General features: G+C 37.1%; 10 protein-coding genes and 1 long non-coding RNA gene across 18 annotated transcripts; 6 read left to right on the top strand and 5 right to left on the bottom strand.

Moving 5' to 3' along the window:
• The first annotated feature begins 45,296 nt into the window (after positions 1-45,296).
• Positions 45,297-68,112, top strand: LOC123867129 (zinc finger protein 627-like). Of its 4 annotated transcripts, XR_006796342.1 has the most exons (7): positions 45,315-45,353; positions 47,030-47,073; positions 47,658-47,814; positions 47,987-48,173; positions 66,516-66,599; positions 66,814-66,899; positions 67,645-67,659. XR_006796342.1 is itself a non-coding variant. In XM_045909003.1 (4 exons), the coding sequence occupies exons 1-4, from the start codon at positions 65,431-65,433 to the stop codon at positions 67,861-67,863; spliced, it is 642 nt and encodes a 213-aa protein (XP_045764959.1). In that variant the 3' UTR covers positions 67,864-68,112. The 4 variants fall into 4 exon arrangements, 1 of the variants encoding a protein (XP_045764959.1); XR_006796341.1 differs by lacking the exons at positions 66,516-66,599; positions 66,814-66,899; positions 67,645-67,659 and adding exons at positions 48,771-50,894; positions 51,205-52,219; XR_006796340.1 differs by lacking the exons at positions 66,516-66,599; positions 66,814-66,899; positions 67,645-67,659 and adding an exon at positions 48,771-52,219 and having other exon boundaries at positions 45,297-45,353.
• On the top strand, positions 62,113-70,874 carry LOC123867130. The gene is made up of 3 exons (XR_006796343.1): positions 62,113-62,233; positions 68,991-68,994; positions 70,864-70,874. It is a non-coding gene; the product is annotated as an uncharacterized LOC123867130 (long non-coding RNA).
• LOC123867123 (pseudouridylate synthase 7 homolog) lies at positions 68,160-77,296 on the bottom strand. Of its 3 annotated transcripts, none has more exons than XM_045908994.1 (12): positions 77,117-77,296; positions 76,770-77,038; positions 75,905-76,118; positions 75,388-75,529; positions 74,275-74,395; positions 73,455-73,643; positions 72,822-72,996; positions 71,976-72,155; positions 71,061-71,199; positions 69,713-70,034; positions 69,052-69,203; positions 68,160-68,485 (listed from the first exon to the last, which is right to left on the bottom strand). In XM_045908994.1, the coding sequence occupies exons 2-12, from the start codon at positions 77,021-77,023 to the stop codon at positions 68,184-68,186; spliced, it is 2,190 nt and encodes a 729-aa protein (XP_045764950.1). In that variant the 5' UTR covers positions 77,024-77,038; positions 77,117-77,296; the 3' UTR covers positions 68,160-68,183. The 3 variants fall into 3 exon arrangements, with proteins under 3 accessions (XP_045764950.1, XP_045764952.1, XP_045764951.1); XM_045908996.1 differs by having other exon boundaries at positions 77,204-77,296; XM_045908995.1 differs by having other exon boundaries at positions 76,770-77,026; positions 77,204-77,296.
• Positions 77,297-78,392: 1,096 nt separating this feature from the next.
• LOC123867127 (histone H2A, sperm-like) lies at positions 78,393-80,984 on the bottom strand. 2 transcript variants are annotated; one of them, XM_045909000.1, is made up of 4 exons: positions 80,931-80,984; positions 80,075-80,176; positions 79,778-79,985; positions 78,393-79,024 (listed from the first exon to the last, which is right to left on the bottom strand). In XM_045909000.1, the coding sequence occupies exons 2-4, from the start codon at positions 80,094-80,096 to the stop codon at positions 78,835-78,837; spliced, it is 420 nt and encodes a 139-aa protein (XP_045764956.1). In that variant the 5' UTR covers positions 80,097-80,176; positions 80,931-80,984; the 3' UTR covers positions 78,393-78,834. The 2 variants fall into 2 exon arrangements, with proteins under 2 accessions (XP_045764956.1, XP_045764955.1); XM_045908999.1 differs by having other exon boundaries at positions 80,075-80,185; positions 80,933-80,949.
• Positions 80,985-88,009: 7,025 nt separating this feature from the next.
• On the bottom strand, positions 88,010-105,133 carry LOC123867128. Its single transcript, XM_045909002.1, has 8 exons — positions 104,247-105,133; positions 102,010-102,106; positions 101,753-101,857; positions 101,070-101,182; positions 92,354-92,579; positions 91,474-91,584; positions 90,716-90,901; positions 88,010-90,463 (listed from the first exon to the last, which is right to left on the bottom strand). The coding sequence occupies exons 1-8, from the start codon at positions 105,038-105,040 to the stop codon at positions 89,714-89,716; spliced, it is 2,382 nt and encodes a 793-aa protein (XP_045764958.1). The 5' UTR covers positions 105,041-105,133; the 3' UTR covers positions 88,010-89,713.
• Positions 105,134-106,875: 1,742 nt separating this feature from the next.
• Positions 106,876-108,633, top strand: LOC123867126 (THAP domain-containing protein 1-like). The gene is made up of 3 exons (XM_045908998.1): positions 106,876-107,162; positions 107,364-107,544; positions 107,799-108,633. Exons 1-3 carry the CDS (start codon positions 107,083-107,085, stop codon positions 108,036-108,038), a joined length of 501 nt encoding a protein of 166 aa, XP_045764954.1. The 5' UTR covers positions 106,876-107,082; the 3' UTR covers positions 108,039-108,633.
• Positions 108,634-111,043: 2,410 nt separating this feature from the next.
• On the top strand, positions 111,044-240,737 carry LOC123867122. 2 transcript variants are annotated; one of them, XM_045908992.1, is made up of 10 exons: positions 111,044-111,576; positions 159,697-159,703; positions 167,038-167,042; positions 232,592-232,745; positions 233,423-235,847; positions 236,458-236,644; positions 237,174-237,346; positions 237,616-237,841; positions 238,211-238,538; positions 239,150-240,737. In XM_045908992.1, the coding sequence occupies exons 1-10, from the start codon at positions 111,420-111,422 to the stop codon at positions 239,559-239,561; spliced, it is 4,074 nt and encodes a 1,357-aa protein (XP_045764948.1). In that variant the 5' UTR covers positions 111,044-111,419; the 3' UTR covers positions 239,562-240,737. The 2 variants fall into 2 exon arrangements, with proteins under 2 accessions (XP_045764948.1, XP_045764949.1); XM_045908993.1 differs by lacking the exons at positions 159,697-159,703; positions 167,038-167,042.
• Positions 172,508-173,436, bottom strand: LOC123867124 (probable palmitoyltransferase ZDHHC24). The gene has a single exon (XM_045908997.1). It carries the CDS (start codon positions 173,369-173,371, stop codon positions 172,541-172,543), a length of 831 nt encoding a protein of 276 aa, XP_045764953.1. The 5' UTR covers positions 173,372-173,436; the 3' UTR covers positions 172,508-172,540.
• A 7,367-nt stretch (positions 240,738-248,104) lies between the features above and the next one.
• On the top strand, positions 248,105-263,844 carry LOC123866812 (neurotrophin 1). The gene is made up of 8 exons (XM_045908516.1): positions 248,105-248,701; positions 255,748-256,155; positions 256,542-256,716; positions 257,503-257,695; positions 259,965-260,114; positions 261,557-261,727; positions 262,280-262,403; positions 262,503-263,844. The coding sequence occupies exons 1-8, from the start codon at positions 248,219-248,221 to the stop codon at positions 263,514-263,516; spliced, it is 2,718 nt and encodes a 905-aa protein (XP_045764472.1). The 5' UTR covers positions 248,105-248,218; the 3' UTR covers positions 263,517-263,844.
• Positions 263,845-264,691: 847 nt separating this feature from the next.
• On the bottom strand, positions 264,692-269,650 carry LOC123866811 (MATH and LRR domain-containing protein PFE0570w-like). Its single transcript, XM_045908515.1, has one exon. It carries the CDS (start codon positions 269,622-269,624, stop codon positions 265,008-265,010), a length of 4,617 nt encoding a protein of 1,538 aa, XP_045764471.1. The 5' UTR covers positions 269,625-269,650; the 3' UTR covers positions 264,692-265,007.
• A 12,195-nt stretch (positions 269,651-281,845) lies between these two features.
• On the top strand, positions 281,846-286,107 carry LOC123866607. The gene is made up of 3 exons (XM_045908258.1): positions 281,846-281,876; positions 285,080-285,185; positions 285,870-286,107. The coding sequence occupies exons 1-3, from the start codon at positions 281,859-281,861 to the stop codon at positions 285,995-285,997; spliced, it is 252 nt and encodes an 83-aa protein (XP_045764214.1). The 5' UTR covers positions 281,846-281,858; the 3' UTR covers positions 285,998-286,107.
• Positions 286,108-288,358: the final 2,251 nt, after the last annotated feature.

Raw genomic sequence — 288,358 nt, 5'->3', positions numbered from 1 at the left:
GGGAAAATTAGGGGACGTCCAGGGTTCGATTCCCGGGAGGGGTTTGAAATTTTATGACTTCCAAATTTCTGGTCTGGCCTGGGAGGAGGCTTCGGCCGTGGCTACTTTCCACCCTACCGGCATAGCTATGCAGCCAAGCGATTTAGCGTTCCGGTACGATGCCGTGTAGAAACCAAAGGAGTATGTATGCGTTTAATGAAAACTGCCACACCCCTTCTAGATTAGCCCGCTTCCATCTTAGACTGCATCATCACTTACCACCAGGTGAGATTGCAGTCAAGGGGTAACTTGTATCAGACTTTAAAAAAATGGTCAGGCACGGAAGAAACGGGAAACCCAAATTCAGCCAAAATTCCGTTAGGAAAACAATATAAATACTTAGTAGTTTAATTATTTCAAGAGATAGGTAAGTAGGACATACCGCGCACTGCATCTAATGCAACTGATTAAAAACCCCATTAAACTACAATTTTTTTTACTAGTAGAAATAAGTAAATAATAATCCTTTGGAATGTGTCTGGAATTAATTTTATTTATGAAAATAATCAAACTTAAAAGAAATCATATTAACTTTGCAGCGCCATCTAGCGTTGAATAGCAAAACATACATTTTTAAACTCCGAAAAACCTACATTTTCCCAGATTTAAATTCTATAAGCACCGAAATCCGTATTTCAAATAAGTGATATATATTTAAGCTCATAACCAAACTCGGTAGATAGATTTATCCTACAGTTTTTCAGAATAATGGACATAAAACCCCTCATAAGAAAAATTCAATAATTAATTGATACAACCAGCAACCAGGAGCTGATCCATTCCAGTTTATCTCAGATAGAATTTCTGAAAATACTTTTTTTATTGGGGAGCCGGACGTTATACTTAGAGACAAAATTTGAATTTTCCAGTCTCGGCGGTTTCCCCTTTCATATAATACGATTAAAACAAGTTTTAGGTTTGCAAAGTATCATCAATCAGCCTGTTTGCGTATTACACTGCTGGACATAGGCCTTCTTGAGAGCGCTCCATACATGGTCCTCCGCCTTCCTCATCCACCCATTTCTCGCCACCTTCTTAAGGTCGTCAGACCATCGTCCACAATTTACTAAGTATAGCATAGTTAGATAGACATACCTACTTATTATAGCTTAACAGTTAGGCACATTTAATATGCGTGGAGGTAGGTAGGTATAATTTCCCACAGCAAATTATTTTAAACACGAAGAAAATGATATTATATTAAAACCCGTGTGGCAGAAATGTTACGTATAAATAACCGTGGAGGATCCAGCGTTTAGTCAAAAGAGAAATAAAGTAAAAATATAAAACTGCTTCAACCGTGTCCTGATATGCCCGGGAGGCTGGACACCTGACGCTAGCTAAACATTAGTATACGAGTACCTATATCAACTTTTTTATAGGCAGAAATAACACAAACAGATGTCTTTGACTTCGCTTGCTATAGAACATTAAAAAAAATCGCAAACTGCCGACGGAATATGAAAACTTAAACTATGAAATAACAGTTGTTATTTTTTTGTATTTTCAGATTTGATGATAATATTGTTATAATAATTAACAAAAACTATAATATTTTTACCTTTAAAAATCATTTTACTATAAATCAAATTGTTTGTTTTATTTGTAAATTGAAACCATTAAAATTCGTTTTGACTTCGTCCAATAAGCCCAAGCCGACAGTCCAATGATGAAAGTTGGGAGGATGCCATCAGGCCCTCCGAATTAAGAGATTAAAATATTATCTCATCATGATCAACCCATTTCCGCCCCACTACTGAGTACGGGTCTCCTCTCACAATGAGAATGGTTTAAGCCATAGTCTGCCACGCTGGCCCAATGCGGATTGGCAGACTTCACACACCTTTAAGAACATGGAGAACTCTCAGGCATGCAGGTTTCCTCACGATGTTTTCCTTCACCATTAAACCAAGTGATATATTTTAATTGCGGGAATAAAAATTATCTACAAAACAAAAAAAGTCTTTTTTCTACCTATAAATACTCTTAGTTGTAATGTACCTACAAATTATCTACTTTTAAGGACTGCTGTATTAGTTAGGAAATAAAAGGCTATTTTTTTTACTTATTTTAATTTTAATTTAAGTCTCTCTTATTTTTATAACCATACATACTTAACAGAGAGAGATGATGAAAAGATGATAAGAGCTCAACAGTAAAATAATAATCTCCAAAATGAAATCCAAATTACCCTGTGAGAAAAGGCCGCGGCCGTTGGAAAACGAAATAGGGAAAAAAGTAAAAACAACGGTTTTAAAAAACCGACCCATGTGCATCTAATTTTATTCCCCTGCTCAGTGGTTATGAAATATATGCAAATTTATTCGTACGAGTAGATACCTATATCGGGTGGTATCGATGTGGGACGATAGGTTTTTTCACCCTAACTGCCTATTTTAGAAGTTGGTAAAAAAATAATTACACCTATCATATGCATTATCAGTGTTATTAACTGCAGATAAAGGTAATGGGATGATGATGAGGTTTTTTTTCTATAATTGGTTGCGTTATACTTTGTTTAAGATTAATGACAGTGTGTACCAAGAAAATATTATTTAACCTGGTTGATTATATTTTTAAGCACAGATTTTTTTCAAAACATCTTGTTTTGCACTCCCCATTTGTTCTATCATATCAGACACTAGTTGCACCACCCCAGTTTCGCTCAAGTGAAACTTTCGAAAATCTGTGAGGGCGTGTTTCAAAAAAGCCTAAAACAACTTCTTCTTCATTTTTGCCTGAAAGCACAAATACCAATTTTCATAGATAGGTTCAACTTGAAAAATGACGAGTTTTCATTCAAATTTTCATCCCCTATTTGAAAGCCTTTTAGAGATGAAATCCTTAGAATATAAAATAAGTATATAAGGAGGACCAAGATTTTAAATTTTTAACCCCAACAGTATAATATCTAGGTTTGTTGATAGATCAGTTCAGTTCGGATCAGTCATTCAGAACAAGTCTTTTTATGTAACGAAAGATTAAGATGACAAAAGAAGGTGATTTCCGTAGGAATAAAAAAACTAGGTTTACTTAATAGGTAGGTAAGTAGGTATATGTACAATTTTTTAATGCTAAACAGATGCTTTAGTTATAATGATAAAGAACTTCTTCTCATTCTATCTAATAAATTAGAAAATGGTAATTCTATTTTATACAAATATTTTCTGAGGGGTGCAAGTTTACTTCAAACAATTCTAATTATTTCTTACCGTCATCTTTTTAATTGACAGTCCAATACACCATTTTTAAATTTTTTGAATATATTGCGGTAATTTTTTAAAAGTTTCCACTCGCTACCCCCACGGTTTGTTTTTAATTTCGCATTTATTAATATCCTTCTTGACGCCTCGTAATATATTCTCTGTCCGACGCTAAATTGAAAAGTTTCAGAGTGTCCACGATTTTATTTCTACCCTCATTTAAATATTGGAGACATGGCAGCTGAGTTTTATCAAAATAAGCGTCCTGAATTGAAATTGTGCATTCATGTTCTACATTTTTTAAATTTATTTTATTTTATTTACTCGGATAAACAAATGATAGCACGCAGTGAATTAATTGGTTAAGTTTAAAAAATAGATAGCTTTGGGGTCTGATTCAAGATCCAGAGTTCACAGACTTACGTCATTTTAACAACGAAACTTTAATATTTGAGAATTAGTAGGGTCCGAGAGAGAGACTTGCCCACATAGAGTTGAAGAACCTTTGGGTACTTCTAATTGGCCTAGAATCATGTTTGGTCGGTAGAAAGTGTCTTATCACAAGTAAAGGGGAAAATCCAAAAACTGTGAATTTGTGGTTACATCAAAAAATACAAACGATGGTTCCAGAACTCGCATGGTGTGAGACTGATTCGCACTTGGTCGATTCGGTTCTTGTTGTTTTGGTCGGCGCATGGCTTTGGTTTGAATCAAGATAGTGGCACATAGTGGTCAGTTTAACGGTTCGCAGCCGAAACGATTGCGCGTACTTAGCATGCGCGATGAGCGGCCATCGGCAGATATACTCGCTACCCAGTACCCGGTAGCATACGTGCAGTTTACGTTTATTGCATTGTTGTGGCTTTCTGGAAACTTTAGGTTATTTATTACTCATATGACAAACGAATTGATTCTGATACAAAAAGGAATTGAAATTATTTTGATCATGATTAACCTAAAGCAAGCCCACTACTAAGAACTGGTCTCCTCTCAGAGAAGGGTTAAGGCCATATTTTAAGTAGTAGATATGCCACACTAGCTCAGTGCGGATTGGTAGACTTCACACACCTTGAGAACATTATGGAGAACTCTCAGGCATGCAGGTCTCCTCACGATGTTTTCCTTCATGCTTAAAGCAAGACGCACATAATAATATCTAGACTAGATAACTCCGAAAAGTTCGAGATGCGTATCCAGGATCAAATTCCCGACCTCTTGAATAGAAGACCGATGTCTTAACCATTATGCTATCACAGCTGTAAAAAGCTCTCAGCAAAATATTATAATTAAGCTAATTTTGTGTTTGGCCATTAATGTTCTTTAGTTGTAACTTTAGTTCTTTAAATCTAAGTTCTATAATAATTTTCAAACTCAAGCATTGGTTGGCAAGACTTCTATGTATTCTAAGAAGTCATTAAGTATTGGTTGCATGTCTTATGTCTTCTGTTTAATGTAGATCCATCCAAGCAAAACCGGAGCTGGTCTTCTAGTTAATAATATGATTATCAAATAAATTTTTAACTACATTATAATTTAAAAGCTTTAGTCTTACTCCGAAAACCAAAAGTAAAGTTAAAAAACAACTATTTAAGCTCCGTAAAGTTATCAGTTCATCCTCTCGGCGAGAGAGGTCGCTAGTAATTAGCAAGGCGACCCCGCCGCAATTAGCATAGCCTTTGATTCCGGCTCAAGTAAGCTTTTTTGTTAAATCTCCTTAATTTCCTCGGCGAATTTGCGAGACACGAAATTTCCCTCTTTGGGAACGGTTCAGAAGTCATGAATATGTACATTAGTCTGGTGGGCTTCAAAGCAGCCGCGCTAGATTGCCGCAAACACGTAAACCTACTAAACAGACTTTGTAAAAGCTGTGGTTAAAAGGATGTTTCTCATAACCAAACCTATTAAACTGTTTTTTTCATTTTTAAGTCATAATACTTAACTAGCAATTTATTCGTAATGCCTTTTTTTATAAAATCGTAAGGTATAGAAAAATAGAAAAAGCATACAATTAGCATAGGTACCAAATCATTAATAAGAATAAAAAGAGGTAATTTATTCGAAAATACGAAAAGTGAATGATAATTATTATAAAATGTAGCAGATCTATGAAAACATCCATGTCCAATTCCTGATAATATTTACAAAATAATGTCGGTAACAACGAAATTGTGAAGAAGTTAACCTATAGGCACTTGAGCCTAGATAGGTAGGTGTAATAAGGGCCTAGCTAAAAGAAATATAAAAGATTAGACCGCTGAAGATAACAAAAGTAAAACTTACAGATTAACAAAGTAAAAATCACAGCGAACTCCCCAAAAGCAAACGCAATGCAAATCTAAGGACATTAGCGCGTGAGATAACAAAACGGGATTAAACGTCTTTATTGTAAGCGCTCTATGCTAATCTTGCGCTAATTGTTGCCAGTAGAGGTGATAGCCTAGTGGTTAACACCTTAACAACCAAGTCTGGGAGCCCAGGATCCCAGACACGCACCTCTAATATCATTTGCCTAACAATGAAGAAACACATTTTTTTTTTTTTTAAAAGAATATCAGCCATGCTTATCATGACTAATACTCCCTTTCCCCTCCAATTAAGCGTAAAGCTTGTGACAGGAGTGGTACGACAATAGTGCAACGGGTGAGGTTTGAACCGCCGACCTTTCGGAATTCAGTCCGCTCCTCAACCGTTGAGCTGTCAAGGCTTTGAGGAAACTCTCAGAGTTCTCCCATAGATGTAGACTTCTCGTTGGGCAGATAAACCACTGAATTTAAGCAGTACGTGTTCCGGTGTCTTGCATACTTGTATGCTCTGCATAGAGGGTTGTTAGTGATACCTAGAATGGAGAGGTTTTTTTTTAAGGAACAGTGTCCTATAACCTGGTATCGTGCCTACAACTGTCCTAAGTTTCTCTCGGTTCAGTTGAAGTAGTTTCTTAGCAAGGTGTTGGTTAGGGCTACATAAGTAGATATCTGCCTTCACTTGTCTAAGGCCTAAGATATAGTGTAAAGTCTTTGTCCATAGTTCAGAATATTGTATATTCACAGTGTGTTTTCATAAACACGTTTTGTATTCGCTCCAACTCAGTTTCAAAAACTGTTTTCACAAATTTTATTAAGTAGAATGGGCACGAAATACAAAAATGCTGACAACCTTTAGCATTTTTATTTGTTATCAATTATTGTAGTAAGTAACGGTTTTAATTAAATATCAGTCTAACAGCTATAGTTCTTATCACCACAGCTTGTACAAACACCTGGCTTGCAAAAAGTTCTAACTTTATAGTTATCTACTTATATTTTCTCGGCGATTTTATCAGATCAATTAAAAACATTAATGACGACAGTGCTGACTTCGGCACAGTAACATTTTATCATATCCTGTCCTGAAAGTCCTGGGTTCAATTTTGGTTGGGCCAATTTGGGAATAAAATGATCAGGAATATTCAATCAGTGATAGCATCGGAGGGTCAAAGATTCGATCCTGGGTACGCACTTCTGACTCTTAAAGTTATATGCGATTTAAGCACTTCAGCGAAGGACAACATCATGGATAACCTACATGCTTTAGAGTTCTATATAATGTTCTCAAAGGTGCATGAAGTCTACCAATCCGTACTTAGCCCTTCTCTTTCTAAGAAGAGACCCGTCCTCAGTAGTGGGCCGACGATGGGTTGATCATGATGATGATGATGACAATCCTATTCTATTGTACCAACTACCAAGTCCAGTGAATAACCACAACATTCCACCCTCGCGCATTTTATCAATAACCGCCACCAGAAAAACGAAAGCATTGATAATAATAAAATGCCGGCAATAACAATAAAACATAACGGGCATTGAAGTCTCCGGGACTGTATAAATTCCCTTTATTTTCTTACCCTGGCCACTGTCCAGGGTGAAGTAGCAGGGTGCATATCAAGTGGCTGTCTAATTCTGGACCAAGATGGATTGGCCGAGTAATTTATCACGTATCGGATAGTTTTGTTTGGGATCCTGTTTATTGAATAACATACATTTCCCGTTTACTTCGGTGAGTTGTGCCTTATTGAAAACTTCTGCATCATTCTTTAATAGATAGGTAATGTTATGGGATTCTGTTTCTGTTTCGATTCAAGCGTTTTTTTATTCATATGTTTTGGTTGTATGTTTTAGCTATTCAATATGTTCTGCCTTTGAAACGATGATAGCCCAGTGGATCAGACGTGCGCCTCCGATTTGGAAAGTCGGAGGTTCGATCCCAGGTCCCGCATCTTTAACTTTTCGGAGTTATGTGTTTAACACGACATTAAAATTGTACGAACTTTTTGTGCATTGAATTTATTCTAACTTTGAATATTTTGATTATCTTTCTTTTATATATTTACAAAAAAATCTAGAATTATATATAGAATTTTCTGCAATAAATATATTTAAGAGGCATACTTAGTTACAAATGCTTTGATCAATGGAGCGTAATCCCCAAGCGCTCGCCATCGCATCGCAGTGTAAATAACCTTTCGGTCCCTTAAAACTATCCCACGTTTGATGTTCTGACTTTTGCACTTATATTGGAATTTTAAAAAATATTTCCCTTCCATTCTTTTGTAAATATTTTTAATGTAGGTATCTACCGACGTTTTTGAAAAGCTTTCATTTAGTAAAGCTATTATTATCTATTTTCATTATCATCAGTCTATTTGGTCTGCTGCTAGTTACTTATATTATTATAGACCTTTCTAAGGGTGCGTAGGTACTAACCACAACGTTCTTTCGCACGACTTTCGTCTTTCTCATCCAAAAACTTCCTGACACTTTTTTTCGGAAAAGCGCGGCTTTATCAATAGAAATTTCCCTATTTATTACAGTATGTAGCTTTTATAGTAACTACGTACAGCAGTTACAAGAGCAGGTATAGGTAAGTTGGTAAGTAGATTGGTAGACCGTATACCTAAGTAATTTGCGCCCAGCATAGGTACTTTTTGAACAATTTTTCTAAAGGTTTTTTTTTAAATTTGAATTTGAATCGTAGGTACCTAGCCTACCTAAACACGTTATATTTACCGAACTATAGAAAAGAAATCTATAGAATTCTTATTTTTTAAAATCTCAAATCATCAAAATCTCATCATCTGAACAAAATCCGCAACCAAAACACCCTTTTAATTAAAGCAAACGGCGTGCAAACTGTAGCGGCGCGAGTTACCGATGTATTTTCCTTTATCAAGCCATTCTTTCTTTAATCTCCGCGTTCTGTTGCCAAATTTTCCTAAGAAAACCTCGGCTGAGCCTCATTACCGCGGGTCATCAGTATGCATAATGAATGAGGTGAGCGCCATCTAGCGGCGCGCGGCGGAACTACATTACGGTACAGAAAATACGCAAGATTGATTGCTACCCGCGCTTGAATGATGGCCGACGCAATGAGTCGAGATTTTGTTTTAATTTATTATTTACTGATTGTTATTAATATCTAAGTTACTTCCGATATAAATTAAGAAGCATTTATTAATTTTTTTCCACCAGGAAGGTTTTGATAAGTGTTGAAATACTTAGACCAATCGATTCTTTTATCAGTTTACATTAATTAATTATCTCCCTAGTCCTACAAAGTCATTTCTTAAATACTTATCTACATTTCATTTTACTTCGGCTATTTTATTGCTAGTGATTTTACTGATTAATTTTTCAATGCCGTCTTTTCCGATGGTGAATCACTACAAACGGTTAGGTTTGACTTTTCAAATGAGCCTATACTTATTTCATGTAAGGCCTAGTTTAAATAAGTGTTATTTAAAGAAGTTAATACCGTAATTGTTATTTTTCATGTTAATGACTACCTTAATTTTCTTATATTAAGCAGATAAGTGCTGGTAATACAGAAACAGATTTAAGTAAATAAGTACCTACTTGGTGGACTTTTGTATTTGAAGTAGGTAAAGCCCGAAAGATAACTATTTTCAAGTGGATATGAAATTACAAAACAAACAAAACACATCCAGATTTACTCCCTTGTCCCCAAGAAAACATAATTAAATCGCAAATTTATCATAACGACGACATAACCGCGCCATTACTGCAGTGTTGCTACACTGTCTCCCTTCGTCTTCGACAAAGGTGACAATGCAATGCACTTCCGAAAATACACCTACAATCCTAAATATCATAGTTTAAGGTTCAAATTACCATGGCAAATAGAAAATGAAAGGTAAAATATGTTTGTCGGGCTATACATAAGGGGACTATAAGTAACAGGCGAGAGATGTCGCTAGTAGTCGATTTATCACCGCTCTCGCGACAAGTGGCCCGTCGACGACAGACGCCAAGAAGATGCTTTTTACTATCCACCTACAAGTTTTGGGGTTTGGTCGCGCATAATTTTAGAGGTCGCGACTGTATAAAGCAAGAGTCGAGGGGATAAAGTTGGGTCCGCGATGGTAGTTTATAGATTTAAATACTTGCAGACGTTTTATTGTTAGGTTTTTAAATTTTATGTGAAGGAATTCTTCTTAGGCGACTTTCAGTGAGCATTTAAATTCTTTAGGTACTTATTGAGAACATGGGTGAACAGGCAGATGTGAAGTATTAAGGTATTCATCGTCATTGCCCCCCGTCAGCCCCTTGCACCAGCCCACTACTGAGCACGGGTTTCGTCTCAGATATTTATTAATTTGACTACTGTTTCGAAATATAAAACTAGGGTAAAGGTAGTTAAGTAGGTAGTTAGGTACCTTACCTACTTAGCATCATGATTACTTTACCATTGCTCGTTGACATACCTATCTAGATAACAAGTCCTGAATATTTTTGTGTATATAAGTATAGGTATATACTAAAAGTATACCTAATCATGGAATGAAATTGCAATAACAACGCACAGCTCAAACTGACCGGATCGGGCTGAAAGGCATGCCGATAGACATCCGCTAAGAAAGGATTTTTGAAAATTCAAACCCTAACGGGGTAAAACAGGGGTTTGAGTGTACTCCACGCGGGTACAAGCTAAGTAGTTGTTGTAAAATAAACTTAATGAACTTATTTCTCTCTCCAGTTGTTCCTTCATTTCTGAACATCGTGGTCCTGGTGTTCTTGCAACCTCGTGCGGATTCATTGCTTAAATAAATCAAACCTAATATGATTGTGACGGCAATGGTAAAATAAAAATTGAAATACCTAAGTACCTATGGAAAAAAATGGAACCATTCCGACACTTTTAAATCAAAATCTATCCAGCTGTACTCACAGCGACCGCGATCTCATCTCATTGAGATACGGTGACCTGGGGAAAATCGCGGCGCCTCCCATATTATCATTCCCCCCCCCCCTTACCTACCTACCACAGATCCCTCCCCCCCCCCTCCCTCCATTAATGTAATTGCGCTACCAGCGGTCGCACTTATGCCGGGAAATTAATTAACTTTATCTGACTGGTCGTGCGGAGAGATTTTATTGCAGTTTTACTTCGCCACTGGTAATTGATGAGTAGTGATTGCTGTTGTTTCATTGTCCTCTTAGGTACAACACATTATGGCTGATTCTGTTGTAAACGGTCTCTAAACTAAACTAAATAATTAATGGCCGGGTACATTATGACTGGGATAGCAATAGGTACAGGATTTAGACCTGTCATTTAGTTTAATCTCAGAATAGGTACATAATTTAGTTTAGAGTATGTGTACCTATGACGAAATTAGCCACAGCTTTTTTATCTATTTTAGATACAAATTAGCCCTGGTGGTAAGTGATGATGCAGTCTAAGATGGAAGCGGGCTAACTTAGAAGAGGTACGCTTTTTATATCCATAAGGTTTTTGCAGAAAATGCTATAGTTAACGAAAACTCGAAAAGTCAAGCTACGGAATTGTAGAGCTCGAGGTAAGTAGCTAGAGCTACCTCTTCAAGGGGCATGAATAATCATGGAAAACCGCGGGCTTTTATTAGCACCACCCGGGTCGTTGATATTTGTGTTCTCGCCAATTTTAACGTTTTACCCCGTTACCCGAAAGTTAACGTTCTAAAACGCTCGTATAAGGTTCGAAGGTACCTATCTACAATAAGTAATTAGCACTTGATGTTTGGATTTTTATGAGGTATGTATGTAGGGCAAGAGAAAGAAATATTTGATTAGCTAGAGGTTTCAGGAGCTATATTATATGCACATAGCCCTGTCTATGTATGTAGGTACCTATACTGAACTCGTGGGCGGCGCGAACCCACCCATCTACTTAACAGCGAACGTGCAGGGACGACGGCGATCTTGGATTTTTAGCCTAATAGAATAGCCTACAGCAAACTACTATTGCTTGAACTGTGAAGGAAAACATCGTTAGGAAACCCGAGTCCCCAGGAGTTGTTCATAATGTTCTCAAAGGTATGTTCACTTTCGATACCTTCGAGCGGACTTCAGTCCGCTAATCCGCACTTGGCAGGCGTGGTGGACTGTGGCCAAAACCCTTCTCATTCTGAAAGGAGATTCTTTGGACGGGATACACTCTGTGTAGGTAGGTACTTAGACGGTTAGGTAATGTGATGTATCTTTCATCTTTCTAAGTACTTTGCAGCAAGGCATTTAAAATTTCACAAAAAATGCTTAGATGAGTAAACATTTTTAAGAATCTTATTTGAATCCCGCTGGCCCCGCTAACCGTGTTAATGGGACTACACCGATAGAACTACAAAATAGTTGTTGAAGATCAAAGTAGTTCCTTTCCCAATTTTCTTTAAAAAAACAATTCAGCGTGAAACACACAAGAGCCGACCCTATCCGCGAACACCTCCCACGCAAACGTTGTAACAGAAAGAAACCCCCCTCCAACCCCCCGCCCGAGAACACTCCAGATCCCGATTGTTCATGTATGAATTCACCACATTAGGAGTCAAGTAGGATAAAAACAGGACGCGGGGAGAAAGCTTTGAAAAATATTCGAGCATTGAGCGATATTCTTAAGTTCCTTTTTATTTCTGCCACTGCTGAAATAAAGGGCGGATGTAAAAATAAAGGACACATGTCCGTCAGGCCCGGCCGGGACGACTCGGGATAAGATCAGCTGACGCGGGATGGATGTTTGTAGGTTACGAATGACGTTTTTGCGTTTTATCGCGAATCGACGACTCCGCAAGAACTATAAACTAAAGCCTGATTGCGAACAGACGACAGTTATTTTTAGGAATGCGTCTGCTTTTAACTGACGCTCGGAATGTCGTATTTTTGACAGTGATGCGATTTTATTTCTTCGTAGAAAAATCGTGACACGCAAGCCAAAAAGATATGGTAAGCTTCACACAGTTTATTGTGAACATTATGGAGAACTCTCAGGCATGTAGAGTCTGGTAAGTATAATATGGTGACAGACTTTGACTTCCATCGATCGAGATCGTGTACTGACCATCCAGCTGGCACACAACTCTTCGGAGTTTTGTCCGTTTAAAACAAATAATTAGTATCACTTGCTTTCACGGTTATGGAAAACATCGTAAGGACATAGGATCCTATTTATAGATTATTATTTTAGAAATTGACCCTGATTAATCATTGATGGAATTGATGACGGGGCTGGGGCATTCCAGGTTATTTTCTTAGACATGCCGCTAAACACATTTGCAGTTAATTGCTACATATAGGCATACCTTAGTTCTGTAATTTGACCTTAATTTCCAATCAAAAAGTCGTTTGTGGATCTATTTAAAATTACTATACCATATGATTCAATGATGATCAAATCGAACGTGACGTGTAGTGAGTATCAAAACTTCATTATCTCGAAGTTCACTCTATCAATCTCAATCTAACAGAACCCGAAGGTATTTTGTACCAATAACTTTATTCTTTGCCCCGTAAAACCCCTAAACATTTTCCACATCAGTAAGTAGGTACCCAGAGAAAGTCCGCTCTGAATATGAATAAAGACATAAAGCTCGCAATAAAGGCTTATTACACCTTCCTACCTAATTAAATTGAATATCTCATATTCACTTCTCCACAGTGTATTATGGTAATTCACCCTTTTACGGGTTTTTCCTTTTTTTAACATCGATATAAAGAGGCCAAGGATATGCAGTAGTTCTTCAGGAAATAACTTCTGAAAATGCTAAAATAAAGTAGATTATATCTCACAGCCGAATAATAAGATAAGCTATGATAAATTTGATTGGACTCAACGCATATAAACATCTAAGGATAAACACATTGACTTAAATTAATTTAGTTATAATAACAAAATATTTATTATTTAGCACAATCCAGCTCATTTAATAAAACGTGCCTTACTTCTAAAAACGTTAAATAGAACGTTGGACACTTTTGGGAATGCTGTATTACTTTAGAGTTATGTAAGTATGGCAAAAACTAGGAAAAGTTATTTGGGAGGATCAGTTCGCTCCTGGGGCAAGCAATTAAATACCATTTTATCTAATCCACCCTTAGCCAGCGTGACGGACTATGGCCTAAACCCTCGTCATTCTGAGAGGAGACTCGTGCTCAGTAGTGGGTCAGTTATGGGTACATCATGATGATGGCAAAAACTATGTTGTTAAATAGTAGTCAAGCACTACGAAATTATTCTTAGAGCACATTCATACCCAAGAATCTTGAGTAAGTATCTATGAATATCTTGGATTTGTATATCAATGTCGTTTCGACTAAATTATACTCTATTTATCTCTGAGCGAGTAGATTAAATGAGAGCTTGTATTTTTGTATTTTCGGATCGATGGAAGGGTACTGACTGACTAAACAGTATATTTTATGAATTTTTTGCTCCGGATGTGTTTTTTGTTTCTCAAAACTGTCGCTTGATCTGATTTGAAATTATAATTTCAAAATCTATACGTTCTGCCTTTTGAATTTTGATGGAATACCTACGTAAGTTTATTACATAATCGACGATGATAAAAAAACCGGCCAAGTGCGAGTCGGATTAGCACACAAAGGGTTCTGTACCACCGTATAAAATAATATGACACTATGTACCTGCCTGAAAAATAATAACTTGCATGGCTGCTAGTTCTAATTTTTTATTATTCATACTTAGTTGTAATAAAAATACATTGTGAAAATTTCAACTCTACCTATTACGCTTAGAATAACCCTATTAAGGTTCATGAGATAGGTACAGCTCGTTGACAGACAGACGGTCAGATGGACGATTAGTCACAATAGTACCGAACAATATTTGCTTTGTTTCACTTTAGATTAAATGTTATTGGACGGGGTCTTAAATAAAATAAAATAGGGTTAAAATATCAAAGAAACACTCCTTTTCTCAACCCAACAAAGTATTAGAATAATCGACGCATCTAATCCAGTTATTCCGTGGTTGTTCCAGTGTCAGGGGGCATGAATATGGAGGCTGTTAATGAAAGAAAAGAAGAGGTGTTAATCTTGAAAGTTGAGCGCCGAGTTTTAATTAATACAATCAAAACAACAGCGGGGGCCCGAGGCTTATATCGGACAGGCGAGGATTTGCATTTCAATTTTATTCCGCTCTCGGCTGGAAAACTGAAAAACCAGGTGTGACATGACGGCTGGCTCTTCTAGTGGTGGATTGAAATATGCTTGCTTCGTATTATGTGGATATTTTGTAGTGGAAACGGACCAAATACGAAAAAGGTTCTAACCCACAAATATCGTTATGTACCTATACCTACCTACCTATAAAATAAATCCAGGTTCTACATATTTAAGTAACTATTTTTAAAGAGTAAATTAAAATTTTCCCTCACATTAAACATGCGCGGGGATTCACATAATGACATATTCAATATACATTTAAACAATTTAGTAAATTTTGTAGCTTACATTGCTTATGTAAAATATTTGCACGCCATTACATGGCATTACGTGACACTAAAATAAATTGTAAAATCTATGCTAACCTACATTTGAGCAAATAAATGATTATGATTATGACACATCAGTTAGTTTGTTAATTAGTTTTAATTTAATTAGTTAGTTAATCAGTTAGTAGTGGTAGTTAGAGTTAGCGTGACATCGAGAGATTTACATCTTTAAAATAACCTCACATTTAGCTGAGTTCGGGGTCTTTTCGTTAGCACGACAAGTTTTGTTGTTATTTCTGTAAATGTTTATTGTGTTTAATACCTTTGTGTTGGATCTACAGCAAATAAAACTGATTCTATTCTATTATATTCTAACTGCAATATCCATTCCTTCAGGCCGCAATTGGTGTTCCAACCACTTAATCGAAATGACGAACACAACGTTAAGCGAGACTCACTGACTGACGTTGAAAGTAAGTAGCCGAATATTTGAGTTAAGTATTTAGCTGGTTCCGTACCTCAAAAGGTAAAACGGAACCCTTACAGGATCACTTTGTTGTCTGTCTTTATGTCCGTCTGTCGTGTCTGTCAAGGAAACCTATAGGGTACTTCCCGTTGACCTAAAATCATGAAATTTAAAGTGACACTAAATACTGCAGCAAAGAGTTTCCTAATTTGCTATATTTTATCGTACCTACGAGTATTTGCTGGCGGAAATAACGTTGGGCAAGACATCACGAGCCAGTGTTAATGTGAGTTTGAGTCGAGGATCAGACCGGTTGCAGCCAATACATGCCAATGAGATTGCGCCCGATCGGAAGTCGATAGTTATCCAGACACTTTCACCCTTGTTTCATAGTAAACACTTTATTTTGAGATACTTAGTGCCAATTTCACCAAAGTCAGTCACGTTGAACCAAGGAATAAATTGGGCGTAGGTACCTAATAACAGTTTTCGTATTGAAAACCTGCCAAAATATCAAAATTCTCGGATAAGACCTATTTTAGGTTGGTGAAATCGGCCCAGTAAGTAATGCAGAATAACTGGTCACAAAATTGATAGATAATTATGTCTTTACCTAACTTCTAGATTAATAATAACATCAAAAAATAAATAAATAACTAAATAGAACTTAGAATAGTTTCGACCAACATTTTAAAAAACTATCGCTTATTCTGTTGGATCAAGGGTAATGTACAGGCAGTGGTTCTTGAGATGGCACCACCGACATCTTAGGTACAAGATAATTATGTTGGTGGATGGCACGCATTGTGAGAAGGCTCTTCACTCTGGAGCCCTGACCACTGGCAGCTTGGATCCTTCCCCCGCTGCTAGTGGGATTCATTTTATTTTTAGTTATTGTATTTTTGTTGTTTCTGTTATTTTATTTTAGAAACATTTTTCAAAAATAAGATCACACTATCACACTAATATTATAAAGGCGAAAGTTTGTATGTGTGTGTGTGTGTGTGTGTGTGTGTATGTTTGTTACTCCTTCACGCAAAAACTACTGAACGGATTTGGCTGAAATTTAGAATGGAGATAGATAATATCCTGGATTAGCACATAGGCTACTTTTTATCCCAGAAAATCAAAGAGTTCCCACGGGATTTCAGAAAACCTAAATCCACGCGGGCGAAGTCGCGGGCATCGGCTAGTAATATTATAAAGGCGAAAGTTTGTATGTGTGTGTGTGTGTGTGTACGTTTGTTACTCCTTCACGCAAAAACTACTGGACGGATTGGGCTGAAATTTAAAATGGAGATAGATTATACCCTGGATTAGCACATAGGCTACTTTTATCCCGGAAAATCAAAGAGTTCCCACGGGAATTTTAAAAAACCTACATCCACGCGAACGAAGTCGCGGGTATCAGCTAGTGTGTAATAAATGAGAAAAACGATCAATAACGTTATGGAAGTTGAAACGGTGCCATAAATGTATACCTATAATTATGTAAGTACATAAGCAAAATGGGACAACCATCATCTTTACCAAGCCATAAACCAGTTGAATCTTTTATCACACAATAATTCATTTGTGCGACCATAATTCCTGCCATACGCAGCTTCTTCCAAAGCACCACCATAAACTACACTGTACTTATCTACTTTTGGAAGTTGTTACATAAACTGGTTGGCAAGGCATCAAACTCAACGTTTTTGGGGGTTTTATTACGTGAGAAAAAGGCCAGGTGGGCGATATTAAAATGTTTCATGTAAATTTCAGCCGTTCCGCGGTTATATTTCAGGAGTTTAAATGTCTGTCTGCTGAATTTGGTATTCATGGAGGACTTTTAGTTTCCAACTTGGTTTTTTTTGCGCGATTTTTATTTGCGAAATTCGACTCGGTTTATTTTCGACCGTTTTGGTTTTGGATGAAAAATGAAGATTGTGGATTTATTTATGAAGCCCCAATGGTATTGGACAACAATCATAATCAATAACTGAATATTTGCCTGTAAATTACTCGTAAGTTAAAATATTAACAAAAAGGCTACTTATTTCTTTGTGCAAAATTTTCGCTGTTCACCGTTTGACCCCTCGCTGCGCATTCAAAATCCGCTATGTATTTTTTTTTAATTTTGATTTTAGCTGTAATATTGATCAATTTTAAAAAGCACGTGTAAACGAAAAAACCTGTTCTTTAGCGAATGTTCTAGTTCAGAACGGTGTGATTTTGATAAGTTTAATGGTGCCCCTGAAAATTTGTTATTTTCCACATAGCGGAATTTTCATGCGCAGCGATGATAAATTAAAAAAAACTTGTATTGCTAATTATATTGTATTGTTAATAAAAATTAATTTGAATTATTGTGATTGACGTACGATGTATATTATGAAGATTAAATGACTATGACTATGACTATGACTACCTACTGTTTGTGAAGCTACAATAACCAAACATAAAATTCGATACGTGGTGTATTTTCCAGTTTCCAGTCGCATCTCGAGTCGGAGTCAATTTATGCACATAGCTTACGCCGAGGACACTCCGTCCCGCTGGAGAGCGCCTCGCGTCAATGTGCCAACACTATTATTTTTACTTCGTATTTCCAACCGGATTTTTGCGACCTAAATCAGTCTAAGTATGAAATAAACCATTACAGCTGTTGAATATTACTTCTTCATCTTCGTCGTAACACTCTTGGCAGAGCGGTCGTGGCCATCACGAAGCACCGTTTTTGAGGGCAGATGTTATGTAACGCCTCACGAGCATTCGCCACTTCTCCCTACTGGCCGACAGCCTGGTACTCTCATGCAAAGGACCGCCCACAGCAGACTTAATTTGGTCTGTCCATCGCATGGGCGACCTTCCTCGCCCTCTGATGCCCTCCACCTTGCCCTGTATAACAAGACAAGACGCTCGATGGAGTCACTCCATTAACTTCAATATGCACAGCTGTGGTCTCGGGTTCGATTCTCAGCAGGGTAAATTTGTAATTTCTAAATTGTCTCTGTGCATATGGGTATGGGTATTACCAATGCCCTTTCTAAATTAGCCCGCTTCCATCTTAGACTGTACCATCACTTACCACCAGGTGAGACGGTAGTCAAAAGCTAACCTGTAACGGAATGAAAAAAAAACTAAAAGAATTTTCCTGCAGTAAGTAATTCCATATTCCATTAACCCTTCCCTCCTCAAAGTGGACGCAGGTGTTGGTTGATTGAAAGCCTGCCTATCAAGTCGTTATATAAGTCTTGGAATTTTATGAACGATAAAAAAACAGGTGCAATAATACCTATAAATACCTTAGTAGTGAACGAAACACAAAAAAAATCGCAATTACAACTGCAACACTTAATCAATCCCTAGTTAATGCCAAATAGTTCTGCCCGTCACCTTTTCACGGCCAATTCATTTAACCGATTTTAATAAAACTAGTAGAGTACAAACATGGTCTCCATCCCGGGGACGGACATAGGCTACTGTTTAACCCGGAAAATCAAACGCTCAAAGAAAGACAACTCGTAAATTTAACAATTAATAAAAACAAAAATGAACTAAAAAGTAATACACTTGAAAATGGCGCCATATTATAGCCGCCTGCGCCATATTGATGATTTAAGGATTCATAGAAGATATAATGAAATAATTAAACTAACACACCCGGCTGAGTTTGTTGTGGGCTCTTCTCAGACTTGGGCGCGTTTGGAACCGTCGTACCTTTAGTTTTAAGTTTACGTAATTAATTATCACCACTATATCATATTACAAATCTAACAATTCTGACCATCTAAAGGTGTAATAGTAGGTACCTACCTAAATGAATAAATGATTTTTAGTTTTGAGCCACATGAAGCCTGAAACATTACAATACTTTTTCGGACAGTCAGTCAGTCATGTAAAAAAAAGAACTTAAAAACCTAATCCACGCTGACGAAGTCGCGGGCATCAGCTACTTAGTTTACATTAAACTCTGGGATTTGAATAAATATTTGGCCAGCATTTCGCCAAGTTCGCCAAACCTTTATCCGGAATTAAAAGAGTCGTAAAACAAACGCAAAACAAACAGTCGCAATTAGATAAAGCATCGAACAAACAGTGGAAGCTGCGCAAATCAAATTGAAACAATATCCCCGATCGGGGCTCCGACTTTTTGCACGTCGCGTATTCATGGGCATTACTTATGCATGCAGCAGAGGAAATATTACAAGATTTTAATGAAAGAAATATTAATTTTGAGGTAAGTTTTCTTTCGGTCGCTGCGGGGGCGAAATTAAGTTGGCTCCACTGTAAATACTTTGGAGTTTGCAGCGCAGCTTTGCTGAATTTTGAAATATTTTGCGCTTCAAACTCGTTAGGTTGGAAAAAATTGTGGAAGAAAATAAACCTGCAAAAATTTCATAAAATATAGAGTTCATACTCAAACCACGCAAACCATGTCTTTTGTCGTGCGTTTTTGTAGGCATGGCTAATACTTAAAAGGAATGCAAATTCAATTCTGTTTGGTGGTAGGTAGGTAGGTAGGTACTTATATACGTTGATTTTCCAAAATCAATAATCATATTAACTGTAAAAATAAGTCTATTTCTTGGAAGACCATAATTCAGCAGTCAATTTAATTTACTTTCTTACTTACTTACTAAAATGTAATAAATCATAGATTTTAAAAATGGATCATGATGTTGAAAATACTTTTTTCTTTCTCTAATTTTAATTTACTTTGAACTCATCGCTATTCAACCTATTTACGATTATAAATTCGTTCGTGATTTAAAAAGTAGGTACGTATTGTTTGTATCAACGATACGTATAACAGAATAACTGGCTCCTGGATCCAGAAGCCAACCTTATCTTGAACTGAGTATGTAGATACATATTAAAGGAAAAACAACAGAAATAATAGAGTAGATACAGATACATAAATTTTAATAAAGTTTGGAAACAGCGATGTTAACAAGGCATCAAACGGAGGTAATGTAAAAGAGAATAATGTCGACGCACTTTATTCAAATTCCGCGTCGGAACCAGTTCAAGTGGAAAAAATATGAATATGATTTCCGCGTTTACTCGCTGAGAACTTTCCGCGCCAAATGAAGCATATTCCGACCCATAACACTCGCATTATTCAAAAAAATTCCTAAAGCCGCCCATTCACTGACGACTTGGTTGTTACGAAAACGACGAGTGATGCGACAACAAGATCTTGCCTATTTTATTAAATCAAAATATTTAACCATATATCATTTAGATAATATACTTATATTATATGAAAGGTAATTAGGCGTAAAATAAACGTCAAATATTAAATTATTTTTTAATGCAAGATATAATTAATTATATTACCTACTAGCTGTGCCCGCGACTTCGTTCGCGTGGAATAGTGACTTTTCGGGCAGCATAATATACTCTGTACGTTAAAAATGTTCGCTGTGATTCTTTAAATTGACATAACTTTTTTATTTATGAACCGATTGACATGAAATAAACACTAAATGTTAAGTGAAGCTTACTACAATATATTAGTGAAAACCGTATCTAAATCGAATAAGCCGTTTCTGATATTAGCGTGCACAAACACACAGACAAAGAGACAAAAAAAATTAATTACAATTTCGGGTTCGGCATCGATATAATAACAACCCCTGCTACTTTTTTTTATATATTTCCATTGTACAGACACCACTTTTCTACAATTTTATTATATGTATAGATATAGTAATGTAAACGTAGCATGGGGAGTCCTCTGGCATGGACTGACGATATTCAAAGATCTTGGCGGGGAGCGGCTGGACGAGGAAGGCTGAGGACAAGGTATATTCAAAAGGCTCAACAGGGAAGACGTATGTTCAACAGAAGACGTCCGAAAGCTGATAATGATGATGATGATATTATTAGATTAAAAATAGAAATAGACTGGCTGGTAGATTTTTCGAAATCCAGTGCAAACTCTTTGATTTTCCGGGATAAAAAGTAGCCTAAAATGTGCTAATCCAGGATATTTTCTATCTCCATTCTAAATTTCAGTCAAATCCTTCCGTTTTTGCGTGAAAGAGTAATAAACATACACACAAACTTTCGCCTTAATAATATTAGTGTGATTTCTTTGGGGTTTTTTTGATATTGTACTGTAGGTAGTGAAACATAAGATAAAGTCGTGCACTAATCGTAAGGTAAATGGAAGGTTTTATTCAAACTACGTCGTAAGAACACTCCAAAAGGGAAGCACCTCAACTTTTATATACATTTGGAGCTAAATGAAGTGAAACTGTGTTGCAGATGCTAAAGAAAGTTATTTTTTACACTCGCAGGGCGAGGCGGGAGATTTGCATAAGGGGCAGACGAACGCTCCTGAAACCTGCATTACCATTTTACTGGCCTTTAATTAAATGATATTTATATTTGGGGTAAAGAGTCGCCTCTACTCGACTCTGAATAAGTAGAGAAAATAATAGGTTTAATTTTTAAGTTTTCTTTGGGGTTGCCACGTCAGTAAGTGGTAATGTACAAGTATGACGTGATTTCTAATACTATTCTGAAGAAAACGTAAAAAAAATTAGACCTTATGCTTTGACGTAAGTTTCTTTACACCTTTATTACCTGTTATCTCCCAAGGCATCCATTATTTAAACCCAAGATTTAAACTTCATAGTCGCTGATCGTTCCTCCCTGTGTTGGGGAACATACGCAGAGAAACCTTTAGCTTTTATAAAATAACGAAGGTCAGGCACGCACTGGTTCTCTCTCTAGATAATAACTTGTTGCATTGATATAGCTACATGCATAATATTTTTCCCTCACGCGTTGGTTTTCGAGTCAGTAACGCAATTAGTAAATAGGTACAATTAGGTAGTGATAGCTTAGTGGTTAAGGCATCAACCTACCAGTCAGGGAGTCCGGGGTTTGATGCCGGGCACGCACCTGTAACTTTTCGGAGTTATTGCAATTAAATATCACATGCTTTAATGGTGAAGGAAAATATAGTAAGGTAGGTACTTAACCTGCATGTCTGCAAGTTTTCCAATCCACACTTGGCCAGCGTGGCTGAGTGGGGCCTAAACTCTTCTCGATATGAGAAGAGACCCGTGCACAGTAGTGAGCCGGCGATGGTTGATCATTGACTGATTGATATTACATTCACAGTTCACAATAAGTTCACTATAAATAGCGCCTTACGAGCTTAATTTGGTAAAACAGTAGGAGCCTAATGGCCGCTCGTAGCTTTCCTGTATAAAATATCGCATCTTCAGCGCGGAAATGATGAATTGGAGAGGAAAACACTCAAATTATTCAAATGAATGCCACCGGTACCTACACTACAGCTGTAGGTACGAGTAAGTAGCTACGGCGCAATACTTCGAAGTCTGCCATTACCGTTTCACAGGTTATTTAAGAAAATCGGCCAAGTGCGAGTCGGCTTCACGTAGCTTGGAATAAATTACCTCCAACTGAAAATGTAACTTCGTAATTTTTTTTTGTGATAGGTAATACTTACTTAGCTACTAAGTAATTAGTAACGGTTTTCGGAGTTATTCTTTATTTGTGCTGTGAAACCTTACTTCTTCATTTATTTGCTGATAAAGGTACGGTCGGCCTCAGAATTCAAGTAGCAATTCCGCGAAACTATTGCAACAAAACCTGTCGCATTGATGATCTTTTTCTATGAACACGCCACACTCACCTAACGCATGTGCATAATTATTGAGCCACGCGAATATGATAATTAAGGTGCTTCACGACTTACGACTTTTGACTGTACATAAAGGTGTAAATTCATAATAAAATATTGCTTAGCTGTACCAATCCAACTCAAAAACCAGGTTAGTTGAATAATAAAACTTGAATGATTTAGATAATAATTTGTTAAAGCGCAATTAATTACCAATTAGAAAGCTCTTTTTCCTAATCCTCGTTAAGCATTTTTCTCCCGCTAAATCGCGTCGCTGTCGGTATGTAAATTGGCGAGGGGATGCGCTTGCTGAGCGGAGGTCGCAGCAGTCGACTGTCGCCGGCGTCTAACGAGATCATTACCTTTGTGGGCTATGCCTGTTTAGAGAGCTTCTCGAACACTAATTGGAGCACAGGTTATAAGATTCTCGCTGAATACTCCAACTTCCAGGTTATCCCGCTTCCTTCTTAGACTGCATCATCACTTACCATAGGGTGAAATTGCAGTCAAGGGCTAACATGTATCTGAATAAAAAAAAAAGGAGCATTAAAATGAAGCTTTTTTTTAAATGCAAGATAGGCTTACGCTTGATGACAATCATGCCTCTGAAAGCAGTGATGAGTCCTAAGTTTTAGCATGCTTACCTAGAAGATTCCTGTTAACTCTTGCCTTGAAGGTACTGAAATTATACGTGGCAGGAAACATGGACTACAAGTTCCTCTGAGAAAAGGTGTCAAGAAACTCAGCTGTTGTCTTTGAAGAAAGAAAGCTATGATGCAATTGTATCACTCTTAATAAGTATAATATTATTTTATTTTATTCGTTTATTTGTAATCAATAGCGTTACAGTTACAGATAATGTGTATCTGTGTGTGTATGTGTGTCTGTGTGAGTGTGTTAAAGGTCTGGACTCTCGAAGTAACTACGCTACTTTTTATCTCGGAAAATCAAAGAGTTTCCACATCATCTAGTATGAACAGCAAAGACCTGTGTAGACATCTGGTAAAAGAAATAAACTTCGATGGGATCTATTTTTTTTAGCTTAGTTTGAAAAACCTTGCGAAATCAAAATTGATGATATTTTTCTCAAGGAAGTCTGATAATTACCTGTAATATCGATCTATTGGATGTTGCTTATCGTTCGGACCGCCAGTATATTGTGTATCCCCTGTTTATCGGGGATGATGGATGTTGGCGGAAAATATCGCTGCCAAATTAAGCGGACTGAACCACTCTGCAGAGGCGACCATAGATTTGGAAGAAAATATATAAAAGAAAAAGCTATCTGACTGACTGACTGATCTATCAATGTAGAGCTTAAACTACTGGACTGATCGAACTGTTTATGACATGCAGATAGCTATTATGACGTAGACAATAGACATATTATACTAAGAATGGATTTTTGAAAATTCAATTCCAATAGGGGTAAAACAGGGGTTTGAAATTTGTGTAGTCCACGCTGACGAAGTCGCGGGAATGCGCTAGTAAAAGTATAAAAAACGCCTTACATATCTTTTATATACTTAAATATCTTCAAAGCAAGAGTGAATAGGCATCTTCTAGGCAAGCGCACTTACGATTAATACGATTACAATAATTTAAATTTGTTTGTGAAGTCGCGATTAAAACTGATCTCTTGTAAACGGCTAAAACGGTTAATATAATTTCATTCCGTATCTTGTCCAAAATTTGATTAATAGAAGAGTACTAATAGATAGACATTTTTCATTTTTATTTAAAAATCCGTAAATAATTTGAAGTCATAGTTTATAGGGAAGTTTCAAGTAAGTAGATTAAGTACTCGATTAAAATTCGTGATCAAAGAAAAAGGAAAGATTTGTCTTAAGTAGGTATAAGAAAACAAACCTATGGGTAGGTTTTATTGTAGCAATAGAGACAAGTGAAGGTAATAATATAGATACATGCAAATAGTCTCCAATCGACATAAAATCTAAGCCAATACAATACCAAAGAAAGTAGGTAAGTACACGTATTTTCCCATTTTATAGACGAAGAAAACTGGAAAGACAACAATAACATTATTCCACAAACAACTAGCCAATCCCATTAAAGGAAACTGAATCAATTCAGTCGGACAATTCAATTTGGCGGGTTTTATCTTAATCAGAGATTTGGTAAAAATGGCTTGTTTACATTACTCCAGCAGTCCAGTGCTTTATTATCACTGGAACAATGTGAATCAGTTCGAAAAAAATATTCTGACTAAAATTTCGGCCATGGCAGACAAACTCAAAGAGACTAGTTCTTAAACCTTAAACTACTCTGAAATTTTGTAGTGCACAACTGCATATGCACAAGTGTGCTCAAACACCGGTGCCTTCTCTATTCCCTCTCATAGATGGGACGGTAATCCGACATAACCGGAGAGAGAACAAATGCAAGGACAATGGCTTTATTTGGTCTCCAAGGCACAGTTTGTAACACCGCTAATTTCTTGATTTGACAGAATGTGGTGTAGAAGCAGGCGTTACTTTGCGGAAGTCCATGATATATAAGGAAACAAGAGCTTAATTTGTTAGTAAGCCTAATTAGTTTTTAGACCGGATCCAAGAACACTTTTCTGGCGACATGAATGCAACAACATCACTACATCAATTTAAGTCCAGAGCTAAATTGCACTTACTGGATCCAATGACTAGAGTAATGTAAACCAGCCATTATTAATCAAGAAACTTGGTAAAAATGGCGGGGACAAACGAGACAGCGCGTTTAATTCCCCCACGCATACATTAGACATTATTTGTTTTTGCTACATTAACATTTTTATGAGTAGAGTGAGAAATCGCTCGCTGTTACGAAGCAGAGTGCGTTGGCAATAAACGACTCGCTACTGCCTGTGTACACTGCGTTTAATGGAAATAAAGGGATGTAAGTACCATTCAAATGAGTGCTCCTTGAAATCACAAAGATTTTTACAGTAAAAGTTCTTTAGGCGCAACTTGGAAGTACTAACTCAAATCTCTTAATTTCAAATGGTCACCAAACAGAACAGCCATTTTGAGACCGTCATTTCTATCTAAATGTTTTAAAATACGAAGTAATTTCAATTTCAGCCCTATCTACAATAAATTTTTATTTTTGGTACAGACTCTTTCAACAAAATATCGTGCCAATTTTTGGAAAGGAAAATAAATAAGATGTAATATTTCTCTCTCAAAATGTATGCAGTTTTATGTTTATGCAGAAGAGTGTCTGTGGACTGCGGGGTTATTCTATAAAATATACATAAAACCCGTGGAAACACACAAAGGACGCCACTTGCATAAGCTCCACCTGAAATGTCCGTGAAATTGAGTTTCTGAAAGCATTTAAGTCCCAAAAATCACGTTATAAAGTTAGGGCCTTTGCAATCTTCCGCATACATTAAGCAAGGTGTGCGAAGACTACAACAAATAGACTAAGAGCTAGTGATAAACTATGAAGTGGTTTTGAACGACTTCAAAAAAGAATCGGATGACTAATTTCTTGGCCTATTTTGGTTACTTTATCTATTTCGAACTAAATGATTCATAATAATGGATATTTAATAAATCAGTGGTTTCCCAAATCCTCTAAGAGATCGAAATTTCGAAATCGAAATAACAAAAAGGTTTTTACAGATATTTGTGATACTAACTGGAACCGACGGATTAACGTCTTTTCCGACGCACGAAGAAAACGAAAACGCCAAATTCAGATCTCTAATAAAGTCAGTCATCCATCCAGTTACAGATTTGAATCAATGTTGCTTAACAATCACAATCGATTTATATGCGTTGTCACAACTAAGCCCAATGTCTGTTGACATCTATTGCAAAAGATTTAAGCATTTTCTCGAAGCAGGAATCCTTGCAGGTTAAAAAATAAAGTAGGAACAAATGCCTTTTTAGTTTCTTTCTTAGTAACGTATTCCTTAGTTGAATTCCCTCGTTTTCTGAGGGTTATGTCCCTATTAGGGTGCCTTTCCACCAGAGATGTGCTATGTAGCTATGCTGCGAAGATGTGAAATCTACGCTACGAAAATATGTATTTCCACCAATACTAAGCTATGTAGCTGTGTGAGGAAGATGCGCCGCCGCAAAGTAGCAGGCATCCATAGCACGCAACCATAGCACGCATCCATAGCACGCATCCTTCCATATAAAAACATATCTTAGTTGAATCCGTTTCGACGTTTTTCCGTGATAAGCTATGTGAACCAATGAATATGATTGGTGGATATCAAACGCATCCATAGCAACGTAGTATAGCATATCTCTGGTGGAAAAGCAGCCTAACTGTACAGTCAGCAACAAAGCTAGGTTTGCGCCCGTCCATAGTCGCTTGTACTGGCGGGTGCAATGTTGCTGACTGTAGATAATGGTAAGTGTTTTCTTAGAATAATAATGGCCCACGTTTTATCAAGCATCGGCCTTCTGAAATTTCCCATTAGCTCGTCAAGTGAGGAGACTAAAACAAAATCATTATTCAAATCCCCTGCATAATGTTTCCAGGAATCGGGACAGAGTTGCTGGAGTCGTTTTTGAATTTTAATATGGCACTGTAACAAGTTTTGAGTTGTCAAAGGAAATCGGTGCGACTAGGCGTCAGCGCTGGCTTGCGAGCTAAGCGGACTTGCGGTCTTAATTAGGTGCTCTTTTAGCATTTTTGTAAAGCAAAATTTGTGTGCAAAAACATCTTTTTTCGGCAACAGCTTTCCTCTCTCTTCTTTTTTGGCAATTGTTTAATAAGCTCACAGTTCACAACAGTTAGAGACTTATAACGAAACAACGCAACAATTTGACGCTAAGTAAGCTATGAAACGATTATTTATTTTTCTTGGATTTCACGTCACCCATAACCTAACATTTGACATATCGTCGATTCAGGATACAACCGAGAGTTCCCTCACTCTAGTTCACTCTGGTAGGATAGTCAAAGACGTCCGTTCTACTCCAGTGCGGTGAGCATACCGATCAAAGGCACGTGATCAAAGGACGGCGAGTGTCCGACAGAGATAATTAGCCACCTTCGAGAGTCGGTCGATATTCACCCGCTTTCTAATGAAAATATTGAAAAAGTTGATTAAAACTTACTCTTGCCAAGGAGTAAGGAGTATCTATATCATTTTATTTATTTTATTTTCATTTTATTCATTTGGAAAACAAACAGCTATCTGTTATACATTTTACATAATTTTATACTTAGTCGAGATAATTCCAATAAGCATAAAAGGAAAATCTGACTGAGTGACTGACTTATCTATCAAGTATCAACGCCCAACTGGACGGATCGGGCTGAAATGAACGCAGATAGCTGTTTAGACGTCGACTTCCGTTAAGAAAGGATTTTTGAAAATTCAACCCCTAAGGAGGTAAAATAGGGGTCTGAAATTTGTGTAGTCCACGCAGACGATGTCAGAGACATGAGCTGCTAGAGGTAGAGGCAGAGGTTCAACGAAGTACCAGAGCAATCGTGCGGTACGGCGGGACGAAGGAGCGACCCAAACTGGCCTACGTAGTTAGGGACCTATGTTGAAGGGTCGTCGAGTCATTTACTAAGAAATCAGAGGTGTTGGACTACTGTATCCCTCTTTATACTGTGTTCTTGCTCTATGCAGTCGATATAACGACTTCTACGGGCATTCCAATTCGTTGAGAAATAATGCGTTTTTACGACAGTTACTTAACTGCTGTGTTTTATAATTTGCTGACTAACGAGTTGTTGGATCTATTTTTGACTTTATTATTGGGTTTTGGATTAGTTTTTCAATTGGATACAAACTAATTATTTTTTCTGAAACCTTTACCTTTATTCATAAATACTTTACCAAATCCACAACATAGGTATGTATTATGTCTTCCACCCAAGCTTCCACCCTATACGTACCGGAAAATGCATTATGCAGAATGACGTTATTCTGTTTTACTTTTGAGATATTTGACTTACTAATCTATACCCACCCATTTGTGGTCTGAAAGCTGAAAGATTCAAAGGTAACTTGTCACTTATGGCATTGAATGAATCATATCTGCGGTCTAATGGATGGATCGACGTCTTACGGAGAGCGGAGCTTTGGTAGAGATTACAACTAAAACATAACCTTGTAAGTACATGGTTGCGGCAGATCGTTCCACAGCTAAGAAGCAGATACGATGAGTCGGAACTCAGACCACCCGAAGCGAGCACCGGTCACTCGGTCATTACTGCCCTCGCTCTATGAAATATTTATGACGACTCCCATAATAACGCCGGCGACGATATCATTATACTTTGTGATGGGGGTGGCGGGAGGGGCGGAATTTCTGAACGCTCCTTACCATTGCAAAATCGCAATCGCGAACGCTTCAGGACGCAGGAGCGCGCTCTCCCCGAACTTTAAAAGATTTCCGGCTCAGGTAAATGTAAATATACCTAGGCTCCGAATGTGATCGACTCTCGCGAATGCCTCGTCGAGGATGAAGAGGATTGGAATTGTAAACTGTAGCAGCTGCGGCGGGCGGCGCGCAGACGCGGCCCCCGGATCGCCATATTAACTTGTTAATTAGGTCCATAATACGACTTGCAGATGAGCTACAGAGTTGTGAAGTGGAATACATAAAAAGCCCTTTTTCAGCGATCGCATGCATCGCGACCGGCAGTGCGGGCCAGGGCCCCGGGAGGCGAGCCTACGCGCGTCCCACCATCCACCAGAAGTTTGCCTGTTCATAAATAAACGCGAACGGTATTCAACAGCCCTTGGTGCTGTATGCATAACGAATTTGAAGGAGGCAAACTTGGAGGCTCTGCTGACTGGGATGGAGTATAAAATTCAGTAACAACATGGTGGAGCTTTTCATTCGACGGCTCGCTGTCGTTGAAGACATAGCTCCGTCATGCTAATTAGTGGTTGCTAATTAATTAGTGACGTACGACCGCCATATCGAGTCGTGCCTACGTACCGGTCAGTGGCTGGGTAGAGTTTGCCGCCGCGAGTGCTCGAACAGTTTCTTCGGTTCGGAGTGATAGTTATGGAAATTGGGTGTTTGTGGTCACAAGTGGAGAATGAAATGCAATTTGGTTGAGTGCTTTGTGCAATGGAGCGGTGGAGAGACGGAGCTGGCCGGTGCGCGGCGGCGGCCATCTTGCCTGTCAAACGTGTGAGTACAAGGAGCCGCTAGGTGGCGTGCGAGGCGCTATTCCCAACCACGGAACAGAAAATCTGTTCCGTGTTCCCAACAATAACATGGCGGACTCCACTGCCTACTTTTGAATATTTTTGCATTCCATTTTATTTCCTTATGGATAAGAATTGTTTTATACAAGGTAAGATTAAAATAAGTTATGGACTTGCTTGCTATATCTGGATAAGTATATTTAAACGCAGGTATGTACAGTGTACACACTCTGTTCTGGAATGTTTTCCTCCTGCTTTGCGGCATACTTACATACTTATCTATACTTGCCTGCTTTTGATATTGAAATGAAATGAAAATATATTTACTGCATATGAGTTTAGTACATAGGATGTTTCAGATAATAAGTATTATAACTAAGTACCTATAAGCGACCTTCATATTCTACTACATAGCATGCAATATTTAACTCTTATTGAGTAAATATTGAGTTATTTTGATCAGTAATATCTATCTATATAAGGTAAAATGTTTCAAGTTTAGTTTTAGTCTATATAAATATTACTGAATGAACCGGTCAGCCTCTTAGGTATTCTGGGGGTTCGGGGTTCAATCCCGGGCACGCATCTCTAACTTTTTGGAGTTAACTGTGTTTAAGCAATTCAATATCACTTGCTTTAACGGCGAAGGAAAACATCGTGAGGAAACCAGCATTCTGAGAGTTCTCCATTATGTTCTCAAAGATGTGCGAAGTCTGCCAATCCGCACTTGGCCAGCGTGGTGGACTTTGGGCACACCCTTCTCATCCTTTAAGGAGACTCGTGCTCAGTAGTGGGCCGGCGATGGGTCGATGCTGATATTACAGTTTGCTAGTTAGACCTACTTATATTGAATTCGTGATATTGAATTGCTTAAAACGCACATAGCTTCTAAAGTTAGAAGTGTGTGCTCGGGTTCGAATCCTGGACCCCCGACTAGGAATTTGACGTTTTAACCACCAGGCCATCATCGCTTGTCTGTAACGTATTACCTGAAAATGTAATTTTCATCATCCATCCATACTAATATTAGGTATAAATGCGAAAGTGTGTCTGACTGTCTGTCTGCTATCTTTTCACGGCCCAACAGTTTAACCGATTCTGACGTTTGGTACAGGGTTAGCTTATATCCCGGGGACGGACATAGGCGACAATTTATCCCGGAAAATCAAAGAGTTCCCACGGGATTCCCAAAAACTCATCCGCTTAGCAAAAATTTGGTACCGGGGTACCTTGCGTCGTCCCTGTAATCGACATAAACAACTTTTTATCGCGGAAAATCAAACAGCTCCCACGGGATCTTAAAAAACCTAAATCCACGCGGACGAAGTCGCGGGCAGCCACGAGTACTTCCATAATACGAGTAGATAATAGGATATACATTAGTAATATCGGCATATGTATGAGTCCTCGCTGCGACGCGCGAAGGCATCGGCTCGTGAACGGCGGCACTCCTGTTGACACGTCATTTTCTGCGCCGCTGCCGCGCACGCAAATTTTGTTAACCCCGGTGGGTTACCTACGAATACACGTCAAAAACACGAACACACTTCACTCGTACTGGAATAAGCAGAGCTTTATTTACATGAGATTATATTTTACGTTGGTCTTCTTTTATACGGGGTTCGATTTCGGGCATGCACCTCTAACGTTTCGGAGATTTAAGTAGGTATGAGTGTTTTAAGTAAGTATGTAGTTGTAAGTTGAATCACTTGCTTTAATGCTTCACCATTAAACACTGAATTCACATTTCTTCAGAAAACATCGTGAGGCGACTTAAGTAAAAGTAAAGTAAAGTAAAATATTCTTTATTGTACACCAACAAGACATAGTAATATATAAATAACATTATAGATTTATGTACAAAAGGCGGCCTTATCGCTAAAATAGCGATCTTAAGTAGGTACATCTTATACCTAATAATTCTCCATAATGTTCTCAAAGGTGTGTGCATGTCCACTCCGCACTGGGTTAGCGTGGCAGTTAGGAATCGCAATCCAGCGGCATTTTCAATACAGCTGGATTTTTGCTGGATTATTGCCACGGGATTTTAAATCCATCCTAAATCCACTCGGACGAAGTCGCAGGAATCAGCTAGTTTATGCTATTCTTGGTGCCACAATGCATTGTAGCCAATTTACTGAGTGAGCATCAACTGATCAGTGCAGGTGATTGCGATCGTGACATTGTAGCTGTCATTCTGCCGCAATTCAGCTGCTGATGTTACAAGTGGTAATTATTTTTCAAATATTATTGTGTGCCACTATGTTATCCGTCATCTATCAAGTTGTACCCATCTTTGTAAGTATTTGTAATTTAGCTTTCGATCACAGGTGAAGTAATAGGCAGACACCTACGTGTTTCAGGATTTTTGGAAATTCCGCTCCCAAGGGATTTTCAGAAATTCTACCCGAGCAAAACAGCGGCGGGTTAGCTAGTTAGTTAGGGTTAGCATACCTAATCAAAAAGAAATCAATAGCAATTTTTAAAGTTCTGTATCTCGAGAGAAAAAAGGAACCCTAGTAGGATCACTCTGTTGTCTTGTCTCTCTGTTTGTCAAGCCGCTTCAAGGAAATCAAAACCTATTAGGGTAGGTATTTCCCGTTGACCTAGAATCACATTTGGCGGCCGTAGCAATATTTTATAGCCAAGTAAAGGGAAAAATTCGAAAACCGCGAATTTGTGGTTAGGTAAGTAAGTAAAAAAAAATTAAAGTGGAAAAAATTAAAAAAAAGTAAATCTTGTACGGTGGTAAGTAGGAATACGGAACCTATCGTGTGGGAGTCGAACTAGCACTTGACTGGGTTTTTTTACTCGTGCAAAATCTTGTTCAATTCGCCATAAACACAGATCACTGATATGTGGCCATATATTATCAGCTCTAAGTCATAATTAACTTTTCATTTCAGCGTTTTAACTACAGCATTAGTCATAATAACTCATGTAAACACTGGTTTTGTATCCATCTGTGATTACTTCACACGATTTTATACTCGCTTAGGTATATATCTTTGAACGATAAAAATAATATTTATGTGCGAATCACATTACATTACGTTAGTTGTACTCGTACCTACTGCTGCATATCGAGTTTTTCCAGCTGAATAAATGGATTTAACTCGTCTAGCAACTGTTACATGTTCTGATAAAACGTTACAATACGATATAACAAGACAATACTCTTAATAGGTATGTAATATACGCGGTAAGTACCTACTTGATAAATCATACCTATAATTACTTATCTAATAAGACCTCAGAATAGGGGTGGAATAAACCCCTATTGCCGCTATGACAAGAAATAATATAAATTTCAGAATGGCCGCCTTGCAAATCATAAATTAATATAGTAAAAAGTGTTATTTCTTGCACGATGGCACGGAACCCTTGTCGTGCGAGTTCGACTCGCTCTTGGCCGGTCTTTGACTAATGTACAAATTATACCTAAAACAAAGACTACATCAGGTAAGGAAAGTCGCGTTTGTATTTCACTCGCATCTGCGTTTCACGAGTTTGGAAAAAACACAAAAAGGAGGAAACTCGTCGGAAGGGATCGCACCCACCCGGGGGAGGTTTATTGTTTTAGATACGGACATATTTTATTTACTAAGTGGCTACTTTGAATAAAAATGCGGTTTGGTGCCGTTAAAAAGTACAAAATGCTAAAGTAGCGTAACCTACCTATTTGCTGAAGATTTATTCGCCCAGGGACATTGATATAAGATAATCAAGATACAGTTACAATAAACATTATTTATTACTAGCTGACGCCCGCGACCTCGTCCGCGTGGATTTAGGTTTTTCGATATCCCGTGGGAACTCTTTGGTTATCCGGGATAAAAAGTAGCCTATGTGCTAATCCAGGATATTATCTATCTCCATTCCGAATTTCAACCAAATCCGTTCAGTTGTTTTTGCGTGAAGGAGTAACAAACATACACACACACATACAAACTTTCGCCTTTATAATATTAGTGTGATATCTTACTACTAAACCAATATTTTTTTTCAAAAATATAAGTAAGTAAAAGTTCAAACACCAACATAGAATTACTACCCATATTATAACTATTATAAATGCGGAAGTGTGTTCGTTTGTTGGTTTGTCCTTTAATCACGTCGCAACGAAGTAATGGTGATAATGGATCGATGTGATTTTTTGCATAAATATAGACCTGAAGAGTGACATAGGCTACTTTTATCATGGAAAATCAAAGAGTGGCCACCCGTGGAATTTTTACCCGTGAGAAAAACAAACCAAGTTACTACAGTTGTATTTTTCGACATTTCGCACGATAAATCAAGAACTATCATGCATAAAAATAAATAAAAATCTGTTTTAGAATGTACAGGTAAAGCCCTTTCATATGATATCCCACTTGGTATAATAGTTATCTTACTTTGAAAATTGAAACACTTTATAATAATGTATAAATAGTTTTTGATTTATCGTGCAAAATGTTGGAAAAATACCCGAGTACGGAACCCTCAGTGCGCGAGTCTCACTCGCACTTGGCCGGTTTTTTCTTTAATAATGAATTCTAGCCTCGTAAACAACCGCTACAAAAACATTACATCATTTTATTACTGCGTCCAATACCCTATCTAAACATTTTTTATAAAAAACTTAAAAAGTAAGTTTTCTATGTCAACGTCTGCGTTTAAAAAGTACAAAGACGCCAAAGTGGCGCACCTACTCTGTGAAGATTTATTCTCGCAGGGCCTTTATCTCGAGTCGAGCTCGTACCAGAAGCTGGCCTCGGTGCTTGCTTGCTCGCATGCAAATGTACCTACTCACTCCGTTTGTCTCGGTACAAATTGCCTTTTCTTACTTTTATTGTGTGTCGATTTTATCATTTAAGTGATGATAAATGAATGAATGAATATACTTTTACTAGATGGTGCTCGCGATTTCTTCCGCTTGGATTTAGGTTTTTCGAAATCCCATGGGAACTCTTTAATTTTCCGGGATAAAAAGTGGCTTATGTGCTAATCCATGGATGTTAGATATCTCCATTCCTTTCAGCCAAATCCGTCCAGTAGTTTTTGCGTGAAAGAGTAACAAACATACAAACACACACACACACACACACACAAACTTTCGCTTTTATAATATTAGTGTGATGTGATTGTACACCACAAAATTAATACAGAGAAACACATACAAAGCAAACCAAAATATAGGCAGGTAGGTAAAATTGTATAGGAGTGTAAGCAAAATGAAACAAAATTTAAACTGAAAATTGGTAATCTACATCATGGTTAATCCATCCCCGGCTCACTACTAAGCACGGGTCTCCTTTCAATATGAGAAGAGTTTAGGTATAGTCTACCACGCTGGCCAAGAGCGGCTTGGTGGACTTCACACACCTTTGAGGACATTATGGAGAACTCTCAAGTATGCATATCAATGTTTTCCTTCAACGTTAAAGCAAGATATATTTGATATGAAACATAATATAGCGTTTTATTTTCCTAACTAGTTTAGTTTTTGTGATAGTCCCCGTCACAAAAATGGTCTAAAAGGGACAACTTTGACAGCCCCCAATTTCGGTATTTTTCAAGATTTAAAAAAAATACTTATTCGTACACTACTCAGTAAGATCTAGAAAAATATACCTCACATGCTAGGGTAAGGAAAATAAATTTTCCGGCTCCTTTTCATGTTTGGACGATGAATTTCTAATTCAATATTCGGTTTGGATCACTTGGATTAACGTTGTACACCAAATTCCAAAATTTCAGGTTTGTAAATCTTCGAGCAAGAGACCTTTGACACGCGAACACGCAGACAGACAGACAGAAAGACAGCAGAGTGACATTAATAGGTCTCCGTTTTACCCTACGGAACCCTAAAAAGTGCAACTTTTTTTGTCGCACAAAGTAGGTATTGGATTAGAAAAGCGCTGACTTGTGAACAAATCTATTGTGATGTAAACTTATAATTTATAAAAAAAATGTGCATTGTGTAGTTTATATTTTCTGACTTTATAGTACATAGCTTTTGCCCGCGACTTCGACCACAGTACGTATTATGGGAAATGAGAAGATTCTTTTGATTCTGATTTCTTTCAGTAGGTACCAACTTCTTGCTCAGTAATGTGTCCGAAACTTTTACAAGTAAGTACCTAATAAGTCCTACCTACTTCTGAGTCGTTAAATGCATCTAGGGAAAACTGATTTGGAATGCTTCCATTCCTGATTTCAGAGAGTTCTACAGAGTTAATGTGGTTATGTTGAGTAAGTTGTAGAAGATTTGTGTGGATGTACTTACCTACCTTGGTAGAGTGAATAGGTAGGCATCATCTAGGCGCTCCACATTAGGCTCCATCGTCCTTTACTACTTAGGTGTGATTGTAGTCCAGCTCATACCTAGCTATATGTATATTAGTTTACGAAAAACCTGTCAAACGCAAGTCTGATTCGGACACGAAAGGTTCCGTACCGTCGCATCGTAAAAGAAATAACACTTTTAATTTTTCATAGCGTTATAGTTTAAAATTTTTACTATTTTTTGTTATGGCGGCAATAGAAATACGCATTCTGTGAAAGTTTCAATTCTCTACCTATAACGGTTCACGAGATACAAGCCGCTGACAGACATACGGTCAGCGGAGTCTTAGTAATAAAGTCCCGTTTGCTCCCTTGAGATACGAAACCTTAAAAAGGTTCGTCTTGCTTGCTTTCCTTGCATGTGTAGTAGCAGTGCATATCGTATGCACGTTGTACGGAGTACCATAAATATTTGACTTATATCTTAGGTGGATTATAACAAAAACTTGTTCCTTGTGCAAAACAAACAAACAAAAAATCCATAACAATTTCACTATCACACAATAACTTAGTTCGGGATCAGCGCGCGCGTCGTGCTCGATGGCACGATATCGCGCGCTCGGCAGCAGTGCCCACTCCGCGGTTTTGCAAACAATTGATACAGGCTGCTTGTTCCACATTTAAATAACTGCCCTATGGTTATAACCTGAAAATGCCCCGCCATTTAAATAAGATCGTGGCGAGAAATTCATTTTACTCGACTATAGATGCCTCCAATACACAGAGAGAAGATAAAAATTCATAGTGAGCTTTTTACTTATTTGTTTAAATCGCAAAATAGGGATGCACTTGACGACATTCATCTTCTAAAACCTAGATGATATCTGCGACTTCATCCGCGTAAATTTCGGTTTTTTAAAACCCTGGCAGGAAGTAAGTAGCTACTCATGGGTACCTACTCTTTGAATTTCCGGGATTAAAGTAGCCTATAATATCTATCCATCTCCGGGATGCAAGCATGTTGGTTACCCAATCGTCGATTTTATCGTGTCGAGTTGGATGCGTAAGGATCTGTGAATCCCTATCATGTATCCCCTACCGGTCAAGTGTTGCCGTGTAAAAGATAGATTGTAAGTGTGCTTAGTTTTAAATTAAAACTACACTTACAATCTTTTACAAAACTTTTATTGGAAAGGGGCCATGACCCTCAGCATTGAGAAATACGACGCAGAGATGGAGACTTGTACTTTCTTTAAATCATTCAGATTGTTTGCGTCCATTGCTGGATACACTTAGGCCTTCCCGAGAGCGCGCCACCACACACGGTCCTCCGCCTTCTTCATCCACACACTTCCCGCTACCTTCTTAAATTCGTCAGTCCAGCAGTTTGGAGGTCATCCGAAACTGCGGTTGCTGGTACTCGTTCTCCATGACTCCAGAACGCGTTTGCCCCAGCGGGCACCAGTTCTGCGATAGATATGGCCTCTCCACTGCCACTTCAGCTTGCTAATTCGTGGAGCTGCGTCTGTTACTTTAGTTCTCCTATGGATTTCCTCATTAGGGAATTTTGTCCCTCAGAGAAACACCTAACATAGATCATATCCATAGCACGTTGAGCGACTTTGAACTTGTGGACAAGGCCATAACAGTCAATGTCCATGTCTTTCGTCTTTAGACTTTGGGAGTTATACCTAAGTGAATATTTGATTTCCTTTAAATAAGTGCATAATTTAAGACCGTCCTGTAAACAGCCTACCGTGGGATCTAGCCAGCGTGCGCGCATGACGCCTGCGGCGACCGGCGCCGGCGCAACCGCGCATTATGTTACATCGAATGGGTAGCTCTCAACTCATAGATCACCCGCAATCATCGCCGCTTTAACAATGAGAAAACCTCTGTGACCCAGCGGTGCTTAGTCGCTGACTGAAGTTCATATACAGGTTCGATTGCTAACATACCTAAGTAAGTAATTTTTTTTTCGACCGCATACTGAACCGAATACCTTTTTTTTCGTTCGGAAATACCATCGTGGATACCACCGGCCACGGGGGAGCACAGTAATTTGGGGTACTAGCCAGGAGGGCAATTCGCTTTCCAGTTCCCCATCCTCAACATCTTCCTCGCCCGTCATCAAACTGGACAGGCGAGAAACCGGTGGGGCAGCCAGGGCTTTATTAAGTATGCCGTAAGCTTTTTTGCCGACGGACATCATCACACAAAAACTTTCACCCCCTATTTTTACTCCATTTAGGTTACAATTTTCACAAACTTTGAATGTCGAATTTAGGTACCTATTTATACCTATATCTAATCAAACCCCTAAAAATAAGTTTCAAGTTTCTAGCGTTAAAAATGACGTGATTTCCATACAAACTTCCATTCCTTATTTCAACCCCTTTACAGCCCTTTTTTGCATTAAAAAGTAGCCTATGTCTTTTAGACTATCTCTGTACCAAATTTCATTTAAGTAAGAAGGTAAATCAGTTCAGTAGTTTAGGTGTCATTGCGGCACACACAGACAGACATAGTTGCTTTCGCATTCATAATTTTAGTAAGGATTATAAATGCGAAAGTGGGATTCTTTGTTGGTTTGTCCTTCAAGCACGCTGCAACGGAGCAACGGATTGACATAATTTTTTGCATGGATTAGCCTATCTAAAGCCCTGGAGAGTGGCATAGCTTATTTTTATCAATGAATTCCCACAGGATTTCAAAAACCTAAATCCACGCGGACGAAGTTACTGTCTTCAGCTAGCTATGAATAGGTACCTACCTACCTAGGTATCTTTTAGCATGTAGGTTTCCTCACGATGTTTTCTCTATGACTATGTATATACTTAGTAAAGTACCTACCACCTAGGTTATAGGTATACTTACCTGTACCTACCTATCTATAAAAACCAGCATTAACTTGGAAAGCAATTTATTTTATCAAATAGGGCAACTAGGAAAGTTACTTATTTGGCCACGCCTACCCAGTGAGGCGGTGCCACGCCCATACGACGCCACGCCCAGGGGAGACAACCCTGTTATATAACACTTTCCTGGGGGGTAGAGGGGGTGGACGGTTGTCTTTATTATAAGCATCTACAGACTTTCCAACTTTAACTCCTTCCAACTTCAAGATATAAGTAACACCACGTATTTAATTTTTATTTGCTTGGTGGCCATTTTGAAATTCACTATTTTGGTTTTTTTTTATTTGTTGTTATAGCGGCAATAGAAATACACACTATGAAAATTTCAACTCTCTACTTACCACCTATCACGGTTTATAAGATACAGCCCGCTTACTGACAGACAGACGGACGGCCAGCGGAGGCTTAATAATAATGTCCCGTTTGCACCCTTTGGGTATGCAACCCTAAAAAAAGCTTCGCCCTAGGATATAGAACGCCCTTCCAGCATCAGTTTTCCCGTATAATTTTGATATGGGTAGGTACCTTCAGTTCAAGTCAAGAGTGAATAGGCATCTTCTAGGCAAGCGCGCTCCACCTTAGTCTGCATTATCATTTTCAAGCAGGTCTAAAAGCAGCCAAGCGCTAATCTATGAATTAAAAAAAGTTTCACTTAAATTTTGTAACGTAAGTAATGGGAGCCGACTTTATCAGAACATCTGTAGATGTCTTATAGTAGGTATATACCATTTGCCCATTTTCCAGGGGGTAAGGAGGGGAGGGTGGACGTTTGTCTTTAAGACAGGATTATTAAATTTATCTCTGGGCCGGCAAGATGGCCGACCGTCTCACAGACAAAGAGACTGCGTTTGTGTCCAAATACTTAAAACGAAAACCTTTTAACTGGGTAATAACAGAAGGAATAATGTAGCTGTAAACACTAGGTATAGGTATACCTTCTACGCAATGCAGAGCCATGATAGCCTAGTGGTTAGGATGTCCGCCTCCTACTCGGGCGGCCGGGAGTTCGATCCTGGACACGCACCTCTAACTTTTCGGAGTTACTTATGTGCGTTTTAAGAAATTAAATCTCACTTGCCTTAACGGTGAAGGAAAACATCGTGAGGAAACCAGCATGCCTGAGAGTTCTTGATAATGTTTTCAAAGGTGTGTGAAGTCTGCCAATCCGCACTTGGGTAGCGTGGTGGACTATGGCCAAACCTTTCCTATAGGTACCTACCTACTGAAAGGAGACCCGATGCCACATGAGTAGATAGGAGCAGCGAGGGTTGATCATGATGATGATGAGTGATGATCATTTGAAAATGGTGATAGACTAGTGGTTAAGTCTTCGGTCTCTTATTCCGAGGGTCCGGGTACCGATCCCGGGCAAGCACCTCTTTTCGAAATTATGCATTTTAAGCAATTGAGTATCTACATATCATATCACTTAGGTAGGTAAGTATAGTCTGTTTTTGAAATCTGTTAATCCGCACATGGCCAGCGTGGTGGACTATGACCTAACCCTTCTCATTCTGAGAGGCTGTGCTCAGTAGTCGACTGACGGCGATGCGTTGAGATGAGGATGACTTTTGTTTGTTTTCCTTAAAACCCGTAAGAACATAAACCAAGAAAAAAAATCCTTTGTGTCATTATTTTATTTTATTTATTCAGATAAAAGTTAGCCCTTGACTGCAATCTCACCTGGTGGTAAGTGATGAGTCTAAGATCGAAGTTGGCTAACCTGGAAGGGGTATGGCAGCTTTTAATATCCACACACCTAGGAACGCTAAATCGCTTGGCGGCACGGCTTTGAAAGTTGGGTGGTAACTAGCCCCGGCCGAAGCCTTCCACCAGACCAGACCAGCGATTTAGAAGTTATAAAATTCCAAACCTCTGCCGGGAATCGAACCCGGCACCTGCCACTAATAAGACCACAGTGCATACCACTGCGCCAGGGAAGTCGCCAAAATGTCCTTTGTGTCCTTATTAGAATAGATTTTTAATCAAATAAACTTTTACAAGTGCTTTTGAATCGTCAAATAATTTACCACTGGTCAGAATGCCGTTCCTACCGAGAAGAACCAGCAAGAAACTCGGCGGTGGCTCTTTTCAATTGTTCAATCTATACTAATAAATAAAATTGGAGTGTCTGTCTGTAATTTCGAAATAACTACCTCATATAAAGCTCATATGGTTATTTGAACGATACCATAACCGAATCACATGTTTTTAAAATTTTTGTCTGTCTGTCTGTCTGTCTGTCTGTCTGTCTGTCTGTCTGTCTGTCTGTCCGTCTGTCTGTCTGTCTGTCTGTCTGTTTGAAAAGGCTAATCTTCGGAACGGCTGAATCGATTTTGACGGGACTTTCACAGACAAGTAGAGGATTCATCAGGGTGTAACATAGGCTACTTTTTTAACCGACTTTCAAAAAAGGAGTTGTGTTTTTCTACCTATGTATACCGAAATCTCCGAGATTTCTGAACCGATTTGAGTAATTTTTTTTTTAATCGGTAGAGGAACTTTGCGACATTGCCCTATAAAAAATTTAGATTCCAACTCCTCAATCCTGATGCTGCAGGGGATCTGATCACCAAAGTGGATGGGATTTAGAAACTGTCGTCGGTTATAACTTGATATTGAAGGTATATTTACCAAGTAAAGACTTTGTCGCGCGGTACGGATAGACTACTTTTGTCCTGGGAACTCAAAAGTTCCAACGGGATTTCTAATTTACAATAATATTCCATACTATACAAGCTATTGGTGTAGTAGGTAGTGTGTCCTTAAATTGGTGTAGTTGGTACCTTGCCGATGCACGTTTAGGTCTTTTGAAAAGCATAAGGCTAAGTACCTACCTATGACCATCCTACGACCTACGACTAATAAATACATAGTCCATAACTGAGGTATGGGTATGACGCTACGCTACGGTATTTGAATACCTTCCTATAGTGACTTTAGTAAGTAGGTAGGTATATATTATTATCTACTTACCTGCTTTATTAACGGTGAAGGAAAACATCGTGAGGGAACCTGCATGCCTGAGATTTTTCCATGATGTTCCCAAAGGTGTTAAGTCTGCCGATTAGCACTTGGCCAGTGTAATGGACTACGGCCTAACTAAACCATTGATGTTGGAGCCAAGTGTCCTTACTCCTTACCCAGCCCTTCCCATTCTGAGAGGAGACCCGTGCTCTGTAGTGGGCCAGCCATATGTTGATGATTATAAAAGTAATAGAATACAATAGATTTTTATTCAAATAAACTCTTACAAGTGCTTTTGAATCGTCAAAATAATTTACCATTGGTTTCTAGTACCTACATACCTACTTAGCTATTATTTTAATTGCGATAGATTATGTAGATAGATGTCTGTCTGTAATATTATTGATTTTCTGATAGTATATAATAATATGTTTACCTACATTTCAAGGTTTCTAAACATATTTTTAAACATATGTCAAAAATCTCTCTGTCTGTCTTACTTACCTACATCTTCAAGGCTCAAAAACTGAACCAATCTTAATGAAATTTGGCACAGAGGTAGCTTGTATCCTGGAGATGGACATAAGGTACTTTTTATCCCGGGAAAATAAAAGGTTCTCATGGGATTTTTAAAAACCTAAATCCATGCCGATGTCGCGGGCAAAACTAGTCAAAAAAAAATATTACAATCCTTTTTTCTGTTCACTTTCCCATCCTTCTATGGAAAACAGGATGTCCTGAAACAGTTCCTGGTTCTATCCTGGTTGTTTTATCAATAATAAAATGAATTTTTTAACAGTTTTTGTAAAACAATAGTCAATTTTACAATTCTTTTGCGTTATTAGGCTTTCTTGGGTAGATTTGAATGAATAGCATGGTATTGTGGAATACTAGAAGTCCGCTAGAAACTAGAACAGTTAGGATCTAACGATAAATTCTAGATTTTAGCGAAATTTAACTAAAAAATTCCGAAAGGAGGGTAGTTCGAAATAAAATATCTCTGCGAATCATTGAGTTTTTGGGCTGAAATTTAGCCAATCAACTATTCTATGCTATTGAATACTAATGGATTTATAAAAAATATGTTTTTCAAAAAAATTTGTATATTTACCGATGTTCATTAAGATGAAGGTACTTTCCGAAATGCTTCTTTGTTATCGCTGGAATCTGCCATCAAAACAATCGCTCGAAGGAAAAAAAGTGGTACGTGACATTTTTTAACAATTCCTTGAATCTATTATTCAAGATTGTTCTATTATAAATTATCAAATAATTTGTAGTATTTATGGCCGCAATTAGTTTGAAATTATGCATAGTTAGTATTTTTCTAAATCGGAGATTTCCATTTAACAAATAGTGAGAATTCATCATCATTATCACCATCATAATCATAATCAAGCCATCGCCGGCTCACTACCGAGCATGGGTCTCTTCTTAGAATCAGTAGGGTTTGGCCATAGTCCACCACGCTGGCCAAGTGCGGGTTTGCAGACTTCACACACCTTTGAAAACATTACGGAGAACTCTCAGGCATGCAGGTTTCCTCAAGATGTTTTCCGTCACCGTTAATTAAACAGGTAGGTAATATGATATGTACTTACAAAATTCACTAGGTAGGTATTCGGATACCGTAGCTTCATAACTCAGTTATGAACTATTCCTCTTCACTTTTAAAACAAGTGAGCATACACGAGCCCTGCTGAGATCTGCTTTTGTACAATACGCAGTCATAGGGCTTAAGAGTTCAAAACTTGTTTGGTGCACACTATACGTGAGAGCTTCTTTATATGAAAACATATAAAGAAGCTCTCTCTTATACGGAAACAATATACTTACCTTACCTTCTGTAAAATTGTTCCTCTTTAATAAATTACAAAATTTACGTCGATTTATGTCTATTTTCTAAGATTAAGTCACAGTAACCAAAAGTATTGCACTAAAAAAATACAGCCGAAAATTAAATCAGTGGATACGTTCTGCTATCCGTGCGAAGCCAGGTCAAATCGCTAGTTAGTATGATTTATCGTCCGTTTAAGTGCTTAGTAGTATCTACCTACTTACATGGTTTTAAAAAGTTACACTTAACATAATGTTTAGAGTCGTAGCTAGTTACGAGCAATAGTAAAGTAGCAAGTATTATTATTATACTTATTTCAATAATAACAGGAGAGAATAGTAATTGTTATTGTTTGACTGGGAGTAGGTGTAATTAAGCATGATCGAACCATTGCCGGCACACTACTGAGCACGGGTGTCTTCTGACTTCTCAAAATGAGAAGGGTTTGACCATAGTCCCCCACGCTGGCCAAGTGTTGATTAGCTGACTTCATACACCTTTGAGATCAGTATGAACTATGAAGCATTCCTCACGAAGTTTTCCTTCAAGAATAGAATAGAATAGAATAGATTTTTACTCAATGGATGGAACCCTGGACCTCCCGACTGGAAACCGATGTCTTAGCCACTAGGCTTTCACTAGGTAGGTAATAGTAGGTACCGATTACCTTAGCTGAAGGACGTGTGACCTAATTGTGAAAGAACATGTCAGTAAATAACGTTGATTTTAGTCGATAATTGGATGATACTTTGGAGATCAGAATTTTGCCTTTACAGTGTCTCGGCGAGCATGAAGTTGTCACATCAATTTAGATGAATCTTCTGCGAAATATTTTGGGAGTACACTGCATAATAAGTATACCAAAAACTCCGCCACTAAGTGACTAATGGACCCTCACGACCCTCAGCAATATGGAATACGACTCAAAGTTAACAAACCTTGCTTGAGTAACAATTTCGAATCCAAATTTTTAGTGATTAGGTACATAATAAGTAATTAAAATGAATTAAATATTAAAATCAGGTGCACCTTTTTACATTACAAGAGTACTGTGACGCTATAAAAAGCCGCGGTCGCATGCGCTCGTCGCATTTCGCCGAACGCGGGGCGTGAGTATTAATTAATTTCTTTCTAATTGATTCCTTTTTATTGTGTCCCATCCGCCATTTTGTATAACATTTTTGCACCACGTGTTACTAAACTTTTGATTTCCTCCCTTTAAATAACTAGTTTTTTATGTGTCTAGTTAGGTTTTCTTGTAAATCTGCATTTTTTCTGCTGTGTTTTTAGTGTGTTTTACTACTTTTTTTTTTCTATAAGTACTAAACTTTTAAATTTTTTCTCCCATTTTTAAATAAAAAAATTTGCTCCCTTTTATTAAATAATTAGGTTTTGATGTGTTATTTTAGAAATGTGTGTAATTTTTTTCTGCTGTGTTTCCAAATCTTTTTACAATCCGTTTTTAATTTTAGAATTCCGAAATAATCTTTTCTTAGAGGGCCCTCACTAAGAATTGATTTTCAGAAATTAAATGCGAGTGAAACAGCGTGGTTATTGCACGACTCAGTCCGCCATTTTGTGTACTTATAACATTTTTGTACCACGTGTACCTACCTATTTACAACACTTTAACTAAATTAATAATTTCCTCTCTTTTTTACTAGGTCTTCTGTGTTTAACTAGGTTGTTTTGTTAATTTGCATTTTTTCTGTGTGAGTTTTCTTATCTAAATTCACTTTAAATTTTTTTAATTTTAGTATTTCCGAAAATCTTTTCATAGTGAGGCCTGCACAGAAAATCCATGCGAATGCTATTGTTTTGTGTGACCTATTTACCATTTTGTGAAATATTTTTGCGCGACGTGTTGCATAGATTTTAATTTCCTCCCTTTTTCCATTTTCAAAATTTTTGCAATTTTTAACCCCCGACCCAAAAAGAGGGGTGTTATAAGTTTGACGTGTGTATCTGTGTATCTGTCTGTGGCATCGCAGCGCCTAAACGAATGAACCGATTTTAATTTAAGTAGTTTTTTTTTTGTTTGAAAGGTGGCTTGATCGAGAGTGTTCTTAGCTATAATCCAAAAAAATTGGTGCAGCCGTTTAAGAGTTATCAGCTCTTTTCTAGTTTTCTTGTAGAAAAGAAGGTTACATAACCGTTAGGTTCATAATATTACGAGTATGTCAATTGACAAAATAAATGTCAAGCTGTCAAGATGGACGTTGCCTTGATACATAATTATTTATTTGAAAATGATGTTTTGGAAAACTCTGATACTTTGGATCGTAGTCGCGGAATAGTCCAAGAAAATCGGTTCAGCCGTTTGAAAGTTATCAGGTCTTTTCGGTCTTTTCTAGTTACTGTAACTTCACTTGTCGGGGGTGTTATAAATTTTTAATTTACACTTGTTCTTGATTAACTGGGCTTTAATTTTTGTGCCACGTGTTTTCTGCCGTAATTTTCATTTTTTTTTTTGTAGTTAGGTAAATAGGTATTTAGTTGAATTTTTATAGAATTCACATAATCCAAGTCGCGTTTTTTAGGTTTTAATTTCCTTTGTTTCATGTTAATCTGCATTTATTTTGTGCCACGTATTTTTTTTTTGCGATTTTACTATTTTTTTTTTTGTTTTTTTTTTGTACAGATAGGAGATGCCACATATTTTGTACGATTTTACTATAATTTTTTTTTTAATTTATCTATTCTATTCTCACGAAACCATTTTTTTTTTTCAGCAATTATCTAAATGTTTTGAAACTTTGTTTTTAATTTTAGTTTTCTTTTCCAGTGAGCCAGGGCTACCGCGTTCCTGAGCTTTTGTGATGGGAGAAGGTAAGTTTTTTTTTTGTTCTTTAATAGTAGACCCTATACCTACATAACTATATTTTTTAGATTTAATAAAACTCTCCCTCCTAAATGTATTGCTATCCAGTCATAATGTTCATCCAGTTCCAAGGATTTATGACTTAGACCTGTCAATTTAGTTTATTTATTATCTCGAAATTTTCATAAACAAAATAAATTAAATTAAATAAATGTTAATCTTAAATATTGGCACACTATTAATTTAGTAGAAAGTTAAGGTCTCTAATTATAAACTTCCATCTTTCTTGTACCAACTTTCTTGCAAATAAATTATTATCTTATCTTAGCCATAAATACTATTTTCATGATAGCTTAGTGGTTAAGAGGTCGGTTTGGATCCAGGCTTTGATTCCGGGTGTGCCCCTGGAACTTTTCATGTGCGATTAAATATCACTTGCTTTAACGGTGAAGGAAAACATCTTGAGAAAACCTGCATGCCTGAGAATTCTCCGTAATATTCTCAAAGGTGTGTGAAGTCTGCCAATCCCGCACTTGGCCAGCGTGGTAGACTATGGCTAAGCCCTTCTCATTCTGAAACACTTTGAATCTAGCCCTGCTCCGGGAAAACCTCGGCACCCTGGGCGGTCTACTCAGCTTCTGGATCGAGCTTGAAGTTGGAGTGAAGTGGAGTGGAGTGGAGTGACGATTCTGTTGCACGTACAGACTGAAACACTTCCTATTACGAGTTTCTCCATACGTATTAGATAGGTACGCTAATTATTGTATTATGTTCTAGATCTAAAACTAACAGCCGGATACCGATTTATCTCCTCATTTGTTTCCCAACATCCAGATAAATTTTACTTTACCTACGAATAAATACACCCTGCGAGTACAGAACCCCAAAAAGGAAGAAGATAAACCTTGGTCTTATTTTCAGGCCCGGTTCCTCTCATCACAAGACCTCCGCTGCATGCCGCGTCCGCCTTGCAGCCGCTGCAAGAGCGGCCGCCACGCGGACGCCAAGCCACCGGCGACGTAGCTCAAGCCACCGCGCCGCCCTGTGGCCCCCTGGCCTGCGACGCCTGCCCCCGCTCAGTAGTAGGCGCCTCAGTAGCGGAGCACAGGTTAGCATTTCTGACCAATTTTCTCTAAACTATGATTTTTCTATCCCCTTACCCTTCATGTTTGACTGGGAATGACGAGGTCCTGTCCTGGGTTCGATTCCCGGATGCAGTCTGACGAAAAATGCTTGAGGCTTCTCTGTATATAAAGTCTCAGTGTACTAGCCTGGAGCAGAGATAATTTATTACAAGTACTTGGAGTAAGGAAATCTGCGGTGTTTGCACCCACGCACGTGGCCCGTGGAGCACGTACAGAAGCCGGTGAGAAATATTGTACATCGACCTTTAGAAAGAGCTGTTTCGTAAAGCGTTGTCTCTGTTGTTGAGACCGACAAAACGTCACATAGGAATGACTGACAGAGACAACGCTCTTCGAAGCCGAAAGCTCTTTCTAAAGGTTGATGTACAATATTTCTTGCTGGCTATTGTGATTGCTTTTTTAACTGCATTGTTTTCTTTTACTCTTCGTTAACGTAAACTTTATTTAATAACTTAAATACACCGGTCCCTTCAATTTCGCCATATAGGTATAAGTATACCTATAGTTTACACTGAATTCTATTTTGGTAGTCTTTGCAATGAAACCTTTTTTTGTTTCAGGTGTTGTGTGTAATTAAAATAGTAGTAGTAATTCAAAATAGTCTTAATTCAAAAAAAAAATATTTTTAAGTAATAATGGATAAAATAGGTTCAATTAATAGTATTGTTTCAAACAAGGGATAATAGGAGACGGCTGCACTTGTTGTATTATACCTAAGTAGATAATAGTAGATATAAATAATAGTAGATATAATAAGTAATATAATTATAACAGATTAGTGAAACTTAACTAATAATACAGCCAATCACCGGACAATGACACCACCGGACGAGACTTACCTACACACTGGAGTTTACATTGTACAGCCATTACTGACAAAAATTTATTTAATGCGTACATTTTGAGATTACTCGCCACTTTTAGTTCTGTGTCAACTGTCATATCAAAAGTAGGTACGGTTCATCTTTAAATTAAAATCGTAGTTTTGACATGAGAGTTGGCACATTGAGTTAAAATGGCAAGTGTGATCTCAAAGTGTAGCATCCACTACTCTTATTAGGCAAGCAAAGCAGTGCATAAATTTTTTTTAGTAAGGCTATTTGGACTGATTGTTCAGTCGCCAAAGAATTTTTAACCAAGGGTTAAAGTTCTTTTCCGTCTAAGGGCTGATTTTTTAAATGGAGATTGAAAAATCAGCCTTAAAATAACAAATTATTCGTTACCAAAAATTTTTTAGCCACTAAACAATGGGGGCAGCCCTAGTAGGTACCCTACTTGTGGCAAATACGGGACATATCCACAGAAACGAACAGCTTCAGCTGGCGATTTCAATCAATAAAAGTATTAATACACTTACTATAAATAGTAAATAATGTGTAATTTTGTAAAATATACACCTATTTATAAAAAAATGGGTGTTTTCGATTAACTGTGACGCGATGGATTGTGGTAGCTACGCCTTGTTTTTACGCTCAATTTGAAGTTCTCGTTAGCCCTTGACTTTTACGCTTAAGATGAAGCTCTTTTGTCAGCCACTTGGAATTTTGGTTTTCGATTTTTTTTTTTAAGTTAAGTAGTTACATAGGTAAAAAATTGGTATTCAAAAAAATATGTATACTTATAGGTGATTCAGAGGACTCCACGATGGCCCAGTATTTTGTTTTTTTTTTTTACGCTCTTCGAGTTGCAGAGCATTTTTGTTCGCCGTGAACTTGGCATTTTGGTTCTATAGTATGATTAGAAGCCCCGTTACAATTTATTAGCAGGGAAACGTTCCCCTTTTTTACGCTTTAGATGAAGCTCTTTTGTCAGCCACTTGGAATTTTGGTTTTCGATTTTTTTTTTTAGTTAAGTAGTTACATAGGTAAAAAAATAGGTATTCAAAAAAATATGTATACTTATAGGTGATTCAGAGGACTCCACGATGGCCCAGTATTTTGTTTTTTTTACGCTCTTCGAGTTGCAGAGCATTTTTGTTCGCCGTGAACTTGGCATTTTGGTTCTATAGTATGATTAGAAGCCCCGTTACAATTTATTAGCAGGGAAACGTTCACTTTTTTACGCTTTAGATGAAGCTCTTTTGTCAGCCACTTGGAATTTTGGTTTTCGATTTTTTTTTTAAGTTAAGTAGTTACATAGGTAAAAAATAGGTATTCAAAAAAATATGTATACTTATAGGTAATTCAGAGGACTCCACGATGGCCCAGTATTTTGTTTTACGCTCTTCGAGTTGCAGAGCATTTTTGTTCGCCGTGAACTTGGCATTTTGGTTCTATAGTATGATTAGAAGCCCCGTTACAATTTATTAGCAGGGAAACGTTCCCTTTTTTACGCTTTAGATGAAGCTCTTTTGTCAGCCACTTGGAATTTTGGTTTTCGATTTTTTTTTTTAAGTTAAGTAGTTACATAGGTAAAAAATAGGTATTCAAAAAAATATGTATACTTATAGGTAATTCAGAGGACTCCACGATGGCCCAGTATTTTGTTTTTTTTACGCTCTTCGAGTTGCAGAGCATTTTTGTTCGCCGTGAACTTGGCATTTTGGTTCTATAGTATGATTAGAAGCCCCGTTACAATTTATTAACAGGGAAACGTTCACTTTTTTACGCTTTAGATGAAGCTCTTTTGTCAGCCACTTGGAATTTTGGTTTTCGATTTTTTTTTTAAGTTAAGTAGTTACATAGGTAAAAAATAGGTATTCAAAAAAATATGTATACTTATAGGTAATTCAGAGGACTCCACGATGGCCCAGTATTTTGTTTTACGTTCTTCGAGTTGCAGAGCATTTTTGTTCGCCGTGAACTTGGCATTTTGGTTCTATAGTATGATTAGAAGCCCCGTTACAATTTATTAGCAGGGAAACGTTCCCTTTTTTACGCTTTAGATGAAGCTCTTTTGTCAGCCACTTGGAATTTTGGTTTTCGATTTTTTTTTTTAAGTTAAGTAGTTACATAGGTAAAAAATAGGTATTCAAAAAAATATGTATACTTATAGGTAATTCAGAGGACTCCACGATGGCCCAGTATTTTGTTTTTTTTACGCTCTTCGAGTTGCAGAGCATTTTTGTTCGCCGTGAACTTGGCATTTTGGTTCTATAGTATGATTAGAAGCCCCGTTACAATTTATTAGCAGGGAAACGTTCCCTTTTTTACGCTTTAGATGAAGCTCTTTTGTCAGCCACTTGGAATTTTGGTTTTCGATTTTTTTTTTTAGTTAAGTAGTTACATAGGTAAAAAAATAGGTATTCAAAAAAATATGTATACTTATAGGTGATTCAGAGGACTCCACGATGGCCCAGTATTTTGTTTTTTTTTTACGCTCTTCGAGTTGCAGAGCATTTTTTGTTAGCCACGAACTTGGCATTTTGGTTCTGTATATTTTTTTAGGAGTCCCGTTACAATTCATCAGCAGTGAAACATGTTACTAACATTTTTTTACTCTATTATTAGCTTTAAGAAACACCGTTTGTTTCATTTCTCATTTTTTTCAGATTCAGATTCAGATTTATTTATTTGCTTTCATGTACATTTACATTAATTGATGGTGGGTGCTTAAAGCTAAAAGCTAAATACATGAGACCCTGTCAGGGCATGGCAAATACAATTTTAGGTACAGTAAAATGGTTAATATTAAAGATACAATAAGAATAGGATTAAAATTATTAAAATTATCATTACTAGATATTAAATATTATTCATTCGCATTCTTATATATTATTATATTATGAGAATGTCGACTAGAATGTATTATAAAGCAAGATTAGTACAAAATAAAGATAAGGTCAAAGTATAGTAGTATTAAATAATTGCTGTCATGGTCTGATTGTCTCTGTCAATAGAATAAAATATTTAAAATAGTTACTGTAAGAATTTAATTTAGTTATGTTGCAATTATTTAATCTTACACGGTCTTATAGTTAAATGTCAATATCAGATGTCATTTACAGGTGCATCACGCTATTGAGGTTTATGCAGTTAGAAATTTTTACTTTATTACACTTTTTTTCGTACAAGTGCTTTTTATTTTTTCCGCCCTTTTGCGCGAGAAGCGAAGCATACATTGAGGTTGAGATCTACGTACAGAGCGTAGGTACTAGTACTTACTTTGAGTTTGCTCAGATCAAAACGAGACGGATTTAGTCTATGCAAAGTCAAACCACGCTCTTTGATCCTAAATTGAGATCTACAGAGCGAAATTTGACTTTGCTCAGACAAGACTAATATGTCTGTGCAAAGTTAAATTACGCAGATCTTGGCTGAGAGTCAAAGAGCGTGCCTTGACTTTGACACTGTTAAATCGAAATGAATTTGTCTATACAAAGTACAAGTCTTTGGGCTGAGATCTATCTACCGAAAATTGACTTTACTTAGAAAACGAGACGGATTTATGTCTATTCAAAGTCACACCATGTTCATGCTCAACGCGCTAGATCTTAAGCTGAGATCTAGGCCAAAGACTTTCAAACCACGCTCTAGAGGCTGAGATCTATAAATCGGGATGGCCTATATCCAGCAGAGAACTGACTAATCGATTGCTCGACAATAAAGGTGCCCACGCACTTGAACTGAACTGCAACTGAACTGCGCGTCTGAGAGAATATCGCGCGGGGCGCTGCCGCGACGCGCATTTCAGCTGTAGTTCAGTTCAAGTGCGTGGGCACCTTAACTGCTGCTGTCGTGTGTCGTATTTATCCACGCCTTAAAAACGCTTGGTCTTCGGTTATCGTCGCAGCAAGCCGGCCCACGGACACTTTGATCCCGATTCCCGGATAATATTGACTTGCCTTTGATCAGTACACACTAGGTGATTTTGTATTTAGAAAGGGAAAATTTAGAACCTGCGCAGATGAACTAGCACCTTTGACCCACCACTGGGACACTACGTGCCCCCAAACACCGTTAAGAGCATGCCGAAACCACAGCACGCCTACCAACCCGAGGACCACACTGAACGACGGACCGCCCCCGTCTCCATTATTCACAGGTTCTCCCAAGAGCTCCTAGCTCTTGGGAGCTTCCTTCTTGGACCTTCTTGGATGGGTGATGTAACACTCATCATCAACCACCCAATACAACCACACCCTCCGCTCCTGGCGCTATGCCCGATGGGCAAATACCACAGTACTTTTTATTCATTGTTTGGTTTGGAGCACCGCTTGGGGCCAATCGGATCGAACGACAAGCGCTCCCAAGCGTTGGCAAGCATTCGCAAACACTCATCCACACGCTTGCCAGTGCTTGTTGTTTGCTGTTTATTGCAAGCGTGTGGTGCCGCCAGACGTGTGCGTTTCAATATTGCAATTTGAAGATGTTTCATTTTTAACCGACTTCCAAAAAAGGAGGAGGTTCTCAATTCGTCGGGATCTTTTTTTTTTATTATTTTTATTTTATTTTTTATGTATGTTCCCCGATTACTCAAAGACCCCTGGACCGATTTGGAATTTTTTTTTTTTGTTTGAAAGGGTATACTGTGCAGGTGGTCCCATATAAATTTGGTGAAGATCTGATGAATATCTTCGGAGATGGAGAACAGAACTCCTCAATGGATAAGAGCAAATTGCTCGCGATCACTGTAATAGCTTAGTAAACAGTAGGGTTTTAACTGGGCATAGCATATTATAGTACAGTGGGGCCACTAAAAATTGTGAAATAAAAAATTTTCAAAAGAAAAATAAAACCGACTTCAAAAACCAAAAACACTAAAAAGTAGAAAATAATTTTTGTTTAGCTACACATGTAATGTACCTAGGTATGAAGTCGAGCGAGCATATTAAAACAAAATTACACGTGTAGCTAAACAAAAATTATTTTCTACTTTTTAGTGTTTTTGAAGTCGGTTTTATTTTTCTTTTGAAAATTTTTTATTTGCCGGCAAAAAATCGCTGATCGATTTTTTGCTGACTAAAAAGATTTTCGGACGTGGGAAGAAAAAACGGTCTTACGTCTAAAAACGGACTAGGTACGAAAACTCACGTAGTGTGTGCCGACGGTTGTTTTAGTAACTCCTAAACACGGGCGCTTTCCCTCGCAGATATTTAAATGAGGATCATCTGTTACTTTGCGCTTTTTGCGCCATCTTGCCGAAGAAGAAAAGTGGGTAGAAGTGGATACACGATTAGCATAAGACATTACCATAGAGACAAGTTTAGACAGGACAGGTACAAATGCCTCTCGGAGCCGCCTCGGTAGATTGCTGGTACATTGAAATGAGACGCTGAATTAAAAAATAAATCAAAAGAGGATTTTTCCCGACGCGTCGACGGCGCGAAATTGGAAAAGTACCGCGCGGGTATATTTTGTCACTGTCTCCATTGCTACCAACGAACGTTACGAGATACTTAATAAGTTATGAGTAAGTATGAGTTTTAAAGAAATTAGCTTACCCGCTAATCACACTAATATTATAAAGGCGAAAGTTTGTATGCATGTGTGTATGTGTATGTTTGTTACTCCTTCACGCAAAAACTATTAGACGGATTTCGCTGAAATTTGAAATGGAGATAGATAATATCCTGGATTAGCATCCCACATATCCCACAAAATTAAAGAGTTCCCACCGCGGGAAAAAACCTAGGTATATCCACACGAACAAAAGTCGCAGGCATCAGCTAGTCTTTAATAATTTCTAATTTCTTTTGCTCTATTAAAATTTTTAAACGTTTATGGTTATTGAAGTCAGTTTTTTAATCGTTTTTCTTCACAATCTTCACTGTATTAAAATATGGCATGCCTAGTTAAAAACTTACTGTTTACTAAGCTATTAAGCGGTACAATCAGGGTTTAGAAAGGGCCACGGGACGGCAACGGCTTTAACATCAGTCACAGACGACATACTATCTGCATCTGACAGAGGGGAGGGTACCATACTAATACTGCTAGATTTCTCTAGAGCATTTGATTGTATAGATGTTGAACTTATGTTAGCCAAGTTGCGATATTATGGTGTCGATTCGAATGCATGTACTTGGTTTAGCTCGTTCCTCCGTTGCAGGAAACAGTATGTGGTAGTTGACGAAGACGTGAAAGTACCGTTGTTATCTCAGGTAAACACTGTTCCACGGGGTACTCCACAAGGGTCGAGCCTTAGCCCTTTACTATTTATAATTTATACTGCCGATATTATCCAGAATATACGACACTGCCATGCCCACCTATATGCTGATGACACTCAAATTTACTACCATTTTAACCCGGAACGCACAGCAGAAGCGGCAGAATTAATAAATAAGGACTTGGATTATATTTCTAAATGGTCGGAGGAAAATAGACTAGTTCTTAACGCCAAAAAGACGAATTTTATGGTGTTGGGAAGTAAGCATCAGAGAGCTATCATAAAAGGGAGAAAACCAAATATAGCTATAAAAGGCGAGCCTATTGATAATGTGGCTATCGCAAGAAACTTAGGGCTATATATGGATGAAGACCTAAGATTCATTGAACATCTTAACACTAAGATAAGGAACGCTTTCTACAAGCTAAAAGTACTATACGGTGTAAGGCGTTTTTTGACGGTCGGAGTCCGGCGGATACTCGTGGAATCTCTTATTTTGTCAGCTTTTAATTATTGTGATACTATATACGGACCTAGACTGCTCAAAAAGACTGAAAAGGCCGTTCAACGCATACAGAATGCATGCATTAGATTCTGCTTTGATGTTCCAAGGAGAGGCCATATTACACCTGTTATCAATAGCCATAAAATCCTTAGTATGAAGTCACGTAGGAACTTACACATTGCAATGTTGATTCACAGAGTAATATTTAACAAGCGACCGCCGTACTTATATGACAGACTACACTGGCGAGTTGACAGAGGCACGACTCGATTTCAGCAAAAAAAGAAGCTGGCTATACCCACTCATAAAAAGGCAGGATTCAGGGGCTGTTTCCGTTTTGCTGCAGCTAAGGTTTGGAACGATCTCCCGCCTCCGCTTCGGGAATGGAATTATCCTACTAGCGAGATCACAATAAAAAAGAAATTAAGGAATTTTTATTTAAATGACCAGATCGAGGCAGCTAAATTTATTTACACCTAACTTACTTATTTACACGTCTTATTAATGAAATTAAGGCTAGATATGCTAAATATTCTATCCTAGTCTTATTTATATACATATATCTGACTAGTGCATAATGTAAATAATTTTAGTTATATAATACATAGATACTTGATTAATTGGAACCATACTATTATTATTGTTGTCTATAATACTACTATTTAAGTTATTAATAATATTATTCGTTAGGCCTAGCTGGGAAGGGACATCTTGTTTAGATCTTATCTTGTTTAGTTTTTATTTTCATTTTTTTTTTTTTTTTTTGCTTGTTATGTGTATGTGTGTGCTTTTTTCTCCTTTTCATTTTTCTTTCTACTGTACGGTTTTTAAGGTTCTTTTTGGGTTGTACTGTATTCATTTTAATATTGATCAATAAGCAGGGAACGCAACGGGCGCGGTGCGTTTTTATTTTATTAATCAATATTTTTTGGAGCAAACTGAAAACCAGCGCTGAGCATTGTCATCAATGCTCGGCCATGCTGAGTTTGCGGCCTATTGCTATTGTTAGTTTTTTTTTTTATAGATTTAATTTACTTATAACATATGTATGTTTGTCACTAGCAATAAGTAAGCAATAAAGCCTATTTATTATTTATTATTATTATTTTTTTATTATTATTACATCGTGAGCAAATTACTCTTATCTATTGAGGAGTTCTATTCTCTATCTCCGAAGATATTCATCAGATCTTTACCAAATTAATATGGGATCACCTGGGAAGTATAGTCTTTCAAACAAAAAAAATATCCAAATCGGTTCAGGCTTCGAATAATCGGGAAACATACCTAGGTACATTTTTAAAAAAATACGACGAATTAAGAACCTCTTTTTTTGAAGTCGGTTAAAAACCTGTAGTAAAATGGGCACGCGCCTGCGACAAGATAATAAGAATGTCCCCGTACATATTAAAGCGTCGTACAGACTGTAATACAAACCTCATTTAAATAAACATGATGAAATTGAAAGAAATGCACCTCGCCGTCTCCGAGGGAGCTTATTGCTACAAAATAATATTAAGTACTTATATCGGACGCGTAGGCATCTACTTGTCATCTAATTTATGAAATTAAATGAAAATTTATTGTTAAAAGTACCTAAGTACCTATACTTACTCAAGTCGTTTCACAATTGTTTCGGGAACCCTATGTGGTTCCTACTTAGGTACCTACTTACTTGGCTCTAGGTTTCAAAACCTTGCACTTCCTTCTCCCGTCTCAATATTAATTTATTTAAGAAGGAAAACCAACGGCTTTTTGCATATATTTACCTACTTAGGCTTAGAATAACTTATCCATACTAATATCTACTTATTATAAATGCGAAAGTGTGTCTGTCTGTCTCTCTAGCTGTCTGTCTGCTAGCTTTTCACGGCCCAACAGTTGAATTAAATGGATGGACCTTTAAGAACCCCGTGGGAACTCTTTGATTTTCCGGGATAAAAAGTAAGCTAACTAAGTATGTACCTACTTACCTACCAAACATCAAATCTATAGCAGACAGACAGACTTTCGCATTTAGATAGGTATAATATTACCTAAGTAAGTAAGTAATTAAGTATGGATTGGGAAGCGAGTTCGAGAACGCATTTTCTCTTAGGCCTCCCGGGTAGGGTAGGTACCTACCTTGTCTTCAATAATAAAGAGCCTTAGTGAATAAAAGTTTATTTGAACAAAAAATATTTCTATTGTATTTTATTCTACAAAACACAAACAATATAAAATAGAAGAAGAAAATCCGCAGAAACTGCCGTAGATAAAGTACGTCTACGTAATAAAAACAATCCAATGGCAGAAGCCCAGAAAGAGTGGATAGTAAGTAGGTAGGTAGGTACGATAAAATAAAACCAAGCAAAAGCAAATATGTCCGCGAAATTTTATCTCGAACCCGAGTCCAGTAAATATACTGGGAATGAAAAACAAATATCGCTAAAAGCCTCTTGACATGGTTTCCGCGCCCCGCCCCCTCGCCTCGCCCCGCCCACCGCGCGCCACGCCCACCCATCTTGTTTTTATCCACTTTTATTGCCACCACGTAACTACTACGGAGTACGGGCGCTCTCAAAGTTACTTGGGTGTTTTTATGACTTGTTTTGTTTGACTTGGGATTAGTTTTATTGCTAGAGTTTTAGGAACCTACCCATACTTATACTTACTTAAATAAACTAAGTAAGTAGGTACTTACCTACTTAGATGATGCCTGTGATTTCGTGTCAATTTAAGTTTTGGAAAATCCTCTGAAACTCATTGATTTCCCGGGTTTAAAAGGACCTAGCCTATGTGCATCTCCGGGATGCCCCTATACCAAATTTCAAGGGTGGGCCATGAACAAACAAACTGATAGTCAGACCAAAGTGAACTAGGGTGAGGGAACTCTTGGTTTGGTCCTGAACCACACTTATGTCAAATATCAGGCTATCGCGGACTTCAGAAATTTCGAACCCCTATTTTCCTTACTTAGGGGATGAATTTGAGATTTCAAGAATCTCAAGTTTCTGGATCTACTTACTTAGGTAGATAAGTAAGTACTTAGGTATAACATTGATAATCTCAAATTCAAAGTAGTACGTAATTATTTAGGGATCTAAATATTCAAAATAAGTCCTACCTACCTACCATTTATTTATTTTTAAGTATTTGGAAAACTTTATTGCACACACAAACATAGATAGGTAGGTAAGTACCTATAGGTATACAGCAAAAAAAATTAGAAGAAACATGGTGCAAAGGCAAATCAAAAACCGGCCAAGTGCGAGTCAGACTCGCGCACTGAGGGTTCCGTACCTACTCGGGTAATTTTTCCAACATTTTGCACGATAAATCAAAAACTAGGTATTATACATAAAAATAAATAAAAATCTGTTTTAGAATGTACAAGCTAGTACCTAAAGCCCTTTCATATGATTCCCCACTTGGTATAGTTATCTTACTTTGAAAATTGAAACACATTTAAATTTTTTTTAAATGATGTAACCACAAATTCGTGGTTTTCAGATTTATTCCTGTAGGAATATATTATAGCACAATTAGTATGTGCTATAAGACTCGATATCTAGGTCAACGGGAAGTAAGTACCCTCCTATAGGTTTCTTGACAGACACAACGGACTGACGGCCGGACAGACGGTTCCGTTTTTCCTTTTGAAGTACGGAACCCTAAAAATGTTCCATTGTATTTTGATTGTCAGTTATTGTTGAATTTTTAAGTTACTGATGTAATGATGACAATAATTAGGTATAATATTAAACTTAAAACTATTATGTTTCCTGATACGTCATGTGTGGTCTGAGAAGAAGCCCACAACAAACTGGACCGGGTAGGTAAGTAAGTATGATGAAATTCAAGTTTTCTCTTTCATTTATACGAGTTTATAGATTTAAGGTCAAAAACAACATAAAGTTCTTTTGAAGAGCAGCAACAAAGGGCCTGCTATAAAAACAAACGGTTCCTCGCAATATTTGGCGGATTACGTCGCGCATCGATCGCGCGCCTGTTGCATTAATGCATTAGCCTGAAGGTAGGCGCTGAGCACTATCGCTGTGGTACCCGACACAGGCTGAAGCGATTCCAAAATAACATTTTGATTTTTTTCATTGCGAGATAGGCTTGCGCTTGACGAGAGCCAACTATTTAATTATTATTTAATATTTATTATAATTATCGGCTTATTTAGCCGATGCCCGCGACTTCGCCCGCGTGGATTTAGGTTTTTTGATATCCCGTGAGAACTCTTTGATTTTCCGGGATAAAAAGTAACCTATGTGCTAATCCAGGATATTATCTATCTCCATTCCAAATTTCAGCCAAATCCGTCTAGTATTTTTGTGTGAAGGAGTAACAAATATACACACACGCACACACACACATACACACAAACTTTCGCCGTTATAATATTAGTGTGAAATGTGATTATTATATTTTTTAACTAAAACCATATAATATTATGTAAATAATCAGACACAGATATTAGTTTCTGAAATATGTCTGCAAAATTTCATGGACTTTGGTTGCTTAATATTCAAATGAAATTGGAACTACGATTGTATGAAACGAGTGACGGAGAGAGCCCTGTTAAGGGTGTTTGGCAGGAGCTTGCCACGACACTGTCTGGCAATGCGTGACGTGATTCCTTATACCATTCCGAAGAAAATATAAAAAAAATTGACTTTATACTTTGGTGTAAGATTTTTTTACACCTTTATGACCTGTTATCTCCCAAAGCCACCACGATCCTCCCTGTGCTGGGGACAATACGTAGAGAAATTTTCAGCTTTTATAAAATAACGAAGGTCTGGCACGTGCTGGCTATCAGTCCATTATGAGTTGTGACTCATGTGTGAGATAAGACCGAGAGAAGAGACCCGCCGAATCACCGATTTCTCAGGTCACAATATGACCAAATGAGCCCGACCGATAAAAAAAAGAATACTCGGTTGAGTTTGTTGTGGGCTCTTCTCAGACTTGGGCGCGTTTGGAACCCTCGTTGCTTTAGTTTAAAGTTAACGTAATTAATTATCACCACCATTGCATTATTGCTTAGCAATCAGAAAGTGTACAATAGTACCCAATTTGAATAAATGACTTTGACTTTGACTTGTCTTATTTGGATCGGGGCATTAATTAGTTTTTGAAACTTAAAAATATCGCTTGTCGCTCATGACTCAAAATCATGGTGGGACCCTAAATTTATTCTTAATAAAGCGACTGGAGGCCGGCCGGATGTATTTTTTGATATCTCAGTGTGGAGACGAGCGGGCAGCGGGCATTCTCCGTAGAGGCTTTAATGCCCTCTCAATAGCGGAGGCCGCGGTCAGGAGGGATCAATTTGCAGCCGATATTGCCCTATTTTCGACCTTTTTAGCTATTTGATATTCTTGCAGCAACTGTTTTATAACAACCTATCTATCAGTTACATAATTCACTATTGGAAAGGGTTAAGACCACGAGAACTTTATCTGTGGTTGTGGTGGTGGCATGTAAACAAATATCTTGTACAAATACTTCCTATTAATATTATACTTACATGTATTGTACATATTATATTATATGTACATATTTACATTCACGCCTTCGGTCGTGGCTAGTTACCAGTTAGGTAGGTACCACCCTACCGGCAAAGCCGTGCCGCCAAGCGATTTAGCGTTCCGGTATTATGCCATGTAGAAACCAAAGGTAGGTATATGGGCTTAATAAAAACTGCCATACCCATTCCAGGTTAGCCGGCTTCTATCTTAGACTGCATCATCACTTACCACCAGGTGAGATTGCAGTCAAGGGCTAACTTGTGTCTGAATTTAAAAAAACTTACCAAAAGTTGTTCTAGAACTTACTAGAAGCAGAAAATCCATTAAAAAAATTGCGGTCTACGAGAAGACTGAGCGAAAATTACCTGTCCCAAAAAAAAACCAATTATTTTTTCTCCATTCCTGTTTTTCTCAAAATACAAACTTTTATTTTAGCTTTTAACAAAACAATAGGTAGAAACAGTTGGTACAGAAATAAATAAAACTGCGAAAGCGAGGCAAAGTTAAACAAGCGCTCTTAACAAGAGGAAAGAAAGAAAATCCGATTTGCGAACGCATTTGAATAAGAAGGAATTTGAATCGGAAGCCCTTTTTATTTTTATTTATTTTTATTCTCGTTTCACTTTGCAATTTGCATCTTACATTGCAGGTCTTTGAGGAGCTAAATAATATATTTTACCTACGTACTACCACTTAGGTTATACAAAGTGCTAGATAATGCCCGCAACAACCATAGCAAGCTGAGGTTAGGGGCTTTTTTTTATCGCTGGGGAATGTATTTACGTATCCCTCCCCGGAAGCCAGCCAGCCAGCCGTAGATCAACCAGCCAGCCAGCCAGCTGAGGGAGGGTATGTGGGACTCACCGGCCGAGAGGCGACCGGAACACCCACTAAACCCCAGCGGCGCCCTTGCGCGTCGCCTGGTGACTGGGTCACGGGGCGAACGGTCAAAAACCTTCCCCCCCCCCCCCCCCACCGGCCCGAATACTGCTCTCCTCTCGGATGACTCTAAAAGGGACCAGCAGCACCCAGGCACACTGGGAGGTTACCTGGCTGGCCAGTAAACCAAAAAAATAATGAGCGTAATAGTTACTCCACACATCTACGCCTGTTTTTACAATAAATGTTTCAAAAAAGTGGTGATAGCCTAATGGTGAAGAAGTTGACCTCATATAGGTATTCAGGGCCTCGGGGGTTCGATTCCGAACACGCATCTCTAACTTTTCAGAGTTGTTTGTACCTTTAAGAACATGCCTGAGAGTTCTCCATACCTACGAGTATACCTACCTACCTAATGATTGTAATGTAACTAAGACTGCCAATTTTCCCTTGTCTAGCGTGGTGGACTATGGCCTAAACCCTTCTCATTCTGAAAGGAGATCCGTACTCTGTAGTGACCCGGCGATGGGTTGTTGTTGCTGATGATGATGATGTTTCAAATAACATTTTAAATACCGGCAGCACATTGCCGAATATTGATAAAACACCTATTATAAAGACTCATACCAATCATGTAAATAGCTTATATTATAATGCTCGGTTTTGCAGCACAATACAAAATGCAATATCACCACCGATCGCTACAACAATCGCACAAATTAACTACGACCATAAAATAAGTGACCCAATAACCTCATAACAAAGGTGCAACGGGAAATTGGACCGGGGCTAATTCGTCCAAGACCGGGGCAGAATCGACAACCTCTCTGGCTCAACAATACGAAGCGAAGGCTAGGCCGTAAGCACTGGTCGACTGAGGATTGGCGACATCAAACACTTTTTAGAAAATTGTGGAGAACTCGAAGGCATGCAGGTTTCCTCACGAGATTTTCCTTTACTTTACTTTATAAAAGCAAGTGATAACTATTCCTATTACTAGATACTATAGTATTATCTCCGAAAAGCTAAAAGTGCGTGCGCGGAATCGAACCCCAGACCGGTCATCCGCAGTTGAACATACTAACTACTAGGCCACCAAGGCAGTTATTTAGCTTAAGCATAGCTAAGTACATAATTAAGATTTTTCCGCAACAACGTCATCTAAGTCGAAAAGAAAAGTCGGCCCCAGTCGGCGTTGGGCCAAAGGTATCCATCAAACAGGCAGCATTCCTACTTGCCACGCTGAATGGCTATATAGACGGCCTCAATAGCTTAACGGTTAAATGAGCGGAATGAAATCCGAAAAGTAGCCGGTTCAACCCCCAGCCGTTGCACAATTGTCGTACCTACTCCTAGCACAATGCTTTACGCTTAGTTGGAGGGGGCGAAAAAACATTTATTTAAACAACTTTATTGCTTAGTAAGACAAAGAATAAAATACAGGATAGATTTACAATCAAAGGGCGACCTTATCACTATATTCTTTCTAGGCAACCCATAGAATATTAGTCCTGAATCAAAATTAACATGACATGATGTAAAAAAAGTTCTAGCCGTATAATCTACTAAGTCTACTCTAATCGCCATAGCAAACACCACACCATAAGCTCGGGGGCAATCGGAAATGTGTCCTCTTTGTGTGGCCACAATACCGCCGGTATAGGTATCTACCCACTGTATAACGACATGGATACCCGCCTCGTCTGCTCACAATGCCTCAATACAAACATTTTGATGCCTCGTCACCTTTATAACCGATTACGTTTTCTTCAATACAACGCAGGGAGGAAAAATGAAAATGAAAAATGGATGTGGCATGAACCGGTAACATAACCAGTAACGCAAAGGAGTGATTAATTATATCTGTGCTAATATCACTTATCAGTCTATTGTTTGTTTTTTTTTTTTCATTTCTAGAGACTAAACGCGTGGACACCGATTTTGATGATTCTTACACCGATAGATGTCTCGTCTCCATTTTGAATATTCTGAGTGGGACTAAAGATATTATATTTGCACGGGAGCGGTGTCTATGTGCTCAACCGCACCAAAGGTCTCCCACCGAGCGGTTGTCTTGGTCGGTAGCGCTAGCTGGCCGACGGTTGTATTTTGAAACTTCTATAATATATAAGTATACTTAGTACAGATTTCAAAAAACTCTGTTAGTGTGATTCAGATTTGTGTGTTCTTCTTGTGTAGAGCTTTAAGGTACTGGTGCTGCCATCTAGTGCAAGCGTCGTGAGTAATCAAGCTTGGGTTCGTGTAATTGAGTGATTGTTGATTGATTTCTTCGCATGAATGAGAAACGCCATCTGCTTGCGAATGTGGCGACCGCCACTAAGTTATGAGAAATACAGTTATGGTGCCCAGTAGACGCCATATTGGTACAAATAGGTTTCCATATAGGGTTTCAAAGTTTTGTTTTACTCCTTACTCCTTAGTGGCGTAGAGACTAAACGCAATGTCGAAGATTCCAAACACTGCCGCCCAACATATCGCGCATCCACCATTCCCAACTCCTAGCAATTTGCGTAAAAATCGTCAAATCACGTCGATTAGTGGCCGGTGCTCTACAAAACTCATTGTTACCTTCCCACAATGATCCAAACGATCCTCGAAACCTTACACAATTCAATACTGAGCGATATTAACATCGTCATTTGTACGCGTCAACCCTTGGCGGTATTTAAGGGCGAATGCGAAAATACTGATACCAGTTATCTATGGTGATTCGATAGGAAATCACATTTTGCGAAGCTTAACAAATAAGTAACCAACTCCTTTCTAATGTGTAAAAGGTGTTAAAAAACTGTGTTATTTAACTAAGTACTAATCATAAAACCTGAACAGAATCTTGTTAACAAAAAATGCACTTTGGCGAATTAACAAATTTCTGCCTAAAGTTTCTGAAGACTCCTTTTTCGGATTCTAAATATTAAAATGGTTTTTAAATCTTGTTATATAATAATAATCAGTAAAAAAGGAAACTAATCAGTAAAAACTAACCTAGTTACCATTAAAAAAAAGTTTTGAATAGGTGCCTAAAATTAACTAAGTAGTTACTAGTTGCCTATACAAATCCTTTAGAAAAAGCTCATTTAAGTATGACTAGGACTGTTCATTTTTATACTTAAGGATAAAAGCAGATGTGCCAGCTAAAACCCAGAGGCTAAAACCCCCTATTGGCATTGCTTGCCTCAAACTAAATAAGTTTTAGCTCAAGTCCAAAAAACTAAATCTACAAGAAAATTATACAAATCAAGCATGAATCAACAAATCGAACCTCTAGATCTATCAATCAAAAGCAAATCTCGTAAAATGGTGAACGTAATAGATTTCAAATTCCTCGCTGGCCTCAACGACCACCTGGTGAAGTTGTACGAGCGAACCAACCTGCTGGATAACAAGGGTTGTATGCCACAGAGGGCGAGTGTGAAGAGTGTACTACCTTGCCATGTTTGTCTGAAGACCTTCGACCGACCATCGTTACTCAAACGGCATATGCGAACTCATACAGGTAGGTTGCCGCAGTTAACGTTCACTGCTGGTGTTGCAGCGTGGAGGACGCCAATAAAACGCCGCACTCATATTTTATGTACACTTATTCACAAGATACTATTAACAATATTTATATTGTACTTATAACGTGGTGGTGCGGAACGTAACGAGACGATGAACGATGTAGAGGAGCACGTTGTTCGACCGTTGTTGATGAGTCTCGGTGCCCACAAGTGATGCAGGAATTCGAATTGTTCCGAGTATGATTTCTTTGATCCATATTATCAGTTATCTACTAGCCAGCCAACGTCATCGGCTAGTAGTTTCTTGTAGAGACTTCCACAAGATCCCAGCGAGTCGTTTAATGTCCTCTGTCCATATAGTGCAGCACCTAGGGGTCTGCGAACGCTTCGCTGTTCCGGTGCGATGTCGCGCCTTGAGTCCCCAACGTTTATCGGTTCTTGGAACTATATGCCCCGTCCATTGTCTCTTCACCTTCACAACCCATTGAGCTATATCAGTATCTCTGGTTACTCGTACCTACTGGTAAGTACCAAACCTACAATAGTCATGACAAATGAAGTTTAGGACATAAACACTGATCAAAAACGAACTAGCTAATAAAAAAGTAAATACAAGGCCAATAAACAATACTATTTGGTGATTTATAATTTGTCTCTTTTCTGGTCTGGTGGGAGACTCCGACAGTGGCTACTAAGTACTAACCACCCTGCCGCCAAAGCCTGCTATCAAGCGATTAAGCGTTCCAGTACGTCGCCGCGTATAACCCGATAGGGGTGTGGGTTTAATAAGTAGGTATCTAGGTATAACCTAATACGCTTTGCTTGCAGGCGAGAAACCTCACATTTGCAATGTATGCAGTAAGGGCTTTAGCACTTCCAGTTCCCTCAACACGCATCGCAGGATACATACAGGTAAGTACCTAGGTTTTCCAATAGTAAGAAACATTTTTTTTTTTCATTTTATGTCACGCTCTTCGAAATATGAACCCTGTATATTGCCACTTAAGATTCGTAACCCATCAGGCTATGTAAGTTACTCTGGTTCTTCTACAAATGGCCTCATTCTGATTTTCGAAATACCTAGTTGTAAGTTAAATAAGTAAATAAACTGCAATAAACTGTTCAGGCGAGAAACCGCACAAGTGCCCGGAGTGCGGAAAATGCTTCACAGCCAGCTCCAACCTCTACTACCATCGGATGACGCACACAAAGGTTAGCATCATGTTTTAGATGAAACTAATATTATAAAGGCGAAAGTTTGTATGTGTGTGTTTATTACCCTTTCACGCAAAAACTACACGACGGATTTGGCTGAAATTTGGCAAATAGGTACCTACCTTAGCGGTTCGTATCAGAAATGTTCACTTATATTTCGTGTGAATAAGTAAAACTGGTTATAACTATCTTGTATTTCACGAGTTACTAAAACAGATTGTAGATGGCGCAGTCCGTCATTAACTTGCAGTGAATAAAAGCGTTAGGCATATCTTGTACGATGGTACGGAACCCTTTATGTGCACACACACTCGACTCGCACTTAACCGATTCTTCCAATCTTAACAGCATACCTACCGTCCTTTAATTCGTATATCATGTCAACTTCCTATACAGGCTGTAACCAGAACGTTAGCAAAGACTTACCGTCCGTAACTATTATAGTTACTACCTAAACACAATCCAATGCCAATAACCTTAATTAATAAATTCCCTTATTTTGTAGTTTTAGTGATTTAGTATTTTTCGACCCCGCAATGTATAGCGTGCAAAATTCGAGTCAATACCCCACCTAGGACGCGGCATTGACTCCGATTGATCTGCTTACGGAACGTTCGTTAGCCTCTAATGTCAGTCAGATGTTTTATTTGCAATATTGTGAACTTTTAATAAAAGCAGAACTCTTCATCTGTCTTCGTTTTTGCTAGCGTTCTGGTTGAAGTCCCTTACATTTGTATTTCAGAACAAGCCCCACAAATGCAGCTGGTGTCCGCGCTCGTTCCCGACGCCCGGCGAGCTGCGCGCGCACGTCGCGTCACACGTCGCGTCGCACGCGGGCGGCGCGCGACACGGCGGCGGCCTGGTCGCACGACATCCGCGACACATGTGGCCCGCGCCTGTCGCCATGTCTCCTGCGGTCACTAGGTGGAGACAATCGCGGAGTTATGTTAACTACGATTAAGCACCGAATAATAAAACTTTAAAAGCGATTATAGCCTAGATTATATCCTATTCGTCCTCCCTAAAAACTTAAGGCCGGATATTACAATTTGTTCCTTAATACAAACTAATAAGGTTCAATTTTTAATGAAAGTATCTAATATGCCAGTGGGTTCGTTCCTTAACGCAAACCATTGATAACCATAAGTTCACTTGGCTGTATAATTAATTATTTAAATCAAACAACCGTTTGTGGCTGTCTAGAAACTTCCAAAATTGATTTCTCAGAACCCTGGGAAGAAAATAAAATTACTGGAATAAATAAAATAATTAGTTTTATTCTTAGCCATCATTTTGTTTAGTTTTCTTAACCCCAACTCCTTCTGAATCCTCCTCTAACTTCCTTTTCTCAACCTTTTCTACATCTTCACATTGCTCATCAGTTGCATCTTCTTCGTTTTGGTCAGGTTGGCCATCTTTTTGGTCATCCTTTTGGTCATCCTTCGCAGGCTTCTGATGGTAGTTGTTTTGCAAGGCTTGGTTATCCCCCGAAGTATCGACCTTTAGTAGTTCCCTCAATGCCATGGTGGCGTAAGAACTAGGAGGTAGCGACATTGTTAGGAGTAGGGCTTTGTATTGTCCGTCTGTAAATAATAGAATAGAACAGATTTTTATTCAAATAAACTATTACAAGTGCTTTTGAATCGTCAAATAATTTACCACTGGTTCGGAATGCCGCGGCCGTGCCGAATGAAATCTATATCATGAAAAATAATTTTTGTGTTTGCTCGTTCGTTTATCTATGCTTTCGCACTTGGGATTTTCAATCCCCTAAATCCATGTGGACGGAATTCGCGGGCATTATCTAGTATTCTAAATATATAAAAGGAAAAGCTGACTGACTGATTGACTGACTGATCTGAGCTCAAACTACTGGACGGATCAAGTTGAAATTTGGCATGCATATACCTATTATCCGCTAAGAAAGGATTTTTGAAAATTCAATTTAAGGCGGTAAAAGAGTGGTTTGTTTGTGTAGTAGTCCACGCGGATAAAATCGCGGGCATGAGTTATTGCTATGTAAGGTCATTTGGTCTGTGGAGTGTGGGTGTTTTAAAAAAAATATTTAAATATTTCACCTTAGTGAAGCCGAGTATGTCAGAATGCGAGCGTGACGAGCACGAATCTTTCTATGAATGTGACAGCTTACCATCAGTAGCACCCGTGGTGGTTCTGCCCGCGAGCTCGTCCGCATCCGATAGTATGAGGTCGGCGTGAGGTTGTGAGTAGCGCACACATCGCCACGACATGTCGGCCGGACGCGCGACCACGTGGCGATATCCGCCGCACATGCTGTAGCTCCTACAAGAAACATAATCATGTTGGTTAGAAAGTGGTGTTAATTTGTGAAAGTCATGATCAGTCAGTCAGTCAGTCTGCTTTTCTTTTTATATATTTTAAACTAAATCGACGTGTATGAATTCGCAGGCGTCATCTGTTTGGTACGGAGTCAACTTGCACGGATATATTTAGACTAGTTTTATCCCGGAAAATCAGAAGAGTTCCTATGGGGTTTTAAACAACCAAAATCCACGAGGACGAAGTCGCGGGCACCATCTTCACACTAATATCATAAAGGCGAAGGTTTGTGCGTATGTGTGTACGTTTGTTACTCTGTCACGCTAAAACTACTGCCCGGATTTGGCTGAAATTCGTGATACAGATAGATTATACCCTGGATTAACCCTATGTGTTAATTATACCTATGCAATTAATGAGTTCCTACGGGATTTTGAAAAAACTAAATCCACGCGGACGAAGTAGTTTAGTAATTTATATAAGTAGTAAGGTTAGTAATTAATATAACTTACTTATATTTATGCTTCATGTCCAATTTTAGGTCGTCTTTAGTCAATAATTCCTTATAATACTCCTTCATGTTGGGCGGGTACTCTATACTATATCCCGGTAAAGGCATCACCACATCAAATATACTATATCTACCGCTATCGCAATCTTCCTGTGTCAACACTTTCACTGGAATCATGGTTTTAGACTTAAAATGTAGATTGTTTGTGTTTTTACTGTCTATGGAATCTTTCTCTGGTATGTCGTCTGTGGTTTTCTTTTCGGCGCCATTTAGTTCTGTTTCATCTTTTTCACTTTCTTCGTCTTCTAATTCTTCTATTCCATCTGAAAAAAAAATGGATAAAGATAAAAGGGAAAGTGATGTTCATTTTCAAAACAAATATGGCCGACATATTTTTCGAGTTCCATATCTCCAGAGAAAAAGGTAACCCTGCAATCAGACCTGCTAGCAAGTGATAATGCAGCCTTAGATGGAGCGCGCTTGCTCATAAGTTGCCTATTCACTCTTGACTTGAAGGTACCCATATTAAAAGTGGAAGGGAAAACTGATGCCGGAAGGGCGTTCCATATCCTAGCAGTTCGGATTAGAAACGAGGAATCAAATCGCTTCGTTCGTGTCCGAGGAATTTCAACTACGAACGGATGAAGACCTTGACGATACCTTGCAGTACGATGGTAGAAAGGTGAAGGAGGAACCAGGAGTCAACGTCAAAATCATTTATTTGAAGTAGGTACTATTGTACACCTTTTGATGGTCGGAATTGTTATATTTGTACAATATAGTGGTGATAATAATTATGTAACTTAAAACTAAGGTTGATTTTAGTTTCACGCTCACCATCCGCGCTTATAGCTCAGCGCGTAGTTCATCAGCGCTGAGACTCAGCGTGGCTCGTTTTAGTATCGTACTGAAGGCCTTACTGTACAGATGAAGACAAAAATGTGGAGTGTATTAATTATTGCTGCTTTGTACTACCTATCCCAAAGGAATGGAAACCGGCGATTCGCCATGACTGTACACGCTGACTACATCCGCTCCGCTAGAACCGCTAGACACTAGAACGCTCATAGAAGGCAGAGGCGCTCGTGCAATGGTCAGCGCCGACAGGTACGCGGCGCAGACGCGCGACGCGTGCGGCCGCGTAGCTATCAGCGCTGACCACCGTGCGCGTTGATAGCTGCGCGTCTTTCAAAAACGCTTCCTATAAGTTTATACATCTCAGCCATCAGCGCCGACGGTGCGCGTGCGGTCGGCGTGAGACTAAAATCAGCCTAAAGCTACGAGGGTTCTAAACGCGCCCAAATCTGAGAAGAGCCCACAACAAAATCAGTTAAGAAAATAGTAGTTACCATCCTTCACGTCCGCGAGAGGCACCAGGTCCCCGGGCACCGGCTGGTGCGGGAACCTCTGCAGCCGCTCGGAGACTACGCGGTTCCAGATCAGCGACTGGTAGGAGTGGATGTACAGCAGTCTAACGTTGCGCGCTACCTAAGAAAAACCTATTTATTTTGATCCATACTTAATATTATAAATGCGAAAGTGTGTCTGTCTGTCTCCTACATTTTCACGGCCCAACTGCTGAACAGATTTTATTGAACGAGGCGGAGAGATGGGAGGTGTTCACTCGATTTCCCATGCTTCACCAGATTGGCGGCTGTAACGACGCCCTATCCCAACCTCTGTCGGATGAAGCTAGGGCTCTGTTATAGTTGTACAAGAAGGTTTTACGCAAGTAAGTGGTTTTATAGATGTAGATGCCTTACGGAGTGACATATTCCAATTTAAGGAAAAAACTCCTTAAAATAGAGACTATAAAAAAACTAAGGAATACTGCTTTTTAGGGTTCAGTACCTCAAAAGGAAAAACGGAACCCTTATAGGATCACTTTGTTGTCTGTCTGTCTGTCTGTCTGTCAAGAAACATATAGGGCACTTCCCGTTGACCTAGAATCATGAAAGGCAGGTAGGTAGGTCTTACAAAACAAGTATCACATAAAAAAAAATTATATCACAGAAAAAAAAAATTAAAATGTGTTTTAATTCTCAAAGTAAGATAACTATACCAAGTGGGGTATTATATGAAAGGGCTTTACTTGTACATTTTAAAACAGATTTTTAAGCACAATAGTTTTTGATTTATCGTGCAAAATGTCGGAAAAATACCCGAGTACGGAACCCTCAGTGCGCGAGTCTGACTCGCACTTGGCCGGTTTTTTAATAACCAACCACACACAAAATCCTAAACCACACTCGAGATCCACTAACCTGGTCCATAGCTCCAATAAGGTCGTTCTCGTTCTGCGCGAGCGCTTGTATGAGCTTGGCCTCGGTGGGCGGCGCGCTGTGAGGCAAGGCCTGCAGCGCCGCGTAGGCGCTGACGGTGTGGTAGAGGTGCAGGGCCCTCGACATCGGCCCCGAACGTTCCCCCAATATGCTCTGTATTGCCTACCACAAAATTATCGAATTTTGCTGACATTGACGTAGGATAGTAATTGCAGGTATAGACGGCAGCTCACGAACAATGTAACATCGCTAAAGTGGCCAGGTTTGCACACATATCCACCTCTGTTACTTATTACGAAATTATTACGAAATGTACACTCGAACATAACTAAATTTTTATAATTTTTACGAGTGTTTTTCACCTACACGTCACAAATTTTGTCACTGGCAATACCGTGGCGTAGCGGTCAGAGCGTCGGGCGCGAACCCAGAAGACGCAGGTTCGAATCCTGCCGGTTTCGCAATTTTTGATAAATTATTTATAAAGTCTAGAGACGAAAAGACAAAATTTGGACCTCTAAAGTCGGTCACCCATCCAGTTACCGACTTGAGTCAACGTTGCTTAAAAATCACAATCGACTGATATGTATTGCCACAACTAGGTCACAAAAAACGAAACTATGTTCATGTTTTTTGAAAACACGTTTGTGATTGGTCTGTCACTCAAAATGGTTAACGCCCATTGAGTTTTTTGTCTTTGTCATTTGAATGGGATTAAACGACAGAGAGAACCCTATACTAACTTCTATCGTGGATAGAATATAGACGTCTTCGTCAAACCTCTGCATGGAGTATTCTTCCTTACTCTGTGGTACAGCGTTGATATACCTCTCTAAAGTTCCCCTGCAGCAGCTTCTTGCCTATCTCGTAAGTGGGCACTTCTATCCGCGTACCGAACCGCTGCAGCCCGTAGTAGTTGAGGAAGCCCTTCTCTCGGAGCAGTTTGCACGCCTCGTCCACGCATTCGTCTGACGCTGTCACGTTACGGAGACAGATCCGGAACCTGAAATTAACAACATTATGCTACTGATATAATCGCAACCAAATTTTAGAGTATTCGCATCTCTTTCTTACCACAATAATAAGAAAAGTACAGACAATCCAAATTTAAGTTAGAGCTATCAAACCTCGTGACCTAAGCTGCCAGTCGCGAGCCCATTGTTTAACTTTAAAGTCTATAAGGAGTTCCGGTGTTTTCTTCATACAAACGTAGGAAACTAGTCACTACATTATTTGATATTATACGCTCAAAACTAAGTATTATATTGATTTCTCATCATTACCTAGCTTTATTGACATATAAAACATTGAAAAAAATATTGATGTTAAAGTTATTAGCCTTGAAAGATTCCTATTTTAACCATCCATCCATTCCTCCGTTGACGTGATTGAAGAACAAACCAACAAACAAGCACACTTTTGCATTTATAATATGGGTAGTGATAAGTTTCCAATACTCACTGGTTCCCCTTCAGCATACCCAACTTAAGGTTGGTATCTCTAAAGCTGTAATTCCCAACTTGAATGTCCCTCAGGTCCCTGCAGGCATTGGCTATCTTCCGTGGGTCAAACTTGCGTAGACTGAACCATTGCGAGGTTTTGGCTCGACGGTCCTTTGTACCCGCGTAACCGAGTAGGGTGGACCTTACTCTGAAAAAAAGGCTTAGGCTTATACCATATCTGTAGAATGAAGTTAATATAGTGGTCTCTCTGTTCGACTCATTCATCATCATTTGTATGGGTATGTAACAGAGAGCGCTATATTAACTTATCTGCGGAATGGATTGTAGTACAGTACAACCAAATTATTAATGCGCATAGAAATGTTCGTCACTGTTCGGCAACGGTCGTATGATACACATGATATTGACTCCTATTTGTTTATAACAAGGTGCAAAATGCAAGTGCATTGTTTAGGGCTCTTACGATTCAATGATTCGGAATACGACAATTAGCGAAGATCTGCATGCGCATTATTAATTTGGTTGTACTGTACTCTCTCTGTTTTTGTATGGGATTAGATAGAGAGAGCGCTATATTAACTTATCTGCGGAATGGATTGTAGTACTCTCTCTGTTTTTGTATGGGATTAGATAGAGAGAGTGCTATATTAACTTGATTCCGTGGATAGGGTATAATTATCACCATTACACATTATCTTACGAATTCGACAACTGACAATATTTTAAAGATACCTAGTTAGTAATTAGTGGGAAACACAGATCGCGGAGTATTTTCCAAACCTAAGAGTATTATTGTGTAATTATATAACATCACATACTGCAATCTCAATCTCGCAGCGATGCGCGAAGCAGCTTCCATAGTGTCACAGTTCTCTTTGTAGACTATGAAGTACACATACTCGCCCGGCCACACCCACTTCACTCTGTTGTCTATGCGCACTGCAAACCAATATTTAAGCTGTGTATAATTAAAATAAATAACATAACAATAATGAATCTCTATTGTTTATTAGATACTAGCTGATACCCGCGACTTCGTTCGCGTGGATGTAGGTTTTTTTAAAATTCCCGTGAGAACTCTTTGATTTTCCGGGATAAAAAGTAGCCTAATCCAGGGTATAATCAATTGCCATTCTAAATTTCAGCCCAATCTGTCCAGTAGTTTTTGCGTGAAGGACTAACAAACATACACACACACACACACATACAAACTTTCTCCTTTATAATATTAGTGTGATCCTTTTGTGGTTGTACTTGTCGACCTGGCCCACGGATCCTGTATAGATAATATGTATGCTGAGACGCAGGCGACGTGGTTAAGAGCAGAGCAGTTTGTAATGCATGAACGTACTGAGAGCTGTGTATGCTATGGCGCAGGCACGTGCGACGCAGACATTTGTCTGTGCATTGTAGTGTTGGTACAGATTTCTGCGCGACGCGTGTATATCAACTCAAATACGTCTATTCGTACTAACTAGAACAAAACTGTGTAGGGCTTGAAAATCAGACTATTTTTTAGCTCCAGAGTCGGATTTTGATGATCAGCGTTCCAAGACCGGAGTTCCAGAGTTTCAAAGGTTCATTAAAAAAATGAATGTGATTAAATAATGATGATTTGAATATTTCTTACTCTTAAATGAATGCCCAAGACTGACAACAAAGTGATCCTTTAAGGGTTCCGTTTTTCTTTTTGAGGTACAGAACTCGAAAAGGGACCCTGGATAGATTTGAAACTAGTCAGGCTTGCACCAACTAAATATGTGAGTATAGCTGTTACATTCTATACTTGAAATGGAAATCACTCACCATAGTTCAAACATTAAAATAGCTCAGTTTAAGTGTCCAACTAACGGTGTGTTTAAGTTGTACATGTTTCTTGTACTTTTACTAGGTTCCATCCTAAACCTTGCTTCAATAATAACTATACATACCTCCTTTCCTATACTTGTCGAAAGTAACATACTTCTTGTCGTCAACTGTGATAGTGCTGCCCACTATGCTCTCTCCAAAGGCTTTCTTGACTGCATCGTGGATTTTAGTTCTCTGCTCCTTTGTCATGCCTGTCACATCTACCTGAAAGTTTAATTAATTATCACCACTATATTGTACAAACATAACAATTCTGACCATCAAAAGGAGTACTTTGAATAAATGATTTGACTTTTGACTTTCTGAGTGCAATCTGCATCTGCAACTATGTTTACTCAACCGCTAAGAAGATTTATGCAGACTATAATTAATTATATTATATGCATTAGGATGAAAGTATTAGATTATTATGTATAACATCCTTCAATCAACGTACAAAACATTGAAGAATGATTTTAATAATCCATACTTCCCATATTTAAGTTTCTAAAAATCCTATGGGAACTCTTTGGTTTTCCTGTATACTATTTATAATATGGGTAGTGATATGGATAGTGTTATTTACATTTAAAAACTTACCTGTACTTTTTCAACATCACTTCCAGTGGTGGTGGCAACTTTGTTGATTCTGTCCCAAGTTTCCATGGGCAGGATCTCAGGATTGTACTTATTGTGCAGCAGGTCCTCGTCGTCCACCACTTCCTCATCTCTGGGCACTGCTGGAGTGGACAGATCTGTCAGCTTGGCCACTTCTCCTTGCTCATTTATTTCTGATACTTGGAAATCTGAGAATCTGAGAAATATTGTGTCACCAAACATGTTTTTCCTCTTTGACTTGACACATAAAAAACTGCGAGTCGGACTCTGGTATTTTTTCGACTTTTTGCATGATAAATCAAAAACAATTATGCATAAAAATAAATGAAAATCTGTTTTAGAATGTATATGTAAAGCCCTTTTATATGATACTCCACTTGGTATAGTTATCTTATTTGAAAATTGAAATACATTTTTTTTAAATGATGTGACCACAAATTCTCGTTTTTCGGATTTATTCCTTTACTTGTGCTATAAGACCTACCTACCTGCGAAATTTCATGATTCTAGGTCAACGGGAAGTACCATTTCTTTGATTGATCAATTTTGTGTTTTGACAACATACAAGCTTTGAACTCAGAACTAGCTACATTTATCACTATCAACTAGCTGCCTGCCCACTAGAGCATGTGTCTCCTCTCAGAATGAGAAAGATTTAGGCCTAAGTCTGTCACGCTAGCCTAGTGCAGTTTGGCAGAACATTATGGAAAACTCTAAGGCATACATGTTTCCTCACAATGGTTTTCCTCACCAATAAAGCAAATATTTAATAAAAGTGAGTGCTCTGGATCCAAACTATTGAATAGAAGGTCGACATCTTAACTACTAAGCTCTCTCGCCACATTACCTAGTTTTAATTATCCCATTGAAGCCTTCATGCTCATTGATATATTTGGTGACTCCTATGTCCTGTTCCGAGAGCCTTTTACTTGGAACGTCGCGCTTCGGCTTGCCCCAATGCTGATTGGCATTCTGTCTTCCGTAGTTCGATCTACCCCTTCCTTCGAATCCACGTGAACTGCCGCCTCTCGGCCAGGAGCCTCGGTTGCCCTGGTTGCCTCGGTTTCCACGCCACCGGCCTCCTCGAGGTTGGCCACGCATATTCTAATAATAAAACTGATTCGGGTGGTTATTCCAAGACTGATTGTTTGAGTATCACAAAATTTTTATTCATGTTCAAAACACTGCCCTAACCTATAAACTTGCGGCACATTTATGAAATCTATTCTTTATTGAGTGCCTTTGTCAGATTACTGGAAGATGGATAGTATATATTCTCACCGAAAGGATCTTTTTTAATGATACGAAATAAAAAACGATTGATTTTAAAAATTAAAAATATTTTGCTTTGCCTGATTTTGACCATAGAGTTGACGTCACAGAACACAGACCATAATTTTTTTTTCTCTCTCGTCTAGCTTTACAAAGATTAGCCAATGTCAAGTTTGTAGTTATTACTTATTTGTAACAAGTTAGGGAAACTATACAAGTATGGAATCCATCTGCGCCGGCGCTTGCCGACATACACACGGCACCCCCTTAGAGCGCTTTCCAGTCAGTTTTAACAAAAAAAAAACACTCCAAAAAAGCAGAGTACGCCCGCCAGCTAACACCAACACAGACGAAGTCCGACCATAAATATGTTCCATAATTGAGGATTACATACTCTTTCTATGTTCCTGAGCTACAACCCAAAGCCCCAAAGCCGTAAAACCAGTAAAAAAAAAACGTGTTAACTCTTTAGACTGTATATAGTGATCTGTGACTGTTTAAGTCGTTTAAGTATTTTGTTTCATGGTCGCGCCATTTGATTAAAAAAAAAAAATTAAAAACGCACGTTAAACGCAGTCTCTTCTTTATATGGATATAGTTTTTTGCAAAAAAAATCTTGGTAAATATTTTAAAAACCTGACGTGCGGGATTTTTTTAAACATTTTTTCCTAGACGTAGAGGCCCAAAGGAACGTAAATATACAAGTTTCATTTCATGAGCAAAAACCTTGTAAACTAGTGTAAGTGGTTAAGCACCTCTACTGATGATGAACCTCATACATGTGCAGTGTGATTCATCATAAGTAGGACTTGTAGTAGAGGTAGTAGGATAATTAATTTTATTATTATCGTTAATATTTTAGATCTAAAATACTACGGTGATGCCTTTATTAAATTAAAACAAACTGTAATCAATAATTATATTTAACAAAAATATGACACAATATTATTTTTTACAATATTCACTTTGATTGAAAGAATACTAACTACTTAATTGAGATTTTTCATAATTCAAGAGCCAGTTCTATTCTAAATAATCATACAAATTGTCACATAATGGCGCTGATTCTATTGTCTTTCTGTAAACTAAATTAAGAGTATCTGCATCCTCTTTTAATATTGCTAAAAAGGATGGAACATGAATTTTACATTTAAATATTCTAAATTTTAGAGCATGCTACAAAATTAAACATAGGCTCGCGACTGACACCTAAAGTCAAGTTTAAGTCTTTTTTTTTTTGTTTCACAAATTTAGTGCTCAGAATCAGTGCCATTATCTTTGTTAATTAATTTACATATCACAATAATGGAAAATAATATTGTTTCAGAAGATAACAATATATCGACCGTGAACTGGCACCACATCCTATCTCAAATTAATGATTTCACGTCATACTCTGCAGTGTCAGTTTATGACAGTTGCCTAGTTGTAACAAAAATTTGAAATACACAAGCATGGCTTCAGGCTTCACCTACACTGGCAGGAATATAAAATATTTAGCTGAAAGATACAAGTTTTTTTCCTTTATCTGGCAAAGGTAAACCAAGATAGTGTTGGTTGCCACTTCACAGTTAATATTATTATCAATCAAAAACCTACCAAAATGATCCTTAAAGTACCTAACTTAAATAAAAATATTTTTAGTACTCTTGAGATAGAACTTTTGAGCTTCCAATAGTCTGGGCTTTGCTACTATTCTTGGTTTTCTTGGGCAGAAGCTGTGTATGGATCTTGGGCATGACTCCTCCTTGAGGTATGGTGACGCCGCGGAGCATTTTGTCAAGTTCATCATCATTTGCCACGGCCAACATTATGTGCCTCGGCAAAATCCTGAAATTTAAAAAATTATATTATATTTTTCCTGTCATTCATTAATATTAATATTCCGATTCTTGAGTAAATAAGACTATTATAGAGTTATAGAAATAGAATTGTTTTTTATTTAAACAAACTTTTACAAATACCACTGGTTTGAATGCCCTTCCTACCGGGAAGAAGCAGCAAGAAACTCATACAAGAATTTGTTTTTATTCAGATACAAGTGAGTCCTTGACTGCAATCTCACCTGGTGGCAAGTGATGATGCAATCTAAGATGGAAGCGGGCTAACCAGGAAGGGGTATGGCAGTCAGAAGCAACAAGAATCATTAGTAGTTGTGATAATAGCTGGAACCAATGACTTAACATACTCTGGTGCACAGAGCAAATAAAAAGGTCTTCAGAGTTCAGAATTCGGCTACCTATCCAGTTACCAACTTAGACTGCAGGTCCTTGGTCGCTGATTATGCAGTTCTTTCCTGACTAGTATGTTTATCACATCACACTATCACACTAATATTATAAAGGCGAAAGTTTGTGTGTATGTGTGTGTGTTTGTTACTCCTTCACGCAAAAACTACTAAGACGGATTTGGCTGAAATTTGGAATGGAGATAGATAATATCCTGGATTAGCACAAAGGCTACTTCTTTTACTTTTACCGGAAAATCAAAGAGATACCATGGGATTTCAAACCTAATTCCACGCAGGCGAAGTCACGGGCATCGGCTAGTACGTTACTAAATTCGATTTACAAAACGTCTTACCTGGATCTACCATTGTCAGTGGCAGCCTTCGCAGCAAGCTCCAGTATTTCTGCAGACAGATACTCCAACACCGCGGTCATATACACTGCAGATCCACAACCAACTCGAGGAGCATACTTCCCCTTACGCAGAATCCTGTACACCCTGCCCACAGGAAACGTGAGACCCGCGCGTTTGCTTTTGGTCTTGGATTTCGTTTTGTTCTTCGCTGAAACAAAACTTGTTTTATAAGTTTTACCAACTTTTGTCGGGTGGAATAGGAATCGTTGGCGAAAGCAAAATCAATGGAGTATTTACCTGTAATATCATGTGCAGGCATTTTTTATACTTTACGCTTTTATTTGCCTAAACAAAGGGCAATACCTATATAATTATTTCTTCGACTTTCTACGCACTACCTTTTCAATAGAGCTGTAGCGAACCGTATGTATTCGTTACTGAGTAACGGGTGCGCCATCTAGTACCGAGTACCGAAACGTTACTCACAAATGCATCTCGTTACTCGCACTTTTCGTCGTATGGCCGTTCCTACACTGTTTCGGTTCACGCAAGTACCGTAGATACGTGTATTGAAATATTTGCTAACCGTATGTTTTACGCGCAGGCGCGCTCATTCGGTGAATTTAAAAACGTACGTTACAAAAATCGATGTTTGTTTAGTTTATTGTTAAAATTTTAAAAACGTACGATTCTGTTATGGTATCGTTCAAATAACCATATGAGCTTAATAATGAGACAGTTATTTCGAAATTGTTATTTATTAGTATAGATATTTAACATAAGCTCAAGCTCAAGGTAATTTTTTTTTATATTTTAGTAGATTCCGTCAACAGTTCATTTGTAGTTCTACACTTATTAAATCAAACTAAATTGAGAATAACTTAAACACACGTCTGGTCCAAAATACGGAAAAGTGAGAAATTGCACCTTACGCAGCTTTGTATGTAATTTAGACCGAAGTATGTTTTCTACAAATTACGAATGTTGCGACGCGGACGCCGCGACATCATACTGTCGTACGCAATACGACTCGATTCGTTCATCTTACGTGGTATCAAAAGTAACGAGTAACGATACGATAGTAACGAGTACTAATTGTTATAGTAACGAATGCATACGGGTACGCTCGTTTTCGTTACTTTTACACCTCTACTTTTCAACGTTCGAAATTTAATTTAATTACGACAGATGACACAAAAAAGCGCGGTAAACCACAGCGGCAAACGACACAGACATTGGCAACAAAGCAAGGTTTTTTTTTAATTTACGGCCTTGGATACAACAACTTTAAGACACAACATAAGGTCATTTTCTGAAAGACCGGATGCCGGCAACGCATTGATGGTTCGTCTGGTACTGCAAATGTTCATAGGCGGCGGTAATGACTTAATATCAGGTGATACTCACCTGCTCGTTTGCTCGCTATTTTTATTATAAAAAAAACCTTTATTAGGGTCTTTTCACAGTCCATCACACTTTAGCTGATACCTTCATCGACAACCAATCTTAACATGTAGGTAACTACTGTTGGATATAAGTCTCTCGTAGGGACTTCCACACACCACGGCCCAGCGCTGCCCGAATTCAAGTCCCCTGCGACTCGTTTAATATCGTCTGTCTACCATCCGCGGGGGGTCTTTCAACCGTACATTTTCCGATTGCGAGGTCGCCAGCACGTTGAGGCCCTAATGTATATCGGTTTTTCAAACTATTAGTCCTGCCCATTACCACTTCAGCTTCGCAACCCGCACATCTAGTCGGTTACTCTGTCTTTTCTCATCAATTGTCATTTAATCACGTAGAGAAACTCCAAGCACACTTCTGTCATGCCCGCTGACTCCCAGTGACTGAGTTATTTTATGCTGCCTTTAGTATAGCGACTATACCTACACGTCAACTCATCACTGCAGCTGTTTTTTACTCCCAGAATCCGAATCCCAGAGCTCTTTTTACCTGAAGCCAACGTACAACGGCTATACAATAGATCATTGCTCTATAATAATATAATTATTATAAATGCAAGGTGATAATATAGTTAATTAATGATGAGACCGTACCTACCACAAAAGGTAAATACCTAATAATAAATACTAGTTAATTTAAATAAAACAACGGAACCAGTCTTGTAAATGACATGTAATTTTAAATACTGTAGGTAAACAAGAGATCCGATATTTTAACTCCTTTATATTAATACAATTTCTCAGACGTGTTAGAGGTCTCCGATTAGAGAAGATACTATTTAGGGCCTGCGCAAACGAGCCACTCGCCACATCCACAGATGGTGCGGCCGGCAATTCTCTAGAACACTTGTCAATTTGTCACATATTTTATAAGTGGCTGCCATTATACGTGTGAAGTTGTGAAAGCGATGCTAATTGCTAACGTCGCGTTCCTTCATCGCATTCGCACCGAAAGCAAATACACGGCCTGCTTGCTGTATAACGCTTCCGCCATATTGTAAGGTCTTAGCTGGCAACATATTTTAATTCAATAAAATAATACAATAATCCATGCTAATATTCAATTGTTCAAAACGACAGTTGTCATTGCCTTACCCATTCCTTACTTTGCCAGCAGTGTATACATGGCCCATTTGGTCAAGGATACACACTATGCACGAACTTAAACACTATGAATAGATTCGAGTATGTCAATAATGTACCTAGATAATAATTAACGAGAGTAAGAGCACTACGCGCTGGTGTTAGACGAATACCAGTCTAGTGGGTTTTACAATCACAGACGTTTGTGACTGCGTGGTGACTGGCCCGTTTGCGCCGACCGTTATATTTCCGACAATATTCAAACTATTGCATTCAAATAAGACGACTTTTAAATATAAAGGCTACATTACACAGGCACCGAGGCGCGATTCTTTCTTTAGCCGCGATGGAATGTAGCCTCAGCATAAGAATTATGTTTTACATACTTCACTATATTAATAAATGAATAAATGCTATTGTCATAATATAATATTGCAAATATAAAGACTAGCTACATAGTTAGAGGCTAAAAATCATAAACATCGTAGTCACAAAAAAAAAGCTCTAAATAGCAAAAGGAACATAATTACTCCATTTATGGCTACATTGATAAACATCTAAGTAAAAACTAGTTAAAATCAGAAATATTTTGTTCTATGTAATATAATGTGTGGCTGATTCTGTTCTACACAATCTCTGAACTAAACCGACAGATCTAATTTTATTAATATATATCGCTATCTCTTTCATACTGCACCTTGCAGAAAAGGACAGCACTGGATTAAGATCTGTCAATTCAGTTGAGAGATTGTGTACAAGAGAACTAGCCACAATATGCAACTAAATCTAAACGTTAAAAGTACCAGTTCAAAAAATATGCACAATATACAGTTTTTATGAAAAATAAATGCAACCAACATAATGCGAATCACAATAAAATAAAATATTACAAACAATTGTTCTGATTTGTTAAGCAAAAAATAATTCTTCAATTTCATTGGCGATAGATTTTATCCACGACATTCCTTCATAGTCTTTGTCCCAGCCATTTTTTACAGTACCTATGCAGTAATAAATTTAGTTAAGGATTTTACGGCGTCATTCAGCCGCCATGATGATTTTTTGTGACGTCATCTAACCTATGTCATTAGGGTTGTCAAAGGGCTAGTATCTATCTACAACTACCTTCTAACCTTCTTTTGTTAGTCAGTTTACGCGTTTGAACTCTACATTCTATTTCTATATGCTATATCATATACAGGTAGTAAGTACCTACGAACGATAAGTCTTTCACCAAGGAAATTCAAGATTTTTGATTACATTTTGAATGTATAGCTAAAATTAAAAATAGCAAAAATTTTAATATTTTCGTGGTCCGAGGTAAAAATGTTTACTCTGTTCCGAATTATAGTAAGTTGATACAATGACATAACAATAGTACCTACAATTGATACCTTTGCAATATTTAGAGTGAGCCCTATCTACCAATGTGACTACTGATTACCTAATTCTTTTGCACACAATCCCTTAAATTAATTGGACAGTTCTAAATCTAGTGCTATCCTTTTCCGCAGGGAGCATTATGAAAGTGATAGCAATACATTTAGACATTTTAGACATAATTTTAGTTTAGTTTAGAGAACAATTTAAATAGAATTAGCCACAATATCGTCGTTATTTTAACATAGAGAGGCAGGTGTACTTTTACTTAAAATCGAAAGGTATAGGTAATCATAAAATTATTATTAAAGACATGCTACTTAGGGCCCTCTAAGCTCAGGGGCCTTTTTCTAAGGGGCTTCTTAATGATGGGAGCCTCATTTTTCAAGATTTCACTTCCATTAAGTACTAATATTTATTGTTACGTCATTGTTCGATACAATCAACAGTTATATTATAATTCGTTGATTTAATTTTAAATAGATAACATTTATATTCCTAACTACTTCCTCAAAAGATGTACATTACAATAGAGTAAGTATCGATAGATATAAAAACTCAATTAATTACAATGAAAAAATGTTACAAAATATATTTCATATTATTTTATAATAATTATAAAAGCCTGAGCCAAAACTACATTCAATGCTTTTGAAAGACAGTTAAGTAAAATAAATGTGTAGATTTATCAGAACTAAATATCAAACTGCCGTTATCTGTTACACATAATTAAAAAAAAAAAACAGTCGACAACTTTTGTACCATTGTAACACAGTACGTAAAAACTATCATTTTTTTTAATTGATACATTATTAGGTAGTACTAAGTACATAATTGAAAAATACGTAGGTAGGTAGGAACCTAAATTAAAATGTAATTTTGGCTCAAAATAAAAAGGAGTCAAATTGCACATTTAAAAAAACGTCTGTATTATTTGATTCTTTGTAAACTATCTCTATAATCTATATAACAAACATTCAATAATACTATCATAATAAAGTTAAAGGCTCTTCCAGACATGTGCGAAATTCCGGTCGAAATATCTACCCAAAATTTCTTACAATTACGAAACTAAGCTGTGATTGATATTATTTAATTTCACAGTTTTCATCACATTTACCAAATCATGAGATCACTATTAATAATGACCGGTTATTATTAATATTTACCACACAAATTCCATTTACCGAAACATAAACATGATAGTTCTGTCATAGACCATAGTGAACTTTTCTTTTCTCCCTTCCGCTTCTTTACTGCGACCGCAGTCAATTAATAGTCAACTGCTCAAAGTCCGTGTACATTCAACGCCAATAGACTAGTGAACTTCAAGCAACTTCGATTGTCAAAATAACCTAACTCCGGTCTCCGATCGGAATTCCGCACTTGTTTGACAATGCTTTAAACCCAGGGCCACGGATTTCGAAGTTGCGCGGTAACACTTAGATACTCATGGCGTCTATAATAGTGGTCCAAGAGCTCGTTCAACGGTTGAGCAGGTGTGTAAAGATAAAAATATATCAGTAGTATGAATAGATTTATGTCATCGCGTCTTTTGACGCATCGTCAAAAGCAGTGGCCCTCGAGTAAACCACAACGCATACTTGCAGAATGAAGAAGAGTTGAGTGCAGCAAGTTCCATACGCCTGAATGAAAAAACTAGGATCACTTGTGTACCTATATCTGTCCGTCACGTCCAATTTGCTCTCAATCTACTGGACTGATTAAGTTGTACACATATGAATTTCTGTGACCCAAACACGACCGTACAACGTATACAATAAATGAATTTGGGGGTCACTTTTTGGGGCAAATTAGAAAATTTTAAAAAGTTTTGCGAGCTACAGTGCGACTGATATCAAACGAAAGGACTTGTTGTGAAGAGCTCAAACATAATCAATCATGGAGCGCAGCCTGGCGGCGCGAAGCTTGCCTTTGCGTCTCCTGTGTCACAGAGTACGGATATGTAGGATCACACTAATATTATAAAGGAGAAAGTTTGTATGTGTATGTGTGTGTGTGTGTGTGTGTGTGTGTGTGTGTGTATGTTTGTTACTCCTTCACGCAAAAACTACTGGACGGATTGGGCTGAAATTTAAAATGGAGATAGATTATACCCTGGATTAGCACATAGGCTACTTTTTATCCTGGAAAATCAAAGAGTTCCCACGGGAATTTTAAAAAACCTACATCCACGCGAACGAAGTCGCGGGCATCAGCTAGTATTACATATAGAGGTTCGTCGAAGGCATCTAAGACAGAGCCATCGTGCGGTAAGTGCATGACAAAGGAGCGACCGATTAAATTCTGAAGAGACTGCCTCTGCCTCGGCGCCGCTACACTCCGCAGGTATGCGTCGGACGTAAGTATAGTGGAGATAAATAAAGTGATACGATTAGTGAGAGAGGGAACGAAGCGTCATTTGGCAGTGTCGGGCGGGTGGGGCAACATCGAATAGAATGATTACATAACAACTATAATGAACACTTTGTTTCACGTAAAAATGTCACTGGGCCATCCCAACTGAGGGTAAATGACACTGCAGGCAAACACAAGGCTTTCCCTAGCATATATATAGACCAACGCCAAACTTCACCTTTTTACCACCGAACCGCATCGGGCGAGTTTCCATCATTATATCGTCGACATTCCACCTTTGCACAAAACGTTATGCGTCATTCCTCATACGCATGGCTAAGGTTTTAATTTAATACTCTTCAGCGATCTTTGTTTCCCACCAATTATTATCCTGGCATCTTCAAGAATGTATAGGACATCTTTTAGGTAAATTTGTTCTATCTTAGACCACATCATCACTTTCCATCAGGTGTGATTGTGGTCAAGCATGTGCTTATAATGAATTTAAAAAACTAACAAAGTACTCTGCCTGGACAGAAGTAAACTAAGGAAGGTGGTGGGACCCATAACAAAACATAGCCCACTAAACAAACACAAAGGTTGCCTGGTGTAGATTGCTCAGAGCAAAAAGGCCACCTTTGCATACATTGTTTTTAGTTTCTTTGTTATTTCATGTTTTGTGTGCAATAGTTTTTTATCTATCTATCTATCTAAATAAACATCTTTTCGTTATAGGTGTCATCGACAGTCCTACGTGCAGGGCCTGTATAGAGGTACGTAGATGAAACACCGTCGCTCGTGCTGCTAGAGTGCACATGCTGGGCAGTGGTATACAATATACATGGCCAGTGGTCTTTTTACGTGAAACAAACTGTATGAAGAGATCATTTTTTATACAATTTAAGCGAAAAACTCTTATAATACGCAAATACGGTTATGGATAAATGCTGAAGCGACGATGTTTTTGTTCTAAAGTTGTGAGTTGTGATTATGAATTATCACATTTTTTGTGATTGACTGAATTTATGGTTTTGTTTCTGTACTTGTTTACTATTAGCAATATCTAATACCTACTATTCTGATTGAAATGCGTCCTCGGCGATCAATCTACGCTAACTACCCGGGAGGTATTGTAATGCGAAATTAAGTAGGCAGATGCACTATCTATTCCCTCACTCTCATAGTCCAGCAAAAAATAATTTAGACAATAGTGAGTGTCAGCCAATCAGAGGTGAGATTGTCTTATGCCAGCCAATCATAGGTGTCGTCACGATGTAGCTGTCAATATAGTATGCCAAGCAGCTCGATTGCGGTAGAATGACAGCTACAACAACGTCACGATCGCAATCACCTCTGATTGGTTGACGCTCGCTCACTATTGGCTACAATGCATTTTTGAAACAAGAATCATAATTTTAGCCAATAACAACAATGATTGATGCAGGTTTTCAGGGATCCAACTGCAGGCGCGTTTGCTTCAGCATTTATGCCTAACATTGTAACCTTAAATAGTCACATTTTCAAAAAGTGGTAAACAATTTATTCAAAATCTTTTCAATATAATGAGCAATAGTGTTGCTTAATGCATATTCGAATGTCTTAAATTTTTTTAATCTCCATATAAAATTGGCAACAATGAAAAATATAGCAATGTACAAAATTACATTTAAGTTGTTATAGTCCCAGAGCCTATGATCTAAAATGGAGGAGAGATTTTAAAAGCATTTTATTTGCTAGATAATATGCTAGCATTACAATTTACAATTATTTTTTTTCCAATACAAGTTGGCCCTTGATTGCGATCTCATCTGCTCGTAAGATGAAAAGGCAGTTTTTATTAAACTCATACCCCTTATCGGTTTCCGTGGTGACTAACCATGGCTATACTCTCCCACTTAAGCCATTAAAAAAAGTATGTGCTTAGGATCAACCCTAAATTTTTAGTCCAAACAAACTGAGCTGTTATAAAATACCTCCGCCATTTTATTAGTTGGGCTCTTAGCCTACAATTATTATAAGTGAGTAGTCGTGGCGCGTGTTTGGCCTCCGTTAGTAAAACACTAAAGAATACACAACCATTATGTCTTCAACATTCACGCACGGAAAATACCTATATATCTGTAGGTATATTAAATTTGTATTTCAACTTGACATAGACATAGATATTATTGACATAGACATTATAGCTGGAGAGTGGGAAGTTTTGATGAAGTGCTTGATAAAATTTATTAAATTAGCACTTCCAATCTCGACTGGTGGTAAATGATGATGCAGTTTGAGATGACAGCAGTTTTATCTGGAAGGAGTATGGCAGTTTTATTAAATCCCTTATTGGTTCCTAAACAGCATCGTATCGAAACATGTCGGCACAGTCTTGTTGTCAGGGCTAGCTACAGCTAAAACCTCACATCAGACCAGGCCAGACACAATTTAGAAATTATTAAACCAAAAGGTTATTTTCTACAATGAAAACAAAGGGTTTCTATGTGAATAAATTAAAAAAAAACTGGAATCCACAAAACTAAGCTACTCTTACATCATTCAGATTTTATCAAGCACTCATTCAAAATTTTCCAGTAACTCTTGTCCTATTATAACTTTATAGATTCAGACAGATCCATAGAGCATACTTTAGACTTTGCTTAGACTGTCTTGTTTTATCTGTCTTAAGTCTGGGCAAAGTCAAAGTATGCTCTACACATCTGTGTTTAAAATGCACCACGCTAAGACTATTCTTCAATCGGAATATTTTCATACATTAAAATGTTGTCCTACATCATGCAAACCAAAACTATCATTTTTACTGAAACCAACTAATTTTGTATAACTTTAGTTTACATTTACTTGGCCATACTAAAACTAAACAAAAATGCTCTTACTATGAAAACTTTAAACATGGTTTAAACTGGCGTTAAACACGTGCGTCGTAATTCTGTCCTTTCCTAATTATATTTTATTTAGTTTCAGTATGTCTAAACAAATACTATATTTTTCATCTATTCTGTTATTCGTATTAACTTGACTAGCCACCATAATATGGACCTTGAGTGTAAATTTTTAAGCAAACAAACTGAACTATCATCATTTTATTCTGTCAAATATGTAATGACATTTGACTGACAATTGAACAGGTTAATGTCAAATTATATGAAAGGCGATTAAGCTTATTTACCCTTGAACTTTGAACATTGACAAATGCAAAATGGGTTAGACAAGTTAGGGTTTATATACTTTTGACCAAAACTTAAGTTTTATCCTTAATCATGAAATTAATCTTGAGTACTGACTAATTTCTAAACCCACTTTGCTTTTTACTAGTCATCAAAGTTTAACAGCAATCGTACCATATCCACCTGTTATGCGACTGGTTCTAAGAGCCGATTTTTCAATAGCCAAATAATTAACTGAGGAATAAATTAGACATTTTGACAGTTACTGTTTCAGAAATCTGTGAAAATGTCAGATTTATTCCTCAGTTACACCACTTATGTTCAATTTATTTGTTTAAATAGTTACACTCAAGTATCTATTCATCCTACATTCATTTACTTCTATACAATGTATAAATACTTTATTCTCATGAACAACATATTATATTATTATAAGCAAGAATACATACCGGCCATACAAAAGTGTGTAAAAAGCTATGAGATTATGAGCTATACGAACTGAGAGCACTTGTATTATTATCACATATTTTGTTATCAGTCGAATGCAGAACTAACTTCTGCATTGGGTCTAGAATAATTTTAGAATTGTCCTCGTCACTTCCATCCGGTTCCTTTAACCGACCCGTTGCAATATCTGGCGATTCCGTGACAGCTGTCTTATTGTCGAACACTGGGAAGAAGTCAAATTGTGATTTTCCATTTGTAACTGGTTTCGCTTTCGATTTCTGTTTCTTAACATCACTGTCATTCTGTTTTACATTTGTGTTTTGTCTCCAATATTCTTCCTCTTTATTTGATAGATTTTGGTTGGAAAACTCTTCCAAATTTTGAGTTTTTCCCTGTTGCCAATCTTTTCCGTACGAACTGGATGGTTTGATGTTGTCGTTATTTGCAAATTTTTGTTGTATATCATTGATTTGGTTGTGATTTTCTCTGGTTGACACTATCTGACCGTACACTGGGGTACAATAAGTAGTGTCCTGGTCTATGTTGCCACAACGGTTATCTCTACTTGAGTTGTTTTGGTTGAGTTGGCAGTTGTTCATCCCAGAGTCAAACTCTGACTTTTGTCCAGCATTTTTGAGTATTTGTTTGGACGATTTGAGCGGGAATTTCCTTTTCTCGCAGTTTTGTGTCCTGTTTGGGGAGGTGTTGTCATATTGTTTGTTTTTGCTGTTTGTTTGGTCTTCCTCACTGCCTTCCTCACAACCGATTCCATCTATGTCGTAAACCTGGAATTAATGAATGAAACCTAAATGAATCTTCAACTAAATACAACAAAAAGCTGTGCAATCCCTGAATCACTTTATTGATACTTAGACTTGTAACCATTTCTCTATTTATACAATCTGATTCATCTGATAATAATACTAGTGTCATGTCAAAGATAAATAACTCTACTATCACAAGGCACAACAATTTATGAGCACCTGTTGATGAGATGTATAGAAAAATGGGTAATGGTTGGGTTAGTAGTAAATTACCTTATACATAACATCCTGGTTGAGCCCTTTCTCCCTCTCCCTCTTGGTCTGCACAGCGAGCCACACATCCTTCAGCTCCCCGGCCAGATCTCTGTCTTTCAGGATGATGGGATTCCGTGTTAACACTAGGCCAGGATTCATGGCCTCCACAAAATCACACAGCAAGCTAACCAGGGCTTCACGATCCTGGAATCCACATACATAATATCATAAAAAATTACATTCATTTGTTTGCCATGCATCAGTCATCCAAATACATTGAGATTTTGTAAAGTAGTTTACAATACTTCTTGCCTTAAGATTTCTGACATATTATTATCAGAAGCTTACAATAGGTGGAGTGTGTTCCAAATTACAACACGTGCCAGGCAAAAACTTGTATTATAATCTTTTCAAAACAAAAAAAAACTAGTATTATAATATATTTTCAAAACCAAAAAGAAAATCAGGACTTCAGGAGTGATTTGGCACTAGAAAAACTTGTACCACAAACATGAACATTGTAAGAATCAATTGAAAATTGGAGCTATATCCTAGTGATAGCCTAATCATTAAGACTTTTGCCTTCTATTGCTCTTAGCCAGCTTGGTGGACTACGGCCAAATCTTTTCTCATTTCTGAGCCACTTGTTTAGTAAATTTTTTTTTAAGTTTTGTAAACTGATGTAGTAGGCAATGGGCTGAGATGATGATAATGTAACTAACTGGCAACAATTTTTCATATTTCTAGTACTCAAACTGTATAGGATTTTTGCTCACTGTTGGGTTTGAAGCATTCTTGCCGTTAGCCTTCAGTATGTCCGGGTTGACCATCACCGCAAACACCAATAACGGTGGACGATTACTGTTGGGACCACATGCTTGATGCACCTAGAAAAGGTTGCACTCCATACAAATGCTTGTATTATTTTTAAAACAACATGTGTGCAGTTCACACCCGGTAGAAATGAAACCTTCAGAAAACTAAACTTCAATTCAATTATCTTTATTCACATGTCTTGAAAGAATGAGAGGAATGCAGAGTATCAGGAGTAGGATACTAATTGTAAAATTTATTTGTTATAATAATAATTACTTAGCAATTTTAAAAAATATTTCTTTTATTATATATATTTTTTATTTTATTATTATTCTAGTCTCCAAGTTTTCAATTTCAACAAATGACATGAGAGGCTTATGGTTACTAAACTACAAAATAACAGGAAACATTGTATAATGTATTCTATCTCATTCTTCTGCAGGTTAAGTGCAAGTCTCAAATTACAATTACAGTTCCAAAGAAGTTTTCGCTTCAAAAAATTGAATATCAACTAACTGCAGTCTTTACGCCTTTACCTATAAGGTATCTTCAGCTAGCACTGCTCTATTGAGTTCTACTGATTTTATTCAGCTATAATAGGATGAAAGAAGCCATTAGCTAACATAAAATAATTGAAACAAATCTAATAGATGTGATTTATTTTGTCACACCTATTAGCATTGTTAACCCCAAAGAATCTATATTTCATGATAATTAGTTTTTTTAATGACTTGTTCTACGTTTATGCTTTTTGTTGTTTAGTCAAACGAAATGCGTTTACATTAGCAGTACATAATTTAACCCAAAGGTTAAGGTTAAGGAAGGATTAAAATGAATTACCTGCATGCCTCCATACAAGGGTATGGGATCCGAATATTGTTTAGGATTCGCTATTTTCTGCCATCCTAGCACATTTATGTACAGTTTCTCCGTTGTATCCTTTATAGTATCCTGTATACACATATGAGGCTGTGGAGGATTCTTGAATTGACGGAACGCCCTTGAAGCACGCACATACTGTATCGGCACAGTTCTTTCAGGAGAATTTTGGCTATCCATATCAGCACTTAACGCACGAACTTAGCTAAAATCTAAACAACCGCTAAATACCAATAACCACTGACATTTTCTGCACAACAGCCCGTCCCGACCAAGTTTATTGAACTCTAGCTCGCCGCTTCCGAAACACGGTAACTGTATAAACAGAAGATGTAACTATCACTCAATTTATTTACAAGTATCTGTCTGTTTGGTTTCCCTTAATATATTTATAATAAAATAATAATCCTTTAGCTAGAAATAAAATAAAAACTCGATAAAATACGGATAAAATAGAAAGATGTCAAAAAGGCGAGCTTAATACAGAGTAGGTTATTTCATACACAGACGAACAACCTCAAAATAAAAAGCATTGAAGTTGCTTCTATGTATTAAGTACTCTGTGCGAGTAAGTTACATGATGGTTACTCTATATTTCGGAAATGTCTATGTTCTTGCATTAATAAAGCGAAGCTCAGATTAATATTCATTACCTATCATTATTTCTTATTTCTTAGGGTCAGTGCAAACACACGAAGAGCCTGACTTTTTGATTACAATTTAAATTCAGCTTGTACGGTTATAATAATTGCAATACCTACAATAACTAAATAATTATTAATACAGTTAGGTCTAGTAAAACAATACACGGGGGAGATTCAAAAGGACGTCGTACCATGCTTGAACAAGCCACGTATCACCACCATTATTCAAAAGTAAATAGTTGTTTGAGTTGTTATAGGTCGTTATCAAAAAAGACGCTTCAACATTGCATCTACTCCAGTTCACTCTGCCAATGTACATTGCACTTTAAGGCTTTATTGGTACCTACCTTAGCATAGCTCACAGATTAGGTAATAGGATAACAGTTTACCTACTCTGTTTTTTTTTACTCATTTAAAGAGCTGGGTCACTACTCACTAGTGCGACCATGTGGCTTTGGTAGATAGTTAACTACTCTGTTTTTAAATGAAATGAAACTTTCTAGGCACGGTGGAAATATTATATTTAACTACTTACTAATTCATTTTTCATAACATACATACGTTCAAGGTAATATAATCTTGAATTTTACAATTAAAAATATTCAGCAATCTACATTTATTTATATTATAGTGAAACTCATACTTAGTAAATAATTATTATTATCTTAACTATATTGCAGTTTTTATAGAGATTATTAATATTATATATTGTGATCAACTAATCAATGTCTTAAGATTTCTCTAGTTAGCCTCAAAAGAAACAAAGCAATCTGTTACGTATAAGTATCAAAATTAAAATTTTCTCAGAAAGTTTATTCTAGTGTTGCAGAAGTATAGGGACAGATTTGAATAATAGACACTTTCCAATTTCACTTCACTGTATTTTTTTGAGAATAGTTTTCGCTTACAATTATTATTTCTCAATACCCGTCTTTATTCGATACCTCCGCTATTTTCATCAGTTTGACAGATATATTTTTAAGGTAGGTAGGTACTAGTTTTCGGAAAGCTATTTGACAAATTACCACAGAGGTAAAACCATGGTGATGTAATAGACAATTAACGTAACAATTATATCAGCTAAATGTAAAATACGACACAATATGTATTGATCTAAATAGTTAATAACTAAATGTGATTTATAATCCATTCCCGCCAATTATTTATAAATAATAATAATTAATCTGATATAGGTCTAAATGTCTATGACTCATGATATAAGGCAGCATCTTGAGGTAGTTGTTAACACTCGGCCATCCTGGAAAGGCCGTGCCCCACGGCCCGCAGATAACATCCCGGCTTTCGCATCATTGACCACCTGGCAAAAGAAAAACACCGAACAGTAATATGCACTTAAGAGGTTACCTAAAAAAACGCTTGGTCAAACTGTTTCGCCACCAAGTGATCAACATTAAATGGCTAAATAATAATAGTGTCTCACTTAGTCAACCATGATCAAGTAGACATTCATAATTTAAATTAGAAATATGTACATATGATATAATATTCAATAGATTCATTTTAGTTATTACCTACTTCATATTAAAATTGTTATTGATTTTCTTCTTTTTTTAATGATTTGCTACAAGATTTAGGTATTAAATAAAAGTAACTTTTGATTACCAGTGGGTATCTGATTAACATTGACGAAATTTAAGTAACAGATTTCGTTGTAGCTTCCTACTATCCAAAATTGTAGGTACTTAAATGACTATCAAGATAAGTTCTAAACAGCTGACGTCATGACTCATGAGACAATTTTATTAAGAAGTTAAAATTGGTTTAGAATTATGATTGGCTCAGCACTTATTAGTTGCTTATTGTGGTGCACGGGAAAAGTTAGGTATCAAATTGTAACATCTTGCAGGTTTCGGTGGTATCTTTCGAGGTCGCTAACATAATTATCATGTTAGTAACTAGGTAAGTAACTGACTTTCGATGCTTTAGCGTTTTCCATTATAAAGATGAATTTGCCACGGGGATGACACCTATAAACCTGGAAAGCAAAACAGTGTCCATATTTATACGAAATTTCATTTCTAGCCCATTTTCTTTTAATCCGTACTAAACGTTTATTGAATTTCATACTCATTTTTCTCTAATGTATATGTAATTTTCACTTGATATTTTTATAATTATAGTTAGATATTAACAGGTCGGCAGAGGGTTTTGTTTTAGCAGAGTTTATTTTTGGTACTTTCAAATTATGTTGTACATACGTAGCACATATACCTATATTTTTCCCATTTTGAATAAGTCATGCAGCATAAATTTTTATCATTGAAAGGTCACACAGATATTATAATGGGTATATATAAGTAGTAAATAGACTAGATAAGTAAATAGACTCGTGGTGTAGGTCACTCAGACTCGTTCCACAGGTCACACAGACTCGTTGCTTGGGTCACACAGGCTCATTATGTAGGTCTTATAGACCATTTGTGCAGGTATCCCAGATTATTTGCGTAGGTGACAGAGTGCGTCGAATAAGTAGCTCATTCAGATTCGTTGCATAGGTCATGCAGTCTTCTGTGATTTCATACGGACTATTCATAGGAAGATCTCACAGACATATTCTAGGGGTATGCCACAAAGTAGGTACAGACATTGTACTTGAAATGCATTTTCTTACTCAGAAGGTGAATTTCTATGTAAGGAACAAAATAAAGCATAAGTACAAGGGAACAAATCTTATTTCCACAAGAAACAGAAACAGGGTTGATACAAAACAAGGCATCTAGGAGAACAATTTCGAAAATGAAATAATGTCTTTTAGCACTTATCCGCACTATTTGAGAATTTATGAATTTACCGAGGTTGGGGATAGTTGGCAAATATTATCATGTCTCAGTTTATTATATTAGACACCAGAATGCAAACAAAAGGAATTTCTTATTTTATAAAACACTATTACTCCATTAATGGGCCATCCATGTCAAAAGTTAATTAGTCATTAATTAGGGCATATAGAGCTTTAGACATAAGTTTAAAAAAATATTTTATTTTATTAATGACTTTTGTATTTTTGAAACATACTATATTTACTCAAGACAACCATACTGTTGGTCCGACGACATCACCAAGCTTGCGGGGAAAACTTGAAGGAAGCTCACCCAACCTTCAGAAGAATGGCGTGTACGTGAGGAGACCTACTTATGTCTAACAATGGATAAATAAGGGCTAACAAGAAGAGGAAGTTATTTACTGTAATGCTTATAACAACGGTACGCAACGGTATGCAACGGTAGTGAAAATAAAGTAAAGTAGTCCTGACTCTTGAGTGTACTAGCCTCTTTTACTACATTATCTATTGTTGTATTTTATCAATCTTCACTCTCGATGTTGACATATTTTTTTTAAGAGGAAGAGGAATTCGTTACGGAAGTCACTCAGACTTTCCGTTACGAAAGTCGCTCAGATGTTTCGCTACAGAGGTTATTTAGACGTCCTGTCAGGGAATTCACTCAGACGTTTCGTTACGGAAGTCATACAGGCGTTTCATTAGGGAAGTCATTCAGACATCCAGATAGGAAAGTCACTCAGATGTTTCATTACAGAAGTCACACAGACGTTCCGTTAGGGAAGTCACTCAGACATTCAGATAGGAAAGTCACTCAGATGTTTCGTTACGGAAGTCACACAGACGTTCCGTTAGGGAAGTCACTCAGACATTCAGATAGGGAAGTCACTCAGATGTTTCGTTACGGAAGTCACACAGACGTTCCGTTAGGGAAGTCACTCAGACATTCAGATAGGGAAGTCACTTATTTCTTTAAGTGAAGATACTCAGAAATATCTTTAGCGAAGACATTCAGACATTATCTTGACGTTAATCAGTATTTACTGTTTTAGTAATATCATAAGATTTTCTTTCGATTCAAAATTAATAACTGTTGTTTTTAGTAGGTTATCGATATACGATATTATCTAGGTTATATATTCTATAATCTGTGTATTTATAGTATTATGTATTTTATTTAATCTATTAATAGCACTTAAAAAAATGTTTCTGCATATAAAGATAAAGACAAAGAAATCTCATAAAGAATCTTAAAGTAAGCGCTGCCAGCTTAATTTTCTGCATCAGACTTTCACCAATTGCATTAATTGTCGTCAGTTTAGTAATTTTGTATTTGTTAATTTTAATATGTAATTGTGAAATAATAATTAATACATCGTTCTTCTTGCTAACTACCCACCATAATATTAAGTTTACTTGTCACAATAAATGGCAAACGTTGTGTACACTTATCATTGATATTCATATCGGTGTATGTTATAGTGCGTAAGTATTTAATAAATGTAGAATATGTATATTTTAAGTGTTTCTTATTAAGTAAATCTATAAGTTAAATTTTATGCTTAGACGTTACGACGTCCTAGCTCGTTTACGGCAAAATAACGTCATATGTCACAATCGCAATCACCTCTAATTGGTCGACGCTCACTCATTTCCGGCTATGTCAATGCATTGTTGAGATAAGAATACCAATCACAGCGATTGGATTGTAATAATGATTGATACAGTCTTTCAGCATTCGAACAAATTGTCTTCCTATAATTCGTAAAATAAAATAAAATAAACCTATCATACTGTTACTTATAAACTTCTGACCTTTACATAATCCTATTATTGAATTCCATGTACTATACCAGCCAATAGTTAACGTAGTTTGGTACAATAGTCTCTTTTGTATAAGTACCCATTTTTAGTATATATGATCTGTCAAAAACAAATAAAATAAAACTAGTAGCTCAGTTTGTTGTAGGCTCTACTCAGGCCTAGCCTAGGCGCCTTTGGAATCCTCGCTTAATTTTGAATTTATGCAATTAATTGTCACCATTACATCATTATCTTATAAATTCAATTGACGATCAAAGTGTTCCCAATTGTAAAAATGATTTGTTTTTAACTATGAAAATAGTAGGTAAGTATACATTTATCTAAAAATAAGTTCAGTACATACTGGCACTATCAAAAATTAAGTTTCCGATATAGGTTAATGTGGCTCTATTTTCTGGTCTTTCTGGTTAGGTATCATCTAGTCTCTATTCTAATTAATTTTATAAATTTAATTATGTACATTAAGATTATTTGGCTGGAAGTATTGCTGTTTTTTTTTTACTTCCATTGGGTTTGTCATACAGTCTTTAATTTGCATAATTCACACAGACTTATTTAGATATTTGGGGAGTCATTCACCCGTTAGCATGAATAGGTCACACAGTCACTAAAGTTAGCTAAGGATTAAATTATTAACATATTATCCTCACATTTTAAAGTACCATGGTGAACTGATGGCCATCGCTAGTTGCTGTTTATCCTAACAAATCAGAGTAATTACATTTAGACATGAGCCTTTAATTTTTGGACTAGTAGAGAGTCTGCTTCATCACCTACGTTCATAAGTTGTATACCTACATATTTCAATGCGGTTAAGACCTCCAGAAATGAAATAGCTTAAATTATTTTGTCACAAGTTAGAATATTACTTACTATTAGAAATTACACATTTATTTCAATTGTAAAAGATGTTATGGACGAGCGGGGCCGTCTGCCACAAGTACTAGTAGCAAATCTAGGCACTTACTGGGATGGTCCTAATTTCTATGTGTTCTCTGTAAAATTATTTTAACGAAATAGATATTTTTGTATTTTGTATTTGTATATACTTTATTAATCAGCACACTGAGCTATGGCGGTAGAGGCGGTTGTCAGAATTTTTGTGATTCAATTCATTCCACAGGATTAGCGGTGTTTGGAGTACCTACTTAATAACGCGTATACAGGTTATTTAATTTGTAAATAATAATCTCACAAAAAAAAATGATTTGATGATATACCTAAAATTATTAATTTATCTAACGAAGGTAGTTTGACAAAATCGATATTTCACTCATTCAATGCCATACGATCTGTTGCTAAGTGAATTGGCCTACATCGCAGAGATCACAATTAAGTAGATACTTATTTTTTCTGTTATAACACACGCATGCATATTTTTTTACATAATCTGCTAAGTGATTGTATGTATGCGCACCCAAAACCTCCTCTATGATGAAAACTTTAGATACTTATGGTATTATCAAATCATTTGAAAAATTAACTTCCAGTATCAATGTGGGCAGGCAATTATTCTATCTGCACTAATGTTATTATTTTGAGAGGCATTTGCATATGCTCAGAAAATTGATGGTTAGAGTGAATATACCTAAAACGACTCACCGGGTGCGGGTATGCTCGACTTTGTTGCTATGGCGACACAGGAGGACGAGTGGCGGCTGGCACGGTGCGGCAAGTGGTAGCTGGCACGGTGCGACGAGTGGCAGCTGGCACGGCGCGGCGAGTGGCAGCTGGCACGGCGAGGCGAGTGGCGGTTGGCACGGTGCGGCGAGTGGTGGTTGGCACGGTGCGGCGAGTGGTGGCTGGCATGGTGCGGCGAGTGGCGGCTAGCACGGTGCGGCGAGTGGTGGCTAGCCCGTCAGTAGATTACAGCTGCGCTTCTTGTCCCCGCGTGGCGAAGACGTAGTAAAGTTTTATTCCCCTTCTCTTCATCTTGAAGCCTGCGCCGAAGTAGTAGATTCTTCTATAATTTTTCGATGATGATAAGTAGGTACCCTTAATAAAGTAAGTAAGGCTTCTGGTATTGGTAGACCGTAATTTTGCTTCTATAATTTTTCGATGATGATAAGTAGGTACCCTTAATAAAGTAAGTAGGGCTTCTTGGTAGACCGTAATTTTGCTCGTAGGTATTTCAACTTCAAGTCCCCTGATATTATAATACACAGGACAGTCCTCGGGTCGCATCTTGAAGATGAGTTTGCGTCGATATAGGCCCATGATGTTATTTTCTAAGAGTGGCGTGGTGTCTTCAGAAGAGAAGAAAAAAAATTCTTTTCATGTTCTTCAATGTTCTGCTCTCTTCTCTTCTTGTGATCCCACTTCTGACTGTTGCAGAAGTATAGGGACAGATTTGAATAATAGACACTTTCCAATTTCACTTCACTGTATTTTTTTGAGAATAGTTTTCGCTTACAATTATTATTTCTCAATACCCGTCTTTATTCGATACCTTCGCTATTTTCATCAGTTTGACAGATATATTTTTAAGGTAGGTAGGTACTAGTTTTCGGAAAGCTATTTGACAAATTACCACAGAGGTAAAACCATGGTGATGTAATAGACAATTAACGTAACAATTATATCAGCTAAATGTAAAATACGACACAATATGTATTGATCTAAATAGTTAATAACTAAATGTGATTTATAATCCATTCCCGCCAATTATTTATAAATAATAATAATTAATCTGATATAGGTCTAAATGTCTATGACTCATGATATAAGGCAGCATCTTGAGGTAGTTGTTAACACTAGTAAATTAATAATTTTGTAATAATATTAAAAAGTGATCCAGGGCTAATTAATCTAAATTTACATTGCTTTCACTCAAAGACAACATTTTATGTATGGCTTTCACTCTCTTAAAAGAGTATAATAACTATAGGCTCCCTTTAAAATCTGAAACAAAACAAAAAGAATGTCAATTACAGCTTATAACCAGGCAATCAAATGTGTTAGCTTTGGCAGTTTCTTTTCAATTTATCTTTGATTCGTCTTCTTCTTCTTTTATTTTCGGGGGTAAAAAGTATCCTATGTCCATCTCCAAAATGAAAACCATTTCTGTATGACGTCACCCTATCACACCCTATATAAATTCTACTCTACGATGACGCCCGTGATATCATCCACGTGGACTTAGGTCTTTTAAAAATACCATAGGAATTCATTGATTTGCCGGGACAAAAAATACTTATAGCCTATGTTCATCCTTGGGATAAAAGCTATATCTGTACCAAATTTCATCAAAATATGCTAAACGGATGGGTCATGAAAAGCCAGCAGACAGACAGACATACTTCCGCATATTAGTATGGATACTACGTTAATATATAATTTCACAGTAGGATTATGAAATACCGTGACGAAAGTTGAAAGAGTTAGTTGTGTGAAAGGTCCGGCGGTGTACGTGTGCACTAGGCTTAGCTGGCCTGCCAGGAGCATCACATTTTTGCGTTGTTTCGCACTTACAGAAGCTGCCCACCATTTACTCTCGTAAGGACCCATCGCCACTTGATTGTTCTGAAATTATTTAGGTACATCTTATGGCTGAAATAAATAACCAATTATTTCTTTATCTATGATCTGTCGATAAGTAGGTAACTAGCTACGTTAGTAATTTTCAAAAGAGACCATACAATCAATATGTAGGTTTTGATAAATAGCCAGTATAACATTGCTCAGTAATTTATCGACAGATTGACTAGGTACGAATTTCGGCCGTTATCATTATAAATACTAGTGTCTAGGGTTATCACGGTAGATGTGATTGCGATAGTTCATTTATCACCACTAATTGGCTGAATTTATGGCATTTCTGCACTGCAATAGTGCATTTCACTCATTTAGTCATTATTGATCATTTTGCATTCATGTACTTTATAGTCACTGGTTCTCATCTCAAAAGTATCTGCGGGGGAATCGCAATTTGCGATTGCTCTTTATTGTCTGTTTGAATGTACCTACCGTGACTTGTAATAAGGGGTAGGGTAGACACCTTATCACCTGTTGATTTCATTTACTTGTTCGTAATGGCTTATTTCAAAGACGATAAAAATATTTTTTTTTTTTTTGTAATTTTAAAAATCTTACTTTCTCTAGAGCATCATTACTGTGCCAGCAAAACATGAATAATTGAGCTACTCCGAAAATTAAATATTGCGTCATTAGAAGTTTTTGCGAGGTGCTTGTAGATGTCTGTAAATAGAATCCTCTGTTTAAAAATTTTCTGTTTTATAAAATAGAATCAGTAGGTATTTATTATTAGTTTAAACTACGTTTATATACCTATTACTATACTTATTTAGTATACTTTATTAGTAGTCGATTCATTAAAACAAGATACTAACAGTCAACTGAAACGCAGTAGTACAAAGCATGAATGTACACATCAATACGTATAAAAACATTACCGGCGATAACAGAGAATTCAATAACTTGGAATACCTGAAACAAAAACAAAAAATAAAGTAGTAGTAGTAAAGTGATGGAATTCTTAAATAACTGTTTTGGTATCGGGCTCAGGTGCTTGAATTTAAGCGCCTTCTCCGGTCAACGGTCACGAGATAGTTCGGGAAAAATATCGATAAAATTAGTATAATATTCTAAAACAGTCCCCATATGTTTTGTTAGCTTTTGTGAGTGACTGCTTGAATGAAGAATTAGGTTATGTGTTTAAGTTCTATGTAGAACTAGAGTAAATTCAATGCTTTATTTATTAGATGAATAAAATAATACACTTAACTAAATGTATCTTTATAAGTAGGCAAATCAAAGAGAACGAATTATTTTAGGCTTATCGCGGCTTCACGTCATAGTTAGTATCAGTGTAAATAATTGGTAGATAGGAAGGTACCTACTATACAATTAACACGATGATTTTGAATTTTCGATATTTCAAACCAGTTGATAATCACGATTCACGACGGAACCACGACCTATGCACTTGCAACTGGGTTGTGATGAAAATAATTTATGATATATATAATTTAAGATCAAAGAAAACCCTAAATTATTATTAGACCTAGAAAAGTACTTTATAGAGATTTTAGTAAAACAAAAGTTTTAATAGCGTTTCCTGTATTTACGGAATTATAACCTTTTCTTCACCTAAATATGATGTGAAGTAGATAAAATTCGTAAAATTGGGTTTTGTACAAAGATTTACATTTTGAATGAGACGAGTTTCCAATATTTAATTACGTTTCGAAATTATTAGAAACATGAATATTTAAAGCAAAAACTAGGTGCCTCAACATAGCAGCTTCAGTCGGATTCAAAAGTAATTATTGAGACTTTTGAATAAGTACGAACAACCTTATTAAGTTACTTATTATGGAAATTAATGTTACATTAGGTAGGTAGTTAGGTAAATAATTTGAAAAGGTGATCCTCCATACTTCTGGACAAAATGTTATATGAAAGTGTCTCTCTCTGTCTGTCTACTAGCTTTTCGTGGTCCATCTGCTTAACCGATTTTACCAACATTTGGTGCAACGATAGCTTGCATCCCGAGGACAGATAAGGTCTATTTTTATCACAGAAAATCAAAAAATTCCAACGGGATTTTCCAAATCTATATGGACGAATTGGCGGAAAGTACCTATAGTGCATTATGGTGCATAAAACTTAGTTTTTATAGTGCAAGTGTTGTATTCACAAGTCTTAAAATTCAAAGATTGAATTAATTAGGGCTTAAATAAATTACTGCACTTTGTCCACGTGGATTTAGGTTTTAAAAAATACTAATCAAAAAATTTTTGATTATCCGGGATAAGTAGCGTATATTGCTCCCCAAGATGCCAAAGATCTGTACTTTTCATCCAAATTGACTTAGCGAATAGACCGTGAAAAGGCAAGAGAAAAATAGACAGGTAGACAGACACACTTTCGCATTTTAAATCTTATAGTAAGTATGGATAGGAACTCTATAGAATTAATGCCAAAACAGAGAATATTGTCAGTATTTATGCTAAACACCAAATAAACAGCTGACCTAAAACTGAGTGAGTGCTCGATTTGAAATATAATCCTCATTGATAAAGTTTACACTATTTTGTTATTCACTAAATTTCAATTTGACCCTAGAAAAACTTTAAACAAAAAAAACCTGAATTGATTATTTTGGTTTCTGATAAATTGATTCGATTATTTCACACTAGCTTTATTATTACGCAAGACTGCAGTTAATTATGTAGGTACATGAGATATTAGTAATTTATGTACATGGCCTAATAATACTATAATGGTTTTTCATGAAAAGAATTTTCAAAAAGGCCAACTACCGAGTTTCTTACATTAATTCTTCTCGGTAAAAACCTCCAAACTTTGCAGATTCACGCAAAAGTTTACTTAAATAACTTTTTTATTTAATCAAAAGTTAGTGTTTCATATTTTAAGGTTTTCAGTGAAAATTTTTACTTGATTCTACGCCATTTTGTATTCATAACTAAGTAAGTAGTATATTTTTTACTAAATAACTAGTATAAATTAAGATAAAAAAATTACTTAATGGTTAGACAGTTAAATAATATTAATGTTCTATAAAACCATCACTGTAACATTGAAATTAATAGAAAAGCCTCACTTCATAAGCAGAGTGTGTATGCTGTGCAGCTCCCGAATTGTTTCAGCAGCGTCCTCGTCACTGACTCCTGACGCAATACCGCTGAACATTTGCTTACATCGTTCCCGCAACAACTCCAGTTTTCCTCCAAGAAACACCATGAAAACGATTACACTTGAATCATAGGCTGCTATAATTGAACTACCATAAATAGAAACGGAAAATTGCAAAGAAACTTGAATCCACGAGCCTGGAAAAGAGTATTGGTCAAAAGGTACCCAAGAACTGAAGATATGTGGGAATTTTTCAGTTCCATTGCTTATAGCTTGGCGATAAGATGGCGAAGACAAATATTTTATCAAAGGAGTTGTTATAACTGAAATAAATGTCATGAAAACCAGCACCCAGTAGAAATACGTTACTCGACGGCAATATTTTGTATATGAATCGAGAATTTTGTTTCTGGCCTTATCTTTATTTGCTCTTTCATATTTATCAGCTTCTGTAACGTATTCTATTAAATCTTTCCAGTTTGCTCGCCAAAAAATAAACGTATTAGCTTTGACAGTGCAAATAATGCTTAGCATCGAATTCTTCAGGTTAGATAAAAGGGGATCTAAGTTCCATCCTATTACAAATAATTCCATGTACTGTGTTATAACAAATAGACATCCCAGCGCATGTATTACTATGCGAACTTTTTTCCATTTTAAATTTACTGGCAAAATTAATCCTGTTTTTCTAAGGATCCAGTAATTTGGCCCAAGAAGCGGCCTTTTCGGATCTTCTAGGTTTGTTAGAAATTTTTTAAACATTTTGGGCGTTAGATTTGATGTACAGCGAAAGTCAAATAATGCTGAAGAAGAAAATAAGTTCTTATTTATACGCACCCCATTTGAAACACTATCGGAAAATACATATTGAACAAAATATAAAATACTTGTAAATTTTTTCGTTGGGTTGACATTTGTACGCCGTCCTCTCCATACATTTTTAATAGGAAAGAAACCATTTTACCTCTATCAACAATGGTATATTTTATGAAAGGATAATAAGAATACAGTTTTATTAAAAATGTATTGTAATTCACAGTACAAAGTTGTACTTTAATAATCTTAAGAGAGGAGTAGGTACTTTATTTACAAACAAACAGGTAGTTTAACATTATTATAGAATTATAGATTATTCCATTTTTGAAAATAGAAATAGTACGATATTATACACAAAATTCTTGACCTTTCAAGTATAATAAGTGAGAAGTCAATAGTATAACTATTGGGGCTAATTTTCATAACACATTTTCATGATTATCAATAGAGGCAAATCAATTTTACGCAGATCCTGATGTTGATCATGTATGTAATTCACTTTAAAATAATTACATTATGAGTACCTGCCTAGAACAAATAATTAAAAAAGTTCGAATAAAATCTGATTGTATAAACTTTCGTTTGTTATCGATGAACGACGTCTTACAACACTAGTAAAAATTTCTACGTGAAGAATATTACTGTCTACATCAAACCCTTAATTTAAACGTCTCTATTAGAGCCGCTAACTGTGGGCGGAGTCGTCACACCGTGTGGTTTCCCTCGGCTAAAAAAATAATAAAGTCGTCACTATAATATGCGTGAGGTTCGCTATGCAATAATTACCTTTTGAATAACGGATGAGGCAATAAAATAAGGGTGATAGGACAACCTACTGTTTAAAGTTATTTTACTGCAATGATATTCTGTAAAATATTTAATTTCATTTTCCTTTGTAATAGTTTTATTATTATTAAGTACCTAAAATATACAATCAGATATGAAAATGTATGAGTGTTCGTTTGTTATTTAAATGTATCCGCACATCGTTCATTTGAACGAGTTGAAACTTTGTACAGTTGTTGTTGACACTTGCGTGAAGATTTTTGGCACAATCCTTGTACTGAAAACCTATAATAGATATATACAAGTACATATATACAATTTAAAAGAGGTAGTCCAATGTATAGAACATTACTGCCAAGAATGTTGTTATTATGTATGGGCTTGTCCAATTGGCATAAGGACCATTCAATAACCTCTATGTCGTGTTACACTTAATACATACAAATTACATTTCTAATACCACTTATTTGAGTAAAACGAATGGAAGAACTTCATATTAGTATGCGTACGGCATTATTCTAAGTTTTGAAACTGCAGTTTCATTTTGTCTATGGTTTTCAACCATGCTTCAACCAGATTTTAGATTCTGACGTTTTTCGTTTCGATGATTTTGATTTGACAGTCCAATCAGTGTTTCCACTTTTAGATATTTCGCTCTATTTTAGGTATATATTAGGTATGGGCCTAGTTTAGGGAGTTTTTTTATATTGACAGACATTTAGGATAATTTGCGGTAGCCCTATTTTTTTTATAAGATTTATCAATAGACTCAATTCTCAACAGACATAGAAAAGGGCAGAATGATAGCATATTATTTTTATAAGTATTACATTATTCTAACGAATTAGCTTTTTATTCATTACATTTTCTATTAGACTGAAAGTTATTATATCTTTTTCACCATACATATTATGACTCAAGATTTAGATTAGGGAAATGATATTAAAAACTTCAAATTATCTTTTTCTTTAATATGTTCAAAAAATTATGCGCCCTAAGTATTTTGAAATTTTTAATAGGGCGAATTCCTACAGAAACTAGGGTAAAACCAAAATCGTAAGTGGAAACACTGAAACTATTCAAATTCAAAATAAACAAGTTTTGCAATGGTCTTGACTTTATTTACAATTATTTTTCAATTTACTTTAATTTAATAAATGGAATATTTATATATTTTGACTAAATGTTACTAGGAGTCAATAATGGTCAACTGTGCCGTTCAAAGTTGCAAAAATACTTCAGCCAAGTTGAAAAAAGATAAACATGGCGTTACTTTTCACAGGTAGGTTTTTAAGCAGATAACATTTAAAAAGGAAACACCTCATATGGTGGCGCCTAACCCTGATGATTACCAGAGTGACTTGGCCGTGGTCATTTTGACTATATGATACTCCCAAAAAAGTAGTAAAGGTTATAAAATGTTTACCGTCTTCTAGATGTTGTTTCATTGTTTTTATTTAAAAAAAAGTTTATTTTGGTCCAGGTTTCCCCGTGACCCTGACAGACGTCGCCAGTGGGAGATTTCAGTGAACCGTGAAAAGAACTGGAATGCTACCACCTCTAGTGTGGTCTGCTCAGAACACTTTGATGCTCAGGACTTCTACTTGACGGAGAGTGGTCTACGCAGACTTTGTATTAACGCTGTGCCTAGTCTAAATATTTCTGTAAGTTACTGCTTTATTATTTGTTTTTGACTCAACTGAATTTTTAATTAAAATCTACCATCAAACCCTTATTTTACCTCCTTAGAAGTTGAGTTTTCAAGAATCCTTTCTTGGTGGATGTTCACATCATAATAGCTGTCTACATGCATTTCAGCTCGATCTGTCCAGTATTTTGAGCTGTGCGTTGATAGGTCAGTCAGTAGATCAGTCACCTTTTCTTTTTATATGTTCATTTAGGTTTTCTTTTGCTTTAGGTCTGCCAAACTCCAGCACCAACCATATCCAACAAACCAATAGTAGACATAAAGCCAACAGATACAGAAGAAGTTATACAATTGAAGTTCAAAGTTCGCAGGCTAGAAGTGATAGCGGAGAATAGAAAGAGACGGCTGTATCTCTTGTGGCAAGGGAGAAAGAGACTGCGGAAAAAGTTAGATAGTATGAAAACTATAATTAAGCATTTGATTAGGCATAGACAGGACAAACAAGTGTAAGTAATAGTAAAAACTAATACTTGTTAGAATTAATGTACAGCTAATTGTTAGTTATAGTCATTATTAAAATAGTAAATTTATGATTCAATATGAAAGAAAATATATCAACACTACAATATCAATAGTAAAATTGTTAATGAAAATTTAGAAAGTTCCCAGTTTTTTTTTTTAAATTAGACTGGAGTGAAACCAGCAAGCATACATTAATTAAACAATAAAGAAAAATCAAGAAACTACTAGGTAAACGTTAACTTTTTAAAATTTTTAATGTTGTGAAATTTAGGATTAAAATACTTAAGTACTTTTACTTTGTATACTAAATCATGGCAAAAATTACTCAATGTTAATTAAGTATCTACCTACAATGATGATTTACTAAACCTATAATATTTATTATCAAAAGGTACTAGTAACCATCAATTGAAATGTTTTCCAAATTGGATAAACCCACTAAGGGAATTCAGCAAATGATTCAAGTTCAGGCAAATTTTACGATAGTTCGGAATTTTTGACGGCCTGGTGCGGTTTTCACGTGGTAAGTGCAGAGGTCTTATTAGTGGAAGGTCCCGGGTTCGATTCCCGGCAGGGGTTTGGAATTTAGGGGGTGGTTTTACCACCGAACCGCAAGACGTCGGGCGTGTTTCCATCCTTGTGTCGTCGACATTCCATCTACACGCACGAAACGTTTTGCGTCTTCATTCCTCATACGCATGGCTAAGGTTTGGAATACTCTCCCGCGATCTGTGTTTTCTACCAATTACAATCCGGGTATCTTTAAAACAAGAGTGAATAGGCACCTTCTAGGTAAACGCGTCCCATCTTAGACCACATCATCACTTTCCATCAGGTGTGATTGTGGTCAAGCGCTTACCTATACTGAATAAAAAAAAAAATATATAATTTCTAAATTTCTGGTCTGGTTTGGTGGGAGGCTTCGGCCGTGGTTAGTTATCACCCTACCGACATAGCCGTGCTCCAAGCAAATCTGCGTTCCAGTATGCTGCCGTGTAGAAACCAAAGGGGTATGGGTTTAACGGAAACTGCCATACCCCTTCCAGGTTAGTCCGCTTCCATCTTAGACTCGCAGTCGAGGGCTAAATTGTATCAGAATAAAATAAATGGGCAAACCAACTGACCACACTATTCGGGATATGGCGAATTTTTAAATAAGTTTGGCCGGCAGACGCGACATTCTGTGTACTTCTCAACGAATACTTCTCCCTGTGGTAAATTAGATAATAATTATCCTGGATAAATGAGTTCCCGCGGAATTTTTCATAAACCTATACCTATTCGCGCCAACCGAGGTTAAGTAGCGATTTTTTTAAAATTCTTTTTATTTAAAAAAAAAAATTATCTGAAATGCCTATTGTTTCGGAAAATATTTTTGGAAACAGCTTTTCATTGAATAGATTTTTCCTTAGACATCATAATCCATGTCGAATTCTATTAGTTTCATCAATAAGTGGGTAATAACACCTATTGAAAATATTTGGAAAGATTTAAGAAGCATATTACAAGATTCTTTGTATGTAAAATAAATAATTATAATGTTTCAATGTCAAGTGTTAATTTAAATAATAATAATGAATAAGTTATTATTAGGTACATTGTAGTCGAAAAAAAAGTCAGAAAACAACCATTATTGATACTAGATCAATAACACTCATGAATATGTACTACTTAATCCAGTTAGATAAGATCAGAAAGTTAAATTATATTTATTATTGTTGTAAGTAGGTATCCAAATAATGTTTAGATAATTTGAGAATATACTTTGTGATAAAATATTTTTTAATCTATAATTTTGAACTCTACCCTTCATGGACTAAGAGCTCGCGAGGGCCCGACGTTCGTCATTTTATAAAAGCTGAAAGTTTAGCTGCGTTTAATAGTCCCCAATATAGGGAGAAACCCTTATGGGTTCCTTTTGTCCTTTTGGGGTATGGAACCCTAAAAAATTTGAATTTTGATTTTAAGTGACGAGTTTACTAGAAAAACCGCCGCGTCTGATTGCTAATGGTTATTTTATCGAATACGAAACGGTACATATTATCAGAAGCTTAATTGCCGACCGCAGGTTATGATAGCTTATCTTGTCATTACAAACTAAGCGGTTCTGCTATTAAGCATCTACAGACGTGCCAATTTATCCAGTGCCGGCATGACCCAACTACAGATCCAACAATGATAGATAAAATAGGTACAAATATTACAATCCCAGATTTTATTCAGGTGAATCATACTTAATATATTTTGTATGATTAAAACTAAATGTACAGGTAAAGCATTTTTATATGATACCCCACTGGGTATAGTTATCTTACTTTGACATTTTAAACCCCCGATTTTCTCCCCTTTTTTTCGATTTTTTTATTCCAAAGATGTTGAGCCACTATTATATACAAGTATTCCCATGTCGATAGCCGGAATAGTTACTGAAATAATCGACTGTGACAGACAGACAAATGGATGGATGGACGGACGGACGGATGGACGGACAGACGGACAGAGAAAATTTTGACCATTTTGGTACGGAACCCTAAAATACCTTATTTTATGTATTGTTGTTTTCAGTATTTGTTATTTAAATACATATGATACCAAAATTTTATATTCCTATGTAGTTTAGTTTTGAGATAGATCCCGTCACAAAAATGTTATAAAACTGACAACTTTAAGGGTAAAAAAGAATAAAAAAAATATTCGTACTTTACTCAAATACCATAAAAATTACCATACATTGTCCAAGCCCGCTACTATCTTAGACTGCATCATCATACATCGATGATCATCACTTACCACGAGGCGAGATCGCTGTTAAGAACTAACTTGTAGGTAATGGAAATAGAAAAAAAATATCATGGAGATTTCCTCTCAATGTTTTTCTTAATCAAATATCGCTTGCTGCTGATCAGAGTTAAGTTGGAAGTCGTCATGTCTGTAGAGGCTAATCAGCGTAGCGGTGCGCCGTACATCGTCCATTGAAGGCTTGCGCGCGCGCAGTAGTGGGAAAAATCCCCCTCCAACTTAGTACCTTCGCTAGAGCGACGAAAGGCGCGCGTCTCTACATACGTTCCGAATACGTTCAAAAAATCGATCGAAAAACATTCCGTTCCAAACTCACCCCCGAAATTCAAAGTGTACCCCTCAAAAATTTTGATATCCCGCGCTGGTGTGTTGTGTATGTGCCATTAAGATAAGTGTTTGTAAACGTGTAGGTACGTTTTCTAAATAATGTACACATAACTACATATGTCATTGAAGGTAACGCGTAGCGACTAGCGGGCTGTAACAAGCGAAAATGTGACTGTTAAGTCGGATCATACGTGTTGTTGATAAAAAAAGAAAATGGCTCATATTGACCGAAAATAGTTGGTTATGTTTAAAATGCGGGTTCTAAGGATCACGGTGGTATGTGTGTGTGTTTTCCTATTGGTGCATGGTGATGATGGATCTTCCGAGGTGGTGACTGAAGCGGTTGGCGCTAAGGCTGAGGAGCAGGGTGAAAGGAAGGATGGGAAAGGACTTTTACCAGGTAACATTTGGTCATTTTATCAGTAGGCACTTTATGAGCATCATATCTGTGAAGAAGCGATGACTATGGTGGATGTATGAAGGTGAATTGGATGGACCTATGGTATATCTAAAAGTACCCTTGCATTTAACGGGTAAGTAGGTAATCCTTTAGTAATACCCGATATTGAGAGAGTGAGACCTAGTCCTAGTAAGTACCTAGTGCCTCAACTTCTCAACATTGGTATCACTGTTTATTTAACATCCATATGATTCCTTACATTTGCTGATGATTGTCCTTTCATTCCTCCGTGGAACTTAGTACCCATTGCAGCAGTAGATTTCGATGGCTTCGTGTCTTTAGTTAAGTTACTTGACATGATTCCATAAGAGTCCCGCTCTTTTAATGTCTATCTCAATGGGGCGTCTCCAGGGGTTGGTTTCTCGAGAAAATTAGACCGTTTCCATCTTAGACTGCATCAATACTTACAACCAGGTGAGATCGCGAGCTTGTATTTGTATACCAAAAAAAGTCTCCTTCAACCAGCAGCTACCGAAATGCCATTAGCGTTTCTCGACTCCCTGCGCAAAATATGTCCAACCCATTGCCTCAAAGCTATAATTCCTTGTACTTGGGGAATATATTGCATTCCTCATATTTAGACCCATAATGATGTCCCAGCACAACATTGTCCCATCATTTGTTTTAACGGTGAAGGAAAATTTCGTAAGGGAATAGCTACTCGTAGATATAATATATGACTGAGAATTCTCTAAAATGTTCTCAAAGGTATGTGAAGTTTGCCAATCCGCATATTATGGCCAGCGTGGATGGCCTAAAGTCCTTTCCCATCCTGAGAGGAGAGGAGAGAGTTCAATATAGTAGGTAGGCCAATGGGTTGAGATGATGATGATGATATTGACGGTGGCAATGTCATATGGTCATACCTATAATATTGGTGCTAGAGAGGATAGTTGATGAATGAACTGATAGGTACTACAGCTAAGAAGTTCCTTCTTAAAACCTATTCTACGTTTAATTTGCTTTTATTATTTGTTTACGTTGGCGTTCGGTATGCGCACAATTATTCATCTTTTCGATCGTCATGGCAGGTAGGATGTTTCGTCGAGTAGGTTGAAATATTTGTATTTGATGAGTTATTTCAAGGTAATTAAATATTATGGCTGTGAGATGAGTTTTTCCGGCATATTTGCGTCGATATCAATGATGGTGCGTTGTTTAAAGATTTGTAGAGTAACTATAGAGAGTTTCCGCATGCCTGAGAGTTGCAACGCGATGCAAGGATTTCGACTTGAAAGACCATCGCCCCTAGTAATGACAAACATGGCCTCATTTTGGATCTCATTTCTCAGCAAAACTCCTTACATTAGCCGTCTCCATAGCTTGCTGACCAACTCAATTTATGGGCGAGGCCGTTTGTCCACGGTTCAGCACCAATGGGAAGTATACATTGGTTAAAGACCTAAATCGAGAAATTCAAAGGTCCGACGACCGATCCCTAAATAAGTCTTAAACAGGTGCCGAATGCATTCCTATAATCTTTTTGAAAGAATTTAGAGGTACTTTGGGCCTTTAGGTAAAAAGATAAAAGATGCAAACCTTACCGACGATGCATTAATTACTAAGATTTAAAAATAAACATGGATTTTTCGCGAATTAAATTCTTAATAAGGTTGTTTCTCAGAGTAATTCTCTCATCGAAACGTCCTTCAACGTTGAATCTAAAATTTTCCGAATAATTTGGATTTTTAATTTGATTGGTAATAAATACTTAATAGACGTAGGTATTAATAGATAGACAGATTATATTATTATGATGCAGATGGCTTGATTAACGGGTATTATTATTTACTATAATTACTAGCCTTTGCCTGCGACTTAGTCCGCTTGGACTTATAAATTTCAAACCCCGATTTTACCCTCAAAGGGTTAAATTTTGAAAAATCCTTTCTTATTGGATGTTTATTCTCTTCGTCATAATAACTATCTGCATGCCAAACAGCCCGATCCGTCCAGTAGTTTGTGTTGTGCGTTGATAAATCAGTTAGTCAGCTTTTCACATCACATCACATTAATATCATAAAGGCGAAAGTTTGTATGTGTGTGTGTGTGTGTGTGTGTGTGTGTGTGTGTGTGTATGTTTGTTACTCCTTCACGCTAAAACTACTGGACGGATTGGGCTGAAATTTAGAATGGAGATAGATTATACTCTGGATTAGCACATAGGCTACTTTTCATCCCCGAAAATCAAAGAGTTCCCATGGGATTTTTGAAAAACTACATCCACGCGAACGAAGTCGCGGGCATCAGCTAGTACTTAATATACATATAATATAGATTAGTCAGTAGCAGAAGCATGTAACCTATAGTTTCTAATTCTACGCCTACAGCTGTTGATCTTTGATCTTGCGTATCTACTGGCCAAATTCGATTGTAATCAATACCATATAGCTTTGAAGACCACTAAAACAACTCGTTAAAAAAGTAAAAACACGATGGTCTGCCAAAAATCCAACTATAAAGACTTTTCACATTTGAAAATGGCGCCGTACATCCGCCATATTCAATTTTTTCAAAAAAACTTTAAATAGTGTTATTCGGGATGATGTGATGAGGATGTGTTTATTCGGGATGAGGTAAAGATTCTAACGATACCATATATCCTAATCTGTTCAAGCATTTAGTGATTATAGAGGGATAGAGAAATTCACATGCATGAACCCTGATACATATCTATGCCTGAAACAATTCACTCCTTTTTTTGACAGTCGTGTTATAAAAAAATTCAAAAGAACTTGTAAAAGTCTAATTGAATAAAAATATTTTGAATTTGAATTTGAATTTGAATAAGTAATAACAATTAGGATGTTACAAAAAGACAAACTATCACATTGATTTCTATTACCTTCCTTTAAAGATTTTTACTATTCCTATGAAGAAAACTAAACTGAAGCGTACATACACGGTATAACTAAAAGGTATCATAAAAAAACTAAAACAGGAATTGATGTGGAAGCATAACGTTTTAGTGGATTGTGAAAACTACGAAGCACCGACCTTAGGCGTTCGGTTACGCGTTAGTTGTGTAATACCTATTCGGTTTGGTAGCTGTGTAGGGTAACCAGATGTAGACCTGTAAAACTGAAGACTCCTGACAATTAGTCAGGGCTTACTGCCGTAGTTTGACAGCTGCAGGGTGACGATTGGTTGAAAATAATGTTAGTTACACTAATTTGACAGGAGTGTTGAGGTAAATCTATCATTTAGTAAGTAGCAAACGTTGTGAATAGACATCTCTCATAATCTGATCATCACATCTTCATCCAATTTGGCATCAACATAATATATATTGATTGACATATTTTTAACATGATATCATAAACATTAGGTACTGATTGTAATAAAACTGTGATAGATATTATGATGATTTATTATATGATGACATGATGTAATTAGCAGGAATAATAGAATTTTCAGTTTATTAAAAATGCTGTTACTAAAGAAAACATGACGGAGATTGTATGTTTTATTCATTTTAATTAAATAAGCGTTAAGTATTTAAATACGATTCTCTTATATCTAATGAAATAATATTTTAACTAATGATTTAGTTTCTCACGGAATATTCAAATAATATGACATTATCAAAATACATGGATAGGTACATAGTTGGAGGTTGGATCCTGACAGGATTTGTCAGGAATCCATCTAGACTTTATAAATCCTGACATGCCAACACGTGGTTACCCTAACGTGTGGGAACATTAGCATTTCAAAGCTGGTAAAGTAACGCACTTGCGTATCGCGAACAATGCGTGCTATTGCCCATTCTATGAGAATTAACTCTAATGTAATTTAGATCTTAAATCGTTTTAAATAGAGATTATATTGTAATAATGCTCACTCGCAGTCATTGAGTTATTCATTTGCCGTAATTATGTGTTCGTAATAGTGCAAGAGACATCGAGCAAATGTTCGATGTTGGAATTCATTACGCGTGCAAAATATTCATTCCAATTTCCAGTTCTTCCTTGCTGAAATGGAGAGAGTTTCTCCACGTGATCAAATCACATATGAGGAGATCCGTAGGAAAACCAGAGTAACTGAGCTAACTCAACTTCTTGCGAAGCTGATGTGGCAGTGAGCAAGGCACATAGGTACTTAGTTCGAAAATCCGGTAAAAGTTGGGATTCCAAGGTGCTCAAAGGCTACCTCGTAAAGTGCTGAGTTAGAAGACCTCCCAATTAGGTGGGCAGACAATACCAAACGAGTCACAGAGTGCCATTGGATACAAGCGACGCAAGATCATGGCGTGTGGAAGTCCCTACTGTCTGTCGGTTCACAACGATTATGATGATGATGATGAAATATAGTGTACTAGCTTTTGTCCGTGTGGACTATACAAATTTTAAACGACTATTTTACCTCCTTAGGAATTGAATTTTCAAAAATCTTAACGCATGTCTACGTCATAAATATTTATCATATGCTCAAAATACGTATTTTGAGCATATGCGCTGCTATTTTTAACCCCCGACCCAAAAAGAGGGGTGTTATAAGTTTGACGTGTGTATCTATGTATCTGTGTTTCTGTGTATCTGTCTGTGGCATCGTAGCTCCTAAACTAATGAACCGATTTTAATTCAGTTTTTTTGTTTGAAAGGTGGCTTGATCGAGAATGTTCTTAGCTATAATCCAAGAAAATCGGTTCAGCCGTTTGAAAGTTATCAGCTCTTTTCTAGGTACTGTAACCTTCACTTGTCGGGGGTGTTATAAATTTTCAATTTACACTTGTATATACCTATTTTATATAATACTATTGTATTTTGAGCTGTGCGTTGATAGGTCAGTCAGTCAGTTAGTCACCTTTCCCTTTTATATACTTATATACAGATTCTATTCATCAGATATTTTACAACCGCCTCTGCGACTAGGCTGCAAGCATGAAGCGTGCAAAATACGGGCAACACTGAATACGGAATGTCAACTTTCTGATACATGCTCTAGGCAAACTAGATTAGCTAGACTTCACTACAAACGTATCTAGTGTTAGGTAAACTTGAATTACTAGGAAGTGTGGTATATTGTTATATTACCAGTCGAGTTGAGATAGGTCATAGATTTACCTACTGTTGGACCATGGAATGATTTTTTTTTCTAATGCATGTTTAAGAGATCTATTCCGGCATCAGTTTTCCCTTCCATTTTTAATATGGGTACCTTCAAGCCAAGAGTGAATAGACAACTTCTAGGCAAGCAAGCTCCTTCTTAGGCTGCATCATCACTTGCTAGCAGTTCTGATTACAGCCAAGCGCTAGTCTATAATTTAAAAAAATAATTTGTTCATCATCCCAGCCCACTAATGAACACGGGTCTCCTCTCAGAATGAAAAGTGCTTAGGCCATAGTCTACCACGCTGACCTACCTGTGGACTGATAGACATTACAGAGAACTCTCAGGCATGCAGGTTCCCTTACGATGTTTTTCTTAAGCTTTTAAAGCTGAAGAAACTAGTTATAGTATCGACTAATTTGTGAGAAACTTATTTTGACTAATTTCTCAAACTGAACACTTTCAAGTAAAGATTTTTATATAAACCTGTGAGGATGATACTGCCATTGGCAGAATTAGAATGCCATAAGCCTACTTTGTCGTATTAATTTACAAATTGCGAAAAACCAAATTAAATTTGAATTCCGCGGGCAGACCCGTCTCGTGCACCTTAAACCTTGCTTTAACCATCCGAGTAACAATTATTATTAATAGTAGGTAGACACATCTACTGGCTATCTACCAATGTGTGTAAAAGGAAACCTACATATTAGGTTTCCTCACGTTTCCTCCACGTAGGTAGTTTTCTTGTTTTAGAATTGTAAATGAATCGAGATAATTGCCTAGGAAATCTTAATTAGCGCCTGAGGAATTCCTCTCGTAACCCTATGGTAACCATTTACGCATTCTAATGACTGAACTATCGTACTATCATATCCTGTCTAAGAACTATCCATATACATACCTACTGACCTATCCTACTTAATACTCGATAATGCCCGTGACTTCGGCCGCATGGATTTAGCTTTTTGAAAATTTTGTGGGAAGTATTTGATTTTCCAGGATAAAAAGAAGCATATGTTAATCTCGGGGATGCAAGCTGTCTCTGTACCAAACATAAAAATCGGCTAAAACGACGGGCCTTTAAGAATGCCGTGGGAACTCTTCGATTTTCTGGGACCAAAAGTAGTCTGATATGTGATCCCGAAAGAACTCTTGTGTTTCAGGATAAAAACTATCCTATACAACCCGAAGTATTAAGTAGCCAAGATGCGTTTAGATCCATCAAGTAGTTTCAGAGTGAAGCGTGGAAAGACAGACAGGGCAAAAAAAAATTGTTCGTTCCGATTTTTTTGTAATAAGTAGATAGTTATAGATACGTAATTATATACTTACAGATTAGGGAGAATGGAATAAATAAATATAAGTAGATTGCTTTTCTACTAAAGAATTTTCTTCGAAATTGCCTGAGTTCCCACACGATAAGACGAAAACCTAATAAAAAATTACAATCGATTGAACTGAGAACCTAGTTACATATTGCAATGCAATTTTACATAAGGAAAATTTGTAATACTTAAAAGAAAATCGTTGCGATATACTTGTTGTTTTTTCTTCGTGTTTCATACATTTACAATTCCATTGTTAGCACAGGCACATATTATTATACATTTTACATAACTTTTTAACCCCCGACCCAAAAAGAGGGGTGTTATAAGTTTGACGTGTGTATCTGTGTATCTGTGTGTCTGTGTATCTGTGTATCTGTGTATCTGTCTGTGGCATCGTAGCGCCTAAACGAATGAACCGATTTTAATTTAGTTTTTTTTGTTTGAAAGGTGGTTTGATCGAGAGTGTTTTTAGCTATAATCTAAAAAAATTGGTTCAGCCGTTTAAGAGTTATCAGCTCCTTTCTAGTTTTCTTGTAGAAAAGAAGGTTAGATAACCGTTAGGTTCATAATATTATGTCAATAGACAAATGTCAAGCTGTCAAGATGGACGTTGGCTAAATACATAATTATTTATTTGAAAATGATGTTTTGGAAAACTCAAATACTTTGGATCGTCGGGGGTGTTATAAATTTTTAATTTACACTTGTTTATGGTTGTGTTTTGTAACTATTCGTCATATTCTGCGGTTTGTGATAAGCTTGGACTTTAGTGAGGAAAAGTGTCCAAGATTTATCAACAAGTTGGTACGGAGTCATTTTAGGAGTCAAGTCCCTATTTTCTTGGTTAAGGACACTTGTTTTAAGTTTTTTAAATAGTTTATAAATGCCAAATACTATCTTCAAACGTCATCTTCACGTTTCAACTTTCAAGTTATGAATCGTGCCTACTGCCTGATGTCGAATCGTAATAGAGTTTTTTATAACTTTCCACGTAACGAGCGGACAATGAAAATAGCATCATGTCCCGGTACGTGACACGAAATGTAATGTTCACAGTTTTTGCCGACATTACAAGTTACGGCTAAAAATATCAAAATGTAGAGACTCCTGTTAATAGCTATAGCATATAATATTTTTGGGTACGTCCGTGGTACTGGAATATTGTTCTGTTAAAAATGTGCTAACTTAGGAAGGTTTTCTAATTATGTAGGGTACTTCTCTGGTTACTCTGCCTTTCTTTCGGGGACGAGGAAAATCCTCATGGATGCCTTAGGTATGCGGTGGGTATGTGCGACTCTATTGGGGATGTCGTCCAACGGCCTACGGACTAAAACCGCCTCCCCTCTTTGCTCTATCTTTCAGGTAGCACCTTTGGTCTAGAGTCTAGACCATACTCTCTCCTACTAGCTACTCTGCTTATTTTTTCTTTTAGAAAGGCGGAAAGTTCTCATGGTTCCTCGGGCCGGCTCCATTGGAGATGTTGTTCAGCGGCCTACGGACTACCTTCGCACTATCTATCGTTGTAGATATACAGATATAGTTAGGCAATTGCATCAAACGGTTGCCTATTTTTTTAAATTCATATGCAAGTTAGTCCTTGACTGCAATCTCACCTGATGATGCAGTCTAAGATGAAAGCGGGCTAACCTGGGGTATGGCAGTTTTCATCAAACCCATACTCCTTTGGTTTCTACACGCCATTGTAGCGGAACGCTTTCGCTTGGCGGCACGGCTTTTCCGGTAGGGTGGTAATTAGCCACGGCCGAAGCCAGACCAAAATTGTTTCATATTTATAGTTGTTCGTAAAGATTAGGTTAGTACTGCGTGATCACAAAGGCCAGTGAAAACGTTCTCAAGCTAATGAGTCGTAGCTACTATATATTTACGTACTCATATTGTTTCGCGAAGGAAATGCCGTTTCCATTGTAAACTTGCTAGAATTGTGATTGCGGTAGCTAAACGTTATCAGCATAAGCTACTGGGTAATTAGAAGTTTCCAGATTTACTATGTAGGTAAAGAATTTGAATTTACTTGAATAGGTACGGAGGCTGTCAGCATGGCAGGGGAGTTTTGGGGACCAAATTATTTTTCAACTATTAATATTTACTCTCGTTTTTGAATTAAGTTTTTTTAGCGCTCACTTCGCTCTTGCTTCTATTTTCTAAATACTTAGATGATGCCCACAACTTTATCCGCGTAGAATAGGTATGTAGGATTACCTGGATAAAATTAGCCTAAGTTTGTTTCCGGGTTTGGATTTGTTTTCTATTGAATTCTATCTTACTATCGGATTAAAAGACAAGATTTTACTGACCAGGTATGTCATCAAGTCGGTCAAACATATTTTTCTCTGGAGGATTCGGGACCCTTCGTGAAATTTCCTGAAAAGCTGATCGGGTGCTCTAAATGTGAGATCCTCGAGCATCCTAGAGCATCCTCTAGAATAAAGAAAAGAAAAGTAAAAATAAGTCTTATTTCAAAATCCTTAAAACTCAATTTCAAATACAATCTGCCCTCCGCGACGGCCTAGCTCATAATATTATCAACGGAGCCACAGACATGCCTCGAAAAGGTATAATGTTTATTCTCGCCTAAGTTACCCGATGTCTCGTGATGTAACACAAACTAACCTTTTGATTTCTACTTTCACTCCAAGGTTATTAACTTGAATTGAGTACATTTACATTTACGGTACAATCTAAACTGGGATCTGTACCAATTTGGTCTGCTTGTATCCTTGTCTTAATTTACACGTGTTTTTACCCGCGACTTCGGCCGCGTTGAGTCTGATTTATAACGTCAGCCAATCCGCACTGGGCCAGCGTGGCAGACTGCGTCCTTAAACCCTACTTCTTCTGAGGCTGAGCGCACTTTGACTTTGCTCAGGCTTAAGACATTGTTACAAGTGTAAATTAAAAATTTATAACACCCCCGACAAGTGAAGGTTACAGTAACTAGAAAAGAGCTGACATTTTCAAACGGCTAAACCGATTTTCTTGGATTATAGCTAAGAACACTCTCGATCAAGCCACCTTTCAAACAAAAAAAAACAAAATTAAAATCGGTTCATTAGTTTAGGAGCTACGATGCCACAGACAGATACACAGATACACACGTCAAACCTATAACACCCCTCTTTTTTGGTCGGGGGTTAAAAACGAGAGAGCGTTATATCGCTGGCATAAATCTGTCTCGTTTTAACTGAAACTAAGTCTAAGCAAAGTCGAAATGCGCTCTATAGATCTCAACCTGAGAGAGGCGACCCGAGAAAATAGTCGATAGCTTATAGCTAGTCGCTTTCTCGTGGGCGGTGGAACAAGTGCCTAAGGGTGTAACCACATCCATTTCGACTGACCATTCGACGTCAGTTGATATTGTGGTTGTGTTCCTCAGATCGACGGATACCGGTCGGTAAAATGATATGATGGTTAATCCATCATTGATCGATCGTTCTATCTATTGTAATAGATAGAATTATTAATGATAACAAGTAAATTATCATTTTACTACCCATATTATTAATGCGAAAGTGTTAAAAGTGGTATAGTTAAAAGCCTGGATAGTGACATAGGCTACTTTTGTATTCCGAAAAACCAAAGAGTTCCCACGGGATTTCAACAAGCTAAATCCACGCGGATAAAGTCGCGGGCACTAGCTAGTAGGTAAGTAGTAAAATTGTTAATTTATAGTTAATCTATTTTCATTTTCATTTCATACAATGTACATTAAAATATCACAAAAAGATAGTAATATACATACCGTTCCGCTGACCGAGCACCGTTTCGGCTTAAAACCGAGTCTGTTGCGTAAATTTACCTATTCTAACATATTAGTATATCGCTTTTACAATCAAAACTAGTCCTTATTACCATTACATAAGGGTCCTAGATTATAATATCATGTAAAAATGCTTTTCTGGGTAACTACACACATATTCGCATCATTTCTACACGTGTAATGTATGTATGAAGTCGGGCGAGCTTCGCACTTGGATTTCTAGTTTCTTTTACTATGCTCGCTCGACTTCATACATACATTACACGTGTAGAAATTAAAAATATTTTTTACTTTTTAGTGTTTGTGGTTTTTGAAATCGGTTTTATTTTTCAAGGACCACGTAGTCGTGTAGTGCGATTTCAGCTAGCTATTGTTTGCCAAAATATGTCGCTTCCCCGAACACGTGTGACTGGACCCGCAGTGTTTCTATTACGAGCAGCGGTTACATGCGCGTACGCTTAAGTAATTAGTAAGGTTTCGATTACGTATTGCGTATTGTACATAGTTTGGTAATATCCTTTATTATACACACATTATACCGCATCCCTGAGCCGAAGAGAGCGGCTTGACCCTCAACATCTGCAGCTTGTTCAAGTGGTTTTTTTACTAATGTAGACTGAGGTCAAGCAATTCTTCAAAACTTTCCCCATTAAAAGTTGATAAGTAGATCATAGAAACGCAACGGGAGCTTACGTTTCTGAGGTGCTCTCCAAAGAGCTGGTTAGTTTGAGTAAAAACCTAGTATAATCCTGTGTAGGATTATAGAATAGAATAGAATAGATTTTTATTCAAATAAACTTTTACAAGTGCTTTTGAATCGTCAAAATAATCTATCACTGGTTTGGAATGCCGTCCTACCGAGAAGAACCAGCAAGAAACTCGGTGGTTGCTCTTTTCAAGTGTTGAATTTACAATTTACAATAATATGCCATACTATAATATTATACTATTGTAGCCCCGCGCATTGCTGGAGTGAGTCAAATCCATGCTTTTTTGTCATTTACATAATCTTCGATTGTATAAAATGTTTTTTCGGGAGAAAACTTTTAATAGATTTTTTAAACTTGTGTAAAGGCAAGTCTAAAATTGACTGTGGAATTTTATTATAAAAAATATGCGAGTCTCGAGTGCGAGTTTTTAGATTTCATACACATAATTTATTACTCAATCTCCTTACTAAAAGGTAAAGTATGTTCTCGGATGTGCTTTAGGCGTACTTTTACTTACAATACAGCGCCTTCAGCGGCGCCGCGTCGCCTTGAAGGCCTGCTATTGTTTCACACTGCTTCACAGCCAAGCTGTGGCCAAGCTGTGGGCGATGAACTTGGCGCGTCATGTTCGACACCTGCGACACGCGTGCGCACTTCTCCTACCAATATTGATACAACGCGGTGTAAATGGCAGGCCATGTTCTATAAAATCAAGAAACAAACCATGTAGGACTACTAGAGTCTATCTCTGTTCCGTAATATTTTTAAATTATAAAATATTATAGCCTCTCAGGATGATGCAAATGTAATAATTAGAGCCTAGACAAACTGGACTTCGTCTGTGGTGGCGTTTGCTGGCGCGCGTGTTGTGACTTTTTGGAGTGTTTTTTTTGTTAAAACTGACTGAAAAGCGCTCTAAGGGGGTGCCGTGCGTATGTCGGCGAGCGCCGGCACAGACGGGGTCCATACTTGTATAGTTTAGCTAACTTGTTACAAATAACAACAAACTTGACATTGGCTAATCATTGTAAAAGCCAGACGAGAGAGAAAGAAAAAATTAGAGCCTCGATAGCTCAACGGTTGAAGAGCGGACTGAATTCCTTAAGGTCGGCGGTTCAAACCCCATCCGTGCACTATTGTCGTACTCACTCCTGGCACAAGCTTTACGCTTAATTGGAGGGGAAAGGGTAATATTAGTCATTCTTTAAAAAAATGATTTTAACGATACCCCAAACATGCAAATCTGTTCAGGCATTCAGATGTCATGGGGGAATAAAGAAACTCACATACAATAATACATACATAGGTATGTGAACCCTGAAAACATTACACTCCTTTTTTTGGGCAGTCTAGTACAAATACTTGACTAATCCGTATGCATACCATATCTATAGGTATACCATATCTATCTATAGGTATACTAGTACCTTCATTAAAAACACGATGTGCTTACTGTTACTAATCAAATAGGAATTTAATGCAAAAACAAGTATGAAAAAATCGCAATTCGCATTCGTATTAAGTACCACGCTAAATGACAAGGTCAGTGAAATAATTACACGCTGAAATAGCGTTAAGAGTTTTTCTAGATAAGTGCCTAGGTACCTATTAGTAGCTATACCCTATCTAACTGTGTCAATTGCCCGTCTCCTTTCATCAATAATATAATCGAGAGGTTGGTGGGCCATGCCAGGTGGACGGTTGTTTATTAATTAATTGCTTGAAACAAAATAGAGGTGCGTGCCCGGGATCATACCCCAGACCTCTCGAATACCTAGGTGAAGAGTCGCGATAGCCTAGAAGTAGCTACCTAGTAGTTGGTCCTCTGTGCCAATACCAAGATAAATGCCGTGATCTATGTTGTAAGTTGTGTAACAAAAAACTTGGAAACTCGTACAGCTAGATTCCAACAGCTCCTTGGTAAGTTACTTGGCAAGTTGGCACTTGGCAGGCATAACTAGTTTAACTCACTTATTATGAAATGTGTAGGAATTCGGGCTACTTTTTGCACGAATGCTTGACGTCACACGTAAATGTAATGACAAGCTAATTTTTGCAAATAAATAAAGTAAAATATTTTTACTCGCAAATTAATTCGCGCTAACTTCCAATTCTGTAGCATTGCTATTCTTGAAAATAGATGTAAATTGTATTGTCAGTCATCAATTTACTCTTATTAATCTATGTAAATGGGAAAAGGTGGCTGACTGACTGATCCATCAATGCACAGATCAAAGTTAACCACTGGGTTATCACCGCTCTCTGGTAATATTATATGTCGTAGAAAGTTAATCTCCACTTACAAGAATTTAACACAAAATTATTCAATTGATATTTTATTCATCAAACATACATATAAAATACCTACTTCATACATAAATGTGTTACATAACAGTACAAACAGGTATCTCGTCCGTTGCAATTCCAAACTGCGTTTATATCTTCCTTCCAATAACCTCGAAGATAGAATCTGCATTGAAACTAAACGAACATTCTAACAACTCTTATTACAATTAACTTAAAGTTCATTATCGATTGTCTGTGATGTTTAGTAAAAGGTTACTTGCGCTAAGCATGTCCGTGATTACCTTTACCAGTTTACTTCTAAACATTAGCTATAACTAACTGATGATGTGATAGTAACGTTGACATTTTAAACTAGGATATTGTTTAAAAGACAGACACCCATTCAACTAGACCTAGGACTTAGGTACAGTCAAAGGCCGTAAGTCGTGTAGCACTTTGATGATCATATTATTCAACACATGAGTTAGATGTGTGTGGTGTTTATAGAAAAAGGTCATAAGTGTGACTGGTTTTTGATGCAATAGTTTCGCGGAATTGCTACTCGAATTCTGAGGCTGACCGTATAGTAAATCTTTTGTATCCTAACATCGACAAAAATTATCTCTAGTAGATATAAGTACAAATACGAAAGTGTTTGTTTGTTTGTTGGTTTATTGATTTGTTCTTCAATCACACCGCAACAGAGCAACGGATTGGCGTGATTTTTGGCATGGATAATTGATATGGACGGGTTATAATAAAATTAAAAGCCTAGAATCCAGATAGTGACATAGGCTATTTTTTTGTCCAGGAAGATCAAAGAGTTTTCACAGATCAACTACGGCCCACGGGGTTTTGAAAAATCTAAATCCAAACGAACGAAGTCGCAGGCTTAGCTAGTAGGTATGTACCTACCTATTAGTATAAAAGTATTTTTGAGTTTCTTTACCTTTGAAGATTGTTTTTCATATAAATCATAACCTGGGCATAGCTAAGTACTAAGTTATCTCACCTCCATTGTGGCGAAGTAAATGCATTGTGGCGGTAACAATTAGCGGCCGGGACAATGGGCCGGCATTGGGGATGCCTTGACCCGAGGTACCGGGTACCTACCTACTCATTAAAACCATTGACTTGCAAGATTTGCCAAAGTCAAACCCATTATGAGGACCCTTATGCAGTTTGACGCCAATGAAAAACTTGGATTAAACCTTGGCAACATACCTATCTAGTAAATGGAAGATATTTTTCAAAAAATATTGGCTTTTTCTCTGACGATAATGTACCTAGGAGTCCTAGGACCAACTAAAACTAAGTATTTTTGAAATGAGTAAGTATGATATCTACCTAGGTAATAAAAAGTTCTGTCTGAGCGGTTACGCACTCATCCGATTCGATTCCGTGAAAAAAACGGATATAAAAAACTCTGACCGAATTCGGATATTGCTTACGCACTTATCCGATTTCTAATCCAAATTCAAGCTATTCATGTGGACATCTTTGACATATCTACGTCATAATATTATGTCCGATTTGCATCCGAGACACATCCGAGATATTCTCACGGATGACGGAGAGAAATCGGATGACGGAAGTCCAATCTAGTGCGTGAACTGCCATACAAATAGCTCTATGACTACTTTGGAACGTATTTTCACGGATTCGGATCGGATAAGTGTGTAACCGCCTTTAGGCATTGTCTTAGGTCGGGTGGTTATTCTAAGTAGGGCATAATTTTCAATCGTCACATAATATTTCTGAGAGCAATATTTTTGACGTTTTAACATTTAATTAAATTATTTAGACCTGCCAGAATGTCAATATTTAACTTAAGATTTGGGTAGTGAAAAATTAACAGCTCAAAATTTTAGATTTCAATGACGAGATGATAATATTCTTAAAATAAAATAAAATCATAACCCTTCCTTTTGGCTTTGTCGCAATCGGGTAAAAAAGCGTTTATTTCTTGTATGTAAGAAATAATATTCTTACAGCGATTTATTAACAACTTAACTTTCTACTACGGAAATAAAAAAACAAAAGAAAAACCGTGACTAAACATTTCCTAAGTTATAATATTGACAATATTAGTTCCAGTAATGGAAACAATGAAATCGCTAATCTCAAATATTGTTTTCATTATCGGGCTACATGATCCATAAAATTGGCTATATTTTCAATCGATATTCAACTTTATTGTTTTAAATATTTAGATTTAATTTCGCTTGTTAATTTTCTTGAAATAAAGTGGAAGTGTTGTTATTTTAATTTATGCTTTAGTGAAGTATGAATAAGGCAGGTTTTTAATTGTTTAAAGTAAATAAAAGAGCATTATACGGCATCAACCGTGCTAGAGGCACTAGAGACTTTTCCCTGCGCTTTCTCGAGTGGACCGAGCGTGACGGTGTGGGTACCTGTACCTACTCAGTACAGGGAAATGTGAGAATAGTATGACATTGCCTGTCCCGCTTTCGTGTGACATGTTCTTCAATCTAGATTCTAGACTAACTGCTCGGTCCACTTCTAGATTTTCTATATTTTTAGGCGATTACACAAAAAAGGAGTGTAACTTATGTCTAGGTATCTATGTGAGTTTTAAGTGAGTGAGGTATAAGATATCGTTAAAATCCCAGTAACAATTTTTTTTTGAAATATTTCAATATGGCGGCTATGGCACCATTTTCACATGTGAATTTTCTTTCTCCATTTATTTTTTACTAACGAACTAAAAATTTGTTTCTTGGCAGAGCAGTCAGTCATGTTTTTAAATTTTTTTTAATACTTGTGACAATTTTTGTCTTGGAATTTACAACCTACAATAAAATTAAGAAGTGAGATGCGATTTACCAAGCGCTAGTCTAAAACTGAAAAAAAAAATCACTGTCAAGTACCTAGGAATATTTTGAAATATGTTTCTATGTTTACATAACAACATAATTGGATCCCCATTTTGCTTTTAATTTGAACGCAATTAAAATCTCTGGTAAGAAGTCAGAAAGATTTTTAATTATAGATACCGGAGCGTTCTGAAGACTTGCTAAATGTTGAATAGGTATTACAAATTTTCGCTTCTGTAATAAATAAGAGCGATTTTCGTAATTTGATAACAATTTTTGTGTAATTTTCAATGATTAATGTTACAATCAAATGTAAGCAATGTAAATTATAGCTATACGATTGTTAAATTGAATTGATAATAAATATTGTGTGCAATTGTTGTGTATTTTTATTTTCTCAGTTTACTAATTTATTAAATGTACTGAATAGGTATAGTTAACAGGGCTCTCTTCGTCACTCGTTTCATACAATCGTAGTTCCAATTTAATTTGAATATTAAGCAACCAAAGTCCATGAAATTTTGCAGACATATTCTAGAAACTAATATCTGTGTCTGTGGTGTTTAAGGTTTTTCTAAAAATATGTAGTTTTAAAATTACAGGGGCTCAAAGATTTGTATGTAAATTTTTAACACCGCGTAACTTTGAAACCGAATATTTTAACAGAAATCTGGAAAACCACAGACATAGATATTAGTTTTTAGAATATGTCTGCAAAATTTCATGGACTTTGGTTGCTTAATACCTGCATCATCTCCTACTATTCCATGTACCTAAATAATTGTAGTCAAGCGCAAATTAGTTAACATAAATAATTTTAAGCAGTTAAATATCACTTACCTACTTTAACCACCATTGAAGGAGAAGGAAAACATTGTGAGGAAACCTGAATGCCTGAGATTTCTCCATATGTTCTCAAACGTGTGTGAAGTCTGTCAATCCGCATTTGACGAGCGTTAAATGCGGATGACGATTAATAGCCGTATAGCCTGTACCCTTCTCCTTCCAAGAGGAGACTCGTTCTCAGTAGTGACCCGGCGATGGGTTGATCATGATGACACTGACTAACTACAAAGATACTGGGTAAACAATGTTGAAAGGATTTCCCACAACAGATCATTGCCATCTCGATAACGATTTTGAGGAAGAGCAATCATCCGGATTATATTGTGATTAGCATAATTATATTATCAAATTGTTTAATGAAGTCGTGATCGTGATCCGAAGATTTGGCTGTACCTACAGCCGATCACGATGTTCGCTTACCACAACTTTTTGTACGTAATAAGCACTAAGTACGCTAATTTTTTGGGTTCCGTAATTCAAAAGGAAAATAGGAACCATTATAGGATTACTTTTGTGTCATGTCCGTCTGTCGGGTCTGTCAAGAAAACCTATAGAGTACTTTCCCGTTGACTCATGATTTGGCAGTTAGGTAGGTCTTATAGCACAAGTAAAGGAAAAAATCCGAAAACCGTGAATTTGTGGTTAAGTACATCACAAAAAAACTCAAAATGTGATCACTAAAAAATTTATTTTATTTTATATGCAATCAAAATATACCTATCACTTGTTTTAATGGTGAAGGAAAACATCGTGAAGAAACTTGCATATCTGAGAGTTCTCCATAATTTTCTCAAAGGTGTGCGAAGTCTGCCAATCCGCACTGGTCAAACTATTGCTTAAAACCTTCTCATTCCGAGAGGAGACCCGTGCTCAGTAGTGAACCGCCAATAGGTTTGTCATGTTGATGATCCCACTTTATCTGTTGTATAGAAGCAGACCATATTTTGCGGAGGTCCATGATAAACAAGGAACCGCTAAACTAGACAAACCACTCGACGTACGTTTTGACCCGACACCGGAACATCCTCAGAAGATGTAGACCTTACAATTTTTGCAAGATTTGCAATTAGGCATTGCTCTTTGCAATTAGGCATTGCTCTTTTCAATTAGGCATTATAAGGTCTACATCTCCTGAGGATGCTCCGGTGTAGGGGCAAAACGTACGTCCGCGTCGAGTGGTTTGTCTAGTTTAGCGGATTATAGCAAATTAAGCTTTTGGTTCCTTGTATAAAAGCCCACTATATTTGGTTAAATGGTCACCACAAGCCCACTAAACAAATTTCCACGGTAGGATTATCTAATTGTTAATTTATTATCAGCAGCTGTGAATGTGTTAAGTCGTACATGTATGGTTATCGCGGAAGCTTGCGATTTGCCTCCAAATTGATCACTTAAGGTCTCTTGTGGTGCCTCGTTAGCGTAGATAATTGTAATAGGCTCCTAATTTGGGTGATTATTATCGACTATGGTATAACTTGTAATTTATGGATCTTGATACTATGCAGTATCGCACGTGAGTGTTAGGACTAGCGCAAACTGGAGTGGAGTAGAGTCACTTAGTCATTTTGATTATAATTATTATAACTAACGAATTATATGTACCTACTTGGAATTACCGTTGAAATAGGTAGGTGTTGAAAACCAAACATGGAGCATGCCTAACTCGCGTCGCCATTTTATGGTAAAGTTCCTAAATGAAATGACAATGATTTCTTCTAATTTTAATTTGTTTGGAAAAACTATGGTTTTATGATGATTTTTTGAATGAAAAACATAGGTACGTACTACTTTTTCTCTCCTCTCAACTCTACCTGAGGGGTTTTTCTTTTTCTCTCAGACTTTTAATTTATCTATTCTTTAAATGTACAGAGCAGCTGAGTCAGTTAAAAACTGTCTTATGCATGTAAAGGGTTTTGGCCAGAGTCCATCACGCTGGCCAAGCGCGGATTGGAAGACTTCACAAATTTTCTTACAAAGTTTTCCCTCACTGTCATAGAAAGTGTTATTTAAATGTTTAAAACGCAAATTCTAAAAAGTTAGAGGTGCGTGTCCGGGATCGAACCTCCGACCGCTCGAATAAGCCGACATTTTAACCACTAGGCTATCACCGCTTCTTTCCTCATTCATAACAAAACTACGTCAACAAAATAATGACGAAGTTTACGTAATTTTATATTATGCAGCAATGTGGCAGCAATAAAGACAAATTGATTTATTATTTAAAAAGGCGGATGTATGAATAAACAAAATACATTAACTAGTCGCATCTGCTTAACATGCAATAGGACCAAGCAAACCAGGTTGTGACTTGTCCCCTTAACCCCAATTTCTCGTCTCGATCATGTCATTTAGTGACCTCCTTGGCTAGCGCCAACTATGTACTTAAATACATAGGTACCTACTTGGCGCAAAATTGGTAGTAGAATGTGTGCATTTAAGACCTACTTGGCAAATATTGGTTCCTTAGAACCACTGGAATGGATCTACACAAGTACGCTGGAAGAGGTGTGCCATACAAAACGACAGTTAATTCTTTGTGCCAATTAGAATCTCCCCACCGAGCGTATCGAGACTCAAAGTTGATACAGTTTTCCAGCAATCGAGAGCAGGTCTTCGTGTTGACATGTTGACAAATATGTCTCATCACTAACATTTACTTGAGTCCGCTCACATGACTCACTGCTAATAAATAATATTATAAGGTTGTTTAAATGATACAAGAGCGTGGATTTGACCTGCAGCTCGCTCCAGCAATGCGCGGGAACTCGATTGCTTTCATACATGGCATAGTATTGTATATGAAATCTTTGAAAAGAGCAATCGCCGAGTTTCTTGCTGGTTTTTCTTGGTAGGAAAGGCATTCCGAACCACTGGTAGATGCTTTTGACGATTCAAAAGAACTTGTAAAAGTTTAATTGAATAAAAATATTTTGAATTTGAATTTGACATATCAGCGCCAAAACGGTGAAAACCAAGTGACTTCGGAATAACAAGTCGGCAATCGCAGGTCCAGCGTACTTGTCTCAGTAGAGGTCAGTGGTTAGAACGGAAGCTTTTCCGTTGACTTGTGCTACTCTATTTTCCTACTTTAACCATTTTGTTGTTAAAATGTTTTGCACACAACTGGCGTACACTTATAGCGGTCGTAAAATAAATTGATTGTTCTGAAAACGCGTTGCGTTTTACTAAGATTTTAAAACTGCACTTTAAAAAGTTAATTAAATATTTCCGGCGAGAATAAAAAATGCGGTTTAAGGAATTTCATTTTAACCTTACTCCACATTGCTTTGACGGTGTGATGCAACTACATTATTATTTAAAAAGTGAGTAGGTATGCATTTTTCGCATCTTAAAACTAATTGAGACGTTTTAGATAGTAAAATGGTTGATTGAAATTTTTCCACAAAACTCTCTACTGGAAAACTGAAATTGTTAACTCATTTTTCGATAATAGTTCTATTCATATTAATATCCATACTTAGTAATATTATAAATGGGATAGAGTGCCTGTTTGTCTGTTTTTCTGTTCTCTGTTTTCTCCTTTTTTTTCTATCATTCCCGATTTAATCGCATCTAATCGCTCTAACCGATTTTGACAAAAGGTACAAAGATAACTTGCATCGTGGAGACGAATATATATAGACAATTTTTTATTCCGGAAAATCAAAGAGTTCCCACGGGATAAGCAACCTAAATCCACTTGAACGAAGTCATGGGCATCACCTATTTGGTTCAGGGATAGCTGCCTTAAAGGCAGAAAAGCACTGCTTACCCTTAATGCTCAATGATCTGTTACAATTGTTATACCTGAAAATAGGTAGGTACCTACCTAAAAAAATGCTTACCCTAACTTTTAAGCCTGTGCACGCCACTGATTTTTCATCCCGGAAAATCAAAGTGTTTCAACGGTATTTTTAGAAACCTAAATCCGCGATACGTTTAGGTTTCCTCCGCGATGAAACCTAAACGCGAACGAAGTCGCGGGCATCATTTAGTTTCGGACAATTTGTAAGGTCATCGAGTCCACCAAAATTTTATTCAGATGTGATGGTCACTATTTACATTCAGTTCAACTTTAGTGCGGCCAATTGAATGGATACAAAAGCGCATAATGTACTATGGGTTGTATTTCCGGGTGTCAATCGGTTCAAGTTTCCATCAAAACGATCGCTCGTTACCGGTTTGCATTGACGGCATTCTTGTCTTGTCCTTTTGCCGTTTACTCTTTCACAAACTACCAATACTATACACGTAGCTATAAATCGTAGGCTTTTGTTTTACCGTGCGTCTATTGAATTGTTTATTTAACTAGATGATGCTGGCGGTTTCGTCCGCGTGGAGTTAGTAAAAATTCCGTGGGAACTCTTTGATTTTCCCAAATAAAAGTAGCCTATATTATGTGTTTATGCAGGGTATACTCTATCTCAATTCCCAGCCATACACACATACACACAAAACACCTTTATAATATTATGATCAGGGTGATAGTGTGATTTTTCGTATGAATGGAACATTTTAAACTGACTGCCAAACAAAGCAGTATAATGTTTTCAGGGTTCATGTATGTGAGTTTCTTTATTCCACCATAACTTCTAAATACCTTAACAGATTTGCAAGTATCGGGTATCGTTAGAATCCCTATATCATCGTGAGTGACATTGGTTATAAATTTTTTGAAAAAATTTATATGGCGCCATTTTGAAACTTGAAAAAATTTTGGTTTCTTACCACGGTGTTTTTTTAATTTTTATTACAAGTTGTCTGCTCAGAGCTTTGACCTATAAATCCATTTATCAGAATACAATGCCTAGTGAATATAATATATCGTGTTGTTCTGGCCAAGGTTCTGGCATACAATTTTGCGACAATATATCAAACTGTAAGTTTAAATCAATCATTAAGCACGGATGAGTAGCCATTTATTCCGGCTCAATGTAGGTACCTATGTTATGTGACAGCTTTATGACTCAGTCGGAGTTTTATTTTTATTTAATACCGGTTTTGTCTCACTATTTTATAGTAAATACAAATTGTCTGGATCGATTATTTAAAATACACCTGACTATCAGCTTATTACTTTAAAATTCTTTGTTTTTTTTATTTAATTTGTCATTTAATTCTGTTTTTGTGTCAAGTTTTTAATCATTTTGGTATACCTAATCTAGCTACGTAGATATTATTGGACTGGAACCTCAAAGTATAGCTAAGTTGACTGCTCCTTTTTCGATTCAATATCCTGGCTCTAATTGAGATTAAAGTAGTAATCTCCAGTCAATCAAATGAGCCTGTTTGAGAAGCGACCAATATTGACATATTATTATAAGTGGGTACGCGACAGGTCAAGATGGCAATTTTCTTTAGAATATTTTATAAATTATGTTTTAAAAATTAGGACACAAATAAAAATTTTAGGACACTTTTTTAAACTGCAGAAACGTCAGTATCGAATTCTGATTAAGCAGTTTTTTTTTGTAATTAAAAGTAATGTGAGTAGATTTCAAATAGGTTTTCTTGAATAACAGTACCTAGGTACAAATGTAAGATAAATCATTGCACGATTTTTTTTTTTTTTTTCAAAACTTACACCTAGCTTTACAGTTTACCCAATTCGCTAGTGTAGAACATAGGTAGGTACAATATAGCATACAAATTACATATCTTTGTGAACCTTACTTCAATATTATAAATTATTATCCTAACATTAAATAACCTAATCTAACATTAAATAATAAACACCTATAAACCTAATTCAAAAAGCCAAAATTAATAAAATTAAATATGTGGCGTAGGTGGTTAAATATGTGCCAAAATTAAATATGTGGTGTAAGTATAAGATTTAAAGTAGGTTTTCTGTAATAACAGTACAAGTGTAAGATAATCGTTACACCAGCAGCAGTAGCGGCGAGCCGGCTACACGTAATCCACATAACGTTGGAGACGCCGACCGGTCCGCGCCGGCTTTTACTTTCTCGAGAGAAAGTGGCATACCTACCTACGAGTACCTGCCTACACCGAACCACCGAACCGAGTACAGTCAGAAAGGTTTAACCTTGTTTGAGGCTTGGGTATCCTTATCATTATCCTATTTATTTGCTTTTGACCACCGTTAACCTTTTACAGACGTTGTGTATGTGTACAGAAAATCGTTTACAACTAAAATAGGAAAGGTTGTTATTCTATTTATTTTCATTTTTCATTCTTGCAGGGCGCCATCAGGGCGCTATCCTACATAGATATTACTAAAATCCTTCAGAGTTAAGTTAGAAAAAGAGATATTGAAGTCGTAATTAAATAAATCGAAAAAACATCACGCCTTGCCAAAAAACGAACTATAAAAAGGAAAAAAAATAACATTTGAAAATAGCGGCATGCAGTCGCCATATGTTTTTTTTTAAGTTTATAGCTAATGTTCTCGAGATGATGTACCCCATACATCCAATCTTTCCAGGCATTTAGAAGTTATAGTGGAATAAACAAACTCACACACATACGAATCATAAATGAACCGTGAAAACATTACCAACACTCCTTATTTTAGGCTTTCGTAAAAATCGTAGTTTAGCTTTTGAAATGTAGGTATATTCATAGAAGTGACAGTAAGTACTAAGTTGTGATGAAGTATAGCTATCCCGCCACGTTGTATATCTTGAGACATATTCTTAAAAGCACGAAGCCTTTTCCAACATCATTGTTTTAGCATTATTCAACCTGGCCTTTGTGTCATCCGATGACCCAGATTGCATTCACTTTAGTTTACGTTTAGTGTATTTGTATAGTTTAAACTCTGTTTATCTCTTAGCGTTATATGTATTTAGAAACTGTCAGTGACAAATGTTTTCGACCAACTCTTAAACAGGGTAATAGCTTGGTAATAGTTAATCTCTGACAGGGTCAAATCGATCAGCCCTCGGAATTACTATATACGTGAAGTCCAATCCAATGCACTGTTAGACCAAAGATTAGCATAGACTTTTAGGTAAATAATTATGATTTTAAATTAATATTATTACTTAGTAAAATTAGTATTCTTTTGAGTAGTAACTTACAAGATTAATTTATTTTAGGACTTAAAAAATCATTTCATACGAACCTATACTCACATCTTTTTATTGATGAAAACTCTTATTTTTCTGTTTAAAATTTGTGTATTATCTTTTGACAAATCAATGTAACAAGTGTAAATTAAAAATTTATAACACCCCCGACAAGTGGTTACAGTAACTAGAAAAAAAGCTGATAACTTTAAAACGGCAGAACCGATTTTCTTCGATTATGGCTAAGAACACTCTCGATCGCCACCTTTCAAACAAAAAAACTAAAATAAAATTGGTTCATTCGTTTAGGAACTACGATGCCACAGACAGATACACAGATACACACGTCAAACTTATAACACCCCTCTTTTTGGTTCGGGGGTTAAAAATTTAAAGACAATTAGTTTCAAACGCGCAATTAGCTCGTATATAGATATTTACAGGCAAATTATCGCTAAAATTCTACGTAGTTCGGTTTCACGAAACGCGATGTCGTGACCAACCAGCGGTTAATGGCTGATGATAAAACTTTCATCGTGACGTGCGAAATTGTTATGTACTCGTAAATAATACGAACATGTGTCTACTTACTGGAAACAATATAAAAAAAAATTTGCTTTAATTTAATTAATTTAAAGCAAAATGTGTGGTGGCGCGCTCTTGGGAGACCTGTTTGTCCAGCTGTGGACGCGGGCGGGCTGATTGATCTAACACTAATATAGTAAAGGCGAAAGTTTGTGTGTATGTATGTTTGTTACTCCTTCACGCAAAAACCACTAGACGGATTTGGCTGAAATTTGGAATGGAGGTAGATATCATCCTGGATTAGCACATAGGCTACTGTTTATCCCGGAAAATCAATGAGTTCCCACGGGATTTCGAAAAACCTAAATCCGCGCGGGCCACAGCTAGTTAATTAAATAAAAGTGCTTCCATATTATTAAAAGGATTCTGGTTCTTGTCGTTGCACTTTCCTTAGGTATCTGTGTACCGAATTATAATTCAAATTACAAAATTAAAATTACAATGAACAAGGTAAAGTAAATCTATAATTTGTATGAAAGGTTAGGTACTAATTACCTTTGTAAGTTTGTACGCCTTTGTCGGTAATGCGTGGAGGTAATGTGGAGGTCAAACGGTCGTATTGTACCTATATTGCCATTGTGTGTGTGTGTGTGTGTTGACACAGGTTGCAGTTTTCTCGGAAAATTGGTTTATTTGCTTTGAACCTTCGGATGAGATATTATTCGAAGACACATGGCTTACGTCGTAAGTACTCGATACCTCGAATTTGTACGGCTGAAATCACTACTCATAATAATAAATGCGAAAGTGTTTTTCGTTTATTGGTTGGTCTTTCCATCACGCTACAACGAATCGACCTAACTTTTTATATGGATATAATACTCTACATGTAATAGTTGAAGACCTAGACTCTAGAGTGACATATAAAGTACTTTTAATCTCAGAAATCTAAGCGTTCCCACTTACACAGACAAGAGTCTAATTTATTTAAAGTTTTTACCGTAAGAAAAAATAGATACAGAGATCTTAAAAACTAAACTCCTCATACCTGATAATAATTAAATATTTTTTTCTAACTAAACGTAGCAAAAACTTGGCCTTAAATCTTCCGAAATCCGAAATGCCTGACGTAAGCCATATTGTATTTAAATTTGAAGCCACTTAAGTTTTCGAATAGCGTGAAGGTACAAAAAATCTTCTCGTTGATGACTAAGCTGATCGCACATTACCACGCATCAATATACGTCACATTTCTTTGCGCCATCCTAAAAAACGTGCTCTTCTGATCAGCTACTCTCATATTATCATCTCTCGTACGGCTCTCCTCTCAGAATAAAAATCATAACCCTTCCTTTTGCCTCTAGCGCAGTCGGGTAAAAAGGGCTTAGGTGATAGTTTACCACGCTGCTCAAGTGCGAACTGGCAGACTTCATACACCTTTGAGAACATTGTTAAGAATTCTCAGGCATGCAAGTTTCCTCAAGATGTTTTCCTTCAATGTTAAAGCAAGTGATATTTTATTACTTTAAAATGCACACAACTTCGAAAAACTAAACTGAATCTACCACCGCTTCTAATCACTTTGCTGTTACCGCTCTTTTAGATGTGCGAGCAGTTTTATAAAGTTTTCATATAGCGTGAAGGAACCAAAAAAATCTTCTAATTGTTTTGAAATTAATTCGTAACTTACGAAATTAGCTTCAGATAGTTTAAAAAAAGTTTGAGATCTCATGATTATTTAACGGGTAGGTAAGTTATTTATTTATTCAATTAGCGTAGTAGGAAGTTATGTAAAAACAAAGGCGCAAGTTTAATATTTGTTTAGGGTTTATTGTTGGTTTGTATGACTCGGTAATCGAATCTTGAACCGCGTGAAGCTATCATGACTTCAAAACTAGTTGAGTCCTGCGACTTTGTCCGCGTGGATTTAGGTTTTTTAAAATCCCGTGGGAACCATAGAGGTAGAAATATGTGGTTTTTTATTTTTCTGGATAAAAAGAAGCTTAATACACTATAATAGCATGCTACTAACACATCAATTCATTGTTTCGTCGCGGTGTGATTGAAGGACAAAATAACAAACAAATCCTTTCGCATTTATATGAGTAGTGATGTAAATCCTAATACACATATACTAAAGATAATCATACACTCACCTTATGATCATATTTCACTTTATTAGGACCTAACCCATGAAATTAGGCATCATAATAAGAAAAAATGCCATTTTACTTTAGCTAAAATAAATAGGTAAGTAGATATATTTTTTTCACTAATCTTCGGTCAGCAAATGCTTCAGTAAGCTTCGGTCAGTAAATGCTCGAACCAATGACTTATATTATGCTTACTATTATAATGTAATTGTAGAAAATATTTAAAGAAAACACAAAAAAAGGAAGCTTGCTTCTTATGCAATTAATTTTATTCTTAAAAAATTTTCTTTCGTCAATGATAAAATCTACGCACGCCACTGGGTTACTTCACCCCGTTGCGAATTAGGATTAAGGTTAATGATCATATAGCTTACACGCATTAACGTGAAGATGCGACGAGTGCCAAAGTAATTTGTGTAAAAAGGACATGATGTGTCTGTAATCTAGCGTGCATCTGTGAATGTGTGCTGGGTGCAGCACGACTTACCTGTGTGTAGCAAGTCATAGGAGTTTGACTACATAGCAAAAAGTTATATACCCGTATTCACAAACGTTACTATGAGGTCTCATAGTGCGCTCGAACGCACAGTGTCGGTTCCACCAATCAGATTACTGTATCACGTCAATTTACAATGATCTGATTGGTGGAACCTACACTATGCGTTCGAGCTTACTGTGAGACCTCATAGTAACGTTTGTGAATACGGCCGACAGTCTTCTTCTTCTCTTGTTTGGTGTCTTATTGTAGGTAGATCCAGACCAGCACAATACACTTTGCCAGTGTCAAGTAGCTTTAAAGCACAGATTGGTCGGTAAAAAGATGCTCTGAATATTGGCTCATCATATTTGTTAGTAACAAAAGAAAAATAAAACCGACTTCAAAAACCACAAACACTAAAAAGTAAAAAATAATTTTTGTTTCTACACGTGTAATGTAAAAAAAAGATTCCGACGAATTGAGCACCTCCCCCTTTTTTCGAAGTCGGTTAAAAAGTTGGTAATGTTGTGCTAGACATATTTCTGGGGATTTCAAAAGCAATCAAGCTCATTTGACATTTATTTTTAATCCATTGAAGTTTTGCTACGAAATAATATTTTTATATCGCTTAGTGCAAAACACCAATCTAGAACCAACCAATGTCAAATAAGTTTGATAGATTCCATTTAGATCACCGTTAGCGAATAACCTCGCTCTTCCTGATCGCACCTTACGTCGCAGAAAAAAAAATCAATCCGTGACCTAAATTTTTACCTTAATTTTTTTTTGAGTATGATTGGTTAGTATTCCAAGGAGAGATGAACTACGTTTGTATGGAGTGAGTGACGGAGAGACCCCTCTTAAAATGTCTTCATCGCTACATCTAATGCTTCTTACCATCGCCGCCAGGGTATAGTGCATACCTAAGGTCGGTTGTAGGGTGCGTATATCGTGAACATGGCAGTAACGACGCCTGAGTCAATGCAACCTGCATGAACCACGCGAAGGCTTTATATGCTAAACGTGTACCTAATTGTTTGCGCTTCCTCTCGAATGCTCCTATTTCTCTGAAGATTCCATGTTGAAATATCGCACCACCATTCTGCAATCACTATGTAGGTTATCGCATACGCTATTTTTAACCCCCGACCCTAAAAGAGGGGTGTTATAAGTTTGAAGTGTGTATCTGTGTATCTGTCTGTGGCATCGTAGCTCCTCAACTAATGAACCGATTTTAATTTAGTTTTTTTTAGACTAGGGAACTTATTGTTATTTAGTTTAACACTTATAGTTACAGTGGAGTCAATGAAGCCGTAAAACAGCCAATCTTCGGAAGTCCTCAGTAACAGCTCCGTTTTTCCGATCAGCAAAGGAAGAGGAAGTATTAATATTTTATATGTAAAGCAATCCAGCCTTGAAATTGATCTTGATGTTAGGATATTATCATGTAACATAATTATAATATTACTATTCAAGTTACAATCTGTACCTACTGATATTATAAAAAGGTTAAGTTTGTGAGTTTGTTTGTAGGAAGTAATCTCTGGAACTACTGAACCGATCGTGAAAATTCTTTCACCAGCTAAATTATTACTGAGTCTGTTTAAAAAAAAAAAAAAATTAGATAAACCTACGAAAATGCACTTCCTACCGAGTGTGAACCTACGAAAGTGGATTTAGGTTCTTGAAAAATCGTGGGAAGTCTTAGATTTTTCTCTCGAAAAAGTAGACATATCCATCTTCAATATGCAAGCTATTTTTGAACCAAACCTTGATTTGGGCCTTGAAATGTTAACAGACAGACACATTTTTGCATTTATAATATGAAGTAGGTATAACTTATGTCTTTTATTTCCATTTGTGTTTATTTAGTGGATTAGTTTTTTGTAAACCGAAGCTAATTATTAGTTCTACTGAAGCTTTAAAGCGGTTGCACCATAAAATGGTAATCATTGCGTAAAATATAATCTTCAGTGTTCAATCTAAATCCCCATTGCTATTTGAATTTGCAGCTGTAATCGCTATTTTACGCTTTTACCAAATGGCGTCAACGTTAATCACTTGATTGTTATGTAACCAACGCCGCTTCACAATCATAATAAAATACATAGTTATAGACTTAAACATTATTTCTAAAAGTCAAGTTTTTTTATATCTTTTTTGTTCTAGGTAAGTTCTACAAGCTGAGTGTTTTGGATTCAAGTCAGTCAAAAAACTCGTAAGTTACTATTGGAGCTTTAGAACTGTTTGGAGAGTTTATTCTTCCGAATTACTGACATCCAGGGACGTCCAGGGTAGTCCAGTTTCCGTCAGTCATCACGCCACCATGTGAGATGTGTGTGTGTGTGTGTGTGTGTGATGTGTGTGATGTGTCAAAGACTGACTAACTGAGAAAAACCGGTCAAATGCGCGTCTGACTCGCACACGTAAGGTTCCGTACAATCGTACAAGATATACCGGAACATTTTCATGTGGAACACTGCAAGGTAATGGCAGTCAGCGCCATCTACATGTGATTTAGTAAACGAATAAATTTTTCATTAGGTACATTTTTTTTGTGATTTAACCAGAAATTCACAGTTTTCGGATTTTATAAGACCTTAATCTGCCTGCCCATGATTCTAGGTCAACGGGAAGAACCCTATAGGTTTTCTTGGCAAAGTGTTCCTATAAGGGTACCTTTTTTGCCTAAAAATAATAATAAATCCTAGGACAATAATTTACCTACATACTTTTAAAGCAAGGTAAAATATCTTCGAAGGTGGTCAATTAATATGATATCATAAAACAGTTAGGTACCTACCTATGATTACGTTTAATCGTTTAAGGAAAACAAAAAGCATAACCACTGTACCTAATAGTCGTAATAGTAGTTTGTTATTTAATAGTTAATAGTTTAAATACCTATACACATCTAAATATAATACATGCAGCTATTATGTGTTATGTAAGATGTAGATATATTTACGAAAATCGCTAAATCGTGATAATTAAAAATAACAATTAAACATTTAAAAGCTATTAAAAATACTACGGTTATGTAATGGTAATCTTTAGGTATTATCTTATGGATAAAAGGATTTAAAACAAGTATGCATTATAACCTCTCTTCTTGAAGACGGTTATTTCAATGTGTAACCTTTAATAATAGGTACAAGTGTAAATTAAAAATTTATAACACCCCCGACAAGTGAAGGGTCCAGTAACTGGAAAAGAGTTGATAACTTTCAAACGGCTGAACAAATTTCCTTGGATTATAGCTAAGAACACTCTCGATCAAGCCACCTTTCAAACAAAAAACACTAAATTAAAATCGGTTCATTAGTTTAGGAGCTACGATGCCACAGACAGATACACAGATCCACACGTCAAGCTTATAACACCCCTCTTTTTAGGTCGGGGGTTAAAAAGAGCATGGATTTGATTCTCTCTAACCAACCATGCAGCAGGAGACTGCAATTACCTACCTACTTATGTACACATTAGGTAGCTACATAATTATGGCTTAATTAAGAAACACTGCGTTTCTAAATTCAGTGGTAGATTTACTAGAGTTTTTTTGATAAAAACATCTCTATGTTAAAGCTATAAAATACTACTGATTATGTAATGATAAACTTAGGTATATACCTACGTACCTACTGCATCAGGATATTATTAGTAATATCTCTTTATAATTGAAAACAAGCTTGATTACGATCTTGCTACCTGCTTGGTAAGTGATGATGCAGTTTAAGATCGAGTGGACTGTGGATGACGAATGCATTTTGAAAATGCGATGTTAGTAAAGTAAACACTTCTGTTGGGCTTCTGTTTTACTTCGCCACCGAACATGCTGGATGTATGGCTAAGGTTTGGAATACTCTTCCGCGATCTGTGTTTCCTATCAATTACAATCCGGGTATCTTTAAAACAAGAGTGAATAGGCATCTTCTAGTTAAATGCGTCCCATCTTAGGCCACATCATGACTTACCATCAGGTGTGATTGTGGGCAAGTGCTTGCCTATAATGAATAAAAAACCGGCCAAGTGCGAGTCAAATTCGCGCACTGAGGGTTCCGTACTCGGGTATTTTTTCCAACATTTTGCACAATAAAATGCACAGACAGATACACAGATACAGACGTCAAACTTATAACACCCCTCTTTTTGGGTCGGGGGTTAATAAAAACAACTCACGACACAATTTATGGTAGGAACAGGTAGGAATTACGGAATACTGGCACCATCACGGAGTAGCTATTAACTTTGTAAAAACGCTTTCAGTCGAAACAGAAGCATACCTAAGGCACGCCGGGCCAAGGACGGTTCTTAAGGACGTCTTTGCAAAATGAATAGGTATCAAAATTGCACTACTACATAAGTACACTGCCCACACGCACACAGCTGCGTCAAAATGAGTGAATCGACTTGATTTTGATACTTTGATATTTTTATTTTATTTTATATTTGGTCATCTATTTTTTTTTAACAGTTTTTTTTTAAATATGTATCTTGACAATAATACAGTAAGTAGAACAGTGCCTACAGACTAAGGGTCTGATGATGAAATATTTCACCATGACTTCTTGGCAATGAACAACATTTCCATGCTTATGAAATTATGAGCTCCTACTATGACTAAAATAATCTGAGAAGGATAGCATTACATTACCTCCCGACTTGATGAAATTGCATACTTTGGAACCTACTACTGGAACTCAGAGACGAAAAGAGCTAGGTGTTTCGAGTTTGGGCTCATTTTCTTAGTCATGATGAGATCTTACCTCCGGATTTGTGGAGTGACCTGATGGTATACCTCGGAAGTCACTATTGGAACTCGGAGACGAATAGAGCTAGGTGTTTCGAGTTTGGGCTCATTTTCTTAGTCATGATGAGATCTTACCTCCGGATTTGTGGAGTGACCTGATGGTATACCTCGGAAGTCACTATTGGAACTCGGAGACGAATAGAGCTAGGTGTTTCGAGTTTGGGCTCATTTTCTTAGTCATGATGAGATCTTACCTCCGGATTTGTGGAGTGACCTGATGGTATACCTCGGAAGTCACTATTGGAACTCGGAGACGAATAGAGCTAGGTGTTTCGAGTTTGGGCTCATTTTCTTAGTCATGATGAGATCTTACCTCCGGATTTGTGGAGTGACCTGATGGTATACCTCGGAAGTCACTATTGGAACTCGGAGACGAATAGAGCTAGGTGTTTCGGGTTTGGACTCATTTTCTTAGTCATGATGAGATCTTACCTCCGGATTTGTGGAGTGACCTGATGGTATACCTCGGAAGTCACTATTGGAACTCGGAGACGAATAGAGCTAGGTGTTTCGAGTTTGGACTCATTTTCTTAGTCATGATGAAATCTTACCTCCGGATTTGTGGAGTGACCTGATGGTATCCTCGGAAGTCACTATTGGAACTCGGAGACGAATAGAGCTAGGTGTTTCGAGTTTAGGCTCATTTTATTAGTCATGATGAGATCTTACCTCCGGATTTGTGGAGTGACCTGATGGTATACCTCGGAAGTCACTATTGGAACTCGGAGACGAATAGAGCTAGGTGTTTCGAGTTTGGGCTCATTTTCTTAGTCATGATGAGATCTTACCTCCGGATTTGTGGAGTGACCTGATGGTATACTTTGGAAGTCACTATTGGAACTCGAAGACGAATAGAGCTAGGTGTTTCGAGTTTGGACTCATTTTCTTAGTCATGATGAGATCTTACCTCCGGATTTGTGGAGTGACCTGATGATATCATCGGAAGTCACTATTGGAACTCGGAGACGAATAGAGCTAGGTGTTTCGAGTTTGGGCTCATTTTCTTAGTCATGATAAGATCTTACCTCCGGATTTGTGGAGTGACCTGATGGTATACCTCGGAAGTCACTATTGGAACTCGGAGACGAATAGAGCTAGCTGTTTCGAGTTCGGGCTCATTTTGTTAGTCATGATGAGATTTTACCTCCGGATTTGTGGAGTGACCTGATGGTATACCTCGGAAGTCACTATTGGAACTCGGAGACGAATAGAGCTAGGTGTTTCGAGTTTGGACTTATTTTCTTAGTCATGATGAGATCTTACCTCCGGATTTGTGGAGTGACCTGATGGTATACCTCGGAAGTCACTATTGGAACTCGGAGACGAATAGAGCTAGGTGTTTCGAGTTTGGACTCATTTTCTTAGTCATGATGAAATCTTACCTCCGGATTTGTGGAGTGACCTGATGGTATCCTCGGAAGTCACTATTGGAACTCGGAGACGAATAGAGCTAGGTGTTTCGAGTTTGGGCTCATTTTCTTAGTCATGAAGAGATCTTACCTCCGGATTTGTGGAGTGACCTGATGGTACACCTCGGAAGTCACTATTGGAACTCGGAGACGAATAGAGCTAGGTGTTTCGAGTTTGGGCTCATTTTCTTAGTCATGATGAGATCTTACCTCCGGATTTGTGGAGTGACCTGATGGTATACCTCGGAAGTCACTATTGGAACTCGGAGACGAATAGAGCTAGGTGTTTCGAGTTTGGGCTCATTTTCTTAGTCATGATGAGATCTTACCTCCGGATTTGTGGAGTGACCTGATGGTATACCTCGAAAGTCACTATTGGAACTCGGAGACGAATAGAGCTAGGTGTTTCGAGTTTAGGCTCATTTTATTAGTCATGATGAGATCTTACCTCCGGATTTGTGGAGTGACCTGATGGTATACCTCGGAAGTCACTATTGGAACTCGGAGACGAATAGAGCTAGGTGTTTCGAGTTTGGGCTCATTTTCTTAGTCATGATGAGATCTTACCTCCGGATTTGTGGAGTGACCTGATGGTATACTTTGGAAGTCACTATTGGAACTCGAAGACGAATAGAGCTAGGTGTTTCGAGTTTGGACTCATTTTCTTAGTCATGATGAGATCTTACCTCCGGATTTGTGGAGTGACCTGATGATATCATCGGAAGTCACTATTGGAACTCGGAGACGAATAGAGCTAGGTGTTTCGAGTTTGGGCTCATTTTCTTAGTCATGAAGAGATCTTACCTCCGGATTTGTGGAGTGACCTGATGGTATACCTCGGAAGTCACTATTGGAACTCGGAGACGAATAGAGCTAGGTGTTTCGAGTTTGGGCTCATTTTCTTAGTCATGATGAGATCTTACCTCCGGATTTGTGGAGTGACCTGATGGTATACCTCGGAAGTCACTATTGGAACTCGGAGACGAATAGAGCTAGGTGTTTTGAGTTTGGGCTCATTTTCTTAGTCATGATGAGATCTTACCTCCGGATTTGTGGAGTGACCTGATGGTATACTTTGGAAGTCACTATTGGAACTCGAAGACGAATAGAGCTAGGTGTTTCGAGTTTGGACTCATTTTCTTAGTCATGATGAGATCTTACCTCCGGATTTGTGGAGTGACCTGATGGTATACCTCGGAAGTGACTATTGGAACTCGGAGACGAATAGAGCTAGGTGTTTCGAGTTTGGGCTCATTTTCTTAGTCATGATGAGATCTTACCTCCGGATTTGTGGAGTGACCTGATGGTATACCTCGAAAGTCACTATTGGAACTCGGAGACGAATAGAGCTAGGTGTTTCGAGTTTAGGCTCATTTTATTAGTCATGATGAGATCTTACCTCCGGATTTGTGGAGTGACCTGATGGTATACCTCGGAAGTCACTATTGGAACTCGGAGACGAATAGAGCTAGGTGTTTCGAGTTTGGGCTCATTTTCTTAGTCATGATGAGATCTTACCTCCGGATTTGTGGAGTGACCTGATGGTATACTTTGGAAGTCACTATTGGAACTCGAAGACGAATAGAGCTAGGTGTTTCGAGTTTGGACTCATTTTCTTAGTCATGATGAGATCTTACCTCCGGATTTGTGGAGTGACCTGATGATATCATCGGAAGTCACTATTGGAACTCGGAGACGAATAGAGCTAGGTGTTTCGAGTTTGGGCTCATTTTCTTAGTCATGAAGAGATCTTACCTCCGGATTTGTGGAGTGACCTGATGGTATACCTCGGAAGTCACTATTGGAACTCGGAGACGAATAGAGCTAGGTGTTTCGAGTTTGGGCTCATTTTCTTAGTCATGATGAGATCTTACCTCCGGATTTGTGGAGTGACCTGATGGTATACCTCGGAAGTCACTATTGGAACTCGGAGACGAATAGAGCTAGGTGTTTTGAGTTTGGGCTCATTTTCTTAGTCATGATGAGATCTTACCTCCGGATTTGTGGAGTGACCTGATGGTATACTTTGGAAGTCACTATTGGAACTCGAAGACGAATAGAGCTAGGTGTTTCGAGTTTGGACTCATTTTCTTAGTCATGATGAGATCTTACCTCCGGATTTGTGGAGTGACCTGATGGTATCATCGGAAGTCACAATTAGAACTCGGAGACGAATAGAGCTAGGTGTTTCGAGTTTGGGCTCATTTTCTTAGTCATGATGAGATCTTACCTCCGGATTTGTGGAGTGACCTGATGGTATACCTCGGAAGTCACTATTGGAACTCGGAGACGAATAGAGCTAGGTGTTTCGAGTTTGGGCTCATTTTCTTAGTCATGATGAGATCTTACCTCCGGATTTGTGGAGTGACCTGATGGTATACCTCGGAAGCCACTATTGGAACTCGGAGACGAATAGAGCTAGGTGTTTCGAGTTTGGGCTCATTTTCTTAGTAATGATGAGATCTTACCTCCGGATTTGTGGAGTGACCTGATGGTATACCTCGGAAGTCACTATTGGAACTCGGAGACAAATAGAGCTAGGTGTTTCGAGTTGGGGCTCATTTTCTTAGTCATGATGAGATCTTACCTCCGGATTTGTGGAGTGACCTGATGGTACACCTCGGAAGTCACTATTGGAACTCGGAGACGAATAGAGCTAGGTGTTTCGAGTTTGGGCTCATTTTCTTAGTAATGATGAGATCTTACCTCCAGATTTGTGGAGTGACCTGATGGTATACCTCGGAAGTCACTATTGGAACTCGGAGACGAATAGAGCTAGGTGTTTCGAGTTTGGGCTCATTTTCTTAGTCATGATGAGATCTTACCTCCGGATTTGTGGAGTGACCTGATGGTATACCTCGGAAGTCACTATTGGAACTCGGAGACGAATAGAGCTAGGTGTTTCGAGTTTGGGCTCATTTTCTTAGTCATGATAAGATCTTACCTCCGGATTTGTGGAGTGACCTGATGGTATACCTCGGAAGTCACTATTGGAACTCGGAGACGAATAGAGCTAGCTGTTTCGAGTTCGGGCTCATTTTGTTAGTCATGATGAGATATTACCTCCGGATTTGTGGAGTGACCTGATGGTACACCTCGGAAGTCACTATTGGAACTCGGAGACGAATAGAGCTAGGTGTTTCGAGTTTGGGCTCATTTTCTTAGTAATGATGAGATCTTACCTCCGGATTTGTGGAGTGACCTGATGGTATACCTTGGAAGTCACTATTGGAACTCGGAGACGAATAGAGCTAGGTGTTTCGAGTTTGGGCTCATTTTCTTAGTCATGATGAGATCTTACCTCCGGATTTGTGGAGTGACCTGATGGTATACCTCGGAAGTCACTATTGGAACTCGGAGACGAATAGAGCTAGGTGTTTCGAGTTTGGGCTCATTTTCTTAGTCATGATAAGATCTTACCTCCGGATTTGTGGAGTGACCTGATGGTATACCTCGGAAGTCACTATTGGAACTCGGAGACGAATAGAGCTAGCTGTTTCGAGTTCGGGCTCATTTTGTTAGTCATGATGAGATATTACCTCCGGATTTGTGGAGTGACCTGATGGTACACCTCGGAAGTCACTATTGGAACTCGGAGACGAATAGAGCTAGGTGTTTCGAGTTTGGGCTCATTTTCTTAGTCATGATGAGATCTTACCTCCGGATTTGTGGAGTGACCTGATGGTATACCTCGGAAGTCACTATTGGAACTCGGAGACGAATAGAGCTAGGTGTTTCGAGTTTAGGCTCATTTTCTTAGTCATGATGAGATGTTACCTCCGGATTGTGAAGTGACCTGATGGTATACCTCGGAAGTCACTATTGGAACTCGGAGACGAATAGAGCTAGCTGTTTCGAGTTTGGGCTCATTTTCTTAGTCATGATGAGATGTTACCTCCGGATTCGTGGATATACTTCAAAAGCCACTATTGGACTTTCGAGTCGAGTAGAGTTAGATGTTATGAGTTTGAGCTCGTTTTGTAAGTTCCAATAGTGACTTCCGAGGTATACCATCAGGTCACTCCACAAATCCGGAGGTAAGATCTTATCATGACTAAGAAAATGAGCCCAAACTCGAAACACCTAGCTCTATTCGTCTCCGAGTTCCAATAGTGACTTCCGAGGTATACCATCAGGTCACTCCACAAATCCGGAGGTAAGATCTCATCATGACTAAGAAAATGAGCCCAAACTCGAAACACCTAGCTCTATTCGTCTCCGAGTTCCAATAGTGACTTCCGAGGTATACCATCAGGTCACTCCACAAATCCGGAGGTAAGATCTCATCATTACTAAGAAAATGAGCCCAAACTCGAAACACCTAGCTCTATTCGTCTCCGAGTTCCAATAGTGACTTCCGAGGTGTACCATCAGGTCACTCCACAAATCCGGAGGTAATATCTCATCATGACTAACAAAATGAGCCCGAACTCGAAACAGCTAGTTCTATTCGTCTCTGAGTTCCAATAGTGACTTCCGAGGTATACCATCAGGTCACTCCACAAATCCGGAGGTAAGATCTTATCATGACTAAGAAAATGAGCCCAAACTCGAAACACCTAGCTCTATTCGTCTCCGAGTTCCAATAGTGACTTCCGAGGTATACCATCAGGTCACTCCACAAATCCGGAGGTAAGATCTCATCATGACTAAGAAAATGAGCCCAAACTCGAAACACCTAGCTCTATTCGTCTCCGAGTTCCAATAGTGACTTCCGAGGTATACCATCAGGTCACTCCACAAATCCGGAGGTAAGATCTCATCATGACTAAGAAAATGAGCCCAAACTCGAAACACCTAGCTCTATTCGTCTCCGAGTTCCAATAGTGACTTCCGAGGTGTACCATCAGGTCACTCCACAAATCCGGAGGTAAGATCTCATCATGACTAAGAAAATGAGCCCCAACTCGAAACACCTAGCTCTATTCGTCTCCGAGTTCCAATAGTGACTTCCGAGGTATACCATCAGGTCACTCCACAAATCCGGAGGTAAGATCTCATCATTACTAAGAAAATGAGCCCAAACTCGAAACACCTAGCTCTATTCGTCTCCGAGTTCCAATAGTGACTTCCGAGGTATACCATCAGGTCACTCCACAAATCCGGAGGTAAGATCTCATCATTACTAAGAAATGAGCCCAAACTCGAAACACCTAGCTCTATTCGTCTCCGAGTTCCAATAGTGACTTCCGAGGTATACCATCAGGTCACTCCACAAATCCGGAGGTAAGATCTCATCATGACTAAGAAAATGAGCCCAAACTCGAAACACCTAGCTCTATTCGTCTCCGAGTTCCAATAGTGACTTCCGAGGTATACCATCAGGTCACTCCACAAATCCGGAGGTAAGATCTCATCATGACTAAGAAAATGAGCCCAAACTCGAAACACCTAGCTCTATTCGTCTCCGAGTTCCAATAGTGACTTCCGAGGTATACCATCAGGTCACTCCACAAATCCGGAGGTAAGATCTCATCATTACTAAGAAAATGAGCCCAAACTCGAAACACCTAGCTCTATTCGTCTCCGAGTTCCAATAGTGACTTCCGAGGTATACCATCAGGTCACTCCACAAATCCGGAGGTAAGATCTCATCATGACTAAGAAAATGAGCCCAAACTCGAAACACCTAGCTCTATTCGTCTCCGAGTTCCAATAGTGACTTCCGAGGTATACCATCAGGTCACTCCACAAATCCGGAGGTAAGATCTCATCATGTCTAAGAAAATGAGCCCAAACTCGAAACACCTAGCTCTATTCGTCTCCGAGTTCCAATAGTGACTTCCGAGGTATACCATCAGGTCACTCCACAAATCCGGAGGTAAGATCTCATCATGACTAAGAAAATGAGCCCAAACTCGAAACACCTAGCTCTATTCGTCTCCGAGTTCCAATAGTGACTTCCGAGGTATACCATCAGGTCACTCCACAAATCCGGAGGTAAGATCTCATCATGACTAAGAAAATGAGCCCAAACTCGAAACACCTAGCTCTATTCGTCTCCGAGTTCCAATAGTGACTTCCGAGGTATACCATCAGGTCACTCCACAAATCCGGAGGTAAGATCTCATCATGACTAAGAAAATGAGCCCAAACTCGAAACACCTAGCTCTATTCGTCTCCGAGTTCCAATAGTGACTTCCGAGGTATACCATCAGGTCACTCCATAAATCCGGAGGTAAGATCTCATCATGACTAAGAAAATGAGCCCAAACTCGAAACACCTAGCTCTATTCGTCTCCGAGTTCCAATAGTGACTTCCGAGGTATACCATCAGGTCACTCCACAAATCCGGAGGTAAGATCTCATCATGACTAAGAAAATGAGCCCAAACTCGAAACACCTAGCTCTATTCGTCTCCGAGTTCCAATAGTGACTTCCGAGGTATACCATCAGGTCACTCCACAAATCCGGAGGTAAGATCTCATCATGTCTAAGAAAATGAGCCCAAACTCGAAACACCTAGCTCTATTCGTCTCCGAGTTCCAATAGTGACTTCCGAGGTATACCATCAGGTCACTCCACAAATCCGGAGGTAAGATCTCATCATGACTAAGAAAATGAGCCCAAACTCGAAACACCTAGCTCTATTCGTCTCCGAGTTCCAATAGTGACTTTCGAGGTATACCATCAGGTCACTCCACAAATCCGGAGGTAAGATCTCGTCATGACTAAGAAAACGAGCCCAAACTGGACACATCTAGTTCTTCTAGTCTTCAAGTTCCTGTCGCAGCCTTCGAAGTTCACTATCAGATCACTATCATGCTCAAGAAAAAAATCCAGCTAACGATAAAATGTGATAATAGGTACATAATATTATCATTATTATCTTACCTTGCCAAAATATCAGCACAATCACGGAATAAGTACCTATAAATATCAGTTAGGGTTTTGTCGAACTATTTTGTGTTCGTACAGCGATCTTTTCCACATCAAAAAATTATAGCAACCGACGCAGAGACCACCCACGAAGGCGGCTGGCCGCTGACTGATATAATTTTGAAATCATACCATTGCCTGCCCAATATCAAAATAACCCTTAGTGCACTGTATTAAGGTTTGCGGTTGAAGCAAAATACGTGAAAAATTTATACACGATGTTTTTATTTATTTTTATACTATTATTAATATAATAATCCTATTTTTTGAGGTGCACATTATGTGCTAACGGAAAATATTTATTAGAAGAATAAAATCCGTACGTAAACTGAGAAAAATGTACCTAAACTTGACCCTAAATCGTTAATTCTGCGTGGAAGAGGTGAAGGAAAATCGTTCTTATAGTATCAAAATTAATGATTTTATCAAAAAATTACTCGATCTCTGGAGATAAAGGACCAATCTATTTTTAGCAATCTGTAGTTCCAATTTACTTAGTATATTTTAGCCACAAAGCGTACCGAAAATCTATACAAGTGTGCAAATACGTCCTTAATTATTACAAACTGAATCTTCGTGACGCTCAACGAATACAGACGACCTTAATTTACCTATTGAGATGTTCTATTCAAAGGAACACGCAAACTGATTTGATTTTTTTAGGTACTCGTACAGTGATGATAGTTTGGCCCTATGAGGTATAGGTATTCCAGAGGAGATATCCTTCCTCTTAACTTATTGAGATCCCCAGTTCAAATCCCAGGCACGCATTTTTAACTAGGTAACGGCGCGTAGCAATTTGTTTTTAGGGTTCCGTACCTCAAACGGAAAAAAGGAACCCTTATAGGATCACTTTGTTGTCTGTCTTTGTGTCTGTCGTGTCTGTCAAGAAAACCTATAGGGTACTTACTTCCCGTTGATCTAGAATCGTGAAATTTGACAGGTAGGTAGGTTTTATAGCACAAGTAAAGGTAAAGCAAAGGTAAAGGTCCAAAAACCGTGAATTTGTGGTGACACCACAAGAAAAAATTAAAATCAAAGTAAGATAACTATACCAAGTGGGGTATCATATGAAAGGGCTTTACCTGTACATTCTAAAACAGGTTTTTATTTATTTTTATGCATAATAGTTTTTGATTTATCGTGCAAAATGTCGGGAAAAATACCCAAATACGGAACCCTCTGTGCGCGAGTCTGACTCGCACTTGGCCGGTTCTTTATTTCTTATTTCTATAGGTATGCTAACATTTGTAAACCTTAAAAGTTTAAAACTGCTTATAACAATGTTTCGTATCTGAATCTCTCATACATAACAATCGATTGTACGAGTTTTATTTTGGAAGGAAGTTCATTAATATTAAACCTTATTGACATTAATCATGGGCACCTCCCACACAAAGTATGGACAAGGGTTCGCAATGAGTTGTAAAAGCTTCTACAGATGGTCCAGTAAGTTGGCTACGACATGTACCTTTTAAGTTATAATAGTCATCATCTTGCGCCAATGCTGGACATAATGTTATACCTACCTTCTCAAGAGCTCACACGGTCCTCTACCTTCCTCACCCATCTACCCACATCCAACTACCTTCTTAAGATCATCGGATCAGCGGGCTAGAAATTATCCTATGCTGGGGTTATCGGTACACGGTCTTTACTCCAGAACAACAACAAGAAGGCTCTACAACAGAAAATGTCTGTCCACTGCACTGCAGCTAGCCTATGAACTATTAAACACAATAACTATATATATCTATTAATAAGAATTAAGTCAGGCTGTGTCGGTCTGACTAGTTAGCATCCGAATTTGTTGTCATATCTACAGAAGGCTAGGCGTAATAAATTAGTGATTGATGATCGTGTTCGAATTGTACTGTGGGAAACAATCGACAATAACATGTAATAATTAGAACTTTTTATTTGAGTTTTGCACGGCGAATTAAATTCATCCATACTAATATTATAAACGCGAAAGTCTGTCTGCTTGCTTTTCAGGGCCAATCCATTTAACCGATTTTGACGAAAGGTGATAGTTTGCATCCCGGGGCAGGACGTAGGCCACTTTTGATCCCAGAAAATTTAACATTAGTCAGTAGATCTGAGTATAGTACCTTTACGAGCTATCATTATTTCACAAAAAAAATTAAGCCCCTCACTTTTTTTGATGTAACATCCGTCAGGCCGATTTTTTTCGTATAAAATATAGCCTATATCAACCGAGCCTTTACAACGAATCGATTGACACCTCATTCATCAAAATCGGCTCAGTAGTTTAGGCGCTACAGTGGAACACATAGAGTCTGGATACAAACATACACACATACATACATACATAGACTGCTAAAATCATAACCCTTCCTTTCGGCTTTGCCGTAGTTGGGTAAAAAAGGAAATCCAATATTTACAAACCCATTAGCGACGCTTGCAAAGCTGTGACGAACGGACAGAATGATCGATTGGGCTGAACTTGGTAATTTCCAAACAACCGTTTCCTGCCGACAATTCCTACAATGCTCATTACGAAACAAGTGAATATCAATATTGAGCGGAGAGTTATATAGGTAACCTATTATTATGAGTGGTGTAAAGTATTGAGTAAATGCGTAAATGGGAAAGTGTTTGTAAAGTTAAATTACCTACTTCCTACATCTTATATGCATCAAAGAGCAGCCTTAGGATGCACATACGTTACTTATATACTGTGCAGTAGTGAAACTAGATACTTATCTAATTGTCTACCTAGGTTTATGGGGTTTATGGTTTACTAGCTTTTGCCTGCGATTTCCGTGTCCTGTGTCCGCGTGATATAATATAGCCTATATTATAGCACTCAGGGACAATAATAATTACTATCCCCGAGGTTATTAATATCATCAGTAAAAGAATATTTAGAATCGGGTCATTATAGTTAGGAGGTTACCAAAGTTATTAACTTTACTTCTTATAATTATAGTTGTAGTTATTTTTTGCGTGGATCTAGGTTTTTAAAAATCAATTTTGAACTTTTTGATTTCCCGGGATAAAAAGTAGCCTGGGTATTAATTAACTCGAAATCAAAGGAGCGCGAGAGCAATACCTCCCTCCCTTCTTCGCTTCAGTCCTCTCCGGTCTTTAACTTAAACCAAAAAAAAAAAACACATCGATCCGTTATTCAGTTGCAGCTTGATTGAAAGACAAACCAATAAACCTACAAACAAACACATTTTGTATTTATAATATTAGTTATTGGCGTACCTACGTAGACAACTTTTCTTCTTCCATCAGAAACGACTAAGAATCCTACAAAAACTGGTTACATGGTTATGATCATTAGGACGTTTTCTCGGAAGGTTGATGATAATGAATTATTTTATCAGTAAAAAGACACATTAAGGCACTTTTTGATAAAAACCTAACCCATGTCTGATTTAGGATGTATTATTAATTCAGATGCCGTGATGTTGCAATTTAAAAATATCTTGGACGTGTTTAAAATTATAAAGATTTTTTGAACTGCCTAAGTTGACTTCAATACTCAATCCTGTAGTCGTTATTTCATCACAATAATATCTTTACCTTTATATTAATCAAGATTTGTGGTTTAAATTTTGGAGAGGAGAGATCTCTCAGTCTGATCTTGATACCTACATCAGTTATAAAGTCTCTTACAGATGACACTGTCCTCCATATTGTTCTCCAATTTACCTCCATAAATAGGTGATATTTCTTTTTTTTTGTACAGGGGTCGTAATGAGAACTTCTCCTTTTTGAAGTCGGATAAAAATATCTTGGGCATGTTTAAAATATGTTAAAATGTCAATGAATCTCTGCAACAATAGACATTTTGTACGTGGCCTCTAATTCAATCTTTGTTTAGATAAAGCAGATTTAAATAGAGTTGGTTTTCTCACGTTTTTCCGAGCCTTGTCGTGTGATGCCAGCGCGACCTTCAAGGCGTACAATAAATTCGCTTTAAGAAGACTTATTTATTTAAAGGTAGGTGGGTAAATAGGTATGTACGTGATGTGATCGTAGATTGCAGGTTCTGACAAATAAACGGATGTTTTAAGGATTTGTGACCAGGCATTTATACTGAGTATAGCTACTTCAAATTCTTATAAAAATCACTACTCATATTATAAATGCGAAAGTGTGTCTGTTTGTCGGAACGAAGCAATAGATTGACGTGATTTTTTATCACCATGCATATCATTAAAGATCTGTAGAGTGACATAAGCTAATTTTATCCCGAAAAATCAAAGAATATCCACGGGATTCAAAAAAAAAATCCACGTTAATCTACTGGAGAGATTTTTACTACACACTGTGTATTAGGTACCTTGTTTCACTGATTTAAATTCTACGTATCTATACGAACCAAGTAGGTACATAAGTTGTGTGGAACTTTAAAGTAACCATTCTAGCTCGCATTGATCATAAAGCAATGTAAAATTGTAAACAAGGAAGCAAATCGCGTCAAAGAACTCGACCGTAAAATAAAGTCTGCCATAACTTTGTACCAGACTGCACTCCACTACAATCCGTCAGTTATAATAATGATTATTGTAATCTGCAATAATTTACAATTATGTCGCCCGACAGCCATTGTCTGGTTTTCCTATTCGCACTTATAATAATTATTGTTGTAATTACAATACCATACATTGTGATTGTTCCTACATCGAGTGTGCCGTGCGTTATTGTTACGGTGTTATTCACACACTGTGTGATGTTTTTACACAATGTAATGTGAATAGAGTGACCACTTTAACGAAGGAAAACATCGTGAGGAAACCTGCATGCCTGAGAGTTCTCCATAATTTACTCAAAGGCGTTTCTTAAAACTTTAACTTTTGGGAACGAAAACTCCGGCACTGTGTGTGTGCTAAAGCTACAACCCAATTCTTCATGCCACCAGTTTCTAATAACCACAATATACCTACTATACCTACTAGTAAACACTACCCGGTTTCACTCAAGGGGAATTTTCAAAATCGATAAGGCGATGGAATTTCCGAAAACCCTGAAACTCGTGCTTTTTGACCAAAAGCCTGAATACCAATTTTCGTCTATATCTTAAAAAATGACGGAGTTCGATACAAACTTTAATATAACTCAGTTAGGGGTGGAATTTCCGAAAATCCTTAGTATGCCTACGTTATAAAAGGAACCTATTGTCACCATTGTTTTTTATTTCAAGTTTTCTAATCTAACCCCAGCGATTTAAACTGTACGTTGATAAAATCAATTAGTCAGGACAAATCTTTTTATATTATGTGGGTTTAGATTTGAAGAGGTGGCAGCCCTATAAAACTTACCATTCTGAAATGATGGACAGCATTCAGGATGTATTAATTATATTATTATTGATTAAGAATATTAATAAAGAGGCCGCTAATGGTCCGCATCGTAATGAATTACAAATCATCTTTATAACATAACATCGATTCATAAAATTCATCCTTTTTTTCAACCCAGCTAAATGTTCTTCGTATTTTCGTTTGGCAAGGTCTTCGGCCTTTTGTCCGTTCGTCCGACTGTAGGGTAACCATGATTTATTATTTTCAATGGCAGATTAAGTTTTTTATTTTACTTTATTTGACTAACCAACAACTTTTATACATACAAATATTTATGTAAAAAAGATTTACAACTATACGACACATAGTATAAACTAAACAACAAACTACATTTAAATATAACAAAATAAATGGCTAGTACCTACAGAAGACTTACAAGAAGACAAGAAGAGTGACATAGACTACTTTTCATCCCGGGAAAACAAAGAGTTCCCACGAGATAAAAATAAATCAAAACCTTCGTGGACGAAGTAGCGGGCATCATCTAGTTATAACTAATTATAACCGTCAATCACTTTTAATAATCAGTAAATTATTTATCAGTAAAAAATTATGAGTCAGTTAATGGATCTATTAAAAAAATCATATTTTTTATCAGATTAATGGTAAACCTACATTTATCTCAACTCGTTTATTATTCCAACCAAAAGCATGATAAATACTTTCGCTTTTGTGGCTTTTGTCGTCATTTTATTATTTGTTATTTTCGTAGGACCATCTTAGACATTCCTCACTTATTGACATGTTATCTGATATTGCATAGTTGATGTCGTAATATGTTACAGAGATTTATATTGCTTTATTATTTATGTCTTGTGTGTTAAAGATATTTACCCAACATCTATGAAATATATAACGTAAAGACATACTAAATAAATAGAATTTGGCACCTACATATTCATATTATATACCCTTGATGCAAACAGTTTGCATCGTAGCGCCCGAATAGATAACCAATTTGAATGTAGTTTATTTTATTAGAAAGCCTGCTAATCGAGATGGCTCTTGGCTATTTTGATGAAAATGTGTTCAACCGTTTGGGGATTAATTAATTTTCAGCTGTTTTTCAGCCGATGTTGGGATCTTAGTCATCCAGTTGATATTTTTGTCATACTCAAACCCGACTGCAATTAATTTCGTTATTTGAAAATTCCGTGGACACTTTTTTCCGGGTTCAAAAGTAGCCTATGTCCTTGAAAAAATCACGTCGATCTGTTACTCCGTTGCGACGTGATAGAAGGACAAACCAATAAACTAACTAACACAATTTCGCATTCATAATGGGTAGTGAAAAGGTAGTGATAATATATTAAAACTAGCTGACGCCCGCGACTTCGTCCGCGTGGATTTAGGTTTTTCGAAATCCCGTGGGAACTCTTTGGTTTTTTGGGATAAAAAGTAGCCTATGTGCTAATCCAGGATATTATCTATCTCCGTTCCGAATTTCAGCCAAATCCGTCCAGTAGTTTTTGCGTGAAGGAGTAACAAACATACACACACACACACATACAAACTTTCGCCTTTATAATATTAGTGTGAAGTGTGATTAATGTTTCTATATTGCTACAGATATCTGCAGTAGCCCGCAGCATTTGCAAATGATAGCCTAACTATGGCAATATTGCGAGATAATTAGCTCGAACATCTAGATTTAGCCGACGAAGGCTCAGGTCTGAGATGTGGTCTAACGAGTGGCCGGTCACGAATACATGTCACGACTCATAGTTCTTCCGTCTTACGCCAGATAATACCTATAATGTACACCTACGATAATCTAGACTAGAGCCGTTTATTACCGACTAGCTGATGCCCGCAGCTTCGCCCGCGTGGATTGGTCAGATCCCCTGCAGCATCAGGATTGAGGAGTGAGGATTTTATGAAACAATGTCGCAAAGTTCCTCTATCGATTAAAAAATAAATGACGCAAATCGGTTCAGAAATCTCGGAGATTTCGGTGTACATAGGTAGAAAAACACAACTCCCTTTTTGAAAGTCGGTTAAAAAAGTAGCCTATGTTACTCCCTGGTCAATTCTCTACTTGTCTGTGAAAATCCCGTCAAAATCGGTTCAGCCGTTCCCAAGATTAGCCTTTTCAAACAGACAGACAGACAGACAGACAGACAGACAAAAATTTTAAAAACGTGTGATTCAGTTATAGTATCGTTCAAGTAACCATATGACCTTAAAATGCGGTAGTTATTTCGAAATTACAGACAGACACTCCAATTTTATTTATTAGTATAGACTATGGTGTAAACTAGCATCCAAGGCCCAGAAACCTTATAATTTTTAAATATCCCTAGCTCACTGACTTATCAACGCCCAGTGCAAAGTACCAGGAATCGGATAATTAATCGAAGGCCGAAATCTATTTCATATTATTATGTATAATATAACTAATTTACCTTCCTACCAATATACTAAGTTGAATAATAGATATAGCGACATCTTTTTTAACACCTAAGTAAATAGCCAGGATATAATAATGACCCGATTGAGTATATTTTATCAATTATTTAGCATAAATTCCATATTAATTAGGCATCCCATTATATATTATTGTCAGCGAATAGATCTCAAACAGAATGTCAAGGCTCCTCGTGCACTATTATTGTTCTAAATCAATCACTTTTATAATTAAAAACTCAATCGCCCATAAATCCATCCGCGAAATACCTACTAAGTAATTAAAAACTTGAAACTAATTTAGCGTATGATAAAACAGTTTTTTTTTGTAATATATTAATTATTTATCTATCTATATAGAAAAGGAAAAGCTGACTGACTGACTGATTGATTGACTGACGACTGACTGATCTGTCAACGCACAACTCAAACCACTGGACGGATCCCGCTGGGCATTAGGAGTTAGGACGTAGACATCCACTAAGAAAGGATCTTTGAAAATTCAATCCCTAAGGGGCTAAAATAGAGGTTTGAGTCTAAGCCACGCGGACGAAGTCACGGCCACAAGCTAGTTATTATTATGTAGTGTTTTAATTACATAAAAATATTTATGCTAATCTAGGCAGCCTTTTTAGTCCTAAGTTTCTACCAAATCTAATAACATTCAACCATAAAATGTTTTAAAAGTGAATATTTATTACCTACTAGCTGATGCCCGCGACTTCGTTCGCGTGGATGTAGGTTTTTTAAAATTCCCGTGGGAACTCTTTGATTTTCCGGGATACAAAGTAGCCTATGTGCTAATCCAGGGTATAATCTATCTCCATTCTAAATTTCAGCTCAATCCGTCCAGTAGTTTTTGCGTGAAGGAGTAACAAACATACACACACACACACACACACACACACACACACACACATACAAACTTTCTCCTTTATAATATTAGTGTGATCATTTACCGCAACTTAAAATACAGTTTGGTGGGGCTCTGCCAATACCGCACTTTCCTGTGTGAGGTTGCTAAATGCTAATCTGGAACTTGAGGACCGCAATATTTATCAGTTTTTCGAGCTAATTGTGTGCCCCGCTTATTCCCACGTCTTCCTGAGGAGACCTCCTGTAAGGCTCGGATCTTGGCTTGGATGACGTTGGGACGCATGGGTTGATTGGATAAGATACTTGGATTGGACTGATAAGACCGCCTACCAGCGAGGCCATGTTGACGTAAGAAATCGAGACATAGGACTCCGTGGAACCCCAATATTTAATCCTCCGAACTAAATACCCCGCCCATTCTTCTGCAGCAATTTAAAGAGCACCCCATTAACATTTATAATAATAATTTTTAAGCCCCGACACAAAAAGAGGGAAGTTTGACGTGTGTATCTATCTGTGGCATCGTAGCTCCTAAACTAGTGAACAGATTTTAATTTAGTTTTTTTTTGTTTGAAAGGTGGCTTGATCGAGAGTGTTCTTAGCTATAATCCAAGAGAATCGGTTCAGCCGTTTGAAAGTTATCAGTTATTTTCTAGTTACAGTAACCTTCACTTGTCGGGGGTGTTATAAATTTTTAATTTACACTTGTCTCGAATATAAAACATAATTTTTCTATGAATTAAGGATTTTTCTAGGAATTAATTTTTCTATGAAAACTCTTTAAGGTTCTTAAAAATTTAAATTCATCAATTGAAAATGAGGTAAACATTTTTAATTTACACTTGTTTGCTTGTAAAGCCTTGATGTGTTATCGAGTCCACATAGTGGTCCACTGGCGTTGGTTACGGGCGGCGAGTGTCCGGTCACCGGTGGCGTGTGGCAAAAGCCCCACTTACCGTATTATCACATTCCAGCGATGCGGTTACGTTAACTTTTAGGTGAATATTGGTCAAATATAATTGGCCTTATGTAGTACATACTGCTATGTTTAGTTAACGAACATCAACTTTTCATTTCCAGGTCATGTTTTTAGGTAGGAATTATAGATTCAGACCAAACACGCCACCAGCTCAACTTCCAGCATTGGAATGTTTGTAGCATCGCAGAGTTTCAACTCTCTTTCGGTGGCGTTACCACTAGATTTCAACGTGGGGTTATACAAGGGGCGGACCAACAAAATTCCTGAAAGGCCGGCAACGCATTTGCGGTTCCTCTGTTGCTAATGATAATGGGCGGCGGAAATCACTTAACGTTAGGTGACCCGCCTACTCGTTTAATCTCTATTTTTATTTTTAATCCCGACCCAAAAAGAGAGGCTTGATCGAGAGTATTCTCAGCTATAATCCAAGAAAATCGGTTCAGCCGTTTGAAAGTTATCAGCTCTTTTCTAGTTGCTGCAACCTTCACTTGTCGGTGGTGTTATAAATTTTTAATTTATACTTGTAGAAGACTAAATTAAAATCGGTTCATTACTTTAGGAACTACGATACCACAGTTAGATACACAGATACAGAGATACACAGACACACTTGTCAACTTATAACACCCCTCTTTTTGGGTCGAGGGTTAAAAAAAGAGGTGCATCTCTTTACTTACGTGTTCTATCGCCTTTACAACGGAGAGTGTGCTGAGGAGTTATTAGACCCTGTTCCAATTTCCCTTTTCTACCACCGTATCGCTCGCCAGTCGCCACCGAAAGCAATTTCTCTCTCACCAGCCAGGACGTGGTGAGAGAGAAATGTATTGTATAGAGAGTGAGTGTATTTTGACACCCGCTGTGCCAGATCTTATTTTCCACGCACACTTACTGTTGCTTCAAGACCTTCAAGTGCTACGAAATATGCAATAATGTTGGCGGTAACCTTGTTGATCTATTCAAAAATTCATGTTTACGTATGTTACAGTCAAACTGCAAAAAACAGTCAAAATTACTTTTGATTATACCTACAGGCTGGTCAAAGTAGTTTCGACTGAAACTCCGGTCAAAATTCTTCGCTAGGAATAATCACTAAGTTCACAAAGAATGCATATAAGATTAGATCGAATGTGGTCTAGAAAGACATTGAAACACCACTTTTTAATTTATAGACTAGCGCTTGGCTGCAATCAGACCTGCTGACAAGTGATGATGCAGCCTAAGATGGAGCATGCTTGCCTAGAAAATGCCTATTTACTAATGACTTGAAGGTCTAAACTTGAAATTAAAACCGGAAGGGCGTTCCATATCCTAGCGGTTCGAATAGAAACGGGGAAGCAAAGAACACTCCAGGTGTAGGGCAGATAAGACTGCATGAAGCCGGGAGTTTTGAGTCAAAACGATAGAGTAGGTACTTTTAACCAACCTCTGTAAAAGTGTTTTTGACTGGTTAAAAGTAGTTTTAACGGGGTAAGATCTCTGACTGTAACATAAACTCCAACACTATCTATGTAACAGAAATATAATTAACTATATTCCCTAGCGCCATACTCTATTACAATTTACATTGTAATTATATTTTAGTGTAGCAACAAGTACATTAGCACTGCCATTGTACTGCCATTGAGACTACAATGCGTATGTCATGTCCGTCCGTTGCACATGACATGCTAATTAGCTGTTTATAATAAAATAATTAAGTACATACATAATTGATCGTTTTAACTGGTTGCTATTGGGTAACTTTTTTTTGTGTGTTTATTTAGGTCGAAAGTTAAATATTTTAGTACTAGAGGACTCCCGCGACTTCGTCCGCGTTGATTCAGGTTTTTAAAGATCCCGTGGGAACTGTTTGATTTCCCGGGGTAAAATGCCTATGTCTATCACAGGTACGCAAGCTACCTCGGTACCAAATTTCATACAAATTGGTTAAGCGGATGGGTTTTTAGGAATCCTGTGTCCGTCCCCGGGATATAAGCTAACCCTGTACCAAATTTCATCAGAATCGGTTAAACTGTTGGGCCGTGAAAGGTAGCAGACAGACAGACAGACAGACACAGACACACTTTCGCATTTATAATATTAGTATGGATTAGTTTGATACTTTTGGTTACGATAAGGATTTCGTCATTATTATGATCAACCTATCACCGGCCCACTACTGGGCATAGGTTTCCTCTCAGAATGAGAAGGATTTCGGCCCATATAGGTTTATGATCAAATTGTTATATCGACGGTCAAAAAGAACAAACGGCCAACTACAAATTACAGATACAGAGCACACAGATTTGACGCAATTTACTTTTTTTAACCCCCAACCCAAAAAGAGGGGTGTTATAAGTTCGACGTGTGTATCTGTGTATCTGTCTGTGGTATCGTAGCTCCTAAACTAATGAACCAATTTATTTATTTTTTGTTTGAAAGGTGGCTTGATCGAGAGTGTTCTTTCATTGGTTCTTAGCTATAATCCTAGAAAATCGGTTCAGCCGTCTGAAAGTTATCAGCTCTTTTTTAGTTACTGTAACCTTCACTTGTCGGGGGTGTTATAAATTAACTTACACTTGTTATTATTGCTTAGCTCATTAGTAAAATAACATTTGACATTAGTTAACATTTCACACCTCTGAAGCAATGGTGTTTGTAAACACTAAACACTATTTATCAGATTCACAAATTGTTGTTAACAACGTTTAAACATCAGATTCGTTTGAAATGGTGCTAGAATACAATTTCTTTACGCTAATTAGTGGTTATGCAATTTCGATTAGTGTTTGTAAAATACAATATAACCACAGATACCTAATACTTAGTCAAAGAGACGCCAGAAATTCTTAAATGGTTTTAACCACAGATTCCTAATAGTCAAAGAGCTGGCGCCAGAAATTCTTAAATGGTTTTACCAAACACAAAACTCATCTATTCAAATATAAATGTTAGACCTCTATTTTTTCACTCTTGAAATTCAGTTTGACGAGTTTTTATTATGTCGTGTTGTTAGTAGGAACCAGAGTTTTTAATAATCTACGTACTAACTACTTTTAGTTATATTTTTAGTAATATTGCTTTTAGGCAAAGCTGTGTTTTTATTTATTTAAGTATTCGTATCAATTGTACTTAACAGTAAAAGAAAAAGTTAAGAAATGTTCATCTTACTGAAGAAGCAACGATCTCTTTATACTATGTATTAGACGGGTGATTCGTGTTCAAAAAATTGTGTTCTATGAAGTTGTCAAAATTAGTATGGCACTGGATATCAAGTTATAAGCCAAAGCGAGTTGCAGCCCGCAAAATTTTTAATCGGAAATAGGAATCACCCATCTATAGCGTCGTTTGTCAGGCAGATTGCATAAATTAGGTAGGTGTATTAAAATTTGCAGTAATAATGCAGATTTTTAATGTAGACAAATTCTATTAACATTGATTAAATTCTATCCTTATAAAATATTAGCGTACAAATTGAAAAGCTCTTTTATAGGTAGGCAGAGCTTGTCTATTTTGAAATGACGCGCCCCACTACATAAGTTTTGTGTAGTAGTGATGTGTAAATTGCGGTGGTGGGGCGCGTCATTTCAAAAAGACAAGCTCTACCTACTAATTTAGTTCAATGACTGCCACTAGCTCTCTAACTATAATTTTTAGAGAACGTCTTTAGAGTTTCCTCACAAAAACTGCACTTTTTATAAGACGACCGAGACGAATACGATCTTAAATGTACCTATAAAAAATAATCTAAACGCTTTATTGATCGTTGCGCTTCGATGCAGATTGTGCATAGCAATAGGTACCTACCTACCTCTACTGCTATAACTACCATTATATTATAATGTAAAAGCATGTTTAAAAGCAAGTTATGTTCTTCTTCTTTCTTCTTTCTTCTTTGTTGGTCTGTCCTTCACAGTTCAATCACGTAGCAACGGATCGAAGTGATTTTTTACATGGATTTAGGTAGTTAAAGACCTGATTCTTAGAATAACCTGAGTGTTACATATTACTTTTTATTCCGGAAAATCAAAGAGTTTCCACGGGATTTTCAAAATCCTGGGCTAGTTATATAAATGTGAAAGTGGATGGGTTTGTCTGTCACGGTATAATCGCTGAACCAATTTTGATGACGAGGCAGACATAATTTGAGTATAATAAAATCAAAAAAATAATATTATGAATAATATGTGACAAAACAAAAATTACTTATGATTTTTTTAGTAGGTACAGGTTGTGTAGTTGGGTAAAAAGACCAATTCCACGCAAAGTCGCGGGCAACAGCTAGTTTACGTTGAAAATAAACTAAATTAGTGATCGTTTCGCTCCGACGAGGATCTTGTTTATTATTATTTTTTATATATGATGCCTGGCTTTTTGAGATACGATATTGATTTTGTCTATTGACCTTTTTCTTCGTCCAAGCATACTCCCGATATCCTCTCTGACTTCCTGAAGCGTCCAAAGGTTACACTTCTTAGTTCTTACGCGCTTCTCCATACAAATGCATTACGCTTATTAATCTATTATTTTTTGTTCTAGATCTTCTAAAATAAAGCCAGATTAATCTCTCCATTAGGTACCTTCCTATGCCCTGAAACAATTAACATAGTAAAACTTACAAGTACTTATTACACTTTTTGAACGTAAACTGTTACTGGTTTTATCTACGAATAACAACAGCTAATATATTGTTATTCATGTCACTACTTACAGCATCTTTCCCTCACCCTTGTCCCATTTCATTTGGGGTCATTAGCGAGATATTAAGGTCTTTAACGTCCCTCTGGACTACCATGTGGCTAGAGGTCGTCCTTTCCCTCGTGGTTTTGTAGAAATATTCAGTACTTTCTTTACTAGCCATCTTTCTTTGTATCATCGGAGCCTACACTCTTTAATTACATAGGTTAATAGGTTATAAGTATAAGCTTTAGGCTAATGTATAGTTACTAATTTGTTTTTTATCCTTGCAGGTAACCAACGTTTCATCATTTCTGCGTCTGCAATGAACGGTTGGCTATTTTACTTATGTTAGAGTTAAAGATTGACCAAGCATTAACTGAGTTATTTGCTTAATACTTGAGCGATTATACCGTCGACATTTTTTATATTTACTTGCAATGTTGCTCTATGTAGATCACGAGTTTTAATTATTCACACTATGTTGTAAATTGTTGCGTGAAGAATTCGTTTTTACGTAACTGGGACGATATCTTATAATATTATTCTCGTAGTAGGCAGAATTAAGGCCGATTCACACCAATTGCGTACACGTAACACGTGCGTAGTGACGCGCGTAAACCCCTAACACACCGGGTTACGTATACGTCCACGCTTTAAGCAAGCGGCGTGCCATGTTACATACAGTTCCATACATTACAGCGCAATGGTACGCGCTACGTCTACGCTTACGCAGCCTGTGTGAACGAGCTATTAATGATGTTTTTTACTTTTCTTGGTATCGTGTTCATCTCTCATTAAACGACGTCTAAGATTCCGTACTAAAATAAGGAATGTGAAGGTCGCTTATACTTGGATAATAAATAATTTTTATTTCTTTCATCCTTATATTTTCGTCCAGTCCGTCTGTCCTGTGACCTGTATTTATGAGTATATTATTGCTCGTATGAAATCTGAAAACGTTTTCATCACAAAAGAGGCGCCATAATTAAATTAACCTGCCTTACTTTTGAATAGCTCTTGTTTCTCAATAATTGGCAAGATTAAAGAGAGACTATTTAAAAGTAAACATTGCAGCCATCGCTGTTCGAGGCCGAATTTATTTCAATGCTTCTTTTTTATCTGTGGGGAAATAATACGATCTACGAGGACTAGGGCAAAGGTAAAGAAATATTAGGAAAATCATTGAGGCTTTTTTTAATCCGCCTTGATACATATTTTTAGGGTTCCATAATCCATGCATAATTCAAAAGGGGAAAAACAGGTCAAGTGTGAGTCGGACTCACGCACGAAGGGTTTCGTATCGTCTCAGATTTACGTACCTACCTAAGTAACAATTTTTTGTATAAAATGTAGCCTATGTCACCCGGACTATGATAACGAATCGACTGACACCCCATCTATCAAAATCGGCTCAGTTTAGTTGCTACGGTGGAACACACATAAATACAAACCTAGGCTGCTAAAATCATAACCCTTCCTTTTGGCTTTGCCGTAGTCAGGTAAAAAGGTTGCGTCCCGTTGACCTAGAATCATGGCAAGGTGCAAGGTCCCGTAGTACAAGGAAAAATCTGAAAATCGTTAATTAGGATTTATAACCAAATAAAAGCACATTAGCAATAGCGAATAATTAAAGCAACAAAATAATTACCTACACGTATCCTTCCAAGGTACGGAACTTTCAGTGCGGAGTTCAACTCGCACTTAGCCGGTTTTTTCCGCACTTTTTCGGAATTTTAACTACGTTTTCCGGTGCGAGGTCGCCATTCAATCACCATAGGATTAAATATCACTTGCTTTAACGGTGAAGGAAAAATCTTGAGGAAACTGTATGCCTGAGTGTTGTCGACAATGTTCTGAAGTCTGCCAACCGTGCTTGGCCAGCGTGGTAGACTATGCCCACGCCCTTCTCATTCTGAGAGGAGACTTCTGCTCTCTAGTGAGCCTGCGATAATTTCATGATGATGATGATGATGATGATGGTGATAATAGTTGGTAATTATAGTATTCTGTCATAAAAAGAAAGATAGTGGTTTTTGAGGAATTCATAACCGTTCGTAACAAGTGGCGTGCACAGATTTCGAACCTAGGGTAAGCAACATTTTGTTGGGTTAAATACTTAATTAAGTAAGTTACTTAATTAAGTTAATGGGTACCTTCAAGTCAAGAGTGAATAGGCAACTTCTAGGCAAGCGCGCTCCATCTTAGGCTGCATCATCACTTGCTAGCAGGTCTGATTGCAGCCAAGCGCGAGTCTATATAATTAAAAAAAAAAAGTTGTGATGAAAAATGAGCATTGAGCTATTTCGAATTGGGTAAGCCATGCCTTTAGGCTTCTATGAGGTGTACGCCACTGTTAATACATAATAAATAATTCAATGATAGTGATAATTGGTAGGTGCGTTATCTACGTTATGTGTAACGTGTAAACAATCAGATTACAATAATTATAATGACCATAATGATGGAAAAGCGCATAATTTCCGCGTTACATTCTCATAATGTTATGTTCTATATACCACGGCTTTCGTTTACCCATTCCAACTATCTACTGTGCTATTACTCATATATGTAGAGCATATACATTCATGGTATTTTCACCCGTAAACCATGTAAATATAAAGCCTATATCCCCATAAAGTGATGGCAATTTATTATTTCCATGATGATTTTCTAAACACCTGTTGCGTTATTTTAACCTGTTATCCTATAGGTATCTACATGTTAAGGTTAGTAATTTGAACATAGGTAGATATATTATTATGTAATAATGCATAAACACAAGTAGGTACCTATAATAATAATTGTAATGTAATGCAAATGATAAAACTAAGTAAACTTATGCAGTTCGCACTTAGGTGAACTTTTATCTGTCATCTATTAGAAATTAGAAGATCTTTATTAGGTACTGAAAATTCAGTACAGCGCAAGCTAGTGGGAGGTCTTTTAACACTACACTTTTCGGTGCGAGGTCGCTATTCTAGTACTTTGGGACCCCTATCGGCTTTTCGAACTATGTGCCCATTTGCACTCGTTGAACTAGTAGACTCAGGCTGAAATCTATAGGGGCGTAGGTACTTCAACTGTGCTCAGACTACGTCGTTACGCTCTTGACATGCGTGCGTCGCTATAGTGGTGGGAGTTGGGACTCGCTTAGTAACAATTATGCGTCTCCATTCTTCTCTGATGGCTACCTTCCTTGCACATTCATGGGGGCGTCTATCGTAGCCCTCACTAGGCGATCTACCAAGTGCTCTAGTGTCCTCTACTCTTCGTTGAACTACCTACTAGACGTTCATACGATAGATATGTGACTTAAGTAAGAAGGTGACCCATACAGTAGAGGACAGACGCTGCTTAGTGCAGTTCTTCGAGAACGAATTTTTAGTGGTCCGAAATTCAGTCCTTGATGTTTTCAACAGTTTTCTCTAGCACCACATCTCGAGAACGTTTATCCTATCTTCTATACATATAATGCTGAACACTTAACACAGAGTTAATGCGAGACAGGCTTTTATATCATAGATAAGTCTATCTCGATTTACTCTATTTTACTAAGCGCTAGTAATGAAGTTTATACCTATTCTCAGCCTCAGAGACCTTGCTTTCCTCCGTCAATGTGTTCCCATCTTAAATTGGTACTCATAGGACGGCGGAAGGGCATTCCACTCATTACCAAGTTAAATACATATTGCAATATATCGGTTTCCTCTTTCAAATGTGTTAAGGAGGCCATTTGTAATATTTATTATTGATACCGCGACGCTGACGACATTCAAATCCGTCACGAGCCCCGTCCCTTTAGGCAGGTTACGTAAACTTCGCTCGTGAGTTGGTTCGGTAATCAGGTATGCTTACTGTACGGTGAACCACCATGGTGTGATGTCACATGGGCTCAAGATAGCGGGATATCTACTTCAACTGCATTGATGTAGGATCAAATCGCTGTTCAATTAACGCAGACAACGCACAGTATAAGCCGGTGGGTCTAGAGTCTAGACTCTAGAGTCTAGAAGCTAGAAGCATGAAAGCACAGAATTCAAAATATATAAAAGGAAAGCTGACTGACTGACTGGCAGACTGACTGATGATTGTCTGACATTCAAATCCCCGTCCCTTTAGGCAGGTTACGTAAACGTCGCTCGTGAGTTGGTTTGGTAATCAGGAATGCTTACTGTACGGTGAACCACCATGGTGTGATGTCATAGGGGCTCCACGGTTGCGGGGTTTAGGCCGGCAACACTTTGGCGGTTCCTCTGGTGCTACAATTGTTCCTCTGGTGCTACAAATGTTCCTCTGGTGCTACAATTGTTCCTCTGGGCTACAAATGTTCCTCTGGTGCTACAATTGTTCCTCTGGGCTACAAATGTTCCTCTGGTGCTACAATTGTTCCTCTGGTGCTACAAAGGTTCATGGACGGCGGTAATCACCTAACATAAGCCAGGTAAATCGCGTGTTCGTTTGCTCGCTATTTTTATTTAAAAAAAAAGGTTAGCCCGCTTCCACAAGGCTTCCACCTTAAACTGCATCATCACTTACTACCAGGTAAGATCGAGGTCAAGAGCTAACTTGTAATGGAATAAAAAAAACTTAAGTTTTTGAGCACACCTAGACACTTAACTTAATAACGAGGACTTATATACATAGCATATTCCTTAAAAGAAAATATCTTTTAAATAGAGTTCAAACTAATTTCACGGTTTGTTAGGTTGAATAAATTAAATATTAATAGTTAATTATATTAAAGTGAAGGCATAGCGAGGGTGTACATACCATAACGGACACGTAACGGTTCTTAGACTGTCGCGTGCGCAAGCGCATACGATTGCTTCTACTAAAAACTATTCGACGATATACGGTGCGACACTTATTAAATTAAAAAGTTAAATCACTACTTACAAGTTACTTTGTCGCTGTCAGATGCGGACTACGATAGAAGCTCAAAACCGTCTAAAATAAATTTTGCTATGCTGTAGTGGTATCGTAGGTGTGACATTTTAATATTTTTATTAATTTATGTTCGAAAAATAAGCCTCAATAGCTCAATCGGTAAAGGAGTGGACTGAAAACCGAAAGGTCGACGGTTCAATCCCCGCCCGTTGCACTATTGTCGTACCTACTCCTAGCACAAGCTTGACGCTTAGTTGGAGAGGAAAGGGGAATATTAGTCATTTAACATGGCTAATATTCTTATTTAAAAAAAAATTGTCTTTTGTGAAGTTACTAGCTGATGCCCGTGACTTCGTCCGCGTGAAATCCCGCGGGAACTCTTTGATTTTCCGGAATTAAAAGTAGCCTATTTCACTCTCCAAGTCTTTAATTATATCTATGCAAAAATCACCTCGATCCGTTGCTCCGTTAGACGCGATTTAAAGATTAACCAACAAACACACTTTCATATTTTTATTTTATTTTTATTATCTTTATTTATTTTAAGGGATACAATCTGTATATCATTACATGATAGGTAAATAAATCTATCGTTACATAAATTGAACTAGCTAAAAATAACTAATTAAATCAAATTTTGCATACTTTCTACTAAATATTGTTTCTAACTGTAATTTCAATATTTTATTTATTACCTAATCTATTTTAATTTTTTTGTGAAAGGGTTAAATAGAATTTCAGCCCAAAACGGAATTCGGTTCGGCGAAAATACTGTTTATGGATCCAATTTCGTAACTTTTCGTAACGTAAAACATGGGTTGTGATTCTCGCACACTTATCAGCCGTATGTATAACCACTGGCTATAGTTGGTCCATCGCGTGCGGTTACAGTAACCGTGTTGTTGTCGCATGGTTGTTGTGGTTGTAGGTTATAGCTAGATCGTGGTTGCCGGTTGTTCAGTGGGGCTTATGTAACCGTTACACGCTGTTACGCCGAGAAGATTGTGTGAGTGCTATTTGCCGATAATTTTAGGTATTTAGAATGCTTTTGGTATCTCCAGAGAATAAAAGGAACTCTTATAGGATTACTTCGTTGTCTGTCTGTCTGTCATATCTGTCAAGACCCTTCTTTGAAGTTCTTCTTACTAGTGACTTTCCTTCTGTCAAGTTCTAGAATCAGAAAGGGAGACTCGCATTGTCGTATAGCATAAGTACCTAAAGGGAAATATTTGAAAACCGTGAATTTGTGGTTAGGTACAACATTAAAAAATTTAAGTGTTATTTCTTGTACGATGCGTGCTGATGGTACGGAATCCGCCATGTGCAAGTCCGACTCGCACTTGACTGGTTTTTAAGACAAGTTTTTTTTATGACATCTATCAATAATTTGACTGGTCTGTTAAATACACCTTCACTTATCTCCGCTTTTGTGGATACCGGGCCTTAAATTTTATTATTTAAAAAGTATTCTTTATTCATATATTCTTAACTTCCTCAATCATAAAATTAGATATGCATGAAGTTTACAATAAATAAACAATTATATTCCGAATTTGTCGTTCCTATAATAACTCTACAAAATAAAACTTACCAAAACTAAATTGCAACCTTATTTTAATTCAATACACATTTACTGACACTTCATATCAACATCTTGTGGTAACGGACTTTCAGCAAACGGCATGATAACAGCCCAATACCACTTAACTCCAAAAACACTTAAGAAATTATTTTTCTTCATCTCCCAGTCCACACTAAAGTCTTTTTTAAACTCATGTGCAGTCAACCCGTTCAAAACATTCATCATATGAAAGTAGAATAACCCTCCAGACCAAATAACAAGACCCGTGTTTAAGAACAGAAAAAACATGTACAGGTCTTTAATACCCATAGGCTCTGGTATCAAGTATCTCAAAAACGGATTTATAACGCGATAAGCTGATAGAACCATGTCATCCTCTTCGAATTTCGTCACAACATAGTAATAGTTGTAGTATAAAGAGTAGATCATGGAAATGAATACGTATCCGAGGTAAAGGACGTAGTATCTTTGGTTTCGTAGTCCAATGCAGCGTGAAAAGAAGAAGCAGTGATGGTCTCTCTTCAGTATGCAGACATTGCATGTCTTGCAATGCCAAGCTTTCTCTGGGCGTCGTATCTTGCATATCTTGCAATAGCTGTTAGATTCCACGGTAATTTTTACTTTTGTATCGATAACGATACTGTAGATCATGTTCCCCACTACGTTTAGGAAGCAAAAAGTGGAACAAATCATATGTAATGTATGTTTTAGTGCACCCATATTGTATTTTGCGACTATGGTCGGCCGTACGACAGACATTTCGAATATGAAATAACACGGTGTTATCAAAAGGACTAAGTTATAGCACAGGATCTTTTCCCAAATTACGATTCCACTTATGTTTCGACGTAAGGCTTTTGCAATTTCTTTTGTGTTCATGTTTAGGTTTTCTTAAATTTAATTTTAAATTAATTTTTATTACGTCGTGCCACCACTTACTTCTTAACGCTTTTTTGACGTTGATGCCACTTGACATTGTAATTCAAGATTGACATTTGACATTGGAGGTTTTTTAGACAACAATAGTTTTTATATGGTATCTATTTATTTTTATAACGAGTTTTTGTATGAGTAGGTACTTTGCTCGTGACGTCGTTCATTCCTGGCTGGAGTGGTAATTCTGTAAATCTTTAGTAGATGGGTCTATGTTATAAAAAAAGTTCCAGGTTCAGTGTTTGAAAAATGCGTAAGTTTTGAGGTATTTTTGATATTTCAATCAGTCAGTTTATCTTTTTACAACATGTTTAGATTGTTATAACGATGTTTTAAGGCTTATTTCATTTTTAACGAAATATTGTAATGTAACTAATGTAACGGGTAGGTATATACCACAATTAAAATAATGATTTTGAATACGAGTCTACACTCTACAGTACTTACTCTACTATTGAAGTTCGAGCTTTCACGAGCTTTATCGAAAAAGCGGGTAGTTCAATACTGCCCATGACAGCTTGAATTTCGTCTCTGCAGTTTGCAGCCCCATTGCGATCACGATCCATGCAACTGGGTCGATCGATACTCGAAATATCGAAATTCCAAAATCATCACTTTATCGTGATATACACCCGTTATTTACATTAGGTAACGATATATACATATTGTAATGATATATATTATGAGTGGTTATGAAAGGAGCAGGTGCTGTTTGCACTGGTTGCATAATTGCAATTGCAATATTATACTATGCGCTTCCCGGATTTCCGTGCAGTAACAACATCTGATAGTAATATATGTAATGCATCCTGTTGTAATTAACTCTAATTAGTATAGTTAATTACCATTTATCACTTGTTATTGTGAAGCCGTGATAAGCCTAGTGGTTAAGGCATCTACTCTCTATTTGAGAAGTCGGGGGTACTATACCGGACAAGCATCACTAACTTCGGAGTTATGTGCGTTTTAACCAATTAAATATCCTTTGATTTACTGATAAAGGAAAACATCGTATGTATTTTTTCATATACAGGTGTATATTAAAAATTTATAACACCCCCGACAAGTGAAGGTTACAGTAACTAGAAAAGAGCTGATAACTTTCAAACGTCTGAACCGATTTTCTTGGATGATAGCTAAGAACAATCTCGATCAAGCCACCTTTCAAATCGGTTCATTAGATTAGGAGCTACGATGCCACAGACAGATACACAGATACACACGTCAAACTTATAACATCCCTCTTTTTGGGTCGGGGGTTAAAAATGTAGCTAGCCTATGTCACCCGGACCATAATAACCATCGATGATAATAACGAATTGATTGACACCTCATTCATCAAAATTGTCCAGTAATTTAGGCGCTACGCTGAAACACACAGAATATGATACAAACGTACATACATAGACTACTAAAATCATAACCCTTCCTTTTGGCTATGCCGTAGTCGGGTAAAAACTAGTCGGTTGCTCTTTTCAAAGATTCGATTTAGAATATTTATGCTATGTATTTTTGAAATGACTGTCACACACAAACAGACAGACACCCTGACATAAACCGGACGAAATTATAAAGATTCGCTACGGAATCTACGCCTTCTTTTACTACGCAACCCTAATAAGACAGACAGACGTAACTTTCGCATGTGGATTTTGCAACTTGTCCTTCTGATGATTTTCGCCATATCGGCAGCCATCAAAATAAGCTATTTGCTGTTTATCTCAACCACGTAACTCAGCTATAAACCAATATTATATAGAAGTGAGTGTCGGCACGAAGTTGGCATTTAGCGGCCCGTCGCCGCTCGCCGGTATCTGTACCTATCGGATCACTAATATATCGGATTACCACAATCGCTCGATAAATGGGAACATTTTATACCTACCGAGAATTATTCAAAACGTAATAAAACTCAATGATCGTTATTAGAAAAGTGACGTTGGCTAATCGGAGGGGTTCGGGAGTCATGTGCGTTATTAAATAGGTAGCTACACTTGCTTTAATGGTGAAGGAAAACATCGTGAGGCAACCTGCACGCCTGAGAGTAGATACTCCATAATGTTCTCAAAGGTGTATGAAGTCTACCAATCCGCTCTTGGCCAGTGTTTAATCGTAATATCGGTTCACAGTACATCCTCGTATGCAATTTTTTGTTTTAGTTGTTATAGCGGCAATAGGACACATTCTGTGAAAATTTCAACTCTCTACCTATTAGATATGAATTACAAGCTACAGCCCTCTGACAGATGGGCGGACGGACGGACGGAGAGTCCCGTTGGCATCCTTCGGTTACGGAACCCTAAAAACTACTTAAAATGTAGGTAATCTTTAGAATATAATTGCGAGCGCAGCTGCAGTGAGCATGGTTATCATTATTATCAACATAATAGCGGCTATTTCCCTGTCGTAGGCACAATAAGACGGATTGTTTATTAATGTATGCCTTAACAATGGGTAATTTGACGATATTCGGTATTCCTAACCGCTTTTTGTAATCATGAAAAAACTTATTTCGCTTCAAGTCATTTTAAAGTGATCATTGAACACGGATTGTGATTTGTGGTTAGATTTGGAAGGCGTCAGGACGAAACATGAAACTTAGTCTAGTCTTTTGTGAAACTTCTCGATGATGTCCGCGACTTCGTCCGCGTGGATTTAGGTATTTAAAAATCCCGTGGGAACTCTTTGATTTTCCGGGATAAAAAGTAGCCTATGTCACCCTGTATGGTAGCTTACGCACTAGCTCCGAGTTCCGCCATCCGAGTTCTCTCCGTCATCCGTGAGAATATCTCGGATGTGCCTTGGATTCAAGTCGGACATGTGGCGTAAGTAAATATGTCAAAGATGTTCACTGAATAGCTAGGATTTGGATCAGAGATCTTATTAGTGCGTAAGCAATATCTCGGATATTAGGTCCGAGTTTTTTATATCCGTATTTTCACGTAGTGGCTGGATGAGGAAGGCTGAGGACCGAATGTGGTGGCGCTCTTTAGGGAAGGCCTATGTCCAACAGTGGACGTCCACAGGCTGATGATGATGATGGTTTTCACGGACTCGGATCAGATGAGTGCGTAACCGCTCTAACTACGTAATCTCATAATATCACGCTTTATTAGTCCATCAATAGAGAGAGATCAGGCACTTAGAGCATTTCACGCCTCTCTTACCTAGTTACCTCATAATAATATACCTTACCATAAGGCTCATTCTTAACGATGCATGAAATTGCGCTAAAGTGACCACTTGAAGTGATGATGTGTGGAAATTGGGATACTTATGATATAATTTTGAAATAAAAACTTGTCATGTTTTCGTAAGATGTATTATATTATAGTCACTATTGATTATGTAGAATGTCTTTATATTATCTTTTCATAAGAACTTATATAAATATCAGACCTGCACTTGCGCTGATCCCTTTCCATTAATGTTATAGGAGGGGTTTTCACCCATATCCACACTAATATTATAAATGCGAAAGTGTGTCTGACTGTCTGTCTGTCTATCTGTCTGTCTTCTACCTTTTCACGGCCCAACAGTGTAACCGATTCTAACGAAAGATTCAGGGTTAGCTTATATCCCGGGGACGGACATAGGCTACTTTTTAGCCCAGAAAATCAAAGAGTTCCCGCGGGATTCCTAAAGATCCATCCACTTAACCGATTTGTGTGTTTGGTACCGAAGTAGTTTACGTTCCTGTAATCGAAATAGGCAACTTTTTATCCCGGAAAATCGAACAGTTCCCTCGGTATCTATAGAAATCTAAATCCACGCGGACGAAGTCGCGGGCATCCTCTAGGGATAATAATAGTGAGGTGGGCAGAGAGCGCTACGTTCCCTCCGCGCTTCGGAAACTACCCCCACACTTTACCAGACATGTTGAGATTGCAGTTAAGGGCTAACTAGTATCGGAAAAAATATGGATATTGGCCTGGGGTTTACATGGGGTTTAGGCGCCGTTTGACATCCACGAGCTTCAAAAAATGGCGGTCCATTACCAGGGCTGATAACTTACTCATGAGCGAGTTACATTACCCAGAATTACTCTAGACTAGTTGTTTTGTGGTGCAAAGATGTTCATATTCGTAAATAATAAGTACATGTATTATGAAAATAATTACTTACCAAAGTTTACAGACATGACCTGGTTTACTTTGGAGTACACGAACTTTAACAATAGACTGTACTATTATTATAATATAAACAAAGATATTTGCATCAAATACAAATTAACCTGATACCAAATATTGCCATGTAACGCATGCTAACAGTAATTAACTTTACATACATGCAAATAGTTACCTACCTACATAAATTACACAGGTAAGAGACAGACATAAATACCTTACATAGAATCGCCTTCACTTTTATTTTAAAAAAGAAAATGGCGTCGAGAATGCGGATGGTGAAACTAATGCAACTAATTAACATTTAAAATGAAGCTAGGTGAAGTAAAGTACAAAAGTGTTGGCGCTAGCTCAGATCGCGCCAACAGATACCTACATTTTGTGATCTCAGGATTTTAATTTTATTATTATTAATAGTAGTGAAATAAAACATAACTTACTCATAATTAATGCTGTATTTCTTATACTTTACCACTTGTCTTTACAATTTGCCACTTTAACACTTAACACTCGACAATATTCCACTTCACACCTTCTCGATTGGAGTACAAAAATACACTGACTGCGCGGGCTGGCCCGACTCTCGTTATATATAGTAATTTGGTCAGTGTTGCTGGTAATAAACAGTATTTTAGCCAGTGTTGCTAGCAATAGTAATTTGGTCAGTGTTGCTGATAATAAACAGTATTTTAGCCAGTGTTGCTAGCAATAGTAATTTGGTCAGTGTTGCTGATAATAAACAGTATTTTAGCCAGTGTTGCTAACAGTCGGCCATCCAAATTGGGTCGTCGACCTCGAGCGACAAGCAACAAAACATGGCAGATTTACGTTATTGTGTCACTAATAATTTCTAACTTTCTATAAATATAATTAATAATTTCAAATAAACAAATTCTATTTTAAGTATTTACGTAATCATGGACCATGGTTGTCCTCGAAATAAATATTGGACCAGGTTGTCCAATGTTAAATGCTAAGACCAACGTTGTTCGTATGCCACCAGGCCTCTAATTAATAATTTCAAATTAACAAATTCTATCTTAACTATAAACATAGTCACAGACCATGGTGGTCCTTAAAATAAATATTGGACCAGGGTTGTCCCAGCATATTTTATTCTAGGACCAGGGCTGTCCCTTAAAGGGTGATTCAGAAATATTTTCGTTTCTGTTTTGTCTGTAGTCTGTCATACGCAGGTTACAAGAGGGTGAGGAAAGGTCTACAGGTTTTTTTTTTTACAAGGATCAGGATTTTTTTTTTTAAATACTGGGCGTCTCAATAAAATATTTTAATTTAATGTTGGTAAAAAAAATGTTCTAAGTGAAAATTCAATTGGGTCCACAAGAGGGGACTGGAAAAACAATGCCGGCCAAAAAAAAACCGGGTTGCATAAGAACTTCAAGAACGGGGAAAACCGTCTACTATATGTCCATCTGTCTCAGCTAATATAAGACTATAATGCGTTTGGTCCCAAAAACTCTAAATTTGAATAAATTACAGTTCTGCCGATTATTACAAGGCATTACACTTGCATCCTAATAAAGCTGTTGCCGTACAGGAAATAAATCCCGATAACCCTGTCAACTGACTCGAATTCTACAGTAAGAGCGTAATTGAGACGACGTTAATTAGCCACCGAGGAGTCCAGGTTTAACCCTCACTGACTTTTTCTTATGAGGCTATCTGGAAAGGCAAATTTACGATCCGTTACTGCAAAGTTAATTTTGATGATTGAAATTTTAGCTCCAGATTAAGCGAATTTAAAGTTAGTGATTGCCATTTAAAAATGGTTGTTTTCCATTGATAAAAATCTAGTTCTTTCTCTTTTATTTGGTGTTACATTTATAAAATTTAACAAAACTTTAATCTTATTGTCATTTATTTCCAACACGAAAATATTTTTGAATGACCCTTTTATTTTCATTTAGGACCAGGGTTGTCCATCAACCTATAACCATATCCATTAGTTACTTAGCATTTTATATGATTGTGAACTATCTTTTGTATGCAATTACTATCCGATTCGAATGAAATGATTACGTTTTAATTGTTAATTCATCAACTGTTGTGATATTTATTTCAATTAGATGTTTAGCCAATTACGGGTCCCTTTCTGAGGATTCACTGGAAGACATTAAGCAGTGTTCATGTGGTCTATTGAAAATAGCTTCACTACTGTCCTGCGACATATGCAATCTATCATATATCCTAAATAACAATATGAGACTGTTCCGTTGAGGACTGTCCTACCATGACTGGTATACGATTGTAATGTGCAACACTTTGAACAGTTCTACTTTTGTTTCGTCAACTTTAATACAAACGCAGTGCTTTTACAACACACCAGCGTATAACCTAGCGTATGGTACTATGCTAGAAGAAATGTGCCTAACGCATTGGTTTAGTAGTCTACGACAATCTTCGCATTATTAACTTTCTAATGACACTGATTTTAGGCTCATTGGTTGGATGGTTTCAAAGTCTGTAACGGGCATATATAACACTTTTTTCTTGTGTTTAATATTATTTGGATAAGGATGTACAAACAACAAAAGTTTGCAAGGCATACCAACACGCATCCACGTGTGATATTACCAACGATATAACTGTAAATTCCTTAACCCGCACATATAAGTGAAACTTATACGTAAAAGTATATAATACACATCTCACGCATTTAGCATAAGAAGTGAGCTGCCCTCAACCAATAATATAAACTTATTATAAGCGTCACTCAGAAAAGCAGGTATTATTTAAATACTATCGAATTATCGAAATGTCCTCCCAAAACCTACGTAAACACAGGTTCAATGCGAAGAGTTTATTCAAGAGTTTTAATTTTTAAAAATTAATGGCAAAATTAATAATTTAATTAGAGCGTGATTGCTATCACAACATCTAATTATCCAGTTCACAATACAAATACCGAAAATATGCGATATCGCTCCGAATCTCAGATGGAGACTAAACTAAAACCTTCAAAACACCCATGTTTATGAAAGTTCAATATTGTTGGCCTTCTAGTAATAGATTGTATGAGATCGAATAAGCCAAATATCGATTTTATCTAACTACCTTCATCAGATAAATTTATAATTTTATATTATTTTGACAATTCAAAATCATTACAAAAACTATTTAAATACCGTTATATCGCACCTACTTAAGACGGAATTCTGTGAAATTACGACTTAATTTTGTATGCCGTGATTTTGTGTCTCTTCTACGTAAACAAGTCTAACAACTATGAAAAATCTAACGATGTTGCAAATATATTTGTTTTGTTTGGACAAAACCTACCCATTAGTGAGGTCACACGACACTTAATGATATTGGTAAGAGCAGTATACCCAAATTTTTAAAATATAGATTGAAAATTAAAGAGATTCTATATATTATTCTATATAATTTATTACTATTAGAAACTACTTATTTATTTCAATTATAACAGAATATGTTATGGAAGAGCGGGGTCGCCCGCCACAAGTACTAGTTTAATACCAGTTACTTACTGGGACGGTCCCAATTTCTATGTTATATTTAAAATATATTTGAACTTGTTTTTTTTTTTTTTTTACTGAAATAAATATTTTTGTATTTTGTATTATATGTGTTTATTTAATTAACCTTAATTATATTATGAAGGAAGATTAGTTATGTTTTGCCATAAAGTAAATTTGTATATTTGTCTGCAAGGGTGAACTGTATAACGGTTATACAATGGTTCCACTTTAGTGACTGTCCAGCCAGAAATATTTCACAATTATTGTTAATGAGATTAGAGATCCTCATATCTCATACTAACAGAGAGGGGCTCTCCAGAAAAGTGATCTAGTTTGTATATATGTAGGTATGTGTATTAAAATGTACACAGTCTAACGTCACCTAATCTTGAATTAAATTATCTGTGTAATTTCTTTATTGTTCTAGTTCTAGTCTGTAAGGCGAGAGCACTGTTACCTATAACACGGGTTTATTTATTTTATTTTTATTTATTTATTTAATTAAAGACGTAATAAAAAAGAACATTTTACACTAATTGTTGTAGACCAAAGCACTAGATAAAAACTGAGATTGGTGTTTGAAGATTAGCAAATAGATCGTAGTCTGTGCTAGGGCTGACAAAAAAAAAGATTTATTTATTTTAAGATTAAAAAAAAGATAAAAACTAGAGTTATAAAAAGGTTAAGCCTACATTTAAATTATTCAAAAATATTTTTTAATTTTTATTTTAATTCTAGTTATAGATAGTGCATCAGTGTTAAATAAAGCTTAGTTTGGTCATCAGAAGCTCAAACTAATTTTTAGGTGCAACATTAGAAACAATAGAGATTTTATTTATTTAATTCATTAATTCATTCATTTAATCATGTTAATTCATGACACCAATGGCTCATTTAGTTAATATTGTTAATAAAATGTAAAGCTCATCCATTTCAATAAAATTCATATGTATTGCAAAACTGCATAAGCAATTTATAAATATTATCGAAGAGTACGTACACCCCTTTTTTTTTATCTTCTTACTTTTAGTTTATAATATGTTAAATAAGTTTAATATGTATAAGAACTGATTTTGTTTTTAGGTCTTTAGACCTATGTAATTATTCAAATAATAAAAAGTACAAAAGAAAGAAATATGTCTATAACTGTAACTGTTCGATTAACTTGTAAATATGGCACTTTTATTAGCTTTAGTGAAAAGAACAGGGATCTCAATTCCAGTATGGAAGCTAACTCCCTTACTATTAATTTGTTAACAGCTGTTCTACTGGTTTTTTTTTTTGAGACATTTTATCGATGCTGACATTAGCATTTTTGTTTTTTTTTTTTAAACTACGAATAACAAAACATCAAAGACAATGTACAAGAGAGATTTGAACTCATAACCTCTAATCGTGGGCCTACCTGTTACACCACAAGTGCAAAGCGTGTTAGCCCGAATGACGATACCTTAAATCCGTAGAGTGATTAATATTATCCTCATTGCTCTATTTATTAAGAATTCTTTCCAACTTAACCAATGCAACGTGATGCGCATTGACTAAACTGGTTTTGTTTACATATGTGGGCGTTCTTAGTAGTTGTAACTTCAATATTTACGTGTGCTATATATATGCTTGTGTGTGTTACGCGACACTGGACGGGTGCAAATATAACTATTTTACTGTGTGTACCACAGTATTCTCAAATCTTTGTCAGTATATTAGTTACTACGGATTTTATTTAAATCGTAATATCTAATTATGCAATATTCGCTGCCAAAATCAATGAAAGCCTTGAACGAAATTTGATTTATTCTGACAGTCTTATGATGTTAATATAAAAAAAAAACGATAAGTGATTATTAATTGAAACTATCATAACCGTTATTTTTTTTCTCTTTGACTGACCGGGTATAATACGATAGTGATTTTGTATGTATGCACTTTTTTTTTATACTTAAGTTCTTTTTTGATTAACGATATGACCGCTCCTATAACGTTTATTTATAAGTCATATTTTATTTTCATTTATTTACTTCTTGTTCCTTACTAATTGTCAGTCATACTTTATGATTATTTACTAATTGTTATTCATACTTTATGATTTTCAATAATGTTAACACTTAATAGAATTGAAATAATACTTGTAACATATTATAATTACCAATGTTATACTGTGGAACGCCCTGACGGGGCTTCATGTTGTAACATTTTATGATTTACTCGTAAGACATGAATGCAAGAGAAATAATAAAAAATAAGCTAGTAGCTTGAACTAGTACTGCTTGGTTCCGTGGCAACGTCACACTTGCCACACACTCACACAAAGTTCGTGACACATTTGTTTTTTTTTTTTTTTTTTTTATTGGACTAAGGCTCTGTCAAGACCCTCGACCCGTCTGTTTGTGACCCTCGAGCTTATATTTACAACTACGAGAGCTCTTCAGGCTCTGTTTGGACTGCATATTTATAGTTTTAACTGAGGACTGCGCTTTTAATGGTTTACTTCAGTTTGTGTCATAATCCATATGACAAATATTTATTAAAGCAATTTTACCCTAGTAGAATGTCTCCAGCGAATCCCCAAATTGGGAAAGGTTAGCTATCATCGGTTATCATGGCATCCGATCGTAATTTTCGTCAGAAAGAAATGCAGTTAACAATTTAGCTTGCCATTCTCACCCACTAGATGAGTATCTGAGCGTATCCTAGGTTTCAAGGCACCTAAAAGTTTCGTAAAAATATTTGAAAATACTCATTTTTGCGATCGCCGGCTGCACGGGCACCGTCTGGCACGGCTGCCCAACTGCCGACTGCGTGAGTGCCGGCTGGCGCGGCCGCCCGAGCAATGGCTGCGTGAGCGCCAGCTAGCGCGGCCACCCGAGCGCTGGCTGTGCGGGCGCCGGCTGTCGCTGCTGCGCGAGCACCGGCTGCATGGGCGCCGGCTGGTACGGCTTACCCGAGCGTCGACTGCGTGAGCGCCGGCCGGCGCGGCTGCGAGCGCCGGCTGTGTTGGCGCCGGCTGCAAGGGCGCCGGCTGGCGCGGCTGCCCGAGCGCCGGCTGCGTGAGCGCCGGCTGGCGCGACTGCAAGCACCACCTGTGTGGGCGCCGGCTGCACGGGCGCCGGCTGGCGCGCCTGCCCGAGCGTCGACTGCGTGAGCACCGGCTGGCGCGGCTGCGACCGCCGGCCGTGTGGACGCCGGCTGCGAGCACCGGCTGTGTGGGCGCCGGCTGTGTGCGCCGGCTGCGTGAGCGCCGGCTGGCGCGGCTGCCCGAGCAACGGCTGCGTGAGCGCCGGCTGGCGCGGCCACCGAGATCCTGGAGCGTTTCGCCTCCTTCCGCGATGCCGCACCATCTCGGTGGATTGAGACGTAGACACCATCTTGTTCGGGAGGGTTCGCTGTAAGCCATACCAGATACGGGAGGCAATAAAAGTTCGAAAAAAATATGAGGTTCTATGCATGTGGAACATATTAGTTTTATTCAATTATAAATACAGATATTGATATTTTTCTGATCATTACGCGACTATATTCTCCTTGACTATCACCGTGAGGACGTACGAGTAAGTCACTCAGAGAAACTAATGAGAATTAATTTTAATGTTTATGCAATACCCACAAGAAGTCGATTATATCAAGGATTTGCCTTGATGATTCATCAACCTCCTGTTAGCATCGCCTTATCACTGCAGAAGAAGAAAACTTGAAACAAAAACGAATAGCATGCGGTATTTTATTTGTCACGTGACTAGCATCAATTTCAATTTAACAAAATATGGGTATTTTAAAAATAAATGACAAGTTTACGGTTCTTATTTGTTGGTAACTAGTATCACAAAATGAAATAATCACAAAATGTGTGTTTCATTTTATTTTATTTTGATAAAAAGAAATTTTAAAGTTTAAATGTTGTATATCTTAGTGGATTTTGCGTTAATTCTACCCACTTCTGAAATGTTGGCGCTAGCTCAGATCGCGCCAACAGATACCTACATTTTGTGATCTCAGGATTTTAATTTTATTATTATTAATAGTAGTGAAATAAAACATAACTTACTCATAATTAATGCTGTATTTCTTATACTTTACCACTTGTCTTTACAATTTGCCACTTTAACACTTAACACTCGACAATATTCCACTTCACACCTTCTCGATTGGAGTACAAAAATACACTGACTGCGCGGGCTGGCCCGACTCTCGTTATATATAGTAATTTGGTCAGTGTTGCTGGTAATAAACAGTATTTTAGCCAGTGTTGCTAGCAATAGTAATTTGGTCAGTGTTGCTGATAATAAACAGTATTTTAGCCAGTGTTGCTAGCAATAGTAATTTGGTCAGTGTTGCTGATAATAAACAGTATTTTAGCCAGTGTTGCTAACAAAAGTATAATATGGCGCTTAGGAAAAGGTATTTTTAACCCCCGACCCAAAAAGAGGGGTGTTATAAGTTTGACGTGTGTATCTGTGTGTCTGTGTATCTGTGTATCTGTGTATCTGTCTGTGGCATCGTAGCGCCTAAACGAATGAACCGATTTTAATTTACTTTTTTTTGTTTGAAAGGTGGCTTGATCGAGAGTGTTCTTAGCTATAATCCAAAAAAATTGGTTCAGCCGTTTAAGAGTTATCAGCTCTTTTCTAGTTTTCTTGTAGAAAAGAAGGTTAGATAACCGGTAGGTTTATAATATTATTATGTCAATTGACAAATGTCAAGCTGTCAAGATGGACGTTGCCTAGATACATAATTATTTATTTGAAAATGATGTTTTGGAAAACTCGAATACTTTGGATCGTAGGCGCGGAATAGTCCAAGAAAATCGGTTCAGCCGTTTGAAAGTTATCAGGTCTTTTCGGTCTTTTCTAGTTACTGTAACCTTTACTAGTCGGGGGTGTTATAAATTTTTAATTTACACTTGTTAAGGCTTATGTCTAGTAGGTAGGTACTTTACCATCTCAATCCATCTGGCTGACTGCTGAACCTCTTGGTCTCATCTCAGATTGATAAGGTTTAAGGCCATAAGTCCACCTCGCTGGCCAAGTGCGGATTGACAGACTTCACACCTTCACATACAATATGTGAGAACATTAGCTTGTAGGTTTCTACATTCAGGAATTTTTCATTGACTAATTAACATTCAATAATTGCGCATGTAACTCCAAAAAGTTATAGGTTGTTTTTACTTTACCTTCTGGGTCTTTATAATGTTATAATATAGTTTTGTAGTTATAGTTAGATATATTTAGTAAGCGATCCAGAGAATCGCTCAGCCGTGTGATAAATCATGTTTTACAGACCATTAAGTTGAAGTGACTTCGACATTATGGCTTTTTCAGATTAGGTAATATTTGCTTTTGAATGCATGATTTTCGAATACAATAATTTAATGCATATTTTATCTACTCGCGTACTATACACTTATAACAGTGAAACTTATATTATAACTGGAGTAGCTTATGCCCGAGACTTCATCCGCGTTGACTACCGAACCCCTATTTTTAACCGACTTCGAAAAAAGGAGGTAGTTTTGTTTGAAAGGGTATACTTTGCAGTTGGTCCCATTTAAATTTGGCGGAGATGGAGAACAGAACTCCTCAATGGATAACACTAAATTGCTCGCGATCAGTGCAATAGCTTAGTAAACAGTAGGGTTTCAACTGGGCATAGCATGTTATAGTACAGTGGAGCACTAAAAATTGTGAAATAAAAAAAATTCAAAAGAAAAATAAAACCGACTTCAAAAACCACAAACACCCCGAGTGGTCTATTATTGTAATGTTCGTTGACCGCTAGCGTCAGTCAGATGTTTTATTTGCAATATATTGTGAACTTTAAAAAAGCAGGATTACAAAACACGTTTTTTGTAATCATCAATCAGTACTAGATCCATCTGTCTTCGTTTATGCTAACGTTCTGGTTACACCTTGCATTCATATTTATTTTTGAAAATTATTAAAATTAGTATTACACTGATCTAGTTTACTTATAGGAAATGAAACCGGAACACAAAGCATGAACACCACTCGGAAGCAGGTACAATCGCAGATATACGATTGCAACCTAAAAACTTCACACGCATTTCTTGTCTTGCGTAACGCACCGCACGCACTGCTTACCATACTTATTATTATGCAGATATCATATTACGTTTTACTATAAATGCCTATTGTTATAAATGGATTTCATATAAGAACACGTAAGTATAACTATAGTCCGCGACAGGTCGAGATGGCAATCGACCAATTATCGCGGGGGCTGTGCAGAGCATCTCCACTCCGATTGCCATGTCGACTTGTCGCGTACTATACTTAAAAAGTACCTACTTATTTCTCCAGTTCATCTCATCTTTACACTTCTGGGCTTGGGTCATTGCATGGATTTTCAAGGTTCCGTATTCGAAGGATGCCAACGGGACCCTATTACTAAGCCTCCGCTGTTTATCCGTCTGTCTTTTAGCGGGCTGTATCTCGTTAACCGTAACAGGTAGAGAGTTGAAATTTTTAGTGTGTGTTTCTATTGGGACTATAACAACAAAATATACAAATTTCAAAATGACTGCCATTGAAAATTCATAATATTATACTATAGTATTTTATCTTGTACGTTAGTATGGAAACATTTGTGTGCGAGTTCGACTCGCACTTGGCCATTTTTTATTTTTTTAAGGCCGTAGACCGTGGATTAGTAGGTAGGTACTTTCCATTTGCCAATTATTATCACCATTCCCGCTACAACAAGTAATAATATAATAGGTAGGTAATACAACTCAATTACGCAAATTATAGGTAAAGTACCTATAGGTCAATAGAGGGCGGGTCGTGAGATCGATTCACCATCGACACTAAATCGATATTGCATTGTATCTATGGAATCGATTCGATACGGTCGAACGCATCGAACACGCCCTTACATCCTAAGGAGGTACCTATTATTGCAGGAACTATAAATACTTACATCAAAATAACAAATTCTTGAACTTTAAAAGAAATTTTTTATATAGGTACTTACTTAATTTAAAATTTATTAGAGTGAAGTCCGTAAAATTGATTATTGTACGTTATCGAATTACGTAGATTTTCACGCCAAATATGTTCATTGATTATTGCCCGGTTCCTATAACCAAAAAACGATTCGTTTTTCTTACGGACAGTACTATTTACTACGAGGCGTAAGTCAAAACCGTTCCTATAAAAAACGTTTCGTAAGCTAAATTACCGATAGCTGCCTACGTACGGATGGGAGGGTAACGACTAACGAATAGTAAGACAAATGTATGTAGAAGACGGCTTGTGGTGTTCCTATAAAATAAAAGAAATGTCAACGAGCTGTCAAAGTTACGATTCGTTTGAAATTTGTTTACTGCCCGATATCGGCCGGTTGTGATGTGGTTGTGTTCTATTTTAGAGATTTGTTTCGCATATTTTGCGTTTCTACTGAAAATGTCTCGTTCAGATCGTGATTTGAGCGATTTGGTAATGTTGTCCGACTGGAATAGCTTTAATTCTGACGATGAAAGTGATGTTATTTTTAGTAGAAGGAACTACTCTCCTTGCTCGTTAGTATAGGGTTACTTTGTATGAGATCTACTAGTAATGCAACCTCGTCTTTCGTCATTGGCTTCTTCATTTTCTACAAATAAAACAAATAAATATCAATTTTATTCTGTTCATGTGAATCATTTAGATTCGAAGAATACTAATAGGTATAGAGGCTATAATTTTTAACAAAATTAATTTACTTACCAATACCACTAATATTTAAGTACCTATATAAATTTTCGGGTAAGTATACGGCACAATGTGTTATTAATTAGGGGAATATTATAAATTAAAATTATTAGCCGATGCCCGCGACTTCCCGAACTCTTTGATTTTCCGGGATAAAAAGTAGTTATAGATAAAAAATATTTCAGTAGCCTATGTGCTAATCCAGGATATTATCTCCATTCGAAATTTCAGCCAAATCCGTCTAGAAGTTTTCGCGTGAAGGGATAACAAACATACACACACACACACACACACACACATACACACAAACTTTCGCCTTTATAATATTAATGTGATTTTATTAAAGTATCCTTGTAACAACAAAAATTCAAAACGCGAGTTGGTATGCTACGCTATGTTCCAACGAACCACAGTGGTCAAGATTGCGTTCCGTTCACGCGCCCCGAATGACAAATTTTTTTTCTTTCCAATAAAATAAAAAGATTTCTGCAACACCGAAATCATAGATTAAACTAAAAAAAGCATTTTTTCACACCATAACATCCACATGCTTAAAATAATAATAAAGAAATTATTTTTTATTGTAATTCAAAATATGCTTCATTGGTAGAACGAAACGTGATGAGTGTCGAGGGAGTGCTTCGGTAACGGGGATAACCAACATCTGGCCGTCTCAGGTAGCTGACCCAAAAATTTATAGGAACGGTATTTACGGTTCGTTACTCGTAACTCAAAAACGAATAGTAGCTTTTGTACAATAACGATTAGTTGATTATAGGAACCGGGCATAAGTCAGAGGTTAGTTCTGCTGATTTTAACCACGCTTATTTATAGTATAGGTAGATATCAATATTAGGGACAAGAGATATTTTCATATATTTAATATTTTGTACCAAAAAAACCGACCAAGTGCGAGTCAGATTCGCGCACTGAGGTTTCCGTACTCTGGTATTTTTTCCAACATTTTGCATGATAAATCAAAAACTATTATACATAAAAATAAATAAAATCTATTTCAGAATGTACAGGTAAAGCCCTTTCATATGATACCCCACTTGGTATAGTTATCTTACTTTGAAAATTAAAACACATTTTTTTTTAAATAATGTAACCACAAATTCGGGGTTTTCAGATTTATTCCTGTACTTGTGCTATAAGACCTACCTACCTGCCAAATTTCATGATTCTAGGTCAACGGGAAGTACCCTATAGGTTTCTTGACAGACAGACAGACAGACAGAGTGATCCTATAAGGGTTCCGTTTTTCCTTTTGAGGTTCCGTACCTCACTTAAAAACTAAAACATGAAATGGTAAAATATTAGCGGGAAGACCACCAAAGGGAATTGGTTCCACAGTTTAATCATTTAACCCGGCCGGCACTTCTTACTTGTTCAGTGAAAGTCGTTTTGGCAGCTTACTTACTTACTAAAGTCGTTTAGTACCTACTAAAGATATTCCATCCCTAGTTACAACTTTTAACTTGAATTTCAGCATGTTAAATACTAAATTGCATCCGTTATAAGTTAATTGCTTTAACTAAAATAGTATAACTTTTCCTACGTCACCCGATAGGCGCGGCATGCATAATGAAAGTGGCATTACATATTAAACGAACCGTTAGTAAGCGTAGGTAAACGGTACGCGTTGGTTATTATCATAAATCATAATCAAGTTCTTTGGGTTACCATTTATAGTTGTGAGACTTGCATAAAACTGTTCTATCATTTTGTATCTTTTTATGAATAAGGGTCAACGCGTACAGACGGAGTGAAGTGGAGCTGAGTTTTTGTACAACTGCCCAAAAAAGGGGGGTAATGTTCATATAATATGTATGTAAGTTCCTCCATTCCACTATAACTTCTAAATGCCTGAACAGACTTAGATGTATGGTATCGTCGGATCCTTACATCATCCCGACTGACTATAAATTTTTTAGAGGCTGTATGGCGCTATTTTCAATTTTTTTAATGAAAAATAGAGAGCAAACGAGCAGGTGGGTCACCTGATGTTAAGTGATTACAACCGCCCATAAACATTTGCAGCACCAGAGGAACCGCCGATGCGTTGCCGATCTTTCAGGAATTTGTTGGTCCACCCCTTGAATAACTCCATGTTGTACAACACCGCCACAGTTTGCATGTAAGTAGGTACAGACGTTGTGAATAATAACTCAAAATTTAAAAAACCCCCGACACAAATACCTCTATAAGAAAAATAGAAAAGAGCTGATAACTTTCAAACGGCTGAACCGATTTTCTTCGATTATAGCTACGAACACTCTCGATCAAGCCACCTTTCAAACAAAAAAAAACTAAATGAAAATCGGTCCATTTGTTTAGGAGCTACGATGCCACAGACAGATACACACGTCAAACTTATAACACCCCTCTTTTTGGGTCGGGGGTTAAAAAGTTTACCCTTGTATGTAATGCTTATGTCACTAATTAATACATATACGTCTGGTTATGATACGAGTTATGACACTGTTTAAAAAAGTGTATGCTTCTGTAATCATTATGTGACACTTAACACCATTTATGGTTCTGATTATGATACTATTGTAACCGATACTCTTCTGTGATTTCGTTTTTTATAGCACAGTCTATTGTAGGATACAACTTGTGTGACAAGCATGACGCTTAGCAAACATGGGTTCAGTTGCATGATCGGATGGTTGACGATACGTTAGGTTATCGTTAAACTTTGCCACCACAATGCTTAGCCCACAGCACCGACGCAAATAATATTATGTGGCTTGTTTATCAGTTTTATATCGGACTAGCTGACGCCCGCGACTTCGTTCGCGTGGATTTAGGTTTTTCGAAATCCCGTGGGAACTCTTTGGTTTTCCGGGATAAAAAGTAGCCTATGTGCTAATCCAGGATTTATCTATCTCCATTCCGAATTTCAGCCAAATCCGTCCAGTAGTTTTTGCGTGAAGGAGTAACAAACATACACACACACAAACACACACACACACACACACACACACATACAAACTTTCGCCTTTATAATATTAGTGTGAAGTGTGATATACTTTAAAGTATCCAGTGTATGCTTATGAACTCCACTAATTGATCCTCCTTCACCATTGTACAGACAGCAATGAAGCTAGGCTTGCACCCGTCCATAGTCGCTTGTTCTGACGGGTGCAAACTGCAAACCTACTTAGCTTTGTTGCTGACTGTACCACACAACAGCGAAAAACCGTGAATCTTGCCAAAGTTCAGTTTCTCGTTGTTCTGGTATCTGTCTATTAAAAAGGAAATACTGCGCAATGAGTATTCGAATAATTCTAAATATCTATAGGATACACAGAAAAGTCCTGATTCGCTGATTGATTCATCAACGCCCATCCCAAAACCTTAGATCTAGAATACTGAAACTTTGCACAGAGATTCCCTTTATAATGTAGACAAGGAACATGACTGGATTTCCAAAATTCCCACGGGATAGGGAACAAACAAATACCTTTCCGGTAGAAAGGTATTCCAAACCAGTGGTACTTAGATGCATTTGACATTCAAAAGTACTTATTTTTAAAAGTTTAATTGAATAGAAAATATTTTTATTTTCATTTTATTTTCGCTAAATGAAGCCACGGGTCGCTAGTTATCAATAAAACTCATCTTAGATTTAAGATCTAGCCATAAAATATAATTGAATATTAACCAACATTACGGTTATCATTACATTACCTAAAGTTCTCATAAGGGCAAGTAATAGTGCTTACAGCCGGCCTAACAGCCTATGTCGAAATGGCAATCACCCATCTTGGTGGGCAGTCGCAACCGTACGTGACTGTATGTTGGTCTCATCATAGCTTGCAACATCGCTACAATCTATTTGACAGACCTATAGAAGGTTTTCAATTCGATGCTTCTTTTTTTAGCGATATTACAGTGATCGCAAAACAAGTAGGTAGGTAGTTAGGTACCTACCTACTCCAATCTGAACTGTGCAAGATTATAGAATATAAACTAAAAATAAAAGGAAGAGCTGACTGACTGACTGACTGACTGATCTATCAACGCACAACTCAAACTACTTGATGGATCGGGTTAAAATTAGGCATGCATAGCTAGTGTAATGTAGACATCCACTAAGAAATGATTTTTGAAAATTCAACCAAAATAAAAAAAAATTTGAAAAATCAAAAAGGAGGTAAAATAGGGGTCCGAAATTTATGTTCTCCACGCGAACGAAGTCACGGGCATAAGCTTATATAATATATAGAAGGAAAACCTGACTGACTGATCTATCAACGCACAGCTCAAACTACTGGATGGATCAGGTTGACCTCACCACTGCGCTAGGGAGGTTGTCGAATAATATAATGATGACCCCCGGATTAAAGGTCACCACTCGCTCAAAACAATATCACTTTTCTATGCAAATGCTGCGTTAACTTCGTTTACCCAGTGTCCTTCATTTAAGAATATTATACAAAGGTCAGAAGCTAAGTGTATTTTAATATCGAAATATAGACTATTTTATGTCACGAATGTTGAGGGTGAAGTGTTGTTTAGATCTTTTATTACAATTTTAGAATAGGTCGACTAATTTGCCTATAAAAGGTAAATGTCAAAAATGTTAGCTTATTTTATTTCACCTCTAACCTCTCAACTCTACAGGTGGTCTAGCATCTACATAACGTCAAATTTAATTATCCTTATACCTAGAACCATAGATGAATTTTGATACGAAAAATGCCCGAAATCAAATAAAATAAAATTATTCCTTTTATATACCCACAATCTTATGCCCGTGACTTCGTCCGCGTTGACTTCAAAAATTGCAAACCCCTGTTTTATCCCTTTAGGGGTTGAATTTTAAAAATCCTTTCTTAGCGGAACGTCATAACTCATACTAATAGCGAGCATCTGCGTACCAAACAGCCCGAACAGTCCAGTAGTTTGAGTTGTGCGTTGATTGATCAGTCAGTCAGTCAGACAGTTAGCTTTTCCTTTTATATATAGAGAAATGCGAAAGTTTTTTTGTTTGTTGCTTTATTAGTGTCTTGGGTTGTACGACAATTACATCGCAACGGATCGGCGACGTGATTCGAAGTTAGGGCAAATTAGCTAATAGGTGCATAGAGAAAAGGTGTTACATATATTGTTATATATGATAAAGTTAATTTATTTCCACTGTTTAGTGATCGTTAAATCAATTTTACAGTATTACAACATGACTGTATTAGCACAATTATGTTGTACATACTCGTAGCTGGTTATTCGCCGGCAGGAAACATTAAAAACTAGTCAAGTATCCATAATTTGTATCAATCGGTTACTTTCACTACTGTATTACGATTTATAATTATTACTTAATCTCTAGCTGAGGCCCGTGACTTTGTTCGCTTGAATTTAGGCTCTCAAAAACCCCGTGGGAACTCTTTCATACAAATATCATGTCAATCCATTGCTCCATTGCGATGCGATTGAAGAACAAACCAACAACACGCGCACTTTCGCATTTATAATATGGGTAGTGACACTAATCATTGAGCTGTTTTAACTAGGGTAAGCAGTGCTTGTATGGCTCTATGACCTGTAAACCTCTGCCAATATGATATGGTTTAAGAAAGGCGCTAACCTATCTAATTTTGTTGAAAAGACTTTAGAGAGAGAACCAGCGAGAGCCAGAGATCAGGTTACTTCCCAAAGCTACCATGGTCCAAACTTCACAGTCGCTGACTGTTCTTCCCTGTGTTGGAAACAATACGCAGAGAAACTTTCGGCTTTTATAAAATAACGAAGGTCTGCCCCTCGTTGGCTCTTAGGCCACTTTTTTGAGTGAAATCAGGCATATAATTTCGTAAAAGGTAATATATCTTTAAAGAGCAGTTGTTCTGACGTAACAGCAATAGAACAGCCCACCGCAGGTCAAAGTGAAAAGAGAATTAGATCAGTATCTACGTTACATAACCGCTGGAAAGGTTATCGCGATTTCAGGGCGATCGCAAATTATGAGGTTGGTTGCTTCGTTGTAATGTTGGAGTGTGAACGTTTCAAAATATCGTAGCTTAGTTTTACGTTAAAGGTGATTATTTTACGAGATCGTATTTAAGTCTTGCGAAATAAAAAGTAACCCGATCAAGTGTACCTATCTACTTCTTAGTTTTTTACCCGACTGCGGCAAAGCCAAAAGGAAGGGTTACGATTTTAGGAGTCTATGTATCTATGTTTGTATGTTTGTATGTTTGTGTCCAGATTCTGTGTGTTCCACCGTAGCGCCTAAACTACTGGGCCGATTTTGATGAATGAGGTGTCAATTGATTCGTTGTAAAGGCCCAGGCATAGGCTATATTTTATACGAAAAAAATTGACCTAACGGATGTTACATCAAAAAAAGTGGAAATCTCCAAAAAAAATTTTTTGCTTATGTATCGAGTGGGATGTCAAATAAAGTGGGATGTCAAGAGGAGAAAATTCTGAGCTCATGAGTATAAATGTACAACAACATTAAAATATACCAAGCGACAGAAAAGCGATTTTATATTAATAATTCAGCGTTTATTAAGACGATCGTAGTCGGGCTTTAGTTTTCAACTTTATTTTACGAGATCGTAACAGGGCTCTCTTCGTCACTTACTCCATACAATCTAATGGTAGTTCCAATTTCATTTGAATATTATGCAACCAAAGTCCATGAAATGCAGACATATTCTAGAAACTAATATCTGTGCCTGTGGTGTTTTAGCTAACTTTTATTTAACTAGCCGTAAGCTAGTATAAGTAGGTATTTGTACCTATACAGGGTGGTCAAAAAGTCGTGGATCAAACGCAATAGGAAGATAGAGGAGGTCATTTCCAGCAAAAAACATTTCGATAGCATGGCCATATTTAAATTGCCCTAAGAGTTATGAATATTTTTGGGTTTTTTAACAAAATACCAAATTCTCTTACAATTAGACTAATTTAAAAAAAATGTGATAAAAAACAATAAAACAAACGATGTTGTGTCGTTACTAGATAATGTATCAGCACTACAAACCTTCTATTGAGGCTCTGGCTACCAAATTACAAGAGTAATTAATTTTTTTCCAAAACTTTAAAAGCGTTACCAAAAATTAAATGTCACTTTAAAAGCGCACTGTGAAAAAAAAATGTACTACGGAAAAGTGACCCTATATCAGAAAAACTTGCTGATTTAATGCCAATTCAAATGAGGTATAACACATTACTCTTTGTTTCGTAATTCTGGTATTATAATCGTTTTTTCATATCAAGGTGCAAATTTCAGTAGATTAGTTTAATACAAAAAAAAATTGAATATTATCATGCTGCTAGTTAAACTGCTAGTTTTTTGTACGTTGGAATACTAGAAACATCACTGCTTGTTACACTTTGTAAAATGAACAGAAACTCTTCACTACCACCACATGCCAGAACTACCCAGAACGCCCGTCTTGCAAGTAGTTCATCTTTTCTAGGAAACAAAAGGATAAAGAAACTATGCCTCTCTTTCACACTAATCATTCTTCCTTATTCCAACAATGCAAATAGAAAGGATGATTAGTGTGAAAGAGAGGCATAGTTTCTTTATCCTTTTGTTTCCTAGAAAAGATGAACTACTTGCAAGACGGGCGTTCTGGGTAGTTCTGACATGTGGTGGTAGTGAAGAATTTCTGTTCATTTTACAAAGTGTAACAAGCAGTGATGTTTCTAGCATTCCAACGTACAAAAAACTAGCAGTTTAACTAGCAGCATGATAATCTTCAATTTTTTTTTGTATTAAACTAATCTACTGAAATTTGCACCTTGATATGAAAAAACGATTATAATACCAGAATTACGAAACAAAGAGTAATGTGTTATACCTCATTTGAATTGGCATTAAATCAGCAAGTTTTTCTGATATAGGGTCACTTTTCCGTAGTACATTTTTTTTTCACAGTGCGCTTTTAAAGTGACATTTAATTTTTGGTAATGCTTTTAAAGTTTTGGAAAAAAATTAATTGCTCTTGTAATTTGGTAGCCAGAGCCTCAATAGAAGGTTTGTAGTACTGATACATTATCTAGTAACGACACAACATCGTTTGTTTTATTGTTTTTTATCACATTTTTTTTAACTTAGTCTAATTGTAAGAGAATTTGGTATTTTGTTAAAAAACCCAAAAATATTCATAATTCTTAGGGCAATTTAAATATGGCCATGCTGTAGAATTTTTTTTTGCTGGAAATGACCTCCTCTATCTCCCTATTGCGTTTGATCCACGACTTTTTGACCACCCTGTATAATCGGAGATAAATATCTCCGATCCATAACTAATCGCAATGACATTTTCAATTAATCATGTTGGCTATCATTTTTTGTGTATCAATCGTTGGCACATAAGTCTCATTCTGGTCTCATTATACTTAGAATCCATGGCATATTTTTTACACTATTATCTACTCATGTGCTATGGTATTACGCGGTATTACATTGTCGAGGTGACGTCATCATAAAATAATGGTGTCTTGTATGAGTTATGTCTACTTTTTGGGTTCCGTACCTCAAAACGAAAAATGGAACCCTTATAGGATCACTTTGTTGTCTGTCTGTCTGTCCGTCGTGTCTGTCAAGAAACCTATAGGGTACTTCCCGTTGACCTAGAATCATGAAAGGCAGGTAGGTAGGTCTTATAGTACAAGTACAGGAATAAATCTGAAAACCGCGAATATTCGGTTACATCATTTAACGTGTTTCAATTTTCAAAGTATGATAGTTACCAAATCGGGTATCATATGAAAGGGTTTTACGTAAGTATATATTCTAAAACAGATTTTTATTTAAGTATTTTTATGTATGATAGTTTCTGATTTAAGTATCGTGCAAAATGTTGGAAAAAATACTCGAGTACGGAACCCTCAGTGCGCGAGTCCGACTCGCACTTGGCCCGTTTTTATTCACCAACGCTAATGGACGGTTGAAACCAGGATGCAATGTTTTGATATTATGCTCAATACGCTTCAAGCTATATATTGCGCTTGAGGCGCAAGTTTAGTACCTTATTATCTGTAATCTAGGATATTTTTTTGGACTACTTAATTCGTTATTTCGCTCATGTGGGTAGAGTTATAGGTATACTTAGTAACTTTGCGTAATCTCGAAGTTAACTTTAAGTTAACGCGAGGAATGTTGCTTTAGTATAGGTTTCTTGTTTGGGAAATTCTGTTAACAAAAAGTTTTATACACGTTAAAAATATTTCATCCATGCTCTTTTTTTGCTCTGGCTCTGCTCAGAAGATTTTTTTACCGAACGGCAGGCGCGGCGCGATCAAATCCTGACAAATATCATAAGAACTAATATTTTTTCAATAGTTTCATCATTCAATAAGTTACGGCATATTTTGGCATACGTGAATAATACGGCAATTGGCATACGTGAATAATATTTTTGAATTTGAAATTCAAGCCCTCTAGTCTGGGCCTAGTTTTCTTAAGACAGATTATCCACAAAAAGGTAAGATTACACAGACAGACAAACCAGAAATAATTTGGCATTTATAATATTAGGTATGGAAGTATGAATAAATTTGACCATAAAAGTGAAGGCATAGAAATACGAAACAAAGGGCCTTTATCTCTTAGATCAGTATGATGTATGCATAGCGTTAATAAAACAATAATTTTATTAATATAAAAAATCCGGAACCGTGCGATTGTTTGCACACAGTCGCTGATTGTTCGTGACTAGGCTGACCATAATTTTTTTTTTTTTTAAATTCAGATACAGGTTAGCCCTTGACTGCAATCTCACCTGGTAGTAAAGAAGCGGGCTAAGCTGGAAGGGGAATGGCAGAAAACCTATACCCCTTTGGTTTCTACACGGCATTGTACCGGAAGGCTAAATCGCTAGGCGGCACGGCTTTGCCAGTAGGGTGGCATATAGCCACGGCCGAAGCCTCCCACGTAACAATGTATAGGTACTTATAGTGAAAATCACTCACGATAGTTCAAACGTTAAAGTTCTGTAAAAGTCATACAGATAAATTACAGACCTAACCCACCTAACCGTAATTATTGGTTTCTACGGCCCGTGAGCGTAACTGAACCCGGCAAAATATGACTTATATCCTCGGAAAAAGAAGACGTGTGGTAAACCTATTAACACTTCATAATATCTTCCTCCACAAACGCCTACATTCAAATTGTCTACATTTTGAATCTTATTATTAAAGGAATAAGGCCGTACGATAACATAATGTGAGTAAATTGAGACTTGCGCATATTGTTAAAGTTAAACAAAGTTTCAAGAAACACAGTTCTTAGAAATATGCTCAACGATATTTATTTGGAGGCTGGTTTTCCGTTTATGTATACCTATTTTTACTATAGGAAGGCTAAGCGAAATGCTGATCAGCACCACTTAAAACGCATGTGGCGTAGCACAGCCTAGTACAGATTTTGCAGGGCAGGACAATAATTAAGATAGACATAGGCTACAAAGACATAGGTAAAACTCATAAATTCAGAATCAAGCCATACGTATTGCTTTTGAATTGGAATTATTTTCAACACAATTTGTTGTCTCATACACATTTGACAAGAATTCCTACAAATATTTATCGGTAAGTATCGATTGCATCACATACATTATCAAATATAATGATTGTGTGAAAAGGAAAACTGACTGACTGACTGACTCACTGACTGATCTATCAAAGCACAGCTCAAACTACTCGACGGATCAGGCTGTTTGGCATGCAGATAGCTATTTATAACGTAGACATCCGCTAAGAAAGGTTTTTTGAAAACTCAATCCCCAAAGGGGTAAAACAGGGGTTTGTTTGTGTAGTCCACGCGGACGAAGTCGTGGGCATAGGCCAGTATATTTTGTGATGTTTTGATCGAAAATAATGTAGCGGTTAGAAAGCGGTCGTCCTTGTAAGTAAAAGCGAGTGAAAGTACTCTGAAGATTATGACCAATTCTTACTCGACAACCTTTTTAATTTGGCTTACAATGTAGAGCATTAACTTGTAATTAATGCATTAGTTTAGAAAATTACTTACGTAGTTTTAGAACTGTTCTTAAACCCCGACTCAAAAAGAGGGGTGTTATAAGTTTGACGCGTGTATCTGTGTATCTGTCTGTGGCATCGTAGCTCCTAAACTAATGGACCGATTTTAATTTAGTTCTTTTTGTTTGAAAGGTGGCTTGATCGAGAGTGTTCTTAGCTATAATCGAAAAAATCGGTTCAGCCGTTTGAAAGTTATTAGCTCTTTTATATTTACTGTAAACTTCAATTTTAATTTAGTTCTTATTTTTGAAAGGTGGCTTGATCGAGAGTGTTTTAGCTACAATCGAAAAAAATCGGTTCAGCCGTTTGAAAGTTATCAGCTCTTTTCTAGTTTTCTTATAGAGGTTTGTGTCGGGGGTTTTTAAAATTTTAAGTTAAGTATATAATTGTTATGAATTTTGATAATTTGAATTCTCGTTATTTTCAATTTTCAAAAGAATTTTCAATTCTCTATCTACCTATTACGGTTCACGAGATTCAGCCCACTGACAGACAGACGGACGAACGGACAGCGGAGGCTTAGTGTTACGGTCCCGTTGGCTCCCTTCGGAACCTAAAAAGATTAGGAAAATTTGGAATTTGGTACTTAAATTTGGAATCTTAGGTCTTAAAGGTTGATTAAGAGATAATGATTTTTGGGATAGAAGATTTTAAAACTGTGGGAACAAACTACAAGCCTTTTGTAATTTCGAATAATAAAAAAAAAACCTAACAACAATTATTGTTATTTTCGCATTTTCGGAGAGGATGAACGCGGATCGTTTGCAGTTTGCACCGAGTTGTGTAGATTCGATACCCATCGAGAATTCAGAAATCTTCCCAAACAGATTTGACTGTAGGTACTGTGGTCAAAGACCTGGGAGTTGGAACCGTTTAATGTTTAATCATTTTTTATCGCTCCAGCGCCGTCTGCGGGTTTTCTGCGCAGAATTAAACGTTACAACGTCTTTGTAAGCTATGCGCACTACTGATCAATATTTTATTACTGATAAGATTAAATCCAAGAAACACATTTTAATTTTTTTTTTAATGATGTAATCACAAATTCACGGTTTTCAGATTTATTCCTTTACTTGTGCTATAAGATTTCATGATTGATATTGCCAAATTTCATGATTCTAGATCAACGGGAAGTACCCTATAGATTTTCTTGACAGACACGACAGACAATAAAGTGATCCTATAAGGGTTCCGTTTTACTTTTAGGGTACGGAACCCTAAAAAAGACATTGCGAGGTCACTTTGTGTGACTTGTGAGCCACAATCGGGTCACAGAACAGGGTAGTGCACGTGTGAAGTGAACTAATCGATGCCCGCAGTGCGTTGAGGGCACAGAATCGTTTTTCTGCTCGACTTGCGATTATGGAGGCGTCACGAGCGCGCGCGGTTTTGGCCGTTTCTTGCTTATCATTGCGATGTTTGTGAAAATAACTGTTGCTTTTTACCACATTATAACCTTGCTGATAGTTAAAAAGCTGTGATAACCTAGTGGTTAAGCCGTTGGCCTCCTATTCAAGAGGTAGTGGATTCGATCCCGGGCACGCACCTCTAACATATCGGCGTTATGTGCATTTTAAGCAATCCAAGTGCCTATCACTTGAAAATATCGTGAGGAAACCTGCATGTCTGAAGGTTTTCCATGGTGCTCACAAAAGCGTGTGAAGCCTGCCAATCTGGACTGGGCCAGTATCGGACTATGGCCCAATAAACCCTTCTCATACAAAAAGGAAAGCCGCTTTCAGTAGAAGCCCGCTCATGGATCGATCATGATTAAGAGTAACTAAAAATCATCGAAACATCGCGTCGGTCCCGATATCAAGAGAATAACAGATACCATTTCTATTGGGCTATTTGAATTCTGTGGTGAACCTCATATTCTTGCCTCTAAGTTGGGACTCATGCCCCGCAAAATTAAACCTACATTGGCTAGCGTTGCATGTTGAAAACGATTTGGACTCTTTCACAGTATTCCTACCAAGGCAATATAGGACAGGTCATCAGAACGTTTCTCTCATGTAAATATTCAAGAATTGTTCTCATATTTATTTCGCAACAATGCACATAACTCACAAGGAATATAAACAAGGAAAACGGCTAAAAAGGCAGTTGTCGGAAGCCCGCGAAGATTCCTCGCCTCAACAATCATAAACATCGTAAAGCTGAAACGTCATGACTGTTGTGAGCACGATGCCAATAATGGCGTCAATGTTATTATAAAAATATTTATATGACTATTCAACATATATACTTACTATTGTTTGCCAAGTACAAGGAAAAATAAGCTTAATCTGTAGCTTATAATAAAATAGGCTACTCGTACACACCCACCTGCCGTAGAGGCATTTAGGAATTTCACATATCGTCAGTGAAATTCTATCAGTGAGAGTCATTTTTGGCGGGTTTTAACATTTGCCATATGAAGAAGATAGTTTACCCGCTTTCATTCCACCAATCATAATCAAATTAACATATGAGTTCGCTAGTAACTTCATTTTAAATCCTTATTCACAATATTATAGGTACATCAAGAGTTGCTAACGAGTATTTTTAACCCCCGACCCAAAAAGAGGGGTGTTATAAGTTTGACGTGTGTATCTGTGTATCTGTCTGGGGCATCGTAGCTCCTAAACTAATGAACCGATTTTAATTTAGTTTTTTTTAATTTGAGACACCTCTCAAGAACACTCTCGATCAAGTAGTGGCTCAAATAGAGAGTGTTCTTAGCTACGAGTATAATCCAAGAAAATTGGTTCAGCCGTTTGAAAGTTATCAGGTCTTTTCTAGTTACTGTAACCTTCACTTGTCGGGGGTGTTATAAATTTTTAATTTACACTTGTTATTCTCCTGTAAAGTAGATTTCTTTGACTTAGCACGGTTAGGACTTCTTCGACTAGAAAACATAGTAACTACATAAGTCTTGTTAGCTGCATTTATATAATTCCCGTACCTAAAATTTCTCTGAACCTCTTCTCCTTCTGAGAAATCTATTTCTCATGCCCATAAAGCGATTCACTCTATATAGATCAGTTTTTAAGGTTCAAGGTAAGAAACCTGAATCAAATGGCGACCTGTTTATAAAACGTGTATATGCATAAAAACAAAATGTAGATCAAAAGATGATTCAAGTGTTATTCAGCATTAGGTACCTACTTGATCTGATCTTCCCATTCAGTAGTCCCAGGCGCTGGGACCGGGCCGCTAGTGGCTGGAGCGGAGCTCTGGCTGGCGACCCTGGAAGGACGACCGCTTGCTATGGCGCAAGCTGTCGTGGCTACATGCAAAGTGCACGAGGTCAGGGGAGTGCATCTTTCAGGATGAGCCCACTGGGCGTCGCGCAGGGGAGGCACCGGCGCACGTTCGTAAGAGTTCCCGGAGCCTCTTAATATGCGCTGAGGATGGCCATCGAGGGGGTTTTAGTGGGTACAAATCCCACATAACCCGATCTCTCCTCAAAGAGGTCGGGTATCTTGTGAAGATTTCCCCCCCGTCAACAAAAAAAAAAAAAAAAAGGTACCTACTTGAGGGTCATTCATCAGTCCATTCATATCAAGATAAAAATCTCGTACTTACCATAAAAGGATAAAATTCACAGTTCTTGATTTATATACCTACGCTATGCCACACCCTCTGTGAGGAATTCTATTATTTATTTCTTGTCAGAGCATTAAATTATTTTGTATGTTCATTAAACTATGTCAAACACCTACGCTTATTAGAACTCATGGAAAAAAATGCCTTACTTATGTTCATAATACATACCTATATTTTGCCTTATTCGGAGGTCAGAATTTATGCACTATATATCAAGCCTGGACCTGTAGTTTAATCACATCTAATCTCAACTGTTAATCCGAGTATAGAGTTATCAACTTATGGCGTTAGACTGGCGTTAGAATATTTTTTCATATTTACTTTACTCAGAGGAAATGGCCAAAAATTGTATGGACGTTTGCCCCAGAATGTACAAAAATGAAAACTTTGTCATTCATTAATATAGAACTTCTATATTTTATAGAAAGGTAGAAAAAATAAGCAAGGCTATCCGGTGATGGATTATTACTATAAAAATATATGCCTAGATACCTACTTGTTAACTTGGACCACCGAGCGAAGAGTGGTTTACCTATAACTAGCAAAATATTAAAATTTCCCATTAACTACAATGAAGAAATGTTACACTAACCAGCAGATAAAACCCTGAAATTTTCTTGATCAAGTTAAAAAATAGACTTAGACAATTTTTTTTTTAAATAGTCGTTGAAATCTTTTTCTTTTTTAGAATTTTATGTGCAGATATCAGGTGTTTTACAAACATAAATTCTCAAAAGATTTTTTGATATAAAAAAGATAAAAAACTATGAATGGATGAACACCTACGCCTTATGGGGAAATAGCGAATTTAACCTTTATGTGATTATTAAAATTATGTCCATAGTTTTATTTTCCTTATTTGGAAATTAAATCGTTTGTGGACCGCTTCCGATTTTTTTGGATATAATATTTTAAAGGATATTTAAATCTAAAAACAGCTTAAGTAATTTTTATTTTTTTCACAAATGATTTTAAAAACTAATTTTAGTGAATCATTTTTCCCAGGATGACAATTATTCAACAATTTTATTGACGACGATTTGTTTTTGTCTATTGTATTTTGTATGTTACAAATTAGTCGGAATGTTTTAAAGCAAAGAGCGCTATTTTCTTTATTTTTGAGACCTAAATGCAGTAATCTTTATTAGGAGTACTTAGCTGTAATCAAATAACTAACTTGCAAGGTGCCCCGACCGGTTTAAAGGCACAAGCTTGTAAGTATCGAGGTCACATATGGCTAAACACTAAAACCTTGATTTAGCATTTTAGTGATTAAAATTAGATATACTATGTACCTACCATTTGTTCGTAGTGATTAGATATTATTCTCCCTCCACACAAGCTTAAACCTCAAAACTTTTAAAAGCTCACCAACGCGACGATAAGTAGGGACCTTTAACTATCATTATAAAATTTATTTGATATAACTTTTTAATTAGGTAGGTATCATAGTCATACTTACCTATGTGATATACCTCAATCTAGTTTCTTGTAGGTTATATGAAATAATTAATTGATTGGATTGGTTTAAAATATTTGATATTTTGATTTCAAGGTCCACATAAATAGGTATAGTTTTTGTACTATCCTATGTCAAAAGCTTTTAATTTCTTGTAATAATGCGGTTTATAGAGACCTACTTTACTAGATGCTGCCTGCGTCTTCGTCCGCGTGCATTTCGGATATTTTAAAACTCCGTGGTTTGTTATATTCCGGGATAAAGGGTAACCAATATCCAGGCACTTCGTTCGCTACGGCCATACGGCGTGATTGAAGGACATACCGTCAAACAAACACATTCTCGCATTAATCATAGTACAGGATTATAAACATACCTAACACCCATTAGTAATACACGGTTACCTAGTTAATGTTAACGGAAAAGCAAACCGAATTAATTACTCAAGAAAGGTCGACGGCTTTCAATCCGACCACTTGACTGTTAGAATACCTAGAGAAAACGAGTTTTACGGAAAACTAGACGATATTTGTGACTTCAACACATAAATACATAATCTGTGATATGAAACTGTATATTATTATTTATTTGACCTCCCGTCCTTTACTTGGGTGTCATCATAATTATATTATCAACCGATAGACCTTAGACAAGATAGATCTCTTGTAGGGACTTTCACACATTACCGTATTTTCTTTAGGAAAGCTCATTCTTCAAGCTCAGCTTTGATTTTAGTACCTTCTAGTACCTATTTTTAGAGTAGTATCCTCTATCTTTAGAAAAACGCCGTCTAATTCACATCACCACTTAGGTCATTCATTAGGTTAACAATCCTAATAACATTAAGAGGTCAAGGTTCAAACATGATCCTAGTAAATTTGACCCTCGTGAGCTGAGGTTAAATTATAGTGTACTCGACAAAATTAAATTGACATAATATCTGTTATACAATTGATGTAATACGCTACCGTACTAATAACACAGGCAATTTGTCTATGAACTTGTAACCATCAATAATAAAGTTAATGCTAATAAATAATGATAACAGGATTCGAGGTTTTATCAAAATTGTGGAGCTTCAAGTTTACAGTTAAAGAGCAGTATTTTAATTTTTAGGTAAACAAATACATATGTATAGCCTGACCGCATAAATAAACAATCCTGCTCTGAGAGCGCTACGTTTGAATTTTTCATTTTAACACTAGTCACTATACAAATTATTATATCCTTGGTTTTCCGTAGCATAGTGGAAAATCTTTGTTTTTAACCCCCAACCCAAAAATAGGGGTATTATAAGTTTGACGTATCTGTGTATCTGTCTGTGGCATCGTAGCTCCTAAACTAATGAACCGATTTTAATTTAATATTTTTTGTTTGAAAGGTGGCTTGATTATATAGAGGAGCTATAATCCAAGAAAATCGGTTCAGCCGTTTGAAAGTTATCAGTTCTTTTCTAGTTACTGTAACCTTCACTTGTCGGGGGTGTTATAAATTTTTAATTTACACTTGTACGGGATAAAAGTAGCCTATATCCATCTCCAGCAAAAGCTATCTCTGCACCAAATAGATGATTCGACTTCTTGGGCGTGGATTTAATTTTTTTTTTAATATACGATGATGAGTATGATTGGTTAGTATTCCAATGAGAGACGAACTTCGTTTGTATAGAGCGAGTGACGGAGAGACCCTTCTTAAGATACTTTAATAAGGGTAAACCTGGTTAGATAGGTTATTGTAAGGCGTGACATTGACAGTACTTGTCTCGCCCTCAGAGAATTAGCGAAGTGCGAATCGGTGTTGTATAACTCGTATGACTGCTTATAACACTTCCATAATAATGAGTTAGGATGATATTATTGCTATTTCGTAACACCATTTATTATTTGAGTTGACATAACAAAAAACTTTGTTCAGATTCAAATAATGAATCTACCAGACTAGGTGGACAAACGACATCAAATGAGTTGTAGGGAACGATTGGATCCAGGGTGGCGCACGATCGTGGCATTTGAAAGTCCTTACAAGAGAACTATGTCCACTGTCCAGCTGTGGACGCTTCCTGTTGATGACGATGACGCGACTCAATATATCTGTAATATAATATAAGTTTTTCACCGTTTTCCATTTCAAAAACCATACAAGTTTTGACAAACAAAAAAGTTGCTAAGTAACGTCGCTAAGGTAGTAGATATCACTAGATCCATAGGTGGTTAACGTTATGTTACGGTTACCGTTAAACTTTGACTGTCAATAAAAGCAAAATGGGTTACACAATGGATTTGTAACTTTGGATCAAATATTTATCTTCCGATTGAAAACTTGAGTAAGCCACTAGCTCAGTTTTTTAGATTTTTTTGTTTCAAACCCGTACTTTTGCCGTCTTAAATAAAAGGGTTTTTCGTGAAATGCTAGATTAATTTTTTTTTGTTTCTTTCAAGATACGGAATCCTCGGTGGGCGAGTCTGACTCTCACTTGGCTAGTTTTTCTTTGAGAAGTTAATCTAGTCTGCAGGCATTTTTAAAAATAATGGCCATAAAACACTCGTAGGTACTTTAAAAAATTCGCGTATATTAAAGATGCATTAAAATATAACGTAATACAATATTTCACAACACAATAGAAATGTCCATTGCGTAACCAGCACCGATTCGCCATAGACTCGAGCATACTTAGCATGCAATGCAAATAATCTGAGGTAATGGTTACCGATTGTGTGGATAGGTGCTAACTAATGCCGTCTGTATTAGAGAGGTGTTTCACAATACCTCTTATTAATTTGCAGCTGTTGCCAGTTTAACATAAAATATGGGTCAGTAATGCAGAATTTTCAATCAAAATAACTTAAAAAAAAAAGGAGTACCTAGGTATGGAGTCATAACAAAATATGAAGAATATCTGTAATATATTTTTTTATTTTTAATTGCCATCTCGACCTGTCGCGTACCTACTTTAGGTACCTACGCAGTAGTCGTTATAGTCCACAAAGTGCAAACACAGGTACACTTTCTGTTCTATAATTTAATTTCTCAGTAGTATAACTTTCTATCATTTGAAAGAAATATGTTAAGCTGCAAAACAACAACTTTTAATACCAGGAAATAATCACGTTTTAATAAGGTTTTAATTAGATATATTCTCATGGAAGTTTTGCGTCGGACGTCAAACAGGTGTCATGTTAATGTGACAGGGCGATGATATCGCTCTCGATACATCAAACTATCTCACAGTTGATATCTTAATTAGCTCTGATTGATAGCTCTACCGGTCAGCTTTGAATTAAATATGTGGAAAGGTTATTCCGAATAAAAGTCATGTACTAAGAAGCTGTCAAAATTACTATGACAGTAGACAGTGGACATCAAGTTGTAACGAATAACGAGAAAAAATATTATGGGACCATCACGCATAATCGGTCCTGAAAGCTCAAAGAAATCGGTTTGTATGTATGTACCTACAATGCATACCTACATAGAAAAAAACGGTCTGAATTGAGATCCTCTTCGTTTTTAACAGGGCTCTCTCCGTCACTCGTTTCATACAATCGTAGTTCCAATTTCATTTGAATATTAAGCAACCAAAGTCCATGAAATTTTGCAGACATATTCTAGAAACTAATATCTGTGTCTGTGGTGTTTTAGATTTTTCTAAAAATATGTAGTTTTAAAATTACAGGGGCTCAAAGATTTGTATGAAATTTTTTAAGACCGCGTAACTTTGAAACCGAATATTTTAACAGAAATCTGGAAAACCACAGACATAGATATTAGTTTCTAGAATATGTTTGCAAAATTTCATGGACTTTGGTTGCTTAATATTCAAATGAAATTGTAACTACGATTGTATGAAACGAGTGACGGAGAGAGCCCTCTTAAAATCGGTTAAAAAGTTTAGGTACCTAGGAAAAAGGTATCAAACCAAAAAAATTTGCAAAAACTAAAATGTCACGATTTTAATGAAGCAATCGACAGGGTTTACCTGTGATAAGGATAAATCCCTCAAACCCCCGGCCCGGAATCGAATCCGTGGCCTCCCACTTATAAGAGCACAGCGTTCACTACTTCACCAGGGAGGTTGATTCATTATCCAGAGTGCTAAGGCTGTATACCATGCGGACGAAGTCACGGGCAAAAGCCTAGTAGATACTTAGGTATTTTAGTGAGATCGTGGTCAAATGCAAAAGTTTAACTTACGAAACGTATAGAGAGAATGTCGACTGAATGCAAATAATAGTTATAATATTAATATCCCACATTATAATTAGCCAATACAGTTTTATCTTGCATAACCCTGCAACTCTATTACCACCTATTACCACAGCCGAATTCTATAACGCACATCGATACAACAAATCTTAATTACTAAATCCTTCACACCATTATGACCTTTATAGCTTTGGATTTTAGGGCAAAAATCGCTTGCATTAAATATTAAGACTGGCGTCTGTAGATACAGTAATACAATAAAGCCAAAATTAACAATTCATTAAGGTAATAGCACGCTTCGTGCAATCGGATTAAAGTTCACAATCGTTTGTAGGTTTTATAGAAGATCAGCCTACGCAACTCATAGCATATTAATTAAGAATGCGTGTGCGTTTGTTTGAATGCATGTCGTCACGCCTTCCATCATTGTTTCATCTCGATTTACGTAGTATTTGCATGGCCGATGGGCTACACCTTTTTTTGTATAAGTACCATAATATTATGATAATAGGTTTTTCTTGAAAATCTGCTCGTAGACATAATGAATCAGTGTTCTTGACCCTTCTAAGTAGTTAAATATGTACGCAACTAGCTACCCCCCGTGGTTTCACTCTAGTGGAAAAATCTAGCCTTATTTCTTGCTTACTTTTAAAGGAAAGCTCTATTGAAAATTTGAGCTTTCTAAGCCCTAAGGATTTGGGCTTGGGGTTGATGAGTCTGTTATTAAATCAGGAATTTTCTTTTTAGGTATTTATTATGTTTAGATTTGGTACCACCACATAATTTTTCCTTTGGGCTGCGATGCAGTCGAGTAAATAGGAACATTCCGGAAAATTCAGTTTCGTCACCATACTTAGTTATGTATTTTTCTTCTATTTCAGGTAATTATCGTCACAGCAACAGCAGCTATCAACTGTCGATCAAGCAGGTAGAGAATATAAATTTAACAGCAAAGGTAGTAAACATTCCGAAAAAGATATAAGATAATTTTAAAGTCTTGTTTTCCTACTTGTAGATACAAAATGAACGTGGATTACGTATCTTGTACCTGACAAAAAATGTAATTTGCGAAGTTTATGTAAGCCATGGGAAAATATTTTACGCTAAACGCAAAAAGCTTTGTCTTGATAACCGCAAAGACGATTATTCATGCTTTCACTTGACCCTTACGTCATCTTGCTGAATTTGAACAGTGATTGTAAGTACCTACTTTTCCTCTATAGACTATAGAGGTAAATTTTTCGGTCAATAAAGTTTTTTTTTTTTTTTCTTTAAATCTCTTTACTCTGATTAGCCAATGTCAAGTTTGTGATATTTTCAAGTTACTGGATTTATACAAGTATGGACTCCGTCTGCGCCGGCGCCCGCCGACATGCGCGCGGCGCCACTTTAGAGCGCTTCCCAGTCAGTTCCAACACCAACTAACACAAAAACCAGCCACTCTTAACAAAAAAAAACACTCCAAACAAGCACAGCACGCGCGCCAGCAAACGCCATCGCAGACGAAGTCCCGCAAAGTGTTCATAAAGTTTTATAGTGCAACGATTCGTATGGTGAGAGGAGTGCCAATACTTCAGAGAGCAAGCAAAAAGGTCTGGTCTGGTCTGGTCTAGTAATTTATTAAAAAAAAATTGTTTTATAAAAAACTCCAAGTTACCAGGTGAGGTTAAAGTCAAGGGCCAACTTGTATCTAAATAAAATTAAAAAAAATCGGGATCCTCGTCACAGCCAATGGACGTCAGCTGCTGGACATGTCGTGTGAGTGGTGAATCTAAAAACTGCATTTTTTCAGGGCGTGGTCGCCGTTCCGTGAGACTCACACAATCTCTCTTAATTTGCTGTTAAAAAAAATTACTATACAAATCACCATGCCCGCGCATGGCATGGTGCCAAGAATACTGGCTGCACTTAAAAGCTAGGCTGATCCTTTGCGCAAAAATGAGAAAGCCCTTTTATCGGTCTGTATAAAACTTCAGTTTTTTACGTCCAAAGATTTGGGCTGGGCGTTGATGAGTCAGTCAGAGCAATTTGTTTTTCAATCACAAAGGGAGTGACAAGTTGATCGCCAGCTGTGTTGTTATCAATAACAAACGGGTAATTCGTCCGTCCGTTACGTCCGGTTAATTCAGAGCGCAATATTTGGACCGTGAAATGCAAACTTGTATGCTGCCGATATTACATAAAGAACAAATAACTTTCCATGTTGTTATACTTATCTATAATAAAAATCGACCAAGTACGCGTCGATACTAGCTATTATAGAGTTCCGTACATAATTATTAAATAAATAAACTAAATAGGTATTTTACTTTCGAGCTAGTAGACATCGCAACAAACAGTGAAAGAAAAACCCAAAAAAAATGTTTGTTCTGGTCACAGCTTAGAAACTCTGAATTGTTGTTTTCTGTATTTGTTGCATAGATAATATAAAAATGGGTTCCGTACCTGTGTTAACGGGACTCTTTTAATAAGTCTCTGCTGTCCGTCTGTCTGTCCGTCCGTACATCTGTCTGATTGTCAGCGTGCTGTATCTCTTAAACTGTAGTAGATAGAGAATTGAAATTTTCACACAACAAATAATAAGATCTTCAAAATGACCACCATGAATACTAAGCCATGAAAATTAAGCAAAATTAAAGTGTTATTTCTTGTACTTATAGTACGGAACTCTTCGTATAGAGTCCGACTCGCACTTGACGTTTCTTTAATCCGATTACTATGCCAACTTTCAAGATAATCCGAAACGATCTTGCGTTTCTGCTGTAAGCAGAAGAGATTTCATCACCTCATTTTAATGAAAACACTTTGGTTAGGAAAGAAGTTACTTAGTTTCCCTTTTTTTTTGGAAACGACCTTCAGTAAACAAAATAATTAAAATCATGCTATTTAAATAATTAGGTAATAGGTAATTAGGTCTACTTTTTATACCAAAAAGCCTAAGTTTTAATCGTGTATTTCAGACTATTTTGCAATAATATTAAAGAGATAATCTTATTTATGTTCTTGAAAGAAGCTTTGCCCATTTCTTTATAGTTTTCCTTCTAAAATTTTCTAACTGGAATTTTCCTCATAATTTATCTTCAACGATTATATACGTTAAATAATTCATAAATTATCCTAAATAACGGAAAAATTGTTCAAGGAATTAATTTTATCCACACACACTCATTGAAATTTTGAAAAATTGAATTTTGCTTTATTTGTCCTTTACAAATTTATTTTAAATCCTAATTTGAGTCAAAACTACATTTTTATAAAATTACATTCTACAGGTACTTAACACCTGTTAAGGTCTAACTACACTTCATTTAAGGAGCGCACAGATAGTCCAAGTGATGCCTTTTCGGTCATTTTGCGTACAAAAAGTGGCTTAGAAAATAGTTTTCCTTATGAAGGCGTTCCATATTCTAGGAATAGCTGGCCAAGTGCCACCAAGTGCCACGCATCCCGCACGCGACGAATGATTACATATTCTGAGAGGTAGGTACTCTGCTTGTTTTATTTTTATTAAGTACATAGTCTTCGGCCTTAACACCTGTGAATATTTTTACTTTTAGTTTAAGTCATAGTTTTTAAAATTCTGTAGTAAGGAGCTTTATAATATTCCTGGTTCCGTCCAGTCTTTCTATCTTTCTGTCCGTCTGAAAATTGATATTAGCTACACGGGGAAATCTATCACGGAGAATTTACGCGGGGAAAAAATCAGTGATTTGATACAAATTCGGACGAATATTTTGCCTATGGAGTTGTATGGCGCTCAACGCAATCGTTGTGCCTGTAAGTGAAAATAAATCGCGCGAATAAAAAGCGCTGTGTGTATAACTGTGTACTAGGCCGATTTGAATTCCTTTTAATTTGAACCCAAAATATCAAGTTATATCAAGACTTCATGATGCAAGTTCAGGATGTAACTTCCAAGCTAAGTAGGTATATCTTTGTACCTTTTGACAAGGCCGATTCAGTCGTTGCAGTATTAAAAGGTACAGGACAGACACATGGTTGCGTTTATAATATTAAGTATGGATTATCGTCCATAGTTTTTTTAAAATCATAGCGAGCGAACGAGCAGGTGGGTGATGTTAAGTGATTACCGCCGCCCATTACATTTGCAGCACCAGAGGAAGCGGCCGATGCGTGGCTTGCCTTTCAGGAATTTGCTGGTCTGCCTCTTGAATAACCCCATGTTTTAATCAAGTAGGAACACCGCTGATGGGAGTTGATACCATAGCTTGCATGTGCGTGGAAAAAAGGATTATCTGCTAAAAAGATTGTCAAAAAGTTTCTCTCTTTCTCTACTCTTTATAAAGCTGTAGTACCTACTACTTTATTTTCGTTAAACCAGTATCGTATATTGTTCGAATACCCACACGTTATCACGCATGATCTGGTCAACCATTGTGTGTATGTAAATGTCCAATTGTATTGATCTGAATGCTGTTTTGCATGGATGTCGCAATGTGCGTGCGACTGCGGCTATTGTTTCAATCGCATTCATACACCCGCTTACAAGTTACAACATACTACTTAGTGGAGTAAGGGGCGATGGTAAACTTATGATTGAACGGTTTAATATGAGTAGGTACTATTATAAAGTCTAAACGCGACAGTCAAACAGAACTTCTATATTATTTTCTAAGTGTATCATGAACCTAGCCAATCTCTCTATCCTATCATCATAATCATCAATCTTTAGACGTCTACTGCAGCATATAGGTTTCTTATAAGGAGATAATACAACAAGAAACCTATGACCACACGTACCTACCACAGTCTTCGAGCTGCGACTACAGGGGAGTACTCAACACTGCGTTTTCTGGTACGGGGTCGCTACTCTAGCACCTTCTATTAGACCGCTAACACCTATCGGTTTTTCGAACTATGCGCCCTGCCCATTGCCACTTCGGCTTCAGAACCATTGAGCTAGATTACTCACTGCCTATTTTATAATTGGATACAGGTAATAAATACATTCTGAACAAATTACGGTAAAAAACTCTGAATGATTGCGGCTAAATGATGATATTATACAATTAGATGAATTCCTAGCTTTCAGTTGCACTCAAGATGGCGTAGTAAGTTGTTACAATGACAATATTGGTATAACTTGTATTAATTTAAAAAGTGTCTGCTGAGTTTCTTGCCGGCTGTTCTCAGTAGAATCTTCTTTCTGAACCGGCGGTTGAGCCCAACATCTAGCATATTATGTGACAAAAGCTGTCTTGCATGAAATAAATAAATTTGAATTTTTGAATTTTCAAGTCCTTAGCAAACGTTGTAACCTTTAAATCAAAGCCACTAAGAGATATTTTATTTTTTTAATAGACAGGCTGTGTTAGCAGTCAGTTCGAGTATATCTTTCCCACCGCGGTGCGACATTATTTATTATTTACAGAATAATCGTGTGTGGCCTTGTTTTTATTAAAATTTATAGATAAAGTAACAGTATTGTAATAATATTAGAAGTACTTCGCAATACCCACGCACCACATTTACTTTGTGCTATAATATTGCATTTACGTTCTAAGGCCTAAAATAAATTAGGTATACATTTGCATCCCAAGAACTTTAAAATAAATAATCCTTTTTAAACAACGTTAGAATTACTTCCGACTTCGCGCATCTATCTATTTATGAAGCTATAGAAGATACAAAATTTTGTTACCTTTTAGAAGATAACAAGTTAGGAAAACAATGTTTTGCCAGGACTATGGAAAAATAGGACTATTGATAGGAAAAGTGCACGGGCAATGAATGGAAATTTTTATTTTGTAAGACCTGATAAACGCTTTCGTTGTTTTTTTTTTTTGGGTACCAATACTACATATAAATATGTAAAGGTTTCTCCCGGTGCAGTCTGCAAATGAAGTGAGAATAATGCGCTTGCGGTCTCATTCCCACGACATGTAAAAGTCGATGTGAAGAATAGAAATCATTGGATTTCTTGTACTTCGCTTCCGCGTCGGATTAGTGCTTTGAGGTTTAATTAATATCTTGGGTTAATTGGGATCTTGGGATTCCACTGGCTATAGGCAGTGCATTTTCTAAATGTATAAAAAGAAACGCCCAGACTAAGCCTCAATAGCTCAACGGTTATAGGAGCGGACTGAAATCCGAAAGGTCGGCGGTTCAAACCCCAACCGTTGCACTATTGTCGTACCCACTTATAGCACAAGCTTAACGCTGAGTTGGAGGGGAAAGGGGAATGTTAGTCATTATTAAAAATGGCTAATATTCTTTAAAAATATATCATAAAATCAATTTACGCCCCGCCCAACCCCTTGGACTTAACCCTCTATTTCATGAATTACTAGCCGATGCCCGCGACTTCGCCCGCGTGGATTGAGGTTTTTCGAAATCCCTTGGAAACTGTTTGATTTTCCGGGATAAAAACTTTTTATCCCGGAAAATCAAAGAGTTTTAAAATATCCTGGATTTTAATAAAAAAGTAGCCTATGTACTAATCCAGGATATTATCTATCTCCATTCCAAATTTCAGCCAAATCCGTCTAGTAGTTTTTGCGTGAAGGAGTAACAAACATACCCACACACACACATACACACAAACTTTCGCCTTTATAAGTGTGATGAAGGAGATGGAATTAAAAAAAGCCACAGTGAAAAACACTTTTATTTTGGCCTCAGCAATAAGTGTTTTTAAAAGCCATTTTTTTTTTCAAAATCAAATTATTTTTTATTCAATTAAACTTTCGTGTATTTTTATTTTATTACTTTCTAAGATTCTTTCTTCAGAGTATTGTTTCCTAGTATAATTATGTGCAATAAAAAGTTGTCTATTCTATTGTATGCATAAACATCATGTCGATAGGTAACCTACTTTCTATACTCAGTAACTTTTATAGATCGCGATTAGATTAGTAGATATAATATTTTGAGTTACAATGGCCTATAGTTATTGCAATATATAAACTGCTAAACGGAAGCAAAACCTTGTCAATTTAGTTTAGTTAATAAACTGTAAAGTTTGGATTACAAGATAATTATTAATTGACTTCAATGCCATTCTGCGTATTCAATAATTACTTCAAAGATTTTAGATAAAAACGTGCGTGCTACCAAAACCTTAGTTTTTGTAACTTTAATTGATCTATTATGGTAGTCAAACACCATGACAGGTGCTGTTTGCCGTGTCTTGAATTCTTGATCAAACGCAGCGATAATGATGACTTTTCGGCTCAAGGGTCGTAACCTTTATGGAGGCCGGATATCAAATTGTCTAGATACAATCTAGTAGTGTTGAATGCAAAATATTTAAATATCATGCAACTATAATAATTTATAGATTCAGTATTGTGTAAGCAAGTTCTATATTTACGTTTTTTTATCGACTTCCAAAAAGAGGGAGCTTCTCAATTCGGACCGTTTTTTTTTTCAAGTTAATCCTAACGGCAATCTCACCGAGATACTCGTAACTACGTACCTAATAATGCAGTATAAGATGGAAGTGGTCTTACCTGGAAGTAGTAGATGGTAGTTTCATTAAACCGATATCCCGTAGTTAGCATACCTTTAGAGTGGTACCTAGCCATAATATGGCCGAAGCCTGTCACGAGACAAAATCTGAGAACAATTATTCAGAAATAAATTCAATCGACCCTGCTGGGAATCGAACCCGAGACATGTAAACCACAGCGTACGTTTATCACTTAGCGCTAAGATTTCAGAAACATGTTCGTCACAATTTTTTTAAATTTGAAATTCTAGTAAGTATAAATACCTACCTAATTGTGTAAATAGCATCGACTACAACTAGTCTAAATATTTCAGTTATTAAAACAACAGAATGAAAATTGCGTGGGAAAATATTATAGGTACCTACTTGAAGAAATATTGAACTGTAAACATTGGCCAAAGTGTTGGCAACCGATTGGCAAACGATCCTATCTATGTATACTAATGTAATCATTTATTAACATCATTGAATGTAATGTATTAAAAAGGGTAAATTTTGTAAGCTTGTTTGTACGGGGTAATCTTTTGAACTACTGAACCGATTTTGAAAATTCTTTCACCAGTAGAACGCTACATCATTCCTGAGTGACATGGTTATATCTTATTATGGGATACCCTGGGACGTCAATCGGTTTTTCGAACTATGTGCCCGGCCCTACCCATTGCCATTTAAGCTTTGCAACCCGTTGGAGCTATGTTGGTTATTCTGGTTTTTCCTACGATCTCCTCATTTCTGATTTGATTACATAGAGAAACTCCAAGCATAATTTTTTCCATCACTTGCTGGTTTTCTAAGTAATATGTAACATATTTATGTTGTTTTTTTTTTCAGCTTTATCAGAATGATTTAGTACCTACATAATTTTCAGACACGAATAGGTATAATACCAAATTTTCCAACTTATTTATGTATCAAAAATGTATAATGTATATAGACGTAAAGATGGTCGAGTTTTCGACTGGTTTGCATAGTTCAAGGCGAAATCCATTACAGTTTTATTCAGATCACGACTCGAATCCTTTGTTTGCACAATATTTACTACTAGCTGCTACTCCTTTCGGTATTTATATATTTTACAAATACCGTCCTTTTTTCAAAGGATTAAGATGCTACCGTAATAACATATTTTCAATTGAAAAATTTTGAAAACCCCGACACAAAACCTCCAATAACTTTCAAACGGCTGGATCGATTTTCTTGGATTATAGCTAAGAACACTCTCAAACAAGCCACATTTCAAACAAAAATAAAATAAAAATCGGGTTATTCGTTTAGGAGCTACGATGCCACAGACAGATACACAAACACACAGATACACATGTCAAACTTATAACACCCCTCTTTTTGGGTCGGGGGCCTTTCCGTCTCCAGAATAAAGCTTCTTTTTATTTATTTTTATTTATTTATTTAGAAGTCTTTCGTCACACACACAATACAAAATATAGGTAGAAAAACTTATGCAAAAAGGGTGCAAAGGCGGCCGTATTCCTTACATCTTAGAGGCAACCTTTGATGAAAGGATTTATGACCAGCATCAAACTACTGATTTGCTAACTCATGAGTATCTAACACTGAATGAGAGCCACCGAGCTCATTTGACATTTATTTTTAACCCATTGAAGGTTTTCTACGAAGAAATATTTTATCATCACTCAATGAACCAGCAATGTAGAACCCAATAATTTCAAAATATGACCTCGTTGGCTATCATTCAGTGAAAAACATACTAAGTGAATCACCCAGCAGAGTGCAGAAAGTGAAATCTTTTTCTTTTCTCTTAGGCTTGTTTTTCTTTTATTTTTAATGTCTTTGGTTCTTTCATACAAAAAAATTACCCTACAAACAGACAGATCTTCGCATTAACTATATCAATAGCTGTGGATAACATAGTTCTAGCTATTATGACCCTTGTTACATCTAGTACAGTAGATGAGATCGATACAAAGTATCAAGATAAATAATATAATTGTATAATTTGACAGTGATGTTTGAACCAGTTTAATCACTGTGAACTATTTAATTGCCGATTTGATCGGTATTTAATTGGTATTTGAATGGCCGTTAAGTAATGGAATAACTTTAATCATGTTAAGTAATGGAATATATTTAATCATCATCTGTAATCGTTTCTAATCGCTCATCATGAATAACGTGATAATAAGAGCTATGAATATAATTTTTGGATATATAACTTGATTAAGTAACATGGAGGAAACATTAAAACTTGTTATGTTAACGAGATCTTTTTAATATGTTAACATATTGAATGAAAATGAAATGTCTTCAAATATTTATTAAGTATAAAATGTAGGTTAAGTCTACGTTTTTGCAATACGGTAGGGACATACCTAGCGGAATTCCGCGAGCGTATTTTTACTTGCCTAATTCCGCTTATGTGTCACATTGATAAAGTGGTAATAGCCTAGTGAATAAGATATCGCCTCCTAGTCGGGGCGTCTAGGGTTCGATCTTGGGGTATGCCTTCTATTTTTTCGGAGTTATGTGCGTTTTAAGCAATTGACACCGGAATTCATAATCAAGTTTCTTTAGGGAACGTTTCAGATGACATGTCTTATATTCAATAATAAAATTAAATAATAAGTAATAATAAATTATTCAACCTTAATGCAATGCATTAAGATTGAATACCTAAGCGATCATAATATAAAGTTCAGATTTGTGTGGAGGGTGGTTAAAGCGGAAAAATCGCTAGATGTGTCCCTAGCTTAAGTGTTTAAATTATTGATCATATAAGGAGTTATGTATATTTTTGCATACAATACAATTTATGTGTTTTTAAAAGTAATGTAAATGTCAAAATAATACTTATAGCATAAAATGTGGTCTAGTTTTGATAGCAAAATTATTTATTGTTCCAAATTCCTATCCAAATGCCACTAACTAAATGCCAGAATGACTCAGAATTTCTTATTATTCAAATATATTAGAGATATAAAAAGTAGATTGATTATATTTATTTATTATGATTTCGTTTCAAAAGTTCTAATGTCAATACGATTATAATCATTAACAACTTTTGTGTATTAATTAAGTAGTTAATGAGTTGGTCAGGAAATGAAATGAAGATATTTTTATTTTATTCTACGTATGACAGCTTGTGCCCCTTATGAATTATGAGTCAAGACTCTAGTACCGGTTCAGAATATAGATTTTACCGAGAAGAGTCGTCAAGAAACTCAGTAGTTTCTCTTTTTTCATGTGTACTACAGTACCTAGCAGGAAAGATTACAGATTGAACTTTGGAAGAAAATAATCGGTAGTTTTCATTCCGTAGGGGGTTGTCTCTGTTGTTGGCTTACTAAACTTCACATAGGCATGAGTGACAGAGACAATGCTCTACGAAACGGAAGCTGCCGATGAACTCTTTCTAAAGTTCGATGTATAAATCCTTCTTGCAGGGTACTTTCATCATCATCATGATCAATTCATCTTCGGCCTATATTATTTAGAAGGGATCTCGTTTCAGAATGAGATAAGGCCATAATCTGCCACGCTAGTCCAGAACAGATTAGCCGATTTCACACACCTTTGAGAACATTATGGAGAACTCTCAGGCACTCTCAGGCATGCAGGTTTCCTCACGTTTTTCATCAATTGAATGCAGATCCATTCAAAGGAATCTCTGTAATTAGGTCATCTAGTCTTTAAAACTAGTTCCAAACTCCTATCCGAAACAAGTATGAAGTATGTATTACAACTTCTCAAGGTGATGTTAGAACATTTACTTGTGTAGGGTTACCAATTTTGCAGATTTGTTGAGGACAATAAATTGACATTTATGTTGTCTGAAATATTATACATATGAGAAAATTATTTTTTCAGCTCTTCTGAAACTATGTTAATATAAATACTGTCAAAATTTGTACACTACAATCTATATCTACTTCCATGTTAGTATTAGCATACCTTTACATATGTAAGAGATTTAATATTATAAACATTATCAACGTATCAATCTGTATTGTGACAGAGTGTTGGGATATTTAATGGAAGTTTTCAAAATGGAATTTTATCGCACCATCAATATAATATATTAATATGACCCTCGCGAAAATAATACATGCAGGACTTATGATAATCAATAATGCTTTAGTTCAATCTTGATTAGGAACAAGTTATAGCAGCAAAAAGCGAGGTGCAAACTGCAAAATGGATATATTATTTTATTAGGCCGTCATTAATACTTACACTTTGCATAAGCCATTACGAATATTTGGCGAAAAAAAACCAAAAAACGATTTACTTATTTTTTTGTAAAAAAAAAACCCGGCCAAGTGCGAGTCAGACTCGCACACGGAGGGTTCCGTACTCGGGTAATTTTTCTGACATTTTACACGATAAATCAAAAACTATTATGCATAAAATACATACGAATCTGTTTGAGAATATACAGGTAAAGCCCTTTGACATGATACCCCACTTGGTATAGTTATCTTACTTTGAAAATTGAAACACATTTAAATTTTGTTTAATGATGTAACCACAAATTCATAGTTTTCGGATGTATTCCTTTACTTTTGTTATAAAACTTACCAACCTGCCTTTCATGATTCTAGGTCAACGGGAAGTACGCTATAGGTTTTCTTGACAGACACGACAGATGGACGGACGGACGGACAGACAGACAGACAGACAATACAGTGATTTATTTATTTATTAGGACACCAGAAAATTATAATATTAATACATTCTTAAATCTATATATACACACACACACACATTATTAAATATTTAACTTATTAATTAGGTGTCACAACTTGTGCCAAAAGAAATAAAAAATAATTATTACTAAACAATAAAAAAGTTTACAATGTACAAAATTTATGCCTTAAAATAAAGTAAAATAAAAATATGTACTAACTAGTTATTAATGAACAAATGGTGAAAATTTACTACTATCTATCCTGTGATACAGTGATCCTATAAGGGTTAAGTTTATCCTTTTGAGGTACGGAACCATAATATAATTAGTACTTAGCTCGATTTCAATTTTACCTTTCATTTATGAGTAAGCCTCATTAATCTTTTTTTTAGGCCCTAGGTACATTATTCGGCCGTCAGTGTAATTATGTAAATCATATTCGCAGTTGTTTATATATTCCAATCTGTGCAACATAGCACCTACTTATATGCAAGGTTATTTCTTTGTTAGAAGTACATACTTAGGTACAAAATGATCTGTTATTATATCTGCTAGTTAATTGTGCATATGTTTAGTAAATAAACATTGTTAATTTGTAATGAAGTTGTTTTTATAGCTTTGTCGTAATTTTCTACATTTTATTAGTACTAAGGATATAGATTTCCGTTAAAATATAATCATAATTTAAATACCTAATTAAAATGTTTTGTTTCCTGGACCAATTTTGGACTGCAAAGCAGTCACATTTATTTTAATTTATTTATGTGTTTGAAATTTGAATAATCACACTGTCAACAAAAACGTATAGGCACATACTCGTAGGTAATCGCAAACGTATCATGCCCGTGACTTCATTCGTGTGTTTAGGTTTTTAAAAATTCCGTTGGAACTTTTTGAATTTAAGGGATAAAACCGGTAAATAAGTCAGACTCGCGTACCGAGGGTTTCGTACTAGTCGTATTTACAACGGGAAGTACCCTATAAGTTTTCTTGACAGACACGACAGACGGACAGACGGCCAGACGACCACACAGCCAGACAGACAGACGGACAACAAAGTGACCTTATAAGGGCTCCGTTTTTCCTTTTGAGACATGGAACCTTAAAAAAAGAATTTTGGGAAATAATTTAAAGTAGTCAAGTACCTATTTCTATAACTAGTGCTATAAAGATGGGCGGTGGGAAGTAAACCATAAATCACTATAGCCATAAACACAGTTTGTACGATGTGAAGGCTGTACGTTCATAAGTCCTTTCGGTAGGTATAATTACATTAAACGTACTTATAGGAGGATGCAGGAAACGGCAGTAATTTGTCACGCGATTATTATGTCTGTATTAAAACATGTAATTTTTTTGGAATTTTGAATGAAAAATAACGTTAAATTATAATTTATTGAACATAGTATACGATGATATTAGTATTCTATTTGCTTATTTAGGAATACACTTATTTAGTAATTATATAATTGCGATTTTATCTGTACCTATAACAAAAGAAGAATAGACTCAAACAACTATATACATATTTTTTAAAGATTTTATTAGCCATGCTAATCATGGCTATTATTCCCCTTTTCCCTCCAACTAAGCGCAAAGCTGTGTTAGGAGTAGCTACGACAATAGTGCAACGGGTGGGATTTGAACCGCCGACCTTTCGGAATTCAGTCGGCTCCTCAACCGTTGAGCTATTGAGGCTCAACGGTTATATAATATACAAATATAGAAACAAGATATTACATACAGGTCTTCTTTAAAATATAAACTTCCACCACTTTAAAATATAAACTTTCCACTAAGCGATTTTGAAAATTCTACCTGTATCTTACATATCACTTATTTATTATTTATTTGTTTTTATTAGTCTATTTTTTTATATTTTGTAGTTAAAAGAATTTAGTCCATAGAAGCCGTGTTATAGAAATTGTACTCAAACAATAGACTTCAACGCGCTTGAGGCCCTCGTCAAGTAATAAAGCCGCTACGCAGTTCTACGACGCCACCCATTTATGTGACAAACGAAGCCTTGCCGTATAGAGACACTCCTTCCCTTCTACGACGATTTACCATAAACTATACAATACTAACAGCCAATGCAATTCAATACCTTAAATGCCAAATGTTTTACAAGTGTTTGGTCCTATAAAATCTGTACTAATCACACTCTCACACTAATATTAATAAGGCGAAAGTTTGTGTATATTATGTGTAGGTATGTTTGTTACTCCTTCACGCAAAAACTATCAATGGACGGATTTGGCTGAAAACTACTGGCTAACTACCTACCTTGGATACAATATTTTAAGTAGCTACTTACATACAATAGACTGGGGATAGATTATACCCTGAATTAGTACATAGGCTACTTTTTATCCCGGAAAATCAGAGTTCTCACGGAATTTTGAAAAACCTAATTGTACAGTTGTGAATATAGGTACCATAGATTAACATGTTGATTCGAGAGAACCTGAGGTAAGTATATACCATCCTCCTTTAAAACAACTCCATACAAGGACGAGGTCCTCAATTCGGCGCGTATTTTGTATTTATACTCATTCCTCCGCGATTTCCGCAATAACTTTAATGTACAATATAGAAAGTTACTTATTGTTGGAAGTCGGTTAATATTACTCCTTACCGGATGCCGAGATCGATAAATCATGTTCGCATCTCTGCAAGCAACCTATAAGTCTTTGCTGGAGTTATCTCAAAGATTCACAAAGGGTTATCGAAGGTTGTGCCGTGAGTCAAGCCGCCAATTTAGGAGCACTAGGGTTATGACTAACGTGTTACATTCCCTTTATGGTCATACGCGTTTGGTGCGCGCAATATAACACTTTGGGCTTCTATGACGTACCATAGAATACCTAATCAACATCATCATTGTCGTTATCAACCGATAAACGTCCACTGCTGGACATAGGTCTCTGGTAGGGCCTTCCACACGCCACTTCCATGGCAAGAAACTCTTCGTGTGCCAATCCGACTCACACTTGACCAATTTTGGTTTTACATTTAGTACCCGAAATTTTAAACTTATACGGCAAATATTCACACCGCGTTATAGAGGTTTTCGCAAAAGATTACTTCAACCTATGACCTAAGCGCTCACTAGGTACCTATTAGTGGAATATAGGATCACTTCGTTGTCTGTCTGTCGTGACTCGTGTCTGTCGAGACCTGTCAAGGTAACCAGAACCTATGGGGTACTTCCCGTTAACTTAGAACCATAAAACGCAGGTAGCAATGTCTCATGCAACTCAGCGAATTCGACTTACGCTTGACCGATTTTTGTTTTACAAATTAGTATCCGAGAACTTATACGGCAAGTATTCACACTGGGTTATAGAGGCATTCGTAAAAGATTACTTCAACCTGTGACCTAAGCGTTTAGTAGGTAAGTCCCTATTAGTGGAAATAATTTATGGCGCTGTTCGAGACTAGGCCGGCGAGCTCGTGCTGATAAGGCACGCTCGCTGCAGGTCATTGCAATTGCTGTGTGCTGAAGTCATCGATATATGCGACTAGCTGATCCTTCCTTCGTCCGCGTGGATTTAGGTTTTTCGAAATCCCGTGGGAACTCTTTGGTTTTCCGGGATAAAAAGTAGCCTATGTGCTAATCCAGGATATTATCTATCTCCATTCCGAATTTTAGCCAAATCCGTCCAGTAGTTTTTGCGTGAAGAAGTAAGAAACATACACACACACACACACACACATATACAAACTTTCGCCTTTATAATATTAAGTGTGATAACACTACACCGCGTATAACATGCGGTTTTTAGAAAGAAATAAAGTCTATTTGGGGTAGATACCTACCATCAATCACTACCCCCTATCACACTTCACACTAATATTATAAAGGCGGAAGTTTGTGTGTATGTATGTGAGTATGGTTGTTGTGTAAGATCATCGAAAACGACTGGACGGATTTGGCTGAAATCTAGAAAGGAGGTAAATTATACCATGAATTTAACACATAGGCTACTAAATTAAAGTGTTACCATGCGAAAATGTGTTCATTTATTTGTTTGTCCTTCAATCACGTCGCCACGGTCGTACTTTTAATCCCCGACCCAAAAAAAGGGGTGTTATAAGTTTGACGTGTGTATCTGTCTGTAGCATCGTAGTTCCTAAACTAATGAACCGATTTTGATTTAATTTTTTTTTTGTTTGAAAGGTGGCTTAAGAGTGCTCTCTCCGTCACTCGTTTCATACAATCGTTGTTCCAATTTCATTTGAATATAAAGTCCATGAAATTTTGCAGACATATTCTAGAAACTAATATCTGTGTCTGTGGTGTTTTAGATTTTTCTAAAAATATGTAGTTTTAAAATTACAGGGGCTCAAAGATTTGTATGAAATTTTTTCACTTTTAACCGCGTAACTTTGAAACCGAATATTTTAACAGAAATCTGGAAAACCACAGACACAGATATTAGTTTCTAGAATATGTCTGCAAAATTTCATGGACTTTATATTCAAATGAAATTGGAACAACGATTGTATGAAACGAGTGACGGAGAGAGCCCTCTTAAGAAAAACGGTTTTTTCAAACAACAGACAAACAACATCTAGTAGATAGGTACCTCATTCATCATCTAAACCCGTCCGACCCACTACTAAGTACGCAACCAAGCAGATTTCACACACCTTTAGAATAGAATAGTATAGATTTTTATTCAAGTAGACTTTTACAAGTGCTTTTGAAGCACGAGCAGAACGAGCAAGAAACTCGGCGGTTGCTCTATTTAGTTTTGAGTACATTCACCCAGGTTTCATGTAGGTTCATTTTTAGGTATCACTGCCATTGCCTACATAGCTACAAAGTTGTAATAAATCCGTAATATGCACTGGCATTTTCAATATATCTGCGACTACAATCAACCATTGTCGCTTGGCTAGCAGTGCGAACCGTTAACTAGTGATGCGAGAATACAAAATATCGATAGATTGTATTTTACAGTACCTAGTAGACTTTTAAATATATAAAAACTGTGTATGTTTGTTACTTTTTCACGTAAAAGCCACTGAACGGATGTAGCTAAAAGGAATCGAGATAGATTATGCCCTAGATTGACGCATAGGTTGTACATTTTATCCCGGAAAATCAGAGTTCCACGGAATTTTGAGAAACCTTAATCCACGCGGATGAAATTGTGGACATCCATTCCATCAGCCTGTACGCGTCCACTGCTGGATATAGGCTTTTCCAAGAGCGCGCCGCCAAGCACGGTTCTCTGCCTTCCTCATCCACCCACCTCCTTCAAGTATGATCGGTCGAGCTGGGCATCAGCTAGTATAATCGATATCGACAGTTCGCAGCACTATCGCGGCGCACCTGCGGCGTGCAGTGACCGACAATGGGGCCATCCATTACTCGCGGCCTCCACACATTGCCATTTCATATTAGCTGACTCTATTAAAGGACCTTACGCGCAACATATAAATGTTAAGTTCTAAGCAGGACAATAAGCTGTGAAGTGATGCAATAATAAATATAAAACTAGACTTTGCTCACGGTTTCGCTCGCGTGAAATTCAAGTTTGGACAAATTGAGCACATGATATTATGACAAAACTTTTAACTCTGAAATCTAAGCAACGTCAAAGTTCCTTTTTAACCCCCGACCCAAAAAGAGGGGTGTTAATAGTTCGTGGCAATTAAAGTGTGGCATCGAATCTCGTAAACTAATGAACCGATTTTAATTTAGTTTTTTTGTTGGAAAGGTGGCTTGATCGAGAGTGTTTTTAGCTATAATCTAAGAAAATCGGTTCAGCCGTTTGAAAGTTATCAGCTCTTTTCTAATTACTGTAACCTTCAATTTTCGGGGGTGTTATAAATTTTTAATTTATACTTGTCTATTATAATATATGTATATGGAAGGAAAACTGACTGACTGACTGATCTATCAACGCAAAGCTCAAACCACTATAAATATTTGTAGTCGGGTGAAGCTAGATTCTTACCTAAGCGTAATCTTTAAGCTTTTTGCTATTAATCTACGAAACATGAATCGCTATTGAAATGCTATAATGTGGGAACTGTAACCAAGACAATACGGTTTTTACGCATTCTATGTCTTAGTATTACATTAATAATACTCTTTGTAATATGTTTGTAACATTAGGCAAAATGAACGTTTACTTAATAGCTGTGATTTCTTATTGTATTGTTATGCTGAAATGGAGTTTGTCGCAGGCTTTGCTTGCGTAGTTAACTTCATCATGATCAACCCATCGTCGGCCCACTACTGAACACAGGTCTCCTCTTAGAATGAGAAGGATTTGCTATATTCTACCATGCTGGCTAAATGCGGATCGGCAGACTTCACACACCTTTGAGAACATTATGGAGAACACTCAGGGATACAGGTTTCCTCACGATGTTTTTAAAGTAAGTGTTACAGTGTAAGCGTGCTCGGGATCGAACCCCGGACTCTCCGACTGGAAGGCCGATGTCTTAACCACTAGGCTATCGCCGCTGTTTTTAGGTAACCTATCGTACTTGACTCTAAACTAAGAAATCATCGTTGTCATAAGTCAACGACATCCACAGTGCTGGTCCTCCTCTTAAATCTTAGGGCGCCGCCGCCTGAATACTGACTCCAGAGACTCTCAGTGGCGGCTATATTGTGAGATCGCCAGTCAAGCACATTGGGACCCCAACATTGACCCCATCAAGCACATTGTCACTTCAAACGTTGAATTGCTAATTATTAAAAACTAGCCGATGCCCGCGACTTCGCCCGCGTGGATTTAGCTTTTTCGAAATCCCGTGGGAACTCTTTGATTTTCCGGGATAAAAAGTAGCCTATGTGCTAATCCAGGATACTATCTTCAATCCAAATTTCAGCCAAATCCGTCCAGTAGTTTTTGCGTGAAGGAGTAACAAACATACACACACACACACACACACACACACACACACACACACACACACACACACACACACACACACACACACACACCCACACACACACACACACATACAAACTTTCGCCTTTATAATATTAGTGTGATGTGATGATAGAAAAAAAGAACTTTACAACTTCTTCCAAAAAAAAAAGAGTGACCTTCTAAGTAGAATACACTTAACAAAATTGATTACTTAAGCGTGTCTTGTATTCAATATCTATACATTTCGCTCGAGGCAGGTTATCTGATAAGATCACGGACCCTTACTGATTTGTTTATAAAAGAACTAGTTATCTGTGAACTTTAACTAGATACCTTTAAATATCCGACCATATTGCGAAATAAATTTTCCCATGGCTTAGGCACTTATACCTATTGAAGTCGATTTAAGACCCAACATCATTGGTTAACCTACTATAACAATGAAATTCAATGAAGTTAGTTTAAATAGGTACTGATTAAATTGCAAAATACGAATTAATACCTATAGAAATGGGTATTGGTTGTTTACATACCTGTTTATACAGCTTTAACTTATAGACAATACCTACTCAGGTATATTGACTCTCAGATAGTCAATATACTACAGTTTATATGAAGTATCTTTTGCGTACCTATACTTAATGGAGTAAGTAGGTATAGGTAGGTATGTAAGTTTCTTTAAAAATAAGAAGTTTTATAAATGGAAGAAAAAACCTTGAATGAACCCATATTAAAATTGGAGAGGAATACTATGCTGGAGTTGATTTCAGTAGTGAACAAAAAACTCGGCTCCAATCCACTCCGTCTGTTTGCGCTGGCCCTAAGGCTGCCGATGTTCAAGATTGTGAAACAGTGTAGCCGCCGACAATTAGGCCATTTCGAGCTATTCAAGCGCTTGGCAAGGAATGTGAGAGGCAGCAAGCTTTCGAAGCTTAGACTTTAGAGCTTAAGCTGTTATAATGAGGCCAATTTAGTTCAAAACCTCATTAGATCGACAGCTTAAAGTGGATTGGAATCCTAAAGGTCGTAGTATAAATTTCAGCCATTTTCAATAATTTTTTGCATCTATTAGTACCTATTAGTGTAAAAACTCGTTGTTAGGTGCTAATTCCTATTGTTTATTATCACAGGCTAAGTTGATTCCTAGGAATGGAGACAGATTTTACCCCGAATTAATACAAAGACTACTTTTATCCCGGAAAATCAAAGAAATACCGCGGGTTTTTTAAAAAACTTATACGTCCTATACCTGCGTAGGTAGATAGATACTTATCTACCTACGCAGGTGAAGTTGCGGGCTTCATCTAGTTAATCTATTAAATTCATACTAGGATGTCGCTGATTTTGGGAACTCATACAAAAATAATTTGAAAGAACTCTTAGAATAACTTTAAGACCAAGACCACTTCTTGAAGACCAATGTAAATAATATGCATGTAGGTACCATATTCTAGCAAAATAAACGATTATGATTATAATTATTATGAAGAACCTGTCTGACTGACATGAATTCTTTGTGTGTTGTTTCATGTTTGTTACGTCTTGTTAGATATAAAGAACGCTGAATGAAAATAAAACCTTTTTTATCGCACATCATTAGAAATCTCGCGTGTTGTCAAAGAATTTAAATGCGCGTGCGCCGGTTATTTATATCATTACACGTTTTTATTTGAGTTGTATAAACTTACATACCTACCCATTATGAAAGGAAGATTCATGCCTTCTTAACATAGAAATTTTCCTAACAATATTAATAATATGTACGGAATCTGTTGTTATTGTTTGTGTCAATGAACGAAGAAATGCCTTTTTTTTTTTGTTAACGCTGGGGAATGCATTTACGCATCCCCCCCGGAAGCTAGCCAGCCAGCCGTGAGGCAGCCAACCAGCTGAGGGAGGGTATGTGGGACTCGCCGGCCGAGAGGCGACCGGAATACCCACTAAACCCCAGCGGCGCTACTGCGCGTCGCCTGGCGACTGGGTCACGGGAACGCCGAAGCAAACAACCGCGACCCAGCCAGCGACGTCTGCCGAGGCAAACCCTCCACCGGGGACCTGCTCGGTCTCCACCACCGCACCTCCGGGATGCACCAACGAAGTGCGTCCCCCGACCCTGGGACGCGCACGTCGTCCGTGTCCCATCCTACGCTTCGTCCACTGTGCCCTCCAACGCACACATCCAACCCGCGTTTCGGACGCATCCAAAAGGGACCAGCAGCATCCAGGCACACTGGGAGGTTACCTGGCTGGCACCCCCAACGAAGAAATGCCTACATTTTTACAATGTAAACTAATTTTAATAAGAGCACCGTAAAACGAAAAAAACCCGGTACATCGTACAAGATTATATTGTACTTTTTAAATTTTTTAAATTTACATGGCGGCCATTTTGAAATTTTTATTATTTGTAGCGGCAACAGAAATACTGCACACTATGTGAAAAGAACTCTCTACCTTTTATGCCACGTGAGATACCTACAGCCCGCTGACAGACGTCGTGAGAGTTGCTTTATCGACAAGTGTAAATTAAAAATTTGTTTTCCCCGACAAGTGAAGGTTACAGTAACTAGAAAAAGCTGATAACTATCAAACGGCTGAACCGATTTTTTTGGATTATAGCTAAGAACACTCTCGATTAAGCCACCTTTCAAACAAAAAAAAAACTAAATTAAAATCGGTTCATTCGTATAGAAGCTACGATGCCACAGACAGATACACAGATACACACGTCAAACTTATAACACCCCTCTTTTTGGATCGGGGGTTAAAAACACTGCGCTAAAGTCGGGCTCAAGTCAATCAAATCGGCACTACAGTTAAAGTAATTATCAGAGGCTAGGCTGTAGAGTGTAGATATAATAATGATAATTATTCGACGAGCATTGCGCGTTCTCATAACACTCTTTCACATGTCAAGGTCCTAACGACAAGCTCGTTTGCATTTCATCTAGTGATGTGTTGAGGTGCATCATCATTGTATCAATATAAATCGATTTTTGTTGAGAATAATTTATTTAGTTTCGGTTGAATAAAACTCGTCTTAGATAAGTTATACATTAACCTCAGTACACATGAATAGTACTTACAGGCTAAACACAATTTATTATGGAGTATTTACGTGCTCTCAGGTATCTACTGTAATAACAATATCCACGTAAATCTTAGACCGCTGCATCTAAAAATTTGTCACTTTCAAGAAAGATTTCAGGAATCTTTACCGAGTGATGCGGATGCTGATCCCCTGGTTTCAAATTAAGAGATTATCATCATCATCATCATCCACTACGATAGTCGATTGTCGATACGATAGACGTCCACTGCTGGATATACTTAGGTCCCACGTAGGGACTTCCATTCGCCACGATCTTGCGCCACCGCGCCGCGTGAATTCAGCGGCTCGATGTCGTTTGTCCACCTAGTGGAGGGTCTTCAGTCGCTGTGCTTTCCAAGAGATACTTAAATCAATAAAAATCGATTTTGATCACAATTCTATTCGAATAGTCGCCTCACTAATCTCGCAGCCGCCTATTGTCTTGTTTTGAGGTGAAGGATGGTAGCAATGGTTGATTACGCCTAATTATTGTCACGCAATCCAACGTTTAAGGCCGAGCGACTTGTGGCGACCAAATTATAGCTTCAGAGATTCATTTTGGGTTCCTAATTGTGATAATTCGGTGTACCTACACAATACTTAAAATAAGCCAAAAAAAAATCTAGAAAAAGACCAACCCTATTTGCAGAGAACATTTACTAAAATAAGATACCTCTGAATTCTGATAGGCCTTCCAATGTTATCAAGTTCAGTTAGAGCCCTGAGTTTAACTTTTTCAGTTACCAATAATTATTCGGCTAAAATTGTATAATATGAGATGTCAACAAGGTTACTGAACACTTAGTAAGGTTACTTAACTTACTTACTTGACTAGTAAGGTTACTTAACAGTTAATGTTAATTTTAAAAGTTATACTGGAGCCTCTGTACCTACTTACAAGTTTGGCGACCATGTTAGCTTAAAAAATTTAATTAATTTAAATAACGCTCTTCCAGCATCAGTTTTCTCTTCAAATTTTAACATGGGTACCTTAGTTAAGAGTGAATAGACATCTAGGCAAGCGCGCTCCATCTCAGGCTGCATCATCACTTGCCAGCAGTCTGATTGCAGTCAAGCGCTAGCCTCTATCATAATTTAAACTAAATACCAAATTGTCAGGACTCTGATCGCTTAAATGCTTAAAAACTGCACAGCTTCTAGGCAATTTCTAGATTCAAAATGGAAGTTGTGTAGCTGTTAAAACTTTATTTTCTTTGCTCTAATTTGTATTGTTGGTTACAATTGCATTTTTTAGGCGCATCATGGAGACTTGGGTGCGTTTGGAACCCTCGTAGCTTTAGTTTTAAGTTAACGTAATTAATTGTTATCACCACTGTATCATTTTTTGACAATCAGAAAGTGTACAATAGTATCCAATTTGAATAAATGACTTTGACTTTAGCTATTCTCATAGTTGATTTCCTTCTATTCCAGCCACCTCCAGGCGAACAACGACGCAAAGCAGCGCGAATACGACGCGCGACTCGCAGTTGCTGTCGCTACTAGCCGCGCGGCGGAGGCAGCTGCTGACGGGCCGCCTCACCACACACATCAACACCATCGCCAATCTAGCGCACAAGCCACACAAGTGAGTATAGTATTCTCTCTTCTCAGACCTGGGCGCGTTTGGAACCCTCGTAGCTTTAGTTTTAAGTTTATGTTATTAATTATATCACCACTTTACAAATTATATCATCATCTTACAAACCTAATAATCCTGACTATCAAAAGGAGTACAATAGTACCTACTTGATTTTGAGTTTTAGTTTTACTTTAATCATCAAAAAGAGATATAGACACCTAAACACAGACAAAAATCTTGGAGTTTCTTGTTGGTTCTTCTCGGTAGGAAGAAAATTCCGAAACTGTAGTAGATTTACTTGATGACTCAAAAGCATTTTCAATTGTTTATTGGGTTTTTATCCCAATTTCAATTTCTATAACACCATGAACTCGTTAGACTACAATTATTTTGTAGTGAATACAAAATATTATATGGTTTCGTTGTTTTGCCATTAAACTTATAAATTTTATAATATAAAGAAACTCAGTTTTCTAATGAAAATCAAGGGAATGAAATGCTTTGCTATTTCACAATACTTATAATAATTGCTTAGTTTCATAGTCATAAGCATTAACGACAAAAACTGATGAGTCACACCACCCACCATAAAACTATCATTAAATAAATGTTTTAACTTTAAGAAGGCTTTCCAGTTGTATAATATTCTTATTAAATTAACAAATGTTTTCTTTCTTTTCTAGGGGGAACACTACATTTGCCCAGTTGGAAATCAGAGATTCGAACAGCTCCATAGTAAGGAGGATAACATTCGACAACTCGAGCAACGAAGCTATTGCGCCCACGCTGAAACTCGTATCCCGGGAGGGAAACAGAGAAATAAAACAGGATGTCAAGCCACACGAAATAAGACACCTGTTCATACCCAGGGTATTGTACCAAGAAAACAAAAGTAGAGCAGGATTTTTAAATAATAGGAGAAAAGAACTAGGAAATAAGACTCTCGTAGCAGAAACCACGACTGAAAGCGCTATAATATACGTCCCACCTGAAAAGTTAGAAGGCCTCGATAAAGAAGTCGATTTAGATCCAGAGGAAGAGTTTCAAGTCGATGAATCCAATCATGGACTTTATTTATTAAATTATTCAGATACAGATAACATAACACAAGTTTCACCTGACTTAAATAAAACTACATCAAGTAACGAAATCAAAGAAAATGTTACATATCAATCAGAAACCACAACAGTTATTACACCTGAGGAGAAAGAAAAGACGACTATCTTGCCCGAAAAAGAAGAAAAACCAGAAGTTAACTCAATAGCAAATAGTACAGATATACAAAACACAAAATTAGAAAAAATAGATAAAGATAAAACAGATAATCAAACATTGTTTATGTCTGAAGAGATTTACAATCACTTTCGGCCGCTTGAAACGGAATTGCCTGACGAAGAAATGGCTCCATTCATATATTTTGGTCAAAAGCTTGCCGGACAGGCCATTACAGATAATTTGACAAATTCTCCATCTCTTTCAGCGTCTACAAAGTCTGTCAATTTCATAGCAGCGCCAGCAGATAAAAGAAAGTTTAACTCGAGATACTCCGCCACCGAAAAATATAAAAATACTAGCGCGGGTGAGGAAGAAATCAATGAAGATATGGATGTCTCCGTTGTGAAAAATACCATAGAAAAAAATAAAATAAGAAACACGGTAAAGGGGCCTGCACCAGCACGACATGTAGGACTAGTAAATGCTTATAGAAAATATTCAAGTACAACACAATCAACACCAAAACCACAGTCAGCTGTACAAATGAATGCCACTGAATCGATAATACAAAATGTTACTCCGAGTTCAATTGATAAAAGTAAAGATAGTAGTGGACTTAATAAAACTTCGGTAAATAAAGATCCTTTACCAAACTCCAATGGAACCATTACTAAAGATACTTCTTCGAATAAAACTACTTCTGTACCCCCACCAAGAAATTTTACACGAACCTATTTTAATTTACGTCGCCGACCTTCTAGACCAACAACATTGTCTAGTACAGAAAATAGTTTATTAGAAATAGTAAATACTACAACAGAAAAAACTGCAACTTCAGTTTACACCGCTGTTGTTACTTCTGTATCAATAACTTCTTCAGTAAAAGGTCCAAATAAAACTGATGAGTTAATTAAAGAATCCGAAAATGCAACAACATCTGAACCTATAGAACTATCAACAAATACTACAATACCGAAAACTATAATAATAAATGAAACAGAAACAACAACAAGTGCGCCATTATCAACTGTAAGGCCCTACAGACATAGAATTCGTATAAGAACTACTACAACGGAAGGTCCTTTCAAAGTCAATCCAAACACGAAATCTATAACAATTCAGAAACCAACGGAATCTCCTATAACCAGTGAAAAATTTGTTGGAGATAAACAAGAGACAACAACCTCAAAAATATCTGAGAGATTAGCAAGCTTATTCAAACAAAACGATTATGTAAATACGACCAATGGTTTAACGATACGACCAAAAAATATTTTAAGAAGACGAAGACCAACAACTACTACAACCACTACAACAACTACCACCACTACTCCTGCACCTTTAACTATATTTACTAATGAAACTGAATCTTTTACTACACCTTTAGTTATTCCAACTACAATTCCGACTACTCAGGCAGTAGAAACGACAGAAAATATATTTAAACCTTTTATAGTTGTATCTCGAACTTCATCAGAGTCTAGTTCTAAGCCACTAGTATTAAGTGTCAACTCTACTAAAGATGCTAATAAAACAGACGCTAATAACAATACTGAAGTTAGTGAAGGTAGCAATGATTCTCAAAATGAAGAAGTTGTGATAGAAGCTGAGAAAACGTATACAGCATCGTATGTATTAGCAGGACTTGGATTTTTACCTGTCATAGCGGTTGTAGTATTTGTTCTTAGAAACATCATGAATAAGAAGACCAAAGATATTGAGACGGAATATGAGGGCTATTTCGACGAAGGAGGAGAAATCAAAAAGGAATCACCCATAACGCCAGTTGCTCGCCCTCCTTTGCCTACTCCTACTAAGCCGGACCAAAAATGGGAGTTTCCTCGAAATAAGCTTAGGCTGCAAACTTTGTTGGGACAAGGAAATTTTGGACAGGTAAAATTCATTTTATTTGCTATCACTTTATCACTATCATCATTACACAATATTATAAAACAGTACCTCCGAAGCATTTGTCAAGTTCTCTTGTGGTAATGTCAGAAACTCTATAGGTGCATTATTGGAGACTGCGAGAAAGTTTAGGTGAATAATTTATTTGTACATGTTTAGTGTAATATAGCTGATGATGACAACATGATAATGATGGTTGTCGATTAAATTGACAAAAACCCAGCGATCCGAGAGCTTTCCTGGTGTATAATGCGTATCATTTTCGTAGATTTTGTTCCTCCTAAGGCCTCAAATCTCCAAATAGAACAAATGCATTCCAAAGTATCTGTTAACGTGTCAACGCTTTTTTAACGCGCACTTTGTATTTTTTAACGCTTTTTTAACACTTTGCTTCTTAACGCTCGTGCGAATTAGGGCCAAGAAGATCTAAACAAAACTTGTAACGCTTTAAGCCTATAAACAGATCATTCAAAAATAAAATCGAAAACCTGTGGAGTGTGGATACTTTGGCTGTCCTGGTTGTTAAGTAGTTTGAAACATTCGATTTTGACATAATTTTTGATAGATTACTATTAATAGATATATTGTCTTGCAGGTATGGAAAGCTGAAGCCGATGACTTGAACGGCCACGATGGACTGACGCGTCTCGTGGCAGTCAAGACGATCAAAGAGTCCGCTTCGCAGAAGGAGAAACAGGAGCTTCTGCACGAAATATACATCATGCAGAAGATCGGCACTCATCCCAATGTGGTCACCATCCTTGCTTGTTGTACTGAACAAGGTATTTTATTAAAAAAATCTATTAAATAATTTCAATCTAATCTCATTAATTTAAATAGCAGTAGAAACGCGATAAGTATTGGCTGCCAAGTGATTTGGCGTCTTGATACGATGCCTCGTAGAAACTGATCAGGGGTATGGGTTTAATGAAACTGCCATACCCCTTCCAAGTTCGCCCGCTACCATCTTAGACTGCATCAACACTAACCATCAGTTGAGATCGCAGTCAAGGGCTAAGTTGAATCGAATTAAAAATTTAATTAAATGCGGTGTTGCCATTAGATTACAACATGGGTAATTTCAAGGGGCGTACTAACAAATTCCTGAAAACGCATTGGCGGTTCCTCTGGTACTGCAAATGTTCATGGGCGGCGGTAATCGCAACATCAGGTAACCCGCCTGTTCGTTTGCTCACTATTTGTATTTTTTTTTAAGTTTTATTTTGTAGCTTCTGCGTCGCTTAGCAGTATATCTTCGTCTTTTGTGGTACTTCTTGTATGGTTCTCAATCGTCATCTCATATGATTCCAGAACCGTATCTGCTCATAATGGAGTACGTGATGTGTGGCAAGCTGCTGACGTATCTGCGCGAGCGCCGCTCTCGGCCCGACCGCTTCAGTGGTAGCGGCGCGCTCACGTCGCGGGACCTCACCGTCTTCGCCTACTGCGTCGCGAGAGGCATGGACTATATCGCTTCTAAAGGAGTAAGTACTTCCTGCCTATACTTACGTGATAAGTGGCAGCGTTTGCGCTGCTCCCGGCCCTACCGCTTTAGCGGCAGCGGCGCGCTAACCAGCTCACCAGCTCTATACGTGCCTATTGGGTCGAATTTTCAGCGGTCAGTGAAGGTCAAAGAGCGAACGGAATTAACGTGTTATGAATACAAGCAAAGAAGTTTCACTTCTTCGCATGAACTTGTAAGAGGATACGCGCTCCAATTTTTGTTAATATAATGATTAATTTTTATTTACAGATTGTCCATCGTGATCTAGCCGCCCGCAACGTACTCGTAGACCACAACAAGCTATGCAAGATCGCGGACTTTGGCATGTCACGCTGCGCGGGCGCAGGCGCGCGCGGCGGGCGAGGCGCGCTGCCGGTGCGGTGGATGGCGCCCGAGGCACTGCTGTACAACGTGTACAGCCACCACACCGACGTGTGGGCCTTCGGGATACTGCTGTGGGAGATCGTGACGCTCGGTGAGTAGCATTGAACTACGGCAAGTCGTGCTGCGCGATTTTACCTACAATGCGTAAGCAGCTTCGCTTATGCTGACTGTTCTAAGACACCTCACGGCTTTTCATTGTCGAATTGGATCAGTGATAGAGTCTTGACCATAAGTGGCACCATGCTGTCCTATAAGAAATGAATTCATTTCATTTCGATGTTTGCGTCATTAAAGGCTTTTAAACTAATAGTATGTAATCTCTTTTGCTTCGCAACCCATTGGGCTAAGAATGTCATCGACTCGTTATTTCTGATTTGATCACGTAGAGAAACTTCCAAGCATAGCTCTATGGCCTATGTATGATCGTTACTCAATCAGAAATATTTGTCACCTGTTTCAGGATCAACGCCATACGCAGCGATGTCCGGTCGAGAGGTCCTAGCGGCGGTCACGGAGGGCTACCGGTTGGAGCGACCCCCTCACTGCAAGCCGCAGCTCTACCGCGCCATGCACTCGTGCTGGCACGCCGACCCCTCACAGCGGCCAGCGTTCGCGACGCTTAAGGCCCAGCTGGCTGAGCTCCTAGATAATGAACCTTCCGAGGGCAATTATGTGGATTTGGACTCGTTTTACCAAGAGTCCTCGGTCTATAGTGACCCTTCGGCGATTATTCATGATGATGATGGCTTGTCGGCGGAGTATGATCGGGAGAGGCGATGTTTTAGAGAGTAAGTGCAAACACTTTGTATTTTTAAGGTTTTCGTTGTTATAGATTGGAGATAATCGCAAAGTTTTCTCTTGGAACAAAATTGTTTAAAAAAACTTGGAAGATAATGGTTTAAGTACAACGACTACTGTCTGTTATAAGACGTAGAATCCGTATTATAACGCATCAAAATAGCGCCCCTATATTTTAGATCAATCTAATGGCGCATGCATAGACCATGCTCTCTGATTAAGGGTATCCATCCATCCATTAGCCTGTATGCGTCCACTGCTGAACATAGGCCTTTCCAAGAGAGATTAAGGGTAACTTCCTACTTATTCCTTGTCATGACGCTATGGGACTCGTTAGGTCTTAAACTTACTAGATTAAAAGTACAGATGGGGCTACGTTAGACATCTGGTCATAAAACTTCGCAGACCAACGGCAGGACAGTCTATTCTGCCGCACATTATAGCTCGTCAATCCTTTTCGTTTTGCAGGTTATATCCATGCGTAGAAAACACCGACATGCCACATCGTCCTGAAGCCTTTTTCTTACGTGGCACCAACTTCAAAATGCAATGAAATATCTTATGACAACTATATCTGACACAATTTTACTAACATTTTCAGATTACAAACAGGCGCACCAAAATTCGACAACCGGCCTTTCAGTTTGCGGGACGAGGAGCTCAGAAACAAATTCGGGATCGGGACGCCGCGGATGGGCGGCTTCGGCATCCGGGACGTCCCGTTCAACGAGCGAAACTTCTCCGACGGAGAGTTCAACGAACGAAACTTCCCAGACAAGAACTTCCCGGACAGAAGTTTCCCGGACAAGAACTTTAACGACACGAACTTTACCGAACGGAAAGACGGTAAACTTTCAACGTCCAGCTTCCATCGAGAGAGGGAAAGAGAGAATCCCCTTGTTAGCAGGAACAGCTTCAATGGCTTCCCCAGGATAGGGACGAGAGAAAACCATTTCCAAATGACACCTGATGGAAGGAATAAGAGGGTGCCGGAATTCGAGTGTGATATTTGAGTCATGCGTTGGTTTTATTATCTTCACATACAGTGATATTTATGGAAATAATGCGATAAGCGACAAGAAGCAAAAAATTCACGAGATTGCAATACTTATAAACTTCCAGGCTAAAAAGGCTAGAACCCAGAGCTGTAAAGCCAGTTGTAAAGAAAAATTGAGCTCCATCGAATGATGGTAAATAGGAATGGCAGAATTAAATTTAGACGTGACAGTTATGTAGCTTTAATTAGGAATTGATTTTATTTTTCCCGCGTTTTTCCTTACAAAATCTTGGGTTTGAAAATGTTCTTAATTGTCGTTACAGTTTATATAAATACTTTTATAATTTAGGACTTCCATATTCAAGGTTTATAGAAATCGTCACCTATATGTTATTGGGTATAAATGCCAAATTATTTAAAATTCAATTAATTGGATTATTCAAAAGCGATGTTTTATTTCTAATCAAACGAAATTATTCAATGATTCAATTTCAATACGTAAGAATTTTGCCGTTGCCGATTTAATAATAATTTAAATTTATAGATTCTTGGGTGTGATGCTAAATTATCTAAAATTCAATTAATTGGATTATACAAGAGCGATGTTTGATTCCCAATCGCGCGGAATTATTGCAAAAAATTTTAGTTCGTTGAAATTCTGTTGTTATTAAACTACCGTAAATAAAATCTGGTTATCAGTATTGAATCACCATGACCACCTTACAGATTTTTATATTAGTGAGAATGCTACGAGTAAATAAAATAAAATGCAATATATTGGATTTATAAATCAATTGCGCGAGCTTATGACAAATAATATGCTTTAAGTTTAAATTTCAATTGGTTGAAATTCTGTAAACTTAGGTCTGTGTATTTTGTAAATAAACTTTAATTTATAACAGTATTCGTTGCAGTGAATGACTCTATGTGTCTAACAATTATCATATAAATGGTAGTTAGGTACATTGTAAATAATAGTTGCGTATGGCTAGGTTAAGTTTTGTAAAGTAGATTATAAAAGCACGTCATTTTGACACAAGTTTGAATAAAGAATGTTATGCGTTCGACACAGAGTATGAAAGAGTTTGTTTATAAATACCTATATAGTCTATGATTTTATCAATTTTATTTTTTCTTTAATCTGTACCTAAAAAAAAAGTTTAGTTTTGTTTTTTTGTGAGAATGTGTTTTACAGAGTTATATAAATAAAACGTAACATTAAAATAATTAATCAAAGAATTTATACATTAAAGTACTTAATTAATGGTGCTAAAATACACAGTTATTTTTTCAAATATCTAATTTTTCTGTAAATACTATGGTTTAACAAATTTTAAATATTATATTTTTACGTTACTAAGAAACTCTTCCATTTTGAAATCTCAGTTCATTATTACTTTCTAGTCTCTAAATTGTATAAATTCTATTGGATTGTTATATGATCTGATTATTGAATAAGTTTGAAAGATTTATATTAATATGAATAAAGTATTGAAAAATATTCTTGCATTTTCTGTCGTGAGCTCTTTATTTTAGGTGCCTGTTTGGCTAGCAAGGATACCAAAAGCAAATAAATTCACTCAGTAATGAAAACAATCACTCATTAGGTACCTACCCATAATTATTACAATTATGCGAGAGTGTGTTTGTTTGTTAGATTATTAGTTTGTTGGTTTGTCTTTCAATCAGGCTGACATGGAGCAACGGAATGACCAGATTTTTATGGTTCCGTACCTCAAAAGGAAAAACGGAACCCTTAGATTACTTTGTTGTCTGTTTGTCCGTCTGTCGTGTCTGTCAAGAAAACCTATAGGGTACTTCCCATTGGTAGGTAGGTAGGTCTTTTAGCACAACTGTAGGTACCAAAGTTTTTCAAAATCGGGCCAACGGATGAACCGTGAAAAGCTAGCAGAACAACAGACAGACACACTTTCGTATTTATAAATATGATTGTGGATTTTAGGGTTCCGTACCTGAAGGACGCTGGACTGGACCCTAAGCCTGCACTGTCCGTCCGTCCTCTCGTCCGTTCGTCTGTCCGACCGTCCGCCTGTCTGCCTGTCTGTCAATGGGCTGTCTCTCATGTTGCGTGGAAATTTTCATCATCATCATCTTTATGATCAACCCATTTCTGCCCCACTACTGAGTACGGGTCTCCTCTCAGAATGAGATGGGTTTAGGCCATAGTCTGCCACGCTAGCCCAATGCGGATTGGCAGACTTCACACCTTTGAGAACATGGAGAACTCTCAGGCATGCAGGTTTCCTCACGATGTTTTCCTTCACCGTTAAAGCAAGTGATATTCAATTCCTTAAAACGCACATAAGTTAGTGGTGCGTACCCGGAATCGAACCCCCGACCTCCGATTAGGAGGCGGACGTTCTAACCACTAGGCTATCACAGCTTCTAGATTTAAAAAAGAATGAAGAACTGCTATAACGACAAATAATAGAAATTTCAAAATTTTTGTAAAAGACCTGTTGACCAGTTTTTGTAAAAGGTATGGATAAATAGATTTCTAGTTGCTATTTAAATCTGAAAACTGTACAAACGATCTCCTCATTCTCAATTCAACATCAAAGCTTGCATTAAGCAAACAGCAGCAGCTTCATGCCGTTGGAAATTGATTTTCATTTCAGTGCAATAGGTTATAAGCGAGTTACGGCACTCAGCACTTTCCTTTTAACCGCGGCATGACCTGACCGCATTGTCTAAGTAATACTTGTGCTTTGAAACATACCTACAGGGTGATCCCTAATATCACTTAATTTAACGGCGAAGAAAAACATCGTGAGGAAACCTGCATGCCTGAGAGTTCTCAATAATGTTCTCAAAGGTGTGTGAAGTCTGCCAATCCGCACTGGGCCCGCCTGGTAGATTATAGCCTAACCTGTCTCATACTGAGAGGAGACCCATGCTCTGTAGTAAGCCGGCGATGGGTTTATCATGATGATGAAAAATGATTCAATGCAAACAGATACAGTAACCAAGCCAGTAATTAACATTACGCGTTGAGCTTTAGAAAGAGATAATCAGCAGCTTCAGCTTCTTAGAGTACCTACCTATTGTCCCTGTCATTCATTCGTGTTTGGTGTTTTGCCGCTTTCACTAGTCAGTCTCAACTCTCAATGATAGAGACGTTTTTTTTCTACTATCCGGCCATATATATACTTACTTACTTCGTTTACCGCAAGCGTTTACATTAAGAATTTCTACGTTTAAAATATCAATATTTTAAAGAATTGATTAAAACGCACATAACTTTAAAAAGCCCGGGATCAAACCCTCGATTTGGGATAGAGGGAAGACTTATCTACTTATTATTTTCATTTAATTCATCTTTAAGAAAACGTATTTTCGACTGCAAGCGAAAATTGTGTCAGTCTTTTGTTATCTTTGATTATGGTTTTTATTCTGTAGGATATTTTTCCATCATCCTGTACCTATTTGTCTAGCATATAGCAATGCAACAAACAGTGATTCAAAGTGAAGAAAGTAACAAGTCATATCTTTAACAACGAACCGCAGCCATTTAATCTAATAGTTTTTCTCGCCTTTGTTTACTATGTAAATAGTAAAATTGAACACACAGCCGTGTAAAAGAAAATGAACTTTATTTTAAACCCAGAAGAATACTTTTTGATAGAGCCTCTTGGATTGCAATGATTTTCTTTCATGGAATTTCTGAAGTAAGTGTTGAAACTTAGAATAGACGAGATTGATTCGTAGCTGATGCTGTATTGAGATTTTAAATGAATTGTCGACGGCACAGTTAGTTTGAACTTTGAATGCAGTAAAACCGCATTCAAAGTTCAAACTAACTGCAATAATATGCATCTGGTATGCACTTGTGACGAGTGATGATAGCATTGTGTTCAATTCCTCTGCATGACAGAATCCTATATTATTTTTTTATTTTGTATCTGTATGAAAAGAGAAGATTTTTGTTTGATTAAACGTAAATAGTTACCTATAGAAAGATAAGAAAGCGTACGCAACGCTGAAGGCACAGCCTTCTCATCATTGTGTTTTCTATGGATAGGTAGGTATCTACCTATTTTCTTATATTATGTTTAGATATCGCCAAGAGTGCTATGAGATGACTCGCGCGATGACTTGTCTGCATTGATCAAACATTGATACCGCGTCTTCAAATCATCCGAGTCATCATGGTAACACTTTTTAATGTCATATCATGTAACTAGCGAAAAACGCCACTTTAACTGCGTAACAATACCTACCTGTTGTAATGTTCTGTAACTGAAGAGTGCCAACGGCACCCCAAGCCGGAATGCCATTACTAAGACTTCGCTGTCCGTCCGTCCGTCCGTCTGTCCGTCCTTCCTCCCGTCTGTCAATCTGAGCGGGCTGTATCTAGTGAATCATAAGAGCTCAAAAATGTTAAGAATAATTTGACATTTTGACAGATTCCCAATACAAAAACTGTCATAACGTAAAATTTAATCCTTAAAGCCTTAACATTTTTTTATTTGAACCATAATTTTACCATCTTGACCACTTCTATACCTTCTTCGAATTCTGCAGTTAAATAGTTAAGTACTTACTTTTAAAAATGCATACGTAACATATTAAAAGAAAGTTTGGCCACCGTATAAGGCTACCATTATCTTCTTGCTAACAACACAGTCACGCGAGATAGAATCAGCTGGGCTATTGACACCTTTCACCCTTTTAAATCAGGGGGGACCGACAAAATTTTCCCTGCACTTTTACAATGGGGAAAACTTCAACTGACACCATGGCTGGAAATAATATATAAGGCCTGTATAGCATACAAATATATCCCAACAGCCTGGAGAGAAGTAAAGGTAGTCTTTCTACCAAAACCTGGAAAGAGTGACTACACTTTACCAAAGTCCTTCAGGCCTATCAGCCTTACATCATTTCTACTAAAAACACTAGAGAGACTGGTTGATCGGTATCTCAGGGATGGAACCCTAAGACATGTACCCCTACACTCACACCAACATGCTTACAGCACTGGCAAATCAACGGAAACCGCTCTGCATTCCGTTGTTGGCAAAATTGAACATGATCTAGAAAACAAACTATCAACACTGGGTGTCTTCATTGATATTGAAGGAGCTTTCGACAAGACAACCTTTAATAGCATAGACAGGGCCTTGGGACGATACGGGGCGCCAAGAACTATACGAAGCTGGATAAGAGCATTATTAGAACTAAGAATCATACAACTAGATATCAACGGAGTCACAAAAGGCATAGTAGCGAGAGGCTGCCCTCAAGGAGGTGTCCTATCACCAATCTTGTGGAACCTTGTAGTTGACGACTTGATAAACAAACTAAACACAAGCGGATTTTACACCATTGGTTATGCTGATGATCTCACCATCTTAATCAGTGGAAAACTAGAGAACACATTATATGAAGTCATGCAACGGGCATTGCGCGTAATCGAAAGATGGTGCAATGAAAATGAACTCACCGTAAATCCAAAGAAAACAGAGATGATTCTGTTTACCAACAAAAGGAAAATAGAGCTAACCAAACCACCAACTCTGTTCAACACAAGCCTCAAACTGTCAACTGAGGTAAAATACCTTGGTGTGACTCTGGACAGCAAGCTCAGCTGGAAAAGGCATACAGAAGATAAAATTAATAAATCGCTTACGATACTAAACCAATGTAAACGCATGCTGGGGAAAAAATGGGGGCTTAAACCAAAGATAATAAAGTGGTTATACCTAGCGGTAGTAAGAAGCTCATTAACATACGCCGCTTTGATATGGTGGCCGAGAACTCTTCTTACGACCGCCCAGCAAGAACTACAGAAATTTCAACGACAAGCATGCCTCGCCATTACAGGCTGCATGAGTACCACACCAACAACAGCACTTGAAATCATACTGGGGATCCCGCCCCTACACTTACAAATCAGAGAAGAAGCAACGCTCGCAGCCTTGAGACTGAAAACCTCAGGTCTATGGAAAGAACAGAACACAAGGCACACTAAAATTCTAGTGCAAAGCATAACCAAAGAACCACGCCTGGAGTGGAAATGTGACAGAACCAGGAAACAACACATACTGGACAAACCATACAAAATATATCCAGAGATAAACATAGATACGAAGTCAACACGGGATGCAATAGAAGTGTACACCGATGGATCCAAAACAAAAACTGGCACAGGAGCAGGGGCCTACTGCCAAGAACTAAACATGAAAATAAGTCACGCACTCGGTAAGGACAACTGTGTCTTCCAAGCAGAGTGTGTAGGCATTACAACCGCAGCCATAGCAATGGCAAATCGACAGGTAAAAAACTTTAAGATTAACATTAACTCAGATAGCCAAGCTGTTCTCAAAGCTTTGGCTAAATTCTGGACAACCTCCGAACTCATACAAGACTGCCATAAGGCTCTGGAAACACTCGCCATGTCGAATGATATCACCCTACGGTGGGTCAAAGGACATGATGGGGACCAGGGAAACGAGGCAGCGGACGCATTAGCACGCAAGGCCACGACGCTGAAGGTGACAGGACCTCAGCCTATTGTACCCATACCCTTCAGTGAGTATAAAACTTGGTTGCATGAACTAACACTTAAGGAGCATTCCCAATTATGGGCAAACGCAACTGACTGCAGGCAAGCCAAAGAGGCTTTCCCTAACATAGATATACGACAAACTAACAAACTACTCCGCCTGGACAAAGGTAAACTTAGGAAGGTGGTGGGACTCATAACAGGGCATAGCCCACTAAACAAACACCTTTTCGTTATAGGTGTTACCGACAGTCCTCTGTGCAGGGCCTGCATGGAGGTCGATGAGACGCCGACACACGTGCTCCTGGAGTGCATGGTCGTGGCAGAACAACGAGAACGCCATTTGGGTTCCCCAACCTCACTCCATGAAGTCCTCGGCAACCTGGGCGGTCTACTTGGCTTCTGGAGCGAGCTTGGATGGCTGGAGTGAAGACTTCGGCGGGGAGGGGCAACGCACGCACAACAGACGGAAACGTTTAAGTGCGGAAACCAGCCCAGAGAGAAGAAGAAGAAGAAGGCTACCATTGCTTTGTATTGAAAAGGAAATGTCGAAAGCATCCGAAAAGATAAGAGCTTTAATGATGATGGTTCATCTTCAAATCGTAACTACTAGTGTTTATTTTGGCTGCAGCGAAAATTTGCCGTTTAACCAACGTGTTTCATAGAATCATAAAATAATTCATAAGGATTGTAAATAAACATACAATCTGGCTTTTTGAAGTATGTGTGTTTGCGTGATATAATAAATTATTATAGTCTTTAACACTCAGGAATAATGTAGCTAACTGTCAGTGAAGGAATTTCCAGTATCGGACCGTTAATTCGGAGATTACTCTCTCCATACAAACTCACAAATTAACAATTTTTACCTGTTTCTAGTGCAGTCTAGTAGTTCAAGGAGTGCATTGGTAGATGGCTCATGAGATGGACAGACCAAGTGAAGGCTGCGATGGAAGTCCCCTTAGAGTGCACAAGAAAGGCAGCCATCAGAGAGGAATGGAGACACATAGCACGATCGATCTGTCAAGTTACCACATTCTTCAAAATTTTTATTAAATTTAATAACGATTTAGTGCCGAGCTTATAAAAATATCGATAATAATGATTGACGTATCGATCTAATCGATAACTTTCGTAACTGACGTAACTTACCGTGAAAGCACCTCTACGATCGCAAACCAAGCAGAACTCGCCAATCGCTTGATTATAATCTTTATTTCTTTACGAATAAGTTTTATTTTTGAATTAACAAGCTTATTTGAAATTAGTTTTGGCATTCAATTAAATTACTGTCGAATTCTTTATGTAATTTTGCCGTACCCACTGATAACAATGTAAGTGACCCAACCATTTTTGGATGGGTCACATTATGACCCTAGGAACCAGAGAAAGTTAGCGTATCCGGTAGAGATTGAACATTTCACAGTTAGCATGTGAAAAATCACGTCAAAAGCCTTTTACTATGTTATACGTCTTGCTATTACTATTAGTATAAAAGTAGCCTGTGAAAAATCACGAAGAAAAACGGCACAAAGTTTGAAAATTATTACATTTGATCCCGCTCTATTGTTTGAATTACGCACGCGCACGGTCAACGAACTCAGTTAAAGTGCGCGCGAGCGAGAACACTCGTATCGCTCCGTGTTAGAAAGGGGAAAACATCTAGTCCAATTAATATAGTTTTCAAACAATCGTTTGCTAGGTACGAAAATAAAATTCGCATCATATTCAGTAAGTGCGAATATTCACTTTCCGTGAAAGCCATGGCAACTTGCGAAATATCTTTATTATAATTCCTACAGTTAAAATTAATGTATCTTTAAGTGCATAAATTGAAAAATCACTTTTCGTGAAAAATCACAGTGAAGAATAATAACAATTTCACCAAATGAAAATGATTAAAAATTAGCAATCATGCCCAAGCCCATTGCTAGTAGGTATCCGCTATAATCTCGCACCTGTAAATATGAGAAAAGCGTGCGTGTGCGCATTGCTCGCAGGCTCATTCGGATCTCAGACATAAAGCCGTCCGCGCGCATCTCTACCTAACACGTACAAAAAGACATGTGCAGTGCTGTGTTTACAAAAAGTTGACCAACCAAGCATGAAACAAAAACTGTAGACAATTAGTTTAATTAACAAAAATGGGTTTAAAAATGCGTTTAATTTGTTTAATATCCTTAATTCAAGTTTTGAAAGGAGATGATTTACAGGACTTTGAGTTTTCGGATCCAAATGAGTTGTTAATAGCCCAGGAGTCAAGGCAATATGAGACGATAGTAAAACCACCTGTAAGGATTTTGAAACCAAATGGTGTGACGAATTCCCATAGACCTCAGTATAACTTGGATTCTCTGGAAGCGGATCTGACGGCGCAATTGGATGATTACTTCGAATCGACATCTAAACGGCCGGTTGTTAAAAACTATAAGATTAAGATGAGTAAGGAAGGCATGATACGGGATGCTGTGCTTCGGGCGTTGGAGAGGAAGGATCATGTGGGAAAGTTTGCTCAGATCCTGCCCATCATCCGGGCTATGTCTGGGAATCAGAGGGTGGCGTTGGCGTCTTTAGTCGCCAGCCAGGTCACCACACCTCCTGGAAGGCAGCCTCTTAATCTTTCTCAGGTAAATTTAGATTATTTTAATATTTTATCAAAGCTTCATCATCATCAAGAACTACCCATCCCCGGCTCACTACTGAGTACGGGTCTCCTCTCAGAATGAGAAGGGGTTGTAGGAGGGAAGGGGGAAGGGGAAGTAATATCCAAATGCAAATTGGCAGACTTCAAACACCTTCTAGAACATTGTAGAAGTATGCAGGCTAAGTCTTCACAAGAACCTTTACCTAACAAAGTTTTGTGCAAATTCCAAAATTAACAGTTACAATAAATGTTTCGCATCTTATTGATAAGCAATTCAAATACCTACGCGATTTCTAAAACCATTTTGTTGACTCTATTGCATAAATTAACAAGAACTAAAGCAAGAAAAAAAAAACAAAAATGTGACAGAAAAAAAAATAACTCCAACTTTTTACTATTTATTAGTACGTGATCGCAACGGACTTCTCTAAATCGTCTGATTGAGTAATCATGATCACTAACCCATTGTCGCCTCACTACTGAGCACGGGCTCTCCTCTCAGAATGAGAAGTGTTTTGCGTTTTGGCTAGTCTACCGCGCTGGCCAAGATGTGCGGATTAGCAGACTTCACACACCTTTGAGGACATTATGGAGAACATTCAGGCGTGCAGGTTTCCACGTCACGGCTGACTCAGCTGCATAGCATATGGTCAAATTTAAATTAACACGACCAATAAATATAAATCAGACTCGCATACTAAGGGTTCTGTACCATCGTGTACAAGAAATAACACTTTTTCTAAATGTTCATGGCGGCCATTTGAATTTCTTCGTATTTGTTGTTATAGTGGCAATAGAAATACGCATTCTGTGACAACTATGTACCTATTACAGTTCACGAGCTACATAACCCACTGACAGACAGACGGACGGACGGCTAGTGGAGGCTTAGTATATGGTCCTGGTCCCGTTAGCAGGCTTCGGGTGCGAAACCTGAAAGCAAACGAGCAGTTAGTTGTACAATTTATATTGTACATATTATAATTTTATTTATATCTATGGCTGCTAGTTGATTTAGTAGTGTTGGTCTATATTTTAACTCCATTGCGCTTATTATATGATATTAACAACATCATGAAATTTCTCCATTACTCATGCGCATTCACACAGAATTTATGAGACTCTCCCAGACGGACCGACCAGCGAACGGACCGAAGATGGACGGACAAAATGCAAATAATTCATCTAAGTCTACTCATTCTATTTCGCGTGATAGTTTTCTAGTGAAAACTTTTATTAATACCTACCTAATCATATTGAACAATTAAATTACCCAGTCAACTATTATAGTCTGCACTATAATGCAAGCCATTGAAACCATAAACTTCCACTTTGCGACACTAATGGAAACGGAATGAATTCCCACAAATGTTAACTTTTTGCGGTTATGGATAATCGTGGCGCAATTTCTATGTGAAACGCGATCAATGATTTTCCTTTTAATGAGTGTCACACATTGCTGTGAAATAAGCTCTCTTTATTTTACTTATTCATGAGTAGGGCCCCGAATTTTCTATAATCTGACAGAAGGGATTGCAAAGTTTGTCAGTTAAAATTGATTTGAATTTGTATAAACACGAGTGTTTTGACGGTTTTTGTTTCACTCTACGATTATTGAATACCTTCGGTATTTAGATCGTGGACTGGGTAATTTAGATGTTGCGATAGCAATCGCGCTCTAATTATACGTAAATAGTTTATTTTGCCATTGGTTATTTTTCAATTAAATCTCTCTTTCGGTATCTCCACGCGTTGTGACCTGTGGTATGGTTTAGGGGGGCATTTGAATTATTTGTTAATAATATTTCAATAATAGGTACTTATCTGCTTTTTTTAAGTGACGCCTTACAATTACACCTAAATCCTGATCATATTGGTTCTGGTAAGCCGAATTGCTAGGCTTAGCCGTTGAGCTAAGTAAGCGCCAGCTCTTGGGTCACCAGATGCGTGGATCAGCTTTTAGGTTAAGCTTTCGTGTCCGATAACCATGTTTATAAACTTTTTTAACCCCCGACCCAAAAACAGGGGTGTTATAAGTTTGACGTGTGTATCTGTGTATCTATTGTATCTGTGTATCTGTCTGTGGCATCGTAGCTCCTAAACTAATGAACCAATTTTAATTTAGTTTTTTTTGTTTGAAAAGTGGCTTGATCGAGAGTGTTCTTAGCTATAATCGAAGAAAATCGGTTCAACCGTTTGGAAGTTATCAGCTCTTTTCTAGTTACTGTAACCTTCACTTGTCGGGGGTGTTATAAATTTTTAATTTACACTTGTTCTAAATAGGTTTTTTAAGATTTGAAATACAAATTAGTTTGTATACCTATTAACTTGTTAACTCATTAGTTAGTTACACTAGTGACTAGAAAATTGGATCGGATTTGAAAAAGTGATGTTCTCTGATTGCAAAATCTTTTAAGAGGGCTCTCTCCGTCACTCGTTTCATACAATCGTAGTTCCAATTTCATTTGAATATTAGCAACCAAAGTCCACGAAATTTTGCAGACATATTCTAGAAATTAATATCTATGTCTGTGGTTTTCCAGATTTCTGAGAAATCTGGAAAATCAAATCTTTGAGCCCCTGTAATTTTAAAACTACATATTTTTAGAAAAATTTAAAACACCACAGACACAGATATTAGTTTTTAGAATATGTCTGCAAAATTTCATGGACTTTGGTTGCTTAATATTCAAATGAAATTGGAACTACGATTGTATGAAACGAGTGACGGAGAGAGCCCTGTTAAACGAAAGAAACCACAGCAAAATCTTATGTCAAAAGCAAAAAAGTTATCTCAGTTTAAAGATCAGCGGAAAAAGTTTTTGACATAACTCTTGAGTTTTTGCCTCAAAGCAAGATTCAAATACAAGTAAGTTTCTGTAATATTTGCTTATGTTTTGTGAGCGGACGATTTGAGTTCCTATTTTTGTAGTTCGTTAGTACATTACAAAATATGAACTTCAATTACATATCAATTTTAAAAGTACTTTTACGGATTAGTTTAATTAACATTAGGTATAATTACCAGTCGTAACTTTTGTTTGAGAGACATTTTTATCGTCTATAATGAGAAATTTGTAATTTATGAGAGGAGTTTCTGTGTAATTATTTACTTACAAATAACTAAGATGATAAAGGAATATTTTGACAAAAGATGAATTTATTATTTCAACATGGTTTGTTTTTTTAAAAGTAGTTCATCTTGAATACTTATTGCGTGAAACTGAAACCACTTGTAGAAATTGCTTAATAAATCAAATCTAAAATCACATCAATTATACTATTAATTCAATACAAATAATAAATAATCAGTTAAAGCTATCACAATGACGATTTCAACATGACGTAGATGTCTATTGTTCTCTTGCTACCTACCAAGTGAATCAACTTGTCCCAAAGACAAGAATAAGAGCCAGTTGTAAGACTTTAAATTGCATTTTATTGTAACAATACACACTTTATATTGTACACTATACAATAATTATTTTATTAAATGAAATTTTCTCATACTGCCATTCTTTTTCTAAAAAGCGGTTAGCTACAGATAGTAGGTTTGAGTTATCGCCTAAAACAAGGAAAAGATAAACTGATGTTTCTACAAATCGGTTACGTATGACCAAATTAAAAACTAACTAATCTCAAACTCAAAGCAATTATTCAAAATATGTCGATAACTCAAAAGCTACATTTTACAGTTAACTGCTTGTTAGAAAAAGAACACTTCCGAAAAGCTGTAAAGCTGTGTGTAGCTGTAAAATAACAAAGAACTAAACAGAAAGAAAGAAGAAAAAAGAAAATATTAAGATTTTATTACATTGTTTATGTCACAGAAAAAAACCTACAGTATCTAGGTTATATACAGCTCAGCATATGCCTTGCATATTATGCGCCAACATGCATAAGTGTAGAACGCTGATTTTCAGCTGTGACCCGGGTGACGTCAGAACTACAACAGTTATTTTATTACAACAGAGTGATTCAAGGAAGCGGTAATAAAAATAGGAAATCTTACCGTGCTCTCTGAAACTACACGATTTCATTCGAGATCGGATACGGAACTGGGCCGTTTTTTTGTCCACGCGGTGTAATTTCACGTGTATTGTGCGTCAAGTGGAGCGCGCAATCATTAATATTGTCGTTAATGTATTACCTGCGGGTGTTTTACTCTGATAAAATTTTCAAATGTATTCGTAGCATGCCCCAAGGAATGTAATTTGGTTCATATTAATTAATAACCAGTCAAATTCGATAAAATTTTGTAATTACTTTCTAGAAATTAATATGTCTGTGGTTTACCAGATTTTCTTTCAAATGTACTTATATTTTTTTTAAAAAAAACGAGCCGAGTTGAGAACCGAGTTTTTTCGCAAGTCGGTTAAAAACCTCGTTCCGAGGTAAAATGTAGCCAATGTTAATACAGGGTTACCTATCTCCATTCAGAAAAGAAACCAGTCCTCGAGTCGGTATAGGCGCACCTTTGTATTCGTGGTGCGCCTCAAACGGTGTGTAGGTACTCTATATTGGTTCCCTGAGGAGAGTCCTTAGCAGGCACCGCTAGCTGCGACCATCACCAGGCGATGCGTGGAACACCGTGGGGTTTTAGTAGGTACGACGCCAACATAACCTCCGGGCCTTCCCGGGCGCGGCGGTGGTATCCATGATTTCCCCACGAAAAAAAAGGTTATCTCCATTCCAAACAGCCAAATCAGTTCAGTCATTGTGGTGTCAATCAGTAACAAACATCCAAACTTTCACATTTAAATATGATTAGGATTTTTGGAAATCGTTCAAAAACGAACTCCTGCGCATCAATAGATGATGAAAATGCTTGCGCAAAGTGAAGACGCGCTAAACTATGCCATAGTTTAGTGCACTTGGCTACACTTGAATGACGGCCAACTATTTCCGGTTCCATCAGCAAACTTCCACTCCACATGCCACAGTCAATCAGCTTCAAGTTATTCATCTCATATAGGCCATTAACCCTTATAACACTTAAATCAGCTGTTGTCTAGATATCAATACACTTAGGTATTACCTACATAAATTATTTTTATTTTTATTGATGCGATTAGCAAACACAATATGAAAACCTTTATAAATTTTCTTTCAACTGGGTTATAGATTCCGATCATAATATAAAAACCGGCTAAGTGCAAGTCAGACTCGCGTACCGAGGGTTCCGTACTCGGGTAATATTTCGACATTTTGCACAATTAAATCAAAAACTTTATGCATAAAAATAAATAAAATCTGTTTTAGAATGTACAGGTAAAGCCCTTTTCATATGATACCCCACTTGGTATAGTTATCTTTCTTTAAAAATTGAAAATACTAATTATTTGTTAATGAGCACATTTTAAATTAGGGTTTCGTATTTTATAATGTAACCACAATAATTCACGGTTTTCGGATTTTTTGCCTTTACTTGTGCTATAAGATCTACCTGCCTGACTCATTAGGAACCCAGCGTAGGTACTTGAAGATTTTGTAATAGACCTAGGTTTATCTTAATCATTGACGATCATGTTCCTACGATCTTCGGAAGTCAGTCATCAGTGTGACATGCGCGTGCGCATATTCGTGTCGTTAAGGCCGTTGCGTCCAGTTGCGTGATACTTATAAGTCATAACTACAAATTACTTAGTATTAGTTATTATGAATGAAGTGTTTTTTATTCTTTCCTATAGTTCCTTTCCTCTCAATTGTTAATTGACAAGCTATTAAGTTTTACACGGAGCATTTGTCATCACAGGCTGAGTAGCTATTAGGTTTTGCACGGAGCATTTGTCATCACGGTGCAAAACCAATTATATAATGTAAGGTTTAGTTTACAAAGGTAGAAGAGGTAATGTAATTTATTCCTTTAGGTATTTGGTATTAAAATATTCGAAATCCGCGACAAAATTTCACGAGCCGTTGTAAAAAATGTTACCTGCTTTCATTTAGGATTGATAAAGTCACTTTCGCTCATTCGCAATGGCGATTAACGGGTTGATAACCTTTTTAAATACATTGAAACTTACTTTGATAACGTATTTCATCGCCCGCTAATGCCCGCGAAAACATCCTATCTCCATATATATCATCCAATATATTCAGATAATGTAACCAACCACGGTTATATGATGATGGTGATACAATTGAACAAAATAATGGTTGCAAAGAACAATATGATAATGTATCATGTTCATTATGATTCTAGCTAATAGATACAACTGTGCTTAGTGCCAAACAACCGGGTATAACGACGGGAACCGATCCCACGATCTCTAGATTTCACACTGACCCCACAGTTAGCCATTGTGGTGTTTTATAATAATGTAAAACAATAAAACAATACTAACGAACTTGAACTACAAATCTTAAAAGTTAAATGGCCTCACTGAGCTAGTTGGTTTTCTTACGTTAATGCTGAAGACATAAGAGCTATAATAAAAAAAACTTGAAGCTAGCTTGAAGTAAACGAAACGTAGGTATATAATAAACCTATGAAAGTTGTCTCACAGTTTGAGTTATGTTTTCACATGGCCGTCAAATAAATAATGCATAATAATCGTAATCATGCCCATTCAAGTGTACAAAATAGAAATAAATATATATGAGATAAATGTGTACAATAGGATTAAAATTAGGGTTTTCAATTAATATAAGTAACATTTTAGAAAAAATAACTGTGATTTATAAATCACCGTTTCCAGAAGCAGTGTCCAACAAAAATCAGAGAAATCATTGATTGTACTGTTATGAATTTCAATAGCTTGAACAAAATGTCTACTGTCTTAGGAGCAATGACTAGGATGATAAACGTAGATATCAAAATACATAGCAAAGGTCTGCACGGTGTGATTGTAGTCAAGTATATGGAGTTTCTGAGTTGAGTGATTAGTACTGAATTAAATAAAGCAAAACATAAAACACTGCAACTACGTTTATTAATAAAGATGAGCCGCCTCAATTAAAAATTAACTTAATTTACTATAGTTCGTAATATATTTTATTAATTTTGAACCTTTTGTTTTATTTCAGGTGAGGTCAATGTTCAATAACAACAGCACTTCTGATCTGATGCTACCAATCCTATTAGATACAGCCAATTTGATCCGTCGAGCAATCAGACCCGGCAAAGAACCTCGAGAAGTTAACTACCCACAAACACTCTTTCAGAGACGCTCGTTCACCGAAGATTCTATAAACGATGACATGTTTGATACTGAAGATCAAGAAAACCAACCCAGCACAAGTACACAAAATATACTCCAAAAACATCGCAATTTCAGAAACAGATCTCAAAGAATTACGCAAACAGCAAATATAATAGACGAAAAACATGTTCAAGACATTAATAAGAAAGTAACAAATAACACACAGAGTCACACAAATGAAAATCCTAAAGACACTGTAAATACACTTCACGATATTGCAATTGATAATAATGTAAGTATGTTTAACAATTTTGGTAGTGTAGCAAGCACAAAGAACTGACCAAGGAACTAAGGTACTTTATAAAGTACTTTTTTATAAGTTCTCCTTTTTGTCTCTTATCGGAGTATGGCAACCAATAGGGCTATCTTTTTTTTTAACTAAAAATAGGGAACAAACCAGCATTTGACTCACCTGATGTAAAGTAATTAACGCCACCCATGAACATTTGCAGCACCAGAGGAACCACCGATGTGAATAGCCACATGTATATTGTAATCTAGTGGGAACGCCGCCCTTTCACTTAACCGATTTTGGCAAAATTTAGTACCGCATGACATTTCGGTAAGAATTTTGTTTGTTTACAACATAAACATTTACAAGAATGTTGTAATTTACAGAGAACCGTATCCTTTTCCACAACGGAGTCGTACAACAAGAACAGACAGGAGAGTATAAGCCGCAGCGACAACGGCACCATGGACCTGACAGCTGATGCCACCAACCAAACGGTGGTCCAAGATCTACCCATCGCTGAGAAGTTCCGGTCGCTGAATAGATACATGGATAGAAAAGGTAAAGGTACAAAAACGCTCTGGCAATGATAGCAAACAATGAACAATAATATCAAAAGTAAACTAAACCAAATATTTTATTTAGTAAAATATGGTACAGACATCTACTCAGGTAGATATTTTTGATAGAGTAGGAACCTATGATAGACTCTTAACTCTACAATCTTTCAATCCTTTACCAAGTATACATTTTTCGGAAATGTAGGTACCTATATGTCGGATCGAGCCGAGGATTGTTTAAGAATTGATGAAGGCAGACGAAGATCCTTAGGGTCTGCTTCGATCACTAGGCGATCTTCAGACGTGTTAAGAACAATACTTCCGTTTACTGCATGTCACAACTACCAGCGTAACTAGGTAAACCTAACCTAACCTACCTAGACCGGCTCCTCCACCCCTTACACCGGTCCCAAACCAACCATCTAACCTAACCGCCACAATAACAACTCGTTTAACCAACAGTACCACTTTAGGTAACCACTACTCTAAAACCTACAGTACGACAGACTATTCCTACTGAGAAGTGTCCTCGGCAACGACCGGACGAATAATGCCTCGCTACGCACAGCGTGTCTGATTTTATAGTCCAACGACGACAGTGGGGAGATGACGTAATGCTCAGTGAGCAAAGTATTGACAGCTAAAAGTCGGTACCGCCGACATATACTTGAAATGAAAAATCATTTCTTGTTTTCTTACAAACTAATAGACCTATTTCCTAATTTTTATAAACAGGTGACAGTTAGGTAATTTTACTTTATATAAAACTACCCTCTATAATTTTCAGGTAACCTGATCCGCCGCGGTACTTACATGCCAAAGATATCACCACCAACGCGTCGCACTACTGCAGAACCTACCCTCGCAGCCATAAGCCGCCGAAGACCAGTCCCGGGCAGGAAACTGCCCTCCACCACGGATCAAGCTAAATGCGAACTGTTTACTAACACTCTTTGTTTGCATACTGATGATTATCCAGCGTAAGTCATAATTATTTTGAACTAGCTGATGCCCGCAGCTTCGCCCGCGTGGATTTAGGTTTCTAAAAATCCCGTGGGAACTTGTCGCAAAGTTTTTCTATCGATTAAAAAAAAAATTACGCAAATCGGTTCAGAAATCTCGGAGATTTCGGTGTACATAGGTAGAAAAACACAACTCCCTTTTTGAAAGTCGGTTAAAAAAGTAGCCTATGTTACTCCCTGGTCAATCCGCTGTTTGTCTGTGAAAATCCCGTCAAAATCGGTTCAGCCGGTCCGAAGATTAGCCTTTTCAAACAGACAGACAGACAGACAGACAGACAGACAAAAATTTTAAAACCGGGTGATTCAGTTATGGTATCGTTCAAATAACCATCTGAGCTTAAAATGAGGTAGTTATTTCGAAATTACAGACAGACGCTTCAATTTTATTTATTAGTATAGATCATTTTTGACAAAATACCGCCTTTTTCATTCAAAAACGACCTAAGTATACCTTAAACAGTGTGTGCTTTAAGCAATTAAGTATTACATGTTTTAACGGGGAAGGAAAAGATGCATGCCAAGAGGTCTCCATTATTTTCTTAAAAGTGAAATCTGCCAATCAGCACTTAGCCATCGTGGTAGACTGTGGCCAAACCCTCCACATTCTGAGAGGAGACCCGAGCTTAGCAGTGTGCTGATGATGAATTGATGATGATGATAATGAATGGAAAAAATGTTAAAATAAAACTTAAATATTCAGTGTGAACGTGAGCATTTAATTTACATTCAAAATAAAGAAGTTTTAATAACACTGTGGTTACTGTAGCATAAAAAAATTAAAAGTCCAAGAGTTACGAATTTCGCGAAGTATAATCAGAACAGGTCAACGCTTGCATAAGTAGATGGCCAACGAAAGCAAAAGTAAACAGAAGGAAAAACGTCACAATGTCGGACGGACACGGTAGAAAGTGAGAGCATTGTGTCAACCGGCAGTATGGAATCAACACAGCATAAATAAATTACAGTGGGACAAAGCCATTGATGTTTGTGGACGAACTGACTTAGGGCTTCGGATACATGAGGTAAATAGTTTGCGGCTGTCTACGCACAGCTAACTATTTTATTAGGGTGACATGCTCTCCGAGCTCTGAGCTGGATACAGCGTAATGGATGCAAAATTGCACGCTTCCTTTCGCTGCATTGCAGCCGCTGATTGAGATGTCAAGTCAAATTATTTATTCAAAGTTTGTACTATTGTACACTTTTTAATTGTTAATTATTCTTGAATTTGTAAGATAATGATTTAATGCCGATACTTAATACTACACTGAACTTAAAACTAAAGCTATGAGCTATAGCAAACGAAATGCTGCAAACTGCGTACACTACGAAATATGTGGAGGCAAACTGTTAGCTGCAAGTAATGGGTCCGAAGCTGAACATTTACATATCTGATTTGCTCCACTACTAAAAACCAAAATTTATTTGTCGGTAACTTGCTTAGCAACATTGTCAAAAACTGTACAGTCTTATAGATATAAAAAATAATTGTGGTAAAATTAGTAAAATATAGAATATTGCAGGTAGATTAATTATTATTATTAATTTTTCCGGAGTAATAACTAATTGGGTTTTAATTCCCAAGTGTCGTGTACCGACTTCTGCTGGTTGGTATAATCCCTCTCTCGTTTCTCCCTGGGTCCAGCTACCCCGCAGAATGGCCGTGTCTAGCTCTAGACGTTTCCTTCGACCAACTGTACAAAGTAACTCTTTAGACTGTGATATCAACAAAGGAAAACTGGCAGAATGACGATGAGCATTTAGAGTAATGGCGAATTTTAGTAAGCGGAAGTTGTCTCCGCGGATTTTTAATGCAAACAATTAAAAATCATAAGCCTTTTGGTAAAGATAAAAAAGTCGTAAAGATAACTAGTTCCATTAGAAATCTTAATGATGTTTTGAAGTTTTTGAAGCGAAACTTGGGACGGGGACCTTAATGCCAAAAAGTTAAACGGTGTATCCAAGTGCTGAAGTGCTTGTACGAAAACACCACCATGTTAGTCCGTATACAGGACCAGACTACGAGACCAATCCAATTGCAGCGGGGAGTGCGACAGGGAGAAGTAATTCCCCAAAACTCTTTACCTCTTCATCATACGATGCTTTATCTTGTAGGATGTTACGGAACCTTCGTGTGCGAGCCCAACTCGCACTTGACTGGTTATATTTTACATGATACTAGAGCAGCGTTTTAAAGTTAATCATGACATCATGTTCATTTTTCCAGAGATGCAATAATATCCAGTATAAGGCGCAACAAGGCAGCGGCGGGGGCGCTGCTAGCAGACTTCAAAGACCCTGGCGAAGGAGCTGTTGATGGCATCACCCCTGCTCAGGAGGCGAAGTACACCGCTGAACACTATCTTGTTTCTAACAGGTACCCTACTGAATATTATTACTTTTTACTATTACATTCTAGTAACAAAAGATAAGCAATAAAGAAAACTGAGATAGCAAGTAACTGAATATAGCCGAAACAGGTAATCGGTACAAGTATTATGTGAGTATGTGCAAGACACCAGATGGTACTTCTCCCACTCATAGGAAAGAATCGTACAGCAATCACCTGATAGCAACCTATCTCTATGATAATTGATATGGGAAGCAACTTACAAGTCACAACGTTCCCATGAGATGGCATCACAGGTATCTTCAATCGGAAAGGTAAATACACCAAGCAATCTGAATCACGCTAACGAATTTTTAGCCCCAGAAGGTTTATGTGCAATTTATACAGAGGCTCTTGAAGTAGGTAAATTAGCAATTAAAAATATCATCCAAATTATTAAAAACAAAAATTCTTACAGTAGGTTTGATATCGGTAGGAAAAGAAAACATAGTAATGGAAGATATCGTAAGGAAAACGTTATTAAATAGTATAGCAAATTGCAACAGTTTGAGCGAAGTTATACAACAAGTATACAACACAGATAATAACAGTTTTGATCAAATATTGCACAAATTATAACTTGTCAATCTTTTCTTGCGGTTTTAATACAATGGCGACACTGTTGCGTGAAACAAATTAACTATTGCAATGGATTGTTATAAAGTATTATTTATTTATAAACTATTATAGAAACATAACTAGTTTTCGCCAAAGGCTTCGTCAGCGTGGCAATTCATCATCATGAAAAAAAATCAAATCGTTCATGAAAAATTTAATTAACCTTCTTAGTTTACATACTTCAAAAAGAGCAAAGCTATATTATATTCAGTTTTTAATTTAACTAATATATCTATTTATAATTTTTAACCCCCGATCCAAAAAGAGGGGTGTTATAAGTTTGACCTGTATATCTGAGTATCTGTTTATCCGTCTGTGGCATCGTAGCTCCTAAGCTAATGAACCGATTTAAAGGTGGCTTGATCGAGTGTGTTCTTAGCTATATTCCAAGAAAATTCAGCCGTTTGAAAGTTATCAGCCTTTTTCTAGTTACTGTAACCTCACTTGTCGGGGGTGTTATAAATTTTTTATTTACACTTGTGATTCAAGCAATTGTGGTACTGATTCTGTTGGTAACTAAATAGAGTATTTGCATCCTCTTCTTACACAGCAATTTGGTAGTCTTTGTCACGTGACTCTAGCTGCCAGCTGTTCGTCTGTGACTACTGAGCACGAGTCTTTTCCCATATTGAGAAGGGTTCAGGCCCAGTGCGAATAGGCAGACGTCACACACCTTTGATAACATTATGGAGAACTCAAGCAGACCGCGACCTCCCGAATGAGCGGCCGCTGTCTTAACCACTAGACTATCACTAATCTAAATAGGCTGATGATGATGATTGAATTCCTATGATATTCATTTGCTCCTACAGGCGAGGTGACACAGCAAACCGTGATTTCGCCAGCGCAGGGGAAGCCGGGTTCATGTGCCCGAGCACCGTGAAGTACGCGCGGCCGCAGCGAGCAAGAGCAACTTCAGGGCAGTGGAAGTACATCGTGAACACCGGAGAACACACGCAGACGTTGCGGCTCGAGAAATGCTTGTAAGGACTCCATTTTCGTAGAAACTTAAACAATTAACAGGAGTACAAGCCTTGAAGGGAAAGAAAAGTCAATAATTGACAGGAGTAAAAGCCATGATGTCCTTCATTTGGAAGATTTTTGAAAAGAAAGAAAGAAAAATGTTTACTTGTAAACTGTCCCCACACATCATTATTAACCTAGGAATTCGTTACCTCCACTTGAGTAGGAAAATCAAAATGTCTCAAGCAGAAGAAGCGCTGAAATAAACTGTGTGATATGTGGCCCAACCTGAAAAAAGGTTCCAGCTAAGCATTTTGCTGTATGTCTTGATCCACAAGAGCATACAGCGCTGATTTTCAGCACTAAAAATAATAGCAAAGTTCTTATTTCTATCGATTTAGTTTCTTAGTTTAGTTAGTTGTTATACTATTAACAAAAGTTATATCAGAGACTTCCAAAACCTTTTCATTCTATGTTTATTTTGTGAATAACGGGGGGCTACCCATCAAGAATTTATTATTTAATCGATGAAATAGTACTTAATTGTTCTTATTACATTTTCTCCATTTCAGGAAGCCAAAAGAATCCTGTACATATCTGACGGACAATTTCAAATCAAAATGCGTTCAAGTTTACAACTATCACAGACTTCTAACATGGGACCAGCAGAATGGCTTACACATGGATATATTCAAAGTAAGTAATATTACAAGTAAATGAATTTACATAAAAATCATAGTAGGTAATTCTATTTTCTGTAGTTTTTATAAGAGATTAATTTTCAAAATATTTCAGGTTCCTACATGCTGTTCCTGTCACATTGAGGGGTACAGCGTATCGTTTCCACCTTTAGGCCACAGAATGCATGAAACATCCTCCGAACATTTCCCTGGCGAAGACCTATCATCTGAACACGGCAATCAAGCGTTTGAATCCGTACAGTCCAGCATACAAAGACCAAGTTTATCTAAAACCCCATTTAGCCTTAATAAGCCAATAGCCGTTGATCCATTCCCAACAGTAGCGGACAGTCACAATTCTATACTAGAATCGGCGTTCAATAATGCTAAATTAAATGACAATGACGAATTCAATAACGTGCCATCAAGTCCAATTGATTCCTATGGCAATACATATTTCCCAGATTCGTTTAACCAAGCAAGTTCAGTAAGAAATAGTAAAAGACCGGTGCCACGAAATCCTTCAGGCTTAGCTGCATTAGAATCTGTTACACTGCCCAGCTATTTAGAACCTCCGACGCCAGCGGCACCGACATCATTTTCATTTTCCAAAGATAGTTTTAATAAATATAAAGCAATTGACAGCCAATTCAAAAGAGGCCCGATTAGACCAAGTCGAAGACCTATAAGGAAGAAGATATCTACGGGTCCAGAAGATTTAGTTTCTTCTGGTACGTCTGCTATAGGCGCATACGATTTCGATAGCTCAACCGATTTCAATGAGGACCTCGAAGAGACTGAAATAAATATTAACACTAATTTTAATCCACGAGTAACAATATCTCCGAAGCTTCAAGCTGCGACAACAGAGAGAAACTTTACAATTTTTAAGCCATTTGATCAAAGTAAGATAGGGAGAGAAGAATCTCCGAATGGAAAGAAAATAAATTACAACTATCATCCTATAATTGATTTCTTTGAAGATGACGATAAGAACCAGGATTCAATTGATAGAGAAGATAATGTTCAAACGTATGTAGCATCATCTGAATCGGAATGGAAGCCAATAAACAGACCATTAATGGATTCAAAAACAACAAATTCGATAGGACGAAAAAAGCATAAGTAATCTGTATTAATAATATGGAAATGTGTACTTTAGAGCTTAAATAGGTTATTATTTTAATTTATATGTATAATATACTAGCTGACCTACTTGACTTCTCTTGGATAAAATTTCTAAAAGGATTCTAGGTTATTGAGGAAACCTACCTGCAAAATTTCAAAGTAGATCATAAGCTGAATGTGGATACATTCAACCAATTTAACCTTTTCCGATATATTGTATAGATGCAGTTTTAATAAAAAGGTAGAAGTTATTTCGACAGTACGAGCTTTAACCAGATACAGTAATAGTATATTTATAATAATTGTTAACTTACCTAAACATTAAAAACGAAGCCAAATTGAATTTGCAATGTTAATTAATAATTATTTATTTAACTTAAATTATTTTGTATTTATTGCTATTTATTTTTAAGTATTAGTGATGTAAGTTGTAAAGATTATTAAAAGACTTGCCAATAATTTTGTATTTGTGTTTTTTTTTTACAAATTAGGCCAACAAAATAATGAAAAGATAAATTTTTCGTAATCAAATGAAGTATGTTATATGAGACCTACTTTTTTGGGCATTACCTTGAACTTTTGTTGATATTTTTTGAGGCTTAAAAACAACCTACCTGAGTACCTAATAATATAAATATGTTTGTATTTTAGATTATACAATTTTTTTACAAGTATTAAAATTAAATAAGACCTGTCATCATATAGTATTAATTTAAATACTGTGACGTATAAAAAAGTGCAATAATTTTTCGTTAAACGCCGTTTAAGTGAAAGTTCAGTTTCTGTAATGAGGTGAACGTTCGAGATAAAATGGAATTTGGAGCACTTTGTTTATATTGCTTTACTTTGAACAGCACACTATTACACGGTACTTGTTTTGAATGTTGAAATTCTGGGTTGAGAATAGCCTGGCCCAGGCTTTACTATTGCACCAGTGGACAAACAAATCATATGACGAAATGTTTCGACTCAAATTCAAAAGGCACGATCAGTGCCGTAATGAGCTTTTTAAGCGATTATAAATGATAAATAATTAAAAAAAACCATTACACTTGGGAATAATTGAACTTTATTAATAAATTCAACAATATAAATATTTTTATGAATAAAAATACAAATTCTAACAGTATATTTATCACAGATCCTTAAAATTAATACTTGTATTTATAGCTTCGTTAAAAAAAAGTTGACACATTTTAACCTTTCATTATAAAATAATACGCTTTCACAGTTAGTCGCGAAAGCGAAATGAAGTTAGTTTGTGGCACTTTCTAGTTTCTACTCCTTAAAGTCTATTTACAGATTTAAATCAAAGATATTATAAAACTCCGGATAGGCAAAGCTCATACAAAAAGTGAAGACCAAATTCATACGTTTGTGTGACACATACGCGTATCGACACAGACTAAATATCACCTTTTGACACCTCCGAGCATGCTTCAAAAACTGGCGACTCGTCACCAGGATTGATTGACATAAATACTAATCTGTTTTAGGCATCGACGTAGTAGTACATACGTTTGCTAGGGTCTAAAATATATACCGGAGTGGTGGTGAGAACGGGTACAGCACGCGCATAGCCATTAAGTAAAGCTGCTGCGTTACCCCTGTCCTTAGATTTGGTGCGAGTTTGAGCTGGTTGTTCTTCACTTTCATCGGCTTTGACAAGTTTGGCACTTCTATAGTTCCCACCATGCATGCGCCGACCAAAATTTCTACCAGTTCCATACGGTTTTAAATTGCCACCGTGCAAGTTTGACGGATCCTCTTCTTCATCATCATCATCGTCAATTTCAACATACCTTTCACTCTTGCTATTACGTCTTGAATTTCTACTCTGTGGTAATTTTAAGTTTCCACCATGCAAGCGTGGCTTCGGATCGTAGGGGTCCCGTAGTTCAACAAATTTGGCACTTCTTTCACTGCCTTTTCCTTGTGGACTACTTCTACTAGTATTAGTACCACGTCTCCTTGACGGTATTTGTTTATTTACTTCGATGAACTTTTTTGTTTCAGTCTGTGAGGTTTCAACGTCACCTTTACCATTTACATCGCGGCTTTCCTTTTCTAATTCTTCAGTTGTGATACTTCTGTAATTTCCACCGTGTTTCGGTCCCGAGTTCAAGTCCAAGTTTTCTCTAAAAACTTCAACATCACCTAGTTTATTTACTTCTTCAGCTAAGTTTTCATCTCTGAATAAGTCTAAAGCTTCTACATTCTTGCTACTACTTTTCTTTTTGGGTTTTGGTGTCAACTCTTTAACTATTTCAATTTCTTTAATGTCCTGTTTGAATTGAGTTACATGTGGTGATGATTTATTGACTGGTAATTCTTTGTGTATTTCAACTTTCTTTTTTGATATGATTGGCTTTAATTGCAATTTAGCACTACGTGATTCAGTTGTTGTGGCTGGAGCTTCAGTAGTTTTAGCTAATGTCCTTTTAGTAGGTTCCGAAGTTGTAACCTCTAAATGGCTTTCTTTCTCTTCTGTGTCACTTTCGGTCTCTTCTTCCTCTTTTTCTTCATCTTCGTCTTCTTCATCCTCATTTTCGACATTATCATTAGTATCATCATCATCATCGTCGTCGTCTTCGTTATCCTCTTCGTCGTCTTCATTAGGAAAATGAAAATTATCTTCACTAGTATTGTCACCATAAATGTTAACATCACTATCGTAACTTTGCTCTCTTTTTTTATCCAAATCCTCATTTTTCATGCGATTAATTTTATTTACTACCCTTTCATATAGTGGTATATATTCCTCTGTATCATGTTTAACACCAATCAAACTATCAACTTCTTCTTTTCTCATATCACCGTCATCTCCTTCTCCATAACTCTTTGTATCTGTCACTAATGTGCTTTTAGTAGATTTTTTCTTCTTTTCCGTGTATTTAGGAGAACTGCGCTCATTGTCAAATGTAATTAAAGGATTGTCGGTAGTATCATAGCGTGTTACAATTTTCTTGTCTGGGTCATAGTCACGAAATCTAGTAACAAGGCGTAGTTTAGGTGACTCAGTATCATCCTCAATTTCAGCTGGTTTTGGGGTTGTTGTCGTTCCTCTACTCCTTTTCTTTACCACTGGCTTAACTGTAGTTGTTGTTTTTACTTTATCTTCCTCTTTGTCATTATATTCATCGTATTCTTTTTCACTACTATTACTTTGTCTAAATTTATGTCGTTTTTCACGTTCTGTTGTTGGGACCACCGTAGTTGTTCGAATAATTCTTCGTACTGTGTTAGATGCAGCAGTATGAGTATCTATACTTTTTGGTAGAAATTGTGAAACGTCAAAATAAGGCCTCATTGTTGGTTTACGTCTTTTAGATCTTTTAAGTTGAGTTTGGGTCGTAGTTTCTATATTTGCAGTTTTTGCTTTATAATCAACGAGGGATATAGCTTTTTTATTTTCTACTGGAGAATATTGAGGTTTATGATTAGCAGGTCTTATTTCATATTTAGGCTCTCCTCGGCGCAAGTCAGAGTTCACATCGACAAAATTAGGAACAAAATTATCATTACTACTCTCATTGCGATTTTCTTGCCTGTCACCTTTACCGATATTTTTGTAAACTTTTGTATTAGTCTTCTTTAAAGCTTGGTTATTATCCTGGTTCGTAACTTTATCAATCACTCTACTAGACTGTAGCTGCTTGATCAAAGGGCTAACATTGCTTGAAGTTGTAGTTTTCTTAGAGTCTGGCACTTGACTATCTCTTATTATCTTATAAGGTTCGTATGTAAAAGGTGTCGCTCTTTTATTGCGAACATGGGTGACTGTTAAATTGTTTAAATTGGGTAATTCAGATGTTAAATTTTGAACGTTTGAACTAATTTCAGTTCTATTTTGAAAGTGGTCTTTAGTTTTGTCTATGATAAATGTTACACTTGGAGTAGACGAATAAGTTTGGTTTTTACGTAACTTGTCGAGAACATTAAATATATCTGAGCTTTGTGTTAGTAATTCGTCTTTAGTGAGTTTTTCCACTTGTATATTAAATACTTTTAAACTTGGTTTAGTCACTGGTTCTGGACTTTCAATGATATCTTCTTCAAAAAAGGGACTATCTAATGGGTTCTCCCCAAAATATTTAGCCTTAAAACAATCGATTTTATCGCCAAGTCCTTTTAGTCTTTGTTTATTTTCCAAAGTACTGAATTTTGCTTTATCTTTTGCTTCCTCACTTAAATTTTCAATGCTTTCATCGGGGTGGCCATCTTTTTTCAATTTTTCAGGTAATGCATCAACATCATCTTCAACTTCCGGGCATTCAAGCTTAGATCTTGAGTCATAAAACTCAGAGCCTCCATTGGACTTTTTAGGAATAAGTTCAAAGTTTTCAGCATAACGAATTGGAGAATTTTTACTAAGAAGCTTAAGATTTTGGAAGTAATACGGATATTTCCACTTTATTTTACTATCGAATGCTGCTTTTTGTATTGTTTTCTCATCAGAAGTTTTTGGCAATGTTTCGCGTTTGTTCAAATCGTGATGAGATAAATCTCGTCTTTTACTTGGAAGGTTTGAATGGGCAACAGATTTACTACTAAGATCAGTCTTTTCACTTTCTGGCTTAATAATGTCTTCACTGTTACGTTTGTTTCGGCTATTTTCATCACTTTCTTCTGTTATATCATTAACGTCAGAAGTTCCTTCTTCAGATTCGTAGTAATCAGAATCGTCTTCTTCTTCATTTTCTTTAATATCATCGTTCCATTTTTCATCGTGTTCGATTTCATTGCCATGCTTTGAGCCTTTTTTACTTCCATGTTTAATATTTAAAGTTGGTGTTTTATATTTGCCTTTACTGACTGCATCTTGCTTTAAAAATCCACCATGTTTTTCGTTTTCTGATGCATGTTTCTGTTCCCCAGCATGATCGTAACCTGTATCTTCATACCCTTCTTCAGAATATACAATTTGTGCTTTTTTACTCTTTATAGCTTCTCTTAACCGCGGTGCATTTAGAATTTCTTCAAAGCTCTCGGCATCTTCAAGTGCAGCTTCTCTGGGAAGGTGTTTGGTTACTTCAGTTTTTCTGACTTGAGCATAATTTTTGACAAGAACAAAATCTTCTTCATCTGGAACTTCACTGGACGAGTGGTCATCTTCTTCTTCTTTTTGCTGCAGTTCAAGCTTTTGATCATCGTAAGGTCTATTTTCTTGTAGAACTTTGTTAATTGAATCATCAACGTTATTTCTTAGTTGCACAAATCTTGCTTTACCTTTCTGGAATATATCATAACCCTCTGATTCTTCCTCGTCATCCTTTGGAGGTAATTGAGGATATTCATTACGTTCATCGTCGAATTTTAATGCATGTTGTTGTCTTAATCCATGCAAATGGTTCTTGATTGGACGATAGTGAATTGGTGTAACTTTGGCGATATTTTGATTCCACGGATGTCTTAGTTTTTGGCTTACGAGGTGCTCTCTGAAGTTCTGTTTCGGTGGATACCTATAATATACTGGTCGACGCTCAGGTCTATGTATTTCAAATTGCGTTGGTATATTTTTTTGTGGGAGTTTTCTGCGATCAATTTCTTCTGGACGTTCTAAGTACTCATCTTTTGTGACATCTGGTTTTCCCGCCTCGTTTTGATACTTCTGAAATTTCTGATTACTATCTCGTAAGTCATTCCTTATTTTATCAAGATTTGGATCCTTATATAACTGTTGTAAAGCTGGTTCTTCTGATTTGTAGGGGTGGTAAACTTCAAACGATGTGGTGGCTGGTTTTGCGTAATTTGAACCACCTTCATTTTGAACAAATCCTCGGTAAGGTTGAGCAATAATCTTTTCCGGGTGAATTCGATGTCCTAGCTGTGGTTTTGGTAAGCCCGTATGGGGTTGAATAGGGTGTGGTTTAAAGAGTTTTTCAGGGGATTGAACACCATGAGTTTTGGCTATGTCGATAGCGAATTGTGGTTTTATCGCCGGGTACTGGAAGTATTCGTTCGGTGTGTGTTTTTGTTCATGTTTGACCGTGTTTTTCAACTGTTCGCTTGTATTCACTTCACTGTCGGTCCAGTCCACGGGCACTTGGATACTAAGGCAGAGTGTACACTGGATCGCCACTAACGCGAGCACTATTGGCATGTGCATCGTTTACATCACGGATCGCGCCGGGTCTGCGGTCAACTGGCCGGGGCGTTGCTGCGATCACCGTATTTATCTTCTCGGTCAGGCGTCGCCGGCCGATTGCCACTGACCGTTCGCTTTATTTCAAACGTTTGGTCTAAATATAAGCTTTAGCGGAATTAATAAATGCCCACATTCTTTATTTTATTTCATTTTATAGAACTTTTTATTTTATACATTATTTTTAATAATAACTAGCAAACCCGGCGAACTCCGTTTCGCCACTTGGTTTGTAGTACATCCTATGAAAAAAGATTTTCACGCTTTTCTGTTGAAATTTTTCCTGAATTTTCTTTGCTATAAACCACACGGAGCCCGAGACCTTTCCAACGAATGCAAAACCGTGGAAATCGGTTCGTGCGTTATGGAGTTATAGCGTCAGGAAGGAAAACCCGACTTATTTTTATATAGTAGATTATCAATCTTTAACAAATAGCTGTATTTAACTAAAATTGTTAATAATTGTACGATTGATAATCCCTTTCGTACATTATAATAACTATTTTGTACAACAGCAGATTTATAGATGTAATATTACTGTATCAGTTACAGAAGCAGTTAATATTAAAAAATTTAGAATAAGTAGGAACGTTACTTTTTGGACAGGTTAGTTTTACCTAAATTTTTAGCTGTACTTTTAAAATTTTGGACTTTCTAGCAAAAAAGACTATTGTAATTTTGTTGTAGATGAAGATCTTTACATAATATACTTTATTAACATAGTAAGTGATTATACTTTTTTTACTAACCAATTACTAAAAAGACGGAGGTTTCAATCAAGCTCAATAATTTCTTTCTACACGTAAATAAAGCTATTTTGAAGTCGGGACTTAAACATTACGTATGAAACAAAATTATTTTTATTATTTTGCAGTGGCTTTGGAAGTCGGTTTTATAAAACATTTTTTTACATCTTGAGATTTCAAGACATTCAATTCAAAAAATTCGCCAAGTGAAAGAATTCACCGCGTCTCTTGTGTCTTGTACCGAAATTCACTTGCACTATAGAGGAATGGTGATATAAAAACTGTACACAAGTTAAGTTTGACGATTAGCTTCATAGATAACTTGCATACCTACCTAGGCAAAAAGCAACCGGATACCGATGCGAGAAAGCAATGCGCGTGTTCACTTTCCTTGATAAGTGTCACCAGAATATTCCAATTGTATGGAAATGGACATTAAGCAAGTAAACTTCTGCATTTCAAGCTTTTCAAGATGCAAGTATATTAAGTATGTAGTTAATTTCTAGCATATTTTTGCCTCTTCGAACAGAGACATAATACTTACCTATTCTATTATATCACTATCACTTACTTAATAATATGATAAATGGTAAAGTTTGTAAGTTTGTTTGTAGGAAGTAATCTCTGGAACTGCAAAACCGATTTTGAAAATTCTTTCATGAGTAGAAAGCTACATACATTATGACATAGGCTAAGTATAAATTCAAATATATGACATAGTACGACGTAGATATTTCAAAGATGTCCTTTGAATAGCTTGGATTTGGATCAGAGATTGGATTAGCGCGTAAGCAACATCCGAGTTCGGTCCGAGTTTTTATATCCGTATTTCCACGGACTCGGATCGGATGAGTGCGTAACCGCTCTAGTCAGATTGGTGGAGACCAGGCACTGCATCTTCTTATTCTTCTTTTATTTGGCTAGCCTTTATTAATTATCCATTGTCGGACATAGGCCACGTTGGGCGAGTCCTCCAGTTTTCTCCGTAAGCTGTCCGTAAGGTGATGTCGTCGGATCAACGGGATGGTTGTCTTCCTACGTTTCTCCTTCCAGTACGTGGTCTCCATTCCAGCAAACGAGTCCATTGGTCATTTGTGGTCCTACAGACATGCTCTGCCCGTCTCCATCCAAACTGCAAGTGGCTCGTTGTGCCAGTTTGGAGTTATTTTGTTTTGTCAGTGTCCATCTCTCCGAACCGTAGGTACTGTATAGATGATAATGCTGAAGGTGATCTATTTGTCAACTATGGTGGTGATATACTTGTTCAACTATGTAGATATAAGACTATGTAGATGTAAAGTTTACATAATTGGGTTTCAAAATCAAAATCATTTATTCAAAGTAGGTAGGTACTTACTGTACACCTTTGTTGGTCAGAATTGTTAGATTTGAAAGGTGTTATAGTGGTGATAACTGATAATTAATTACGTAAACTTAAAACTAAAACTACGAGGGTTTCGAACGCGGCCAAGTCTGAGAAGAGCTTACAACAAACTCAGCCGGGTATTCTTTTTTTTTACTATCACCACTTTACAAAATCATTTTTTATACTTGTTAGAACTATCAAAGCTGTTTCGCAACTCATTCCCAAGCTTTCTTATCGTTTAAATAAGCCTTTACATTGAATTTCAAAGAAACCAAGCTATAGAAGCGAGAATTTTGATATTTACTTTCCTGCAATTATCTACCTACGCTGTGACCGCTGTGGCACTTGCACTAGATGTAGGTGAACCTGTTTATAACTGGTCCATAAGTGGGTATTGAAGTGTTATAAAACGTTCTCGTTTACGGTTATTGCAATTTTAAGTGCGTCATTTAACAAACGAAAGCATTTATGGAACTTTCGTATTAGGTACTTACTATGAGTGATAACATCTATTTACGGCGTTTTAGTAGTGACACATTTCCTACCGAGAAAAACCAGCTAGAAACTCGGCGGCCGCTCTATAAAAACCTAGATAGGGTAGGTACCATTATTCTGAACAAATAAGTAAGTAGGTACTAAGTAAGTGTTAGCTACGTAACTAAACAACATCTGGAACGGTAATGGTGTTACGTCGAAGTTGTCATTGTTCGATCAGCCGGCAAGTGACATTACATAAAGGACCATGGTTGCACAAACCCACCTACCTACTAGCAGACTTTCAATACAATTTGGTCATACCGAACTTGTTTAGCTTTGAAATGTGGGCCATATTCAAAACTAAAGCGAAACATAGCTACCTACTACCTAAGGACTATCGTTCTATGCTATACCGTTCCAGGTTAGCCCGCTTCCATCTTAGACTACATCATCACTTACCACCAGGTGAGATTGCAGTCATGGGCTAACTTGTATCTGAATAAAAAAACAGCCAAGTGCGAGTCGGGTATTTTCTCGTCATTTTGCACGATAAATCAAAAACTATTATCATCATCATCATCATCATCATCAGCTTGTAGACGTCCACTGTTGGACATAGGCCTTCCCTATAGAGCGCCACCACACCCGTTCCTCAGCCTTCCTCATCCAGCCACTTCCCGCCAACCGCTTTATATCGTCGGTCCATCGTGCTGGAGGGCGTCCACTACGTTTGCTTAAACGCGGTCTCCACTCAAGAACTTTCCGGCTCCAACGGCCATCGCCTCTACGACAGGCATGGCCTGCCCACTGCCACTTCAGCTTGCTAATAGTTTGGGCTATGTCAGTGACCTTGGTTCTCCTGCGGATCTCCTCATTTCGGATCTTATCCCTCAGGGAAACTCCTAACATAGCCCTCTCCATAGCTCGCTGAGCAACTTTGAATTTGTGAACAAGGCCATTTGTCAGTGTCCACGTTTCAGCACCATAGGTGAGGACGGGAAGGACACACTGGTTGAAGACTTTTGTTTTCAGGCATTGAGGAATTGACGATGAGAAGACTTGACTTAGTTTTCCAAAAGCTGCCCAGCCTAGCCGAATTCTTCTGTTGGCTTCCTCATCGAAATTGCTTCTGTCTAGTTGAATTATTTGGCCAAGGTAGTTGTATTGTGAAACAATTTCGATGCCAACATTTTCGACGCGAAAATGTTGGCATCGAAAACTATTATACATAAAAATAAATAAAAATCTGTTTTAGTATGTTGAGGTAAAGTCCTTTCATATGATACCCCATTTGGTATAGTTATCTTACTTAATTTTTCTAATAATGTATCCACAAATTCGCGGTTTTCAGATTTATTCCTGTACTTGTGCTATAAGACCTACCTACCTGCCAAATTTCATGATTCTAGATCAACGGGAAGTACCCTATAGGTTTTCTTGACAGACACGACGGACGGACAGACAGACGGACGGACAGACAGACAGACAGACAGACAGACAGACAGGCAACAAAGTGATCCTATAAGGGTTCCGTTTTTCTTTTTGAGGTACGGAAACCTAAAAATATAAAAAAATCTTTATTCAATGATAGTTCTACTTTAGGTATCTATCTACCTAAATACCGTATCTAATAGAAAAGTTCAAGGCATGAATATTGACTAAAGAGTTGATTATTATAATGACGGTACCGTGCGCCACAATATAATATAGTTTCATCATCAATTCATAATCATCATGATCAACCTATCGCAACTCAATACAGACCACGGGTCTCCTCTCAGAGTGAGAAGGGGTTTGGCCATAGTCCACCACCGTGGCTAAGTGCGGATTGGCAGACTTCACATACCTTTGAGAACATCATGGAGATCTCTTAGGCATACAGGTTCCCTCACGATGTTTTCTTTCACTGTTATAGCAAGTGATATTTATATTCAACCGACTTCAAAAAAGGAGGAGGTTCTCAATTCGTCAGAATCTTTTTTATAATTCCTTAAAACGCAACACGCTTTTTAGGAATAGGTTAATTCGTCAAATTCTTAAAAAGCCGGCAACGCATTTGCAGTTCCTCTGGTGCTGCAAATGTTCATGAGTTAGCACTTAACATTTTTCTAATTCATTAGCACAAGTGACATCGTGGGTGGTGCATAATGGATGTAGATTGCGAGATTTTCTCCTTCGCTTGTCGCTCCTAGAATAATAATTACGAATCATTTTAATTGCTACGTACCTACCTAAGTTGGTTTCGATGGATTACAAAATTATTGTCTAAGTCTTCTTATCACCGTTTTCGGTGATTTAACTTTTATAAATGAATCAATCACAATTCACTTTTTAATGCGATCCGCGGCTCTCGGGTGGATGTTTCAAAATCCTTAGTGGGAGGGTTTACGTTTCTCCCGCACTAAGAATGAAACTTATGTGCAAAATTCAGTCAGTTTCTCTTTTGTTAGGGTTCCGTACCTCAAAAGAAAAAACGGAATAGGATCACTTTGTTCTCTGTCCTTCGGTCTGTCTGTCCGTCTGTCCATCTGCCCTTTTGTCGTGTCTATCAAGAAAACCTATCAATGGTTCTAGGTCAACGGGTTACTTCCCGTTGACCTAGAATCATGAAATTTGGCAGGTATGATAGGGCTTTCTTTACCTGTATATTCTAAAACAGATTCATATTTATTTTCAATCATAATAGTTTTTGATTTATCGTGCAAAATGTCGAAAAAAATACCTGAGTACGGAACCCTCAGTGCGCGAGTCTGACTCGCCCCTTGGCCGGTTTAATTATATTTAAATATTAGCTGATACCCGCGACTTCGTTCGCGTGGATGTAGGTTTTTTTTAAATTCCCGTGGGAACTCTTTAATTTTCCGGGATAAAAAGTAGCCTATGTGCTAATGCAGGGTATAATCTATCTCCATTCTAAATTTCAGCCCAATCCGTCCAGTAGTTTTTGCGTGAAGTAGTAACAAACATACACACACACACACACACACACACACACACACACACACACACACACACACACACACACACACACACACACACACACACACACACACATACAAACTTTCTCCTTTATAATATTAGTGTGATTTTAAAAACAATTATTATTGTGTGATTGTGTGATAATCATAATAACTGTTCCTAACTCATTGTTTTTTGCTGAAAATGGTTTTCAGGTTTAGAATTTATGAAAATTGCTTTTAAAACACACAGTCACACACACCCTTCCACTTTCTTTAATTTTTATTATCTCCTCACCCTAAGGTTGCCTGGAAGAGATCGCTATTTTAGCGATAAGGCCGCCTTTTGTACAGGAATCCATTTTGTTGTTATTTCATATATTTATAATTTTATCTTGGTGTACAATAAAGAATATTTTACTTTACTTTACCCTTGCATAATTTTCTTTCTTTCTTTTTCCTGTGTAGTTTTGTTGTAATACAAATTCTAATTCTCTCTATTGCCTGCAGGTTGTACTAGGTACTTACTATTATTACGATTAACTGTGTCAGCCTTTGTAGGTATAACCGTGTGATGAGTTCAGTGTCACTGGCCGAGGCAAGGGGTCTAGGTCGCGGCGTACCTAGTCAACTACCTACCTACTTTTTTCAAAGAAAACTTGTAGAACAAGTTTGAAAAACATAACATCTGCGAAAGAAATAGACAGATAGATGAATAAAATAGTCTTATTAACCCCCGACCCAAAAAGAGGGGTGTTATAAGTTTGACGTGTGTATCTATGTATCTGTGTATCTGTCTGTGGCATCGTAGCGCCTAAACGAATGAACCGATTTTATTTAGTTTTATTTTGTTTGAAAGGTGGCTTGATCGAGAGTGTTCTTAGCTATCATCCAAGAAAATCGGTTCAGCCGTTTGAAAGTTATCAGCTTTTTTCTAATTACTGTAACCTTCACTTGTCGGGGGTGTTATATTTTTAATTTACACTTGTTTTAATTATTGGAAAAGAATCATTACAATGTTATTTAAGTTATAGCTAGCCCACTTTTTGTCGTGTTGAGTTTCAGTTAAATATTTTTTTAGATAGAGTAAAAAAAAAAAATCTATCTATACCGACGTAGTACTTACTACCTGTGGTACTACTATGCAAAACCTCCAGTTTCTACACTCAACGGTTTGACATGTAGATAGGTAATGTTGATTTATTAGTCAGTCAGTTTATCATTATACTAACACGTGCTAACACTTGCTGGATTTGCTGTGATGAAAATTTATTTAAGTGAGGATTTACGTTATGAAGAAAACTCCCATGCATAATGAAATCATAATTTTATTTATGTTTTAGTCTAGTAGATTCTTGAAGTCGATTTCATCAGTCATTTTCGTCGATTTCATTAGATTTTGCTCAATAAGTGACTAAGTAAACAACAAAGTTCGCAACAAGCCAAACTTTAATTCATTCCGATCATTTAAAAACTCGTCTGCGTTTATTTATTTTTTTATAATTTCAATCAGTTTCGTCATTTTTTTTTCTGAAACAGTGAAACCAGGCCCTGACTTCCTTTGCACTTTGCGGCAATAGCTATTAGACTAGAATAATTTGTAATGGGTCAAATGAAAGTTAATTGAGAATCGCACCTGTTGTGAGTGATAATAATTATTTTTTCTGTAATGGAATTTTTTCTGTAATGGAAGTGTTTTGGCATTCGATTCGCTCTCGATTACTTTATATTATTATTTACTAGCTGATGCCCGCGACTTCGTCCGCGTGGATTTAGGTTTTTAAAGATCCCGTGGGAACTGTTTAATTTTCTGCGATAAAAAGTTGCCTTTGTCAAATACATGGACGCAAGCTACCTCGATACCAAATTTCATACAATTCGATTACACCGATGGTCTTTTAAGAATTCCGTGGGAACTCTTTGAGTTTCCCAGATAAAAGGTAGCCTATGTCCTTCCCCGGGATGTAAGCTAACTCCGTACCTTTCATCAAAATCGGTTTAACTGTTGGGCCGTGAAAAGGTAGCAGACAGACAGACAGACAGACACACTTTGGATGGATGGATAGTATGTATTGAAGGATGTACTAGGTACCTACGCCTCTTAGGCCGCGATTACACCTGTAAGTTTTACTCACGTAAAGTAGCTTGACTAAAATATATAGGTACTTATACTAGCGACCCGCCCCGGCTTCGTACTGGAGATGAACTATTGCACTTTTGACTTGACCTTATTAGAATTTTCCTAGGGATCTTTAATTTTCTGAAAATATAATGTAATCCATGCTACTCGTTTGCTAGAATTTTTAAAATCGGTTAATTAGTTTTTGAGTTAAGCGTATTTTTCTCTTATAACATTTGTGATTTTCGATGAAAGTTCTCAGTCCGATTGATTTCTTTCAAAATTTCAGTTTCATGTCTTTAAACGTTTAAGCTTTAAATTTACAGTGGAGGAAAACGTCTTGAGGAAACCTACATACCTGAGGGTTGAGAGTTTTATATAATGTTCTTAAAGGTGTGTGAAGTCTACCAATCCGCAATTGGCCAGCGTGGACTATGGCTTACACCCTTCACATTCTGAAACAGACCCGTGCTCAGTAGTGGCCCAGAAATTATTCTATGAAACTTTGTTGTAGGCTCTTTTCAGACTTGGGCGCGTTTGGAATCCTTGTGGCTTTAATTTTAAGTTTACGTAATTAATTACCACCACTATATCATCTTACAAATCTAATTTATTCTGACTATCAATTGGTGTACAATAGTACCTAACTACTTTGAATAAATGATTTTGAGTTTGAGTTTGAAAGGCCGTACAATCGCCTTCTATTAACTTGAATGCAAAGTTGCATCAAAGAGTATTTATAATTTATTTCACTTTGTACTGTATTTACGCGCCTGCGCTATGAGGCTGGCAATTTTTTTTACTGTTTCATCATCATCAGCCTGTGGGTATCAACTGTTGGACATAGGCTTTCCCTAAAGAGCGCCACCACACCGGAATGTCCTCAGTCTTCCTTATCCAGCCACTCTACAGTTTAGGTTTAGTCTCAATATACTTACATATTAAAGAAAAAGTTGACTGACTGACTGACTGACTGATATATTATCAACGCACAGCTCAAACCACTGGGGACGGATCGAGCCGAACTTTGGCATCCGTACAGTTATCCGCGGTAGACATCTGCAAGAAAGGATTTTTGAAAACTCAGTCCCAAAACAGCGGTTTCAAAGTGTGATCGACAAGGACAAAGTCGCGGGCGTTAGCTAGTAAAACATACTATGTTAACAGGGCTCTCTCCGTCACTTACTCCATGCAATCGTAGTTCCAATTTCATTTGAATATTAAGCAACGAAAGTCCATGAAATTTTGCAGACATATTCTAGAAACTGATATCAACAACTGATGAACCTATTTCATCAGCTCTCGGCGATTCTCTAATCGCCACTTTTGAAACATTTTGATTGAAAAACTTGAGTCAAGGAATCGATTACAGTTGATGAAGTTTTTGCACTGTAATCAAGTTTATGAAAATACCTACTTACATTAAAAATTGTTTTTTTATTATTCAGATACAATAATCTGTCTTCGGTGTCATTGAATAGGTAAAGATTTTTTTTATTCGGATACAAGTTAGCTCTTGACTGCAATTCACCTGGTGGTAAGTGGTGATGCAGTCAAAGATCGAAGCGGGCTAACCTGAAAGGGGATGTTTTTATTTAACCCTTTGGTTTCTACACGGCATCGTACCGGAACGCTTAATCACTTGGCGGCACGGCTTTGGACGGATGGTAACTAACCACGGCTAATGCCTCCCACCAGATCAGAGAAATGCTATCTTTAGATAAAAAATTGAAATATTTGTAAACGGTGTCTGTGATATCGATTACATGAACAAAGGAATTAATAAAGTAGGTCTAGGTACCTACCTGTTTCTTTAGTTCCTTTTATTTTCCTAAAACTTGTTCCTTTATATTAATGCAATTAAACCCTCAATAGCCTATATCCAAGCCTCAATAGTTCAACGGTTATAGGAGCGGACTGAAATCCGAAAGGTCGGCGGTTCAAATCCCATCCGTTGCACTATTGTCGTACCCACTCCTAACACAAGCTTTAGACTTAGTTGGAGGGAAAAGGGGAATGTTAGTCATGATTCACATGGCTACTATTCTTTAATAAAAAAAATACAATTAGTAGAAGGAAACTACCTAGAAGCTGGTAACAGCAGTGAACACGTGGTTATGAGAACATCCGGTTGAGATAATCCTTGGTAAATCTGTAGTGATAAAGCAAGCTTCTGCAACTTGTAACTAGGTCACGCAACTCAATAGACATACGGACAATGACTAGTTATCAATATCAATATAGCAAGTACAAGCACAGTGCAACAGACAGTACGGAAATCATGACAAAAACTAGCTCGAGTTATAAATAAGCATAGGGTAAAGCCACACTTGACTGATCTTGGATAGAATCACGAATCACTGTACTCGTACGCAAGTCCATGATCAACGAATCGTACAAAAAATACGATTGCACTGCCAAAAACGAACTAAAAAGTAAAACATTTCACATTTGTTTTTTTTTTTTCAAAAAAACTTATAGCTAATGTAACTCAAGATAATGTAAGGATTCTAATGATACCCCTATATCCCAAACTGTCCAGGCACTGCGTAGTTATGGGGGAATAAAGAAACTCACATACATCGGAAAATCAGTAGCTTGCTAATCTATGTGAATATGGACTTCTACACAAACGACTACATAAGGTTGTTGTTTTAATACATAAAACCGTTAATTTGATAAATACCTATCCAATACGCCATCATCATAATAAGTCACTGGCGGTGTTCCCACTAGATTCTAACATGGGGTTGTTCAAGGGGCTGACCAACGAATTCCTTCGGCGGTACCTCTGATGCTGCAAATATTCATGGGCGGTGGTAATCATTTAACATCAGGTGATGCTCGTTTGCTAGCTATTTTTTTATTAAAAAAAATAATGAATAACAAAGCTATAAGGAAATTCAGAAAACATTAAGAAAACCGCTTTTAAATCCGCTTATTTATTATCCTCAGAAAACTCCTACCAATTTGTGATTGTATGTGTTTTTTCTGTATTCATTTAATGGTGTACAGTAAAAGTATATTCATAGATCGAAAGGGGTTGTCACGACCCACAGCAAAGCGACGTCGACAAAGAGAAAAAGAAGTACCTACTAATATTATAGTTCAATGTCTTTAAATGCTTTCTAAAGCATTAATATATTATTTAGCAGTGAGTAGATGTGGAAGAACCTTTATGAGATATAGGATATGATAAGTATCATTTATGATCAACATTTAGCTGTCAAGGCTTTACTTGTGAGGCTTTGTCGACTAAAGCTTGTGAGATTCAGCCTTATTTTACACTTATGTAGGGTTATTCTACAACTTATATCTATTTTTCATACTTAATATGAAATTGTTACAATTTGTCATTTAAATAACAAAACCGTAATACAGAATTGTTTTTAATATGAGATGTGGGCAATCTAAAAGTAGTTTGGGGGTTCAGTGGTAACAGACGAACGCACATACAGACTGATAAAATCACACCTTCCACGGTAGTTGGATAAAACATTTTTTTAAATGGATGGATACATACAAAAATGTTATGTAACAAATTGTTAAAATGTGGGCTGCATTGCAATAGGCTGTTAAACTTATTTTTATGTAACTTAATACCTAATAAACATTTGCTTTGTGTACGAAGGAGAAAGTGTGGGTGTTATTAAATAATTGTGTACTCAAAAGAAACTGAATGACTAATTAATTTTAGACGTTTTTGACGAGTTAACTACGATTATTTCATATAGATTAATGTACAAGATAAGTAAATCTTGTACATTAATCTATCAAGAAAGTGCTTGTTTGTTGGTTTGTCCTTCAATCACGCCGCATTGGAGTAATAGTTATACATATATATGTAGTTAGGGTCGGAGGATTACATAGGGTCTGTGACATAGGGCGACTTTTTATCCCAGAAAATCAAAGAGTTTCAGCGGGAGTTTCGTACCTCAAAGGAAAAAACGGAACCCTTGTAGGATCACTTTGTTGTCTGTCTGTCTGTCTGTCCGTCTGTCGTGTCTGTCAAGAATACCTATAGGGTAGGTACTTCCCGTTTACCTAGAATCATGAAGTTTGGCAGGTAAGTAGGTCTTATAGCACAAGCAAAGGAAAAAATCCGAAAACCGTGAATTTGTGGTTATATCACACAAAAAAAAATTAGTATAATGTTCTATTACGGAACCCTTCGTATGTGAGTCCGACTCGCACTTGACCGGTTTTTTCTCAGAAGAATCTGCTTTTCAAAGGAGTTACAGAATATGGAATGGGTTTTATGGAGATGTTATCGTCATCAATATGATAATATTGTTTGAATTCTGACGTAGCATAAGCGCCACGAGTTGGCCTACATAAAATTATTAAAGATATGTTCAAATTTGAATAAGTACCATCTTAACTTTATTCGCAATTTGTATGGGATACTTTTAATTTTTATGTCTTTTCTCGTAAAATTAAATCAAGACTAACCCATTAGTTTGAGGGTCGCATCAGCAGATATAAAAACTGCATGTGCGTCGCGCGCGGCTCATACATAGTGAGGCAACCATCATGTTTGGAAGCTCGCAGGTTCGTTCTATTTACATACGTAATTACATTGTTAACAATAGCTACTAGTGTTATGTGCTATCTTGAGTTTGTTGCTGAGATTTCGAGATAACTATGTTTATTCCGCTTATTTACCGTAAACAGCCCAATACGTCCAAGGGTGTAAGATCGGAAATATATTATGTGTCTTTTCATACATAGTGAGGCAATTATAATGTTTGAAAGCTCTCAGGTGCATTCTGGTTACATACGTCCTTAACTATTATATGTAAGTATTATTAACAATAGCTACTAGAATCATATTGAGATAACAAATAACTTAGGTACTTACTAGATGTTATGTTTAAGTTATAACTTATAAGTCTAGATTTATACCCGATCTCTTTGGGGAAAGATCGGATTGTAGCAAACCTATTTACTTTCTACGCACTTAAACTCCCTCGGTGGCCATCCTTAGCGCATATTAGGAGGTTCGGTTAAGTACGAGATACACATTCTGTGAAAAGTTGAACGCTCTACCTATTACAGTTCAAGAGATACAGCGTGTAGACAGATTGACAGACGAACGGATGGGCGGACAGCGAAGGCTTAGATCGTAATGTAGAGTCCGGTTGGCGCCCTTCGGGTATGGAATCCTAAAAATGGTGCAAATGGTTTCAGAGCCTCGATAGCTCAACGGTTGAGGAGCGGACTAAATTCCGAAAGGTCAGCGGTTCAAACCCCACCCGTTGCACTATTGCAGTACCCACTCCTAGCACAAGCTTTACGCTTAATTGGAGGGGAAATTGGGGAGTATTAGTCATGATTAGCATGGCTAATATTCTTTTTTTTTAAACAACTTTTTGATGATAAATATACCTATACCTATTTATAACTTTAATTTCTTTGTTCTGCATTCATAAATCGGCTACGTTTTATATCATGCTCTACATAATGTTATCAGGAAATCAGCTGAACAAAGTCCGACCTAGAATTCAACCTTGAACTTAACTCTTAAGTTAAAAGCCTGGTTTATGTTCAATGTTATCAGATCGCGAATTATGTTTCCAGTTATTAACTACCTACTTACCTTAAAGACTTTCAAGTTATTTATACTTAGGTACTTTAACTTCCAGACATTTTTTTATATTATTAGATCTACTTCATAATATTAAAAAAATTAAGCGATAATAAATGAAACGTCGCGGATCCCGGGTACGCACTTTTGTTATTAATTTCTCGTTCCTTATTGATCAATCCGTAAAATATGACAAAGTCGCGTGAAAGCAACCGGCTGAGCTTTTTAATTTCTCACAAGATTGTATAGTATATTGTTACACTTTTTACGATTTGAAAAGAGCAACTGCTGAGTTTCTTGCCGGCTTTTTGGATTAGAATCTGCAAGTCTGCATTCCGAACCAGCCAGACGTGGCGCAGTCGTAGGGTATAGTAGCTGGTGCCTACCTTAGGTAGTATACCTAAGTAATAATTATCCTACATTAAGTAATTAAGTGAATTTTGATTTGAATGACTGAACAGATTGTCATCAAACATAATTAAGTAATTAAGTGAATTTTGATTTGAATGACTGAACAGATTGTCATCTATACTAATAAATAAAATTGGAGTGTCTGTCTGTAATTTCGAAATAACTACCTCATCTATACTAATAAATAAAATTGGAGTGTCTGTCTGTAATTTCGAAATAACTACCTCATATTAAGCTCATATGGTTATTTGAACGATACCATAACTGAATCACACGTTTTTAAAATTTTTGTCTGTCTGTCTGTCTGTCTGTCTGTCTGTCTGTCTGTCTGTCTGTCTGTCTGTCTGTCTGTCTGTCTGTCTGAAAAGGCTAATCTTTGGAACGGCTGAAGCGATTTTGACGGGACTTTCACAGGCAAGTAGAGGATTGACCAGGGCGTAAAATAGGCTACTTTTTTAACCGACAATTTTTGTCTGTCTGTCTGTCTGTCTGTCTGTCTGTCTGTCTGTCTGTCTGTCTGTCTGTCTGTCTGTCTGTCTGTCTGTCTGTCTATTTGAAAAGGCTAATCTTTGGAACGGCTGAAGCGATTTTGACGGGACTTTCACAGGCAAGTAGAGGATTGACCAGGGCGTAAAATAGGCTACTTTTTTAACCGACTTTTAAAAAGGGAGTTGTGTTTTTCTACCTATGTACACCGAAATCTCCGAGATTTCTGAACCGATTTGCGTCATTTCTTTTTTAATCGATAGAGGAACTTTGCGACATTGTTTCATAAAAAATTTGGAGTCCAACTCCTCAATCCTGATGCTGCAGGGGATCTGACCAATCCACGCGGGCGAAGCTGCGGGCATCAAACATAATATTATGTAATAATCATCTTGATAATTCTGTCTTCAATTGAATAACTAATAAATCTACCATGATATAGCCCTATAGGGCCTACTACTGTTAATACTAATACAATATAATTATTATTAATAATTATGCGGAGTAGCTATACCTACTTATATAGGTAGTTAGCATTCAAAACACATAACGTAACGAGTAGAGATGAGCGAAACACTTATTTAGGTACTTTACCGAACAATTTAGGTTTGGGTCAATGCAATTTACGTGCTAGTGCTATGCGAATACCTTACTGAGCTCACCGAGATCATCTTATTGGAGATTGAACCAATTACCTACATTAAGACCTCCAAACATAGTCCTAACATAGTTTACCTAATGTTTCTCTCTATGTAGGTAAGGACGTCTATCGGTTGATAATTTTTTAGGGTTCCGTACCTCAAAAGGAAAAACCGAACCCTTTGTTGTCTGTCTATCTGTCTGTCCGTTCGCTGTGTCTATCAAGAAAACCTATAGGGTAATTCCCGTTGACCTAGAATCATGAAAGGCAGGTAGGTAGGTCTTATAGCACAAGTAAAGGAATAAATCCGAAAACCAGAAATTTGTGGTTACATCACAGAAAAAAAAAATGTGTTTCAGCTTTGCCTGTGTATTCTAAAAAAGATTTTTGTTTATTCTTATGCGTAGTAGTTTTTGATTTATCGTGCAAAATATCAGAAAAAAATACCCGAGTACGGAACCCTCAGTGCGCGAGTCTGACTCGCACTTGGCCGGGATTTATTTTCTGTATTTATTTTTAAGGGCTTTTAAACAATCTGTATAGTGGCAGTCTTACATTTGATAATATTGATGATGAATCATCACTATATCATAATACCTTATTAAAAGTTTTTTGCATGTTATATTCCAGGTCGTATTCCTGTTCTGTGTCGGCAGTCTACTGCTAGTGAGCGAGGCGCGGCCGAACCCCGACAGCGCGGGACACGCCCCACTTCCCGGACCTGGACTTTCTTATGGTAGCACATACAATTTACTTTGAGGATTTCCAAAAATTATATTTAAAAACTGCAGATGAGGAGTTCTTAAAATTAAAGGTTAGATTTTTAGAGTTCCGTACCCAAAGGGTAAAAACGAAGTCCTATTTATGGCACTCTGCTGTCTGTCTTTCCGTCCGTCTGTCTGTATGTCCGTCGGCATGTCACAGATCTCTAGCTCGTAGACTAAGTTATTTTTCCGGGGGGCTCCCATACATGAAAAAGGAGCCGAAAAAAATGATTTTTCTTACCCTATGCATGTGGGGTATCATAGATTCGAGCTCATTGAGTAGAGTACGAATAATGAATATATTTTAATTTTTTTATGTTAAAAAATAAGGAAATGGGAGGCCGTCAAAATTGTCAGTTTTAGAGCATTTTTGTGATGGGGGCTATCTCAAAAACTAAACTATTTAGGAATATGAAATATCTGTATATCATGTAGGTACCATATAGTGCATTTAAACAACAAATACTGAAAGCAACGATTTATAAAATAGTAAGCTGTGACAAAAACAAACGAACATTTTTTGGGGCTTTCTTTCACTATTTATATTCTAGCTCGGAAAAGAAATAATATTTTATAAACCCATAATAATATGATGTTTATGTACGGAACCCTAAAAGAGCGAGGCCCGACTTGGACTTGACCGATTTTCTTTACAGGCGGCATACCATACGGCAGCGTGAGCGGCAACGTAGCGGAGTATTTCAGGGGGCGGCCATCTGTCGGCCGCGGTGGTGCACTACGTAGCACGGACTTCGACTACGCACCCATCGAACAGTACCTATAATAGATGGCGCCACACGCTACCAATGTTAAATAATGCTAATTATTAATTTATTGATCGTTTCAGTTGTTTAAGTGTTTTAGTAATAATTTTTTATATAAATAAATATTTTAAAATTATGTGTTTCTTTCATTAAAAATTACTAAAAATCGTTGAAATTGTAATCAAGAGAGTTAGCGCCATCTGTTAGAATGTTTAAGACCTTCGATGCCAAAAGTGTATACAATGAACGGGAACGCGGTGGTTTGTAGGGTTTGCAATAGATGGCCCTTATTAGTTTTATTCGAACTAGTTTTTTTTAAATACGTTGTTTTAAAATAATTTATTATAATTACTAGCGGATGGCCGCGACTTCGTTCCCGTGGATATAAGTTTTTTTTAAATGCCGTTCTCACGGCATTATTGATTTTCCGGGACAAAAAGTAGCTTATTTTTAATCCAGGTTAGGTACAATCTATCTCCATGCCAAATTCATCCAGAAGTTTTTGCGTTAAAGAGTAACAAACATCCATCCATACGTACATATCCATCCAACAAACTTTCGCCTTTTAATATTTGCAGGATAAGCCAACGTTGAAGGATCTGTTATAGGTATACTGAAGACAAACAGGGTCTAATTTTAGATTATTTCCATCTACAAAAGTTCAAGCAATGGACTACATCTAGGGTACCTATCTAGTTTAAAATAAATTTTCTTTAAAATGTAGTTTCCCCACGGATTTTCAGAGAACCCACCCTGTCGGAACGGAAGTTTGTAATGTTATTGCTAATCTCTGGCGGAGTAGAGACGGGTAGTAGTAATAGCTACAAGCTGTAGTTTTCCGAGTTTTCATAGTCACTTTGTTGGCAGACGAGGCTAATTACACTAATGAGGTGACGATGCGACTTTGATTGAAAATTCGATTCGGTCTAACAAAAATCTACCGTTTTCTTAAGGCCATTATGAAACTTCCATCTGCATCACTGCAGCTGCAAGAGAATAAAAATTAATTAAGTATTTAGGTATTATCATCGATGTATAATGCATTATTCACTAAGTATACATTTTAATTACCTAGGTAGGTAAGTACCTTAGCGATAACTGTGGTGAGTGGTGAGTGTTGTGGGCTTCTTCTCAGAACAGGGCACGTTTGGAACCCTCGTAGTTTTAAAAAGCAGAAGTAAATAAATAAATAGTACTATCACCCCTAACTCATTTCTATTTACTTTGTACTTATTTACTAGTAAAATATTTAAAAAAATAGGTAGGTAGGTACCTACTCAAATTTCCCATGGATACCTGTCTATAAAAATTCTGTACACACATTCTAAAAGCCCATTGAGAAATTCGCAAATCCTGTGACGTAAACAAAATCAGCTTGAATCCATGACAAACCCAATAATCATACAGCAACAAATACAAAAAAGAATTCTCGCAATATTAAGCTTTATTTTAGTTTGATAAGGAATATAATGGCATGTGTAATTTTACAGTTATGTAGGCAGCGTCGTATTGTATAAATTTTAAATTCAATACATGAACTTGTCACGGTATTTTTGAATGGTCATTGTAACATAATATTTTGACGATTGTTGATTTATCAATGGAGTTTTAAATAAAGGTTCAAACTAGATTCAAAGAAAAGTTAAGGTTCTAAACGAGCTCCCAGATGTAAATGGCACGAGAATCATTATCGCCGCCAGTAGCTCACTAGGTACTGAGTAAGATTTTCCTGTCAGAATGAAAAAGGTCTGGCTCATGGGAAGGCCTATGTCCAACAGTGGACTCCAAACAGGCTGATTGATTGAATTCATGGCTGGCCCGCTACAGAGCACGGATCTCTTCTCAGAGTGAGAAGGATTCAAGGCTTAAGCCATAGTCTACCACGCTGGCCAAGCGCGGATTGGACTTCACACACCTTTGAAAACATTATGAAGATCTCTCTGACATGCAGGTTTCCTCACACTGTTTACCTTTACCGTAAGCCCCCGACTAGAAGGCAACGTCTAACCACTAAGCTATCACCGTAAGAGCCTTTGCACACCACGTTTTTTAAACGCGCCGTTGACGCCCGTTTGTAGCGATACAGTCGCAACACGCACGCGAGTCAGACGCAGCCTGTAGACCTTTGCACATCTGTATAAATTCTAATACGCGTTTGAATCGATACAGACGCGTGTATGTAGCGATACAGACGCGATGCAGACGCGCGTATGTAGCGATACAGACGCGATGCAAACGCGCATGTGTAGCGATACAGACACGCCGGTGTCGCGCGTTTGAATCGATACAAACGCGATGCTAACGTGCGTGTGATGTGTATCGATAGAAACGACAACAAACTACTCTGTAGGATAAAAGCGCGCCGTCGACGCACGTTTCTA

This window comes from Maniola jurtina, chromosome 7 (genome assembly GCF_905333055.1).
Source record: "Maniola jurtina chromosome 7, ilManJurt1.1, whole genome shotgun sequence".
Taxonomy (NCBI): domain Eukaryota; kingdom Metazoa; phylum Arthropoda; class Insecta; order Lepidoptera; family Nymphalidae; genus Maniola; species Maniola jurtina.
Note: the sequence above shows the minus strand (reverse complement) of the source record. Positions and strands in the feature narration are given on the sequence as shown.

Coding starts and splice junctions, on each gene's coding strand:
- LOC123867129 (XM_045909003.1), top strand. CDS start 65,431: ATGAATCAACAAATCGAACCTCTAGATCTATCAATCAAAAGCAAATCT. Junction 65,684..66,515: donor GCATATGCGAACTCATACAG/GTAGGTTGCCGC, acceptor CTTTGCTTGCAG/GCGAGAAACCTCACATTTGC. Junction 66,600..66,813: donor GCATCGCAGGATACATACAG/GTAAGTACCTAG, acceptor TAAACTGTTCAG/GCGAGAAACCGCACAAGTGC.
- LOC123866812 (XM_045908516.1), top strand. CDS start 248,219: ATGGGTTTAAAAATGCGTTTAATTTGTTTAATATCCTTAATTCAAGTT. Junction 248,702..255,747: donor AGCCTCTTAATCTTTCTCAG/GTAAATTTAGAT, acceptor GTTTTATTTCAG/GTGAGGTCAATGTTCAATAA. Junction 256,156..256,541: donor ATATTGCAATTGATAATAAT/GTAAGTATGTTT, acceptor TGTAATTTACAG/AGAACCGTATCCTTTTCCAC.
- LOC123866811 (XM_045908515.1), bottom strand. CDS start 269,624: ATGCACATGCCAATAGTGCTCGCGTTAGTGGCGATCCAGTGTACACTC.
- LOC123867126 (XM_045908998.1), top strand. CDS start 107,083: ATGGTCAACTGTGCCGTTCAAAGTTGCAAAAATACTTCAGCCAAGTTG. Junction 107,163..107,363: donor CATGGCGTTACTTTTCACAG/GTAGGTTTTTAA, acceptor ATTTTGGTCCAG/GTTTCCCCGTGACCCTGACA. Junction 107,545..107,798: donor TGCCTAGTCTAAATATTTCT/GTAAGTTACTGC, acceptor CTTTTGCTTTAG/GTCTGCCAAACTCCAGCACC.
- LOC123867122 (XM_045908992.1), top strand. CDS start 111,420: ATGTTTAAAATGCGGGTTCTAAGGATCACGGTGGTATGTGTGTGTGTT. Junction 232,746..233,422: donor CTAGCGCACAAGCCACACAA/GTGAGTATAGTA, acceptor TTTCTTTTCTAG/GGGGAACACTACATTTGCCC. Junction 237,347..237,615: donor ACTATATCGCTTCTAAAGGA/GTAAGTACTTCC, acceptor TTTTATTTACAG/ATTGTCCATCGTGATCTAGC.
- LOC123867128 (XM_045909002.1), bottom strand. CDS start 105,040: ATGTTTAAAAAATTTCTAACAAACCTAGAAGATCCGAAAAGGCCGCTT. Junction 92,580..101,069: donor CAGCTAAGCCTAGTGCACAC/GTACACCGCCGG, acceptor TCGTGCGTTAAG/TGCTGATATGGATAGCCAAA. Junction 91,585..92,353: donor CCTTGTATGGAGGCATGCAG/GTAATTCATTTT, acceptor AACCTTTTCTAG/GTGCATCAAGCATGTGGTCC.
- LOC123866607 (XM_045908258.1), top strand. Junction 285,186..285,869: donor CGGACCTGGACTTTCTTATG/GTAGCACATACA, acceptor TTTTCTTTACAG/GCGGCATACCATACGGCAGC.
- LOC123867124 (XM_045908997.1), bottom strand. CDS start 173,371: ATGAACACAAAAGAAATTGCAAAAGCCTTACGTCGAAACATAAGTGGA.
- LOC123867127 (XM_045909000.1), bottom strand. CDS start 80,096: ATGCCTGCACATGATATTACAG. Junction 79,986..80,074: donor GCCTGCACATGATATTACAG/GTAAATACTCCA, acceptor GTTTTGTTTCAG/CGAAGAACAAAACGAAATCC. Junction 79,025..79,777: donor ACTGACAATGGTAGATCCAG/GTAAGACGTTTT, acceptor TTTAAATTTCAG/GATTTTGCCGAGGCACATAA.
- LOC123867123 (XM_045908994.1), bottom strand. CDS start 77,023: ATGCGTGGCCAACCTCGAGGAGGCCGGTGGCGTGGAAACCGAGGCAAC. Junction 72,997..73,454: donor GGTATGCTGAAGGGGAACCA/GTGAGTATTGGA, acceptor TGTTAATTTCAG/GTTCCGGATCTGTCTCCGTA. Junction 68,486..69,051: donor CACCACGGGTGCTACTGATG/GTAAGCTGTCAC, acceptor TATTATTTACAG/ACGGACAATACAAAGCCCTA.